General features: G+C 39.1%; 3 protein-coding genes across 14 annotated transcripts; 1 reads left to right on the top strand and 2 right to left on the bottom strand.

Moving 5' to 3' along the window:
- Nucleotides 1-12368: 12368 nt before the first annotated feature.
- LOC121329503 (ubiquitin carboxyl-terminal hydrolase isozyme L1-like) lies at nucleotides 12369-23455 on the bottom strand. Its single transcript, XM_041275091.1, has 9 exons — nucleotides 23340-23455; nucleotides 23234-23245; nucleotides 22530-22658; nucleotides 21274-21427; nucleotides 20750-20835; nucleotides 20447-20494; nucleotides 14253-14322; nucleotides 13976-14034; nucleotides 12369-12943 (listed from the first exon to the last, which is right to left on the bottom strand). Exons 1-9 carry the CDS (start codon nucleotides 23370-23372, stop codon nucleotides 12860-12862), a joined length of 675 nt encoding a protein of 224 aa, XP_041131025.1. The 5' UTR covers nucleotides 23373-23455; the 3' UTR covers nucleotides 12369-12859.
- A 27180-nt stretch (nucleotides 23456-50635) lies between these two features.
- On the top strand, nucleotides 50636-168542 carry LOC121329438 (amyloid-beta A4 precursor protein-binding family B member 2-like). 10 transcript variants are annotated; one of them, XM_041275034.1, is made up of 19 exons: nucleotides 50637-50791; nucleotides 90077-90209; nucleotides 101003-101080; nucleotides 101750-102541; nucleotides 112076-112281; nucleotides 119318-119446; nucleotides 120408-120470; nucleotides 120853-120938; nucleotides 121033-121093; nucleotides 134742-134888; nucleotides 138014-138141; nucleotides 154466-154471; nucleotides 157909-158023; nucleotides 159818-159905; nucleotides 160693-160773; nucleotides 161815-161862; nucleotides 163374-163489; nucleotides 164253-164432; nucleotides 165740-168542. In XM_041275034.1, the coding sequence occupies exons 3-19, from the start codon at nucleotides 101062-101064 to the stop codon at nucleotides 165908-165910; spliced, it is 2436 nt and encodes an 811-aa protein (XP_041130968.1). In that variant the 5' UTR covers nucleotides 50637-50791; nucleotides 90077-90209; nucleotides 101003-101061; the 3' UTR covers nucleotides 165911-168542. The 10 variants fall into 10 exon arrangements, with proteins under 10 accessions (XP_041130955.1, XP_041130994.1, XP_041130976.1 ...); XM_041275021.1 differs by lacking the exon at nucleotides 101003-101080 and having other exon boundaries at nucleotides 50636-50791; XM_041275069.1 differs by lacking the exon at nucleotides 161815-161862 and having other exon boundaries at nucleotides 50638-50791.
- Nucleotides 168543-169717: 1175 nt separating this feature from the next.
- Nucleotides 169718-211922, bottom strand: LOC121329410 (putative methyltransferase NSUN7). 3 transcript variants are annotated; one of them, XM_041275018.1, is made up of 12 exons: nucleotides 211737-211903; nucleotides 210211-210539; nucleotides 204955-205013; nucleotides 200233-200363; nucleotides 197731-197883; nucleotides 195527-195710; nucleotides 194577-194787; nucleotides 193790-193933; nucleotides 193306-193407; nucleotides 182887-183004; nucleotides 182232-182355; nucleotides 169718-171247 (listed from the first exon to the last, which is right to left on the bottom strand). In XM_041275018.1, the coding sequence occupies exons 2-12, from the start codon at nucleotides 210473-210475 to the stop codon at nucleotides 170615-170617; spliced, it is 2124 nt and encodes a 707-aa protein (XP_041130952.1). In that variant the 5' UTR covers nucleotides 210476-210539; nucleotides 211737-211903; the 3' UTR covers nucleotides 169718-170614. The 3 variants fall into 3 exon arrangements, with proteins under 3 accessions (XP_041130952.1, XP_041130946.1, XP_041130953.1); XM_041275012.1 differs by having other exon boundaries at nucleotides 169718-171250; nucleotides 211737-211902; XM_041275019.1 differs by lacking the exon at nucleotides 169718-171247 and adding an exon at nucleotides 180475-181326 and having other exon boundaries at nucleotides 211737-211922.
- Nucleotides 211923-228646: the final 16724 nt, after the last annotated feature.

Below are 228646 nucleotides of genomic sequence, written 5' to 3'. Positions count from 1 at the left end.
CAGTAGGGTTGCTGCTGGCAAGTGACTAGAGTGCAATGCACCCTGGACCCACACGGTCCGGCTGTCCTGCTTAGCTGGGCGGCGGAGGACAGAAAGTCCTGATAACAAATAGGCACCCAGTGGTGCTGATGAGGTTTGCACCCCAACTTGGGGAACACCCTTTGCAGGTCCCGGGCTGGTGGTGAAGCAAGGGGTGTCCTGGGTGACCGCGGCCACTGGGGAAAGAGACCCCGCTGCTGGTTCCGGTCCATCAAAAGGAGCAAGGCAGTTCTGGTAGAGTACAACTTTCCGGGTCTGGACGAGCAGTTGTACTCGGTAGACCACCTCTCCCACTCATGCCAGGGCCGTACAGGGTCCCATCCATGGTGCGTCCAGCTTTGGAGAGAGCTCTTTCTTTTGGGGGGGCTATAGACCCAGACCAGCTCACCTGGCTGGAAGTGGTGGCTCCTCTCTCACAGGTCATAATTTTGCTGAGTGTACTCCATCCCTGCTGGCTCCCTTACCACTGGCAGTCGCCCATATGGGATTGCAGCTGGCATTCGCAGTTCCCGCCCCATTAACAAGGCAGGGGTGCAGCATGTGGACTCCTGCTGGCATGTCGAAGCGCAGTGCAGGAAGTGGCAATGGCAAGTGGAGGTCCCATTATTGGCAATGGCCAATTAGGTGCAGAACGTGCAGTTGGAAGACTCAACCAGGCCATCGCTTTGGGGTAAAGGGGCATGGTGCATGTCTTACTCATCTCCAGCCACTTGCAGATGTCTCAGAAGACCTTGGTCTCAAAGTTTCACCCTTGACCCGAGTGGAGCTCCTGGGGGATCCTGAACCTGGAGTTGAACCCTCCAATGAGCGTGTCTGCCACCATCTGCATTTCTTGTTTTGGCAGCGTGCAGGCTTCTGACCACTTCATAAAGTAGTCTACTGCTATCAAAATGAACCAGTTCCTGTTTTCAGGGTTGTGGAAAGGGCCCATGACTTTAATGGCCACCCTCTCCATTGGTTCGCCGACCTGGTACTTTTGGAGGGGCAGAGGCATGGTAGCATTTTGATAATGCCGAAGTGCCCTACTCCTGGTGCGCTGTGGTTGGCTTGGAGTACAGCAGGCCAGAGCGAGGCAGGCATCACTGGTTCCAGATGGGGCTCGCCTGTGAACGGGACTTGCCATCGGTGGTGCAGGACACCCTCCCTGAGTTCCAAGATGGTCCACTGAAACCATAACCCTTTCACAGCCTGTGAGAGGTGGGTACTTTGGCTCAGTCAGGCCGGTGGTCCTACTCCTTCCACTTTATGAGCAGGTTTGGCTCTGGGTCCTGCCTCTGCAGCTACTGCCACTCAGTGGTCACCATATCCCCATCCTTTTACAGTGCTTTTTGCTCCTCCCCCACGTCTGCCTGGAATGAAGAAGAAATCCACTGGGAAGACCCCAACCCCTCAACCGCAGAAGCAACTGGGACACGACAAATGGTCTGTGTGAAGGAGTACACACAGTTCCCCCCCGAAACATGCTCCTCCAACCGACTTGCTTGCAGTAAGGTGTCTGGGAAAGGGGCAAAGTCTTTACATGATATGCTACATCAGCGACTTGTTCCAGACTTAGAAGACACCATCGAAGAGCTGTGGCAGCAGAACCGAGTAGGGCTCATTGTTCAGGCGCAACAGCACCTGCGGTCCTTCCTGGTTGAGTTCTGAGACAACTTCTCGGCTGAACCACAGGACATGGGCTGGGCCACCTTTGATCCGGGAGCGACCAAGATTGCACCCTCTAGCTAAGCAACAGACTGCTGAGAGTATGGTGCAAGAAATGGCCGCTGCCAAAGTCATTGAACCACTCAACAGCCCCTGGGCGGTTTCCGCACTGCTGGTAAAGAACAAGGACGGAACTCACTGGTTTAGCGCGGACTACCGACGAATAAACGCAACTACTTGCAGAGATTCCTGCCCACTTCCCCGGATCAATGAGGCACCAGACTGTTTCTGGCTCATCGTGATTCAGCACACTCGATTTGAGAAGCAGCTAATTGCAGATGGAGCTGTCCCCCGATGCACGCTCACAGACTGCTTTCTCCATTGGACAAAGATTGTGGCAATTCATGGTCATGCCCTTCGGACTCTGCAACACCCTGGCCACCTTCGAACGCCTAATAGAGCGGGTGCTGACAGATCTTCCCCTGATACCTTGTGTGGCCCACTTTCCAGCAAGTCAGTCTTCCTCCGTATTCTGCACAGGGACGTTCGCCTGTTGTGGTCCGCCAGAGGAGCTGTCTAGCGACCAAGAGCAGAATTTCAAGGCCAAGGTGTTCCAGGAGGTCTGCCGCCGCCTGGAGATCCAGAAGATTATGGTATAGTAAGCAGTATAGTAAGCAAAGGTCATTGAAAATGATCTAAACAGCATTCGGAACTGGGCAGACACATGGTAAATGACATTTAATAGAGAAAAGTGTAAGGTACTGCATTCAGGCAATAAAAATGTCCATTATAAATACCATATGGGAGGTACTGAAATTGAAGAAGAAATCTACGAAAAAGACCTAGGAGTTTATGTTGACTCAGAAATGTCTTCATCTAGACAATATGGGGAAGCTTTAAAAAAAGGCCAACAAAATACTTGGATATATAGTGAAAAGTGTTGTATTTAAATCAAGGGAAGTAATGTTAAAACTTTACAATGCATTAATAAGACCTCATCTAGAATATTGTGTTCAGTTCTGGTCACCTAGCTACAAAAAGGATATTGGTGCTGTAGAAAGAGTGCAAACAAAAGCGACCAGAATTGTTCCTAGTTTAACACTAGAACCACCAGGTTAATGCTACTACTTAGAACCGCCATCAGCAGCCATTTTGACAGGTACATTTAAACAGTTTTGATAGGAAAATGAAACACGAACTTTCAGGTACAACTGAAATGATGTAATCCTGAACATCATACCTAACATTTGCATAGCAGAAGCATTGTATGTAAATGAAAAAATAAACATAAAAGGCTTTACTTTTAAATTAGCATATATAACGCGTGACTTTAAAAAATAAAAAACTATTAATAAAATAAACATGTCAAAAGAAAATATTGTGTAAACAGCTGTAAATGGGTACATGAACATACAACATTGTGAAAACAAAGTAATTATTTATAAAAATAAAAAAAGAAAGAAAATTGCTCAATTCCCCATTGTGTAACATGAATGCGTATTCAGGGAAGAATGCTTCAAAGTAGTCCCCATATTAGCACAATCCACACAGATATACCCTTATTAACTTGTGTGCATTTACCACAAACTGCTCTTTCACACTGGGCACAGATATCAGAAGTTTAACTTGTATTGTATTTAGTTACCTGGCATTGCTTTCTGTTGCGTATGTCACTTGGTGCGCACTGTATCCAGGCTGAGCTGCGTTTCCCTGCCGCTTTGCAGTTTTCAGATCGAAATGTTTCTGCCAAAGCTCCGTGGCTAGTCTCATAAGATGATCTTTTCCCAGGTGCATTCATTGTACAAAACAAAGGAATTGATGGCTGCCATGTCCAGTACATTGTAAAATACAACAACTACACCGGTGATTGCTTTCACAGAGTACTACGTTTTGCGCAAATGGTGGAAACTCTCGTCTCAATTTGTTTACATTCCTACCAGGCTGTTTTTTTTTCCTTCAACGTTTTTGCTAATTACAGTGAAATAAGAACTCACTGTCATTGTCATTGGTTTCATTCATCCCTTTTCCTAAGCACGGTTACATCAGCCTGCACCTTGTCACCCAGTCTCTGCCCAGCTGGGCGAGTTTCATCTTTGCACAGGTAGGGGTTGGGTCTGCTGCCAGATAAAACTTGATGCCAAATTTGACAGGTTTGTTTGACATATATTGTGTCCAGCGACACCATGCTTTTGTAGGAAACAGCTGCTTGTCCATGTAATGTTTTATGTTTAGCATAAAGCAGGCAATGCTGTTTCAATTCTCAAAAAATGATTGTAATAGTAATATTATAAGACAGCAGACTATATATGCTCACGTAAACAGTCAGACACCAGTTCTCCAAGGAATTGATAGGATTACAATAGAGATTTGAATAACATACATCTAGACTTCAAGAGCAATATTCTATTCAAATATTGTTGTAAACTCAGCAGAGGTAGAGATAACAAACTGCTTGTATACCTTTAAAAAATAGCGTATTGTAGATTATATTAACAATAAAAGCATGTATTGTAATAAGTCTTCAAAATGACTGCTTTTGGCGGTTCTAGGTATTTTTGTGATTCAGACTTTCAAATGTCGTCAGGTTATTTAGTACATGTATTTAGGAAAAGTCAAGAATAGACAACTGCGGATCTTTAACAAACGAGGAGTAATTTAAATTTTAAAAGTGAAAACTGTCAAAATGATTGCCTTGGCGGTTCTAGTGTTAAAAGGCCATATGCAGACAGGCTAAAAGAATTGAATCTATTCAGTCTTGAACAAAGAAGACTACGTGGCGACCTGATTCAAGAAGGTATTGACAATGTCGGCACAGGGGTCTCTTTTTACCTGAAAAAAGAAAGAAGGACCAGGGGTCACAAATGGAGATTAGATAATTGGGCATTGTGACAGGATGACGTGTGTGGTGACGTCAGATCCGGAAGAAAAACAAAACAAAACACAGGACTCGGCACTGGAGCCAAAACAAAGAGATGAAACAAAACGGACTAACACTAAACAAACAGTGGACTAACAGACAAACAAACACAGTGAGTCAAAACAGTTCTAACTATTATTATTATTATTATTATTATTATTATTATTATTTTAACCTCCGTCTCCAATCCCGTTCTCCACTCATCGAACGCACAACCCAGAGTGAGTGAAAACATGTTGCTTTTATGCAGCTGTACCGAGACTCGATTGCTAATCAATCATTCAATTGGAGTCGCGGTACAACTGCACGTGAATTAATAAAGTGCAATTCTCCGTACTCACATATTATTACATTTTACTTGCACGTAAAGTGCTGTGCAATCCTTGTGCCTAAATTCAAATATACATTTTAAACACTTGTGTTACACAGACCCGTTTATATCCCACATACCAATGACTATACATCAACATTAACACACAACATACAACACAAAATACACACAGGAGCGGGGCATTTTGCTACAGGCGTTCAGAGCAGAAAATAGGAGGCACTTTTTAACATCGAGAATTGTGGGAGTCTAGAACCAACTCCCCAGTAATGCAGTTGAAGATTACACCATGGGATCCTTAAAGAAGCCACTTGATGAGATTCTGGGATCAATAAGCTACTAACAGCCAAACGAGCAAGATGGGCTGGATGGCCTTCTCTCATTAGTAACCTTTCTTATGTTCTTATGTTCTTAAGCCCTGCATGACTCCACTCCACCCTCAGTGCGAAGGGCTCGTCGAGCGTTTCAACCAAACCCTGATGACACAGCTGGCAATATTGACCTCCAGCCACCAGAGAGACTGGGATCTCCATTTACCCCTCATACTCATGTCCTAACGGACGGAGACCCAGGAGTCCACAGACTGCACTCTTCATTCAGCTGGAACCCTCATTTGCATACTGCATACTGGACCTTTTAGCGCTGCAGTTGGACAATTGGACTGTTCTGTTCCCCTTTTGGACGTTAACCCTTGTGTTATTGTTTCCCTTTGTGTGTACTACAATCCTATCCTGTCTAGGGTCTAGTGCAATGTGTTACCGTCAGGTGTATGCAAGTCATTTGTTGTGACTCCCATCTCTCCCCACGTGTTGAATGCTCTGCTCTGTGTGATGCTCTGCAGTTATATGAATAAAGGTTGATTGAACACTGTTGCAGGTGTAGCAGAAATGTTACAATGTAGTCTTTTACTATAGAGACATGATCAATATTTACTTTCTTTTTTTATCACAAGCAAAAGAAAGTGAAAAGTTTACCAAGACACAATATTGTATAGTGACAGCATGGTAAAATCAGTTGCAAGCAATGTTAAACCACGGTAAATGCACAGTAACACCATGACAGTGCAAAATCTTGTAACCTTTAAATGTAGTTAGAACTGATTGTATACAAGATAACTCCCAAAAACATTAGTGTAAAATCACAAACCTTTTTTAACTGTTTCCACAAATTACAGGCTTTACTTATCTTGTAGAAATTAAAGATCATTGAGCACCGTCTGTTGGGTATTCTAGGTATTGCAAGGATAAATTATAGAGTGCAGTCCATTTATATCACGGATATAAGAATCAACCGCATATAGTGATCAAAACCACTGGGACCAAATAATTTGTATACTAACCAATGTAAAACAATCTGCTTGTAAGAATCAAGCAAACTGACTACATGTAATATGGTACTTGATAAAAGTGTTTTTGTATCTGATCACATCTCATGTGATTAGGCATATATGCAGCGTGGATAGTGCAATGATGCAGGAAACACTGCATTGTTTGTAATCAAACGTGACTCCACCACTGCATTGTGCAGGTATGTTTTTGTGTTCTGTTAGTGAAAATGTTTTTAATAAAATGCATACATGTTTATTGAATACATACTGACTACAGCAGTGTATTTTGTGATATGCATGTACAGGAAGGCGGATTGCGGCATGGCATGATGAGGAGGAGGAGGTGGGGGGGTGGATTGTGGAGCTTTGTATCACCGCTTAATGAAAAACTGTGAGATTTGCATCGCAAATGAAAATAAGTAAGCCAGAGATGCTTCAATGCAGTGGTAGTCCTGACAGTAAAATACTGTACAGTAAAGTCATTTTAATTCAAAGGCCATTACACGTAACACAGCATGACAGTTAAACCAGGCACCCTGAAGAGATGTTCGCTTCTCAAGTATACTGTAGTAAAATAGGATTCTGCAGCCTTGAGTAAACATAATCGTGATCATACAATCTGCTTACCCAAGAGGACTTGTTTTGATGTATTGTCCTTAGTGATTGAGCACCATTGACATCTGTATTTAAATTGCTGCTGGCATGCTTTTGCTAATTGTAATGTGATGGAGTGGCAGAGGACAGTGTAAATGATCAGGCTGGAGTTTGATTTAGTTTTAAACCAGTGTTAGTTTTATTTTTCTTACATTGCAGTGAGGAAACAACCGCTAATAAAACAAACAAAATAAACCTAGGTTTCAGCTAAGTTTTGGTTTATTTTTGTTACTTCTGCTTCCTTACAACTCTATACCACCCCATCACAAAGCTACCAGCTAAGCCATTTCTATTACGGTGTCATTAATTTTTATCATTGTCATTAACCAATTGACTATTATCCATAATTCGTTAAGGAAAACAGCTGTGGATTTTTCGTGGGCGTGCATACATGCGTGAACTCATGACATCTAGTGGTCAACCAGTTACACTGCATCCAGGGAACTAGCTCTTATCATTCTCATGCTAAATTTAATTCTGCACCACAGTAATCCTATCGGTCCGCTTTTAAGAATCATCCACTTATAAGAATCAAAACATCTGGGATGGATGCAATTCCTATAAACGGAGTGCACTGTAGTACAGGATAATGCTGTGGTGTGTTTGTATGCGGCTGAAATGTCGTAGCCTTTAAATTTAACAATTGGAATGTTTGTTTTTTAAAAAATAAATAAAAAAAATAATAGTTTCAAGCTGAAATTATACTGTTTATATGGTTGTGTTAAAACTCTGTCATACATTTTCATTTGAAATGGGATTCATTTCGCTTACATTTGAGGATGGATTTAAACTACAATGCTAATCCTCATTGATTATAAATTACTCAGCAATCCAGAATGTTGCAAACTAAACTAAAAACAGGATTATATTTAAAATCCATTAGGCTTGCAAATGAATGAAGTGAATGGTTGTCAAGAGTTGTCAAGAGATAGATTATTATATATATATATATATATATGATATAACACAGTACAGTACCAGTCAAAAGTTTGATGTTGACACCTGGAAGAAAACAGTTTTTTCATGATTTCCTATACTTTTAACTGTATAAACTTGTCTATAAACACTTAATATTTCATTATATGTTAGTGTATTTATATGAGTTGATAATCATAAGTGAATTGCATTCAAAAATTAAAATTTTAAATGAAAATGTAAATCTTGTCAATTTCAATGAAATTGTCATCCAAAGCAAAGGGATTTCAGTATGAAACCGGCGATTACCTCCCCATGAAATACAAGCTCAGCTAAATACTATTTGAAGTAAAGATGTTTCAACATCAACTGTTAAACAAGGCAGTCTTCCCAGCGACAGCGAGTGGGAGAAGTACAGGCATGGAAAAGTACAGAGCAGTTTAGAGGCAGTAAGGAGAAATTGCATCTTTAATTGCTTTAATCAGAAAACACGGGACATTGGGGAAACACAGCAGCAGCTCAAAGTCAAACAGCCTCGTATGTTTTTCTGATAACAAACAAGCTGAAATTTAGATTTCCAGAAAGCTTTTGACAAAGTCCCGCACAAAAGATTAATTCTCAAACTGAACGCAGTTGGGATTCAAGGAAACACATGTACATGGATTAGGGAGTGGTTAACATGTAGAAAACAGAAAGTACTGATTAGAGGAGAAACCTCAAAATGGAGTGTGGTAACCAGTGGTGTACCACAGGGATCAGTATTAGGTCCTCTGCTATTCCTAATCTACATTAATGATTTAGATTCTGGTATAGTAAGCAAACTTGTTAAATTTGCAGACGACACAAAAGTAGGAGGAGTGGCAAACACTGTTGCAGCAGCAAAGGTCATTCAAAATGATCTAGACAAGATTCAGAACTGGGCAGACACATGGCAAATGACATTTAATAGAGAAAAGTGTAAGGTACTGCACGCAGGAAATAAAAATGTACATTATAAATATCATATGGGAGATACTGAAATTGGAGAAGGAATCTATGAAAAAGACCTAGGAGTTTTTGTTGACTCAGAAATGTCTTCATCTAGACAATGTGGGGAAGCTATAAAAAAGGCTAACAAGATGCTCAGATACATTGTGAAAAGTGTTGAATTTAAATCAAGGGAAGTAATGCTAAAACTGTACAATGCACTAGTAAGACCTCATCTTGAATATTGTGTGCAGTTCTGGTCACCTCGCTATAAAAAAGATATTGCTGCTCTAGAATGAGTGCAAAGAAGAGTGACCAGAATTATTCCGGGCTTAAAAGGCATGTCATATGCAGACAGGCTAAAAGAATTGAATCTGTTCAGTCTTGAATAAAGAAGACTACGTGGCGACCTAATTCAAGCATTCAAAATTCTAAAAGGTATTGACAGGGTCGACCCAAGGGACTTTTTCAGCCTGAAAAAAGAAACAAGGACCAGGGGTCACAAATGGAGATTAGACAAAGGGGCATTCAGAACAGAAAATAGGAGGCACTTTTTTACACAGAGAATTATGAGGGTCTGGAATCAACTCCCCAGTAATGTTGTTGAAGCTGACATCCTGGGATCCTTCAAGAAGCTGCTTGATGAGATATTCGGATCAATAAGCTACTAACAACCAAACGAGCAAGATGGGCCGAATGGCCTCCTCTCATTTGTAAACTTTCTTATGTTCTTATGTTCTAACTGTTCAGAGGAAATTGCGTGGAGCTGGCCTATCTGGAAGAATTGCTGCAAAGAAACAATTGTTATTGCAGAATAAGAGGAAGAGATTTGCCTGAGTAAAAAAACACAGAAACTGGACGTCTGAGGAGTGGAAGTCAGTCTTATTTCAAAATTTGAAATATTTGGGTTCAACTTCCGCTTATCTCTAAGACGCAGAGAGGGTGAGTGCATGAGTTCTGCATGTGTGGTTCCCACTGTCAAGCATGGAGGAGGCAGTGCCATGGTCTGGGGTTGCTTTGCTGGTGACAGAGTTAGTGATCTTTACTAAGCTCATGGCAAACTCAACCAGCATGGCTATCATAGCATACTTCAGAGGCATGCCATTCCATCAGGATTATGGCTAGTTGGGCAGTCCTTCATTCTTCAGCAAGATAATGACCCGAAACACACCTCAAAGTTGTGCAAGAACTATCTGGCGAAGAAGGAAAGTGAAGGACAACTCAATCTAATGACCTGGCCTGCCCAGTCTCCAGACCTCAATCCCATAGAACTTGTATGGGACGAACTGGACAGAAGAGTCAAAGCAAAGCTACCCACAAGTGCCCTACATCTCTGGGAATTACTGCAGAAAAGCTGGAAAGACATGTCGGGTGATTTCCTGCTGAAACTTGTTAACCGAATGCCTCGTGTTTGTGAGGCTGTTATTAAGGCAAAGGGTGGCTATTTTGAGGAATCCAAGATTTAGAGACAATTTTCTTGAACATTGCTTTGATATCCAAATGTTTTGTTTTGTATATTGTAACATGTGTTTTTATTTTCAAGTATTTACAGAAACGTACATGATGTAAAACATTGTCAATTATGAAAAAAACCAAGTTTCCAGCAAGTGTATTCAAACTTTTGACTGGTACTACACACACCCACACACTTATACAGTGCTGTGAAAAAGTATTTGCCCCGTCTGATTTTCTGCAATTTTGCACATTTTTCACATTGAATTTGGTCAGATCTTTGTGTGGGTTGTAGTAGTATATAGAGGGAGTCTGATTGAAAAAATGACACCAAAGTTTGGTGCTTCTTTCATTTGCTTGGTGTGCAAGGTAATCAAACATGCAATCTTCAGGTGTGAAAAAGGTATTGCCCCCTAGTTAACTCAACCCAATTAAAGGGATAATTAGGGTCAGCTGTTTGAATACTTTGGTTAACAATCAGGCCTGATTTGGGTCGGTCCTGCTCAATACAAATCTGACTAACTTTGACCCTTACCATCAGAGTGAAGTTGTCAGCACACAGGTTCTAGAGGCACATCATGCCACAATCAAAAGAATTTCCTGAAAAACTCCGGAAAAAGGTTTTTGATGCCTATCAGTCGGGAAAGGGTTACAAAGCCATTTTTAAGGCTCTGGGGCTCAACCAAACCACAGTCAGAGCCATATTGTCCAAATGGAGAAAGTTTGGGACAGTAGTGAATCTTCCCAGGAGTGGCCATCCTGCCAAAATCTCTCCAAGAGCAAGGTGTAAAATCGTCCAGGAAGTTACAAAGAACCCTAGAACAACATCCATGGATCTTCAGGCCTCTCTCGCCTCGGCTAAGGTCAGTGTTCATGACTCCAACTTCAGAAAGACACTAGGCAAAAATGGGATTCATGGCAGAGTAGCAAGGCGGAAACCATTGCTCACAAAGAACATGAATGCTCATGTTAGGTTTGCCAAAAAGCATCTAGATGTTCCACAAGAGTTCTGGAACAATGTTCTATGGGCAGATGAGTCAAAAGTGGAACTTTTTTGCCAACATGGGCCCTGTTATGTTTGGCGAAAACCAAACACTGCATATACACAGTAATAACCTCATACCAACGGTCAAGCATGGTGGTGGTAGTGTCATGATTTGGGGATGCTTTGCTGCATCAGGACCTGGACGACTTGCCATCATTGTTGCCATGAATTCTGCTCTGTATCAGAGAATTCTATAGGAGAATGTCAGGCCATCTGTCCATGAGCTGAAGCTGAAGCGCAGCTGGGTCATGCAGCAAGACAATGATCCGAAACACATAAGTAAGTCTACATCAGAATGGTTGAAGAACAAGAAATTTAAAGTTTTAGAATGGCCAAGTCAAAGTCCAGACTTAAACCCCATTGAGATGATGTGGCAGGACCTGAAACAAGCAGTTTGTGCTCAAAAATCCACAAATGTCACAGAGTTGAAGCAGTTCTGCATGAAGGAGTGGGCCAGAATTCCTCCACAGCACTGTGAGGCATTACAGGAAGCGTTTGGTTGCAGTTATTGCTGCTAAAGGTGGCATAAGTTTTTGAGTCTAAGGGGGCAATTACTTTTTCACATGGGGGCATTGGGTGTTGCATAACTTTCTTTAATAAATACATGAAATAAGTATCAAAATGTGGTGTTATTTGTTCACTCATAACATTCAGTGTCAGAAATATGCAAAAATGCAGAAAATCAGACAGGGGGCAAGGTAACAAATCAAGGGTATAGGCACATTTTGACCAATGGGTTTACATTATACAGCGAAGAGGAAGTCAATATTTAAAATGGAGTTATTAGAAGTTAAGTCATTCACCTGAAAAGAACATCTTGCCATTTCTAATCTGCATTTCTCCACGCTCCTCCCAAGACATGTAAGTTGTTTGCCCCAGTTTACTTTTGTAGTTTGTATCGAATTTCACAGAAAATATTGAGGGCAGTGAATCAAGATCTTGTAAAAGGTAGTTCATATGTACACCTGAAATCACTGTTTTATGGAGACAGGTTTCTACAGGGTAAACACGTCACATAAGTAGATAAGGCCACTAAATATAAAGTGTGAAAAAAAAGAGACCACAACTGTGATGAACACAATAAGGTACACTAAGTCATTTATTTTCCAAACAGCTTAGCGCTAAACAAAGTATACAAGTTCTTAAGTTATCCAAAGAAACCTCATGTGCCAGTGCACTGCAGAAAACATGAACAAAGTGCTGGATACCATGACATGCAACAGAGTTACACCAAACACCCTCCAAAGCAGCTGTAACCACCCTGTCATCTTCAACTACACATCAAAATGGGAATGCTTATTTAAAAAAAAACACAATAAACAGCCCAATTTTTGCAGAAAAGCCCTTGGTCCTTGTTTTAAAACATCACAGCCTTCCCAAAAAAAAAAAGTTTAACTCCAAGTAGAAATTAAACTGGTCAGGAAAAAGTCAGATTTTGCAAGTACTCCCAATACAGAGTGCAACAACCCCCAGCTTTGCAGGAAACCACACTACACAGAAAGCGCCTGTAAGCTTGGATCGATGGGCTACAGATTTCGGTGAAAGTAGTCACCCCCCCATCCCATGTTGCTCTTAAGCTTTGCACAAGGCCACGGCAGAAAAGCGAACTTCTCCTTTCTCACGTTCCATGAACTGTCTGCAGATTTTTGCAGCATCCTGAAAAGAAAATAGAACATTGTCTATCATATTAGGTTTAAGAATAAAAAGATGCAGTGCAGAAATATTTACCTTCAAAGATTATATTATCTATAGTAGAGATATTTTATATATACATATATATATACACACACACACACATACACACACCCACATATGTTAATCCACAGATTTTACAGGTCAGAGGGCATAAACCGGGAATTTACTCCTTCTGCACTTTGGCCTTATGATGATATAAAAAGTAAATTTTATATTTGCTTAAATGAGAATACACCATTTGGTAAGATAAATACCCTGTTGTGCTCGTCAGCAAGACTGAAGTGGATTATAAAATTGGGAGAATGGGAATTACAAAAGATTGCTGTAAAGATCAGCTAGGCTTAACTGTTAAATTGAAATCTTTATCAGATTAAGTTCAGAGCTTTAAAACAGATTGTTTACAGTTTTATATTGAAACTGATAACAGAACCATATAAAGACTTGGTGTCTGTACAAATCCAATGAATTTGAATTCCATATGAAATCTGGTCATACTGCCATCTAGTGGACAAAGAAGATGGTTAAGTTTGGAATTAAACATTGTATTAAATGGGAAAATATGTTGATTTATAAAAAACAATAGTCTTGTGAACTGTTAATTTACACATTGTGTATAAAAATACTTAAATCACTAAAATTAAGTAATGTATCTGGAAATTGATTAAAATCTAATTAAAATGACTTTACTTGGTACAGCATTGTGTGAAATCACATCAGGAAAATAGAAATGTGATTTAAGTAAATTAATAACGTAGGAAAAGTTATTTCACAAAAGCGTATTTAACAAGCGCATTTTGTAAGATTTACAATCCTTTGTTTGAATGAAGATGGGGAGGTATGATACAGCAGTACAACGCTACAGAAACACACCATGGTCATATAAAATTGCTAGAAGCAGGGCTACACCTTAGCAACCACTCCAGCAAAAAAATTAAAATGAGGTCAGCCAAGACATGGCTTGCCTTGGGCACACCGACTTATACTACAACATACCATTATAAAGGACTCATCTTTTGTAGCTCCATGCTTCACAGGGAATTCCATTCTGCCATCTGAAGGATTATAAAATTGAAGACCAGTAGATTATGTATGCTACAGTATTTAGAATCTTGATACGGTTCTAGTATAGAAGTCATTAACCATCATTTAATAAGGCAAACTACTCCTTTTTGTATGGCAGGACATTGCAAAAATCAAATACAGAAGTAAATTATGAATAAAATGTCTTGACAGAGCATTTACAGTAGTAAGGCATTTTCACATTACTTACCCAATTCATAGAGCTGTCCATCAACATTGGTGAATGTAATAAAGTGGAAGTTCACATTATCTTCCTCTACCTAGGGAGAGAGTTTGTTTATATATTTAAAAAAGGGGGGAGGAAGACAGTAGTCATCCTGTATCTCACTTTATGTCAACTACAATTCTGTCATCCCATCAACGACCTTTGCCTAGCATATTAAACATTGTTTAGTTGTGAACCACATATGCTTCAGGAAGTTTAAGGCAACCCCTGATCAAGGACTTGAACAACCTTTGCTTGAATATTGCTTGCTCGGTTGCATTCAGATATACATGTAAAAAATGTTGAAGTCGATTTCTCAGCATTTTTGTAGGCCCTTGGGGGGGGGGGGGGGGGGGGGGAGGGATTAATACACAGTGCAACGTGTGGAATTAAAACCACTGTACCAGTGCCACAATGGGATTACTACAGCCACAGATACTGTACGGCTCACAAACTTAACAGTCAATAACCAGATCATTCGAGATTTATGGTGTTCAGGTCATGTTGCTAGGCAGAAATAAAACCACTGTTCTAATTACTCTCATTTTCAACGTTAAACTCAAGCTTTCAGCCTCTTGACTGACCTCCTCTCGTACCAAACTGCTATTGGTTAGAAAACAGAGTAAAGTTAAGTCTTTCGTTCATTGTAACTGTAATGCTATAATGCAGGTGTCAGACTGAATAAAGTAGGGCAGCAAGGCAAAAAAATGAAAAAGCTAAGACAGGTTTGAAATCGCTCATTGTTGATTTTGTCGAAATCCATGACAATCACAATGCTGAAAAAAGCTGTATGTGACTGCAGACGAAAGACAAACTTAAATATGGTGATAGAAACGAGCCAATAGGAAGAAAGTGTTCATGGCCCACTGTAGAAAATATTGCTTGAATGGAGTACCAGTGAATTACCAGTGCATATTGTAACTTGTTCTACAGTTCAGTGCAACAGTGGTACACTTGTAAAGTATGTATGGTTCCAATCAACCAATGTATTTGCACAGCTGGAAATTGAATGCAGTCATACTGCACTGTATGTAGCGGATGTTTTGTTTACTGGTTAGTAGATGGTGCACTATTTATTTTTTCTAATTTATGCACGCAGCACAGTTTAACACTTTTAAATTTGAATGAATACAACAAATTTGCAAGAGCCAATACAGCTAGAACTATTGTCCAAGTATGGTTTTGGAAAGAAATGTTCAGCAAAGCAATGATGTTCTTAAACTTGTTTGGGTACTTAAGTTAAAATAAAATGGGTTAATACAGAATTGATGCACCACTTGATTTTATTCTTTTATTTTTTGAAAATCTGAAAAAAAAGATTCTAGCAGTTTAACTAAAAACACAAATTATTAAATGGAATAATGTTGCAGACAACGGTTATTTATCGAAACTAAACCTGTTTATTTAAAAATAGTTTTTGAGCATGGGGGGGAAATGTGCGTTTGTATGTACAGTGCCTACAGAAAGTCTACACTCCCTTTCAAAACTTTCAAAACCTTTTGTTGCCTTATAGCCTGGAATTAAAATGCATTAAATAGTTTTGTTGTTTTTTTCATTTATCTACACATCCTACCCCACAACTTCCAAGTGAAAAAAATATTCTAGAAATTTGTAGAAAATTAATTAAAAATAAAAGTTGTTGAAAGGCACAGATCAGGGGATGGGTATGAAAAAATATCAAAGGCCTTGAATATCCCTTGGATCATGGTCAAGATGATTATTAAGAAATGGAAGGTGTATGGCACCAACAAGACCCTGCCTAGATCAGGCTGTCCCTCCAAACTGGATGACTGAGCAAGGAGCTGATCAAAGATGCTACCAAGAGGCCAATAGCAACTTTGCAAGAGCTACAGGCTTTTATGGCCAAGACTGGTCAAAGTGTGCATATGATATCCCAAGCACTGCATAAATCTGACCTGTATGGTAGGGTGGCAAGAAGGAAGCCATTACTCAAGAAAGCCCACCTTGAAACCTGTCTGAAATATGCAAAAACCACTCAGGAGATTCTGTAGCCATGTGGCAAAAAGTTTTGTGGTCTGACGAAACTAAAATGGAACTTTTTGGACTAAATGCAAAGTGTTATGTCTGGTGCAAACCCAACACAGTGCATCACTCAAAGAACACCATCCCTACTGTGAAGCATGGTGGTGGCAGCATCATGTTATGGGGATGTTTCTCATCGGCCAGGACTGGAGCACTTCTCAGGATAGAAGGGAAAATTAATGGAGCAAAGTACAGAGAAGTCCTTGAGGAAAACCTGCTGCCCTCTGCAAGAAAGCTGAAACTGGGAAGGAAGTTCACCTTTCAGCATGACAATGACCCAAAGCAAACAGCCAAAGCTACACTGGAGTGGCCAAGGAAGAAAAACATAAATGTCCTTCAGTGGCCCAGTCAGAGCCCCGACCTAAAAGAAAAGGGGAACAAGACTAAAACATGCACAACACAGAAATTGGACTGTGGAACAATGGTCAAAAGGTGCTTTGGATTGTTGATGGCTGGACAATGACAAAATAAATTTAAAAAATAAATCTCAAAAAGGGGGGGAGAGAGAGAGATTGAGAGTGAGAGAGAGAGAGAGAGAGAGAGAGAGAGAGAGAGAGAGAGAGAGAGAGACTTACGCCAGTGCGACCTACACAAACACTTTTACAATACCTCAAACTTTGGGACCTCTCCTTGTGCAGACTAGAGGATTCTCAGGCCTAGATTTAAAAACCGCTTACCAAATAAAATCCAAACCAGAGACCTTTGAGATATCATAAGACCATACCAGACCATCTCTTAACATACACTATTGCAACAAAGTACCTTCAGTGTAGAGTATTCCTGGTTTCCAGTTAACACAAAAAAAATAATAATAATTTTAATGCCAAATCAGTCTGTCATACTGTGCAGTTATACAGAGCTTCCTCCATTTTCAATGGACAAATGCTGCCAAAACAAAGCAAATGAGACAAGCTAGGGCAATGCAACAGTTTTGATGTAGTGTGATGTTTTTATTTTATTTATTTAATCTGCTCTTGTGCATTCATTTGCAAGTGAACTGTGACACCAGGGTGTTATATTCTGCAATTTTTAATACTGACTTTGGATACTGTTAATCTTTTGGTTTTGCTAAGCTGCATTGCCTTTTACATTAAGCAGTTCTGGTAAAACATTTTTATTTCATTTTGCCGTTGGGTTGTTAATGGGAAATTCTACAACACGTACCGGATTTAAGTATGTACTGTATTACAGTTTTCTTTAGTTTTCTTTAGTTTTGGCAGCAATACTTTCAGAATCACATTCCGAATTAATATACTTCTGTTAATATAGTACTGTACCAACAAAACCAATACAGTGCATCTAAATAGAAGCCTGCTTATTTAAAAAAAAAAAAAAGGTCTTTCAGATATGTATTTGACATTGTCCGCTTTTCATGGAACACAAAAGATACAAGGGTTGGTATGGGCGAAAATGAAATGAGACATGCGTCAGCCTCATTTAACCATCACTGAAGTCCATTTCATAGGGTTGAATATGTGAGTACTGACTGTATTCCCATCAGCCCACATACAGATGAACCTGCTTTATATCATGATAGCCATGCAGGCATAATTCCTGATATAAACCGGGTTTGCCTATGACCAGACACTACGAGTGAGAGAAAAAAAAGCTGTGAATTAAAAGCAGTGTTTTAATACTGTACATTTAGCCATTCTTTACATTTAAACAAATGCATATCGTTCACTACAGGACAAATACGTTTTGTATCATTAACTGGAACAAAACAGAGTCCGACCCCCAAACCATAATATACAAACTACGCCCGACCCCCAAACCATAATATGCAAACTACACCCGACCCCCCCAAACCATAATATGCAAACTACACCCGACCCCCCCTAAACCATAATATACAAACTACACCCGACCCCCCTAAACCATAATATACAAACTACACCCGACCCCCCCAAACCATAATATACAAACTACACCCGACCCCCCCAAACCATAATATACAAACTACACCCGACCCCCCCAAACCATAATATACAAACTACACCCGACCCCCCCAAACCATAATATACAAACTACACCCGACCCCCAAACCATAATATGCAAACTACACCCGACCCCCCCAAACCATAATATACAAACTACACCCGACCCCCCCCAAACCATAATATACAAACTACACCCGACCCCCAAACCATAATATGCAAACTACACCCGACCCCCCCAAACCATAATATACAAACTACACCCGACCCCCCCAAACCATAATATACAAACTACACCCGACCCCCCCAAACCATAATATACAAACTACACCCGACCCCCCCAAACCATAATATACAAACTACACCCGACCCCCAAACCATAATATACAAACTACACCCGACCCCCCCAAACCATAATATACAAACTACACCCGACCCGAAACTATAATATACAAACTACACCCGACCCCCCCCAAACCATAATATACAAACTACACCCAACCCCCAAACCATAATATACAAACTACACCCGACCCCCCCAAACCATAATATACAAACTACACCCGACCCCCCCAACTATAATATACAAACTACACCCGACCCCCCCAAACCATAATATACAAACTACACCCAACTCCCCCAAACCATAATATACAAACTACACCCGACCCCCCCAAACCATAATATACAAACTACGCCCGAACCCCCCTAAACCATAATATACAAACTACACCCGACCCCCCCCCAACCATAATATACAAACTACACCCGACCCAACTATAATATACAAACTACACACTACACCCGGGGTAGCTCCAAACCCATAATATACCAAACTACACACCCGATGTTGGGCAAAACCGATAATATACAAACTACACCCGACCCCCCCAAACCATAATATACAAACTACACCCAACCCCCAAACCATAATATACAAACTACACCCAACACTCCCCTAAACCATAATATACAAACTACACCCGACCCCCCCCAAACCATAATATACAAACTACACCCGAACCCCCCTAAACCATAATATACAAACTACACCCGACCCCCCAAACCATAATATACAAACTACACCCGACCCCCCCTGAACCATAATATACAAACTACACCCGACCCCCCCAAACCATAATATACAAACTACACCCGACCCCCCCAAACCATAATATACAAACTACACCCGACCCCCCCAAACCATAATATACAAACTACACCCGACCCCCCCCAAACCATAATATACAAACTACACCCGACCCCCCCCAAACCATAATATACAAACTACACCCGACCCCCCCAAACCATAATATACAAACTACACCCGACCCCCCCAAACCATAATATACAAACTACACCCGACCCCCCCAAACCATAATATACAAACTACACCCGAACCCCCCTAAACCATAATATACAAACTACGCCCGAACCCCCCTAAACCATAATATACAAACTACGCCCGAACCCCCCTAAACCATAATATACAAACTACGCCCGACCCCCCTAAACCATAATATACAAACTACACCCGACCCCCCCAAACCATAATATACAAACTACACCCGACCCCCCCTAAACCATAATATACAAACTACACCCCACCCCCCCTAAACCATAATATACAAACTACGCCCGACCCCCCCAAACCATAATATACAAACTACACCCGACCCCCCCAAACCATAATATACAAACTACGCCCGACCCCAACACTTAATCCGGTCCCATCAGGCTCGAGTTGCAAGGCTCTAGTGCAGAAGGCAGTGGTCCATGAAACTCAAAAATGTGGGATGTACCAGGAATTGGTCCAACAATAGATACCAGTAGTGCCACTTGATCATGGGACATATACTTATGTAAAATGCATCCGTTTTAAATGAAATATGCCATATATTCAATTTAGTGTTCCTGAAATATTCTTCTAGTTTAACAAGCATGCAAACTATGTTCACATTTCTTTGAGAAGATCCTAAAACACACCTTTGTTAAATTAGGATTAAGGTTTATTCTATTCAGTAAAACAAGTATTAATGATTAGAGTGGTGGAAAACCTTCCCAATACTTTATATTGTGATATTATATTACTGCACTCTTCAACCAATGTCCTGTCCCTCAAACTACACCCGTATCGTGTACTGTGTAGACAGTCCTCAAATAAACCAATGACAGACTTTACTGCAAGTAAAATATTACCCGACACTGTCCTTCTGCTGCAACTTCGTCATGGGTAGCACGTATGTCCTAAGAAAAGAAAATATATTTATATCCCAGTCAAAATCAGTGAACAGATTTGCTAAAGTTCAAAAGGACATTTCTATAGATGGCAACAGATGTATTCCTAACAGCCATCAGATAACCTTTAGGATTTAATGTCAGGCTTTAATTGGAGATCTAGTTGTAGAGCAGCTGGCCAGTGTTTTGCTTCATTACATACAAGGTTGGAACAAAGAGCGCCAGCAGTTCACACCGATTGAGGGATTTCAGAAAATAGCCCACCTGGTTCTCCTCAAGATGCTTTGCTCTCTCATCTGCAGACAGAGCAGCTGTATCGTCAAGGAACTTCTTCAGTGCAGAGCCACTCTCTGCAAAACAAATGCACCACTTCTGACATCACATTCCAGCGGGTAACAATGCTGAAAGATTCTTGGAGGGGTTCCTCATTCATGATTCCCAATGTTAGGTGAGGGAGGGCAATCTTGACATGAACTATCCCTTTAAGACAATCTAAAATGATGGTGCTGCTCTCTGGTGTGACAGCAAGGTACTGCAGGTATCGGAGAGGCCTAGCACAAGAATGTGCCGAGGCACTATGAACAGGTCAATGTGCATGGCATGCAAGGTTAGCATATCAAGGAGATACACCAGGGGCCCAGTAACCCATTGGAGATTCAACAGAAATGGCTTTTCATAAATCCATGGGATTTCAAATACATTCATTAAAATTATAACACACAAATCTCCAGATCAGTTAAACATTACACACTTTTCCACGCCTTTACTGCATCCATTTGAACACGTACCAAATTCCAGCTTGCTCATGTTGTTAGCAGCAGCATGGAGAAGGCCAATCGTACCACAGGAATTTACAATCGTCTGCTTCACAAAGTAAACCTTCTTGCTCTCCTCTTGTTTTCCTGTCAACTCTTCAGCCTGCTTGACTCTGAAGGCATCATGCTGTAAAAAATAAAAGTGAGCAGCACACACACACATATACATATTACACACATGACTCCGTAACTGCACGGGCTCGGGACTGGCGTGCGTGTACATGTATATGACTTTTGATCAGCATTCATAACTATTTGTGCATTATATTTTATTATAAGACCAACCCCCCCATCCTCCCTGTGAAAACTGAGCTTCAAGCACATCAGTTTCAGATCGATCTTAAACTTACATACGGTATAATATAATGCATAGCATACACAGAATAACGTTACTGCCTAAAACAGAATGGATAAAACTAAACTAATGCATCCAACCCATATCACCTATTCAATTATCACCTTCAGAGAATGTAGTTTGTGCCAAAAATGCTAGGTGGAGTTGGGAATTGTCAAATTAAGTGATCTGTGGAACTTGACATTTATGGCATCAATAGAAAGCACCGACTCCCCTCTATATAAATCACAGACACGGTTCATTACAGGAGAGACCCAATAAGGCCAGGTTTTGGCACAATTTCTGGAAAGCTTAAAGAGTTTACAATAGGCCTTGCATAGAATCATTGATCTACAGACACTAAATCTGAGTTTGAAACGAGTCTTCAATATTGGTTGCATGAAACGTCCGAAATTTGGGCTGAAATTTGACCAGTTTTGAATAGGACCAAAAAGTAAACGCACATCCATCAAGTTTCAATAACACTTGCTACAGAAACGAGGCACTAAATTCCTTTGCGAATGACTTCGTTGACTATCACCGGAGATATTTGCAGTTTCACTGAAGCAACATTTTTCTACCACCACTTAAATATCAAAACTGTATCACGTCTATACTGGAATAGATCATTAACAATTTACAATACAAAAATCACTTTTAAAAAAAGTGTTACAGATACTACCTTATCTAATTATATATATATATATATATATAATATATATATATATATATATATATATATATATATATATTATATATATATATGGGATATGGGAGGCAGCAATTGTGAGCGATTAAAACAGGTTATTCAATTCGCTGCATGTAAGTGCACAACAGCCCCTCCCTTCCCGAGCGCGTCCAATGCTGCGTGTGTCTGTGCTGGCCAGCGCCCTACCTGTGGAGTGAGAGGAAACAGCAGCATGACAGCGCAGGATGGAGTTGGCACAGAAGAGAGAGATTCGTCTTCAAAGCCCAAAACGTCGACAAAACGCCAGCTTCCAGAAACACCCAGCTTGGACAGCACCTGTGTAACGACAATCACATACGACAGACAAAAAAAAAAAAAAAAAAAAAAAAAAAAACGCGACATTTACGTCTCTCTTGGTAACAATTCGGTCGGTAAGGTAACAGTTACACAATTAATCAAATCCAATAACTAAGCAATATCTTAGTAAGGCAAATAAAATATTCCTTCAGTTTTCATTGATACACAATTTGCTTGAAAGTCAGAGGTAACCGGGTTTTTTCTGTGTTTTTTTTTTTTTTTTTTTTTTTTTTTTTTTTTTAATATAAGAATTTTAATATCAACGTGTTAATTATAATTTGCCCCTTGAGCCATAACATTACATTGTATTATTTTCACACGGGTTATCAAGTGTGGACACTTAAGCCTAGCAGAGACCACGCCCTAAACGTACAAAGTAACAAGGGCACGCCATTAACCAAAGCCATAGTTAAAATTAAGAACAATTACTAAAAGTAAAAAGTTTAGATTTTGTCAGTTTAGAAAGAAGTTTAGAATTCTGTCAGTTACATCATCAATAATTTGATGACAATGACCGGGGTACTCAAGTGACTCAGCACACATCAGACACGTACTTTGTTCAGCATCTGAAAAACACAAACAATGAAAAGGAAAAAATAAATCAGCCATTCAAAAATATAAACGTTATACACAACCTTTATATTTACTTAAAACTAATACCTCAGGGTTAATTTCCATAGGTTTCCACTCCATTTTGATTATCTTGCCTTGATCTCGATCCCTCTGCACCTTTCCACTCACTCTACTGAAAATGTTCTACTGCCAGCAAGATGATAGCCAGAACAGTGTACAGTATACTTGTCGTATATTCCATTATCAAAAAAACGGGGGAGTCATTCACAACAAATAGGTTTTCTTAAATTAAGATTCATTGCAAATAAGGTCCTATTCTGGTAATATAATCATATTTACACACTAATTGAAATGATTAAGTTTATTAATCTTCATCAAACGTGTTACAAAAACACACGTTTTATAAATAATAGCACAGTCCAGGTCTCCTGATTCACATGGAAGTTGCCAGCAAAGAGCAAAGGGGAGCAACAACTAATTCGGGCAAATAGAAATGCAAAATTAATGCAAACACACATTCGATTATTATTATTATTATTATTATTATTATTATTATTATTATTATTATTATTATTAATGTGTGAGTACATAGTTTTAATTAAAATGAAAAGGGATGCTTTCTGTTATTATATAGCAGTGCAAGTAATATGAGTGAGAATCAGGAATGGAACCAGGTGGATAAAGACTTAAGCCCCTTTCACACTGGCACTCCTACCTGGGTCCGGACCCGGGTTCTGGCTAACCAGGTCACAATCACGGATGTGGGTCGATGCGCTTTGACCCGAGTTGAGTGAGACAAAGTGCATGACAGCCAGTCGTAAGCTGAGAAAATTAACAAACACCCACGTCTGCATGAAAAATTTCACTGATGCAAGGAACATTTTTGTTTATTCTGTTCAGCCATATTTTTGTTGATTGAGACACAGTATGACAGATTGCTGCAGGGATGAAGAAACACTTGCTCTAATCAACATCTGGGCCGTCGGTTGAGTCCAGAGAAGCATTGTGTACTTGTGTCTGTCACCCAGGTGAACCCTGCTTTATAAAAAGCAGTGTGAAATCTCATAGCCAACCCGTATGACACCAGGTCCTGACCCGAGTAGGTTCCGAAAGGGTGAAAGGGGCGTTACAGATTGTTTCAAAATGCTCACTGTAAAAATACAGTGCAAATCTCAATGTCCCCATAATGGTGTGAATACTTGTACAATATGTTTAAAATCAGCAGTGTATCGAATTATACCAAAATGCAATTTGAAGTGCGTGTAAGAGGTTAGAGGTATATGATAAAAGTTTGAAGACAATGTGAAGTTAAAATACCACCGCTTAGAAGACTATTGACATTTTAGTGAGTAAGAAAATTCCTTGTTGATTTGATCATATAATTTACTAATTGCAGAAAAGTGACTACAAAAAGACATTCACTTTCAACGTCAGCTAGCTGGTGCTGTTTTATCCATTATGCAGCTAAGCCCAAGGTCTATAACTGCCTTTCCAGCAATACCCGTTTTACAGTGGCACCAGCCGCAGCATAGTCTCATATCATAAGGGAAAGACACTTTATTAATGGCATTCACATTAATACAGGGTATCCATGTTTCCCGTTATAAGGACAATTAGGTCGCAACTGGGCGCCATCTTAACCCTGTGAATTGGAATTGGATTCTTACTTTTACCCACAACCTAAATACAGGGATCAGCTCTTAGCTTCAGTGTTTAGAGAGGAAACAGGCCACTATCTCTCCCTACCAAGTTCCTCCCTGAACTGCTCACTCAGTCAGGTGCTTTCATACTCAGTGTGTTGTATCTAAACTTACTCTTGCCCTCCAGTTAGGACAGTCATCCCATTAAAGTTGTTAACCCTTTGAAATGTTTGCTCTAGTCATAGTTTTTGATAACTATTATTGCTTTTGATGAGGTGTGATTAAATTGCTCAACTGAATTGCATTTTTAAAGGTATAGTCCATAATGTTTTTAAATCAATTATTTTGCATTAGCATCTGTATCAGTTTTACTTAAAGCTGCATGCATCTAGTGCTATTTTTTCAAGCCACCATGTGGAATTCTTTTCAGCATACCCATTGGCTGATTATATTATATCATTGTACTGTAGTCAGCCAGCTACAATCCCAGTTGAGGACAGCCTGTGTCCATTTAGGACTTGGTCCTCTGTTTTAGAGAATGACCTTAATTGTGGATCGATAGGACCACATACTGTAGCTCCCAGTGCATTGTTGGTAGGGAAGCAGGTGCTTCCTGTCCAGATTTTAAGATTTTGGCTGCTGTAGCACAACTGTTGCTCCAAGACCATTCCAAGAGCATCCCGGGGAAAATGTTGGTTATTGAAATCCCTGAGATCCTTCAGCTTTCCTATCATTATTTCTAAAGCTTTGAACATAACTCTCACACAGCTTTCTCAAATGAAGACCAATTCTTTCTGTAGAAAATGTAATGCTCATAATATTGAAATGCACTTATGTGATTGGTCCCTTCCATGCTAAGAGCGCAAAACTGCAAATGCGCAAGTGGAACACATGATATGTCATGTTACCACACAAATCTGCATGCATTACATTATATTACTTCTCTCTCTCCATCCCCTCCTACCCACAAAGCTAGCCGTCAACTGGACCTCACCTTCTCCAGGCCTGCTGCCCCTGCACCCTCTCTGTCACCCCTCTGGACCTCTCTGATCACTGTCATCTCTTTTTCTTTGTCTCTCCCCTCTCTCCCTATTCCACCTACCCCCACTGTCACCTCTCACCGTAACCTCCACTTTCTCTTCCCCTCTGTCCTTACCTCCACCCACTTCTCCTCCCTCACCTCTTCCGTCGACCTCCTCTGTGTTCCGCACGGCAAGAACAGAACTGCACTCTACTGAAAAGAAATGGAAGAGAACCAAACTCCCTGCTGCCCTAGACCTCTACCACTCCCCCGCTCCTCCTTCTCCTCTACTCTCTACTCTGCTAAACGTTTCTATTTCCAATCTATTATCCTTCCACTGCTGCTGCTCCTGCTGCTCTACATCCCTTCATCTCCTCCTTTCTTAACACCTCTCTCGTCTCCGGCCTCTACCCCTTTGCCTTCAAACAAGCCTCTATCACCCCCTCCTAAAAAAAACTTTCCTTGACCCTACCTCCCTCCAGAACTAATGTCCCTCTTACCCTTCCAGTATGAAATTATACTGTGTTTTGTATTTGCTCTTATTAGGACTGAAGTCATTGTATTTTGCATCTTTCTCTTAATTGTACTGTAATTCTTGATATGTATTTATGTATACTATAAGTTTAAGTCGCCCTGGATAAGGGTGTCTGCTAAGATAATAATAATAATAATAATAATAATAATAATAATAATAATAATAATAATAATAATATACAGACAGTCTAAAATAATTGAATCTATTCAGTCTTGAACAAAGAAGACTATGCAACGATTTGATTCAAGCATTCAAAATTCTAAAAGGTATTGACAATGTCAACCCAGGGGACTTTTTCGACCTGAAAAAAGAAACAAGGACCAGGGGTCACAAATGGAAATGAGATAAAGGGGCATTCAGAACAGAAAATAGGAGGCACCTTTTTACACAGAGAATTGTGGGTCTGTAACCAACTCCCCAGTAATGTTGTTGAAGCTGATACCCTGGGATCCTTCAAGAAGCTGCTTGATAAGAATCTGGGATCAATAAGCTACTAACAACCAAACAAGCAAGATGGGCCAAATGGCCTCCTCTCATTTGTAAACTTTCTTATGTAGGTCTCAAATTTGTAGTTTCAAAAGAATATGACATCACAAACATGTATTTTCGTTCTAAAACATGGCATCTGGCACAACGACTAGGGAAAAGAAAGCTCTCAGTTCACTTGCCTTCTCTTACTACAAGACCTAATTAGTGAATGGATGCGCATGGCATCAAATCAAGCCTCCCTATGAGAGTCAGACACATTTATATGAACTGGATAGCTTGTCCACTAGAAAGTTTATATTACTGAGTATACTGATTATATGTTATGATGCATATGAGAAATAGTGGTGAAAGGAACCATTAGTGTCAATTTGGTCCAGCGTAAGACTTTGTGGATAACAGTACTGCAATCCATAATGTGACGAAATTGTATCCTGTATGCAACCTTGTACATGCTTTATATATAATATAGTACATTGCGGAAATGGTTAAGCATTTTAGCAGTGCCATAAAACAGATATTGGAAGAGATGTTGTTCAGTGTAGTTGAATGCTGCTCTAGTCCCCAAAAACTGATGTTTAACTCTTAGGTCAAAAAGTAAATGATGGATTATTTTTTATTCACATGGTTTGAAAGCTCTGCTAAAACATACATATTGTTGGAGTACCAAGAGAAATACATATTTTCAAGTAGTAAAACAACTTGTCACATCTGCTGCGTTTTGCAGATTTTCACGTACTCTTTTTATTCGGTCTTATTTATTTTCTGTTTACTCTGCACACACTCTTAACTCAGGGGAGACGTTAGGAGGACAGAGATGTTATAAACTCCTAGTGGTTTATGTTCGAGCACTGGACGAGCTGTAAGTATGTTCATATAACCTTTATTTAATCGGAGAGAAAGACACTCAAGACTCATTCATTTTAAGTTTTACGAATCAGAGCAATGCTCTTTCGCTTTATTAAAATGCTTTTAATATTTGGAAAAAGGTAGGTTGATCAGACCTCCAAATTCCAACACAAGCAGTCTACAAGCACCCACTTCTATATTTCAGTTTCATTCAATATAACACTCTCTTAAAACCAAAACATAGTTTCAAAACCTTATAGCAATGCAACCAATACATGTAAGATATAACAATGTTAGAAATATGCTTATCTCCTATTATAAGGAAAAGTAGCGTGAACAAAGGAATCAGTGTGGTGGAGATCTGCAAGTGATGGACCACTTCACCCTGTCAAGCAAAGGTCTTGAATGTGGTACCCCTTTGCGAAAAGTGTAAGTTTTTATAGGATTCGTCTCCATAGGAATACATGGAGAATCTTTATCAAGTCTAATTCTTATCTCTTTGGCACACAACAGCCTAAAAATTTAGAGCCTTTTGTCAGCAATTTTTCAAGATATGACACCTGGTCTACACATCCAATCATGATCTCACCAGCTCATCTCTCGACCCCTCTTCTATCTAAAAAGCTAGTTGAAACAAAGAAAATAATATTATTTTGAATATATGAGTGTTGTTTGAAATATATACAACACTATTAGTTATGATTATATTGATTATATGTATTAATGTCTAATAATATATTCCCTCATGCCATTCTATTCTTCAAATTAGTTTTCCTTCTCTCTTTACAGGCGTGTGCTTAACAGATATTATAGGGAACTTCCATCTTATGTTTTTCCCAATATAGAGTTTCTCTTCATGGATAATCTATTTGTTTTTTATTTAAGTGTAAGATTGTAATGTCTCTGTCCTATGAGTTTCCTAACAGCACAAATTCAGCTGAACTGCGGACGACCTCCTATTTTTTTCAGCTGCACAAAAACCAGCTAAAACCAGTTTTCTAGTTGTGTGCTTAGCTAATTTCCAGCAATAATCAAAGTTTTTTCCAATTTTTCTATGGTGAGAAGACACTCTAACCTTGACGCTGTTAGATAAGAGAACTCCGCTCTTCATGCCAACTATCCCTTTACTTTCTGGCACGACTTCAAGACAGGCTCACAGCTAGTTATAAAGTTTTTACTTTCTTAAAACCCATCTTTTATTCTTTTTCTTAAAATTACTTTTTAAGCTTCTTATTTTATTTTTCAAACAATATCCCTTTATGTTGCATCATCTTTTAACTCAGAGTCAAACTAGACAGTTTACTCCCTATAGAACACGATTATTAACTATTTTAAATGCGAACCTATCTTGATGAGAAACAATTTCATGTATATTATTATAACAGGCAGTGTTAAGCATATGGTCTTACACGCACAAATAGTTTATAGTAAAAAGCAAGCATATTAAACCTTATTTCAACATTTAACAACATTTTCTTAGGCTAAAAAGGGTGCTGCAGAAACTTAGCATTCAATTCTGGGACTCAAGCCCATCTTGATAAGAAACTGCCTAAAAGCTGGCCACTTGTATCAAACTATACCAGCTTCTACTGCATGATATTATATAAAGAAATTAAATAATTTATATTATTATTATTATTATTATTATTATTATTATTATTATTATTATTATTATTATTATAATAATAATAATAATAATAATAATAATAATAATAATAATAAACATCAGCATTACATGCATCACCAAATCAATATTGTGTACTTTTGCCCTGTCTCAAGTCAGCTATTTGATGCTGGTCATTTCACATTGCTATTACATTTTAAAAACATCAAGATCTCAAATCTGTTGTCTCTGAGACAGCACCTGTCTGGTCGGATTGTCCTGCCGGAAATGCTGAATACAATCTCGACAGACGCAGAGGTGGCAGTCACATGAAGACATTTGGCTGCTACCTTCCCCAAAATGGGGAATTAACGGGAATGGCTTTTCCAGAATACAAAGGGGTCAGAGTCCTCTGGAAGCCAAGTAGTCAGTCAACTGGGTGAAAGCAAGTTGAGAAAGTAGAGGAGAAGCTGTCAGGAGGCTCACACTGGGCACACTCCTGTAGAACAGCTATGGCTGACTGAAACTCGGCTGGTGAACACCAAGTAGGCTTGAATCGGGGATCCAGGAGGGCAGCTAGCTTGTGAAATGTTTATAGCTTTTTAAAAAGGCACAAAGTCCAATTACACAGCTGGCAGATATAATATTCGAGCCCTAGGTGAGTTGAGTAGCCTCATCAAATGATTCCAGTTCATTGACCCTCTCTTGGAGTATGTTGATGTTGGTTGCGGTGAGTTTCATGGGGGGCATTGATCTGCTTGATCTTGTCCTGATCTGCCATGAAGAGAGAACGCACCATCTTTACATCTCAGTTCCAAAGGGTGACAGTGCTTGTTTGAAGTCTTTTATCCCCATCTAAGATGCGTAGCAGTGCTAGATTTGTGGGCATGGGACGCCACACTACCTGCCTTGGTGACATTTCATTTTCAGGGGGCACTTGGTTAGATCATCTCTGATAGCAAGCTGTAAGCCCAACCACCACCACCAGCTACTCCCAAACTACCACCACCTCACTCCCAGCCTTGTCCAGAGGGGGGAGGGGGGAGTATACAATACTCCTCTGCCTACTATTTTTTGTTCACCAGGATGAATACGTCGCATAGATTTATTTGAAGGTGGTCGTTCGACGAAAGATTTTCCTGACTTAAATAAATATTATGTGAAAAAAGTACTGAGTTAAGGATAGCAAAATGTATTTAAAACCCTTAGTGACTGCATGTGCAAGAGAAGAAAACATTCTGTCTTGCCTGTAATACACTGTTACTTATTTTGGGAATAGCTGCACTGAAGTGAATTGCAGACGTTGTATACTATGCAGACCACAGCTACTGTTGATCCAATTGAATAGATAAGAATGACCCCCCCTTTTAAATTAGGTATTTTTTAGCAGTTCAGTTGTGGACTCTAGTTATTCTGTTGTCAGTGGCTACTGCATATGTGTGTAGCACCTCGTAATCATAAGGCTAGTACTACAGAAAGAGCATCGATACTGTTATAGCTGACTACGCCACTGCGGGAATTGCGCCCCCAGACATAGTATTTGAAACAGAATTGAAATTCACATGCTAAAAAGTGATAAGCAGGCCAAACCGCAACACCCTGCTCGCTAATCGAGGAGAGGTGCACAACACCACCAATAAAAACCTGATTTCAATTAAAACAAGGTTCTTTGATTCAGGAGAGAGGCAGAGGCAGTGACAGATGAAGAGAATCCTGGCAGGTATCAAGCAAGTTTATTACACACACACACAAGGATAAAATAGATATGAAGGCACATTCATACAAATGCTTATCACCAGGCTATTGCTACAGCTTGCCTGAATTTTAAATTGCAGTCAGTTTGTAGTTATATCAAATCCCAAAAGAGCAATCCTACATTAACAAAAGAAAAACATACAATAATTCAATAAAAACACAAAATATACAAACAATTTCAAACAGAAGTGAAAACTCAAAATACCTTCTGTACAAATAGCCAAATATATAAACACATACACACACATGTGAAATCAATACTAATTACCCCCAACTACAGCACCTGCACATCCGGGGAAGATAAACAATTAACACAATACAGCAAGTTAGCCAACCCAGTTTCCCCTTGAAAAGATTTAGTGACAAACCCAAATGTCTTAATGCAAATGCATACAATATAATAAAACAATAAACAGCAGCGTGCGCACTAATCACAAATTAAAATACAATTAACAATAACGGGGATAAACTATCGACCCAGTACAAGCTGAGCTTTTCTGTACATAGCTAAAAGCTATTTTCAAGTACAACATATAATTCACACATCATCCAAAACATGTAAATCGACAAACTCACCGCACCAAACACCAGAGGGGTTTCTAAACACCTTCCAACATTTCCCAAATAAACTGTACATGCAGATGGAGGTAACTGTTTTGCACATTTTGTAATGTGACTTAAAGAAAATACGATCGATCGCAGTAACTTCAGAATCACACATTAAACAAAATCCTACAACAGAGGCTGCTGAACAGAACGCAAAACAAACAACAGTTTCAGAAAAAACAAACTGGAAAGTCAGCGCAGACAAAAAAAAGTATTCCTGTTAAACCAGCACTACTTTTTAAACGCAGTTAGAATTGTACACCTGAATAGGCACTTTTTCTTTGTTTTGACTCGGTACTGATAAAATCAATTCCTGGATGGGACAAATAACATATCAATGAACGTGCTGCATATGTGGACTTTATTAAAGAATGCCAGATGTAACCAAGTTTTGGGAGCCGGGGGTCGGGGGACAAGGACGGGCATCGGAGGACGGGGGATGGGTTTGTCAAAACAGCCGGCTCCTTTGCAAGGAGTGTATATCGGGCTTATGTCTTTGTGTGTGATTACATCACTCCCAGCCCTGCTTCTGCCTTCCCCTGTGCATCCTACTAAATAAAAACACTGCGAGAAAATAAAAACAAAGAACTAAAAAACAATCAATATGCCTATTACATGTGTTTTAAAATACACATGCAATCTACTATCAAATTACAGCCCCAGACAATCACATGAAGGTATCTGTACTTCTAAGATATTTCCTGCCATTTAAGTTGTGAATGTATTACTGGTGACAAGACGCACATTTTCACTTTCAACACTCTGCCACGTCAATGCGTAGGTGTAGAAAGACGTTTGACATTGGGAGTGGGGGTCAGATTTCAAAATTATTTTAAAAAAATCAAATAAAAAAGCTGCGTCGACTCATTTACACTGAAAAACATACTGACAGCATCTGTCGGGCACAAATGGTCAGTTCTCTGTTTAAATGTATGCAACAGCATACAGTTTTTCAGGCTCTGTTGAGTCATGGTGGTCCTCAAGTAGGTCTCGATGCGTCTTAGAGTGGAAAAAGTCCTCTCCACTTGCTGCTGTTGTTACTGGCGCTGTCAGGAACAAACGAAGAAGTCTGCCCAATGCACTAAGCACGCCTCAAAGACGTCACATAATGTCTGGATTCTGGTAACCTGTGAAGAAAGAAATCATGCATGATTTGCATAAAACTATATATAGATTTCATTCATGTAAGCGATGAGTGTACCGCACCTATTACCATACAAATATATTTAGAGCACTGAATAATACATTGTAACACATACCAATAAAGGTGAATATTTAAATAGTAAGCAAAATTGTGAAATATACTTTATTAAATACAGACAAAAGAGTGGGCTTACTTGCTGCACAGATTCTGGACAATGGTGAGCTGAGTGGCCAACCATCTGAAGTTAATGTCATTCTTGAAGAGGTTTTTTTTTTCCTGACTCACTAACAATGCAGTCCCTTCAATTGGCAGCAGACAGGAGAATAGCTTCTATATCCATTAGAACTAAAAAGTTTTTCTGGTCAAATCACCTCACCAATTCTCCTGTTACCTCACCAATTCTCCAGAAAACAGGGGACATTGGGGAAACACAGCAGCAGCTCAAAGTCAAACAGCCGCGTGTGTTTTTCTGATAACAAACAAGCTGAAACTCGGAGCAGCTGATTCAAATTCAGCGTCAAATTCAGCGTCGTTTTGAGACACGGGCGAGGGGAGGAGCCGACAGCACAGCAGAACAACGCAGTTAAACGAGGCAGTCTTCCCAGCGACAGCGAGTGGAAGCGACAGCGAGTGGGAGAAAGAAGTACAGGCGTGGAAAAGTACAGAGCAGTTTCGAAGCAGTTGGAAAGCAGGTTGACAGCTGCAGAAGAAACTAAACTTAAAAAAAAAAAAAAAACCTCAACATGGTCTTCAAGCCAGTAATCTGTGACACCTGCTTGATGTGGGAAATCCGAGAAAACCCAGCGGAGCTAAACCAAGTGTGCGTAAAGTGCCGCGCGATCCAGGATTTGCATAAACTAGTAAGTATGCTAGAAATGGAGCTGGAGGAAGTGAGACAGCAACAAGATCTTGAGGAACTGGCACACCCACAATTCATGGAAGTCTGCATCACCCCTAACAGACTGAAAGCCACCAGGGAGATAGAAGGTCAGAACAGCTGGGTTCAGGTAGGCAGAAGCAGGGAAAAAAAGAAACTTCGTCAAACACAACCACCAGAAATCAAAACAACCAACAGATTTGAGTCACTTCAGAATTGTGATGAGCAGAACCAACAACAAGAGAATGAAAGGAACAACATCCAGGACCCCATAGACAGTGGTGACCAGACAGCAAAAAGAAGGGAGGTCATGATTGTTGGGGACTCCATATTGAGAAACACAGCAAGTTCAGTTCGCAGTTTGGACCCCCTTACTACAACAGTGTGCTGCCTTCCGGGAGCCTCGGTCAAGCACATCACTGAGAACGTGGACAGGCTCCTAGAACGAACAGGAGACGACCCGGTAGTAGTCGTCCACATCGGTACAAACAACATTGGAAGAGACAGACCAAAATCCCTGCAAAACAAATTCAGAGAGCTAGGAAGGAAATTAAAAGAGAAAACCAAAACTGTGGTATTTTCTGGTATACTACCCGCACCTTGCAAAGGACCATATGGACAGCTGGAAATAATTAATCAAAACGCATGGCTGAAGACGTGGTGCACACGGGAAGGCTTCACCTATCTTGATCATTGGACCACATTCTACAACGAGGACTATCTGTATAGACGGGATGGACTGCATTTAAATAACAAGGGAACTAGTCTACTCGGAGAAAAGATCCTCGAGCAGGTTCGGAAGCATTTAAACTAGAAAGGAAGGGGGGAGAAATCAACAAAAAAACAGAAGGGAGACCGCATCAAAACAAGAACAACAACTCAGGTAAGACAACCATTAAATGTATTTATCTAAATGCTAGAAGTATCAGAAACAAAATTCTAGAACTTGAAGCTACTGCACTAACAGGTAACTATGATGTGATAGGTGTTACAGAAACGTGGTTATCTGAGAGTGATGGGGACGAATATAATATTTGTGGGTATACACTGTATAGGAAAGACAGGCAGGACAGAAGAGGAGGAGGGGTAGCGCTATACATAAGAAACAGTCTTGAAGCCCAGGTGTTAAACCTGGACAAAGAAAATAAAACCGAATCAATATGGGTCAGAATAACAGACAAAAATTCAAAAGGCATAATAATAGGAGCATGCTATAGACCGCCAGATTCAGACGGTGAGCACAATAATCTGTTATACAATGACATTAGAAATGTGTGTAGCAAAGGAGAAGCCATACTAATGGGGGATTTCAACTTCCCCCAAATAAAATGGGAAAACCCGGTGGGTAGCGCGAAGGATGAAATAGAAATGGTGGAAATGACAAATGACTGCTTCCTAACACAATTTGTGAAGGCACCCACTAGAGGGGAGGCATGCCTTGATTTAGTCTTTTCAAATAACGAAGATAGAATAACTAAAACAGAGGTCAGAGAACCACTGGCAAACTCAGACCACAACATGGTCTCATTTGAAGTGTTTTTTAAATCCCCAAAAGTAAAGACTAAAGCTAAGGTTTACAATTTTAGAAAAGCAAACTATGAAGGCATGAAACAGAGACTAACAGAAGTAGATTGGAGTAAAATAGAGAAAACACCCACAGAAGAAGGATGGTTGTTCTTCAAAAATGTAGTACTAGAGGCACAAAACAATTACATCCCTAAAGTAGACAAATCTAAATGTAAAACTAAATTGCCAAAATGGTTTAATAGATCAATTAAAAAAAATATTCAGCGAAAAAAGGCACTTTACAGAGCATTAAAAAAGGACCGAAAAGAAAGTACGCAGAAAGAGTACACGGAACTGCAAACGCAAGTCAAAAAGGAAGTTAGAAAGGCCAAGAGAGAAATAGAAATGAACATTGCTAAGGGAGCTAAAACCAATTCCAAAATGTTTTTCCAATATTACAACAGCAAGAGAACATTCAAAGAGGAGATTAAATGTTTAAGAGATACAAATGGCAAAATCGTAGAGGAAGAAAAAAAAAAATAGCAAATATGTTAAATGATTACTTTTCACAAGTTTTTACAAAGGAAGATACTGACAACATGCCCCACATGTCATCCAGTTCCTATCCAGTTTTAAATAACTTTAGCATAACTGAGGCAGAAGTGTTAAAGGGACTAGGAGCTCTTAAAATAAACAAATCCCCTGGGCCGGATGAGATCCTCCCAGTAGTACTCAAAGAAATGAAAGAAGTAATTTACAAACCGCTAACCAAGATCATGCAGCAGTCTCTTGACACAGGGGTGGTACCGACAGACTGGAAAATTGCAAACGTAATACCGATCCACAAAAAGGGAAACAAAACTGAACCAGGTAACTACAGACCAGTAAGCCTGACTTCTATTATATGCAAACTTATGGAAACTATAATAAGATCCAAAATGGAAAATTACCTATATGGTAACAGGGTACTGGGAGACAGTCAACATGGTTTTAGGAAAGGGAGATCGTGCCTAACTAACTTGCTTGATTTTTTTGAGGATGCAACATCGATAATGGATAATTGCAAAGCATATGACATGGTTTATTTAGATTTCCAGAAAGCTTTTGACAAAGTCCCGCACAAAAGATTAATTCTCAAACTGAACGCAGTTGGGATTCAAGGAAACGCATGTACATGGATTAGGGAGTGGTTAACATGTAGAAAACAGAAAGTACTGATTAGAGGAAAAACCTCAGAATGGAGTGTGGTAACAAGCGGTGTACCACAGGGATCAGTATTAGGTCCTCTGCTATTCCTAATCTACATTAATGATTTAGATTCTGGTATAGTAAGCAAACTTGTTAAATTTGCAGACGACACAAAAGTAGGAGGAGTGGCAAACACTGTTGCAGCAGCAAAGGTCATTCAAAATGATCTAGACAAGATTCAGAACTGGGCAGACACATGGCAAATGACATTTAATAGAGAAAAGTGTAAGGTACTGCACGCAGGAAATAAAAATGTACATTATAAATATCATATGGGAGATATTGAAATTGGAGTAGGAATCTATGAAAAAGACCTAGGAGTTTTTGTTGACTCAGAAATGTCTTCATCTAGGCAATTTGGGGAAGCTATAAAAAAGGCTAACAAGATGCTCGGATACATTGTGAAAAGTGTTGAATTTAAATCAAGGGAAGTAATGTTAAAACTGTACAATGCACTTGTAAGACCTCATCTTGAATATTGTGTGCAGTTCTGGTCACCTCGCTATAAAAAAGATATTGCTGCTCTAGAAAGAGTGCAAAGAAGAGCGACCAGAATTATTCCGGGCTTAAAAGGCATGTCATATGCAGACAGGCTAAAAGAATTGAATCTGTTCAGTCTTGAACAAAGAAGACTATGTGGCGACCTAATTCAAGCATTCAAAATTCTAAAAGGTATTGACAGTGTCGACCCAAGGGACTTTTTCAGCCTGAAAAAAGAAACAAGGACCAGGGGTCACAAATGGAGTTTAGAAAAAGGGGCATTCAGAACAGAAAATAGGAGACACTTTTTTACACAGAGAATTGTGAGGGTCTGGAATCAACTCCCCAATAATGTTGTTGAAGCTGACACCCTGGGATCCTTCAAGAAGCTGCTTGATGAGATTTTTGGATCAATAAGCTACTAACAACCAAACGAGCAAGATGGGCCGAATGGCCTCCTCTCGTTTGTAAACTTTCTTATGTTCTTATGTTCTTACACTGTCCAGAACCTCATAATACTGTTGCCAATAATAGACTTTTACATCTGTATGCCAGTGATTCTCAGAACTAGAGTGTAGCTTCTTTTGTAGTGTGGTAGCACAGGTGGATCAGGTAAATGACGCTCACAGTCATTCTGGCATGCCTCTGCTGCTTTATGGGCATCCAGCAGAGATGTCAATTTGCCTTGAAGGATAATCGAGAGCTGTTCAGCTGCAGAGAAAACCAGAAGAGCCAGTTTTAGTCCAAAGTAGGTCTGGTTCTTTTCCAGCATATCAAGAAGGCGAATCAAATGAAATCGGCAGGGTTCATTTTGCATTTAATGCCAAAGCTAAACAAGGTGTGTTTCTCCCCGCCTTTGCCTCTTTGCTACTGGGCTATATTTCAGCTATCTGTAACAACATGCCATGTACGAAATGATATAATAATTACCCACAGTTTAGAAATGTAATGATCAACCCCATTAGATTTTTCTCTGAATATGTGTCTTAGTCATTTAATATTGAAATTAGTACAGAAAAAATGGAATGAAAAATAAGAAAAATATGCTTACAGGTGCATAATAATTTGAATACTTGAAAAACCATGGAAGTTGCCATGGATATTGCGTCCTAATATTCATAATTAATGTGACTTACTTAGCAATGAAAAAAATAAGAAAATCTGCGGGGGCAGTTAGTAGTTAAAACAGCTTTTGTGACATCTGCGGTGACAGTAACTTGATTAATAAATTAAGCTCATAACGTCTTGTGAAATATCACCCAAAAAGAAAAATATCTATTATATTACAGCCTGTAGCAAAGCCTGAGAGCCCTGGACATTCTCAAAATCGGGGCCTGGCAAAGCCCTGCTATAAAATGTTTTTATATGTGGAGGACGAGCGAGGTGCCGTCTGCCACGTTATTGTTTTGTTTTGATTTAGTGTTTTTTTTAGAACAGGGTCTCCCCCTCCACCCCTGTGTTATTTTGTTTTTGTTTATTATGATTTATTTATTGTATTTAAGATGGTGTGCTGTTCATTTTTGTATATATGTGACAGAGTAGCGCAGAGTGTTTTGTTTTGGTTTGGTTTGAACTGTTTGGTAGTGTGGATGGGAAGCCCCATCCACTGATTAAAAAACAAAAACTGTGCAGAAGGTGGCCATCTCCCAAATTAATCAAGTGATTAATGGTGGTCACCTGCATAAAAGCCTGCCTCTTCTGCACTCAAGGTGGGTGTACGGAGGAGAGTACGAGAGCAAGAGAAGAGAACGAGAGCAAACCAAAATAACTGGTTCTAAGAACAGTAACAGCAACAGCCCAGCCTGACCTAGGATCTTATTACTTTGTGTTCGTGATTTGTTTTTTTTTTAATATTTATTTTGCTCTGTGAGCACTGTTTTTGTTTAAATATTTATTTTATTTTTGTTTAATAAAAACAATGCCGCAAGCATCTTTTGCCTGCCGTACCTGTCTGTTGTTCTTCCGGCATCTGGCCTGACGTCACCACACCGCCATCCTGTCACATGGCCATTTAAATTAAACATTCTCAGAGCTATTTAATGTTGGTCTTTAAGAAGCTGTGACAAGCAGGCAGTAGTGGTGGCGTCAGCCCAGGTAGAACACAGGACACAGACAGGGCTGGTTTAAGTAGAAAACCAAACAATTTCACAAAACAAATAGCATGTTGGCCAAAAAAGACAGACACTAACAAACAGGACACAGCATTAAATACACAACAAATATCACGTGGGCCCTCCAGCACGAAAGCAATTGTTATTTTCTTTACTTATTTATTTTCTCTCTCTCTCTTTCCCTTCTTTTACCCTTGAACACACAACCCCAAGTGAGTGAAACGTGCACCTATACATACAGTTGTGCCGGGATTCAATTTGTTCACTCACTGTGCCTAAATACATATTATAAATATACATTTTAAATCACTTGTGCTCCACATAGCCCCATTATATCCTGTGCACCAATACCTATACACCAACATTAACAAACCACACGTAACATAACACAGAAAATACGCACAGGGGGGGCACACTGCCACAGGGGCTGACATGTAGGCTAGTGCTCATTAGTAGTCTAAATATTCTCCTCTTAAGAAAAACAGTAAAATACATACCTTAGCTCTTCGTTGAACTGTTGCCAGGCAACTTTCTTCAAGAAGACTTCCTTGCATGTGAAAAAATGGTGCTTATTAGAGAAAATGTTCTTAAGGTAATAATGCATTACAATTGGCAATCTAAGACTAAGAGATCACGCCTCTATCAGGAGTCTCCCGATGAACTCATGAGACTTGGCAGGTATGGACAGGTAATCCACAGTGAAAATGGCAGTGTGATTTGCCACTAGAAATGCTCTTCAATGTAGAGTAATGAAACATTTTTTTTCAAAACAGTATTCCTTCTAATTTAAGATGCAGGCCAAATGTGCCAACCTCAATTACACATAAGAGCCATTTGCATAAAGGAATCCTTAATTTTTTGCAATGAAATGCTACAAACTTGTTTATTAGGCATATTGGTAAAGCATATTGTATATTAGTAAATTAACATGCCTCTAGGCAATACCCTCGGAGTTGGAGGAGTCCTCTTTATTACTTGACATCTCCCAGACAAGGACCTGCTTCTTTGAAAATGGCTGCTTGATGGATGTTTCAAGATCGGGCAGTGATATTGTTGTTCATCTTTTCTCGTGCAATCAGTCACGTTCTTGTTTGTGTACTCAGGTAGTCACGTCTTGTTGTCACTTTTAATAAACAGGTCACTATACTCGAATTTAAGAATTAGGCTGTTTTTGAGAAGAAAAACATGGTTTTAAAAAGTGCCTCTTAAATTAGGAGTAATATAGTAATGAATATAATTAAAATAAGTTAATTATGCAGTTCACATCTACATCAGTGCTGTCTTCTTCCATATCTCCAGTGACAGACTTTTGATACAAAAAGATTGGAAGCATTTTGTGTAAGAATTTCATAAGTCCAGCTTATTTGAAACTGAAAATACATTTGAAATGTCAGTATTTGTAGAAATGCTGTGTATTAAAATGTTCACAATGAAAGTACTGCAAATTAAAATCCTAATGCTATGTAAGACTATTTTGGTAAAACGGTAAGTTCATAAATCACCAGCAGAGGGTGCCAGACTGCCAGTGCATTTTTCAATGCGTATTCTTGTTGCTGCTGTTGTGTTGATTTCATGTCTTGCATTTGTAGTCCGTGTGGTTTTTAAATCATTTTCCCTACCCTTGACTCAGTACCCTTTTCACTCAATGGCTAATGCCTAATACAATTGACCCTCTCACATCAGAAGTTCAGCTTTTAGGAGTTTTTTTTCAGAAGCAGTCTCTCTGGTTAAAATACAAATATATTAGTAATTATGCAAAACAATCATCTAAAGAGAAAGATCAATAGACAATTAAAGAGATAACATATTCTGAAAAGCCAGGATGCTCAGTTCATATAAAGCATGACCCACATTTCTTACCGCAGTTGCATGGTTTTTGGTGTTGGTAAAGCAGCCCTGTCAGTAAAAACACTTCTGGTTTGAGGCTCTGATTAAGTGCCGCACAGGGAGAGTTGACTATTTAAAGCTCCTTGCTATAATGTTCCTTTCTTGGGTATTGTGTTACCATGGATACAGCACAGATGGAATAACCACATAATGGTTACAGGTGTCTCTGTTGTGGGGCTGTAGGTGGAGAATGTTACACAGTACACCTTTTGTGATCATTTTCTGTCTAACCACAAACGTACAGAAGAGTGACAAAAATGAAAATATATTATGTGTGATCAAATAAAATGCCTGTTTCTTTATGTGACTTTGAATTGCATAAGCAATAAGACCTCACATGGTGGGCGATATTGGGTAATGCCGGACCACCGAAGGGCATAATGAGCCTTATAGCCCCTGGAAGGTCCAGTATTTCCCAAAACCGCTACTAAAAAAAAAAAAAAAAAAAAAAAAAGATGGATACAAGTTTTGTGGTTTAAAACTTGGTAAGTAGATGACTCAAGGATATCTGTCCTGGTGAAAAGGCATTATTGCCGGTACTTTTTATTTTCTGGTCATCTATTGAAAGTTAATATACCCTATATTTTCTAAATGTTTTTATTTTCTGTTTCTGTTTAATTTAAAAGCTTACAAACACGTCATGATTATGAAAGAGTAAGTAGCTTCCTTATTTTTACTCATTTCTTTCTGTTCCCTTACTTTTTCATGATGTTTGCAATCTACTCGTTTACTCAGCTCTTTTGATAATTCAGTGTTAAGGTGCTTGCCATAGACAGAGTGCCAGCGCTATCTCGTGAAAGGCAGTGTTCTGTCAGCAAACTAAAGGAGACTTGTTTCCACAGACCACTAGATGGAGCTGGCTCTTACTTCTTGAAGTAAGACACTTCAGCCTGTTCAATATCTCTGGCAGGCTGCTAGAATTGAAGACTAACTCGCTGCAATAAACAGTTTAGGGGTCTGTGAACAGGATAGCTTGTAGGTGACATCAGACCAGGAAATGCAGGGGCCACAGTACTGGGGTTGAATGCACTGCTGTGTGTTTTAACAAGAAATAGCTGATTTAAACTAAACAGTTCACAAAACTACACAGTGGCCAAAACAGGCCAACAAAACATGCACGGAACAAACAAGTATCACACTTGTCTGAAACTAGCATGAGTAACAATTGTTTACTCTGTCTTACTTTCTCTTTAACCTATATTCTGCCTCTGAACACCCAGCCTCGTTCAGCCACAACTGTGGGTTTTTATACATGTGACCGTCTCCAGTCCAGTAATAAATGAATCAATCAGGAGATGGTCACATTCTACACGAGTTTAGCACGGATGAAGAATTTTAAAAAACTTTTTTCACCAGCGAAGAAGCTAGTCACATGATTTTTTACATCACTTTCATAAGCTGATTTATTCTATAACATAATGTTGCTTCTTCAAAATCAGTCGTCCTTTGATACAGTTGCTTGCAGCAAAGTTGCTTGAAACTTGTAGCTTGCACGTCACTTTCTACAAAAAAGTATCTCTTTCTACATTTTTCTAGCAACATGTAAACTAATGTCCCCTCAGCCCACTGAAACCCCCATCCGTGATATGGGGTATGCGTTGAACTTGGATCCTTTTTCTGTTCAGAATTAACTTGTCTCTCATCGGAATGTCCATCGTTTTCTGAGTGGCCCGTGTCCTCTCCAGATGGTAGAGGGGAGACAAACATAGTCTCTTTCTCTCCCCCTCTCCAAGGTTTAAACAAATTCATGTGATACATTTGGTGTCCCTGTTACCTCCCTGGCTACCAAATTTCATAATTTATTGCTCAAATTTTCCAGATGACTACTTTGGGGAGGAGTAATAGCACCCTGTCCCTGGGTTGGAAGGGTCTAATGGGAGCATTCTGATTTAGAGCTGCTTGTGTGTATGCTACGCCACTCCCAGGGTTACCTTGACCAATCGACTGACCAATTCTAGGCGTTCTCTCAGTTCTAGCACCTACTTTACTATATTCTGTGCTCTACTTTGACTTCTTCCCAACCTTCCTTTACTAAATTGAGAATACCCCTTGGCTATCTCCCATGGAGGAGCTCAAATGATGAAAAGCTTGTTGATGACTGAAGCACTTCTCGAATAGAAAACAAAAGATAAAGTAGCATTTGCATTCAATTTTTCATACCTTTCTCTGCAAAAGGCTGAAGCATCTGTTTTAGAGTATGGTAGATCAATGTTCTGATTGACCGTATCGTCAGTGATCCACAAAGCTGCAGAATGCGTTGAGACAAAAATGCTGTCCCCTGATCAGTCAGGATCTCCCGAGGTATACGGTCACAAACAAATGTATTCGGGCAGTTAAAAAAAGAGAAAAACCACAAAGAAAGTGATTTCTATAATTTCTAATTGTTCTATTGAAAGATATAAATGAAAGTAAAGATTCGGCTTTACAATAAAATAACATATTATTACATAATGCATAAAATGAAAAATAACATGCAAAAAATAATTTAATACTTTGATAAGAGTATTTGGGCACCCTTACATTTAGTATTTTGTGTGCCCACCCTTTGCTTCCTTTACAGCTTGAGTCATTTTTTGTATTTTGAATCCAGTTCCTGGCATCTTTCCGGACATATTTAAGCCAATCAGCATTCTTGGACTGGATAACAAATGAGAGTACAAAATCTTTTGATATTTTGCAGTATTCATTGATCCTTCTACAATACAAAGATCACCAGTGCCTGAGGAAGAAAAGCCCATACCATCACACAACCTCCACCATGTTTGATACTGGGCATGATGAACATTCCTCACATTCTTCTCCTCTCTACCTAACATATTGTTGCTTTCTTGGTGAAAAAAGTATTTTGGATTCATTTGACCATCACATTTGGTTGAAGAAATCACCAGGCTTCTTCAAGTATTCAAATGAAAACTCCAATTGATTTAGTTTGTGTATTGTTTTTAACAAAGGTTTGTATCTTGGTTTTCACCCTTGGACATTCATCTTATTAAGGTATCGTTGAATTGTTTGCTCGTGAATTTCTTAACCATTTTCTCTCAATTGAAACAAATAAATAGATAAATTAATTAATAATTCCCCTAATAGTCCTACCCTTGACATTGGCTCCTCTCATAGCTGCAATGACTTCTTACATTTCTTTAAAAAAAAAAATAAAACACTAAACATCAGAAATTAGATTCCACAGACCCCTTCTATTAAGGAGGACTCCAGCACAATTTTACCAACACCTATTAAAGCTGCTGTGTGGGCTTTTTCTTTGATTATCTTACAGGAAGTGACAGAGTTAGTTCGACATATGAGAGCTACTACATGCTCTGTTGATCCTATTTCTACAAAACTATTAAAATATGTTCTTGGTGTTATTAATACCAACATTTTAAAAATTATAAATGGTTCACCTTCCTCTGGTATAGTTCCCTCAACTCTTAAGGTCGCTGTGGTAAAGCCTATGCTTAAGAAACACAATTTGGACCCTAAAATCCTCGATAACTATAGGCCAAACTCCAATCTAACATTCTTAGATAAGGTTCTAGAGAGAGTTCTTGCAATTCAATTACAAAATGTTCAAACTAGTAATGGTATATTTGAGAAGTCTCAGTCTGGTTTTCGTGCTGCACATAGCACCAAGATGCCCTTGTCAGAGTTGAGAATGATCTACTTATAAGCTCTCACTCTGGCATTCCATCAGTTTTAATTTTTCTAGATCTAAGTACTGCCTTTGTTACTGTAGACCATTCCATCCTACTGAATCATCTTGAAACCACAGTAGGACTGTCTGGCTCCATTCTAGGTCCTTTGCTGTTTTCATTATGTATGCTACTGTTAGGTGACATTATCCACAGACATGGCGTGAACTTCCATTGCTATGCTGATGATGCCAAGTTGTCCCTAAAGCCAGGAATTTCTTCTGCCTAGGTGTTATTGGCTACTTGCCTTACAGACATCAAGCACTGGATGTCACAGAATGTTCTATAAAAAAATTTCAGATGAAACAGAGGTTATGCTAGTGGGATCACGGAACCAACTAAAAGGAAATGTGGGATTACATGAGCTTGACCCTTGCAGTCTCTCATCTTAAACTAAAAAATTTGGAGTTTGGGGGTCATCTTTGATCCTGATCTCTCATTTGAGACTCATATTAGGGAAGTTACTAAAGGATCTTTTTACCATTTGAGAAATATAGTCAAACTTAGATCAATTATTGCTGCATCTGATGCAGAGCGACTAATGCATGCCTTTGTTTCTTCTAGAATTGATTATTGTAATGCACCTTTTTCTGGTGTTCCAAAATGTGTGGTATCCCGCTTGCAGCTCTTTTCAACCCCTTTTTTCTTGGTTGGGGTTGGTCTGATGTTTCCCCCTCTTCCATTCTAGTTCTAGTATCATTCTAGTTCTGGAGTTAAATTAAAGTTTGTCCGCACCCAGAGTCAACTAACTCTCAGGTGCTCTGTTGTCCGACCTGCACCAACACTAGATAGGAAGACCCCTGACCCACAGTTCCCCTAATACTTGCCAACACCGTCTGTCCCGACCACCTGAGGCCACACTCCATCGGGGGGCAGTTGCCGATCTTTAGACCTAAAACAGACAAAGGTACTAGGGAGAGAGACTCCCAGCCAGGGGTGAGTTAGGGAGATTTTCTCTACCCCATCTGGGGGCCAACTGGGGGGGTCCTGGACTGACCCTTTAGTTGCCCCCACCAGGATTTACCTTAAAGCTCTACTGGGTTTGGAGGAAGGAGCAGGTCTGGCAGCCTCCACATCCTGGTACTCCTCTGCGAGCTCGACTGCCTCCACGGTGCTCTTGGGTTGGAGCCGGCGAACCCAAGCCCTGACCCTCCTCAGCATTACCTTCAGGAGCTGTTCCATGACTATGTAGTCAGCCACTTGGGGTCCAGACGTGTCCTCCGGTTCCTACCACCTATGGCACAGATGTCGAAGCTTTTGGGCAGCCACTTGTGGATGCATCCCTTCCTCCATATGGAATTTCCGAAATCTGAGACGGTAGGTTTCCGGGATAATCCTGAACCAATGAAAGATGGCCTGTTTTATATGTCCATAATCCTGTGCCTTAGATGCTTCCATCACTTGATAAGCCACCTGGGCTTCCTCAGTCAGACACAGGGATATTTTGATGGCCCATACTGACCTGGGTCGCCTTGGCGACCCATTAAAAAGTCACCAAAACAGCCTCCAGGTCATCTTCTAGAGTTTTTTTAGTCAATTTGGGCACCACCGCCAGAATCCGGGCGAAAGCTGCGTTCGAGCTGGTCACCGATTCGCTAGCCATTTTTTCAGCCAGCTAGTTAAACATTGCAGCCCATTGCATCTGGTGTTGGCTCTCCTGAGCATCCTGCCAGCATTCCTGTTCCTGCAGGAAGTCCAGGCTATAGTTCCTTTAATCCCACTGCAGACACCACATTGTGGTGGGGTATGGCAAAAAAGTGATGACAGAGTCTCAGAGTTTGATGCAACACATGTTTTACTGATGCAAACACAAGCCTTTACAGTAACAGTGCACAATCAATAAGTTATAACACGGTCCCTCTTGCCATCTTCTTTACGAGGCCCTGTATTCGACTTTCTGCAGCCCTCTGAACCGCCTTCGTTCTCTGGTTCGTTCTCTGGTCCGCCCTGGCGCTTAATCTTCCTAGGGAGGCAATGGTCAAAAGTAAACTCTCTGGTTTGTTTTGTTTTGTTTCTGTTGCTCTGCTCTGCTCCGTCTCACTCCCACACCAAACTCCCCTCAACCAACACACTCAGCTACACAGTTCCGCATCAAGACCCACCCCATTAATCTGCTGCACCTAATCGCTACTTGATATAACTGCTGCTGAAATCTCGGTCTTAACTGGCATGAAACTCAGTACACGTGTAGCCATCACCGTCACATGAAAAAGTGAGATTTTAAATAATTGTACTTTCGTTTTTAATTTTTTTTAAATTTACTATGAAGTGTAGACACACAGTGGATTCATAATGTCCTTTTAGTAGTTGGTGAAATACGAAACAATAAATAAATGTTGACCATTAGAATAAATAAAAGTGAACAAGTCTCATTTTTAACACCCTCATTATGTTTAAGGATCTCTCTCTCAGCCGAATGGCTTTTTCTAGACAGGTTTGAATTTACACTAAACTGCTTTATATTAAAAGATCACACTGACACAGGTTACCTGATATAAAACAGTCTCAGTTGAGCTGGCAGACTGTCTGCTAAGACCCAATACAGTGTAATGACTCAAAACAGCTGCATAATACATTTGCCATTCTGCTTATCTACTCTGCAGCTGATTACTTAAATAGTGTTAGTGATCCTTTAGCCTCCCTGGGTTGCTACTGTAGAGCTACATGCAGCCATTAAGAGCTAGTGGATTGCACAGTGGTTATGTCTTTTTGTGAGTTTACCCATTAAAAAAAATATATACAGGAAGGCTCCCAGGCAAGCATGACGGTCGTTGGCATAACTTACAGACCTCAGAGATACAGGGCATATCAGTGAGGGACGGCCTGAAGTCAGCCATCTTGGTGAAATTGCTTAGTTGCAAATGCTCTAAACAACTCCATTGTGGTCAGATACGGGTCGGGCAGCGATTCGCTAAACCATGACTCAGGGCTCACTGCAGGGAGGAGTTTGCTGGTACAAAGGGTGACGCAGTTGCACGGGTACAGCCCCCTTACGCTGAATGTGAAAGCTGAGCCGGAGCACTGTTTTGGTTGTTGTGTTTGTTAGTGTTGTTTGTCTTGCAGAGGAGGATTGAGAGCCGCGAGCTGCAGCCACACAGCCAGCACCACACCTTGAGCACTACGCTCACTGCACTGCACAACACACACGCACCACACCTTGAGCAATACGCTCACTGCACAACACACACGCACCACACCTTGAGCACTACGCTCACTGCACTGCACAACACACACGCACCACACCTTGAGCAATACGCTCACTGCACAACACACACGCACCACACCTTGAGCACTACGCTCACTGCACTGCACAACACACACGCACCACACCTTGAGCAATACGCTCACTGCACAACACACACGCACCACACCTTGAGCACTACGCTCACTGCACTGCACAACACACACGCACCACACCTTGAGCACTACGCTCACTGCACTGCACAACACACACGCACCACACCTTGAGCGCTACGCTCACTGCACTGCACAACACACACGCACCACACCTTGAGCACTACGCTCACTGCACAACACACACGCACCACACCTTGAGCACTACGCTCACTGCACAACACACACGCACCACACCTTGAGCACTACGCTCACTGCACTGCACAACACACACGCACCACACCTTGAGCACTACGCTCACTGCACTGCACAACACACACGCACCACACCTTGAGCACTACGCTCACTGCACAACACACACGCACCACACCTTGAGCACTACGCTCACTGCACTGCAAACACACACGCACCACACCTTGAGCAATACGCTCACTGCACAACACACACGCACCACACCTTGAGCACTACGCTCACTGCACTGCACAACACACACGCACCACACCTTGAGCGCTACGCTCACTGCACTGCACAACACACACGCACCACACCTTGAGCACTACGCTCACTGCACTGCACAACACATTGACAAAACAAGTGTTGGACATTTGTTTTGGGACTGCAACCCATTCAATCTTGCCCTATACCATCATTGGTATAGGACTGGATTATTATAACTGGCGTTATTGCACTGTAAAGTATTGTTTGGACATTTCCTTTTTATCCACGCACTACTCACACCCTGACAGACATCCTGTTTAAAGTTTCCTTTTTTCTATTCCCAGCTTCTGAGAGAAATGCTCTGAAGACAACCAAACAAGACTAAACCAAAGTGTGAATTTGAAATCAAATTAGAGGTATGTTCTAAATAAAATGAACAAATCCTTTAATTACTATCCTGTATACTGCAGCAGATGGAAGGATCTGAACAGCTACTGCAGCAGACTGTCGAAATACAGTATGACCACTGTACCCTTTTCTGTGTCCCATAGCTGTGTTTTCTACTGTGATTTTAAAAGAAGAGCTAATCTGGGAATGTATAAAAATGCACTGCTAATGAATATCTCACTTCAGACTTTAGCCAAAATATATCCTGTTTGTTTATTGAATTATTTTGTGATAAAGACTCATGCCGGAGGTCCAGATGGTAAAAACAGGTGGGACAACAATATTTTAAAAAATTCTCATTTGTTTCAGCAAAATACTGGACTGAATCATGGTAATTTTAATGGGAGGTCATCAGTCGATTAACCTCTTAGCAACGTGTGTTGTCAAGGAAGTTTGTGGCCTATAGTAGCTGGAAAACAGCAGGCAACACAGAGAAGGTCGATTTCACCTGAAAGGAAGTGGAAAGTGCCAAACAGTTTTATTTTTAACACTGGTACAGGACATTTTTGTTTCACTCCAGCTGATTCCCTGCGGGAAACGGGCTTGTTTCATCGATGTCCTGGGGATTGGAGTCACGGTCCTACCTGCTCTTTATGAACACCAACTTTAGGTGATATGCATCCATTTTGTTTTCAGCTTTTTCGCATCTGCTGAATCTGCTGTGCTTCCAAAGTCATGCAATTAACCCACATACTGAACACTGGTTCAGCCAGTCAGAACTATAGAACAAAAGCATGAACGTCCCAGCCAAATTGTATAAAAAGGGAGGGATTCTTTGTTCTGGGAGTTCAGTACCAGTGCCAGTGCCAGTGCCTGTGCCCACCCCGACAGTGGGAGTTTGTTTAAAGGGAGTTTTTTATTTGTTTTAGTTTAAAACTTTTCTTTTGGCCCTTATTGCTTTGTTTCTTTGTGCGTGTTGCTTAAAGTTTGAATTGCGCTAAAAGCTGCAGTATCCTGACTCTGGGTTTGTTTTCCTTCTGCTGGCCAGCCTTGACCTCAGCGCTAATGGATCCAATGGATCAAATAGGGGCAGTCTGAACTGTAAAGGGGTGTGGCTAAACCTTCCCAGATCTTCCACTGCAGTAATAAGTAGAGGCAGTCCAAATCTGGTGATGATGATTTGCAGGCTTCTTCAAAAAGTAGCAACGAAGTCTCATGTGATGTTGTGATATTTTTGTTTGACACTTTTTAAAGATTTTACTGATAAAAATGCTTGATGTATTAAGTTGAATGTACGTAATCCATAAATGGTTTGGCATGACTGTTTACTACTTGATTTAAATAATTATTAATACAAATACTAAACACATAAGATGCTCTGCAGAACATCCCTCAGATATCTACTTAAAACGTCTGCTGGTCTTGCTGGTGTTTTTCAATCAATCTCTTATATGAATATCTTGTTTAAAAACCCCTTTTGTTTACTTTCGGTAAGATTACCTTCAATTGAAGGACATCCGGGTGAGCTTTTGGTTTCTTTTCAGCTCCAAGGAGATAAAAAAAAAAAAAACATCTGCTGACATTATTAATTCTCCATGTCTTCATAAATTTGGTCAAAACGATTTATAAAACTATTTTTGTCAATTGATTGTTAGAGACCATCTATCCAGTGCACATTGCTTTGCAGTGTAACGCATAGTTAATTTATATAAAGCAGTCCTCTCCTCTCCTCTCCTCTCTCTGCGTTTTCACACGCCACTACACCACTCCTCCCCTTGGGCTTCCAAACCTGGAATTATTTCCTGAGGTTAGATATGTGATTGAAGTGTTCAGTTCCGGAGTGCTGAGTGCTCCTGGAGGCAGCGGCATCTGTAGGAAAAAAAAAAAAAAAAAAGCCCACGACCCAGAGGCGCAGCGCAGGAGGTAAGTGATGTGGAATCCTAACAATTTCTATTAGACGCGTTTCCTTTGCTTCGTAAAATCGCGTTTGTATGATAGGAGTGATTATAGATTTGTCTTTGAGTCCATCAACTGTGAGTAACTTTTATGTGATTTTGTTTTTATTGTATTCGTTTTTGGAAGATTGAGCGAGAGCGATGGTTGCGGCAGAGGGTCGTACTGACTGCGTCGTCTCCTGTGTTATTGTGTTTCTTTTATCTAGTCTTACTATACTGTATTCTAACATTTGCGTTAACAATCAAATCGTGTTGCAACATCTGGATGTTCAGATGCAGAACATACCAAGATTGCTGGCTTTTTAATATTCAAACACAGCTAATTAACGGTGCTGGTGCTGTTCACATTTGGGAGGAGCTGGGACTTGCCTTGTTATATTCATAGCGAGAACACATTTTAAGCCTAGCCATACAGATGCATGGAAAGTTGTATACGAATAATGAATGCACAACATCCCGTAAAATGGGCAGCATCATGAGAATATTTTCTACGTTTAGGTGACCGTGATTTAAAAATGTACAGATGAATCAATGTATTTGTATAAGTCAAATAAAGATCCCAAAGGGTATGGTATTAAAAAATGTAAATACGCATCATAAAGGTTTCTAAGTTAAGAGTGATCTAATAGCTCGACGTGTTTTTTCATGATAAAGGAGCATCTCCTGCCGTCTTTGTCAAAAATATATACGGTATATTATGATGTATAAGGTTTTGACAGTGTCGACTTTTTCGACCTGAAAAAATAATTAAAAACAGAAAATAGGAGGCAGTTTTTCTACAGAGAATTGTGGGAGTTTGAAACCAACGCCCCAGTAATGTGTTGAAGCTGACACCCTGGGATCCTTCAAGACTCTGGGATCAGTAAGCTACCAACACCCAAATGAGCAAGTTGGGCCAAATGGCCTCCTCTCGTTTGTAACCTTTCTTCAGCAGATCACAATTTTAGAGCTTTGTAGAAAACACAACTGGTTTCTTTTCCCCCAGTGTGAGTTTATGGCAGTCTATTGCATGTTTGTTCCAGCCAGAATCATTGTTCCCATTGTTCCAGCCTTTGCAAACTGCTTCCAGGTCCTCTGGAATTGACAGTGATCACTCTGGGCCACAGTCTTTCAGTCTGCAGAGTTAACATGTGTTTAACTCTGCAGTTTAAAGCCAGTGGTTGGACAGAGGGTGCAAGCAAGGGTATTACAAAGCTTGCTCGGTAGAGGTTGGTGCTCAGATGCAGTGCTGGAACATTGCCACAATTATCATCTGATAAAAGGACAACAGTGGTTTGCTGGCCGGAAAACACATATGACAGAATCATGACTGTCATATATTCATTGCCTATGTTCAAATTGTTTTTTTTCTGTGACTTGACATGTTTTATAGGACTGCTTTTGTATCTTTCCAACTGATCTGCATTCCGGTAAGCCTAGGGTTGCCACCTGGCCCCATGATAATTCCTGAACACTTTGGGACAGGACAGGGTTTTTAAGATGCCCTTAAACTGAAAGAAATAAACACATGAATTGAGCACTAAACACTTGCTTAGTTTCATACTGCTTCTTAATTATCCGAATCATTGTGATAATACAAATCTTACAAAATAAAAAAAGTATCTTGAATAAGCATGTGCTTTTTATTTTATATATTTTTTTATATATGCTTAATTCACATGTTGATTTCCTTCAGTTTAAAGGCGACTTCAAAATGGTGTTCTGTCTCGCAGTGTTCCAGAATTATGGGGCCAGGTGGCCACCCTTCTTAAGACCCATGTCATAAAAAGTGAGGGCTGACCCAAGCAGTGAGTGGTTGGGATGCCTTCATGTTAAGTCACTTTACATTTAATAAAATTAGTAGTGGAAAATGTGTGTCAGAATTTGATTCATGCTCTGGAAATCTGAGACAGTTTGGATTAGAAATGTCAGTTTGGCACAGGATATGCTTAAGCAATCACATTTTTGTATCTTTTTGTCAGGGCTCATTTACAGTATAATAAATCCAGCAGCTTTCTCTTTGGAGGGGGCTGATTCAGCAAAATAAACTCTTTGCCAGGAGAGGGACCAGGTAGCCCTAGTGTATTTACCACACAGAGGTGTGGTGGACAGCAGCTTAAACTGTGTAAGAGATTGGTGTTTCTTGTTGTCTGCAATAAATGCCACACTGGATGTGACTTTCCATGAACAGTGAATTTTGTAATACAAAACCCTATCGCAATACATGCTTTGTTTTTTTTGTTTTGTTTTGTTTTTTTACTTTGTAGGACAGTTTGTAGTTCTGTGATTCCAGGAGGAGTTAGGTCTGCAAACCATTTGGCTATTAAAATGATAATTCATTGGCCTAAACGGAGCGTTCTATACATACACATTTATATTTTAGTTTTAATGACACTCACTTTATCATATTATTCCTTTTTTATGGAACAATGAATAGTGCCATCCTGATTTTTATGTTTTTGAACGAATACTGTTTTTACCTATAGTGCCATCTTAAGAACATAAGAAAGTTTACAAACGAGAGGAGGCCATTCGGCCCATCTTGCTCATTTGGTTGTTAGTAGCTTATTGATCCCAAAATCTCATCAAGCAGCTTCTTGAAGGATCCCAGGGTGTCAGCTTCAACAACATTACTGGGGAGTTGATTCCAGACCCTCACAATTCTCTGTGTAAAAAAGTGCCTCCTATTTTCTGTTCTGAATGCCCCTTTTTCTAAACTCCATTTGTGACCCCTGGTCCTTGTTTCTTTTTTCAGGCTGAAAAAGTCCCTTGGGTCGACACTGTCAATACCTTTTAGAATTTTGAATGCTTGAATTAGGTCGCCATGTAGTCTTCTTTGTTCAAGACTGAACAGATTCAATTCTTTTAGCCTGTCTGCATATGACATGCCTTTTAAGCCCGGAATAATTCTGGTCACTCTTCTTTGTACCCTTTCTAGAGCAGCAATATCTTTTTTATAGCGAGGTGACCAGAACTGCACACAATATTCAAGATGAGGTCTTACTAGTGCATTGTACAGTTTTAGCATTACTTCCCTTGATTTAAATTCAACACTTTTCACAATGTATCCGAGCATCTTGTTAGCCTTTTTTATAGCTTCCCCACATTGTCTAGATGAAGACATTTCTGAGTCATAGATTCCTTCTCCAATTTCAGTATCTCCCATATGATATTTATAATGTACATTTTTATTTCCTGCGTGCAGTACCTTACACTTTTCTCTATTAAATGTCATTTGCCATGTGTCTGCCCAGTTCTGAATCTTGTCTAGATCATTTTGAATGACCTTTGCTGCTGCAACAGTGTTTGCCACTCCTCCTACTTTTGTGTCGTCTGCAAATTTAACAAGTTTGCTTACTATACCAGAATCTAAATCATTAATGTAGATTAGGAATAGCAGAGGACCTAATACTGATCCCTGTGGTACACCGCTGGTTACCACACTCCATTCTGAGGTTTTTCCTCTAATCAGTACTTTCTTCAACACAAAATGTATAAACCAGGAGATGTGTGTGTTCCTGTATTGTGTAACTTGCTTGTACAGATTTATGCAAGCCTGTATTTTACAGTATACCTGAGTGTTTCTGACACTAATGGCAGCGCCCTTTAGTTTTGCAGAAAGTGGGGAGGGTGTGAACAGGTCAGTGGAACGAATGCAGCCTTAGGCACACAGAATCCATCTGCAGTACTTCATTTCCCTACTACAGGCCTCTAGGTTTTCCCTTCAAAGATTGTCACATGTTGCACAGTGAAGAATAGAGGACATTGTAGAAATAAACATGGTTAAATAGTCAGTTTCCTTGGTTGAGTTATTTAGTGTATGCCTCATAATGTGCCATATAGAAGCAGCAGCTGTTTAAGAGCTATAATTGGCAATTGCAGGTAAGATTCAAAGAGCATTACAAGTTCTCATTCGTGACTGCAACGCTGTGATTATTAAGTCCACTTAGCAGCCTCGTGCAAGTTTTCATTATAGCAATTCCTTTAATTTTACACTGTACTTTTCTTCCTTCCACTTCTTAAAGTGTTGACTTACTATAAAAAAAAAAAAATCTTCAGCAATATTACATACGGTGCTACCCCTTATAACGCGGTTGTTGGAGTCCATCATTGGCGACCACGTTATTTGTGTTTCGCTTTATAATCAATATTGGCATTTTTGTTCCTGAAATGATTTACGATGCCCACCAGCCAAATTTAATATTGCAGTGTACTGTGGAAAATGAAGGAATGAGACGCACACAATTTGCAGGTACTCTAATCAACGGTTTATTGGGACTATTATTCCCAGCCCCTGTCAGCCCGGGCCACACTAATAACAACAAACAGTCCCTCACATTCACACAGCAGCATGTCTGACTCAGCTGTCAGCTCTGTCTGCATTGATGGGGGCTTTCAGATCCCCGTCTACCCAGATGTCAATCAATCCCGGCTGAGGAAAGCTTACCGCTTCCCTGCTTACACACACACACACACACACACACAGAGGGTCCGTAGACCAGTTGTGTAACAGTATAAATCCCGGGTCATTACAATATATACAGTATAATAGAAACTGCAATTCCACCAGTTTAAAGTTTACACCACTCTTATTTAAATTGTATATTTTTTATAATAAATGTTGTACACTGGAAATAAATCCAAGGACAGAATCCAAGGACATTTATACACACTTGTATTGTTTCGTACTTGTTTTGTAACATTAATGGACAGTTTGTTTTTACTTTTAGAAAAAAAAAATACAGTGCAAGCACGGGAGCTTTAAATGGGTTTGAATACGATAATGTAAAACAACAATAAAACCCAACGTTTGTGAGTCAAATTGCATTGTGGGGGAAATGGGAGCCACGACCTTACTGTATTATCTGATTCCGCACTATAAGGGGTCACGTTGTCACAGGGTAGCACTGTATATTTTGTTCCTTTCATAGAACAAAAATGGATTGTTTTGCAATAAAGCAGTCATTTTCATGCAGTTTTTGTCATCTTGATGATGAACTCTTTTTCATAGTCAATTACCTATTGAATGTGATTTTTTAAATTATTTTTCCTTTAACTGATTTGGGGTGCACCTAGCTGATGATAACTGCTCATGTTTGAATGTTGCAGCACTAGTGTATGTGAGCCACATGCAGTACAGTAGGTTCTGTATGTAATCACCAGTAGCCAGTGTGACATTAAGCTACTGTCAGTGACTGAGGCTGGTCTTCACCTGGCGGGCAGGTTTTAAAGCTGGTAATTTGGCGAATGAGATTGTGCAGCATGAACCAGTTGAAACTACTGATGCGCTAGTCGCTCATTAAGGGTTTGCTGATTCTGCTTCTGCCAGCTGCCTTCTCTGATACAAAAGAAGGATTCTGCTGCAATAGGGACAAGAGTGTAAACAGTTTATCAGTTCAGACCTGTAACAGGAGATGAAAAAGGGTTTAAAGTGCTCCAGAGACTGCAAATCAAAGCTGTTGCTGTGGAAATGTTTAATGAGAAGTACAGTCGTGCTTGAGGTGGTGTTTAATGTGTATGCAGAACTGTTACTGGGGAGGGGGGCCACACAAAATGACCCAGACATTAGTTCATGTCAAACTATGGAATTACTGATTGTCCATAGAACTGTATGTAAATTGACATAAAAGCGCTCTGATGACTAAAAGCTCTTCGATACCTGCGTGAAATCACAGAGGTTAACCAGAAACATCTGCCATGTCTACTGTGACTCAAATAAAACCCCACTCCTGGATAATTCACTTCTATAGAATTCAGCCTTTAAGAAGTCAACATTGATTCTTCACCATTTTATTGTATGCTCTGTTCCCATCCACCTAGTTCCAGCTCTACAGTAATGGCATTAGAACATGCCTGGTTAATTCTTTGCTGATGAGTTAATGGCCCACAAGAGCGTAAAGCACCCATGGCTTCACCGTGGGTCTTATAAATAATAGAGAGAGCTCTTCAGTATTAGTGTTTAATAGCTTAAATGTAAGGCAGGCTGCTCAAGGCTTCTTTGGCTTCTGGCAAGTTTCTCCACTTTCATTATATTCACTGGTGATTTTAATCTCTTTTGAATTCTGTTTTCTAGGGAAGATGAGCGAAAATGAAAATCTTACATCAAATTGTTATTATTATTATTATTGGCCAATAAGGTAGGCCCAAAAGTAGTATAATTTCTTCCGAAGATCGTTACAGGGAGCTTTTAATAATTATGTTGAGTTCGCTTTTGAGACTGCCCTCTTATAAACACAGAGGACTACGTGAGAAGGTGGCACTGTAAGAAACAAGATCAACAGTTTAATATAAAGCCATTTTGTTTGGTGCAGGACATGCATAATTTGTTAATAGGTAAGTTGTGTTTTAAAGAAATTCTACTACCACCCCTTCTTTTAATGTGTCAACAATAAAATGTTTAAAAATTGAAGTCGGATGCAGTGGCTTTACCTGCTAGATAACTGACAGTGGTAACAGCTATGAAATATCAGGCCAGTTATCTGCATGTAGTGACTGCTGGTGAAGATTTTTTTTTATTTTTATACAAGAACCTTTTTGTATTGTATCTTGGATGGCATTACTTGGGCTGCTTGAAATGCTTGTCTCTGTTCAAAGCAAGTTTCAAGATTCTAGTCCTGTTAGCTTTGAGGGCATCTACCATAGGATAACAACTGTTCTACTAAGAACCTGATTGGCTCAGACGATCCCTGAGATTTGGAATTATCAGGTGACTATTCATCTGTTCATGAGAAGGCAACAATGTTAATTAATATCCAAAAATTGGGTGCATGTAGCACTGATTAAATATTGTTACCAATAACTTTCTACTGCAACAGTATGTCATAAATAAAGAATGACCAAATAACTTTCCTAGTTTTCTTTTTGGGTAGAATATTTCACAAGTATTGGTGTTGCGTTGGATTTGATATGGTTTACGTACCTGTACTGAAATCTGAACCCCATTGACACCTTGTAGTAGGTTTAGTTTCAAAGTGCACACCTACTTCAGTTTACTGAATAACAGTGCAATCTGAAGCTTTACTCTTTCATAGCATGAGATGAAGAGTGCACCTTTTCAATTAAACAGAAAATGGTAGACGAACACAACTCCTGGCTTTGCAATGAAGCGAACTTTGCACATCAGTGAGTCCCACTTTGCTTTGTTTGTCAAGATGTCATCTAAATCTCCTAGACATACTGTACATAAGCTGGCTTTGTCTTTGTTTTTGATGCTCCTGGTATGAACTGCTGCATTGCCTCATTCTCAGAATAGGAATCTAAACACAGGAGTCGCGTACAAATAAAAACTGGGAGCTACACACGCCACATCGCTCTTGTGAACATTCCAGGTCATTTAGACTGGATTCTGGCATTATTTTTGAGTTTTCTAGTGATTTCTGTGATTTCAAATAGGCAGTGCTGAATTGGGAAACTGAACTGGTCTTTGATTTAAAACATAATCCATCGAACGTTGATTTAAATTCAAGGTAAAACATAATTTAAGTTTTTTTTAAGGACATATGACAATTTGGTTTTGGTCTTGACCTTCATCAAATGTAAGTGGTTTAATACTGATGGAAGCAAAATAAACTGGTAATCAGCTTTAGCTGTTTATCCCCCAAAACCCTGCATGGAATGCAGGTGTGAGTCATAAGCTCAGCTTCTTCAATGCTTAAACCACATGTTGTTCCACATGCTCTTATTCCACATGCGTGAATCAAGTATGTTTTTGTTAAAGTATTTAGAGTCCTCACAGATTTCTTTGTTTGACCATCTAGGTAGGGGTTTAGCATTGAAAGCCCGGCGCGCACACAAGAACACTTTGTGTGATGCTTTTCTAAAACATGAATAGAAAACATTTTCAGGAAACCTACCCCCTCTCTCTGTTCTCCCCCATTGATGTTTGAAAGGGTTCTCCTGTACTAAATAAAGCAAGCTGGTTTTACTGTTTGGAATAATATTAAAATAGGTTTAGTAATTTGTATGAAATTGTGTTTGTTGGTATGAAACTGCTTATTTATTCCAGTTGTTGCGCTTCTCCACTGTAGAGTTTCACTGAATGCACCATTAAAAGGTCAACAGTTAGTCAATTGTTTTTATTCAGGGATCCTTCCAGAATGGAATTGTTCTATTTTGTTTGTTTGTGGTTCAGAAAGCTGTGCATGTTTACACGTGGTTTTAGGCTGGCGTTCTGAAAATTCACAGCTCGATCCCCCTCTTATTAGAAACCTCAGACCTATTTTCTGCATTGCTGTCTCTGGGTTTTTTGTGTCTCTGTGGCATGTTTAGAGTGATGCGTTGGCCAACACGTCATGTTGCTTCTGAAAAGACTGCTGTGCCACATAAAGATGTGTGAGAGCAGCCATGAAGATGGCAGATGAGTTTGTCTGCTCGTAGTGACCCTCTGTACGCTTATTCATTTGTGTTCTGTGAACTTCTAATTGAATTTGTGTCTGTCCATTGATTTGCTGTTGACTTAGTGCCCGCAAAACTGTATGCGCTGCCAGTTTCACTCATGGGTTTGTGCCAAGCTGCAGTGCTGACGTTTACATTGTTTTATACTAAAGTATGGTCCCTCGGTGTCTGTTTGCTATGTTCTGTAGTAGTTTACCCTGAAGAGTACATCATTTTTTCCTTTGTTTACATTCCATTCAACATGGATGTGCACTGGGGATGGAGTGGAGGAACGCATCAGGGATGTGCTTTTGGTAAATCTTTATGAACGTTTAAATGCTATGCAGGTGTAAGGTTTAAACTATATCTATCTACTTACACACAAAAATGTATACACCAAATTATATAGAAGTTAGGGCTGTTACTCGAGTTAATTTATGGGCATAAGTTCATTAAGTGCTAGATTCAAAGGTGCACATTTTTAATAAAGGTAACAATCTTCAAAAATCAATAGAATCTAAAAAAAATAAAAGCGGTCTTTTTAAAAACATTTGTATTATTATTTTTATCTCTGTAAATGTCACTCTTTGTGCTGCACAAATGACAGGTACTTGTGTTGGCTGTAAACTCCTATACGGGTGCAGTGTTCACATAAACGTTATGATCTTTCCATCAGCCGTGTCTGGCAGTCGCCAAAATGAATTACCTTGCAGTGTGAGGGGAGGGACACCGTCATGGGGGAGTTCTGACATTAGCTGCAAGATCTACGAGATAACGACACTCAACCTGGAATTAGAATGCCATTCATTGAAGAACTCAGAGTTGTGTTTCTGTGAACGCTGTACATGACAGCACACCACGCCGCGCATTCCTTTCTGCTTTCCTGATCATGTTTTGTTAGTTCTGAGCAACCACAGGGACTGCTGTGTAAATGAAAAAAAGACTTCATAAGAAGAAGTCTGCAGAGGAAAGGTTACAAGTGAGGGTACCAGACACTGAATCCTTTGTTCTGATGCATGCTGGTGTTGTAACACTTTTGGTTTTAACTTTCTGTGTGTCTAGCTGCCCTCCCGCCCACCAATACAAACAGACTCCTAAGGCACCAGACGCCAGATCGCTGTTTTTACTTCAAGAGAATGTAGAGGCCTGTGTCACATTACAAATTTTGAGCGTCATGAGTGATTTCACTCTAGTACAGACTGAGAGATGGGAAATGCTGAACAGAGACTAGGCCTCTCTTGCTGGTTGAATACTGACTGACGACAGCAGTAAGAATATACAAAACCAGACTCTTCTGACGGAATTGCAGGCGTCACTGGCACCTTTTGTGCAAAAAACATTTGTGAAGTTTAAAGTAAGGGTGTAATGTTTGTGGTTTAAAGAGAAGCTGTATTTAATTAATGGGACTGTTATATTGAGCTTGAGGGTTCGAAATTAGCACCTGCCTACCCACCGAATGCTTTTTATTGCTGTTTTTTTTTGTGCCTGAGGGCATGAGATGTGGGGCTGCTGGAGATGTGGCTGCGCTGCAATCTTTCTGTTGCTAACCTCAGTTTATGTGGGAGCATGGTACTGTAGATCTGCACTGCCTGCAATAATGTCATGAATCAGCTGTTTAGCAACATAACTAGCATTCCCATTTGCGGGCTGGCATTTAGTGTTTCAACCAATTAACAGTAAGCATGTAAACATGCTCTATAGCATCCAGCACCACATTAAAAAAACATGCTCTATAGCATCCAGCACCACATTAAAAAACATGCTCTATAGCATCCAGCACCACATTAAAAAACATGCTCTATAGCATCCAGCACCACATTAAAAAACATGCTCTATAGCATCCAGCACCACATTAAAAAACATGCTCTATAGCATCCAGCACCACATTAAAAAAACATGCTCTATAGCATCCAGCACCACATTAAAAAACATGCTCTATACATCCAGCACCACATTAAAAAACATGCTATAATCCAGCACCACATTAAAAAACATGCTCTATAGCATCCAGCACCACATTAAAAAACATGCTCTATAGCATCCAGCACCACATTAAAAAACATGCTCTATAGCATCCAGCACCACATTAAAAAAACATGCTATAGCATCCAGCACCACATTAAAAAACATGCTCTATAGCATCCAGCACCACATTAAAAAACATGCTCTATAGCATCCAGCACCACATTAAAAAACATGCTCTATAGCATCCAGCACCACATTAAAAAACATGCTCTATAGCATCCAGCACCACATTAAAAAACATGCTCTATAGCATCCAGCACCACATTAAAAAACATGCTCTATAGCATCCAGCACCACATTAAAAAACATGCTCTATAGCATCCAGCACCACATTAAAAAACATGCTCTATAGCATCCAGCACCACATTAAAAAACATGCTCTATAGCATCCAGCACCACATTAAAAAAACATGCTGTATAGCATCCAGCACCACATTAAAAAACATGCTCTATAGCATCCAGCACCACATTAAAAAAACATGCTCTATAGCATCATCCAGCACCACATTAAAAAACATGCTCTATAGCATCCAGCACCACATTAAAAAAACATGCTCTATAGCATCCAGCACCACATTAAAAAAGCACCACATTAAAAAACATGCATGCTATAGCATCCAGCACCACATTAAAAAACATGCTCTATAGCATCCAGCACCACATTAAAAAACATGCTCTATAGCATCCAGCACCACATTAAAAAACATGCTCTATAGCATCCAGCACCACATTAAAAAACATGCTCTATAGCATCCAGCACCACATTAAAAAACATGCTCTATAGCATCCAGCACCACATTAAAAAACATGCTCTATAGCATCCAGCACCACATTAAAAAACATGCTCTATAGCATCCAGCACCACATTAAAAAACATGCTCTATAGCATCCAGCACCACATTAAAAAAACATGCTCTATAGCATCCAGCACCACATTAAAAAACATGCTCTATAGCATCCAGCAGCACCACATTAAAAAAACATGCTCTATAGCATCCAGCACCACATTAAAAAAACATGCTCTATAGCATCCAGCACCACATTAAAAAACATGCTCTATAGCATCCAGCACCACATTAAAAAACATGCTCTATAGCATCCAGCACCACATTAAAAAAACATGCTCTAAAAAACATTAAAAAACATGCTCTATAGCATCCAGCACCACATTAAAAAACATGCTCTATAGCATCCAGCACCACATTAAAAAACATGCTCTATAGCATCCAGCACCACATTAAAAAACATGCTCTATAGCATCCAGCACCACATTAAAAAACATGCTGTATAGCATCGAGCACCACATTAAAAAACATGCTCTATAGCATCCAGCACCACATTAAAAAACATGCTCTATAGCATCCAGCACCACATTAAAAAACATGCTCTATAGCATCCAGCACCACATTAAAAAACATGCTCTATAGCATCCAGCACCACATTAAAAAAACATGCTCTATAGCATCCAGCACCACATTAAAAAACATGCTCTATAGCATCCAGCACCACATTAAAAAAACAAAAAAAACATGCTCTATAGCATCCAGCACCACATTAAAAAAAACATGCTTTTTAAATAATTCTTTAAATAATTGACATAAGATACACAATGCAAATATCTTTTTTAAATGGCATGTTTACACAGATAACCGTGAATAAACGGAAATTAAAAAGTGTAGATGGCGTATCGCTTTGTTTCAATTTGACAAATCTGTCGCCACTACTCTGTTTTAAAGATCGCTCATCTCCAGCACAGTTATTCAGAGAACATGGATTCATTACTAAGTCGACTACGGTGTTTCCATTGTCTGGTGAAATAAAAAATATATAGAGATAGAAAATGAAATTCTACATACTGAAATGCATTAGTTTTCTCAATAACAGTGGGCGAAATTCAGTGCTTACCCGGCATATTAAAACCCCGCCTCTGCTCACGAATGATTGGACAGCTGTCACATCTTTCACTTTCCTTTTGGTTACTCACTCGCCTTCAATTTTCATGCAAACGCAGTGAACGGCCTCTGCTTGCTTATGATTGGAAAGCTGCGTAAAACGGCAGATATTTGACTCTCTATTGGTTAAACTTACAGTTAATACCTGCATTTGAAACAGACACAGTTTGTCACACCTCGCTAACTTATGATTGGGCTAGCGCAGAGACAATGCAGCTATTCAATTGATTAATCGTATCGCATAAGCCATTCGGATAAAAAAAGTTGCGTACGTACAAGCACAGCATAAGTAATCGTACTCAGTTTTTAGTAGGGCAGTGTTTGAACGGTTTCTTTAGCCAGGAATTGGAAGGTAGTTCCGAACCTTGGAAGGTTCGTCAGGCGGCATTCCCGCACTGTGGATCTTATTTCTCAGTTAAGAGATCATTTGACAATGTGTGAAATACTATCACAGTACCTATAGCGGCAGTATTGTTTCAGTAAAATATGTACTGTATACCTAGTGTACAAGACGTAAGTAAGAGAAGTGCTATGGTAGAATAAGTATGAAACATAAAATATACGCCAACGCTAATCCTTTTTAAATTTGGCAACTGAGCACTGATGGGCTAAAGCACCGCCGCTTTAAAAAAAAATAAAAATAAACAAACCACGGTTGAAAGGTCACAGCACAGAGGCAAGCGGTGTCCAAGAAATAGGTTTTAAGCACACACGTGAAAACTGAAATAATCGATGTTAACATGTAGCCACGGCATAAAGCCTCCACTAAGAGTTTATTTAGCAAGACCTACAGCAGCTTTTCACAGTCTTGACTGAGTTACAGTAGCGACAAGCACAATTTGAAGTTGATTGTGTTTGTTGATTTGAATAGTTTCGATAGTTAATGTTTTATGTACAATTCAGGATGGATTAATGTTTTTTCTTGCGATGATGACACTGTGACATTCTGCTACTGTTTTTAAAACTATGTTTGAATTGTTTATTATAGTTGCAAATATTTTAGGGCTGGCCGGTTTGGAAAATGACTTCAATAGTATTGAGCTATTAACGAAATGTGTCGAATTGAATGATGGAATAAAATTTGCTTTTTTTGTGTCAAAGATTAATAAAAAAATTAATAAAAAATATCTTTGTAATTTACTACAGATGTCAAAAATTTTGATATAATCATATATATATATATATATATATATATATATATATATATATATATATATATATATATATTATAAAAAAAAACAACAAAACAAAAAAAAAACACGATTTAGGATGGGACAGTGTACAGCTTTCAACAAGTGTATGTGTCTTGTAAATGAATCTCAAGCTAACAGTCAAGCAGGGACCTGCTTACAAATGAGTCCCGCATTGAAAAGCGGTTTAGTTTTGGATTTATTTTTCTCTTTATGACCTGTTCACAATGAATGTAATGTTTACATGTTCCAGTAGTTACTTGTTTTTGCAGTTCCTCTTGTTCCTTTATTTAATATTCAACACATTTCAATACAAACTGCATATTTGGTGAACTATCCTCAATAAACATTCTGCTGGACCAGTATGATGCATGTGGAGCCTGTGGATGGAAAGAACATCTCAAGCCCTGGAGCTATTGTCCAGTTGTTTGATTAATTCATTCATTTATTTGGGGAGGGGATTGGTAGGGATGGAAGTTTACATGACAGATTATCCCTTGCTCCTTGTGAGTAGTAGTGAACACAAACAAGCCTGTCCTTTTAAAGTAATAACCAGTTAACAGTGTCCAGTCAGCTGAGAGGCATCGAAAGTAATTTTGTATTGATTAGTGTTGAAAATGACTGCAAAACACTGAAAACAATGTTGTTAAGCTGTTGTGTTTCATAAGACATACTGTACAGTTTGCTGAAAATGTAGTACAACACTTTTTAATGTACATTTACTGGCTGATACGTAAACTTGCTGCTTTTAACTGCACTGTATGAAGTTGTTGTAAACTTATTAGGAATTGGTGGACAGTGTGTTTTTCAATAGTCAGATGTAAAAATAGTCAATATCGTCTACAGGAAGCCTCAGTAGCACTCCCCCGAGCACTCCCCATCCTTTCTTTCAGTAATGTGTGCTTGATTCACATACCAGAGTACATACCGGCAATTCGAGTTTGAGGCCAAATATTTTGTAATGTGTTGGTTTAAACTCTATAAATGTATTTGAATGTAAAGAATTGATTAAATATTTCCATGTACTGGTATAACAGTCTCGCTGTCAAATCCTGAATGTCTGTCACTGAAGGGCCCATATAGGGTCAGTAATGAGCCTGAGTATAAGACAAACCTGGATGTTCTGTGAACCTCCCTGCCTAATTGACATGTCATCATATACACACACACACACACACACACACACAATATCTATACCCTATTTAGTGGTAGTGATTTTTAAGCAGCGTTCTCAGTATGTGTCTTTGTACAGTGTATCTTGCTGCCAAATAAAAAATGCTCCATTACACTGGGACAGAGAATTGCCTGACACAGGAAATGGGCTTGTTATTGAGTCCAGGTTTCAAGGTGTTGTTACAGACCCCGTGGGCATTGCTTGGGGGTTTGGTGCAGTTTAAGTGACACTGCATGACTGCTTTCTGCACGATGGCCCACTCTTCAGCAGGATATAGGTTATGGCCCCAGGTCAGTGATGCCAAACAAGATTGCTGCCTGTCAGTGTTTTTGACATCTTTATTGTCATTCTGGTGTGTGTTTTTTAAATAGCTAACCTCAGGCAGTTGAAACTTGCAGGTTTAGGTTATATTTTTTTATTGTAAACTGTTCCTGTATTAATAGTGTACAAATACAGCAATGGGTCAAGCAATTGCGTAAGAAGGCTTTAAAATGAGACATTTGAGCTTAGAGATCAAATATAATCGTTTAAAGTATTATGATAAGCCAGTAACAATCTGTCTGTGGTTGAAAAATAATACAATCCAATAAAGGCCAACACTTATTATATACGAGGTTGACCTTGCTTTGCCTGTTTGCTTTTAAGTTGGATTGATTGAAGACTTGTTATTTATGATGAAAAGCTCTATTATGTGAGCAGGAGAGCCTATATCATTCATTTACGCAGGTATCCTTACCTACACTGTAATGCTGGGTTTCAGGCAAACCCCCCCCCCCCCCCCCCTGATATTAGGCAGCGATAATGGTACATAATGCGGTTAGCCTGAAATGCTTGCTGCATTGATGGCATCTTGTCAATATTTTACTCTCTGACTTTAATATGTCACTGTTTCTATCTTGAAGGGAAGCTCCGACATATTCAGTGATTTCATATCTGCAAAACTATCAGGCTGATGCTGCATGAAATGGATACTGTGCAGACCCCTCCCTAAAAAGCTGCATAAAGGCAGTTAAAGGTTGTCTGTGGTGGGGAGTGATTTCAGTTTCCAGTGTGCTGTTTCAGGTGCATTCACAATTAACTGATCAAAGCCAAGTTTAAAGTGGGATGTCAAGAAATGATCGTCGTTTTATTTAAGGGCAGCAGACCTGACCCCTCCTAAACATGTGAAAATGACTCAGTACACTTTGCAGACAGCTTGATGGTTTGCAAGTAGAGACTGCGATATTCTCACCTCTGGAGCATTGCTGTTTTTTTATTATTAGACGAGCTGAGTATTATCTTTTTCGGTTGTTTCTGCCCTTAAGGATCATTGCCAGCAGAGGTCTATACATTGTTCCTGAGAAATCCAACATTTCAGAACGTCAATTTCAATTTAGCAGCGAGAAGAGGGTTTGAGACCGAAAGTAGGAAGTAAGTAATCTCATTTTTTACCCCCCAAAAAATAACTGAAAAGAAAATGTCCTGAAGTCTATAAACGACAGTGGCAAGAAATCTGGTGCGTCTTGATGCCTTTCGTCTTGGCCCAGCATTTAATTTGTTTGGTTTGTCTTTTTGTGGCGTGTAACTTCTGGGCTCTCCTTAAAACTTTACTTGTTGCACTGTAAATACAATGAATAGGATACACCATTTACTGCAGCCTATGAGGTCTGTGCTTTACAGGCTGAGGTCTTTTGTTTTATCTGGAAGCAGTATGCAAAATGACTTGCTGCTTTAACCTTGGAAGTGATAGAAAGTTCTAGAATGATGTGGTGGCCTCTGAACATTGTTACTATCGTGACCTAGCATCTGTACAGCCATGTACATTATGTGTAGTCAGGCCTGCTTTGCTTTAACAGTAAGGGTCCGATGTGCACAGGAAATAGCTGCGGTGTTATTAATATTCCCCTCATTTAGAAAAGCGCAACGCTTGGATGAATTCCAGGGGCTGGCCTCTACCCTGCACTGTATGCTTTGGCCCATATCAGCAGAGCAGAGAAATTGAGCAGGAAGCTAAACTTCTTTCATCTTTTTATTATTGCAAGCTTCCACGACACCATATGTGAAGATTATAGCCGTGACTGTGACAAGTCTAAGAATAGCTAAACCCAGTTGATGAGCTTTTTAAGTTTGATTTCAGACAAGATTTTGCAGTATGCATATATTTGATATTGTAATATGATTTTCATAGCTTCTGTGTACTGTATGTATTCACAAGTATGCATTACCAAGACAGCTTTACTTTCCTTTGCAGCCTCCAGTATTGCACATTATCTGCTGCTGTTTGACAATACAGTATCTGCTGCTGTCTGTTCAGATTAATATAAAAACCAACATTGTGATTTATATTGAAAAATGTATTGTAGGAGGCAGCAATGGGAGGTAATGCGTCATGTTGTGAACACCTATAGCTTGTTCAGTAACCCTTTTGACATTCCCTAAAAAGTAGTTTTAACTATGAGGACACAAACCTCCCTCTGTGAAACCTCCTTTCAGTGCTGTAAACAAACAGACATAACCTTGCGACTACATGCAGTAAAAGGAGGCCATGATCTGCAAGGTGTGCGGTAGTCGTGAAGCAAAATAAATGGGCACTGCCCTACACCTTTCAAACAAAAGAACTTGTTAATCAGTCTTTTTCATGGGCAAAAAAATGTCAATGGTCTGTGACAGGGCGAGGAGCACTGCACGTGAAAAGGGGGCAGGGCAAAGCCCTGCCATAAATGTATTTGTTTATTTTTTAGAATGGGGTACCCCTCTGCCCCTGTGCAGTTTATTATTGTGTCTGTGTATTTGTATTTGTGTATTATATATTATGTATTTTAAAATGACTCAAACATACTTAGCCGCTTGCTGAGGTACAAGTCACAGCTTCCCTGCTGAATTTGGTGGAGACAGTTGACTTTGGGGTGATTTGCGTTAAAGGAATATGAATAGACATTTGGTTTGAAAAAGTTATTCTGTATGCTGGCGTGGGGAAATAACCCCATTATTTATTATTTTTAAATGTATCATATATTGAGTTTAGGGAGAAGCCTATGAACCTACAGCCGTAGAGAAGCAAACCGACTTGTCTAAGCTTGCATTCTTGTACATCTGTTTTAAGAAGTCACAGGTCTGAGAAGGATATCATTATACAGTGTGTATAAAACCGTCATTTTTTTTCAGGGCATGTTTTAGATTAGCAATATTTGGGTATTGGTTTTCATCTGCTGTACCCATCACATTTAATTGGTGTGAATATAGTATGGATATTTACTAATCTCTTGAATTAGGCAAGGACTAAATTAAGCCCATTGCTGTCGTCTCTTACCCCCCTCAATCATGCCCGTCACTGACCAGATACAGGTGATTTGGAGTTTGAAGCAAAATAACCAAATGGCTTGGACCTTTTTGGGGTAAAATCCAGTTTACCATCTTGACATGAGTGGGTGCCTTGGTGAGATATGTAGCTGTACAATATAATTTAAGGATAATGCAATCTGCTGTATAAGGTGGTGTTTCAGGAGGTACAGTATGCTGTTGAGATTGCACGACTGTGCACAGTGAATTCAGCTTTATAGCATCAAAGAACAGTTCCCAACGTATTGGAGAACCCCACGGGAACAGCAGGTTGATCCTATTCTAACCTGGCTGCAATTAAATCTCCTTTTCTGCTTTAAACATGCTTTCCCATAAAGTCAGAGCACAGTACGACGCACACTTTAAAGCTTTCATCTGTTAATGATTGACTACTTCAAAGAACAAAGAAGCTACGGGTGAAACCTGTATTGGTCATTAACATGAAGTTAAGAGTTAGATCGGGCAATGTTTGTGCAGAAGATGGATTGTGCACAATCTCTTATTTCGTGTGTGTGTGTGTGTGTGTGTGTGTGTGTGTGTGTGTATATATATATATATATATATATATATATATATATATATATATATATATATATATATATATATATATATATATATATATATATATATATATATATATATATATATATATATATATATATATATTGTGAGATAGCAGGGAGGGGGTTAAAATCCTTCCCTGCTAAAAACCTTGTGAGAATGCACATTTGGGTGTTATGGGGTTTAACTGGGTAATTGTTTTATTGTTTAGTAATCCCCTGCACCTGGTGGTAATTGTAAATTAGAGCCAGGTGCAGGGTATTTGAGAGAGCAGCCAGTCTGTTCCAGGCTGCTGAGAGAAAAGCCCGACTGTGTGAGTGAGCAGTCGTATTGAGGCATTGTGTAAGGGTGTTTTTGAATATTTGTGGCAGGTAAACGGTTTAGCCGTCCTGCGTGATAGTTAGGTTCCTGTTTATATTTAGTGAGTGCTCCAAATAGGAGCTAGGTGTTTGTTTTGTGTTTATTTCATTTTGTGTTTATTAAAAGTGCGCGTGAGCGCTGTTTCAGTAGAATCCTGTGTGTTGGGTCGTGATTCAGAAGGGAAAAGAACCCGTGAGAGCCTGTGTGGCGAGCAAAAAGGTGACAATAAATATATATATATATATATATATATATATATATATATATATATAGACTAAAATATAAATGTCGCATTTCATCATTAAATTCCCCAAAGCTTTAATTGCGAGCACTTAGGTGATATTTGGTATAATTTGCTAACAAAACAGTAATCGAACAAAAGCAGTGCAAATAATGTGTGAACATGGATTTACAGCTTCAAAAGAAGTGTTATGCATTGTTCGTTATCATAGCAACGGGTTATCTCTGGGGATACACATTGATTTGACGTTCTATGCGGACAGACCAACCAGACGGTAACCTGACCTACAAATGTGAAACACTAATCCACTTTAATAATCTGACATTGTGAATGTAATCAGGGACCAAGGCAATTGTATTGAAGTTCTTTTCAGGTGAAATGTTGTGCTTATTTATCAGTAAGGAGAGCTTAAGTAGTGCGTTGTGTTGTGTGATATTGGATGGTCCATGTCACAACTTTTTAGTTGAACTTGTTCTTAAGATAAATTGATGAATGATGTGCTCCCACTATAATCTCATCTACAGTACTGCACTGGTGTCTTCATTCTGCACGGTATCCTCTCTGTTTATAGACTAGAGCAGGGCTACTCAACCCTGGTCCTGGAAGGCCCGCTGTCCCTCCTGGCTTTTGTTCCAGTTGTACCCCAAATTACTTAATTGGACCAATTAAGTGCTTATTAGAAGCTTAATTGGTCCAATTAATCAATTAAGTGTACATTTAGAAAAAAAAAACCCAGGAGGGACAGCAGCCCTCCAGGACCAGGGTTGAGTAGCCCTCGAATAGTGTTGTCATGTGCGATCTTCATTCATATGATTTCATGTTAAATTGAGAGAATACTGTATTTAAAGAAATTAATACAACAGATAACAGTACAAAAGCAATTTGTCTTTTTATGAAGAAATTATTTTGTTAATCGTATACATTTTATTGCCGTAATAATACCTCAACAAAGCAATTTGCTACTTGACATTGTGGAAGAACTAGATCTAGGTTGGTTTTCTGTTAACGTGGACAATAGTCTAGGCATTTAAAACCTTGCTTTTGTATTAAAGATGGGGGTCACAGACTGTGTATAAAGCCAGTACATCACTTTGCAATGGTATTGTGGAGAAAAAATACAAATGTGTCTGATGGAGGTACCAAAAAAAAGGGTTTTCTAACACGTATGTTAGAAACATGTATGCCATGTTTTAAATACATCGACCTCATGAAAAGATCACCATGACCTATATCCACTGCACACACATGCAAAAATAATAAGACTGTCTTTTACTGACTGTTATCTCTTCTAGTGCAGCAACAATCTGCAGATCTGTCCTGTGATTCTCATTTCAAATTGTTTGCTGCATTGCATCTCTGCCAAGTAATTGTCAGGCTTGTGATGGATTAAGTCTAGTCTAAATGCAGCCGTGCAGTCTCTGGAGGATGTTGGCAGCCTGGGATTGTTCAGTCTCCGCTTCCAGGATGCTGTGTCACCAAATACCAGGTTTGCGCAGTCATCCTGACACATTTTTTTCTCCGGTGTTAAAATAAGTAATAATGATTAGCTTTCAAGTGTCATGTTTCTTTAGTGAGGAAAATATCAAGATAAGTCATACAGAACATAAAACATGTGGAGCAGGTTCTTTACCACCACAGGGAACGAAAGGGCAAATGTGACTTATCAGGATGGACCACACCCTTCAGGTTTAAGTGTGGTTGACCATCCCTGTACCATGTGTTTCATGGTAAACTATAAACTTGAATAAAAGCACCAGCACTTCACACAGTCGAGGCCACTCAACAGCTATTTAGACAAGAAAGGAATTAGTTATTACCATGTGCCTTGCCAACATATTGTAAGCTTTGCAGTGTCTCTCTGCAGGAGGCTGCAGACAACTGATTTACATGTTTTGATCCCTTCCCATAAGAGCTGAATGAACTACATAGTTTAGATCAGGGGTCTCCAACCCTGGTCCTGGAGAGCCCCTATCCATCAGGTTTTATAGCTGTCTTTACATCATCAGTGGCTAAAGATCTGGAACACCTGTTAGTCTTGACTAATTAAGCCAGTAGTTGGTTCAATTAAGTAACAGAGAGATTGGTTGAAACAAAAATCAGCAGCCACAGTAGCTCTCCAGGACCAGGGTTAGAGACCCCTGGTTTAGATAGATATACGGCATTATATATTCCAGTGAGCTCCAGTGCCATGTCTTGATTTGTATTTGGTGTAATAACTTGTGTAGAAGGTGTTGGCGGCTTTTCATAATGCAATGCCGAAGGATGGTAACAGGAGTCATTGTTAACAGTACTCCTGTACCTGTCTTCTTTTTGCTATTTTTGTGTTGGTTGTATTCCACCAGTAACAGCTGCCACCTTTAACTCTCCGAGGAGTCCCTTCAGTGGAAGGAAGTCGGGCCGCTGAAAGGAAAGCCACGTGACTGGTCATTGCATCGGCCTCCTTGTTTGCTTTAGTTTAAGCTGCTGCTCCTGCTGTTAAATTCTCCAAGACTGATAGCACTGATCGCAGAGCAGCCTGCAGACCCCCTGAAACACATTGCTACAAACTTGATCTTCTGCCTGTACAGTAATTTCAAAATGATCATTAGAAAGGGGTACCAAATAAATGCCACCGTAGACAAAAACACAGTGTGAAAGTGCATATTTTGTTTATGGTTGCATACATGGTCACAATGATGAAACGGTACTGGTTAGACTGGTTTGTGCTTACATGCACCCTTTTTATCTGTAGAGTACCTTGAGAACCATTCTTCTGTTTGTGCAGGATTTTTTAGATTGGGTATCAAAATCTTCTCTTGCGTGATTCTGGTCTAAAACCGGTTCGTTGATAATCTGTACAAATTTGATTCACTTTGTTGCCCATTGGTGGTCTGTACTTTGGGAACCATTGGTTTGGTTTTGACAAATGTATACTTGTTTGTTTTTTTTTGTTATTAGACGCTATAAATTGAGGCTATATTGTGAACTTTAGAAATAAAATCTGTATTATAAATAAGTAAAACCTGTACAGTCAGGCATTGCTTGGGACCACAAATGTGCTCGATTAGTTACAAAGATAACAACTACAAAGGTAGAAAAAAAAAATCGGTACTGTACCTAAAATAGGAAAAATGACGTAACTATGTTAACAATTTTTTTTTATTATTACTGTACATACTCTGTATACTAAACACAATAAGGCCTCGGCAAACTTTAATACACAATGCTTTAACGAAATCTTTCAGATTGCCTGAAACAGTTTATCTTGCAAGTTATTAATATTTTTTGTTTGAATTTTTCACTGAACTTGTTTTGTGTTGGTTCTGGTAAACATTCAGCTTTTTAGCGCAACAATTCTTTCAAGAGGTCATTCATTGTGTGGATGTTTAGACATTTATTTGCTGTTCAACATCAAAATGGCACCTCTGCCTTGTAATCTCATCTCTGATGCCTCACGTCTTGTTTTTGTACAGATTTTTCTACTGCTAGTTTTAAACCTAGAAAATAAATCACATGACCCAGTGCCAGATTGACACTGATTTTGGGCAGAAGAGACTTCAGAAGAGAATAATAATTCACAATTCTACAGAATTCTGGTTTATAGAGGGGTTGGATTAGACTGGTTTTACTGTGTTTATGATTTTTTTGACAAAGAATTGTTGACCAGATTGCATTAGGAATCATGTTACAGTACATATTGTATCTCTCTCTCTCTCTCTCTTCTCTCTCTCTCTCTCTCCCCTGCCAGATTAGAACTGCAACTATTTCTCAAACTACAGTGTTCTCTTGCCTCCATCTCTGTAGCCAGTCCAACTCTAATTTTGTATTCTCTTTGTACCTCACCAAAACCAAGAGACTTCTATTTTGTGGTTAGCTCAGTATGCCATAATGGGCTATTTGGTCTGGTAGATGGAATAAATGAGCGTATACCAGATTATTTTGGTTTTGAAGCAAGTGCAAAAGTAAACCATGGCAGTAAATAACTAGCAAGAGAACACTTTAAGGTGATTTTTGTGATGTGCTCTTTTCAGTGTCAACAGGAGGCTAGATTGAGACCAGCTAATTCATTTCACTTGTGACTTGTGTTCTAACCCAGCAGAAAAGCATGAGAGGATAGTAAATGAACCCACCATGTCCACTAGCAGACATGCGAATACCTTTCAATCCAAACAGAAACCCCCCTCATCTTGGTATGCAGCATCTCTTTTGAAATGCATGTCTGGGCAAGAGTCTTCAGAAAAATGCAGACCTCTGCCTTGTAATCTCATCTCTGATGCCTCATGTTGTGAAGTTTTTATCACTCGCAACTCTTGAATGTACTGACCTTATGTGAGTCATCAAGGTACCATTCTCTGCCGCTGGATCAGAAGCACTTTTTGTATTTCCCAACCAAGTCATTTTGAAGGTGTGTGAATTCACATGTCTGATTTAGCTTGTTAGCCACACCTGGCATGCATGAAGGGGCTGTTAGAAGACAGGGAGATAAGATGGCTATTGAGAATCCTGTAGTACAGTGCTCCCTTGCTAATAAGCGGGTCTCGTGGACACACAATATGAGCATTATAACCGAAGAGCGTTATAAACGTAACTACGTGAATTAACCAGACATGAAACGCCACGTAATCAACGCTATATTTTTTACAAAAAAAAAAAAGGTAACATTCCCACTCGTGGATCATTTTAATTAGCAGTTTTTAAACTATAAATAGCCTGGCTAAATGGTGGTTGGGAGTTCTGTTTGAAGTGACAGACAAGCAAACCAAGTGCGACAAGGAGAGCGGGCCGGGCGAGGGGAAGAGGGCTGAGGCGAAGCTGAAGCTTCTCATCTCTAGGAGAACTGCAGCTCCTCTCACAGCAAATACATTACGAAAGATAACCACATAATAGGCCTAATATTTAGTTATAAAATGAATGCTGAATAAGGTATCTGTGTAAGTGCCAGCACAGCTTGTCTTCAGTTCAGATACTGTATCAAAAGGGAGAGACAGAAACGGATGTTAGACTGCAAAGTTGTTTGCAGTTTGAACAACACATATAGGGAACTAGGGGACATGCTGTAGGAGTGTTACATCCGAGGTGCGTTATAACCGAGAGCCTTATAGTGAGGGAGCACTGTATTTACAAATTGTTTTACAAAGGAGCTCAATCAAATCCTATTTTAATCTACAAACAGTAGCATGGTTCGCTGTGGCACTATGTTGGTCTAATGTAGCTCAGCAGGGACTGGAGTGTTGCAGTGAAACTATGATCCGGTCATTCACTTCTGAAGGCCTAGGATACAATCTGGTTACTACTATATGTGAATGAGGTTGGTGGCAATAATGACTGTCACATGTTAGCACCTGTTTGAGTCTGTAAAGGTCATGCCTGAGTCCGTTTGGAGCAGCACTAGAGGATATTATGTCTGTACACAGCTAAAAGTGCCTATACGAGCAGTCTGAAGAAGTCTGAACGTTGAGTTGATAATACTATTTTATGTGGATCAATAGAGAATGTGAGTAAGTGTTGGTGTAGGCACTATCACAAATTAGGCAACCTCACAGAACATTGCATGCAGTATGGGCTGTCATTTGTGAGGGGATTTGTTGAGGCAAGAAGTACAAGAAGAAAGGAAAGAGCTCACACTGTCATCTTTTTAAAGTCTAGATAAGTATAGTTTATTGAAGGTAACGTTTCTGAGTTGCAAAATTACAACCAGACATCTTAAAGGTTACTTGCTGACAACATTTTGCAAGTATCCTCTTTCCAAGCACGGATCAGAGCAATACCAAGAACATTTCAGTATTCTCAGTTTAAATGCACTCTCTCAGTGACATCATGATTTTTCCTTAAACCAATCAGAAAAAAGACACATCTGTTATTACTTGGTTAATTGTCCATTTGTCTTAACCCTAACTTCAAAGCATCTGGTTCAATCCAGTTTCTCTTTTGAAGTAGCTAGCTTTTATAACAGATTTTAACCACAATCTGGCTTAATCATTAACCCATTCTGTGAGTTGTATTCTAAGACCAAATATTCATTTATATCGAAATAAAATGTCCCAACAAGATTATCTGTAGTTTTAGAACATGTAATGCTAATTTATGGAATAAGTCAATGGTATGACAAATACACAAATCTGAATGCAACCAGATGTATCCACAGATTTAATGGAATTGTTTTCTTATTGTGATTTACTGAATGGTTTATTCTGTTTAATAATCACTTGTAAGTAATTCTGGCAACAATTCTATTCAAATAAATACATTCTGTTAAATTATATTTTAACATTTGTACCATGCAATTTCAGATATGTAAGAATGACCAGCATCAGTAAATGTAAGTTTGACACCATAGTTACAGTACGAGTTACAATCAAGGAGGAAGATAGCTTCTGTTGTACTGTTCCGCTTGTATTAGCACTACCCGAGGGACAGCTTCACAACCTTACAAAGCCCTCATTTATGAATAAACCACCACACGTTCACTGCAGAGAGCTGTTGGAAGGGAGTGTTGGGTGGTATCCTGGAATTGAAAAGCTATTTGTTAATTGCAGGACGTTATGTTTAATTCTCGCTAATTTGCAAGCCAGCTGCCCCTTATTTAGCTAGAAAATGGTTTTCAGGTGGAATAGTCCAGGCTGTGGCTTAGAAGGAGATTTGCAGTAAATTTTGTAGCGTTTCAGTATGCAAATCTAGCATCAACTGTGTCTACCCAGTTTAAAGGAGCAACATTCAGAACTGTTTCGACATTACAATGCTCTCGCTCTCGTTTTCTTGTCATGGCTACTGCATTTCAAACTATGAGATATGCAGGTCAATGCAACTAAGTCGGTGTAAAAAAAGTTTGATAATCCAGTTTCGTCTGGAATGGATGTTGGCTTGCAGCCCAGTATTGTAAAAGCCTATCGCATTGCTACCACTTGATAGAGGTCAGGCACCCACCACCTTACCCGTGCTAGATTGTGCCAGGTGGTTGTGGGACAAGGCAGAACATGATGTAATGCAAGGTTGCTGTTTCAGGGTTACTGATTGGTGAAGTAATTCTTTTTTTAGGATAAAGTTGGGATACAGTTTGTATTACTTGTTGCTTGAACATTAATGGCTTGCTTCTTGTGAAAGAAGTCTTTTGTCATCTAGCATAATGTTATGCTTGCTGTGTGGAAGACGGATTTACCATGAACCTTGCTATCCAATGCTTTAAGAATTTGCGCTGGGGTAGTTTGGCTTCCCATCCTGTGTATAAGGTTCATGCCAGTGTGTGTGTGTTTAATGGGCTGTGATATTCTGTGATACAGAAGCAGTGGTTCAGCAAGTTCAGAGTAGGTGAGAGTAGGTGACCCCAGATTCCCAGGGTTTCTTGTTGAAGTAGCATTCTGAACATATTTCTGATTCCTATCTGCACAGGATGTGACATGCGTAGCATATACAGTTCAGTACAATTTACAGTAAGTGTAAGTCTATAACAAAGCCTAGAGCTTGCATTCAAAAGGCTTGTTGAAATCCAGATTACTAGCCTGTAGACTATCAAGAGAACGGTTTGGTAATCCTTTGCATGTAGGATCAATACAGGACGAAGCCACTTGAACACAGCAAGGCCCCCGCTTGCACTGCAGAGTGGCTTCCCAGAAGTGTTTAGTCATTCCTTTTTGTTTTTATTTTTTTACTAAGATTTTAAGATTCTAAGATTTAACAAGTGCTCACTACAATTTGACCTCCAACATCCAGTTAACTTGATATCATAAGATACCAGATATGTTAAATATTCACAGCTCTTAGTCACAGTGTTTTCACCCAGGAACTCCTATATCTGTAAACTCATCCTTGTTGAAACGTTTTGAATATTATTGTATGTGACTGTGTAATGTATTGTTAGCAGGTAGCATGTGATTTGTGAATGTGTATACTCAGTAGGTAGCACATGTGTCTTATTGTTCCCGTTTATGTTCTGGGGGATGTAGTCTTGTACATTTTCCTCCACTCCCCCACTCTGCCACAAAACAAAAAAAAATGATATATATAATATAGTACAGTATATTACACATATACTAAGTCAGGGTTCCGTCAGTCACCTACAAAAATAACCATTTTGTGATTTGAGCATTTAAAAATGATCAAAGAATGAAATTAAAGGTTATTTCAGTCTTTGAGCAAAATTATTTTGCTCAAATTACGAAATGTTAAAAACCAAACAAGCAAAGAACGAAACCGAGCAGAAGAGACGACTTCTTTGGTCTTTGAGTAAATGATATAATCGAATTGCGCAATGTGCTGCTCAATCTGCAATTAATGGAGGTAGTTTCAAAATGGCGGAACCCATTGAAACATGTGTGGACCTTACAGTAATAAAAAACAATTTTGATAACATATCAGCATTGATTGATCAGTGGAGTGCATTATATCAGCGCTGATTGAACAGTGGAGTGCATTATATCAATGCTGATTGAACAGTGGAGTGCATTATATCAATGCTGATTGATCAGTGGAGTGCATTATATCAGTGCTGATTGATCAGTGGAGTGCTTTATATCACATTGATTAAACAGTGGAGTGACAAGTGTTTTCTCTCAACTAAAGAACAATGTGACAGTTGAAATGAAAAAGGCTCTCGTAGCTCGTAACAAAGTGGCTATGACGAATAACCAATATCTTAGACGCAAAGCTAACTTAAAGCAGTGGAAGTTGGACAAAATGTTGTTGTACGAGTTCCAGATGTTGAAAGAAGCAGGGTGGTGCCTAGAAACTTCCTAGCCATTGTAAAAAGCGTCAAGGGCGTTCAGTGCAATTGTAAATGCCACAGCAGCAACCCTTGTGAAAAACAATACAGTGATTTGTATGTTTTTCTAAATCTTTAATTGTGATTTTTTTTTTTTTTTTTTTTTTAAATTTAGCTCTCGTTTTTTTTTGTATGTGTCTGTTAACAGGGTGTTACGTGTGTGGGTAGTCAGTGGAAAATACTGACACAGACACAGAGCATTGGTGTGATGTGCCGCACAGGCGCGCAGATTTAAATTGAACACAATGCTGACACTAGGGTACCAACAGTGGTAACCATAGTGTCACATTTAATAAAGAAATCAAAACAAAACAAAGCTAAAAATAAATATCACAAACAAAATGACGATTGCTAGTCCCACTAAAAGGAATGTCCCTCTCCCAGGAACCTACTACTCTGCGTAACCTTTTCGGTACTGTTTTGGGATCCACATCCCCCACTTCTGTTCTGTTGCTTCCGAAGTCCTGGCCTCCCAACGACTCCAGACCGTTCTGACGGTCCTGGCTGGGCAATCTCCTTTACAGGCCCTGTCTTGACGTTAAAGTGATTTAACTGACTTATTATCTAAACAATCAAAACAGTTTTTTAAAATGAGGCTCAGTAGCCCAGTGGAGCTCTCAATATGGTTTATTTTGAAAATGTTAATTTACCAAAGTTGTTATCTAAAATAAACACATTTAAGAAGATTTTCTTGTTGTCAAAAAACAGTCTTTATTGCACAGGCGTGGCGCTGTCTGGTGCTGATCGGGTCTGCAAAACCTGTTTTCAAAAAAGTGGTAGTTCATCCCTTCCTATGATTCATGAGAATAGTAAACATTTAATAAGCATGCCTTTCTTTTGCTTAAACAATTAGACAAAGATTTGATTTTGCAGTTTAAATACTGTGTAAGTAGTCTTTATAATATGAATAACAAATATTTAAATTGTTAGTTTTTTCCTCTAATTGTATTTTCTAAAGAACAAGGCGAGAACGTTCTGAACGTTCAAATTCGCTTGGAGTTTAATGTTTGCGGTCACTATCCTTCTAAATTGCTTGCCACAACCTCCTTGTAAATTAGGTCACGGCTTCAGTGGGTTAACTTCATGCATACATAATAAATACATAAATTTACTGAGTTTTATGTCCATTCAAAAAAAAAATAATTAATTAAAGTTTGTATAACACTTGATGCCCATTTTTAAGACCTTGCAATTAATTTCTATTCACAGATTGAGCAGCATCTTCAAAATCTGTTCGGGAACTGCATTTGCTCAAAGCACATTTTGCAATTTGATTTATATCGCTCAAAGACCAAAGAAGCTGTCTCTCTTCTTCTCTTCTTTTCTGTTTCATTCTTGCTTGTTTGGTATTTTCAGTTTCACAATTTGAGCAAAATAATTTGCTCAAAGACGGAAATAACCTTGTTATTTTGTAAATTAATTTGTAAATGCTCAAATGGGGAAATGGTTAATTTGTAAATGCTCAAATGGGGAAATGGTTATTTTTGTCTGATTGACTGAATCCTGACTTTGAGTGTATTATATATCTATATAAAAATCTCCTCCAGTGGGCATTCCAAAGACGGAAATATGTTATATGCCACGATTTACACAATCATACCACAAGGCCAGCTTCTTCATCCAGCTTTCATTTGTGTCAGTGAGATTAAGGACATGTATCTTGTCCTTGATGTGACATGATAAGGATGTTCAAGCGATCGAAAATATCTGCCAGCTAGCAAAGAAAGGCATTTAGTATTTACAAGCTTTTTGACCAGCGGAGAATTGGTTTCGGAATGAAATATTCTCACTTCTTCTTTGAGCTCGAACAGTTGATTGAGCACTTTGCCCCGCGACAGCCAGCGAACTTCTGTGCGGTGAAGTAGCTGACTGAGCTCATCACACAAAACTCCAAACAGGCGGGCATTTGTTGGACGAGACATGATAGTTGACAATGCGAACACCTTCGTCAAGAACTTGTTTCAGAACGGGTGACTTATTTGTTTGCAACAAGGGCTTGCCTGTGTATCATACAGTGAGTCTGAATGGATTGTGGTGCAAGAACCTGCACTCTGGTGACTAACCCATTGTTTTTTCCTGTCACGGCATGAGCACCGCCACTACAAATGCTTACACGTTGCTGCCATTCCAAGCCAGCATCGAAGACAAAACCATCCAAAAAAGCAAAGAGTTGTTCTCCTGTTGCAGTGAAGCTAAATGAGCATTCTCCAAGTGTGGTGCACTTCTGCCAGGGGATAACAAGCAGTCCAGAGTCTGAGGACCTCAGCTTGCAGGCAGGGACTTAGCAGGTCAGCAGGTTGAGGAGGTACTCGGGACCTGTGTGATGAAGGGCTATGGCAGAGCACAGCTCTGCTCTTTAGAAATTGGCAGGGATGGGGTTAAATTCCCCTACCTGCCTGGGTTCATTGTGTTCAGGTGGCTGGGGTTGATTAGATGATTAGTTTAATTAACGATCAATTAGCACCCAGCCACCTGACATAAAAGGAGGCCTCTGCTTCCCATTAAAAAGGAGGGAGCTGAGGAAGCAAGTTGTTTTTTTTTTGGTTGTTTGGAAAGTTTGAATCCAGTGAAGGCATTGCCCAGCCTGGAAATTGTTATTTTTTTAAGTTTTGTTTTTTGTCTTTTTGTGTTTAAATTGCTTTGTTTTTGCCCTTGTGCACGTTTATTTTGTGTTTATTTATAATAAAATAGTTATTTTTTTTAACTGCAGTCTGTCTCTGGGCCTCTATCCACTCGCCAGCCTGCCACAAGGGCATTGTAGGTTTGTTTTCTGGTCGGACAGATACTCCCACCAATCGCCAAACTAGCTCGTCGAGGACAGATTTCGCCCACTATTTATACCCCACAGCCACCCACCAACTGCAACATTTAATAAGCCCTCAACCAGTCACACACTCTCATCTCTTCCTGGTTTTCAGTGACTTCATGTAGCGTGACACAATCTAAATACCTTTTTTATCAAAGTAATTAAAACAGCTGCTTTTAGTTTATTGCACCTGCAGTGAAAACAAAATAAGATTAAAAACAAGGTTCTAGGGTAATCAAGAACATTATTTTTATAAAGTGATTAACACAGGTGTGCATGCTTATTCTTCAGTGCGCTATGTGTTTTCATTTAGTTTATGTTCAATATGAATCAACAATTGTGTGTTGTTTTTTGTTTGTAGCTGTTCAGTTCTGGCGAGAGTTAACCCAGACTGAGCAGTGAGAGGTTGCAAGCATCCAAGTTCATCGAGTTAAACCACATCAACAATGTCAATTACTACTACTCATCTCCATATAAAAGTACACAGACGTATAATATTGCTACTTAAACTAATTAGGCACAAATTATACACCTGGGGGTTGCTGCCAGTCATCTCAGTGGTCTGTTAGTACTGTAGTGTCACTGTCACTTTCACCCTGTTCTGACATTATTGACTGAAGCAGTGCTAAAATGCTCTCATTCATTTAAATGACTGTCAATCATCAAGACCTGCACCTACTGTGTGCACTTTCATTTGCCAGCTACAGCGCCTGTCTTTCAAAGCACCAACTTTGAAATTAGTGGGTTAATGTGTGGGTAAGCTTTTGCGATAGTATATGGCGACAGTTACTAGTTTGATTTGAAAATGGTGCACAAGAGGAAAACATTTAATGAATGTTGTGCACAATACCCTCGGGCCTGTCTGCATTGCCTTGCAGTGACTTAGAGTCCAGCTGTACTGAAGCAGGAGAGGGGGAGCTCAGACTCTGAATAATAAGTGCAAGTTAGTTCTGTTCAACTATCTAATGTTTTGTTCTGTGCATATTTTTACTCGTAAATGCATGATAAAAATCTGAGTGCTGCATTTTCTACGGTTTATTTGAGAACATTTTTTAATTTGTGTAAGATCTTTATCTTTACAAGACATAGCTGTGACCAGACCTTACTTCAATTAGAATGTTGGTAACCATGGTTTTGTTGCATGTTGAATATGATAAACAGGGTTCGTTAAATAAGATGTTTCTCAATGGCATAAAAAGTCTGTTTTTTTAAAGCATAAAGGTTGATTTCACCTATTCTCTGCTTGAATTGAAAAATAAACATTGAAAAAAAAAAAAAAACATTAAATTCTTTCTAAAATAAACGTTGATATTTAATTGTTGATTTGGCGAAAAATGAAAACTTAGAGCAGTACTAATAATAGAAAGTTGTGTAACTGAAATAGCAGTACAGCTGATTAAATACAATGACCTCTGGTTGATTTTATAAGCTATTGTAACTGTCAGAAATCTCCCACATACTGAAAGTGTATTAAATTGTTCTTTAGAAACTGGCAAGAAATACAGTAGATACGTGAAACATTATGTTGGAAAACATGGATCGAAAATTGATTAGCAGTTTGCTGTGCATGTGGACTGGCAGAGCTATACCGGTGTTCTTTTCTGAAAAGAGGCTAATATTGAAGATAGCAGACTGTTTGGTTCAAATTGCATGTACTGCTAACAATTGATGGAGACCTTGTGTCTACAAGCTTCTTGCCCAGCATTAACTGCAAGCTAACAAGATAACAATGCTGTGGACCAGAAGGGGCCAGGCTCTAAGACTTTTGGAATGCAAAGCATAAAGGAGCTGAAAGGCTCCCAGGGACTGGCGTTGGACCCAAAGGTTCTCGGGGAGAATAAGAGATCACGCCACTGGACTCAAAGGGTCTCAAGCAAAACGGAGAGATATGAACAACGAAGATGACAAAAACTAGATTTATGGACCTTTTTGGGGCGCCAGGGTTTTGAAGAAGGCACTGAGTTCAGAGGTTGTCACACAAGACAACACACACATACACACTAAATTAAATATATGGTAACAGAATAATGTGTTGTACCTTTGCAATTGGTTAAATGTCAGAGAAAGAGGATGTGGACCATCTATACAGAAGGGTATTTAATGTCATGCAAAAATTGTAAGGACGTGTATTCTGTTTGTCCTGTACCTGGGACCAGACTCCCTGCATATTTCAATAAACCCAACAACTGACTGAAGAAAAGGACTCTGTGCATTTTCTTGAATCTACTTACACACCATCCTTTTTTATGTTACATCACATTGTAATTAGGGTGTGGTGCCATAGTCTGTTCCATGTTGTTAAAGTATAAACCAAAAGAAATAACTATGATAAATAAATGGCATTTCATAGCTGTAGCATATGCACAGTTAATTGCACAGTTTGCTTGTTTTGTTTTATTTGGTTGTAGACTATGATAATGCCATCATTATTAAAATGTTATCCTGTTGAAATGTGAGTGGGGAAAACCAGAAATAACCCTCACAGCTGGAGAGAGTGGTTCTGTACAGCACAGTAGTTGGATGAACTGCCGTCCAGAATCTAAATGCTTTTGTTTGTCAGCTGCAGAGATATGCTCACATTATGTGTGACTTCATCACCTCTTGGGAATAATTTCATGCACAGCTGTCTTGTCTAACTGCACCTGGTCGCTATAGGTACTGTTGTCCAATCTACCTCGTCAGACAACTAGACTGCCTGTTAATTCTACTGTACCACTGCATGACAAATGTCAAATACAGTGCCATTGTTTATTCCTGTGCTTTATTTTTCATGTTTTTTACAGTTTAGTTTCTGACTTCGTACAAATTGCTAATAGAGACACCTGAATAATGACTGGATTTGTATTTTTTACCTATTTATGGTAACAGGTATGTATTTATTTATTTATTTATGTATGTATTAACAAATTAAGAAACAGTTTTCAGACCTATACCATGCTTGGTCATTTATAGTGATCCATGTTCATCTTAAGGAAAGTGCTTGGTCATTATTGTGATGTGTTGTCCATTTTATGGAAAAGGTCATTCAGAGTGACCAACCTTGTTTGAATCCAGCTGTTTTTTTTTTTTTTTTTTTTTTTTTTTTTTTTTTTAAACACCAGAGCACAAAATAAGGGCTTGGAATTATTTGAATGGCTTCTTTATTAACTAATAGCTAACTTTGATTTGTATTCAGCAAAGCCTAGGCATGACGCTGGAGTTAATGAGAAGTCGAGGTAGCGCCTGTCTCTCCCCGGAGCTTAGCTGGTTGTGTAGTATGTAAATCATGCATTTTCAATGCCTCCTTCCCAATCCCTCTTCCCCTGTGTCTTGGTTGCCGTGACGCAGGTGTTATGATCACATGCTCTGGCTTGCAAAGGATTGAAACAGAGCAAGGTGAGTGTGAGCTGATGGCATTCTGTTTCTTATTGATTGTGATTGGGGATTACTGTCGCTATTGATTGATTGGGATTGCGGATTACTGTCACTGTTGATTGGGATTGCGGATTACTGTCACTGTTGATTGGGATTGCGGATTATTGTCACGGTTGATTGGGATCGTGGATTACTGTTACTGTTGATTGGGATCGCGGATTACTGTCACTGTTGATTGGGATCGCGGATTACTGTCACTGTTGATTGTGATTGCGGATTATCACAGTATGAAACATCACAGTATGAAAAATCACAGTACAAAACATCACAGTATGAAATATCACAGTATGAAATATCACAGTACACGTTAAAAGTGAAACTGAAATTTGTGAATTAGATTGTGCTTCTTGTACTGACTTACTGTGTTTTCATACTGGCTACTAGTTTTGTAAACATGCTTAGAAGGATGGGCTATGTTTAGACTACCAGGATTTTTTGTAATGTAATATTACTGTTGTGTTTGCTTAAAAAAAAAAAAAAAAAAAAAAGACATATTAGATTCTTTACTAACTAACCGGGCTAGGCTTGAAGCTTCAAAGTGTAATCATTGCATAGATTGCTTCCTTGCTTGCTTCCTTCTCTCCTTGCACATCAATATGAATGCATTCAGTGTTCAGCTCCACTGTTCATTTAACCTACGGGTTGCAGTGAGCAGATGAAAATGCTTTGATTTAGATCTAATATGTGAACAGCAGGGGATACTTTTAAAGCAATGGATTGGAATCCTTTTATTGTGCTGGCTTGTGGATATTTATTTCCTAAAGTAATGCATTAGCTTAGTTCACCATTTAACCTCTGGTAAAACTAAGCGTATCTTAGGGATTGCGTTATAATATCCGAAAGGAAAGAATCTAGTGACCCAAGGAATTAATTAATTTAAAAGGTAATGTTTGCAATTTTAATACATTTAAGGAAAGAAAAAACAAATACAGACAGAAAGCTGAATTCAATTCGAGTGTCTACTACCTAATACAGAGTCTTGTGCCAATGGAAGGGGGGGGGGGGGAGGGGTATATCAGCGTGTGGTTTCAGTGTTCAGTCTCCACAGCTCATTGAATTGGGCAATAAAAGGCAACTTGTACATTACTGTAGTCAATAATTTCGAGTGTTGGTGTGCAAGAAAAGAATGAGTCCCTGCTATATCGATGCCAGCGGTATATCATAATACCAAAATCTTATGATACCTAATATCGGTGTAAAATGAAGATATCCAGGTAAAACAAAACTCTGTAATTGTGTGCTTTAAAACAACATGAACTAAGCTTACTCATTTATGCTTGGCAGTGGTGACCAGCTACCCTGCACGTTCTGGGAAATTTAAATTGTGCATCAGTCATCACGAATGCTGGAGAGAAAAGCTTGATGTGGAGCAATTTGGACTTCAGCCAGATGACAACAGCAATCTGGTTGAAGATGGTCGGTCAAAATATTGTAAATAAATGAAAAACAAAGGAGGAAACACCACCAATTCATTGAGACATCTTTGAGATCGCCACCCCGATCTCTTTGCCGAAGTTCACTTTTAGTGTGGTTTCTTCCGTTCTTTTAGTGTAAGTAAATCCCGGTGCATATTACTTTATTAAAAAAAAGTCACAGCAAAGATAACACACAAAACAGGAATCCGCTTTTAGAAATGTACCGTTAAATATAATGCTTAACTTTGAATTTTTCACTATTGAAATGCGTATGTCAGCAGCGTTTTCAGTAAAGCAGTTCTTTGCCAGAAATACTTTATTTATTTTTTTTAATCTGCTGAACTAATTTTTACTAAATTATTTGGAAGTGGTGATTTTTAAAATATGTAACCCTATAAAATTGTGAAATGAACGCACAGTGTTTAAAATTAAGGACTGCAACGTTTGTGTGTTCCCTAATTTAACACATTACTGTGTTAAATAAACGTTTTACCCTGTACACGAATCAGTCAGGCTAATCCAGTTTAGCACTGTACTCTGTTTACTGGTTTTACTTTCTAAAAGATTTCAACAGCATAGATTCATGGAGTTGTTATGTTGTATGTGACTTTAAGAACATAAGAAATGTTACAAACAAGAGGAGGTCCATTTGGCCCATCTTGCTCATTTGGTTATCCAAGCAGGAACCTCATCAGTTGTTACCACTCTGGAGTTTACCCTTTCCACTGCTACTGCAGTTCTTTTATTAGCCGTAGTCATAGTAATCTTGCTCCAGTGGAGAGGGAGCACATACTGACTGTAAAAGGTTAAGCATTCAAGAAAATGATGTATGATTTATTTTTTCAGTAATAAGCACACTCTTCCTCAGAAATTGTGACTTGGCACTTTCTGGACATTCTGAATACATTATACCAACTGTGTTTTCAATATACCGTATTTCCAAAATGGTCCAGTGTGCAGGCTATCTGATATCTGTCACTCGCCATTGCAAGTGAAGTTTAAATTAGTGTGACGTACATCTGAATGCAGAGTGTGCTGGCTTCTAATCCTTGCCGTTACGACTGTGTGTCTCAGGTAATTGATAGTAATGTAAGTCTAGACTCGTAGAATGATGTCATCAGAATGGGTATACAGGGTCATTGGGAGCACAGACTTTTCTGTTTGGCTGGAGTTTAAAGTAGCAGTAATATTAATCCATATTATGTGTGATATATTGAAGTAAACAAAGGATGATTTCAGGGATTAAAATAATGTTTCAGATCTTCTGTTTTCAATGCCCATGCATGTGTTTTTACAGCATACTGTACGGTTTACAGTGACAAGGGTTCCGGGGCCAGACCAGGTCCTCCCCAAGTCACATTCTCTCTCTGGATCTATGTTCCATCTCGCAAAATCACGTCTCATTGTTGCTGGTGATGCAGAGATCAGTGCATTGCTTAAACAGTAGGCAGTTTGTGTGATGTGTTGGCTTGTACTGCTGGTTAGATTGGAGCAGTATTCTCAATGGAAGTAGTGCAGTGTTTACAGTAAGCTTCAGTAAAGCATAAGATTAACCGGTAAATGTCAGAAAAGCATTGTTATACTTCATAAAACTTACGATTTACCAGATTTCAACTTTTTTTTCTCTCTCTCTCTCTCTGTCACACACACACATTGTAATCCGTTGCGTATCCCATCCGTCACATGTCCGCCCTAACCGTTTATCCACCGTGATTAATCTCTTCAGCAGCGTTAGTTTATCATTGAACAGAGGTTAGTTCAGAGATTGTAGATCCTGCCAAAGTTTTCGTACACTGCTGTATGTGCTCTGTGCACACCCGTTGCTGGTAGTGTCATGTGAGCTGTTCAGTGTGTTGATATGTAAATAAATCCTGTTCGCCTGGGGGTCGTGTCAACTTCAACCTCCGTCTCGATCTCCTGCAGCAGCGAATGCACGCACCCACACGGCAGACGGCTACCCTGTCACAAGCATTCATACCCTGTATCTTTCTAAACAAGGGACGTAGGGGAGCTCCCTGATAAATGCTAAATCTCAAAACAATAATTGTGTGACTATAGTAATTGTTACAGCTGTGTATAATGGTATTTAAAACAGGATTCATTTATCTGCCTTTTTACATATCCACCCTTACACTGGACAGATTGATTTTTCAGTACTTGAAGATTATGTATTTATTTATTTTATAATTAGGGCTTCTTGTTTTTTTTTTTTTGTTTTTATTTTCCTTCTCTCTCCATCCATTTAAATCTTAATTAATAGTTGTTAAACCTTAACTAAATACCAGAGTGTTTAAATTAGCGACGCGCTTCTAGAAACTAACGCAGTGGAAATTAACAAGCTGAATTCGGCGATCAGAGCCTGAAGGAAATGCAGGTTCAAATAGAATCAGGTGAGATCAATGCATGTCAGTTTGTTAACTCAGTCAAGATATGAGGGTAAAAAGAAACAACTTCCTTTGGTAATTAGTGTTTGATTAAGAAAACAAATCGTCTCAAAATATGTTTAAAGGGACATCACGTGATCGAAAACTAGAAGCCCTATTTATAATTCTCAACTTGTGTTGGTTTTCAATCATGCTAATTGTCAATAATAAGCAACGAATTAATTTCATATGAAATATGTTGATTGCCCAAATACTTTTGTGAAAGTATGAAATTAGTTTTTGTATGTTATTTTTCATTTTGTGCATGTTATGTATTAATTTGTTGTTTTATTATAATGCTGAATCTTGAATTTATATCTCTCGATGGAACAGTTAGAAGTTATAGAAATCACTTTCTTTGTGTGTTCTCATTTCAATTGCCCAAATACTTTTGTGTGTGTATGTATGTATGTATGTATGTATGTATGTGTGTGTGTGTGTGTGTGTGTGTGTGTGTGTGTGTGTGTATATATATATATATATATATATATATATATATATATATATATATATATATATATATATATATAATGCACAGTTGTGGTCTGAAGTTTTGCATCACCCGATAGAGCAAATTTTGCTTCATAAAATCGAATGAAACCTTCTAAATAATGTTACGTTAACATGTTGAATTACATAGCATTGTAGTTTTCCCTATACTTAATGAAAAACTGCAAAACATGAAATGTTGTACATTTTTACTTGCACTGCCTGATTGCTGTTGGGTTTACACCGAATCAGTGGTGCAGCTTTACTACTGTGGGATGACTGTTAACGTGTGTAAATGCTTTACTACTGTGGGATGACTGTTAATGTGTGTAAATGCTTTCCTCCCAGATGACCCTTGTGGAGATTATTTGCAGTTCACACTGACATTCAGAATACTGTATCTTGGGATCAATTTCATCTAGATATTTTGTTATATATTGGTATAATTTCCTTGGAAATAGCTCAACCTTGTTGAAGTTGTAATAAAAAATAAATGAGATGCTGAATGAATGCACTCGAACCAGGCCACTGAAGTGAAAATATTAAACAGCATACTGTAGCTTTAAATAGACTGCAACCTCATGCTGTTTTTCTACTTGGAAGACTGTTGAATTGCTCTTTTTAAATTAAATTGGGCATGTATACTTGCCCTGCAAATTGCTAGAGGCATTGATGCCGTTAGATTAGCAATTCTTGAATTGCTCTTAAATAAAATGTTTCTGGACAAGTAATTTCCATTTTAATGAGAAGCTGCGACGATTACAGTTAGTCTTTTGTGTTTTGTTTTGTGTTTGTACAGAAGGACACTGTGGTCCCCCCCGTCCCGTCCCCGCAAGAACAGTTTGTCAGCTTTTCCAAAGCGGCTGTAATGTGCTGACATACCACTATGGGCAGGCGCTACCCAGGAACTTACTATCATCCAAACAACTCACGTATGTACTTCTTTGATTTATACACTTTCATTCAGTTCATTAAGGCTGTGTGTGTGCGTTTGGACTTCTAATGGTAGGGTCGTCACTAGCTTCAATGAAGCAAAAAAAAAAAGAGTGTTTTAATAGTTTAAACATTTATCTGCAGTAAAACAACCAGTAGTTGCACTGAAGCAACCCATTAGTGTTTCCGCATAATAGAGTCCAGTGTCTCAAAAAAGGATTTCAGGATTTCGTTACTGTTGGGCTTTCCATGGTGTTGCAAATTGATATACTGTAGCTGAAGCGAGTAATGATTTCTGAAGAGGAACAAAATACTACACTGGTCCTATAATAAACCTGACAGACACCAGAATCACGCTGAATTAAAGAAACTGTAACAGTTACATCTGTTTTTCTACCCAATTTGAAAGCCTCCTCCCGTACCCCCCCCCCCCCCCCCCCACTCCATGTGATTGCAAAGGCAAATACAGATTTTTGAGGCTGAAAAGGTTTGAAAAACACTTCATTCTCCAAAGGGTTAAGAACTAGTTTAACGTGTGTTCAGATCTGTAAGTTAGCTTTGCTGCCTGCTGTGGTTTTTGTTCAACACCCCATTCATGTGCACATTTTTCATTTCACATGAGACACAATTTCAGAAGCTAGAACTCTTTCTGTGCTTGAAAACACACCTTGAATTATGCACTGAGCTCTGTGAAAGCCAGCTCTCAAGTGCACTGTGGCACATGCCTACTACCTTTTTGAGTTGAGTTCATCCTGAGCTATGGATGATAGTGCTATTTTGCTAACTACCATGACAAATTCATTTGAGATAAACCTACAGGATTTACAGGATAAATGTAATGAGTAAAGAAACAAACATTCATTGGTTATCGTTCGATTGAGTTTGAAATCGAATGCGATTCTTCAGTACTGCTGCCTAGCTTCTATATAAGGCTTCTGATTTTTGGTTTTAACCGATAAACCACCAATAAAACACCACTGATGCAAAACAAATAAATCGGTGTATATCCAATAAACACCGGAAAACACTGGACATGGTTATTCACTTTTACTTTAACCCACCCAAACTATGGAGTGGCAGAATTTCCTGCATTTCTGTTGGAGACTCCGCAGACCGGGAGGATTGTACATGCTTGAGACATTTAAGACGAGATTACAATTAGAAACGGGGGATTGTTCTTGCTGTCACGATTTAAAGCTATGTTACAGTTAGTTAAGGAGGATTTACAGAATTGTAAAAAAATGCCTAGACAAACAACCCTTGGCCCGTGACCAAAAGGATTTCGTTGTGGAAGGCAGCACAGGAAAGAAGGTACAAGTGTGCAAGTACTGTCGAGTTACAATACGTATTGTGCCAGATAAAGCACAAAACCAAAAAATAAATAAATTTGGAAATAAATGAAAACAATAATTTTATCTAGTATGTAAAAAGCAAAAGCCCTGAACAAAAATAATTTCAGTACCTGCATAAAACTAAAAAAACAGATGCCCTACTTCTATACAAGACTTTCTGCTGACCGCACAAGACTGGCACACTGTTTGTCCTCATTTGCTGGCACTGCTTCTTCACATTGTACTGCCAGTGTTGCAGTTATCGCCATTTGGTTCTTGCTGTCTTGGAGTTAATAACAACTACGCCTTCTGCATGTAGCTTTTGGTGATGCGCCACCTTGTACCATTTTGTTTCAATGAAAATTCATGACCTTTTGCAGTCCTTCATCCTTTTGTGCTGCTTACGTCTCTCTCTGTCTCATTTTGTTTTTATGAAAAGCTTTTCATTTCCTCTTGAATTTTTGTATTCCTCTGTGCTGCCTGTCAATAACTTAGATCCAAAAGATAGTGTTTTCAGATGGCAGAGAGTGTGATCAAAGCCTTGGTGTCTGTGTCCACCAGACACTGAATAATATCTAACTCGATACTTTGTGAGGTGGTGATTCCTTTCAAGTGTGTGTGTGTGTCTAATGTCTATAGATATATATATATCCACCATATATTATAGTATATATATATCGTATATATATATATATATTATATACTATATATATATATATATATATATATACTGTGCAAAAGTTTTAGGCAGGTGTGAAAAAATGCTGTAAAGTAAGAATGCTTTCAAAAATAGACATGTTAATAGATTATATTTGTCAATTAACTAAATGCAAAGTGAGTGAACAGAAGAAAAATCTACATCAAATCCATGTTTGGTGTGACCACCCTTTACCTTCAAAACAGCATCAATTCTTCTAGGTACACTTGCACAAAGTCAGGGATTTTGTAGGCATATAGTCAGGTGTATGATTAAACAATTATACCAAACAGGTGCTAATGATCATCCATCATTAACTGAAACAGAAACAGCTGTGTAGGAGGAATAAAACTGGGTGAGGAACAGCCAAACTCAGCTATCAAGGTGAGGTTGCTGAAGACAGTTTACTGTCAAAAGTCATACACCATGGCAAGACTGAGCACAGCAACAAGACACAAGGTAATTATACTGCATCAGCAAGGTCTCTCCCAGGCAGAAATTTCAAGGCAGACAGGGGTTTCCAGATGTGCTGTCCAAGCTCTTTTGAAGAAGCACAAAGAAACGGGCAAAGTTGAGGACTGTAGACACAGTGGTCGGCCAAGGAGACTTACTGCAGCAGATGAAAGACACATCATGCTTACTTCCCTTCGCAATCGGAAGATGTCCAGCAATGCCGTCAGCTCAGAATTGGCAGAAAACAGTGGGACCCTGGTACACCCATCTACTGTCAGGAGAAGTCTGGTCAGAAGTGGCCTTCATGGAAGACTTGCGGCCAAAAAGCCATACCTCAGACTTGGAAACAAGGCCAAGCGACTCAACTATGCACGAAAACACAGGAACTGGGGTGCAGAAAAATGGCAGCAAGTGCTCTGGACTGATGAGTCGAAATTTGAAATATTTGGCTGTAGCAGAAGGCAGTTTTTTTGCCGAAGGGCTGGAGAGCAGTACACGAATGAGTGTCTACAGGCAACAGTGAATCATTATGGCGGTTCCTTGCAAGTTTGGGGCTGCATTTCTGCAAATGGAGTTGGGGATTTGGTCAGAATTAATGGTCTCCTCAATGCTGAGAAATATAGGCAGATACTTATCCATCATGCAATACCATCAGGGAGGCATCTGCTTGGCCCCAAATTTATTCTGCAGCATGACAACGACAGCGAAAGTCATTAAGAACTGTCTTCAGCATAAAGAAGAACAAGGAGTCCTGGAAGTGATGGTATGGCCCCCACAGAGCCCTGATCTCAACATCGTCGAGTCTGTTTGGGATTACATGAAGAGAGAGAAGCAACTGAGGCTGCCTAAATACACAGAAGAACTGTAGTTAGTTCTCCAAGATGTTTGGGCCAACCTACTTGCCGAGTTCCTTCAAAAACTGTGTGCAAGTGTACCTAGAAGAATTGATGCTGTTTTGAAGGTAAAGGGTGGTCACACCAAATATTGATTTGATGTAGATTTTTCATTTGTTCACTCACTTTGCATTTATGTCAAAGCATTCTTACTTTACAGGCGTTTTATATTATTTGTGTGCTTATTTAAGTACTGTGTTTTGTTGAAAGTCGGTTCTCATAGTATGTTTTTCTGTTTTACAGAGCCTGCTCGCAGGCCTGTCTGCAATGTGGTGCTTAGCACATGGACTGAGATACTCGCTTCGGCTCTTGTTGCTTGCAACTTTAACCCCCATGTCTTTATGCCGTTTTGGTGACAGCTTTTTAGCATCACCATTGCGAAGGCTATTAGCCCATTCTAACAAGCAGGCTTCTCTTAGTCTTGTGTGCGTGCTGACCTGTGGCTTGTACAGGTGGGCATCCCTGTACGTTACCCCCCGTGGTGACTGCGAACCGGAGGACCTGTACCGAACGCTACTGAGGTCACCGAACCGGGACCAGTACTCACCCAGTGCTAAAGGTCACTGAAATGATACCAAACCATTACCATACTGACCCTGTACCGACCTGGTGTTAAAGTCACCGACCCGGTTCCAAACGGTGCGAAAGCCACCAAACCGGAGTGGTGCCGCCCCAGGTTCTGAACCAGTAATAGCCTGCTATTGAAGACACCGAACCGTTACCAAACTGACCTGATACCAACCACTGCCAAGGTCACCAGTCCGGTACCAAACCGGTCACATTCGGGTCTTGACCCGCCTGGTTGATTTTATATATAAGAACATAAGAACATAAGAAAGTTTACAAACGAGAGGAGGCCATTCGGCCCATCTTGCTCGTTTCGTTGTTAGTAGCTTATTGATCCCAAAATCTCATCAAGCAGCTTCTTGAAGGATCCCAGGGTGTCAGCTTCAACAACATTACTGGGGAGTTGATTCCAGACCCTCACAATTCTCTGTGTAAAAAAGAGCCTCCTATTTTCTGTTCTGAATGCCCCTTTGTCTAAACTCCATTTGTGACCCCTGGTCCTTGTTTCTTTTTTCAGGCTGAAAAAGTCCCTTGGGTCGACACTGTCAATACCTTTTAGAATTTTGAATGCTTGAATTAGGTCGCCACGTAGTCTTCTTTGTTCAAGACTGAACAGATTCAATTCTTTTAGCCTGTCTGCATATGACATGCCTTTTAAGCCCGGAATAATTCTGGTCGCTCTTCTTTGCACTCTTTCTAGAGCAGCAATATCTTTTTTATAGCGAGGTGACCAGAACTGCACACAATATTCAAGATGAGGTCTTACTAGTGCATTGTACAGTTTTAACATTACTTCCCTTGATTTAAATTCAACACTTTTCACAATGTATCCGAGCATCTTGTTAGCCTTTTTTATAGCTTCCCCACATTGTCTAGATGAAGACATTTCTGAGTCAACAAAAACTCCTAGGTCTTTTTCATAGATTCCTTCTCCAATTTCAGTATCTCCCATATGATATTTATAATGTACATTTTTATTTCCTGCGTGCAGTACCTTACACTTTTCTCTATTAAATGTAATTTGCCATGTGTCTGCCCAGTTCTGAATCTTGTCTAGATCATTTTGAATGACCTTTGCTGCTGCAACAGTGTTTGCCACTCCTCCTACTTTTGTGTCGTCTGCAAATTTAACAAGTTTGCTTACTATACCAGAATCTAAATCATTAATGTAGATTAGGAATAGCAGAGGACCTAATACTGATCCCTGTGGTACACCACTGGTTACCTCGCTCCATTTTGAGGTTTCTCCTCTAATCAGTACTTTCTGTTTTCTACATGTTAACCACTCCCTAATCCATGTACATGCATTTCCTTGAATCCCAACTGCGTTCAGTTTGAGAATTAATCTTTTGTGCGGGACTTTGTCAAAAGCTTTCTGGAAATCTAAATAAACCATGTCATATGCTTTGCAATTATCCATTATCGATGTTGCATCCTCAAAAAAATCAAGCAAGTTAGTTAGACATGATCTCCCTTTCCTAAAACCATGTTGACTGTCTCCCAGGACCCTGTTACCATATAGGTAATTTTCCATTTTGGATCTTATTATAGTTTCCATAAGTTTGCATATAATGGAAGTCAGGCTTACTGGTCTGTAGTTACCTGGTTCAGTTTTGTTTCCCTTTTTGTGGATCGGTATTACGTTTGTAATTTTCCAGTCTGTCGGTACCACCCCTGTGTCAAGAGACTGCTGCATGATCTTGGTTAGCGGTTTGTAAATTACTTCTTTCATTTCTTTGAGTACTACTGGGAGGATCTCATCCGGCCCAGGGGATTTGTTTATTTTAAGAGCTCCTAGTCCCTTTAACACTTCTGCCTCAGTTATGCTAAAGTTATTTAAAACTGGATAGGAACTGGATGACATGTGGGGCATGTTGTCGGTATCTTCCTTTGTAAAAACTTGTGAAAAGTAATCATTTAATATATTTGCTATTTTTTTTTCTTCATCTACGATTTTGCCATTTGTATCTCTTAAACATTTAATCTCCTCTTTGAATGTTCTCTTGCTGTTGTAATATTGGAAAAACATTTTGGAATTGGTTTTAGCTCCCTTAGCAATGTTCATTTCTATTTCTCTCTTGGCCTTTCTAACTTCCTTTTTGACTTGCGTTTGCAGTTCTGTGTACTCTTTCTGCGTACTTTCTTTTTGGTCCTTTTTTAATGCTCTGTAAAGTGCCTTTTTTCGCTGAATATTTTTTTTAATTGATCTATTAAACCATTTTGGCAATTTAGTTTTACATTTAGATTTGTCTACTTTAGGGATGTAATTGTTTTGCGCCTCTAGTACTACATTTTTGAAGAACAACCATCCTTCTTCTGTGGGTGTTTTCTCTATTTTACTCCAATCTACTTCTGTTAGTCTCTGTTTCATACCTTCATAGTTTGCTTTTCTAAAATTGTAAACCTTAGCTTTAGTCATTACTTTTGGGGTTTTAAAAAACACTTCAAATGAGACCATGTTGTGGTCTGAGTTTGCCAGTGGTTCTCTGACCTCTGTTTTAGTTATTCTGTCTTCGTTATTTGAAAAGACTAAATCAAGGCATGCCTCCCCTCTAGTCGGTGCCTTGACAAATTGTGTTAGGAAGCAGTCATTTGTCATTTCCACCATTTCAATTTCATCCTTCGTGCTACCCACCGGGTTTTCCCATTTTATTTGGGGGAAGTTGAAATCCCCCATTAGTATGGCTTCTCCTTTGCTACACACATTTCTAATGTCATTGTATAACAGATTATTTTGCTCACCATCTGAATCTGGCGGTCTATAGCATGCTCCTATTATTATGCCCTTTGAATTTTTGTCCGTTATTCTGACCCATATTGATTCGGTTTTATTTTCTTTGTCCAGGTTTAACACCTGGGCTTCAAGACTGTTTCTTATGTATAGCGCTACCCCTCCTCCTCTTCTGTCCTGCCTGTCTTTCCTATACAGTGTATACCCACAAATATTATATTCGTCCCCATCACTCTCAGACAACCAAGTTTCTGTAACACCTATCACATCATAGTTACCTGTTAGTGCAGTAGCTTCAAGTTCTAGAATTTTGTTTCTGATACTTCTAGCATTTAGATAAATACATTTAATGGTTGTCTTACCTGAGTTGTTGTTCTTGTTTTGATGCGGTCTCCCTTCTGTTTTTTTGTTGATTTCTCCCCCCTTCCTTTCTAGTTTAAATGCTTCTGAACCTGCTCGAGGATCTTTTCTCCGAGTAGACTGGTTCCCTTGTTATTTAAATGCAGTCCATCCCGTCTATACAGATAGTCCTCGTTGTAGAATGTGGTCCAATGATCAAGATAGGTGAAGCCTTCCCGTGTGCACCACGTCTTCAGCCATGCGTTTTGATTAATTATTTCCAGCTGTCCATATGGTCCTTTGCAAGGTGCCGGTAGTATACCAGAAAATACCACAGTTTTGGTTTTCTCTTTTAATTTCCTTCCTAGCTCTCTGAATTTGTTTTGCAGGGATTTTGGTCTGTCTCTTCCAATGTTGTTTGTACCGATGTGGACGACTACTACCGGGTCATCTCCTGTTCGTTCTAGGAGCCTGTCCACATTCTCAGTGATGTGCTTGACCGAGGCTCCCGGAAGGCAGCACACTGTTGTAGTAAGGGGGTCCAAACTGCGAATTGAACTTGCTGTGTTTCTCAATATGGAGTCCCCAACAATCATGACCTCTCTTCTTTTTGCTGTCTGGTCACCACTGTCAATGGGGTCCTGGATGTTGTTCCTTTCATTCTCTTGTTGTTGGTTCTGCTCATCAAAATTGACTCAAATCTGTTGGTTGTTTTGATTTCTGGTGGTTGTGTTTGATGAAGTTTCTTTTTTTTCCCTGCTTCTGCCTACCTGAACCCAGCTGTTCTGACCTATCTCCCTGGTGGCTTTCAGTCTGTTAGGGGTGATGCAGACTTCCATGAATTCTGGGTGTGCCAGTTCCTCAAGATCCTGTTGCTGTCTCACTTCTTCCAGCTCCATTTCTAGCATACTTACTAGTTTATGCAAATCTTGGATCGCGCGGCACTTTATGCACACTTGGTTTAGCTCCGCTGGGTTTTCTCGGATTTCCCACATCAAGCAGGTGTCACAGATTACTGGCTTGAAGACCATGTTGAGGGTTTATTTTTTTTGAAGTTTAGTTTCTTCTGCAGCTGTCAGCCTGCTTTCAAACTGCTTCTAAACTGCTCTGTACTTTCCACGCCTGTACTTCTCCCACTCGCTGTCGCTGGGAAGACTGCCTCGTTTAACTGCGTTGTTCTGCTGTGCTGTTGGCACCTCCTCTCGCCGGTGTCTCAGAACGGCGCTGAATTTGAATCAGCTGCTCCGAGTTTCAGCTTGTTTGTTATCAGAAAAACACACGCGGCTGTTTGACTTTGAGCTGCTGCTGTGTTTCCCCAATGTCCTCTGTTTTCTGATTAAAGCAATTAAAGATGCAATTTCTCCTTTCTGCTTCTAAACTGCTCTGTACTTTTCCACGCCTGTACTTCTCCCACTCGCTGTCGCTTCCACTCGCTGTCGTTGATATATAAGCAGATTGAGGCTGTAGCTGTAAAACCCTGTACTGCACATTGGATTGCTTGCTCCTTGCATCATGACCAGGCTATATCCCTGTGAGACATGCAAGGCCAGTCTGTCTATGGAGGACAAGCACAGCAGATGCTCTTCCTGTCTGGGGCCAGAGCAAGCCAAGGAGACACTGTTTAATTGCAGCTTCTGCAAATTCTGTGCCCCTTTCTCCCAAGCGCATGCTTGAAGTGGTTATCCTGCAGCTCTAAGGAGCATTCTGCATCCTTTACTCCTGCTCAGTGCTCATCCCCTTGAGGTGGCTGCATCCTCATACTATGGCTCTGCACCAAGGGAGAGCAGACGACACACCCGGGAAAGTAACCTAAGCAGGAAACCGTCTTCGCGGTCTTCAAGCTCAGCTTCTCCTTCCCCTCCCCTGTGGTAGAGGAAGAAGAGTCGCCATTCAAGGTGCTCAATTCCAATACACAGGCATAGAGGTGAAAATTCCCTGCATTGTTTCACCCTAGCTACTTTTTAGTGGAGTCCAAATGGTAACGCACAGGACACCCTCGGATTAGACTTGTAGCATTCCAGTCAATCTTGCCCTTGCAACGGCTTTCGTACACTCGCCCATTCGGCAATGGTTTCATTTCGTACTTGAAAGGAAAGGTTAGATTATTATCATGCCTGGTTCCCTGAAATAGAAATGCAACTATTAACCTTCAAGGTCGCTGCATCCAATATTAAAATAAACTTTGTGAATTCAACAGATGCGTCTTCAATGAGAAAGTTTCCAGTTTCTTTTACTATTTCTGAAATGAACCCTATTGAGTATTTTATTGTTATGGATGATTTTAATTTGTCACAGACGCAAGCTCGGGTCAGGTGTGACTGATTCAGCCCACCATAGAACCTAGAATAGCTTCCAAAAAATCATCAATAATAATAATCATCATCTTTATTTTTATATCAGTGGACCACTATCACAAAGCGCTTTACAAGATATGAGACTAGGGTGTGTAAACTATGCATCAGCTGCAGAGTCACTTACAACCAACGTCTCACCCCAAAGACAGAGCACAAGGAGGTTCAGTGACTTGCTCTGGGTCACACAATGAGTCAGTGGCTGAGCTGGGATTTGAATCAGGGACCTCTTAGTTACAAGCTTGTTTCTTTAACCACTGGACCACACAACCTAATAATAATAATTTTATGTTAGTTAGTTAGTTAGTTAGTTAGTTAGTTAGTTAGTTAGTTAGTTAGTTAGTTAGTTAGTTAGTTAGTTAGTTAGTTAGTTAGTTAGTTAGTTAGTTAGTTAGTTAGTTAGTTAGTTAGTTAGTTAGTTAGTTAGTTAGTTAGTAATAATAATAATAAAACAATAATTATAATCATCATCTTCTTATTATTATTTGTGACCTGTAGAAGTCTGTATGTAGTCTTCAGGCTATTGGAAATCTAAAATCGTGTCCTTTTGCTGTGAGCTAGTATTGTTTGCTGTTTCCCACCTACATGTATTGTATTTATGTTTTGCATACCAATGGCTACAGGCCTGTATTGTAATTTTAACAATAGTGATGTGTTACTGACCTACTAGAATATGCAGAGTGTGTTAATGTCATTCTGTTTCTTAGTGAGCTCGCAATACTCTCCACATAACGTCAGAGTCAAGAAGAGTGAACAGCATGATTTCTATATGCACTGTAAGAAGGGTTTCCTTCCTCTTTTGAAGAGTGGGGGCAATGTTAAGTATTGGCTATAAAACCCTCTGAGAGGTTATTTAAACACTTCAAGTTCCAACCCTAATCTACCAGTGGCAGAATAATTGCTGCAATTTTAAAATTGTGTGGTTTCTTAATGGTACACACCCCCCCCCCCCCCCCCCCCCCTTAAAATGATGACACGGCTCCTATTGATTTAGATACAGGTGAACACAGGAACAGATATGAGTTCAAATCTGTAAACACTAAACTGATTTATAATATTAGAAGGTATATTTTCCATCTTCTGTATTTGCTAGTTTATTGATATATACACCAGAAATACCTCTGTGGTAAATCCTTTAGCTAGGTTATTGTCTTCAATAGGTATTGCATTGCAGTGCTTGCAAATTTTAACATCATGGAAAAATTTTAACACGATAAATATTTAAAGGGCATGCAAGTTCATGCATATTGCTCTAAGTAATGAACGGATCAGAACCATTAGGCAGGTCCTTTTTTTTTTTCTTTGTTTCATTTGTTCTCTTTTAAGAGTGCGTGAGATTGCTTGCACAAGCAGTTTATGTGTGTGCGTGTTTTGTAATTTTGTGTTTTATTTTGTTTTTTTAATTGCTTTTAAATAATCCCTCTCTTCAGATTTCAAATTGTAACCTATATCCTGATATCTCCATTGTTGAAGCCCCTCCTGTGATTTCATGTCTGAAGTGCTTCCAGGTCAGATTCCCTCCTGATTTATTATTACTTGACAGTTTTGTAACTTAAGACTATTGGTCAATTATTTGTTTTTAAAATGTATTTAAGAGATTTAAAAAGAAATACTTTGTGGAGTAATTCCATGTTATTCTACATTTAACTTTCATCATTAAGTAGTCTTGATTTAACTGCCAATTCACAAACTGAATTTCGCAGTGGGATTTGTTTTGGTGTATAGTGCTTTGTTGTGGCAGGATTGGATACAAATGTGTGCTACCTTGCACCTCCTTCAGCTCCAACAATGAGGATTTGATTCAGTGAACAAGTTAAATTAAAATGCCCTCTTCTGTGGTGCTACTATGGATCAAGTTTCTACAGGAAATATTCCAAACTGTCCACTGTGTTAGCAAAATGTCAAATCGATAACACTCAGCCAGCCTACAGCTGAAAACTCAAGTAATGTAGTGCTTAACTGGATAGAGTGTCTGTGAACAAGGGCATAACACAGACACTATTTCTTGATTGAATTCAAGGGAGGAGTTCTCTAACACTTCCATTGAATTCAACGGAGGGGGGGTGGGGTTCTCTAACACTTCCAGACCATGTTCTTACATATTTACTAATGTTTATATTTCAGTAGAAATATTTTTGGTATGTTGATCATATCTACTCTTCTTTCCCCATTTCTAGTTGATTCCTCTATGGACATAATGTCAGTGTGTGTGGCATCAAATGGCAGTACAACGGACCTGGTGAATCGCAACAGCCCCGCTCCTCCCAACTCCCTCACCCTGCGCACCTCCCACAACGAGTTGCTCAACTCAGAGGTCAATCTCACAGAGGTTAAGAACAACACCCCGCCCAAGTGTCGCAAGAAATATGCCCTAACCAGCATCCAGAGTGCTATGGGCTTAAGTGAGCCAGCGGCACAGCCCCTCCTGGGCACCATCACCACCACCTCCACCACTTCCTCTTCAGCCAACCCTAAACTGGCCAAAAACGGTGAGAACCAGCTGCGCAAGGCAGCTGAGCAGGACCTGAACAAGAACTTCACAAAGTCCACCACAGACCCCGGCAGCAACGTCATCTCTGAGAAGGAGGTCAATGCAGACTCCAATCAAGCCAGGAGAACCAAGAGCTTCCTCAACGGCTTTGTTGACCTGGAGAGCACAGTCCTGGAGGGAGAGCCTCTGTTTAAGGAACAGAACTCCACAGAGGGACAGGATCCTCCAGCGCCGGGAATTCTTCTAAATGGTGACGACCTCCCCCTCTTCAAGAATCAAACCGAACCTGCCAGCCCCGAGGAGTCTCAGGTCTCCATGGCCTCGTCAAGCCCTGAGACTAAAAAGGACCAGCCCAAAACAGGCGCCAAAACTGACTGTGCGCTCAACCGGATCCAGAACCTGGCCCCCAGCGATGAGGACTCCAGCTGGACAACACTCTCGCAGGACAGTGCCTCTCTCAGCTCCCCGGAGGAAGCAGGTACGGTACTAGATTCTTATTATTGGGCATATACTTTAGCCTTATTAGCTTTGGTCTTATTAATTGAGACTACATGCTTTAAGGAAACTGTCCTGTAAAAAAATATTTTGCTTGGACATTTCTTTGAAAGCCTGCTGGTTATATCAATGATCTACTACTGGCTGAGATGTTGGCGTCTATTCGGTTGTTCTAAATAGACACAGATCCACATAATTTGACCAATTTTAAGTGTTACTGAACAGACTGTAGGTTTTCCTACTTTGTTGTACTCATTCTTGCAATATCTTTTTCAACATAATCATGATTTTGTTTTGGTATTTGTATTCGCATATAACTGGTCATACATTCTAGTATTTTTGATTTCCCATCAAAATGTCTTCTGAATTCACAACAAAGGTGGCTTCAAGCCATCCTGTTCAATGTGAAACATTTCGTTGCTTCCCATCTCCTCTCCCAAAGTTTAACATTTGATTTGATTCATCTGTCTTACCTGCTAGCTCCTGCACAGGTTCAGAGGGGAGGGAACTTGGCTATGAACCAATGAAATGTTTCTTATTGAACAGATTGGGTTTTAGCAGCTGATTCATGACCAGGGATATGTTAATATAAATGCCCAAAACAATCACAATTAGTTGAAAAATATGTGCAACAAAGCAGAACGCTATGGAAAGTTATCAATCAGTGATGAAGTCCGTACTCCAAAATAGTACATGCAGTGAAGCTCAAAACATTGAAAAAGACTTCTATCTGAAACATTTCCTTATTAAGTGGATAGTATTCTATTAGTATCTAAATTCAGCACTGTTGAGTGTTTTATACTTAAGGATCCAATAACGCCACTGTTTTTAAATCAATAAAATCGATTGCTTGAAAATCACAAGTATAGCTGCATTTATGTCAGGGAAAATTTAAAAGAAGGATTTTAATGAGGACTGCATTCCAGTCCACCTCTACACCAGTACAGTATATGTTTGTGTAGACTATTCCACAACTTTGACTTCAGGTTTATAAACCATTGTATCAGAGGGGCCAGTCCCTTAATCTGTTCCTCTAGTAATGTTGGATGTTTTTTGTTTTTAAAAAAGAATAATCATACATTACTGTTCTTGGTATTTGGGTGACTTTGTCCCAGCACATAAAAACCTACTCTGTAAAATATACATCTATAAGCCCCAACATGCATTTAAACAGGTGCAGGGAGTTTGTTTGTGAATTTGCTTATTGAAATAATACATGTAGACATTTTGAAATGGTTGGGACTCATTCAGGAAATACCTGTGGAGAGTGGAGAATGTCAGGCCAGCCAACTGCAAACCAAACTGCTCTGTGTCTCCACAGGGGCCTCCTCAAGAAGCCATGTCGCACTGAAATAGATTCTGTTTAGTATTGTACTGTAATTACCCTTTGTGGCTGTAAATTGATTGCATTTTGTATATTAACTGCCTATGCAGCATCCAGAGTTTTCAGTAACAAGATAGCAGATTGTTGTGTATGCAGTTACAGAATATTTATAAGACTAAGAAAATGCTATAGCTTCAGATATCCTGTGTGGTTTTTTTTTAAATCAATTTAAGTGTATTATCAGTTAGGCTTCACTTTGATTCACAGGGTTCAGTTCAGGTTTCTGTTCACTTTGACTTACAATGTCTGCCACATTGTGGTCAAGTGAGTTTTTGTTTTTTTGGTGACAAAGAAAGAATGCTTTGCTTTTTTGGCTTTGTTTTCGGTACATAGTCATATTTTCTGATTTCTCTTATTCAAGTTCAATCATGGTTATTGTCTGCAGTAATTTCCAAAAGCTGTTGTCTAAGCCTCATATCTCCTGCTGGAGGTACTTGGCAGGGTTATATATATTATATGCTGCGTACTAAATGTGTCCCCGAGCACAGCCTTTTACTCAATATGGCTACGAGTGTCCAGTGACCCTGATTTAGGGAACATGCTTTCTGATATTAATTTGTACTTCTGAGGTGGTGTGTTTTTTTTCTCCCCCAAAGTCTTTTAACAACATTGTGTGATAGCCATATGCTTCTTAAACAAGTTTAGTACAACTTATTATTTAACAAATTTTATTTTATTTCATGAAAACATATCTGAAAAAGTTAACATTGCTAATTATGCTCTGTCTTTTATATTTGGTATTCTCTGATTCCTTGTGTGAATTAGAGAGGTTAGGTTAGTATCCCCCTCCTATAACACAGGCTAGCAAATATACCTGGGCTAAATGTCTGCGTGTGCAGGCACAGTATGTAGCAAGGCGACTGCACTCTACGTGGGATGATTGTTGACGGCCACACATTTTCAGCGTAAATATACAGTTTCTAAAGGCTGCTGTAAACCAGAACCCTGTCTGAAAATACATCAATGTCCTGCCAGTTGGAATCAATTTATACAAAGTGCATTGCATGCGCACGCACACGCACACTCATGCATGCACACACAGATGAAAAAAATCGGTTTGTGTTGACTCAAAACTTTGTTTGGCAGTCTACGATTTGACTGGCGAAAGGTCATGCTGGTTTATTGGAGTTCACAAACATAATTGTTTTCAGCTTGGTGTGGTAAGCCCTTCATGAATTATTTTCTTTATTTTAAGTTTCCAGGGCATTGTGTTAAAAACCTCACGCCATTCACTAAATTTAGTTTTCAGATTGTTCTGTGAAAATATCTAAAATATGTGATATGTGCTTGCTCTGATGTATTTAATATTGTTAATATAGCAGAACGAACTCAATATAATTTAAACTTGTTTTTACTGAAAAATTAACGGTAACATGTAATCCATCACAGCTGTCCGCTATGCACAGGAAACGAATACCCTCAAGTAGTCTTTGGAATTCAGCAGTGGGCTGTCAGGTGCCCCCAACAGTGTATTAGGGGAGTTAAGCCTTGGCTCAAAGACTAATATTATATCGTAATTACTGGAGCTAGTCTGCACGATAAGGGACTACAGTGCTATGTTTTAAAAATGTCAGCTTCCCCCAAAGGATGCTGCTGCAGAAACCTGTCATGTATTATACAGTGTGATTAAAGACATTTGAGAACCGATCAGCACTTAGAAGGGCCTATCAAACGATGTCAGCTTTTCACCTTCTGGAAGTTGAACCTTGATGAGAAAACCCTGGTTGCAAAGCCTAGTTATGTTTTATTGTTTTCAAAATTGCTTTAACATTTTTGTTCCCCGACCAAATGTACTGAATTGTGTTGTTGTGGCTACTAAACTAATTTCATTTGAAGACTCAACCCAGAATCGAACTAACACCTAGAGGTATGAAAGGCATAAGAGACTAGGGTAAAGTTTATTTTGAGAGTGGTTCAGTGTTATGGAAAAGGGATGTATAATATTCTTCACTGTAGCGACTTCATATTTGCAGTGTTGTCAAACCCTTCCATGCTAAGTGTCTTTGAGACCATGACGTTCACCTCTGAACCAGTGGCGGCTGGTGGGCAGAAAAAAGGCCAGCAGCAGTATAATCATCTTATTGTATTCTGACTGACAGCACTTTTCATATTTTTATTATTAATATTATTTTATTTGGCAGACGCCTTTATCCAAGGTGACTTGCAGGTGTTACAGGGCAGTACTGTACAGGGTTACAATGCAAGTGTACTATTTACAGTGGCTGTCAAAAGTATTCACCCCCTTGGACTTTTCTACATTTTATTGTGGTACAACATGGATTCAGAATGGATTTAATTAGGAGTTTTTGCCAGTGATCAACACAAAGTCCATAATGTCCAAGTGAAAAAGAAAATCTACAAATTGTTCTAAATTAATTACAAATATAAAACAGAAAATAATTCATTGCATAAGTTTTCACCCCCTTTGCTATGACACACCTAAATAAGTTCTGGTGCAACCAATTGTCTTTAGAAGTCACTTAGAGTAGTGTCCACCTGTGTGCAGTTAAGGTGTTTCACATGATTTCAGGTTAAATACACCTGTCTCTGGGAGGTCCCACATTTGGTTAGTACATTTCCTAACAAAAACTAGATCATGAAGACGAAGAAACATTCAAAGCAAATCAGGAATAAGGTTCTTCAAAAGCACCAATCAGGGGTAGGATATGAGAACATTTCCAAGGCATTGAATATCCCCCCGGAGCACAGTAAAGTCCATTATTAAGAAAGGGAGAGAATATGGCACAACTGTGAATATGTCTAGAACAGGCCGTCCTCAAAAACTGAGTATCCAGGCGAGAAGGGCACTAGTCAGGGAGGCCACCGAGGCCTATGGCAACTCTAAAGGAGTTAGTCTTCCATGGCTGAGCTGGGAGACACTGTGCATACAACAACAATAGCCCGGGTGCTTCACAAAACTGGGCTTTATGGGAGAGTGGCAAAAAGAAAGCCATTGTTGAAAAAAAGAAGGCATGTGGAAAACTCTGAGACCAAGTGGAAGAAGATTCTATGGTCTGATGAGACCAAAGTAGAGCTTTTTGGCCTCAACGCTGAGCGCTATGTTTGGAGCAAGCCTAACACCACACATCGTCATGAGAACACCATCCCTACCGTGAAGCATGGTGGTGGCAGCATCATGCTATGGGGATGCTTCTCTGCATCAGGGCATGGAAAGTTTGTGAAGATAGAGGGCAAAATGGATGCTGCAAAATACAAAGAAATCCTGGAGGAAAACCTGCTGAAGTCTGCAAGAGACCTGGGACTTGGGAGAAGATTCATCTTCCAGCAGGACAATGACCCCAAACTTACAACCAAAGCCACACTGGAGTGGCTTAAAAACACTCAATGTCCTGGAGTGGCACAGTCAGCCCGCACCTCAATCCAACTGAGAATATGTGGAAATAGTTGAAAATTGCTGTTCACCAAAGGTCCCCATCCAACTTGATGGAGCTTGAACAATTACGCAAAGAAGAATGGGCAAAAATTGCAGTGTACAGATGTGCAAAGTTGGTAGACTTATCCAAATAGACTGATGTGTATATATGTACACGCACACTTTTTCTCACTGAAATTGAGGTGGCACTCCCTCACTTGGTTAGTTATTATAATCTTACTGGTTTTTGTTATTTATTTTTTTTATACAATTAGTAGTCGCCAATTAATTTTTTTTTTGTTATTATTTTCTCCCAGTTTAGAATGCCCAATTATTTTTATGCTCAGCTTTACCGCTACCACCACTGCGCTGACGCGGGAGGGGTGAAGACAAACGCTCTGTCCTCCGTCAGTCTCCCGCTTCTTACACATTGCGGGCTCACCATGCAGCCACCTCAGAGTTACAGTAAAGCCGCCCTTTTATTGCCACGTTGTTTTACCCTCTGGCCATATTAATAATGCCCACCTAAATCAAAGTTTCATTATAGGTAGTATCCAGTAGAAATGACTAATTCCACAGCAACATTATAGTACCTTTTGCTCATATCAATTATAAAGATCATTATTCTGTATCAATTTTACTTAACAAATTTTTTGTTAGTATTGTTATCCTCTAAATGTGTTTTTGATAAACCCTCAGTTAGATTTTTTTTTTTTTCTGAATTAGTGACAGTCTCCATATATTGAATTAAAAAACCATCACTGTTCCATGCTTCAATATAAAAATATCTGAAAGACCACTCCCATTTTAATAAAGAATTGTGATGCTTGCGTTTTATTCTTGGATTGTTAAATAAGTTAAATGAACTGCATATCCTGTGGGTGAAATTCAGTGTGCAACTCTGTTTATTATTTCTTAGTTGATCTTTTTTGATGCACTATCTCCTGTACAGTGTGGAGTTGATAGCTGATGGTAGTGTGTCTGATTTCTGCTACTGTAAACACTGCAGAATCTCCTCTCACTCGGGCTTTGGTCACATGACTTCAAGCTCAGTAATACTGCAGGAAAGATGATCTTCAGGTTGCTACGACAACAGTGTGTGCTTAGAGGAAAGACTGTTCTAAATGACCAATTCCGTTGCTGCTTAGCACTTCCCAGGGAACAACGATCCTGCATTATCCAGACAGGAAGTCTGGCTGGTAATTCATTTATCCAGCTTGCCTGAGGTATATATAGACCTTAGGCTATTTTTTTTTTCTTTTTTTTTTTTAATTTTTATGCCAGTACATTACATCTTTGCCATGATGCTCGGAAAAGACTACATGCTGGCCATTGTGATTGTGAATTACGAGGGTAGGTATGGATTCACTTATTCTAATGTGCATGCAAGTAACTGAAGAGTGAAGTAAACGTGGGGGTAAAAATATATAAAGTTAAATATGTATGCAAGCTGATGCCTTGCAGCACACAGGAGACAGTATGGCTTTGTGATGAAGGAATTTCATTAGAAAGGCCGCTTACAGCCTTGAAATATTGTTTCCCAGCTCGTATGCAGCATTTACAGACTGCAGGAAACTTGTTGTAGTTCTGGGGATTACACCGGTCAGGGAATCGATGCGTAATATGTTCAGTTGTGTCCCTGATCAGATTATAAATAAGAAAACATAAAAATAACCTAAGCGAAGGAAGATGCAGAGATTAAATCATCTGCCTCTGTGGTTCAAGGCACAAGTCAATGTTGTCTTTTTAGATGCTTGTTTTCATCAGAATGAAAAATAACATCACGACCGGGACTTGGTAAAAGATCTCCAGGTTGTCATTGTACTCAACTAGTCCATTAATCTTGGTGTTGGTTCTTGAGTGCTGGGCTGGTGTGACAGGCTAACGGTGGTTTCTTTGGGGGGTGGGGGTGGGGGGAAGGTTTTCCTATAGGTGGATCTAGCTCTCACAGTGACCTCCACAGCTGCTCTTTCACACCTCAGCAGCCTGGAGCAGGGAGGTCTGGGAGGTGCTGTGATAGACTATTTCAGAGAAGTCAAAGGTGAAAGAATTTCTGTGGTTTGATATAGTTAGCCGTCAAAATAAAAGTTCATGACAACACCTCTGGATCCAGTCACCAGGAAAAGCATGCAGTAGAATGAGACAGCAGGAGGCTAGGGCGTGCAGTGTTTCACTGTCATCCATTTACTTTATGAAACCCGAAACGAAGGGAAATTAGTTTGTTTCTCCAGCTTGTACCAGGTGATAGCAGTTGACATGAAATAACCATCAATGTAGTGTTATGATTTGACACATGGCGCAGTAGCAGTGATTTGAGAGAGGACCAGGGCTAGCAGCAGGGAGGTACATGACTGGAGCTTTGTAAGAGCATTTGCATATTTTCTGTGACAGTCTCGCTGTATCCAGTGCGACAGTTATTGTTCTATGCCTCTGCTCTATGTAAAAACAAAACTGCAGAATGTTTGATACTTGTGATGAGGAGGTGGTGAAAACCCCAGCTTGACAGCTTTTGATGTCTGTACTCTGCTTCAGATACTTTAATCTGATTGGCATTGTACCATTAGGTCAGAGGTCAGTGTCATGGCAACACATTTAACATGCAGCGTTTCTATCCTGCAAGTAGCAAGTCGGTACCTGAAGTTCTCGTTCGTTGTTTCTTGTATGATACCCATGACTGAACTGCTTAAGGAATCAGAAAACACAATTGACCTATAGCTCAGGAAGTGACCTACAACACAAAAATCCTCAACCCGTAAATAAGGGAGAGGGTAGTCATCATAGTGCGCCTGCTAAAAAGGCAAGAAAATTATTTTAAAATCATGACCTTACAAGTGGCTGCCATAAAGCGGTCATGTGACTGAAGTCTGTGTGGGTATATGGTAGGGGTGGCCACATACCAACATTTCCATATGGTCGAGAGCCGCAAGACACACACTGTAAAACATGGAATGTTTGCGAGCAAGATATTTAATACTAGCATTGTTTTACACATTCTGTATAGCATTATAACAATCTTGCACATACTCAGTACAGTAGTTGTTATCTCTTGATACACAAGAGCAAGGGAGGGCATTGCAGAGCCTTTCAGCTTCTGTGCAATTGATTGTACTGTAGATCTGCAGCGTATTACACATTAAATGTAGCACTGTGAATTTCCATTATGTCTGTTTATACTGTATATGTTACACACTTTAAATAAGATATATATTCAGTTATTGTGAAGCAAAATACAATAAATGACCTGATTTCACCAAGAACGCCACATATACACATTTTTGTAAGGAGTCTTTCTGACAAGCTCCTCCCTTGAAGATCTGAATGCTTGGTTTTCAAAAAAAAAAGCAATTTTTTTTTTGTGTACTAAATACTTTTGAGAGCTTTGTGAGTGACAAATGCACTATTTTGAAAGGGATTACAGTACCTGCTGATGACGAGACATAAGATATGTAAATGTAATTAATTTTAGACCTGCAATGTAACATTTTTAACATGCATGCTCTCATCTAGCGCCAACACTCCAATTTTAAAAAATGATTCAGGGTGTTTGGCACGAGTGATATTTCATGCCTAGCATGAAATTTATTCAAACCGAACATAAACGGCGTGTGAAGTTATGTTGATTTAATTAAATTGTAATTAAGAGGAAACTATCATTTGCAGAACAGGTTATAACATTTTTGCAACAAGTCACTGAACACACTTTGTTTAGAATTAAAAATAAGGAGCTGCTTTTTTTTTTTTTTTTTTTTTTTTTTTTTAATTATCAAGGAAACGGAATCATAGTCTTGTTACAGGAGAAAAAAACAAAAGTGATCCTGGATCACAATCAGTGCTTTTCACAGAGTGTTTAATCTTGTGTGCCTCAGTGCTCTATAGTGGGGTCTTCTTATTTAGCTTATCTGCTATCAAATACCAGTTCAGTAGGACAACAGATAGGTTATATAATCAAATTGACGGCTCATGGTTGCTCTAGATATGCGTCTAAATGCAGTCGTTCTATTGTTAAGGGGCTTAACCATTTCATTATTGCAGGGTGGCTTCAGGAGTCTAGAAATGTGAAGATTATAGATTTAATGTATTGCCTGAGAAAGATGGTGCGAAACCAGTACCTGACTGTTAAAGTGGTTATGAGTAACACGACAATTCTGTAAAGCTCACTCTCTGCACTTCCATTCATTGTAATGGTCTTTGTTGTGCAGTTTTGAAACATGTATTAAAGTAGTGTTATATGTCCTAGGTCATTTCATAATAGCCCCCACCCCTTTAAAAGCCTCTTTATCGTTATATTAACCAGCCTGTAGCATATAGACAGTGCAAGGTGACCAGGAAGTGCAGGTGTGATGGGTTTCCTGTGAGGTAAGACATGGAAATTGAGAACCTGTTTTAAACTACAAGATGTAATGTTTTAAAATGGAAACCCATGCTTGCTATAATGTATTATTTAGAAACTGCATATTTCACACCTCTGTGGGTAATGGAAGTGCTAAACAGGTAAGTTTTTCTTCTTCTAGAAACTGGGGCTACTCTGAGACCCCCAGTCATCATTTTTATCGAGCTACATTGAGATGAGGGGTGTTTCTAACAGAATACTTTTGATATAACTGCTTTTCCGTTGGTGTGATTTAAATGTGCTCCTGAACGTGAACAGTCATTGTTTCTTGTTCAACTTTGGCCTTCACTTCATAGTTACAGTGGCACATCTTCCTACGTTAGTGTTCAGGTTCTAAGTTTGAAACTTTTGTGTTTGTTTTTTGCTTTAGCTGACATATGGAGTGACCAGTCATTTCAGACCGATCCAGACCTGCCCCCAGGCTGGAAGAAGATCAGTGACATGGGAGGTGTCTATTACTGGCACATACCAACAGGAACCACCCAATGGGAACGCCCTGTCTCATCAGCTGACATCCAGGGGTTGCAAAAGGGGTCACTGAGTTCAGTCACCCTGTCTCCCACTCCAGAAAATGAGGTAAGCACCTAATTTAGGACTTGCTTTACATGGCAAAGTATCTAAATTGAACCAGTCGAAAATATAAGCCAGAACACTTTTTACAAATGTCTTGATACACAAACACTTTTTACTCTGTGGCTTGGGACACTAAGCTACTTCCAGCTTTCTAGCAGGTAATGACCGCAGTTAATATTATTGCAAACCATTATTTACAAGATTGGACTTGCTGTTTTGAATTTGTGATTACTCCAATACTGCCTTGCAGGAATTTGGAAAGGTTTTCATTAAATGCAGAGCAACTATATTTGATGTCCTTTTAAAAAGCTATAACGCGGGTCTCAGGGACACACAATATGAGCGTTGTAACCGAAGAGCGTTATAAATAGGGGTGGGGGCCACCGCAAGACACATTACAACACACATCTGACTAAAATACAAAATAAAATAACTCCCTTTCTATAATGCACATGTAGTGAAGCAAAAATTTTACTTTTCGTGAATTAACCATGCATAAAGCACCATGTAATCAATGCTGTATTTTTATTAAAAAAATAAATAAATAAAAGGTAACATTCCCACTCGTGAAACATTTTAATTAGCAGTTTTTAAACTATAAATAGCCTGGCTAAATGGTGGTTGGGAGTTCAGTTCGAAGTGACAGACAAGCAAACCCAGTGCGAGAAGGAGAGCGGGTTGGGAGAGGGGGAGAGTGAATGGGCTCGCCCCAGGTTCGGCTGCTAGAGCAGGGCTGAAGCGAAACTGAAGTGTCCCGTCTCCTAGAGAAAGCTGCAGTTCATCTCACAGGAAAAAGTAAATACATTAGGAAAGAGAACCACGTAATAGGCCTAATATTTATTTAGTTATAAAACGAATGCTGAATAAGATGTCTGTGTTATAAAATGCCAGCACAGCTTTTCTTCAGTTCAGATACTGTATCAAACAGAGAGACAGAAACAGAAGTTAGACTGAGAAGTTGTTCACAGTTTGAACAACACTGGCACTGTATTTACTGTAGAAATATTGCATGAATCACTAGTGTAGGGAATTGGGGGACATGCTGTAGGAGCGTTATATCTGAAGCGTGTTATAACAGAGAGTCTTATAGCGAGGGAGCACTGTAGTTCCTTTTAAGCACAACATGTAGCCATTACCGAATGGGTATTTACCTCCTAAAGACCCGAATCCTGAATATTATAGCCCAAAGCTGCTCTTTGAGCCTGTGACGCAAATCGTGGCCCTGCCCACGAGGGCACAAAAAGACTGCACCCAGATCTCACCATTTTCCTTTCAAGACTGACCTGATCAAAGAGCCTGGTTCCGATAAGTACATTGTTGCTTCTATCTGTATACATTTTGCATTTATTGTGTTTTTACATAAATTCTATGTAATATTTAAACTAATTGCTGTAATAGTTTACACTAATTGCGTATATTGTGTGCACTACAGCCTGTTGCTTGTTGCGGTGCACTGCGGCCAGAGGCTCGAGTCGCTCCTTCCCAGGGATCCAGCAACATAAGTTGGTTGACTTTGTGCTCCCCCACCAACTGCATAGCTCCAACTGGAGATTATTTAGCACCATATGAAACATGTTATACTATTTATGTAATTGTTAATTACTGTTTTTTGTTGAGATAGTATTTTCTCTTATGTGTTCTGTTTTTTACAGATACTGCACGCGGGACTGGCTGCAACATGGTGCTAAGCACATGTGCAGCAAGAGCAGCTGCTGGACTCAGTAGCACTGCGCAGGACTGAGATACTCGCTTCGCTTGTTGTTGTTGTTGTTGTTGTTGTTGTTGTTGTTGCTCTCAATTCAACCACAGTGTCTTGATGCCATTTTGGTGACAGCTTTTAGCATCACCGTTGCTAAGGTTCTAACAAGTCCATTCTAACAAGCAAGCATCCCTCAGTCTCGTGCGTGGTTTTGCCTGTGGCTTTTACAGGTGGACATCCCTGTACATTGCCACTCGCAGTTACTGTGAACCGGTGGACCCAGTGGGTACTGTGGTCACCGCCCCACTCAGTTCATGACTGGGTACTGTACCGGCAATGAACCGGGGCTGAGGTTACCGTACTGGTACTAGCCCGGTGCTGTCCTTGTACCAACAGAGTTCTAAAGTCATCAAACCAGTACTGCACTGACCCAGTACCGACCCAGTCCTACATAGTGCAAAAGCCAGTACCAGTACCAAACCGGCTTAGTGCCAACCAGGTTCTGAATCAATACCTCACCAGTCCTGAAACAGTACCTACGCTGCATTACACCAAATCGATATTGGACCAACCCCAGTACCTACCAGGTACCGACCGATGCTCAGGTCACTGATCCGGTACCCAAACCGGTCCCGTTCTGGTCTCTCCTATCCCCTCCGCCACGGAAGAGGAAGAATAGTCGCTGTTTCAGTCGATCGGCTTTGGGCAACTGTTTCCCACCTAGGCATCATTCGTGCTGAATTACTGCGGGAACGTTCGGTGCCACCTGCCCCTATCGAGCTCCATGGGTCCACGACCACAGATTAGCCACAGCATCTCCCATATCTACCCCAGTTCACCCAGATTTTCTCTTTTGAGATCCAGTCTTCCTGGGACTATCCGGCAACAGCTCCTGCTGTTTCCAGGTCGACGGATGCCCTGTATAAGGTGTATGATGTGGAGAAGCTGGGCCTGGTCCATTTTCCACTGGTTGAGGCTTCTGTTGCTGCCTTGGTTTAGGCGCCTAATTTTAGCACTCCTATCCAAAGGTGCTGCCTGCCCTAACAAACAGTGCCGTGTCTATGAGGTGATCCTCAAGAGAGGCTATTTAGCCACTGCATTCGCCACATAGCTAGGGAACTACAATAGCATCCATACAGGCTACCATTCACATTTGCTGTGTTCCCTCACTGAAAACCACAGGCCCTCACCACAACAGTTTTGGCGTGTCTGACATGGACAAAGCACCTCTTGGGTGCCCCGATACTGTCGGGCATACGTTTGGTCCCGCGGTGGACGCGATGCTTCCCAGGCCCTGGGCCCATAGGGCTCCTTCTCAGGAGACATCTGGACTATTGCCCTCAGTGCACCACAGACATTTGGGTGCTTACTACTGTTCAGACCAGCTGTTCGCTGTAGTTAAAGCACAGTTCCACTCCCTTTCGGGGCGTGACTGATGATGCCACTGTGGTGTCTCAGGAGGTAGCAGCTCTGCTGCACAAACGGACTAATTGCATGATAGACCCCCTGTAGTTGGAGGAAGGGTTCTACTCCAGGTACTTCCTTGTGCCCAAGCGGGATGGTGGCCTCAGACCAATCCTTAACTTCAGGAGGTTAAAAATATTGACTGTGAAATAGCTCCAGCCTGGTGACTGGTTCACCACATTGAACCGTGACTGCCTATTGACAGTGTCCTACCACTGTCTAAAGCCACTCTGTTGGTTGAACCAGCTGGCCCAGCTACGCCTAGACGTGGCGCTCGGCAGTGTCACCAGAAGGGAGCACTGTGTGGAATGGCTGAGGTGCGCAAGGTGCGTGGAACCTCCCTTGGCAGGGTCTCCACATCAGTATTTTAGAGCTGCAGGCAGTTTACCTGGCCTTGTAGAATTTTTTTGCAGGAGGTTCACGGGAGACACGTGCTTGTCTGTATAGTGGTGACAATGGTGGCGTACATCAACCACCAGGTTGGCCTCAGGTCGCCCAGTCTCCATTGTGTGGCCGCAGGCAGTACATCTGCCCGGGGTGACAAACTGGCTGGTGGACTGCCTCTCAAGGGGAGTCCCCAGCAGCTCAAAGTGGAGACTTCACCCCAAGATGGTGAGCCTCATCTGGGTGAGGTATGAGAGCAGAGAGATCTCGTCTCCCAGGAATAAACCCACGGTCCTCTCTGGTCCTCCGTAATAGGAGACGAGGACCAGTGGCCAAGGCAACTGTAACATGCCTTCCCACCGCTCGCCTGGCTCCTGCTGTTTGTGGAGAAAATCAGCTAAGACAGGGCCAGGGTGCTTCTAGTAGGCCATTATTGTCCCAGGAGACTCTGGTTTTCAACCTTGATGAAGCTCCTGAATGGCTGCATTGAACATTCTGGGACTGTACAGTAGGATTTTTGATGCCTTGCAAAATGCCACAGGAGCGTCCACACTTTTCCAGTACGGGTACAAGTGGAGCGTCTTACAGACATGGTGTCTGCCTCTTGGGTTTGACCATGGCAATGTTACTGCAATTTTTGCAGGGCCTGTTTAACGATTGAAAACCCCCCTCTACGTTATCAATCAATCAATCAGTCCATCAATCCTTTATTTTATATAGCGCCTTTCGTAGTGGACCACCATCACAAAGCGCTTTACAAGATAAAGTAACAAGAAGAAAATCCATAATACTTTAAATACATGTTAAAGTAAAAAAAAATGTATTTTATTACTATAACATCTCAAAAAGCTCTGCAGATGTCAGTGATATTCTGCATCTCCTTTATTTATGTCAGTGTTATCTCTGTGGTGCATGGGGCTATCAGAGACGTCCTTTTTTTTGGGCTTCATTTGGCTCTTATCGGTCTTACTCAGCCATTGAAAGGTGTTCTCTGCTTTTTCCGGAGAAAAAATGTCTACAGACTACAGACCGCAAAGGGTTAAATACAGCTTGCCATGTCAAGATTGACTCTCTCTCCCCAGGGGCAGTTTTTGAAAGGGGCTTGGCAGCTTCATCCGCCTGTGAAGGACATTGTCCCTCGCTGGAGGCTAAACGTGTTGCTTAATGCACTCATTAAATCTCTATTTGAACCCCTGCATTCAGCTGAGCTGAAACTGTAATCGTTTTAAACTGGCTTTCTTGCTCGCTATCACCTCCTCAAAGCGGGTGAGTGAGATGTAGTCATTCTGTATAGCCTGCTTAATTATTACAGAGGTCAGGACAAAGGTTACGCTCCGTACCAATCCAGCCTTTTTGCCGGACTATTTCGGCATTCCATGTCAACCAATTTGTGAAATTGGAGCCTTTCCATCCTTCTTTCCAGTTTGACAGAGAGCGATAGCTCCATACTCTCTGCCCAGTTTGGGCCCTGGCGTACTGTGTTGACAGGGCGAAAAGTTGGAGTCCCAAGGTCAAACCCTGTCTAAGCAGCAGCTATCCAAGTGGATAACAGACACGGTCAGGACTGTATGAGCTGTCCAACTTGTCCCCTCCAGAAAAGTTTACTGCCCATTCCACCAGGGGCATGGTAACATTGTGGGCTTTATTCCAGGCTGCATCTGTCAAGGGCATTTGCAATGCAGTGGGCTACTCCCCACACCTTTACTAATGTCGTGGATACTCAAAACACTGGTTTTAGAACTAATGTTAAGGGCGGCTTCTCAGTCGATCCTTACAACACAGTCATAGAGGTGAAACTCTCCCTTAAATATTTTCCGCCCTAGCTACGTGTTAGTGGGGTTCCGAATGATAAGGCACAGGGCAGTCTTTGGCTTAGCCTTGTAGCATTCCAGTCGTCTGCAATCTTGCCCTGCGACTGCTTTGGTACACTCGGTAATGGTCACATTGAAAGGGAATGTTAGGTTATCATCATAACCCAGGTTCCCTGAAATAGAAATGTAACCATTAACCTTCAAAGTTGCGGAGTCCCATGATTGGAGCAAGCTTGAAGGAAAATTTATGCTGAGATCTGTGAGCGCTCTCCTTTTGTTCCCTTGGGGGCGGGGCCATGACTGCATCACATGCTCAAAGAGCAGCTTTGGTATATGATATTCAGGATTTGGGTCTGTAGGCGGTAAATACCCATTCGGTACATTTCTTTTTCAGGGAACCTGGGTTATGATAACATTTTCTGTAATGAAATAAGCACTCACTTATGCAGTTAAGTCACCATGTGGCGGTTCTGGTGCAGGGGACATGGCACGGAAACAGTCAAATCTCTCCAAAAAAACGTTGCTGTATTGTTTTCTTGTCCAAAACATAATCGACAAACCTTTTTTTTTACAGGACTTGATGTTGTTTATTTGGATTACAGCCACATCTTTACCAAAGTTATTATGTAGGATGTTTTAAATCATTAAATAAATGAGGGCAGACTTTACAAATCTATGTAATTTGGTGTATTTTTCAATTGCTAAAAACCATAAGCTCAATTCAGCCGGTTTCCAATGTTGAGATTCATATCTCACCGGCATAATGCCTCTCAAGCACGGTAATGATTTGTTTAAATATTTTCTAAGCCTGTATTCACTCCCAGGTAATGGTGGTTTAATGAGGTTAAATGTATATCTAACCCTGTGGTCTCTCCCTTGAACCACTCCTTACAAGGCCATGCAGATTATGTGTGACACACTTGTATATGGGTATCCTAATGGATTGAAATCTACAGTATATGCCTGTGAAGAATTGGGGGTTTGTGTTGTTCGCTGTGGCTTATGACGTCCCTTTTTTGGGCTCACTGTGTTAGTTTACCCCCTTTTTATGATTTTAATGCCTTTTATTAAGTAGTATTTATTTACTTTGCCTGTATCCATTTGTGTGTATTTTCTTTGGTATTCAGTATGAAGGTTACATTGCAGAAATTAAGTTTCTGCTGACGGCATCAGCATTTTTAAAGGATAATTAAGAGCACTCAAACAATACCTCAAGCTTTCCTATATTGTTTAGTTTAACACCCCAAACACACACACACAGTTATACAGCAGTCATAAGCAACCTTTCTCCAGGTTATTTTTAGTCTCCTAGAATTTCATTTTTTTTTCTGAATGAAGTAACATATATTTTCTAACATTTTAATGATAATTTAGTGTGTGTGTGTGTGTGTGTGGTGGCCTGAAGAAAGCTGTTAATTGGAGCCCTTGATAGCTGTTTCAGCTCTTTTGAACTGATGCCTTGGGGGGAATTCGGCACCTATGACAACGTTCCTAGGACTCTCGCGGTGCTGCTTATATTTATATCCTTGGAATTTCATTGATTTTTAATTCTGCTTGTTTACCCGGTTTTCTCATGCTAGGAATACATTGTCTCCACTGTCGATTCTTACAGTACAATAAGACGACACGCTTCATCATCTTCTCAGCCTCCTCGTGACCTTGTTTTTTGTGTCCTTGGCAGGCAGAGACTCAGGACGAGGTGTTTCTTGGGCCTGCAAGCAGCATGTCGGAAGACTCCGCCGAGCAGCCCAGCATCTTGTCCTCAGACAGCACTGTGCCCTCCTGTGGCTTTGTTAACAATTGTTACTTTGTAAGTTCTCTTTCTGTTGCAGTGGAAACTTATATCCCCATTTTAAAACTGGTTTCATATGCAGCGTGTGACCCCTCCCCACCCCCTCCCCCTGCATTACCTGGTTAGCATTCTGTCTTTCTCTATTGCTTTTCTCTTGCATTCATATTATTGGGTCTAGTGACCTGACTCCAGCATCACTACTTCTTTTGAAAACTGAGTTTTTGCTCGTTTCAAATCGAAGCTGTGTCGCATGAGGTGATCCATATAAAAGTACCCCACAGGGTCACCTGTTTAGTGACTTGAGGGAGCAGTTTTCTCTTCATGTCTATTCAACCTTATCTTTTATGACTGCATATATAGAACTCCATTGTAAATTATGTTGTGGTTTTGTGTTGTGGGGTACTGCACGTGGAGACCACAACTCAGTAACTTTGAAAGCCATATTCAGACCCCGGACTTCAGAAATGAATGGCTAAAACATGTTCCATCCACCTAGCCACTTTCATGTCTTTAAAGGGTAGCATTTTTATACTAACTTCCCATATTGAGTATGTGGGCAGTGATTGTAGCAATGAATTCTGTTGAATAAAAGGGTATTCTGGGAAGAAATTACACCATTCAGAACATTTTCATGGTATAAAGCCTTTTGAAGAAGAATTTTGACCTCACACCTACGCATTTTACATTCCTTTTGTATTGCCCGTGGTCATTTTCTTACATTTCCCTAGAAAAAAAAACAAAACATTTTGTGTTGCCTAGTTGCAGTGAACCCCTGTTTTTCCACAAAGTGAATTGGCTTGCCTCTTTCCCTGTAAAATCAGTGCCATGATAGTGACCCTGAGATTGTAAGCATGGGGCATGAGGTAGAAGCCTATTGTATTACTAACCCAGTCTGCCCATAACGTGTTAACAGCAGTGTCATGTCTTTTTTCCCCTTTTCATCAATACGTTTCACCTGTGTGAATAACTGTATGTCTAGAAACAGCCATGGAGTGATTTTGCTGTGCTGAATGGGGGAAAGATTGATAGTGAAATCTGGAAGGCAAGTATATATGAACTGTCAGTTTCAGATTATTTTGAATGACTTGTGCATGGTTGTTGCTACCCCACCCCCCGCCAGATATTCTGCTATGCTGCCTATGCAGCTTGATGTGTGATTAGTGGCTGAAGTAAGGCATCCCCTAGAGAATGTTATTGCTTCTGGACTGTCAATAACATGTATTAAAATGTAGGGACAACTGAAAGGCATGTATTACTCAAGTGAAAGCAAACCTTTTCAGGGGCAATGTTATGCATGCCTATGCACCAAAGGATTGCAACATATTTTTAAAATATTTTATTACATTTTTTTGTGTGCAAAGGCTATAGGCTATAGGCTATGAAGAGGTTGTACTGTGACTCAGTGTCCCTGTTTGTCGTTGTAGGATCTGCAAGCAGCAACAGTGAATCCTGACCCCAGTCTAAAAGAGTTTGAAGGAGCCACCTTGCGCTATGCCTCTTTGAAACTCCGGTATGTCAGTGCTTCTCGATGCTGGAATCACTGTTCAAGGTGCATTTGCAGTCTGCTGAAGTCTGTGTCTAATCCTGTTCTGTTCTGCTCTTAGAAATGTGTCCCAGTCAGACGACGAAGATTCCTGCAGCATTAACAGTGACCCAGAAGCCAAGGTCAGTACAACACATTTAGCAGATTGGAAGTAAAGGAGATTGGGCTTGACGTGATCGATGAGATGCCAGCTCATTCTCGAAGTGCTATAAAACAAGCCGGGTTGGGTTCTGCCATTGTGACTTAAAATCCGTAATCATGCTGAAATGCTGAAATTCAAATTGGAAATAAAACTACTTGACTGAGGCAGGTTTTGAAGTAAAACAAACTACTATTTCTGGTGAATTTCTGTTAAATTCTACTGAGATCGAAATGTTTATTACCGGTATAGTTAAGTGGTTTGGAAACAGGAGAGAGAAGGATGAATGTGAGTTGCGGGTCTCACTGCATGTATTGTTCATTACCATGTATTAACTTCACCACCAACAGCAAACATGGTGCTGACTTTGTTTTCTGGAAGCTTGTAAAAGCTCACCTGCACTGCCACCTACCTTGTAGTTGCAGTACTTCATGAATATCATGAACCAGACATTTGAACGATGCTGCAGAGCACTGTTCCATGCAAGCCAAAGAAGCTGCAGAATGTTCAACAAGATTATTTATTCCTGTAAACTTAATTACACAAATCATTACAGCTTCACCCTGTGGCACAGTTGTTTAAAGTGCTGGTGCCATCTCCCCACTACCTGCTATATGTGAAGGGAGCAAAGTGCCGAGATTCAGAGTGATGAAAGGTAGAAGACATAACACAAATACTAAGTGTAATGGAATACACTCAGGACTTCACATCACATTACACTTGCTGGGCAATATATTTTATAAATACAGTGTAGTCTTACAGAAATGATCCAATCAGATATACAACTTTTTAATTTCTGGGGACCAATGTCTATTTTTAAAAACTAAGGGAAGACTTGAATGACATACAGTTTAACAGGCAGAAGTGATTTAGCAAGCCCAGAGTGTATTGAAATTTGGACAGGATACCATAAATTATCTTGTACTATAAATATGGTCCTGGGATAAAGAGTACAATTGTAGAATTTGTGAGAGGGTTCAGGAGAGAAATTCAAACTGGACACAAATATGAGAACCCTTCTTTTTTGAAGAAAATTCCACCAACAGCACCATGCGCACTAACTGTATGAGGTAATTTCACACAGGCTTTTACAATGACCTGCATGTATTATATGTACCGTATGCTTCCTTGTCATTGTTTGTGGAAACAGACATTGTTCCAGCTTTCAGTAAGAATGCATTCTTGAATTCCAATGCTGCCACCTCCTGGCAATGCAATACACCTGCAAGTCCAGGCTTTATCAATATATTGTGTGCATTCACAGTCAAGCTACACAGATGGCTGAGTATTGTTTTTTAAATAGGAAACCCAAATTGTAACATGTCTTGACTAAAACATTTTTTATAAGGTCAGCCATGTTTTTCGACCTTTTTAGCACTGCAATGTGCTTAACGATGTATTCAAAATCGTAATACTATTCAGAAAAAAGTGTCTATACACATGCTATTGCTGCACCCAGTAATGCTGCAATTGGGTAGGTGTTGCTACCACATCAAACACTGTAGGTAAATATATTGCCGCTGTTTATTTCCTCTGCAGTGGATGTATATACAGTATGCAATCTCTGTTCTCTGTCTGAGATGTACAGGCTGTACACCGAAGTCTCATTGAATATCCCACTTCTTATTCTGCTTCTGCCTTTTAATATTTGCATAAAGCTTGGGTTGTCTCGAGTTCGATCAGTGAACACTCTGTGGCTGTGTGTTCTCAGGCAAGCCAGTGGATCTCATTGCTGGTCAGTCCCACTTAGTAACTGGGCCACAGCAGGAGTACCACTTGACGTGTATGTGAAGGTTACACGTGTTTGAAAGCCAATTACAGTGTCTGCGTCAAGCATCTGCAATGTGGTGTTTACGGTATTGCTAGCGTATTATAGTGAGAGAGTCAGGGAGGCTCTGACTCGGGAGCGGTATCGCTAGCGTATTATAGTGAGAGAGTCAGGGAGGCTCTGACTCGGGAGCGGTATCGCTAGCGTAGTATAGTGAGAGAGTCAGGGAGGCTCTGACTCGGGAGCGGTATCGCTAGCGTAATATAGTGAGAGAGTCAGGGAGGCTCTGACTCGGGAGCGGTATCGCTAGCGTAATATAGTGAGAGAGTCAGGGAGGCTATAGTGAGAGAGTCAGGGAGGCTCTGACTCGGGAGCGGTATCGCTAGCGTAATATAGTGAGAGAGTCAGGGAGGCTCTGACTCGGGAGCTGTATCGCTAGCGTAATATAGTGAGAGAGTCAGGGAGGCTCTGACTCGGGAGCGGTATCGCTAGCGTAATATAGTGAGCGAGTCAGGGAGGCTCTGACTCAGGAGCAATATGGCCGGAAATGTTTCGGCCTGTGACGTCATTTTACTCATCATTCCAAGATGTCAGCAACCAAGGATGAGCCTGGGGTAAACCTGTAGTATGCAGTACTATCTAAATAGTGTCAGTTCATCACAAATAACCAGAATGCCTTTGACTCCCTTACCTACAGGTGTTACAGGGCAGTAAGTACAAATAATACCACTGAAATACAATGTGAACAAGGATGCAGCAAGGTAGGATTGCAACAATTACATAATAGTAGTACAGTTAGTGCAAGGATAGTGCATTAGCTGAGAATCCAGTAACATGGTGCTGAGGTCAGGGAAGTCCAATGCGTAGTAGGAGGGGTAGATCAAGAGATTTACAAGTGCAGTCTAAACAGGTGGGTCTTTATGAGGCGACAGAAGGCAGTGGGAGATGGAGCAGTCCTGAGATTCGTCGGTAACTGGTTCCATCACTGAGGGGCTAGGGAAGAGAAGGAGCGGGCATGGGAGGATGGACAGTTGAGGGAGGCATGACCAGTCAGCCAGTAGAGGAAGAGAGGAGAGGGGGTGTAGGGAGACGCAAGGGATTGGAGGTAGGAGGGGGCAGTGTGATCAAGAGAGCAGTAGGCAAGAACAAAGGTCTTGAATTGAGTGCAAGCATAGATAGGTAGCCAGTGGAGGGTGCGAAGCAGAGGAGTGGCATGAGAGTAGAGAAGTTGGGAGAAAACAAGACGAGCAGTAGAATTTTGATTGAGCTGAGGGGGCGGATAGCCGAAGTTCTAGAAACCAACAAGGAGAGAGTTACAGTAGTCCAATATGGAGAGTACAAGAGCTTGGACCAGGAGTTGGGTGGAATAAGTAGCGTGAAAAGGATGGATAGATGTTGCTAAGAAAGAAGTGGCAAGTGCGTGTCAGGGAAGAGATGTGTGGAGTGAAGGAGAGGGAGGGGTCAAGAACAACACCTAGGTTTTTAGGAGAAAGAGTGATATAATCAGTGGGTACTGAGATAGATGTCAGAGGAGGGGAGAGGAGGCCCGATTTTAGAGAGGTTGAGTTTGAGGTGGTGAGAATGCGTCCAAGTTAAGATAGCCGAGAGGCATTCTGAGGTGCGGAAGGAGATGTGGGAGTCAAAGGATGGAAAGGAGAGGAAGATCTGGGCATCATCAGCGAAGTGGTTGTAGGAGATGCCAAAAGAGGAGATGAAGGGGTTTAGAGAGAGGAAAAGGTGGAGAAAAGCCTGTGGGACAGGGTGATAGATTGATAGTACAAGTGTTTGGCAGAGGTGAGCACTGACGAGGAGGAGCGGAGGGAGAGGTAGTGGTTAGCTTGGATGTCTTCTATCTCTGCTCAGCAGTGCACAATGAGCGCAGTATAGAGGATAGCCAGGGATGGGGAGGGGGGGAGCAAGCAGGGCGGGAGACAATAGAACAGAAGGAGCCCAAAGTTGCAGTGAGAGAGGAAGAAAGAGTCATGATGGTAAAGTCTACTAAAAACTGGGAGGAGGAAGTCAAGCTCATCCAGTAAGTGAGCAGGGGGACCAGAGCAATAGAGAACAGTAAGAAGCAGATGACAGGGAGAATGCAATCCAACAGCATGAAACTCAAAGGTGTTGGCAGAGATGAAGGAAAGAGCAGAAGGAATTGAGAAGTTCCAGGATGGGGAAAGTAGGAATCCAGTTACCCTGCATTGTCCTGAGGAGCGGGGGAGAGTGAGAGAGGACATGGAGAGAAGACAGAGGGGCTGGGGTAGCAGTGTTCTCAGGGGTGATCCATGTTTCTGTAAGGGCCAGAAAGTCTAGAGATGAATGATGTAGGCAAAGATGAAGTCAACCTTGTTGCAGTTCCATAGGACACCAGAGAGAGAGCAGGAGGAGTAGAGCAATCAACAGGAGAGAGTGACTTTGGTAGGAGAGATAGTAATAGTGGATAGAGTGGGCAAGTGGTTATAAAATACCAGAAGCATGGAGCATTGTAGACAGTACACAGAGGCAGAAAAGGCAGAGAGTATAGGTAGGGAAGAGGCTGGAAGGTAACAGCAGTTGCTGTCACCTGTGCAAGTCAAAGTGGTTAATCAAAGCAGCTGCCACTAATTAGCTTAGGAATGTTATCTTAACAGTACATTCTAAGCAAACAAAGTACAATCAACAGCCCAGCCTTAATTGCACAATAAGCCCAGTCACACCCAGAGTTAAAGCCAGGTTACAGTAATCACAACTACAATGAACCCTGCTTGCAGTCGACTACACAGCTGTTTTGCTGTCGTAACCTATGTAGCATTTGCTGTCACCTGTGCAAATCAAAGTAGTTAGTCAAAGCAGTACAGTATGCCTCTGCTTTTCACAGATCGCACTATGCAAATACACCTGTATCAGATTTGATTAGCAGTGTTCGAGGGATGCTTCCTTTCATTTTAAAGCTCTAACCCTGTAGAATTGTTCCGGAACACAGCGCATCACTGTTGAGAGCAGGTCCAGTGGTTCTGCAGCATGGGACGTATTGATGGGATGTGAGTGGGGTTGACGGGCCTGTTGCTGTCTGTATGGTTGTTATGCAGAGTTGTTGCTGAGGGCTGCAGTGACAGGGTACAGATTGGGTGCCTGTGACAGGCAGGACTTGGCCTGGTGCCACACACAGCATTAAAGCATGCCTGCTGTCTGGAAAGAGAGACCGGGTATAAATAATACAGTACCCTTTAAAATAAAAAACATAAAAAAATAAAACACCTCCTGCCCCTAAAAAGCTTTTTCAGATTGAAAGTGCTCAAACATTTTTTTTTTTTTCCTACATATGCTTCTCAATTATAGAAGACAGTAGTTTGTTGGCCTGGTTTTTATACTCTGTTGATGAGGTGCACCTGCAGAAATATACTGTAGTTCAAATCAGTTGTGGGTAAACTAGACTTTAAAATAAATAGTGTATAGATGGATTAGTTATTTTGTAAATGGGTTTGCAAATAAAATACAAAATTTGACATTGTATTGGTGAACTAGTGTTATCTGCTATGGGCTTCTGTGCAATAAAAGTAATTATAAAAAAAGAAAAATGGGTTTGGCTGTCACTCATTAAAGAGTTCTTGTTTTTGGAATCATTAATTAAATCATTGAGGAGTAAAGGGTCAATGGCAGGTTATGTTAGCTCACACCCAGCACAGTACCCACACACTGTTAACAGTTGACAGGTGCCAGTCAGTGTTATCATTGGCAGGGAGGAGAATCAAGTGGATTGGGGGTGAGGGGACGACGGGGGGACTGATGCTTTCCTAGATACAACGCCCAACTTTGCTACGAAAGGTTAAACAATAGCCTTCAATCTGAGGCACATTCAAGACGCTTTCTCCTTGGTTGTATCTCTAAATGTTTCATAACAGGCAGTGAAGCAGTGGAGGGTGCTCATTCTCCTGTGATTCTGGAGGTTATGTATATGTAACTGTTAACCAAGATCATGCAACAGTCTCTTGAGACAGGACTTGTATGGACAGACTGGAGAATTGCAAACGTAATGCCGATCCAAAAAAAGGGAGATAAAACCGATCCAGGTAACTACAGACCAATAAGCCTGACTTCTCTTATATGTCAAACTATAACTATAATAAGATTCAAAATGGAAAAGTACCTGTGTATATGGTAACAGTATCCTGGGGGACAGTCAGCATGGTTTTAGGAAAAGGAGATCATGTCTAACTAACCTGCTTGATTTTTTTGAGGATGCAGCATCAACAATGGATAATTGCAAAGCATACAACGTGGTTTATTTAGACAAAGTCCTGCATAAAAGATTTATTCTCAAACTGAACACAGTAGGGATTTATTAGGGAGTGGATTAGGGAGTGGTTAACATGTAGAAAAGAGAAAGTACTGATTAGAGGAGAAACCTCAAATTGGAGCGAGGTAACCAGTGGAGTACCACAAGGATTAGTATTAGGTTATCTGGTCTTCCTAATCTACATTACATTAATGACTTAGATTCTGATATAGTAAGCAAACTTGTTAAATTTACAGGTGACACAAAAACAGGAGGAGTGGCTAACACCGTTGCAATAGCAAAGGTCATTAAAAATGATCCTGACAGCATTCAGAACTAGGAAGACACATGGCAAATGACATTTCATAGAGAAAAGTGTAAGGTACTGCACGCAGGCAATACAAATGTAGATTATAAATACCATATGGGAGATACTGAAATTGAAGAAGGAATCTATGAAAAAGACCTAGGAGTTTGTTGATTGTTGATCTAGACAATGTAGGGCCAACAAGATGCTCAGATATATAGTGAAAAGTGTTGAATTTAAATCAAGGGAAGTAATGTTAAAACTGTACAATGCATTAGTAGGACCTCATCTAGAATATTGCGTTCAGTTCTGGTCACCTCACTACAAAAAGGATATTGCTGCTTTAGAAAGAGTGCAAAGAAGAGTGACCAGAATTATTCTAGGTTTAACATGCATGTCATATGCAGACAGGCTAAAATAATTGAATCTATTCAGTCTTGAACAAAGAGGACTACACGGCGACCTAATTGAAGCATTCAGAATTCTAAAAGGTATTGACAATGTTGACCCAAGGAACTCTTTCAACCTGAAAAAAGAAACAAGGACAAGGGGTCACAAATGGAGATTAGATAAAGGGGCATTCAGAACAGAAAAGAGAAGGCACTTTTTTACACAGAGAATCGTGAGGGTCTGGAACCAACTGCCCAGTAATGTTGTTGAAGCTGACACCCTGGGATCCTTGAAGAAGCTGCTTGATGAGATTCTGGGATCAAGAAGCTACTAACAACCAAACGAGCAAATTGGCCGAATGGCCTCCTTCTCCTCCTCGTTTGTAAATTTTCTTATGTATAATGCAGTGTGTAAACCCATAACTACATGAGTTTCACAGGCCTCTTAGAGGGATGAATACACTTAGATTCTTAATAGGATTACATCTGTTGGTGACACTTAAATTTACACACTGTGGCAGGGTCTACAATTGCATGTGAAGCTGCCTGCCCAGTTCTTAACACTGTCTGCAGTGCTTGGGAAAGGGAATGGAAAGATAGGAGACCAGTGCTGAAAATGGTTAATGAGCATTACAGGGATAGAGGAGATGGTGAAACGTTGCTTATTTTCGCTTGGTATAAGCGTTGGAATTATTGTCAGAACCTGTCAGGTTAACCTCCTTGTCTGCAGTGGCTGTGTGATGAGTTGAGACTTGCATGCAATTCCTTGTTGGCTTTCCTGCAGCATGCATCCATCTGCACATACTGTGTTTTTAGAAGGCAGATCGTGTTGTCCAGTTTGTTTACATTCCCCACAAGATATGTCTAGAGCTGCACTGTATTTGCTCCAGTCATTCTGACTAGTATGCAGACCTTAACCTTCACCAGTATACATTACTGTGTCATACATTATTGGAGGAAGTGACAATCCTAGCAGTGTGTCATAGCTTCAGTGTGATGGATTATTACAATTAAACATCATTCATGTTGGTTATTTCCGCATGTTCAGGGTCAGGTTATATCAATATTGCAAAGTTCATCCTCCATTGTTCCAGACTTCAAACTCCTTGTTCTAGAGTTAAACCCAGACAAACTGACAGTACAGTCGGATATAAAGTTATTTTCATTGTCCACTCATTTTATTCTTACAAACCCTGCATGTAACGGTGTGAATGTGGTTATTGATCCTCTTTAATGTTAGCGTGTCAAAATATTACAGCAGAGAATGCTGCTTTATTAAGAGAGACAGGAGATGCAGCATATTAAAAAAAAATAATAATCGTGTGTTCCCACAGCATTTAAACTTTAACCAATGTCGTATTTTAAATAGACTTACTAAATAATAACACCTGTTTACACAATTCTGTTAGAAATGCAGCAGTGTGCTGAGCACATTCTGTTAGAAATGCATTTTAACATTAACCAGTGTTGTTTAGCAACCCAAGGCAGGTATTGAGTGGATTGCTACATCAGAGATTGATTGGCTCAGTTAAAAGATTTACTGGCAAAGACCTGCTGAGACCAAAGTCCTGGCCCTGTAGCGTCCAAGAGACTCAAGACAAGATGTGAAAAGTAAATACACCCAGTACAACTCCCGATACATCTGGGATATTAAAAGAAGTGTGACTTTACTATTTTAGCTTCAGCATTTACTTGTACTACCTCTTGGGAGGAAACCTCTTTTCAATTTCTAGTACCGCGCACTGGTACTTGCAGCCACTGTAACTAAAAAATGTAGTTCTTTTTTGTAACCCTTTCTGCAGTGGAAGCATTCATCATCATTTTTTTAACTGAACTGAACTCCATGTGTGCAAAATGTATAAGAATCTTGCTTTTCTACTCCCTGGAATTGCATGCTGTGGTTCCAGCTCCGATTCCAATTATTAGACACATCACGGCCCAGATTTATCATTATAGTTGCACCAAAATTAAATTAGCATCTTTTTGTTTGAGAAACTAAAATTAAACTGTATAATAAAAAAATACAAATCATACAAAACAATTAGCCACTGTCTTTGGGGGGGTTCATGTAAGTACTCAGATATGTTCCCAAGCTCGTTATGAGTTGTGTAACATTGACAGTTTTATTTTACCTTAATGCATTTGGTATACATACTTTAATACAGTACATCTGTTACTCAGAGCCTTGTACAACAAATCAGAAATGAAAATGTCAACTCCCCAAAGATTTGAGGATTTGTTAAAATGGTACCAAAACTAACACAATATAGGGAGGCATCTGAAGGCAGTTGAGTATTCCTAATAATCCTGTTAATTTAATCCAGATTAAATTGCTGGATTTGTATTTTGTGCAACATTAATGTAATTTATATACGGTTGCTTTCAGAAAGTTTCTACTCTGTCACATTTTATTTGTTCCAGTCATATCTTTTGATTTTTAAAAGTTTTGTTGACAGAAGATCTTTCTTTCCGGACAGCCTTTCCAAAACACAGAACTGCAGAAATGAGTTCCAGGTTTCTTTTGCTGCTTTATCCCTCTGAAATGGTGCCTTAATTCATAGAAAAATTAATATAGTGAAAATGTAGTAAGTTATCTGATGGACCCAGAGTGGCTTACCTGGTAATGGAAAGCCGGGTGTGCAGGGCGAGTCGTACAGCGCAGGTTCACATCCTGGCTGTCAGAAGGGAGTGGCTCATTGGCTCTGGCACTTCCGTGGGTTAGGGAGGTAAAACCAGCAGGGACTGCTTCTCCTCATCGCTCTACAGCAAACCCTGCTGGCCAGGATCCAGTGAGTTCAGACCGGACACTTGCAGGGCTGGCCTTTGTCCTCCAGAGGTCGGTGGCTCGGTCGTGGGATCGGAGGACGCCCGCTGAACCTTCCGATCTCTGGAGCTGTGTGGGGAATTGCTGTGGTGAAGTCTGTATGTGATGGCAGTTAACCTTAATGTGTAGTTATTTATAATTACCACATGGTGGCAGCAGTTGATAGCATGGAGTATGATTAGTACCAAACCAGTATCTTTTTACAAACTCTTAAATACACTATTTGCTAGTTTCATCGTACACAAAGCTTAGATGCAGATAGTAATTATGACACTGGCAAAGTGCCCCGCCCCTGGGCTATTTATTTGTATTGTGTGTTGCATGTAGTGTGTTAATGTTGGTGTATTGTAGTTGGTACACGGGATAATATGGGTTGTGAACACGAGTGTTTAAAATGTATATTTGTATTTAGGCACGAGGATTGCACAGCACTTCACGTGCAGGTAAAATGTAATATGTGAGCACGGGGAATTCATGGCCAATTGTACAGAGACTCCAATTGAATGATTGATTAGCAATCGAGCCTCTGTACAGCTGCATAAAAGCAGCATGTTTTCACTCACTTGGGGTTGTGTGTTCGGTGAGTTGAGAACGGGCATGGATAGGAGGTAACAATTGCTACGTGCTGGCTTGCTGAAGCACACAGATTTTACACTTTTATCCCAGAGGTTTTCAAAAATTCCAGCCAGTAGCTCTAGGTTTTGAAAGATTCTGCTAGCAATGTCACTAACGTAAATTCCCACTGTCTATCAATTGCTTTGTATTACAATTTGATTTTCCTATTTCCTCAAAGAATGACAGTAAAAAAGAGGAAGGTTTTGACAGGACAAGCCTTCAGTGAGTGTATTAAAGGAGAGGGGCGGCTTGTTTGCACACCACCACCTGCTGAGCGCACTGACACCCCCACATTGAGACAGCCAGCAAGCATTGTATGAAATGAAGTCATCATACAGGGATCAGGGAGACAGCAGTCCCACACACGGAAAACTGTATTTGCATCAGAACCTTTTACTGTTATGTCAGAACGAAAAACTGTGAATGTGTGTGTATGTAAGTAGTCAGTAATATATATATATATATATATATATCTATATATATATATATATATATATATATATATATATATATATATATATATATATATATATATATATATATATAGTGGTTTGCAGAAGTATTCACCCCCTACCAATAATGTCACATTTTATCCAAAGCTGTAGTGGTTAAACTGAACTCTGTTATATGAGGAGGAAGTTCAATGTAAGCAAAAGCTGCAAAGAAAAGGTACAAAATAAAATTTACTGGTTGCATAAGTATTCGTCCCCTTAAGTCGGTACTTGGTAGAAGCACCTTTTGCAACAATTACTGCTGAGAGTCTTTTTGGCTAGGTCTCCACTAGCTTTGCGCAGTAAGATGGTGAAATGTTTGTCCATTCTTCACAGGAAATTACTCCAGTTCTGATTTGTTAGGGATCGTCGATGGACTGCAATCTTCAAGTCTCGCCATAAATTTTCAATTGGATTCAAGTCACCACTTTGACTGGGCCACTCAAGAACATTAATTCTATTCTTGTTCAACCACTCCAGTGTGGCTTTGGCTTTGTGCTTCAGGTCATTGTTCTGCTGTAATGTGAATTTCCTCCCCAGTTTGTCTTGGCTGACTCAACAGGTTTTCCCCAAGGATTCGCCTATACTTTGCACCATCCATTCTCCCCTCTATCCTGACAAGCTTAACAGTTGGAATGGTGTTGACTGGGTGATGTGCAGTGTTGGGCTCGTGCCAGACTTAACGCTTGAAATACAGACTGAAAAAGTAAAGTTTTTGTCTTGTCTGACCACAAAATCTTTTTCCACATGCCTGCAGTATCATCTACGTGCTTTAAGATGAGGCTAAGATGAGAGAGAAGATTTTGAGTAATGGCTTCTTTCTTGCCACCCGTCCATACAGGCCAGCTTTGTGTAGGGACCGGCTTATTGTTGATGTGTGAACACTGACTCCCTTCTCAGACACAGAACATCTCAAGGTCATTGTTGGCTTCAGAGTGACATCCCGAACCAGTTTCTGCATGCCTGGCTGCTCAGCTTGGGAGGGTGACCTGATCTGGGTAGTGTCTGGGTAGTTTGATCTATCTTCCACTTCTTAATGATGGACCACTGTGCTGAGAGGGATCAGCAGCTTTTGTGATTCTTGTACCCTTCTCCTGCTCTGTGCCTCTCTGCTACTTTATACCTGACTTGGGTGCTTTGTTGGATCACTATGTGAGTTGCAGCTTAAGTCTTTATACACCTGAGGGAAATTATCTACAAGTTAAACCACTTTGAGTACACACAGGCTGAAACCATTTCACTAATTTTGTGACCTTTCAAACAAATAATTTGCACCTGAGCTGATTAGGGCTGCAGTAGCAAAGGGGTTGAATACTTATGCAGATGAATCTGTTTTTCTATGTAAATCTTACTACTTTATATTCTGTATGCATTTTTTAACTTATCAATGTAGATTCGTTTGTGTAGATTCTTCATGTAGATTATTTACTACATATTTCATTAGTCACCCGGACCCAGCCTTTGGGGGAGTCCAGCTCCTAGTCCATTTAATGGAGAGAGAGAGAGAGAGGCAGTCTACTCTACTGGGATTAGAAGGAAAAAAAAAACTTATCAAGGTAGTATTGGTGGACTGTCAATCAAAACACACATTCATAAATCACAGCTGACAGATTGTCTCTCTGGAGGCGGGACACAGAGCAAGCGCTCTGGCTAATAGGTCAGTGTTCAGGTCATGTTTGCTCTGCTGGGAGCAAAGGCATAATTTCGAGAGCCGAACAGAACTGGACGATCTGATTTGGCGAAACCGTTCCACCTTCCCGCCGTGGAACGTGTTGTGCTTGTTCAGTCGAATCTCATGGTCTGCTTGGAGTTCCAAAGTTTTTTGCCTTTTTTTTTTTTTTTTTTTGGATTGAAACATTAAAAATTAAAATAGATTAACATAATTTAGCTGTTTTATTTAACATCCTGTAATCAAAGAAAATACAGAACGATATCGCAAAAGTCTACCGGAAGCCATAATAGTAGTACAGTATTTCATGTTAGATTTTGAAATGTCACATTTTTTAATTGTTGTCAGATTTTCATTAAGTATGGAAAACTACAAAGCGGTATGCAATTCAATATGTTAACATAGCATTATTCATCAGGCTTCGTTTTACTCTTTGAAGCTAAATGATTTAATTATATAGGGACATGCAAAACTTTTGGCCATATCTGTACTTCTAATTCACTGTGTTTAGGGAAATTACAACTGTACACAATTACTGCAAAATACAATGAACAGTTTATGATTCCACAGGGCACTGATTTCTACCTAAGACTGGAACTGCCATGCATTTGGGGGCTGTACCAAAGCTCTATTTCCTGGAGGTTCTGAAGTTACTGATGATGGCCAAAGTCTGGAAGCATTACTGTTCTTTACACAAGGCCTCTGTTACCTTACATATTATTGCTGCCCATTTAAAGCCAAAAAGCTACCGATTTGATATGTCTAGACAGTAGACCAGGAGTAAGTCTGAAAAGCTTGATCTGTATGATATAGAATCTGTTACAAAATACAATACAAAATCTGTCATGTGCTGTATGTCTTTCTCTGAATAAAATACATGAAGAAATGTCAAATGTCTCATCGGGTCTTCTTTAGGAATAAATGCATTAGGACTCAATCAATCTCATGCCTGTTTTAATAGGTCCCACTCCTATTTACAATTGTTGGTATTCCCTACTGAAACCTACAGTGGACCCTGTCCTCGTCCCCCGGTCCTCTACGTCCTCTCACACTCTGACAGATATTTGTAATTTATATAACATACAGATACTAAAATGTCCTCTGAAAATAAATGCTTACGTTTGATCCTTTTTTTAAAAAGCCATGTTTAGCTAGATGGCACAAAAATGGCACTGGAAATGGTGGCTCCATTACCTCAGTTTGTGTAATATTACTAATGCAGAGTATCTTGAGTACAGCAACATTGTAACTGGATTCAGTGGAGTGCTGTATTGTACTGTATCTACACACACACACTGATTCCCTTTTATCTGCAGTGCTTTGCAGTGCGCTCTCTGGGCTGGGTGGAAATGTCGGAGGAGGACCTGGCTCCAGGGAAGAGCAGTGTTGCTGTTAATAACTGCATCCGTCAGCTCTCCTACTGCAAGAACGACATCCGAGACACCGTCGGGATATGGGGAGAGGTGAGGAATTCCTCCAGTTTAAACACGCCATGCATGAGCATCCTCCCACAGCAGAGGTGTAAAGCTTTGATTTATTTAGTGTTTTTATCTCACGCTAGCTCATCTGCTTGTACATTTCTAAGTATGTTAACTTTGAACTTGTTTCAGACTTAATGGAATGGTCTTGTATATGTACTGTATGCACACTTTTTGCTCATTCAGTTTCCTAGTTAAAAACTTGGAGCCTGTCCAGTGAACACTGGAATAATTCCACAGCACCTCTTCAGTCTTGGCAAGACCCAGAACTGGCAGATGGCAATTGATATAGTCCTTCTGGTTAACAACCTCTTGTGGAGAAACTCACATTAAACTGTGTGTTTGATAAGCACTTCAATCGACCCTTTGCCAAAATTTCCTCTAGCTGTGTTAACCCTTTTTTTCTGAAACATGTTACTATTTAAAGTGGTGGTACTAACACAATATATTTTCATACCTGAGTTTCGGTTTGATTCCCTGTGATGATGGTCCACTATGAAAGCACTATATAGAAAGATTATTATTATTATGCTGGTCACAAATCAAAGTAAAAGCAAACCATTCGGAAGCCAGTTTAACTGCTAAGCCACTAACCAATAGTATTATTTGTTAATCATCAACTTGTGTGTAACAGTAGACCATATACTGTACCAATATGTCCCTCCCTTTTTATTAAATCCTCCAACATGCTTCTGGAACTTCACAAAATGGTTACCTCTCAGACAGCAGAAATAAAAGGTTAAGGCGACAGCAAATTTATACTTGTTTCCTTGGGCACTTGAAAAAGCTCTACAGCACTAGAAGACAGATATACTTGGTCAAGGTCCTGGTGTAATTCTGTGAGTCCACCCTGAAGTAAATTTGAAATGATACCGACGCCAGCCAAGTCACAATTTCACTCACTGAGTTAAAGGGCTTAGGATGAAAAGATTTAGGAATAGCTCAGACCTTGTTGGATATTACAAGCCAAGGTCTGGGCCAGGTCAGGACGTGGGTGGTATAACACAATGCAATTCCATGAGCTGTAACTGGTGTCCGGGGCTATTCCCTGTATACTGGAGGTATTACTTGTTCAGTGGTAAACACAATATCTGGTACTGTAATAGGTTAAAATCTTTTTTTCTGGTGACCTTGTACAGTAAAATTGCTTCCACTACACCCCTTTTCCTGATAACCAACCAACTGCTTCTCCTATTGGTTGACATGCTTCATAGTCAGTAACGTACCATCACTGTCACCCTGAAGACACTGAAGTGAACTAGGAAGTGAAGCAATGACAGACAGCTTGAAAGAAGGGCATGCAAACTGATAACTTAACCCTGTGTAAGACCACATGTTTGCAATCATAACTGCCTATTTGACACACATAAAACACTTTTTTGCCGTGATTTTTTTTAAAGCCTTCTAAACATCTCTACTAAAGCTTCACAGTTAAGATATTAGTACACAACGGCTGCATTACTTTGTGTCCTAGGCCTCTGGGCAGTGGTTGGAAAAGTGCTTTGAAAGTTGGGTTAGAAATGTGTTGACTTGTGTTTTCAACTCTGTCAAGCCTGTTCTATTTTAAAAGGTGCTGCTGAGCCACGATAGCATGTCAACATCAGTGCCCTCAATGCATTTTTACTGGTGCCACAAATAGCCCCGGACACCAGTTACAGCTCATGGAATTGCATTGTGTTATACCACCCACGTCCTGACCTGGCCCAGACCTTGGCTTGTAATATCCAACAAGGTCTGAGCTATTCCTAAATCTTTTCATCCTAAGCCCTTTAACTCAGTGAGTGAAATTGTGACTTGGCTGGCGTCGGTATCATTTCAAATTTACTTCAGGGTGGACTCACAGAATTACACCAGGACCTTGACCAAGTATATCTGTCTTCTAGTGCTGTAGAGCTTTTTCAAGTGCCCAAGGAAACAAGTATAAATTTGCTGTCGCCTTAACCTTTTATTTCTGCTGTCTGAGAGGTAACCATTTTGTGAAGTTCCAGAAGCATGTTGGAGGATTTAATAAAAAGGGAGGGACATATTGGTACAGTATATGGTCTACTGTTACACACAAGTTGATGATTAACAAATAATACTATTGGTTAGTGGCTTAGCAGTTAAACTGGCTTCCGAATGGTTTGCTTTTACTTTGATTTGTGACCAGCATAATAATAATAATCTTTCTATATAGTGCTTTCATAGTGGACCATCATCACAAGATACGAGACTAGGGTGTGTGAACTATGCATCAGCTGCAGAGTCGCTTAGAAGAACGTCTCACCCGAAAGACGGAGCACAAGGAGGTTAAGTGACTTGCTCAGGGTCACACAATGAGTCAGTGGCTGAGCTGGGATTTGAACAGGGTACCTGCTGGTTACAAGCCCGTTTCTTTAACCAGTGGACCACACAGCCTCCTCATAGACCTCATAAAGCAGACCACAGTAGCCATGGCAAGCCTTTTTTTGTTTACAGCAGGTTATTCATATGTTCCTTAAATAATCACACCACCTGAGTAATGCATGTGAGAACTGAAATGAACTTGACCTAGTGAGCACAGTGCGACGGGGAAAACAAAGCCCACGAGTGTGTGAACATTTGTGAGGAGTGTACAGAACACTGACCTGTGCTTTTAAATAAATACAATATATTTACTTGATGCCTCCAAGGGGACTACTGGCAATCAAGATGAAAGTATAATGCATATAACAAATCCAAATGTAATGCTATGCAAAGCATTGGAAAAAACGCCTTAGTGTAGAAGTGTAATGTATCGTTTACAGTTCAAATGTTTGCATTCTAGTAGGACAATACCTCAAAAAGCAATACTACAAAATGAAAATGCTTATCGTGACATCATTTTAAATGTATGCACAAATAGCAAAGGAATCTCCAAAAAGTTTCTGTATGTACAGCATATGCAGTAAAACTTTAATTGACCTGTGAAATAAGACAGATGGGTGCTGTTTGTCATGCCTCTGCAATGGTAGTGAAAAACACTCCTCTTCTCTGGGTTTAATGGCTGGTTAAGTGGGGCGGATGGTAATGTGCAAGGCGTTTTGGTTTTATTAGTAGTAGGACCTGGGCCACTTGTTTTGTTAATGCCACTGTTCCGTTTTTCATTTTAGGGCAAGGATATGTATCTGATCTTGGAGAACAATATGCTGAACCTGGTTGACCCCATGGATCGCTCCATTCTTCATTCTCAGCCCATTGTGAGCATCCGAGTGTGGGGAGTTGGACGAGACAATGGGAGGTAAGAAAGGGTCCATTTCTGCCCATCCTTTACAAAGTGGTTACCATCCCACAGTTGTCATCCTATGAGATGAAAGTTTTTTTGTTTTTTTTTACAGAACCTTCCCAGCTATGAACAGGAGGTTTATATCAGTTACATTGAATTTCTGTGCATAAAGAATAGTCTAACAACATAACAGTACTAGCTTTTTGTAATTGCCTTGAAACCAGGCTTTGCGTTTGCAGACTAATGTGCATAGCCGAGGAGTCAGTTTGTAATAGACACACTAGAAATGGTCCTTCTTAAGGATTTCTGATTTCAGACTGCGACTGCTTACTTTTAAGGATATTGACCAAATATATTTATATATAAGGATTTCCCAGATTTGATTGAATCTATTTATAAACTGGTGGTGTGGTCAGATTGGTTGTTGCAAGTCCTATCTCTCCCCAGCAGGGGTCACTGTTATTCAGTTCTCGAATACTTGGGCAGTATATTTTTTGAAAGGGTAAGGACTTTGATAAGAGCAGCTTTACATGTTGCATTGACATTTCCTGAATGTTTTTTAAACATTTATAAGTTGATGTTATTTGAAAGGTTGCCTGCATGTTATCAGGGGATGAAAAGACATCTGGCTGTATACTACTTCCAGCTATTTTGGCGCAGTTGGATTGTTGTCATTTTCATAGATGGAACATGGATAGACAGTTCTGTACGTGTGGTGATGGTATACAGAATTTAACATGAAAGGCTTTTATCTAGAAATGTTGCAGAAGCATTTGAGTTCAAGGACATCTTTTGTGCTATGACTTGTTGATTATTTCTATCTTCTATGCATTTGTGTGAACAAATGACAGTAATGAGATAAAACATAAATGTAATGAAAAAAAAAAAATTAAAAAACTACATCAACCATTTTGTCCCAGAATTGAAGTTTTAATGGATAAGAAATTGAAAAAGGGGTATGTCTGGAAGGACCCCTATTACAATGGCAGGTCTCAATAATAAATCCTGCTCCCAGGCCCTTATTATCAGCCCAGGCCCAGCCTGGGAAGTGGAAAGTGCCTGATTAAATCAGCCAGTGCATTTATTTGATGTCTTTACACTCGCTGGTAATTCTAAGCCTCTTCTCAAACTGTTTACCCTCCAGATCTGTCTATTGCATAAATATCAACCAGAATCATTCACTCATTTGCTGGTTCATATACAAACTGCAAACCAGTGCATCAGACAACTGGCCTTGAGGGAGAAAAATAAATAGTGGTGCTGGTTATTAACATTGTGAACATTGCCTGTAATCTGAAGTGTAAGTAGCAGGGTTCCGAAGAATAATAGCATTACACATCCCCACGTGCTGCTACAACTGTTTAAATAATGTACCTGTCATTTATTTTCATGGTTAACATCATGACAAATTTTTACACTTAGAACTTTAAAGTCTCTTTCAAAGCTGTTTTCAAAATGGCCGCTCTAGTGCACTGGGGTTTGAGATCTGGCCTCTACATCACTTTAGGAGAATTAAAATAAATAAATAAATAAATAAAAGTAAAAACGAAATACACTATCCGTGCACTAGAGCGGACAAAAAGTTGTCCTTTGAAACTGCGGGTTCGTTGGTGTGGGGAAATGGGTTGTTAAGTCAGGCAGGAATGATAATGCACTGTTTATTTGAATAATAATTATCAGATGTACAATCTTGTTCGTTAGGGTGTCTCACCCCCATTTTATTGGAGTTTGAGGGACCTGTACATAATGTGTGGGCATTATTGTTGTTAGATGTCCTGTTAACTGTTGTTAGCAACATTTAAAGCAGTATTGAACAGTTGTATGAAAACAGTATTTTATTCATGGAAACAAAACATTATTTAAATGTTGCTGCTGCTGCTGTTATTACTTATATCTTAGCAAACGCCCATATCCAGGGTGACTTACAGTTGTTAAAAAAATATCACATTATAGAATATCTCAATACAGATAATAGCAGTTATAAAGTAAAATCAGTAGAAAATAAGAGCAAAATAAAGAATACAGTAAATAATTACATTTAAGAGCTTTTCAGTGTGTTCAACAGTGGCTATATTACATGTATAAATGTGCTTCAACAAAGTGACCTGGACAAAGACTGAAATTTGCCTTGAGCCTTTGTTTAAAACCACAGAGTCTTACAGTCACATCTTATTTTCATTTAAGTCCATGCTATAATGTACATGGTTAAATGTACAAAATCTCATCGGAAAGAGATGTTGGTTTATTATTCGGCTTTACAATTTTTTTAAACTTGGTTTCTCTCTCTACCAAAACAAACAAAAAAAAAACCATGCTTCAGCAGTTTTCAGACAACCTGTAGAGAAGAATTAGAGGGCCCTTGCTTGCTAGCCAGAGTTTTGTTTTTTAATGAAGTCATTTGAGAAACTGCTCGGACCAGGATCTCTACAGATAAGACAGATAATTACTCTACAGATAATTGTAGAACTAATCTCTCTTTATTTTTACGGATAATGGAATGTGGTAATGAGAATAAGACCATTAACCTTGTTTTCTTGTACCATAAAGTACCTTCCGTTAGTTTAATATAAAATATTATACATGTAAAAATATTGTATACTCAAACCTTGAGCCAAAGACCGCGTCTAACCATCAAAATCCCACTTTGGATGCCAAAATTCCCTTCTCTCCGACAGTCTAATGCTACCTCGCTCAAGCAGGCAAAAGCTGAGGGGCCTTTTTCAGTATGTCCACTGTGTACTTTAATACAAACTTGTAGCTTCCAAGGTTATTAAATTAGGTCACAGCTTGTACTGATTCTTTTACTTTTAAACTTCAGCAGTTTCCCTGTAATAAATTATTCTGTTCTGTATCACAGCAAAACCTTAACACTTATATTCTGTTTCAATTAGATTTGAATACTGTGCTTAGCTTAAAGACCGCTTCCAAATCAAGCTTACCTCTTTTTCTAAATGGGAAACTTGGCTGTGAACACACTCTCAAGCCAATTAAAAATAGTTTTCTTCCTTTACAGTTTTTCTGTTACAGGGAAACTGAATTAGGTGTAATGCTTCTTTTTTTAGTTTCAAGTGTAATCCTGTGCAAAGGTTGCTTTTTTTTTTTTTTTGCAATACCTACGAGGCTTCGTGTTTCTGGCTAACAAACTACTTCAATTAAAGTCACTGCTTTTCTGAGAACAACTTTCACTGTGAGCACTTTTCTAATTCAATTAAATGAAATGCTTTCTTCTGCTTTTCTCCTCAAGGCTATAAGCCTTGGCACCGGCAGCTCTCAGATAAGGGCAAGCTTAGCTTAGATGTTTTCTGGTTAGCGTGACCCCCATTCAGCTCCCTTTTTACTCAGACTTACAAAGATTCTATAATAATAATTCCTACTGTTATACTAGAATACACAGGAATGTACAATCCTTTCACATAACTAAAGGTTTGTACAGAGTGTATTATAACATTATCCTGACCAATATGTTTTAACAATTTGTTTAGTATTTATGCTGGCTTTATAGCCTTTAAAATACATTACAGTTATTACAGTATTTTAACATTTTGTTGCAGTTTCAAAAATGTTCAATTTGTATCCCAAAGATCATCCTATTTTCAAAGCCTGATCCCTGCAAAAAGCTAAAATCTTGTTAGCCGAACTCTGGATCTGTGCATCATCAGCATAGAAATTATATGAGAAGCCATGAAAGGAGGTGAGGGGACCTAGGGAGTGGGTATAGAGAGACCAGGAGGGGTCCTAGGACTGAGCCTTGGGGGACACCTGTCGAAAGAGAGTAAGAGTAAGAGGGGAAACAGCCAGAGAGCAGGTATGCCTGCCTCTTCTTCAAACAATACTGATGGTATGGAATCTGTTAAATAACTTCTTCCTTCAAGGTACAGCATGCCTATTGCTGTGCCCATGTTTTAAGCTGCTAAATGAGACTTCGGTTTTATTCAGGGATGGCAAATAACCAATCAGATGAAAATAGAGATCAGAAATGTGTTACCTTATTTCTGTAGACCCGTGGGCTGATTTTTGCTGCAGTGATGTCACCACATGGGAATATTTTTCTGTCGGTTCTTGTTTGGAAACATTCTGGTAACAGGGTTTCATTCATGCTGCTCGTCAGAGCTTTAGATATTAGAGTTCTGATTTAGATTTTTCTTTGTATTTAGCACTCAGACAACAATGACTTATTCACAGCTGCTGATTCTAAGTAATTATTGTGTGTGGGTGTGATTATCAGCCTTGCTTGTTCCTTTTGATTTCTGACCACACATGTGAATGGTTTGCTTCCATTGTGTACATTTCTTGCAGTTGGAAAACGTACTGACCTTTCCCACTGTAGTCCTGGGCTCAAATCCAGTGGTCTCTGCTTAACTGACCATATTGCTACACCACCACCAAATTTGACACACTTGGCAAACCACATGGGGTGACATTACTGGAACAAAAATTAGCCCTCGGGTCTACAGAAATAAGAAAACGTTTTATACCATGAATAAAATACTGTTTGATCTTCATACAACTGTTAAATACTGCTGTAAATGTAGCCAACAATAGTTAACAGGATATCCAGAAACAATAACGCCCACACACATATACACAAGACCCTCATATAATCTTGCTCAAGAGCTCATTTTGAACTTCCTATTGATTTAGTTGAGTAAAGCAAATTATTAAGGAGTTTAGCTTTTTTTGTTGGAAGTAGCTTCAAGCGTCCCCCCCCCCCCCCCCCCCCCCCCCCCCCCCCCCCCCACCCACCCCCCCCCCCCCCCCCCCCCCCCCCAGAAGGTGCTCACCCCCCCTAGGATATCAGTGACTTGCCTCCTTATAATCATTCAGAATAATAATAAAGACTGGAACAAATATTGTATCGTGGGTCGGCAGCCATTCAAAGTAACCTCTTTTTATACTTACAAATATAAACCAGTCTTTAAAAGACTGGCCACGGAGAGGTCATCTGAAGTCATATTTTACCATGGTGTTTAAAAAAAAAAAGGTAAAGTACCAGGAGTGGGTTGGATAAATACAAGAGAGAGCGTCTGTGCATAAAAGCAGCGAGATGCAACTCCATGAAGACACGCACAAGGAAAAAACGAGTGGTTCACCACACAAAAAAAACAAACACAGGTGACGTTCGCAGGTTTGTGTTGCTATATTAATAGTGAAATTCATACGTTTCATGGCAGTTTGTTTATGAATGTAAACATTCTCAATTGTAAATGTTTAAGCAAGAAAAAAACTAAGTCTGTAGCACACTTATGGGAAAACTACTTAAAATGTATTAACATTGAAGGTGCATTTTATCCTTACGCTTTGAAATGCTTCTTAAATGTAGAATTGAATAATAAAGCATCAGTAGTATTTGTGGATTGGGGAAGAGGTCATTTTTTGCAGGGATCAAAAATGTAGGTAATTCTGGACAGGGATCAAAAACATAATGTATATTTAATTGCCCTCAGAATATGAGACGTTTCCAACATATAGAGGAAATTCTATTGGTTTCTGTGACTGATGCACATCATATTGATTCCAGCAGAATTGCTGATGTCGTGCCCTATTATTTAGTCTTAAAAATTGCTGTCTAGAAGTAATGGAAAATCCATGTAAGAGGACGAGTGATGGTTTTCACTGTTTCAGAGCTACAGTAGACACAAAAGCCATTACCAGAACATGCGCAAGCTTTTCTCTAAGAAGATGAAAGATTGTCTAATGGTTTTTGATCAGAAGTTTTTTTAAGGCACATTTTTATAAAACATTGATGAAATAAAGAGCTCTACTGATGAAAGTTTAATCCTATAAAATGCCTGTGAGCTTGCTCTGGGCATGTGTTTCCTTCTGGGGAGAGCTGTATTATTCTCATCATACAGTTTGCTGTTATTCAGTCCCTTTCGTTTATTTGCCTATAACAAAATATGTAACTGTTGCACTGCAAGTTGTGCTATCACTTGCAGAAATCCGATAATTCGCTTTTGTTAAGCTGAATTGTAAGGATTTCACTAGCAACAGTCAGCCCTGTAGATGTTAAGTGGCATGCAATGTGCAAACTCAGCCAGTCTGTGGTTGTGCTAGAGGACACCAGGCTACAGCTGCTTTGACTGGGATATGGGGGAGGGGTTAGAGGTAGTCCCAGCCTGGATTGTGACAGTCTAGAGCTTGAACAGCTGAGCTAATTGCACACCCACACCTCTGCACAGACAGGCCTGATAGAAGTAGGTGTAAGAAAACCAGTTTTAAAATCAAATTGTAGTTGAATCACTTCTTTTTAAAAAATAAAAAAATCATCCTGCATTCAGTTGCAGACCCCCATTACCATTGGTACTGACAGGCAACCTTAAAAATAAATAAATGTAATAAAATAAAAAGTATTTTCCTGATTTAATAAACTCTGTGCGATAAGGCTTTGATGCCAACACAACATACAAGCCCCCTGTTGCCTTTAAAGCTGCTATGGTTGCAGTATGTTTGAGTATTCCACATGCAGAGCGCAAGGTCCTGTATTCCCTCTTTGCACACTGACTGGATAACAGAACTGCTTATTGCTGCTGCTGCTTTTTTTTTTTTTTTTTTTTTTGTTGGTTTCGTGCTTCAAGGGGAAAAGACTGCATTGTCTGTAAATTGCTTCCCTTTTGTTTTCATAATAATCGCCTATTAGATATGGTAATCGGGAGCTTTTACATGTCTTTTAATTGCTTAAGAAGCAACAGCCAGCAGTGGAGAGTAGATCCATTTGAAAATGTTTTCATTTTAATGCTTCCTCTGCTTTTCAGGAGTATGCTTTTGTATTATAGCAAGGCATTAGAGATGGGATTATATACTCGATTTTAATTGGTTATTCATCGCTATGACTAATTTTTGAAGCCTCAGTTAAATATGAATTATTCAATTAATAACCCTGGTGCTTTATATAGAGCTTCACATAGCTAGATACCCAGAGCGCTGAATATTCAAACGTGTTGCTAGACTCAAGGTCTTCTGTTTTATATTTGTTTTGTGATAAGAAATCATGTTTCTTTAATAGTAAATAATGAATAATAATGTATAATAATATTACTACAATATGTACATAAACCAGAGTCCACCACCACCAGTCCTTTAACTGCCAAGAGTTTCTGATCTTTAAAACATTCCAAAAATAAGCTGGTTTAACCCTGATCAGTACTGGCTAGTGTTACCTTAGGTAAACTAGTGCAAGATTGGTGCCAATGAGGGTGTGAAGCCAGGGATTCATCTAAGCCCCAGTTGCATGCCATGTTGTACAAGTGCTTCCCTGGCTGGAATGCCCTGTCTTGGGAGAAACGGTGAAGCTCACAGGTCTCATTATAGAAAGCTCATTGTCTGTGCTGAATGCTTACCTCATTTTGCAGCACCATAGAATACATCATAAGCGCATACATACACATGGATGACTCAGATGTTTTAGTTTCTATTTAACTCAGTACTAAATTAATCTTGGTACTAAAAAGAGAACGTCATCCTCCGTAAACTCTTTACTGTAGGTGCAATGTGTTTAGCCTTTTTTGATCATCTGCAAAATTCATACAGTTGTTGTGGAATATGTTCATGTGTACTCAGTGTAAAGAGCTCCTAGAATAACACTGTATACTTCAGTGACCCCACAGTGTGTTATTGGGAGTGGAATAATTTACCTCCTATTGAGCTCATAGGTCCAAGGGCTGCTCCTACACTGGGGTTTTGCCCATTTCAACTCCCAGTAAATCCTACACTGCACTTCTCTATCCTGGGGAAAAAAAAACTCAGTAAAGCTTACCCAGGTGCTCAGTCATTTCTATTGGATAGCATTTACACTTAGTCCCACCAACATGAGCTTGTTCTTTGACAACCCTGCGGTGAAAGGCTTTCTATTCCATTGTTAATCCTGTAAACTAGCCCAGCCTCGTTTGAGATCAATGCAATTAATCTGCTCCCAGCCAGTAATGATGAGAGACCGTTTTAACCCAAGCCTGGGCTTTTCAGTGCATCTCTTTTTCCGGTGAACCAACTGCTTGTAAAGCAACGCTCTTCAAGGCTCGATTAAAGTTGGACAGGCTCACAGCTGAGACGGACTCTTTATTGTGCTTCAAAATAAATACAGTAAAAATGAATGATTTACATGCAGAGATTCGAACCACATTTTTTTCTGTTCCGGTTCCGAGAGTTCCGAACGGCTGATTTTGTTCTGCTCCAGCTCGAACGAAATTAAATGCCAAAAAAAAAATACCGGTTCAGTTTTTTTTTTTTTTGGTCAGTTAGGCTATTTTATTGGTGTTCATAGGTCTTTATTTTCTCGAATTAAGCAAAAAGCATGAAATACAGTAAACTACAGATAACGGCACTCAAATGGAAAACGTGACAAGTTATCCGTCTGCACCAATAATAAATGCACGCACTTCCTGTCTATAGAAACAACACTGTCTATGTTGCAGCCTTAAAATTTCAAATTTCTTTTGCCTCAGTTTGAGCTTACACTTAAAAAAAAAAAAAAAAAAAAAAAAAAAAAAACACAATTCAGAACTCTGACACTACCAGCAATCTAGGAGGGTTAGCGTCCGTACATTCAACGTAATAAATAAATAAATTAGTTATACAATAAGCATTGCTGTTTTCTCAAGTATTCAGCAACATGTCTTACTATCCAGGAATATAACCGGCAAACCTCTGATTAACAAAGCACTTCACTTGCCATACATACTTTTTCAGCTCATTATCTGTGTACATAAATTAATAACAGTACCAGTTTATTTTGAGGGAATACAGGACTGATCGCCTAACGTGGATCCAGCCAGTAGCCGACTACAAGGTGGAAGCCTGAACTGAAGGTAAATCTAGTGTTATCTGATTAGATGGCAGCTCCGAAAAAGCAAGCTAAGTGTAATGTTTAATTTTATCTGGCTGTGATGTAATGATTTGTCGTTGACCACTGGGGTGTAAGACTATGGCGCATTAAAAAAAAATATTGTATGTTTGGAAATAATGGAAAGCGACAGAGAGAACAGACTTTAAGGTAACGGAGGGGAAAAAAAAAAACACAGGTCACGCCTGGTTACGTCCCCGTCCCCCGTCCCCAGATTTCTGCCAGGCAGTGGCTTAGCCACTGCGAATATGAAAAAAGTCCAAGTCCTTTGTTTTGTATTTCCTTTTTTTAAATTTTGTTCTGAAGTGTTCTAAACTGAATCTTTTTTTAAAAAAAACTGTTTGGCACAACAATTCATTTGGTTATTGGATCTTCTGTTTAAAAAAAATATATATATATCTTTTTTTTTTTTTAAATAAAATGTAAATACACAAATAAGAAATCAGGTTGCCAATTGCACCACTGCAGGTGCAGCTGTAGATTAGAGACCCTTGCCTGTAAAGTGTTTGCAGCTCTCTTGATGTTGACAATCTGGTGTATAACTGTTTGTGATGAAATATCTAGTAATGTTAGACAGCTAGTTTAATGTTTACATTAAAATGGTTGAAATCGGGCATCGGGTTTGACTGTGGTTTCGCTTTGATAGTTCATTTTTTTGGGGGGGCAGCTGCATTCAGAATCCACTTGATACAAAATGAATGAGCTGCCTTCCTCTCTGGGGGTCTTCACCACAGGTCGTTGAAGTACATAGCTATATCGGGAGCACTTGGCATCGTCTGATGCGTACCAATGCCAGAGGGAGAACAGGGACCAGTCTGAGTGTGGTTGTGAAGGCAGCTGACGTGCTCTGCATGCATTCAGTTCTGCCTCCCTCACGCTGTCTGTCTCTCCCTCCCTCTCTTGTAGCTCTCTCTCCCCCGTAGCTCTCTCACTGCAGTGATAAAAGGGGGTAAGAGGAAGTGTAAAGGGAGTCTGTAGCACTGTCTTTCACTTCGAAGAGCAGATAGTATTTTTTTTTTTTTTAAGGAGGCTAGAGTATAATTTCCTTGGGGAGGGGGTGATTGAATAGGGGAGGGACGTCTTTGTAGGGAGACAGTGAAATACATCCTCAAGTGATGCAGTTAATGACCCAGAGATCATCGCTAAGCTAACGTAGGGATGGCTGTCTGTTTCACAGTAAGTATCTGCTGCTTTCTTTACTATGTTTTTTTTTTTTTTCTGTTTCTTTGTCAATTGATTTAAAGTGTAGACTGTATAGTTCTGAAGTTCGTCTCAGATATATATATATTAGTGGTTTCTCCCTCCAAACCCCAAAGTTGGCACTAAGTGTAGATTTTATGGCGACTCGATTGGAGTGGCTGTCAGTGGGAGGCTATTCACACAGCGTGAAGATTTAAGGATGCATCTTGAAAGGGAGCACAGTAACTAGGGTAGTTTTAAAGAAGCAGTGTGTGTGCACTGTCTGCTGATATTTGCTGAAGAATATGTAATAATCCCCTACAAAGGATCGTCCTGTCCTCCTAGCATTTGATTTCATTTCTTGTTGAAATAAATCATGATTAGTTGTGTGCTAAATGTATTCTCATTTTATTGTATCGTGGTGTGTGTGAGCTATGTGACTTCTTAATCTTGGCCAGGTTTTTTTTTGCATTGGTTAATTTTCATGTGATTTATAGATTATATTAATAATGTTAAGTGTGGAATGTGAGACAAAGACACAAGAACTTTTAGTTGTGAAATAACCAAAACGGTTTGAAATTTTATAAGGGAAACCCAACACCTAACATACCATTTACAATTCGGGCACAAAGTCTTTCTTAACCAATAGGTTTCACTTTAAAGATTCATTACGGCAGCATGTTCCAGTACTTTAAACTACAGCCCAGTTCTTAGGTGAAAATGTTCAAGATGGTACCAAACACCTCAAGGATAGCTAGCTGTTTAAGACTGAAGTTTTAGCCATCATTAATCTGTAGCCACATGTTTGAGTTTACAGAATGATTGTACCTTCTGTGTTTTATTCCATTTGTTTGTGCAAGTTGAATGGTGCTGGCAAATACAGTACCTGCTGTCAGTCTCACTGGTGTTTACTTGGGCTTTATCAAACATTTCATTCATTGTATTGTTTAATGAGGGTTCTTTATCCCAGAGTCCCCTGCTCTGAGGATGGCTGTTTTAGGATTGCTGATGGCAGCTGTGAATGCTTCCCTGTGTATTATACATGTACCGATTGTAGTTAGGATTGCTGATTGCAGCTGTGAATGCTTCCCTGTGTATTATACATGCGTTGATTGTAGTTAGGATTGCTGATGGCAGCTGTGAATGCTTCCCTGTGTATTATACATGCGTTGATTGTAGTTAGGATTGCTGATGGCAGCTGTGAATGCTTCCCTGTGTATTATACCTGTATTGATTGTAGTTAGGATTGCTGATAGCAGCTGTGAATGCTTCCCTGTGTATTATACATGTATTGATTGTAGTTAGGATTGCTGATGGCAGCTGTGAATGCTTCCCTGTGTATTATACATGTATTGATTGTAGTTAGGATTGCTGATGGCAGCTGTGAATGCTTCCCTGTGTATTATACATGTATTGATTGTAGTTAGGATTGCTGATTGCAGCTGTGAATGCTTCCCTGTGTATTATACATGCGTTGATTGTAGTTAGGATTGCTGATGGCAGCTGTGAATGCTTCCCTGTGTTATACCCGTATTGATTGTAGTTAGGATTGCTGATGGCAGCTGTGAATGCTTCCCTGTGTATTATACATGCGTTGATTGTAGCTGGGCACCTGCTGTGTACGGCAGATTTCTTTCTCATTTTCAATTTACACCTTTGGTAATCCTCTTGGTTTCATGCTGGTGAGAAGTGGCATTCCTGTTGGCTGGGAAGGGGAAATCCCTCTTGTTGAGTCTGTGCTTAATCTCTGACATTGTCATAAGTGATCCATAAGACAAAGACCTCGCTGATCAGCCAGTCTCTTATCTACGTTTAATTAACTTTCTAATGATGAAGTATAAAAATAGTTTCACGACAGGCTGTTGTGAATAATGGGCTTCCTCAAGCTCTTGCTGTTTGTGCGTTTGATTCATGGGGCACCTTGGCTGGTATCACCCTGGTGCTATTAATAGTACCTCCCGGTACAGTTGCCTCCTAGATGTTTGATACTGCTGACAGGCCCTTGTTTTAAAACCATTTGAACTGCAAAATGTAATTCATGTCTACAAAACATAGAGGTGAAAGAGGGTCTAGAAATGAGTTGCATGTTACTTTTGTGGGTTAATTCTGGACAGACCAACTGTGTCAAAAGTAATTTAAAGGTTGGAGGTGAGTGACACAACAGATGAACTGTATCAAGAGAGCTTGCAATCAGAAGATGAATACTGCAATGTGTGTCATGTTAATGATCGGCGATGTTCCTCTACATAAGCACGGCGTTCTTCTAAAATTGTACATGACATTTTTGCATCAGCCATGCTTAATGGTACAGCTGTAGGAAGCTTGGTTTCAGTCGGAAACAAGGTTAATTTCATCACTGTGCAATGCATACATTAGCTGCTATTAATGTCTCTGGTAGCAGACTATATTTTCACTAAAAAAAAATGTTGAATTCTAGGGAACATCTGCCTTGCTACTGCAGGCATTTACTGAAGCGACCGTAATGTATTAAGCTGTGTAAAAAAAAAAAAAAAAAAAAAAAAAAAAATGAAGCTCCCTGGCCGTTCTTTGATGAGGGTACTCCATGAACTAGCAAATGTATTACACTTCAGTTAGCAAGAAGAACTGCTACCAGATTGCCAGAACCAGGTCCCTTTCATTCACTCATTTTAAAGTAGAAATGTAATTTTAATGATTTAGCCTGTGAAATGTCATTTTACCACAGAGAAACAAAATCGTTTTAGAGCGTTTTATAAATTGTTACACTTCAGTGGGTAAAAAGAGAAATAGATAAACATTTCTTTTCATATGTAAAAATAAATTCAGCTTCACTCCTCTTGGATTTAATTGTATTTCTCTTTTGCGGTGGCTTTTAATGACGTTGCACATGGTTTTGATAAGGAAATATTACAATATTTATATTTCATTATTGCTGGGATGAACCAGTCTGTCTGGTTTAAAATAAAAAACCCAAATGTGAAATAACTATATAAAAAGCCTATTGGGTCACAAATAATATATGGATTATACACAAGAACATACGTTTGAAATATAATGCATAAATCCTTTTAATTTTACATTTCAAAAAGCAACTAAGCAGTTGCTGTGTGTGACTATAACCAGAAGACAAATCCATTCCTATTTCTATATCTCTCTTTTCAAGAAAGAGAACGTTAAAATGTCGCGATTCAAAGTTTGAAGAAAGGGCATTGTTTTTTTCACTCGTCTATAGGATTGTTCACCTACTTTTTGATTTCAGGGTTTGTGCGCCTAATGAAACCTGTATTGTCTGAAACATTTTGCATATAAGCCACTTTAAGTCAATATGTTTTAAATGCTGCGGGAATCGAAAATTGCAGACCTTAACATAAACTACTGTGCCACGCTATCAAATGAGGCTGCCCCTGAAACAGCACGTTGTGTATATAGTTTTAATAAAAAAATAAAACAAGATGCATAATTGCATACATAAACACATCAATAAAACGGTAAATGCAGTCAATTCTCTTGAAGACAAACGAGTTAAACGAATACTAAAACAAATTGCCCTAGTTTGAACAGGTGAGTGTAAAGCATATTTGGAAATGACTTGTATTCAGGTTAGCACCTCTACAGTGTAGTTTAGTGCTGTTTCGGGACTACAGATCCTGTGATGCACTTAGGTGCCATAGTGCTCATGCATCAATGCCATTTCCATGAAGCATAGAAATGAGAGAGCATTAAAACGTGCATTATCCTTGCAGACAGAAGTGGAGGCGGTTGAAAGCAGTGGATAATCACCTCCGTACAGAAAAAGAAAGATGTTGCTGCTGTTGTCAACATTCCCACAAACACTTTGTCAACCATTCTGAAAACTGGGATACAATAATACAGGCCAATGAACAGCAAGCTGGTTATGTAAATCATCCGCGTTTCTCATTTGCTCAATACCCTGATGTTGAGGACGTCTAGCTTTTGTGGTTTAAAAATGCCTGTGATCAGAATGGGACATGCATATGACTACTGTTTTTTGCCAGTTCCTTGAAATTTGTATTAATAGGCGTTTTTATAGTAGCATAGCCAGGCAGAATTTCCTTTGGCTCACTGATGGACTTCTAAATGTCTGTATAAGTTATCCTTTATCTTTCTGTAAAGTCCTGCTGAAAGAGTTACTATAACAAAGGCTGCCAGGTGTTGACTTGGCTGCTGTTCAAGATTTAGAATACAAATAAACAGATTGAATATTACTGTAGGAGCTTTAATTGTATGAATTATTGTGATGCCGTTTCATTTATTATTTATTTTTACCGTATTGCAGCTATCTACCTACAGACATCTTCTGTGAATTAGATGTTACATTTAACAAAGTAAATATATTGTTCAAACAACACAACAATCTTATTTTTACTTTAGGATCAAAACGATCAATTTGTAGAATTTAATTTCAAATGAAATCTACATCTGCAAAAAGTCAGGATTCCTCTGTGGCTCGCTTCGTAAAGGTTCTCACGTGTAGTCAAGAAAAGGCAGGTTCAAGTTCAATAGCATGGCAAAATCCACCACTGCTGCCATTTGAATTGGTGAGGAAACAGGTGTAAAATACATGATTCAGGGAACAAAAACACTGAAATGCCTTCATGTGTAAATAGTGGCTATTTTGTATTTGTTTGTATGTGATTATTTGTTGATTGTTTTAATGCAAGTTTATTATTGCTTGTCGATCCTTGATCTTCAATACCAGTAATTCATGTTCGTGGTCTGTTTTGTCTTTAATCAGTCAATTTTTAAAATGCCATTATATGCCATACACCGGTGGGGAAAAAACAAACAAAAAATGCTTTCAATATTTTGATGATAATGAAGTTTTGATGGTAATATAATATACAGCTGCTTGGTAGGGCAGCAACGTTTAATCCAAAAAGGAAGAGGTAACATGCTTTGGGTGACCTTAATTAACAAGGCACTCTTTACTGGAGGAAGAGTATTGTGGTGTCAAACCCTATAGTTGGATGTGGCTGCTATACACCTCACTTAGCAGTGGACGCTATTTGGCCAGCGTGGTTTAACCTCCAGAATGTCATTAGTATGCATTACTGAATGTTTTGTGGTAAGGTGGAAATCACTAGGGGTGCGTGATAATAGCAATATACTGATTTTTATATTGCGATATTCATCATGTTTAATGTAATATGAAAATAAAGATAATATTCATAATAAAGAATTAAAAATTATATTTAAAAGCAATGTTTTTAGATCATTAGAAATCGCTTTCAAACCAGCACTGTTTTTCTATTTTTCAAACTGGGAGCACGCATGTACTTCAAAGGGCATTTCATATGAGACTTTAATTTGTCATTACTTTTTAAATTCCATAGAAATGACAAAAAGCGCAATTTATATATGTAGATTTGTACATATCGCAATATTGTCTTCAGTATTGTAATATATTGCAATACAGAGCCTCAGTCCCAATACCCACTCTTAGTAATCACGCCTTCTGTGTGCCCGCACAGAGGTTGTGGTAACCAGACAATTCTTGCTCCTCAAACAATACTTATCACGTAATCTCCAGTTTGGGAGGTTATCTAATTTTGCAGTGATCATTTCTATTAACTGTTTGTAACAAGATGCTTATAAAAAGCTGCTGGCCTTTTCTGAAATGCTGTAGTCGATACTTAATTTGTGGAAGCACATGGCAGACCATATTTTTTCCTCTTCCAAGGTAATTGGTTAGGATCGCCAAGGATTTGTGAACACATGAATGCCCTCCTCCTCAATAATGTTACTAGCATTCATGACATTTTTATGTCACTTCAGAGCCCATGGCACAGAGAATTAAGAAGGCAATGTAAGACATTTGCATTAGATCACTGGGGGGAAATAGCTTCTCAATTTAGAGAGTCTTAAAAGGCTTCTGTCCTAGCTGGATGTTCGATTTCCCTAGTTGAATCTTTAGAGTTAATACTGTCATGAAGAGTAAACAGGCTGGTTCAAATGAGGTTGTACTGCAGAGGAGGCTTGATGAGAGAGCAGTCAAAAACAGCTGCCGCTCTTTTAAATCTTGCTCTTGTCTCCTCTTTTAAAATAGGCTGTGCAGGTTATGGTCATCTGTATATTTACTTGGTCCTCCGATGCATACTTCCTATTTTGTGACAGTCCCAAGGGAAGCTCTACAATTTTTTTTTCCCACAGCTTGTTTTTCAGGATCACAGGATACCCTTACATGTGATTACACTTTAATCCCTTACCTATTTTTTGGTGTCAAGCAAATTTGTGTCTGACTCTGGAAATGCTGTACTGTATGTGGGTTTTTGTTGCTGACTCTATTTCTGCTTTTGTTTTCTTCTACTGCTTTCCTGGATTCAGAGAAAGGTAAATCTTCTCCTTTCATTTTCTCTCTTGTCTACAAGCCTAGCATCATTCTAGCCATAATCCAGTCACCAGGGGGAGAGCTGTAGCCAAACCCTGGCACTGACCAGCCTAAACATGGATGCTTCAATCTGGTTAACCTTGGCTTTACAGTTCCAGTGGCTATAGGGTTGTAAATAATGAATGGCACTGCCTGAGGCACGTGGGTAACCGTACCATCAGTCTGAAATGAGAGGTCTTGTGTCCTGCATACACCACTGGAAGTGAATGTTACATTTACATTCCTAAATTGGGATTTGCACCTGTCAGTATTCTTATCTCTTTAAAAACACCTGTCCTTCCTTCTGGTACAAGCTGTATAGACAAGATAAGAATAAAATGCAATTTTTGACTGATGTTAAATGCTTACTTTCACCCAGCTAAGGCAATTTATATACTGGGGCATGTATTTAATTTCATACAAAATGCATGCAGGTTTTACAAACAAATATTTCATATATAACATGCATGTTGTCTAGTACTTGGACCAACATGGATTTTACATGTTTGAATATTCTTTCAAATTGCAGGTGAATATTTTATATGCTTTCATTTCAATTATATACACACACACATACACATACACACACACACATACATATCTCAAGCTTTTAAAAAAAATTTCTATCAACTTAATCAGGGATTCAGATATAATTAAAACGTAATGTGCAGTTAAAATTATATATATATATATATATATATATATATATATATATATATATATATATATATATATATATATATATATATATATATATATATATATATATATATATATATATATATATATATATATATATATATATATATATATATATATATATATATAGAAATATTGTGTGTGTGTGTGTGTGTGTGTGTGTGTGAATGAATGTGATTCAGTGGTTGTAAATTCTGGCCTGCAATTTGGTTAAAACCTCATCATAGGAAGAAAAATAGATTGAACTATTGCCCTGACATCCTTACACTGCCGGGCAGTAGTCTCCGTCTGTCATGTGATTGGTTTACATCACTGAAAGACCTGCCCCTTTTTAAAGGAAAACCCTTCTCCCCTGCACTCCTCACAACAAGAGAAAATGGCTAAATATGTAAAATGCTGAATAGCGATTCCTTGACTTAACAGATAATGAATTAAAGGTAACAGCTGTCGTCCCTCAGGGCAATAATTTTCCAATCTAGCCCTCCTCTCCAGTCCATTTTTACTATATAGATAGGTAGATAAATAATATGCATACCAGTTGAAACCCGCTCAGCTGAACAGAACACAAATGCAATCTAGACAGTAAGTACATTATAATCAATATAAGTCCGCTGAGGAGTAGGGGACTTGCATATTATCAGCATTTCTTCCATTCAAATTAAATGAAAAGGTCAATGAAAGTGACATTTACTTGCAGGCCTAAGGGGTTAGCTGACAGATACTGAGGGCTGTGTAGGGTTCCAATCTCTTCATACCTGTAACATCAGACAATCGGTTGGGATGTGGCTTTCTACTCCCCCAACCCAATTCATTCACTGTTATGGAATTCATTTTGCATTTCTATAGAGCTACAAGGTAGAAACATAAGTGTCGTCTTCAGGCTAGAATTAAATGAACTTTCTCCCATGATTAATAAGGACAACCACCTAATTATTTTGATCAGAACACCACATAGTAAACTGTGTCTCTTTATTTCTATATATATATCCTCAGACATGTTGCAGTGCCATGGAGTTTGAACCTGTTAGTCTTTCATTTTGTAACACGCAGAAAAAAATGAGTTGGGAGGTATATAAGCATAGCAAAAACAAAACCCCTCTCTTTCTTTTTACATAACCATGAAGTCTTCATCCCCTTGCGTTGCTAAGCTGGGGATGAATTCCTTGCATACTGCACTAACAAACAGATACAGTAACCAAACCCGTAAACCCTGCTTGTTGTACGAGTCCCAATGGCAGTATCTATCAGAACACATACTCAATTAACCGTAATAGGTGGCCAGGTAACGGCATTGACTAATAGGTTTCAAAGCAGCTTGATAACTCGTTTCGAAGGGCCCTCAGACCTGTGTGTTCGGTTCACAGACATAATTATCACTTTGCCCTTCCAGAGCTCCTATCGGCTCTTTTTCTGATGGAGGTTAATATAGCTTTTTTTTTTTTTTTTTTTAATTATAAAGTACATATCTAACTTGATGTGTGTGCCTTTTGTAAACGAAAGACAGTGTTACATGATAAATAAATTCCACCAATTGGGCTGTATAAAGTATGATTTACTTTTTCTAATAGTAAGCTATTTGTTAAGCAGCTGGGGCTAATATCTGCCAGGTAATGGGTTCCTCTGGGCATTTATTTTTATGACCTGGTAATATGAAAGGCCAGAGGCTTGCCTTGTAACAAATCTAATACATGTGTTATGTGGTAAGCGCAGAGCCATGCTCTTAAATTCCTGTCCTAATTCAGAGACTCACTGTGCGGGACCCGAGGGAATTGACTGAGATGTGCCTCTGCTGGATTATTACAATGTATTTGATTTCATTATCTTAACTTTTTCAAGTGTCAGCAGTGACTTGCTTGCATTTACAAGCACAGATTGCTGTCCTAGTGCATTCATTAACAAGGGCGTATGTTTGACTAACGCAGCATGACTGTCACACACGAAGAAGATATACACAAAAAACAACTGGCTGTTTTTAAAGCCCTGAAAACAGCTTATAGAGCATATCCTGAATTCAGATGCAAATGCCATACCCTTGCTGCTGGTCTTTGAGTGGCTTTGTCCTGAACTGAACAGCACTGACAAACCGTAAACAAAAACCACAATACATCATTTCATATAATTGTAAGATAGTAGTGGTATCTACTATTAATCAACTAATACTGTTGAATTCCAGTTATCTAACCTGACTTATTGGGCACAGCAGTCTAAATGATTGTATCAAAGACCATGGTCTAATGCACTGCGAGCATACTGTACAGCTATGGACAAACGTTTTGCATCGCCTAGAATTTTAGGATTGAAACATAATTAAAAAGATCTTTTATTTAACTTCATGTAATTAAAAAAGAAAACTGCAAAATGATATTGCAAGAGTCTACCGGAAGCAGTAATAGTAGTACAGTATTGCATGCTAGATTTCGAAATGTCACATTTTTCAATTTGCATCAGTTTTTTGTTAAGTATATGGAAAACTACAAAAGCGGTATGTATATTAACATTATTCAGTAGATTTTATTAGACTTTATGAAGCTGAATGAGTTCATGCTATAGGGAATGGAAATTGCTAGCCATAGCTGTGTAAGTACCCAAAGATGAAGTGTTTCAGAAGATGCATATATGATATGTAGATGACACCTATTGCCCTAGTCCTTTAGTAATACCGGTATCTTAACTGTCTTGTTTTTTCCTTGCCCTTTTATAGGGACTTTGCATACGTAGCAAGAGACAAAGACACCCGGATCTTAAAATGTCATGTGTTCCGATGTGACACCCCAGCGAAAGCCATTGCAACCAGTCTTCACGAAATCTGTTCCAAGGTGAGTTAACACAGTATGTTACTACTGGTGTTTTAGTGGGTTCTGTTGTGGCAAATCCTTTCTGAATATATAGGATACTGTGCCCATTCTAGTCCTTTCTGCTTGGTACTCAACATACAGCACCCCTCTTTTGTCTGTGCCATACTGTACAATTCTGGAATTCAAGTGAGTGCAGTCCCCAGTAGTGGACAGCAACACAATATAGTGCTGGTAGACGTTAGCTGAGACTGCAGTCTGTAGTCACTGTGTGTAGTGTCCCCAGAGGATGGTATATTTTATTATATTATATTATATTATATTATGTTATATTATGTATCTAGTTTTTTTTCCACCACACCACCAGTTTGTTATTGAGGGCAAAACTGAGCAGTGGGTCAGTGAACGACGGGACCTTTTTAAAATGTTGCTCCTGAGAGTTCCATGTCTGTCAAAGTTGTTTTTTCCACTGAGCTGCTTCGAGTGCATTGTTCTGCTTCAGTCCACTGAAGTAGATTTTTTGTGTTTGATGTATGTAGTACTAATTGTTTTTACTTTAACCATATATAAATTTTGAATAGCGTTTAGAACTGCATTTTACACCGTATAGACAGATAGAATTTGAATTGATCACAGTGCGATTTCCATAGCTGCAACTGCTACACTTGTGTCTTGACTGCGCATGTTGTTTTCAGGGGTACTAGCACTCGTATGATTGCCTATTGGAGGCACACATGACCAATTCTGCCTATTGTAGACACATGGACTCTCCTTGTCTTGTGATCAAAGGGTGAATGGTGCACCAATGTACAGGAGAGGATTAATTCAGTGTATGGAGTATTGCACCACTGAAGTAGATCTTTGCCACCTACAAGTCACTAAAACTGTTTTCTTCACTGAATTCTGCCACGGCACAAATAGTTTTTGCCCCTTTTCTTAGTGTTTTCTGCCTTGGTGTTTTACTTATTTTATACATCTTCTAGACCTGACATATAGATACAAGAAAAAGTAGGCTGATATGGTACTACATACCAGCGTTTATATCTGCTGTTACTGGAATGCTTAAAGGATTTTAAGGCTTTCGACTATAATATGACAAACAAGGTTGTGTGGCTTTTCAGAGCTGTGTTAGTGCAAGGTCTATTTGATTTATGAGATTTCCTGACACAGCAGCCAACGTGTAACTGATAGATAAAGCATGAATATTTTAAAAAGATACCGGAGTCAGCAAAAAGGATCATTGTAAAATACTGGATGTGCAAAACTGGCATCGACAGAGTATCTCAAGAGAGAAACGTTAAGGATTACGTGTGAAAAGAAATAACTGGAACAAGCATCCATTTTCTCTTCCCCGTCCATCCATAACTTAACAATCACACTCTCTAAAACTACAAGAAACCCCACTATGAAGTGTATTAGGCTTGGTTGTCTCGTTTCCTCCTGGATTCCCTGGTGATGTACACCTGCCCATTGTCTCTCAGGACTAGGCATGTGTTGTGGCATTGTCAGGTTATTGCAGTGCTGATGAAACACTGATGTCCATTGTGGCTAAAACGAAGAAGTGCATTCCATGCACACACACTGCCACAGTTAAACCGTCAGCCTGCCCTGGTTCTTCTGTTCTTCAGATCTCATTCTGTCACCTGAGTCCTATGTACAAGTATCCTGCTCACGGTGCCCTTGAAACAGTCCCAGGCTCATTTACTCACTCACAGCTCAAAGGCAGCATGGCCTCACAAAAGACATGAACCACTTTATCTACACAGTGAGCTGGAGCACAGTAAATAATTTGTGTTCTGTTTTTTTTTTTCTCCTTAGATCATGGCAGAGCGTAAGAATGCCAAAGCTGTTGCTGGCAGCTCTATGCAGGAGCGAGTCAGCGTGGGTCTAGATGTTCCACTGCAAGGTAGGTAAAGACTTCTGTTGCAGAACTATGGACATATAGATTGCACTGTTTCAGTGTGTCTGTTTATTTTATTGGGTTTGTTACAAAACTAGCAGTGATTTTAAATAATTCAATTCCAGTTTGTGTCTCTTTCAATTCAGTTAGCTTCTCATAACATCAAGAAGTCTATTTTGACAGTAATAATGGATGAATGAAGTACATCTGTGGTTTGGTTTATTGTGTTTATTTTTTGAGGACACTAGTGAACTAACCTATCTATTTAAAGGATCAGCCTCCCTCTTAAAATTTCTAAAAAATATGGGAAATTTGGTGGTTGGAAATGGCATTTGTTTTCTATGTAAACAGTCTAGTTAGTTTGCATTGCCCAATAGCCCTTCCCTCTTGTAGCCTGCCAGTAACATCTCTCCTGAGATCTTCTTACTGTGTCTGCGAATACAAATAGCAGATTTTACAGCACTAGACGCAAAATAGAAATGAAGGAATATTCTTTTTTTTTTCCAAATGTGTTTAAGTAGTAAACAAGGGGGTATGTGTAGAAAGCAGTTCTTCTGCAGATGTCACAGTTATAACCCCATTCAAAAGGGATTACAATGTATTTGGTACTGAACCTCTATACTGTAATCGACATTGTCATTGCAAGTAGTTTATGGAGTGGCATATTGCCATTTTACTGCACACAGCTGCCAGCCTTTGTTTCCTGTCCTGGTTTCATAGACCAAAGCCATGCAGACGTCAGTGAGCTTTGATGGGCAGTAAATTCAGAGTTGATTGTTGTTCTGTTTTTCAGATTTCCCTACACCAAAGACAGAGCTGGTGCAGAAGTTCCATGTGCTGTACCTGGGAATGTTACCTGTGGCCAAACCTATAGGTAAGAGTGTTATCCAGGCTCCTTCTCTCAAGAACATGAAGATGAAGATGATTTTATTTATTTTTGTTCCCAATCCCTTGTGGTATGGTTGCTTTAACAGTTATACACAGCTTAATGAGATGCAGTAAGGGAGGGGGTATTGCAAACTGTACTGCAAACAAAAGTGCTGGAAATAAAAACAGATCTATATATATATATATATATATATATATATATATATATATATATATATATATATATATATATATATATATATATATATATATATATATATATATATATATATTACACACACACACACACACACACACACACAAAGGTGCATTGTTCAGTTCACAAGTCATTCAACAAGCGTGCAAAAATGATATATCCCACACCTTGGTGGAATTATCTGACAAACGTTTCAACTGAACACCTTCATCAGTGTCGTAGAAACATTTGTCAACTCAATTGATATACATGTACAAAGACACATAGTTTCAATAGTACTCTCCGTGGATGATGGGTATGAAAATCAAACATCCAAAAGTGTAAGCAAGCCCTGTGAGTGTGTGTATAATACGCAAAATGCCAGGAAGGGTTCTATATGTGACAGCTGTATATAGATCACCCCTGTTTCAAGACAACTGAATCGACCCCAAGATTAGTTTAAAACAGAACGGGGAATGCCTTGTTAAGTACCTAAATTGTATTGTGTATACAGTTGGGGTTTATCTAATAACTTGACCAACACCACCCCTGTTCAGGGAGTGACACTTGGTTCAACCCAGAAGGGTCAACACAAGATAATTAACTGGATCACGCTGCCATTTTACTCTGTCCACTGCCAGAAATATTGTAAGCAGTTAAGTCTTTTTTTGAAGCTTCCTATTTTAACAGGAGTATACTCAACAGGATGATTGCCTAATAGAAAAGAGAAATTGAAATGAAAGACTGCTTGAATTGGAAGCTGCAACCAGGAATGCATGTTGTTTGTGTCAGTAAAGTCAATATCATTTACGCCTGGCGTTTCTAAAATGTGTATTTTGTTTTTTAATAAAGGGCCTGGGGGCAACAACTCCCAGAAAATGCAATTGCTAACTCTTAACAGTAAGTGCCTCTTCGTGATTTTGAAAAGAAAAAAAAAAGCACTGTGGAAGGAAACAATTGCCTCTTCTCCATTTGGGGAGAGAAGGGGGGGGGGAATTCTAGACAAGCTGCAGTTCAGTTTTTGTAGGTTTGGTTTTCTTTTGTGCTGGTTTTCCATATAGACTGCAGTAGTTATAATGAACACAAGCCTTGGGTTACTCAGAACGTTGAACAAGTATCAGTAAACATGTATTCTGTTCTTCTAAACCTAACTGACTTGTTTATTCAAGTCTGTCAGAGGGCGCTTCTTTTTAGACCGCCTCTGGATTGACATTCAGAACTCCATGATGGACCGGAGCCACGTATATGGAAAATGAGCAGTACAAAAGCAAACTACTCCAAATGGAAACAAGGCAAATAATAATAATAAAAAAAAACTACCCAAATCAAAATTATTTAGATTAAAAAAAACATTCATTCAAGAACTTACTTGATTTGATTCACACTGGCATGTAAATAGATGCCAAATTCTTGACATTTGAACATATGCTAGGATATCAAAATATGCAAACCAGCTTGAATGAGTGTGTTTGACCTATAGATTAGATTATTATTTTTAAGAAGAATACCTACTATGACTTTTCAATATTTTTTTTTTTTTTTTTTTTTTTTTTGCTAAATATTCGCAATACTTCTTGCAAATAAGTGAGATTAAAACAGGATTCAAGTATTATGTTTATATCCCTCACACCCTGTGCCAATGCCCTGGAACAAATGTTTAGTCCCTTCTACTGACTTCATTCCTGTTATGAAGAGGCGCTTACTAAGCCAGTAACATTTTGATTTTCTAGGGTCTTCAATTGTATGAGTACAGAATGATGTTGCACTGTTTCCTGCTGTATAAACACAAAGTAACATATTTAAGAAGAAAATAAATGTGTTGTTGATGAACGCTACTTTTAAATCCACTGTGAATTTGAAGAACAGCATAACGCTATGACAGTGTTTTAATAAGGATTTTTTTTTTGGTGGTGGTGGGGGGGGGGGGGGTCATATTTGTCGTCGTCCTGTTGAACTGTTCGTCTTTGTAGTAGTGAAGACTCAATGTGAAGTATTGTAATGTTGTGCTTTTAAATATCAGGAGAGAAATACTTAGTAGTGACTTGAAAAAGACTGAATTAGAAAAATTTCAATTCCATCAAATTGTCTAGAAAGGTCTAATACTCCTTAGTGACTGTAACAGGCATTTCAAAAGCCAGGATTCTGTTTTGGTTCATTGAAATGATGATTGTGTATTTAGGGTTAATTTGGACCTACTGCCTGTCCTTTTATGTAGCTCAATATGCTTTCCATTTAGGGAAATTATTACTATATATAATATAAAAAGTAGAATATATATATAAAATGGACCTGTGATTAGCTTGTTTTCTATGACCTCACCCCACTGTCGCTTTGGCTTGCCTACATTATGAATACACAAAGACACATTAACTGCCACCCTCTTGTCTTAGTGCATTTTCTCATTCCCTTAGGCATGGACATTCTGAATGGTGCCATAGACAGCCTGATGTCTGCCTCTGGCAAAGCAGACTGGGTGCCAGTCATTTTAAATGTGGCTGATGCTACAGTTACAGTGATCAAGGAACAGGTAAGCCCTTGTGTTACAAAAGATAAGCCCTGTGAGGATAGTGGTTTTCATTGTGGACATCTCCATGCACAATCGGTTGCCTGTTTTTACTGTGTGTGTGTGTGTGTGTCTGTGTGTGCACTTGCCATTAATATCACAAAGTGTGTTGCTTTTATCTTGTTTTTGGGAAAGCATGGTTTGTAGAAAACCTAGTAGTAATTGTTCAGCCCCCTGATACATGAAAGTAGTTGTCAGTTTAGATATATGCAAAGCTGCAGACGTCTGCGGGACGGCGAGCTTCTTTTGGACGGTGTATTTTTGATTGGAAGTTTTATGAGGGCGTGATCTTCATTGTCCAGTATGGCAAGTCTGTTTCCTGTTTGTTTGTTTCTTGTTGAGTGCAGCGTTTATTTAAGGCCAGCATTCATTTGAGGAGATGCAGTAAATGGACATGGCAGTAGATTAACGGAAAGACATCCTTGTCAAACTATCTCAGCACAGACGGTCTTCCAAGTGCATTGATGTCTTTGACTTGGTGCAACACCATTACACTTTTTAAGGGTATCAGATGAGAATAAGCAGGTGTGTGCAATTACTCGATATTCTTTTAAGATTGATTTGAGCACTTGCCCTATGGGTATAATGTTTTATAGATAAGGGTCACATGCCTTGGTTGCAGAGACCGTCTCAGCGTCTGTTCTGTTATGCACAGAGGCTTAAGCAGGAGCTTCTCTGTGTCATGAAATATAAAACAGTGACTGCACTTTTTCCCTTAACCCGACAGAAGCAAGATGAGGTGCTGGTGGAGTGTCGAGTCCGCTTTCTGTCCTTCATGGGAGTCGGAAAAGATATCCACAGTTTTGCCTTCATCATGGATTCGGGAAACCAGCATTTCGAGTGCCATGTGTTCTGGTGTGAGCCCAATGCTGGGAATGTATCTGAGGCAGTACAAGCAGCTTGTATGGTAAGTTAGTTTGGCCGTGCAGCACATGTACCTTTTCATTGGCCGCTCTGCCCTGCCTAGAGATTATGCATCAGTGGCTCTAATGTATAAATATGTTTGTATTGGCTACAGTAACTATACAAGCAGTCCCTTTGAGATAGACGCACTAATCCCATGACTCGGATAGTTTATAAGTAAGTCACCATGATCTCAGTATACCATGCTAATAATCATCCCATTTGAGTCTTAGGAATGAGAAGCAGTGTTTTATTTCTTGCTAGCACACTATATAAATTTACTTTAACATTGAGACAAAGAGCTCTAAAAGGAGAAATGGGCTTGTTCATGTAACGTCTTTTTTCCTTATGGCTCTCGTGAAGTCTGTATTAAACATTAAAACATTTCTGCAATAGTATTACACGTTTTAAAAGCGATTAAAGACCAGGCAAACCAATAACCTGTAAATGGCAAAGAGCTAGTCTTGTTGTCTTTGAGGCAGTGTTTTAATTAAAATAACTGAGTAAATCACACAGATTACTGCTGCTAAGGGTTTCTTCTTGGCATAGTTAAGGGTATTGCTTGAGATAAAACTGCTGTAAGAAACCAATTACGACGCACTATAAATCAAACAAAGTCCTTTTGCATTGCCTGGGCTGTAATTTGTATACCACAGTGTGTTGCATATCATTTTGTTCCAGGATATTTATCGATTGCTCTTAATATGGTTTGCATTATTGATGTTCCAGAAATCTGTTTCTCAGTGTAAATATTAGATCGTGGGCATGGCTGAGATTGCATTGGGAATGGAGATTTTCCAGGCAGCTGGCCCTGCCACGCCAGGGGGGCGTGTTTGTGATTTTAGAGTAAAAAGCACATCTCCGTTCAGCTGGTCCAGTTGGTTAACCCCACATGTGCCTTCAGGTTATTTTTTACCAGCCAATTTCTGGAGGCAGGCAATAATGGCTTAGGTGCCACAAATATATATATATAAAGTACTAAATATTGCTGGGAATGTGATGTTAGCTGGGAGCAATTTGAGAAGGGAAATTGGATTTAGAATATAATCCACACAGCATACTGAGAGGGATACACAAAGTATGTGAGCTGGAGTCCTTGGCGCAGTACTTATGTGTTCCTAAATTCAGTCAACAGACTCTCACAGACTGCTGAGTTGCTTGGTCTTTTTGGGGTTCCAGCAACAGTTTAGGAAGAGTTTTTACTAGACTTCCAGCACTGAATGTGGGAATTCCGTTTGAACACTGTTGCTAGGAGATGCATTGCATGATGGAGAAATCAAAATGTTCACTATGTTTTTCTTTCCCTTGCAGTTGCGGTACCAGAAGTGTTTAGTCGCCCGACCTCCTTCACAGAAAGCCCGCTCTGCCAGTCCTCCTACAGACTCTGTGACCAGACGTGTCACGACCAGCGTCAAGCGAGGCGTGTTTTCCCTCATTGACACTTTGAAACAGAAGAGGCCCGTTGCAGAACTGCCCCAGTAGTTATGTACAGCCCAGCCGGAAGGATTCATTGGAACTCTAATGTACAGTAGCAGTTGTGTGGATTCCGTAGCTACACAGAGACACACTGGTATTCACCCTTCCTTCCCTTCGTCACCTCTCTGTCTCCAGTGCTGTATCTTATTAAGTGTACAAGAAGCATGCTCTAACATTCTAGCCATCATGTTGTGATGTGAGAGATGCATGAATACATTTGATTTTTTTTGGTCGCTGTCAACACTAAATTGAAGTCTAACAGTTGGGCTTTGTCTTTTATTTCTCCTCTTTTTTTTTTTTTTGTTTTGTGGTGGACAGAGTTCAACATATAGCCCTGAACCTTCAGTAATATTGCTTCCATTGGACTAGTTACCCACCTGCAATACAGAAACTTTATCAGAGCACTTTTCTCTGTCAAAGACACTGGAATAGATAGTAAATATTGCTTGGTGTTACTGTGTCATTGCTGTTCGTGTCCACCAGTTTAAAAAAACAGACCTATTTACAGTAGTCCTTTTTAGTAGATGTTAGGCTCTCAAGATCTTCAAGGTTTGAATGGTTTTGCCACGTATGCCCCGTGGAGTGGAGGTAGTAGACTGTTTGAAGATTCTGTTTGACACGCATTCCTCAGCTGTTGTGAATTCACGGCTGGGAGATCTCCACTTTTCCTAACTTTGTTGCAGTACTTCTTAGATGACTCTAAAATGTGTTCCTAGCTTCGGCTGATCTTAAAAATAAGGCAGCTGTCTTGCACAGGCTCTTGGAGGGTACCAGGGATGTGTGCACATTTCTAGAAATTGAAATGTATATCAGCATTAAATATATGAAGATAGATCAGTGTTTGCAAAGAACCCTGTAGGAGAGGAAGGGTGATGAAACATGGTAGAAACATGACTGAAACATGGTAGAAACATGATTGAAACATGATAGAAATGGTTTGTGAATATTATCTTTTACACCACTGGGTTCAAATAGCTCAATCCTTTTTTTTTTAAATTTGTTTTACCTCCACAGTTTAGTTCTGTTGCTTAACGTTTTTGCCAAGGTGACATTGCTGCAAGAATTGGCTTCTTATAGGTGATGATCACTATGCAGCATTTATAGTCATTCATTATCGTATTGATATCAGTACTATATGCATTAACTTGTAAATATCCAGCACATATTTGAATTTGTGTAAAGCTTAGAAATGTTAGCTACTTAGCAGGTAGACCCAGCATTCAAAGAAAGCTTTTTTTTAACTATACATAGAGAGTTGAAAGTTTGAGACAATGTGAATCCGTTCTGTTTGTAAAACCAGATTTACGTACATATATCGCTTTATAAGCTTATTTTTATTTTTATTTTTTGGAAAACCTTGAAACATTTTTTGTCAGATACTTTACTCTGCCATGGCCAAAGTGTAATGTTTAGATGTCCGTGTTGTAGATAAACAAAAGAAAAAAGAAAAATCAAAACTAAGGAAAACTAAAAAAAAGCCAATCTCTGATTTTATTTACTGTGTTTAGCCCAATTAGTTGTAGTGAGGCTACAGCAAGCATTATCTATGCATTCTTTATTAGCGGCTCTCAAAGCAGATGTCACTTTGCCTTGCATGTCCCTTGACAATTTAAAACAAATTCAGAAATATTTTTTATTTTATTTATTCTATTTTATATTAACGTATACCTGGTTATTATGTTTACTGTATGCTCGTGGTCTCTCTCGCACGGTAGCCAGCATTAATTTACTTAATGTAATTATCTGTCGAGATGACAATGCAGATTAATAAAGGATTGTTCACATGTATCTGATAAAGTGAGCCAAAGCTTTGCTGTGTAGCAGGCTGGAAACATAACCCCTGCACCAAACTGGCTTATTCTAGCAGCAAACTGAAAACGTGGGTTCTCTTCTAGTTGAGAAAACATGCTAAAGCTTCCAGTATACTTATCAGATATGTGGTAGTGCAGCTGAATATTGCATTTGATTAATTAGAGCCGTTTTGCTTCTTAGGATGGTAATGCTGTCCTTACTGTTCCATAATGTACCGTACATAAAAGAAAACCCATGCATGAAGGGGTGTGTGTTTCAGTTGACTGGGCATTCACTGCTTGTTGATACTGCAGTAGTTTTGGTTCTCATTTTAATTTCGGCGGTGGGGGTTCAGGGGAGAGAGGCTTTCTGAGTCTTAACTTTGGAGCAGATTGATTGAGTGCTGAGCCTTAAATAGCTTCCAGCAGGTTCTTTTCAGCATGAGTGCTGCTTTCCTGATGGGAGCGCTAGACTGTTGCAGGCCCCAGCAAAACGAAAAGAAACAAACCATTCCCCACTCGTGTGATGCTAGGAGTCCAAAAGAAGGTGGATATGTATAAGTTTGTAACAAACTCAGTGTTTGCAGCAGCTGTGGTAAACATGCACATCACGAGAATGTACCCAAGTACAGTATATCGTAGTCTTATGGCCTATTGTGAACACATATCATTTACTTCTGCTGTATTTATGGTTCTAGCTAACTATTCTCTAAATAGAAGTCAAGTGTTCAAAATGCCTGTTAGCTTTATGCAGCTGATTTTACAGTAAAGTTGGTTTCTTCTGCTGTTCACTAATTTTACACCGTATAAATGTAATCTGTTGTGAGAATAAACTGCATATAAAAATACAGCCTTGTCTCATTGCAATGTATCTGTTCATATAAAGCTTATGTGCAGCTTTTGGGTGTAGCTAACCACTTTTTTCAACAGACTTGTTAAACTTAATATTTTGATTCTGGGTCTGTAAAAGCTTTTAACTTGATAAAAAACCCCTCCTGGATTTGATTTTGCTTCGGATTAAGGGCAGGCTAACGTTCTTGTATTTCACACGATGCATGCAGTCCTATTAAATCTATATATAAAAATCTATTTCCTATTAATCTTCCATCAGCCTGCTGCCAAAATCCTTTAATGGTTTTGTATTTACCAGTGCTTTTGATCTCATATCTCTATTAGATCTTTCTTTTTTTTCTCTCAACAGGACAGAAATATTGCTTCTTCATGTAAAACATTAAAGAACACTAGTGTGTTGAATTCATCTCCAAGTGGAATACATGACTAGCACAACTGCATCTTTCCCATGCTACTGTACTCCATTGATTAGCTGCAATAGCAGGAATTTAAGCAGATGGCCAAATACATGCAAAAGTACAACTGATACTGTGGTTTTCACCTACACCATTAAAATCAGAACAAACTATAACCCATAAATATTGTGGTTTTTACCTATACCATTAAAATTTGAACAATATGTTGCTTTTTAGCACAGACAACTGCCATCAATGTGCCTGTCTGATCCAGTGTCATTTGTACTCTTGCAATAAATAATTTAAAAGGGCTTCATGATGCAACATCCAAGGTTTTCAAATGTGTCCTTAACTCTTCATTGGCATGAAGTCTGGAAAACTAAGCTGCTTAAAACCTCTTAGACGTATTCACTCATACAATAAACACAGGATGTCAGAACACACTGAAATGATTTCAAGATTACGTTAATTATCATGTGAATCTGATATAACGGTTTGAAATCGCGGGATCCTGTGACCTTGGTGAGTCACCATATGTTTGAGTGCATTTTCATATTGGAATGAAATGACTAATCAAGGTGTATTGTTTTATATGAAGTTATTCATCAAACTAAGACATAGTGATACAACTTTCTAATTATATATATATATATATATATATATATATATATATATATATATATATATATATATATATATATATATATATATATATATATATATAAATACATAAAATACACACACATACACTACATGTACATTGTTTTTAAGGGACATTTTTTATTTCACCTTATGATTATAACCCAGAAGTAAAAGTACTACACATACACAGTGTTAACATATGATTTATACATCATATAATATACATCATATAACATACAAGCATAATGCAGTAAATTATGCCATGTTTGGCACATGGAATGGAACACTTAACTGAAAAAATCAGTAAGGCAGATTTCTGAACAGCTGACTTGATTTAATGTAACTTGCAAAGGTGACATTTTTGCCGATACACAACTATAAGTAGTGTTTAGTTACTGCAGCAAATTAAGTGATTTTGAACATCAGTATTAGACTTCCTATTTTAATAGGAAAAAAAGATAAAGTTCCTAATAATCATGAGGACCACCAACAAGCCAAAGTTGATCAGGAATTTTAGCCATTGTTTATGGTACAGTTTAATTCAAACAATAAGAAAGACATCTTATTTTAAAGAATGACCTGTGATTTCATGTTGCTGGGGAGTGGGGTTCATGGCCGGTGCTGAAGAGGCATCTCGACTACTTGTAATACTATACATTGTTTTCTCGTACAAGGCTATGTAGCTTTCACTGGCTTATCAGATTTGGATAAGGGGTTAATATCCGTAACTGGAAATGATGTGCTTGAGCTTCAAGGAGAAAATGGCAAATCCCCCAGCTGACTGCACATATGCTTCTAAATCATGTTGGAATGAGGCATTCCACTGCATTGGTGCAGGATAAGAGAACCCCTGCAGAACTTAAAAAAGATTTAAGTGCCATCATACCCCATTACAACTGAAAATATCCCAATGCAGCATGTTTTATGTAAAAATGGAACACCATGGCTGTTAAATAAACAAAAAATGTCTGGATGACCAGTATGAATACCATAAGGCTTTAAGTATAATATATAGTAATATATATCCTCACTCATAACCAAGGTCGGGGGTGCTTTGCGGTTGAAGTTGAAAGAGTGTCACTGTGTTTGCTCATGTTTGTAGAAGATGTCTGTGTTAGTGAGTTCCTTGGAAGACTGTATCTACTCTTACAGTGAAAATATGAGAGATGAGGGGGGCTTTTGCTTTTACACATGTAGGAACTGTGAGACAGAGCAATCACTGGAGGAAGGGTCAGCTCCACTGGCTTCAGTACATACATCTCTTCAAGTCTTGGCCTTGCAGCACTAGAGCGACAATGTTCATAATGCCGCTCTGTGGTGGAACTTCTAGAGAGACTCTTTTTCACTGGACTCATCCTAGATATGGAAGGAATGGCTTTGGAGAGCCTGTTTGGTGGAACGGAAATGTTTGTCTTGCTCTCCCTGAACAAGGAGTTGCTGCTAATGTAAGGCCTTACTGCAATGTCAGTGGCCTCTTCACTCTCTTTTTTCAAGAACTCTGCAATTCTGCCCTCTGTTTCACTGCTCACAAGAGCGGCCTGTGCTGCTGGCTTGGATTTCCTTCTTTCTTTCTTCGATGGTTTAGTTTTTTCAATACCGTCCAAGAGCCCCTTGGCTGCAGCTCGAGCCAGAACGTCTTTGACCGAGACTGTGCCAGAAGGATCCTGCTAAAAAAAAAATACACAAATATAGAATCTGGGATGTAAACCAAACAAAAACAAAGCAATCCCGTATGATGAAAAAAAAAAAAAACATTAATTCACTGCGTAAACTTGGGGATATTCACAACTCAAACAATGAGTGAGTTCAGTCAACTTATCCAAGATTCTAACATTTTGGTTAACACCACTAGCATGTGAAATGGAAGTATATTGTTGTTGTTGTTAGGATGTTGATAATACAGGACCTTCTGTTACCTGATTTCCTTCAAATATTGCAAGTATGTAGTCATAGCCTTATTAAATTAGTATTTGTTTTTTAATCTAATACATAACCATTTGTTTGAACTTGAGATTCAGAACACCTTAAGGAACTGTTGCTAATATCCAAATAATTGAATGTATGATTTTAGAGATCTGGGTTAAAAATGTATGACATAGACAAAACAGAGAGAGGCACCTCCAGTATAACACTGCCATGCTGCCATTCTGGAAATGACAGGCACTCCCGAAAGGCATGCTTACTATTACTGAAAGGATACACTGCACACAGTATAAATAATGTATTGGTCAGTATCCTGGGTCAGATGCGGTAATGAAGGGATCCATGCATTTATTATTCAATAAATAATCAAAATATAACATGATCAATCTTAAACATGCATCTCCCCACATATAGAAAAAATAACACTGTTCTTAATATATTCAACTGAATAGGACAACCAGGCAGGTTTGCTTTCTGTGGAGAAAAAAGGGCTGAGTGTGCAGGTTTCTCCTTCTCCTATCCATTGATCATGCTGTAGAGCACCCACGAAGAGCCAAATCAACACAGCCACCATGAAATACAGTTCATATTAATTAACAGCATGTCTCCATATACCCCAACATCACAATGTGCTCAAAGTTTCACACACAACTGGACAAGCTGCTCACTAGAAACATTCAAAACCTTAAGTGTGACATGTATGAATGCAGCATTTCCATCTCCACTATATTTCTAACTGAGTTAAAATGCATCCCTAGCGGGAGTTAATGAAGTTCACTCACTGGTAAATTCAAATTAAAACGCTCCTAACTCCAATTCAATTTCTTACTGGATTTGCTGGGAGGTGGACTGGACTTGCTTGTCCAGAACTATAATTTCAAATGTAGGGAAAGTAGCAGCAATAGAGAGCAATGCTAACATCCCTCTGGGGTATTCTATTGAGAAGTGGCAACATGAGGTGAAGTCTGTGGTTATACAACAAATTGCTATTTCATGTTTCAGCTTCAAAAGGATTCTGTTGATTTTATTTTTTTATCACGCTTCAGTTGCACTTTATTGATTTATTGTGGTATTGTGGTACTATAGGTTAGATCCTTAAACTGTGTCAGCCTCTTTGGTCAAAAGGAAATAAAGCTATGTTCTTAAAGCTATGCTGCCACAAATATTGACATTATCAATAGATGAGACTTGTACTCTCATACAAGGAGTTAAATAAATGAGACTCGTGCTGTGTTAAATAGACGAGACTCGTGCTCTCAGACAAGGTGTTAAATAGATGAGTCTCGTGCTCTGTTAAATAGATGACACTCGTACTGTGTTAAATAGATGAGACTCATGCTCTGTTAAATAGATGAGACTCGTACTGTGTTAAATAGATGAGACTCGTGCTGTGTTAAATAGATGAGACTCGTGCTGTGTTAAATAGATGAGACTCGTGCTGTGTTAAATAGATGAGACTCGTGCTGTGTTAAATAGATGAGACTCGTGCTGTGTTAAATAGATGAGACTCGTGCTGTGTTAAATAGATGAGACTCGTGCTCTGTTAAATAGATGAGACTCGTGCTGTGTTAAATAGATGACACTCGTACTGTGTTAAATAGATGAGACTCGTGCTCTGTTAAATAGATGAGACTCGTGCTCTGTTAAATAGATGAGACTCGTACTGTGTTAAATAGATGACACTCGTGCTGTGTTAAATAGATGAGACTCGTGCTCTGTTAAATAGATGAGACTCGTGCTGTGTTAAATAGATGAGACTCGTGCTGTGTTAAATAGATGAGACTCGTGCTCTGTTAAATAGATGAGACTCGTGCTGTGTTAAATAGATGAGACTCGTGCTCTCAGACAAGGTGTTAAATAGACGAGAAAAGGAGTTAAATTATGCAACATATATACTGTACAAGCACTAACAAACAGTGTTTTCAGTGTGTGCAGTTCTTTGTTACATGCTCATAAACACAGTATACTCTTATCATTTGCTTTAAATTAGTCCCTCCAGGATTCTGCGGTTTCGCGATCGCTGAAAGAATCACGGAATTTACTCAAACATTTGCTCCCTACTATCACTGTATATGTCACTGGAGTGCACACACACTATCTGTATAATGAGGAGTGAGGCAGGGTTTCAGTGCAAGCTTTAGCTCAGCCATGGAGAGATTCCTAGACCATCGGTGAACTCCGGAAACAAATCTAAATTAGCACTGAATATAACGGCAAAAGACAGGGCACAAATACAAAATGCAAGTCCAGTATTTACAATAACTCAAAGTCATAGCTTCTGTTAAAACAGCAGAGGACCATGACAATGACCATGGATAAACAAACAGTGGCTACTGAAGAACGAAATAAGGTAAGATTATTATTATTATTATTATTATTATTATTATTATTATTATTATTATTATTATTATTGTACAAAAGGATTTCATAGTTTCATATCAAGTTCAAAGCGAAGTGTTGTTCTGTTAGTCCTATGTGAAAGGTCAGAGAAACACAATGAGGACCTTGCTTGTACTCCCTGTGTTGCAGGTCCTGAAAGATGCCATTCTCATTATATATGGAAATGCACATGTTTCTGTACATGGTGTTGTAACATGAATGCTCAAAGGAAGGGGGTGGCAAACTATATTAGATATTATCTGAGTACTTAGAATGACTTTACATTTTCATGAAAATCCTTTTTTTTTAATTTGTTACTTTCCTGTTTGTTTTGTGGTGTGTGATGGCAGCACTTTCACACTGTGGCCTTGGTCAAAGAAACAAAAATGCCAGTTTATAAGCCAATCTGTGTCACCTGTCACTGTTTCCAAGTGCTTGTCACAGCTTCCAAACTATTTCTGTGTGCTGTCTTGATGTGGATACGTTTTAAAATTATAACATTTTGGTGAACAACACATGTTTCTAAAAATAAAGTTACATTTCAGCAAAAATGCTCCAAGCCGTGTACACATTTGTAAAACAGTGCATTTGTAAAATGTACCAATGCTAACCTGAATCCCAGTGCATCACTACAATCTTATTCTTCTAGGCAAATGTTATTATTACTAACGTGATTAAATATAGTCATATGTTTTGGCCATAACTGTATTTCATTTATTTTTTTAAGAATTGTTATGTTTTATGCATATTTTAAAAACTGGCATCCAATAGTCAGTGCTGTAGAGTTTTTAAAAAGAGAACTCTTTGCTTATTTTGTGGTTTTTTTCTATTTTGATTTCCACAAAATATGGCAAACATGAATTGTGTGTGTGTGTATGCGTGTGTGTGTGTGTGTTACATAATGAACTGGCCTGGTTCTCACGTGTATCATGCTTAACAAATAGTTTAAGGTTACCCCTTGACAATAACACTGGAAGAATGTGGAAGGAAAACTTGAATGATTTAATTTTCAGTTTTCCCATAATGTCATTTAGTCGGAAGAGGCAGATGAGGTTCTAAATTGCATGACAAATAAGACAAACAAATCCAATGGGATTGAAGACAGTTGAAACGGCATCACAGGTAGCAGAAATCCATTACAAAGCACTGCTTGCAAGATCAGGTTTAGCTTGCTTTAAACATCATTGGTCTCCAAAAATAATGATTGTTTTTTTGTCATTGGTGATGTTTAGAATATGACTGATTGTGATTCTCTGTGCACAAATCAGATCCAGTGATACTGTCCACTTAAAATTAAAATAAAACACAATGAGGTTAATTTTGATATAGGCTACAAAAAATGAAACGCAATGTGCGAACTGGAGATCACTTGCGTGGCATCCTACCATATCTCCCATGTTGTGAACACAGTAAACAATGGTCAATCCATGAAAAGTTGGAGGCAGAAAAAAGAGTCTTGAAATCAAGAGAAACTGACTTCCCCTTTAATATGGAATACTTCGAACTTCACATGCGTTTGCAGTGATTGTTTGATAATAAAATAAGCATTCTTTATTTCCATTAAGGTAAACACCCCACCCTCATGTTGGTATAGAAACTGTATTGCTGCAACGAATGCTACTGTTGCTATGGAAAATCTAGATGTGTAGATACTTCCTAATTGCTGTCAATCACTGAATATTAAGCATTTCCATTGTGTTTATGCAGTCGTTGTTTTTTCGAACGTCTGCAGCTGTGTTATTAAACCCTACAGAGTTTTATTTGTGTAGTACAATCTACAGGTGCAGGGCAGACATGCCTATGAACAGCGGGGTATTTTGCCAGGTTTTTGTGTGCTGTGTTTTTTGTTAATGTAGTTATATTTTCAGAATGTCCACGCACATTAAACCTGGCACCAGTGTGGCAGTTGCTATAACAGTACAACTGAGCCCCTTTCAAATGGCAGCTGCAGGTTTTCTCCTAAGCCTGTTCAAATATTATCTTCTTTCTTAAGCCGCATTGTTAATTACAGTTTTTTACGATTGCTTTGACTCATTTTTCAATACAGCGACCCAACATGCACAACTCTTAACACATAATGATAGCCTGAGTGGTAAAATGCAACCATTTAGACACATTTTTCCATGCTAACATACAACATGTGTAACTGTAAATCAACCCTCATAAAGTTGCCCTGTAAACCATTAGGACTTATGTCAAATAAGTCTAACATTTATCTGGTAGAGTTCTTAACTATTTGATCACCTGGTAACAATTGGGGGTCAAAATTGCAAATCGCTTTCTCTATGTGAGAATGCAAGACAGCTTAATTGATCATTAGTTCATCACTACATAAAGCTCTGAGCTTTCTATTACTGTAGTTTTATTTTGTTTATTCGTTATTTAGAACATAAGAAAGTTTACAAACAAGAGGAGGCCATTCGGCCCATCTTGCTCGTTTGTTGTTAGTAGCTTATTGATCCCAGAATCTCATCAAGCAGCTTCTTGAAGGATCCCAGGGTGTCAGCTTCAACAACATTACCGGGGAGTTGATTCCAGACCCTCACAATTCTCTGTGTAAAAAAGTGCCTCCTGTTTTCTGTTCTGAATGCCCCTTTGTCTAGTCTCCAATTATGACCCCTGGATCTTGTTTCTTTTTCCAGGCTGAAAAACCCTTGGGTCGACACTGTCAATACCTTTTAGAATTTTGAATGCTTGAATTAGGTCACCATGTAGTCTTCTTTGTTCAAGACTGAACAGATTCAATTCTTTTAGCCTGTCTGCATATGACATGCCTTTTAAGCTCAGAATAATTCTGGTCGCTCTTCTTTGCACTCTTTCTAGAGCAGCAATATCTTTTTTATAGTGAGGTGACCAGAACTGCACACAACATTCAAGATGAGGTCCTACTAGTACATTGTACAGTTTTAACATTACTTCCCTTGATTTAAATTCAACACTTTTCACAATGTATCCGAGCATCTTGTTAGCCTTTTTTATAGCTTCCCCACCTTGTCTAGATGAAGACATTTCTGAGTCAACAAAAACTCCTAGGTATTTTTCATAGATTCCTTCTCCAATTTCAGTATCTCCCATATGATATTTATAATGAACATTTTTATTTCCTGCGTGCAGTACCTTACACTTTTCTCTATTAAATATAATTTGCCATGTGTCTGCCCAGTTCTGAATCTTGTCTAGATCATTTTGAATGACCTTTGCTGCTGCAACAGTGTTTGCCACTCCTCCTACTTTTGTGTCGTCTGCAAATTTAACAAGTTTGCTTACTATACCAGAATCTAAATCATTAATGTAGATTAGGAATAGCAGAGGACCTAATACTGATCCCTGTGGTACACCACTGGTTACCACACTCCATTCTGAGGTTTTTCCTCTAATCTGTACTTTCTGTTTTCTACATGTTAACCACTCCCTAATCCATGTACGTGTGTTTCCTTGAATTCCAACTGCGTTCAGTTTGAGAATTAATCTTTTTGCGTGGGACTTTGTCAAAAGCTTTCTGGAAATCTAAATAAACCATGTCATATGCTTTGCAATTATCCATTATCGATGTTGCATCCTCAAAAAAATCAAGCAAGTTAGTTAGACACGATCTCCCTTTCCTAAAACCATGTTGACTGTCTCCCAGGACCCTGTTACCATATAGGTAATTTTCCATTTTGGATCTTATTATAGTTTCCATAAGTTTGCATATAATAGAAGTCAGGCTTACTGGTCTGTAGTTACCTGGTTCAGTTTTGTTTCCCTTTTTGTGGATCGGTATTACGTTTGCAATTTTCCAGTCTGTCGGTACCACCCCTGTGTCAAGAGACTGCTGCATGATCTTGGTTAGCGGTTTGTAAATTACTTCTTTCATTTCTTTGAGTACTACTGGGAGGATCTCATCCGGCCCAGGGGATTTGTTTATTTTAAGAGCTCCTAGTCCCTTTAACACTTCTGCCTCAGTTATGTTAAAGTTATTTAAAACTGGATAGGAACTGGATGACATGTGGGGCATGTTGTCAGTATCTTCCTTTGTAAAAACTTGTGAAAAGTAATCATTTAATATATTTGCTATTTTTTTTTCTTCATCTACGATTTTGCCATTTGTATCTCTTAAACATTTAATCTCCTCTTTGAATGTTCTCTTGCTGTTGTAATATTGGAAAAACATTTTGGAATTGGTTTTAGCTCCTTTAGCAATGTTCATTTCTATTTCTCTCTTGGCCTTTCTAACTTCCTTTTTGACTTGCGTTTGCAGTTTCGTGTACTCTTTCTGCGTACTTTCTTTTTGGTCCTTTTTTAATGCTCTGTAAAGTGCCTTTTTTCGCTGAATATTTTTTTTAATTGATCTATTAAACCATTTTGGCAATTTAGTTTTACATTTAGATTTGTCTACTTTAGGGATGTAATTGTTTGCGCCTCTAGTACTACATTTTTGAAGAACAACCATCCTTTTTCTGTGGGTGTTTTCTCTATTTTACTCCAATCTACTTCTGTTAGTCTCTGTTTCATACCTTCATAGTTTGCTTTTCTAAAATTGTAAACCTTAGCTTTAGTTATTACTTTTGGGGTTTTAAAAAACACTTCAAATGAGACCATGTTGTGGTCTGAGTTTGCCAGTGGTTCTCTGACCTCTGTTTTAGTTATTCTGTCTTCGTTATTTGAAAAGACTAAATCAAGGCATGCCTCCCCTCTAGTCGGTGCCTTGACAAATTGTGTTAGGAAGCAGTCATTTGTCATTTCCACCATTTCTATTTCATCCTTCGTGCTACCCACCGGGTTTTCCCATTTTATTTGGGGGAAGTTGAAATCCCCCATTAGCACGGCTTCTCCTTTGCTACACACATTTCTAATGTCACTGTATAACAGATTATTTTGCTCACTGTCTGAATCTGGCGGTCTATAGCATGCTCCTATTATTATGCCCTTTGAATTTTTGTCCGTTATTCTGACTCATACTGATTCGGTTTTATTTTCTTTGTCCAGGTTTAACACCTGGGCTTCAAGACTGTTTCTTATGTATAGCGCTACCCCTCCTCCTCTTCTGTCCTGCCTGTCTTTCCTATACAGTGTATACCCACAAATATTATATTCGTCCCCATCACTCTCAGACAACCAAGTTTCTGTAACACCTATCACATCACAGTTACTTGTTAGTGCAGTAGCTTCAAGTTCTAGAATTTTGTTTCTGATACTTCTAGCATTTAGATAAATACATTTAATGGTTGTCTTACCTGAGTTGTTGTTCTTGTTTTGATGCGGTCTCCCTTCTGTTTTTTTGTTGATTTCTCCCCCCTTCCTTTCTAGTTTAAATGTTTCTGAACCTGCTTGAGGATCTTTTCTCCAAGTAGACTGGTTCCCTTGTTATTTAAGTGCAGTCCGTCCCGTCTATACAGATAGTCCTCGTTGTAGAATGTGGTCCAATGATCAAGATAGGTGAAGCCTTCCCGTGTGCACCACATCTTCAGCCATGTGTTTTTGATTAATTATTTCCAGCTGTCCATATGGTCCTTTGCAAGGTGCGGGTAGTATACCAGAAAATACCACAGTTTTGGTTTTCTCTTTTAATTTCCTTCCTAGCTCTCTGAATTTGTTTTGCAGGGATTTTGGTCTGTCTCTTCCAATGTTGTTTGTACCGATGTGGACGACTACTACCGGGTCGTCTCCTGTTCGTTCTAGGAGCCTGTCCACGTTCTCAGTGATGTGCTTGACCGAGGCTCCCAGAAGGCAGCACACTGTTGTAGTAAGGGGGTCCAAACTGCGAATTGAACTTGCTGTGTTTCTCAATATGGAGTCCCCAACAATCATGACCTCCCTTCTTTTTGCTGTCTGGTCACCACTGTCAATAGGGTCCTGGATGTTGTTCCTTTCATTCTCTTGTTGTTGGTTCTGCTCATCAAAATTCTGAAGTGACTCAAATTTGTTGGTTGTTTTGATTTCTGGTGGTTGTGTTTGACGAAGTTTCTTTTTTTCCCTGCTTCTGCCTACCTGAACCCAGCTGTTCTGACCTATCTCCCTGGTGGCTTTCAGTCTGTTAGGGGTGATGCAGACTTCCATGAATTGTGGGTGTGCCAGTTCCTCAAGATCCTGTTGCTGTCACACTTCTTCCAGCTCCATTTCTAGCATACTTACTAGTTTATGCAAGTCCTGGATCGCGCGGCACTTTACGCACATAAGGTTTAGCTCCGCTGGGTTTTCTCGGATTTCCCACATCAAGCAGGTGTCACAGATTACTGGCTTGAAGACCATGTTGAGGGTTTTTTTTTAAGTTTAGTTTCTTCTGCAGCCGTCAACCTGCTTTCAAACTGCTTCTAAACTGCTCCGTACTTTTCCACGCCTGTACTTCTCCCACTCGCTGTCGCTTCCACTCGCTGGGAAGACTGCCTCGTTTAACTGCGTTGTTCTGCTGTGCTGTTGGCTCCTCCCCTCGCCCGTGTCTCAGAACGGTGCTGAATTTGAATCAGCTGCTCCGAGTTTCAGCTTGTTTGTTATCAGAAAAACACACGCGGCTGTTTGACTTTGAGCTGCTGCTGTGTTTCCCCAATGTCCTGTGTTTTCTGATTAAAGCAATTAAAGATGCAATTTCTTCTTACTGCTTCTAAACTGCTCTGTACTTTTCCACGCTGGTACTTCTTCCACTCGCTGTCGCTTCCACTCGCTGTCGCTAGGAAGCATGGCTGACTCTATTGCATTCATTTTGCAATGTACACAGGATTTTGATCAGTAGTTTGTCATTTTGCAATGTATACAGGATTTTGATCAGTAGTTTTGGTCATTTTGCAATGTATACAGGATTTTGATCAGTAGTTTTGGTCATCTTTGGACTGCTACATGATTATTTGACACAATTATGTAGACTATCACTGAATGCTTACAGTACATTATTTAGAACATGTTTTATTCTGTAGGTTGCTATCATTTTGCTCATTGTAATGTTGCTCATTTGAATATGAGCAAATGACACTGTTAGACTTTGTTTCAATTTGAATTCTTTTGCGTTTGACAGCATTATTTGCTAATGGGTGTTTTATTTAGCAATGCTTCAATGATTAAACTTCGGTGATCAAAGCATCTGTTGTTTTGGTGCTATGGTTTGCTTTTGCACTCTTTTTTTTATCTTGCACTCTGCATGGGATTTTGACCCCCAAAATAAGCAGTTCAACATCTGTGTTAAGAGTTATGCACATTGGAACAATGTATTGAAAAAAGAGTTAATGCAATTATAAAAACCTGTAACTAACCTAGCGTGTGTGCCATAATTTTAATGCTACAAGTAAAAAGACACATTCATTTTCATCTCACTTTCACTCATTTTCCTGAAGTCCAAAAATGCAGAACTTCTCAAATCAAGATATATAATATCTATTTGTGTCTGGGTTTAATCATTTTTTGACGTGTTTATGCTTGTACACAACATTCACAGTGGAAATATCTGCAAACTGAGATGAAATCCGTAAATCTGAAGGGTAAAAAACAGATGCTGTACTGTAAATCTGTGAAACACAAGCATGTTGTATCAGAAATATAATTTCCATTATTTTACACATTCACGCTACACTCAACTGCAAAGAGGATTACTTTTTTCTTCATACAACTGACAAACAGTTTTTAATCAAAATAAATAATACATTGTTGTAACTTAGTAGTTTTCAACATTGTCACGTTGGCTGTATCACTTAGAAGCAGCTGTGTTCAGTGCTTCTCTGCCTTACAATTTGCATTTTCAAAAGACCTGCTTTGGGGCTGTTGGATCACAAAGGCAAATCTTTGCCCAAATTTTATGCCGACACCTGGAAGTAGTACTTCCTAGGGCAAAATCTGACTGCACCCACCTAATGCCCTGGAATCACACACTAGCGGCCTTTGCCTTAGCTTCAGTTCCTTGCCATGTGATCAAAATTGGGCCTAATGTATTTATATTTAAAAAAAACAACTTTATAACATTTTAAAAATCCATTACTTTTATGAAAGGAACAATTTTAATAGTCCGTAACTAGCAATAAACTATGGTACTCAATAATGTAACTATTTTTTACTGCATCTTAAGAGGAAAGAGTTACTAGAGACAGCTTTAACATTTGTAGTGTTTAGGTAGGAAGACAGATATTTCTCCCATAACAGGTCTTATTTTCACCATATTTCACACATTTGAGTCTATTGAGTTTAGTTGATTGTAAATAACATTAATAACGAGCCTCTATGATATTTTTGACCCTGGGAGGGCCCTGTTTTAAAGTGTTTGTATTTAGTTCTGCCAGCTCTAACACAGAAGTACTGTAGGCTTGCATAGCCATGCTGCTTGAACTGCCTCTGCTCATTAATACAAAGCTTGCTGTATATATTTGTGTTATTTATTTTACTCACCTCTCTTGTCAGCACGGCCACAAAACAGCCGTTGTTTGTCTCGGATGGTTCCAGTTTGAAACATTTCTCACTTGCGTTTTCGATTTCCAAAATGCTGCAGAGTGGCAGGACTGGGGGACTGAGTCTGCAGAGTGTATCATAGATAGAAATCATTACTGGCATACTGTGCATAACAACATGAGTTAATGCAAACCATCCAACCCATACTGGCTATTATTACTATTATTATTATTATAATAGGCACTGGACCATGCAAACATGAGTATAATACAAAAGATCACTACAGTAAAAGAACAACATTTAAATTATACTTAACAGTGGTAAAAGTCTAAATATGAATTTATTTTATCAAGAAGAAAACTTAGGGGGTGATTTTATTAATTTATACTTTGTGGGAATAAGCCATCTCAGGAACGTTTTACAACACCAGTGAACAGCCAGAGAGGCAGTAAAACGCTCAATTAAAACTCAGCTGGTTTATCCCGACGGGATATAGATTGATCAAACAGACCCCTTAACAGTGTTTTACCTACAAATCAAATCAGTTTGTTGATGGAAAAAAAGGAATGATATCACAAATCCTCAGATCTATAAAAAGTCATGCAACAGTTGTTCTAGCGGCATTACTTGAGCAAGCAATGCCTGTATGCCATACCTGTATGGCTGAACTTTGTTTCCTTCAAGTTTATATGCCAGTGCTTTTTTCACCACATCTTCATTCTCCTCTGGGTACACTGAGCATGTGCAGTACACCACAGCCTGCACCTTGGGAACTACGGAGCAGATACATTAACAAGAAGGCAATCTATGTTTTTTACGATGCTTTGAGATACCCCTGTATAAAAGCGCTATAAAAATGTAAATAAATAAAACAAATAAACAGAACTTATTGGGATTTTAGTTTTGTATTTAGTTTGCCCAATTATTTTACCCCTGACTTTCTCCGCAATTTAGAATGTCCAATAATTTGAGGAGAAATTGAAAGCAAGGAGGAGGAGTGCCAGAGCTAATGCACGCTCCCTTTGGAATCACCAGCAAACACCGGTGACTCCACACAGCCACCTTCTCATAGTTTTAATTCAGATTTTTATGATTAGCTTTTAAGTCATTAATTCTATATTATGTGTTTTTTACTAGTTCGGTTTTAGTTTAAATTAATAATTCTTTAGCAAGACTACCTCATTTAAATCACTAAAAAACATGGGCAAATAGTAATTACAGAAGAGTATTAAATTGCATGATTATTCCTTGAGGGCCTGACCACATTTTGCATTATTTCAAGTCCATTTCAAATCACCCTTAGTTAAAAAGTTAACTTGGATATGCCCATAAGCAACAACAATCAAATACAGGGCAATATTCTATATCCCAATAAACACAAATATTATTCCATTAAAATGTTTTCATGAAGGTCCTTTTATTTGGAAAACAATTGTAGGGCTGTGACAAGTACAGTGCTTTCAACTCATTGCAGGAAGGCAGACAGCAGTGCTTGACAACTGCTGATTAAAATGCAGACATAAAATAAAAGACATCATAAGTTAACCTTTCATTATTTTATGTTCAATGCCGCTGAATAAAATAAAAAAAGTAATGAAGGGAGGAAAATTTCAGTCGCATCGATAAACCTCACAGAATCTGACAGGATGCTAAAGCTGACTGACTTAGTTAAAAATGGTATCTAATTAAAAAAAAAAAGACCCAATTAGTAAAAGATTGTACTTGGTAATCATTCTGAATTGTTATTTTGTTTTGTGTGAACTTTTACTACAAGTATAAAACCCTGTCCTTCAATGAGAATCCCATTATAAAAGGCAATTACTTCGGACCAGTAATGTCGTCCTCCCATTTGGCCCCAAACAATTAGACTATTAAACTATAACTGCTTCAAATGTAACACCCCAGGAATATAGATTTAATTATATATTCTTCTCAGACCATCAATGGGAAAATATGACAGCTTCTATTTTTTTTAAAGCAATCTTAAACAATATTATTACTTTTAAAGCATCACAGGGAATTGCTTTCCCTCTAGTAAACCCTAATCTTATGATGATGCACATATGCAACCTCCTGAAGATGTACGGATGTAAGATGCACATGGCTGCAGGAGCTGTGATGTCACCCTATCTGTCAAAATAAATAACTGAGACATTTTCCCAAGCCCTCTAGTTCTTGCTAATATATTGTTTAAAATAGTGGATACGTCTGGGTCCTGAACATGTATTACTAGAAGCAGAACAAGTTCAAGGGACCAAAGTAGCTTCCACTGCTGAACAGCACGAGTGTACCCTCACACTAACTTCAGCCACAAAGCAATGAGGCGATCACCCTATGGTAGACTACTGGCTGCCAATGATCTGATCATTAGACAGCGGCTAATTTTTATAATGAGTGCTGAGATTCTTTTATCTATGAATCGCCTGTTCTTTTTTATTTCCTGTAAAGTCTTTTATTGCCCAGTGACTTTAAAGGTTAAATTAATTTTGATGATCTCTTTTTAAAGATATGTTTTCAAGCATGTTTTAAATACCGGCCAGGCTGCCCAAAAAGATTTTATTATTTTTAACCCAATTAAACTTTTTTTTTTTTTGTTATGAAATTAAAATGTCCAACAGTGCATGTTTGTCAATTTTGCTTTTTTTCTGCCTGTAAACATATTTTAAAAAAAGCTTTGTATTTGAATGTGTGGTAGTCTTTTTTTTTACAGCTCTGAATTATGTTTAATTTGCTCTCAAGAACTGGCCATCGAGTTATGAAAAATAGATCCTTATAGCTTTTACATCAGTAACATAATAACTGATGCTAGTTGCCAGACTATGTATATGCAAATAACAGGTGAATTACAGAAGATTATTCTTACAGAAGATGTATTTTCTTGCACGACACCAACACAGTACTTGCTTACTGTATTTATGAAAGTTTATAAAAGTGTTTGAGCATCCACGGAGACATGAAGTAATTCAGTACTGTATGAAACATCCTCCAAGGACCAAGAGACCAGAATCCTTAAAACTGCAGTGAACCCCCTGTGCTGCCACACACTGCTTAAAAAAAACCTGTTAAGAAGCTGAACACGGAATCATTTCTATTTGGATGGATAAAAAGTGACTTGCATTTTTAAAAAGAAATCTCTTGCAAGTCATCGCTGGTTGCGTGGCTACATATTGCAAATGACAGTGAAGAGGCTTTTACTCCCTTAACAGTCTGCTTCTTCAGCCAACCTGCCAGAAGTATGCCGACAGCCATTTGTCTAATCCAACATTTATTATTAAACAGCTGTAGAACCATGTCAAAGTTTTATTTTTTTTAACAAACTATCTGTTACACTGGTAATACAAAGAAAGAAAAAATAAGATCAAGCTTCTCCAAATTGGACGATTAAGTGTCTCTGTCCATACATTAGCACATATTCCAGTCTAGAGGAGCACTGTGTATACTGTGTAATCTGTTTGTGGCAATCTTAATTTTGTATTCCTACCAATGGGATTTATTTGACTGACAGATTAACTGCAGATTAACCCTATGAATTTCCAATTCAATATTTCCAGTACCCATAATTCCCGTGGACTAAACAGAATAGTGAATCTGAATCCAAAAACCTCACTCAATATGATGTCTTTATCTTAGTGATTGTGTTCTTCTAGCTATTTTATAAAACAGTTCATTTTTAAAAAATCCAACACAAGACGAATTTCTGAAAATATCCCTGTAAACCAAAGCTTCCAAACAATGTAAACAAACATTTCAAAGCAGATACTCAATTTGTTGCACCTAGGCTGCTATTCGTTTTGACATTTCTGAATAACTAACAAACATTGTAAGCAAGACATTCATTAACATAGTCTTTTCATTTCACATTTAACAGCTCTACACAAATGTATTAATGTTAAAGAAATGAACAGGTCTGCTAAATCATTCATCATTAACGTTTCCAGACTTTTACAGCAAATGCATTAAGTAGAGGATGATTAGAAATCAAGTTTACCACATCAACGCACCATATCTCATGCAAGTTTAGCACATCAACGCATCATATCTCATGTAGTAAACTTACTATCTAATCACCCTGTACATCAAAACATGTATTCTGGTATCTGCAGCAGCCTCTGTGTTCCTTCAGTGCCACGGTAAAAAATGGCACATAACGATGCTGTGATAATTAGGTCAGGAAATGATAAACCCATACAACATCCTACATGTAATGATTTCCATTACATGAGAGTAGATGTTAACTTCATGCTGATTTGAATGTGATCCATCTGCATTTCCATCCACTTGCATTTCTTTTCATCTGATGATGTAGATATCCTTCTACCTGGTGTTGATGGTTGAAGTGTAATGCTGGCTCCAGGGATTAGCCTGGTACATCAGCACACACAACGGCTGCAATGCTGGCTTCAGGGATCAACCACAGTGCGGTCTCCCCAGTGCATCAGCATGACAACCGCCTGGATTGAGCTAAGTAGGGCACATCTCTGGGGTCTTCAAGTGGGCACCTTCTATCCTTAGTGTTTTGTCGACTAGCCCGCAACACCTTAAGAGGGTTCGACAGTGATTCTGGCGTGCCAGCATCACCTCCCTCTGTCCTCCACTCAACTCAGCCCAGCTTACTAACCCGTACATCAGCCTTGCTTTCTTTCTCTTGTGCTTGATATCCCCATCCAGAATCTTTTCGTCTCAACCACAGCCAGTTGCTGCTCCTTTCTGCTGCTTCAGATAAGTTCTTCACTGTGCAATGCAACTCTTCACCACTGAACCCGACATCTCTGAGAAACCGGGTTGTAGAGTGTGCCACAAATCCTCAACAAACCACCTCCACTGGGTAAACCCAGACTCTCCATCCTCGCTGTTCCGCTTCAACAGCTAGGTGAGCATACCAAAGTTTATTCCTCTCATACGCCTCATCCACAGCATCCTCTCACTGCACTGTTAACTCTACCAGATAATAATAATCTTTATTTTGCTCCTTTCAAAGTGGACCACCATCACAAAGCACTTTACAAGATACAGAGACTAGGATGTGTGAACTGTGCATCAGCTGCAGAGTCACTTACATGAACGTTTCACCCAAAAGATGGCGCAAAAGAAGGTTAAGTGACTTGCTGGGGGTCACACAATGAATCAGTAGCTGAGCTGGGATTTGAACCTGGTACTACCTGGTTATAGGCCTGTTTCTTTAACCATTGGACCACACGGCCTCCTACATGACCACAAGACAATATCTAGTCAAAGGTTAGTGGTGGCAATCAGGTGGAAAAATAAGCCATTGACCAACATCTGGCAGAATTTTCCAGTCTCTAGCAGCTTCCAGTTGTCCTGGGCAAGGCTTGGTTTTAACAACTTTTCTTGGTGGCTGCTCTCCAGGGCGGAGGAATATTGTCTTTTGTGTGTAATGCTTTGATGGAACTGGTGGCAACTTATTGGTCATGTTACACTTCCAATACTAAGGCACCTGGTCATGGCGCAAAGTGTACCGTCCTTGGCTAAGACCCACCTTACAAATGATACTGTAAGAAAGATGATTTCTGATGTATATTTAATACATTAAATATAAAATCCTAGGATCACCTACATATTAAGTCATTATTTATTCTCTTTGCTGTAAGATTTAATGAGCAAAACCTATTAAAAATGAATCTACATAATATTGATAAAATGACGATATATATTTTGACCATAATCAAAGTATAATTAGTGTATAATAAATCTTGAACCTTGAGATAAGTATTCGCAAAGAGAAAAAACCTCTTAGGTTAATACATTTTGATGATAATCAGGCAATATACGTATGTTTTTATCTGCCACTGTAGGTGAATATCTCTGACGATGAGGAGTATAGGCTCCTACTGTATACTGCAAGGTTGTCACTTTTTTAGCCAGAGAAAGACTTAAATATACTGTATATTACAGTGGAATGAAATGATAAAGCATAGTGGCACATTCTTTTGCTCTGAAAGACAACTGTCAGCTAGTCAGTCTCCAAATAATAAACACGTTAGATTAATGGAAAGCAATATGAAAAAACCTGTTTACCCTACACACAATTTTTTTTTTTTTTTAACTGATAGTATGTTTTTAAATATAGGCTTTTTGGCAGCAGCCAGGCATATTTCACTTCCTCAAATAACCACGGCAACAACTTCTATGGTTTCGCAAAGTTGTAAGTACCAGAAGCTTGCCATCCATCAACTGCAGAGACAAGATCAAACACACACTGCGTAAACGGATCAAATAAAGAAAGTCATTTTGTGAACCATGATTAACAACCAGATGTCACTGGTTTGTCACTTATATTGTTATGCTGTCTTATCTTAAAATTCCAGCTATTGGCAAAAGGCAGACTTTCAGAGATTTGTGCAGTTAACATGTCGCAATGAAATACAGATGTCAAACAAAGCTCTAAAAAAAATGTCATGCCCTAGTTAAACCATTTGTATGTGCTTACAAAGATAACGCGCATTAAAAAGTGAACTGCAGCAAGACAACAGCGGTTGGCCAAGCAGCTCAAGTAGCTGCATTGTCCTTGCTTGTTATTTTGGAAGGGAAAATGTTGTGCTCTGAAAAACAGGGATACTGTACATTGGAGACCAAGTGCACAGTATACTTTATTCCACATTCCTATATAAATTCAATGTATTTAGCAACTTTCAGGAACAGGCACCTCAAGGCACTGATAATAGGAATCTAAAATTGAATCAGCAGTGAGAAGCTAGGTTAATAAAGTGTGTCTTAACCTTGGCTTGGACTCCTGTTTGGAAACAGAAATACGATTCTGGATGGGAATTCAAGTGTTTTGATTGAGAAATAGCCCAGTTTGCCCGTAGCGTTCAATCAAAGTGAAAGAGCAGGCACTGTACACGGCAACCTTAATACACAAGCACTGATCCCCAGAAGATCCTATATACAATGAGTAAACAGCAGCATTTTGGCTTGTTGAATGAATTAGATGTGATGTGTTAAATTGCTTAGTTAGAATATGGGCAGAACATTTATTCAAAGGATTTAGCTGGTATAGTATTTTAGGAGGAAGTCCAATATCCAGAAAAAATGCACGGAATTGAGTGAAATTACCTAAATGCATGATATCACATTACCAGTCTGGCCCACACTGACCTGCACAGTAAAAAATGTTTTTAGTGTTTTCTTTAAATTTGAAAATGGAAACTGCATACGACAGAAAGACTCTTGGTGGTAAATCTCCATCCTGACTTGTGAATGCACTAAGTAACAGGAACAGAATGCTCCAGACTACCTGACCTGACGCTTCTTTCCGAGGGTTAAAAGGAAGTCGGTCATGTAGAAAAGACGGAACTTCAGTACACTAACTCACTGACCCGGAAGATAAATAATGTGGCAGCCGCGGATTGGAGGAGCGGCTACAATCGTTTACCAAGGGGTCATGAGTGACGGTATAAATGGGGGTCGAAGCAATGCATCTGTTACTTCGCTTGGTTTAAAAACTATTGTACTATAAGGACTGTGCGAGAGACCCCGTGAGAAATAATAAAGAGACATTCGTAAGAGTTTTGTTTTGTTTGTCTGTGATTGTCTTGTTGTGTATTACTAGATGGCTAAACACGATTCCGGTGCTGTCTCCAAGGGCCAGCACTAACCCAGAACAGCACTGCACGATTGTCACTAAACAAACTGTATCACCCACCACGAGCACTACTGCCCGCACCCAGGACTGATGACTGTGTTTGTAGTATTGTGGAGTGGATATTTGTGTTTATTATTTGCGACTGCAACCCGTTATTATTTACGCTGCGCAGTACACATTGTTGTGTATTGCTGGGGTCTATTATTTGGTCACCAGACCTGGATACAATAAAATACCTTTCCAACTGGATTACTCTCCTTGTTTGTTTATTGCACACTGCGTCACTCCTACACCTGTACACAACCAACCACTTTGCCACATGCATGTAATTCGCCACCCCCCCCCCCAAAAAAAAAACAAAAATAATAATTATATGCATTGCAGTTATATTATTTTTTTTTATTATTTCAAATGTAAAAATGCTTCCCAGGGGAAAAAAAAAGTGAAGGCAATTATATTCTGATGTACTTATTCCAACTTATTGAATAAAAACATATGGGCCATATCAAACCTTTTTAAATAGAGGTGCCCGGCTTGTTGATATGAAGCTGCATGCCGGCAGGCAGGCAGGAGAGCAGGATTATGTAGGAACTAGTATAATAATATAGGAATACTGTATATATTTGCATGTACTACGCATGAACACTAATGACAGAATGACACAACGGTCTTTTGTGCCAGTTTGTGAGATACAGTAGTGAACTACGCAAGCAATCGCAGCAGCGGGAAAAAAAACGAGAAGTGCAAGAAGAGTTTCGAACATTTCATGACCAATGGACAGGAAAATATATTGTAATTAAGAAGGAGGGCAAACCTCCCTGTCTTCTGTGCAAATAGACCACTGGAGTAACGAAAGACTATATTGTTAAACACCACTACAGTGTATGATCAATACGTGGGTCAGCAGCAGAAACGGTGGGCGGAGTACTTGCAAAGAATTAACAACGCAGCAATATCTTTTTCTAAAACAACTAAACTATTTATTCGCCTTTAAAGTTGATTATTGTTGGGTCTAGCATTATTTATTTGCAATAACTCAACCCTAGCCAGAGACAACTTAGAACAATAGTAATCGAATAGCTTGTTGTAGCCCATGACATCATGAATAAATGCTAATGATTTAACTTTAAAGTTTCTTGAACTGGCTGTTACTGGCACTGGCATTGTTAACAAATACCAGTTATTATTATTATTATTATTATTATTATTATTATTATTATTATTATTACTTACTGTATTAAAATTGACTTATCAACAATAGTAATATACTAAATGATCTGAAACTTTTATTGAACTGAGTGCTGTTGTCATTGGCAACAGGAATAAATACTAATGCCATGGGTTAATTTTTTCACAAGTTATTGGCAGAGGGAGTAAATACCAAGAAATGGTTTACATTTATTAAGTTGGTAATTTATTAAGCTGAAATATTGAAATGGCCAGCAACACAAATAAATGCACTTGACAAATGTGCTTGAAATTTGCAATCCATGCAATTTGGTCACATTGCGGCCCACGGTCCCACATCAACCTTGGTATGTGGCCCTCTGCTCTGTAAGCTTTGGGTATCCCTGAAATAGAGTGTGCACTGCTGTGAACAACAATGCAGTAAGCAGAACCCTTTTCAGTATCCTGTTATTGCATGAGGTAGAAGAAATTCACTACAGCCTGATATGTAGCATATCAATTATCCATGCAACTCTCTATGCCATTCACTCAAACAAACAAAAAAAGGTTATTAAAAAAAATAGAAGACCAATGCACAATGCTACAGTATAGTTACAGCACCTTGCATGACAACTGCAGAAAATGATTTTGTTCTCTTCACATTTCCTCAGTTGGAAAATGAATCTAAGGCACTAAAGTGTCCTTTTCTCAATCAATCCGTGCTAACAGAAAAAAAATTGCTAACTTTTGCTGAATTAAATAATAGAAAACACTGCTTTATCAGAATGGATAATGGATGTTGGGACAAACTATAAACTGTGTTTCTATTCCAATTGCTGAAATGATTTGACCTCCAAATGGTTAGCATCAAATGTTATTACCATTATAGACTGATCGGACAAAAAAATAAGTAGCCCGCTGTAGCATGTCTGTATTATCACAATACACTGCACATGGCTCGACCCGAGAGGTGCTTTCTTCTAGCTGCCATTCCAGGAAACCCTGTGCTATCTGGCTGGACATGGTGATCTTATGAAATCACAGAGATCCTTCTGCTTTCCTTTGATTGTTGCTCAACACTTGCAAAGCTTACATAGGCTGAGGGATATTCTCATTGTACTTACATTCTCTAATTGTTTTGCCACTAAGTGTATAAAATACTATTAGTTCTTTGTGCAGTCTGTGTCGTTTCATTCAAGTTGGTTTGGCCAGGGACCCTTTTAAGAGTAGATAAGCAAAATAAGTGTAATTTCTTGCTATTGCTAATTGGCATTCTGTTTAAATGCATTACCACTGTGGACGTGGCTTCCATTTTCCAATTCCACTTGCACTTGAATTCTCATAATAAGTCAAAACACCAGTGCATTAAATTATAAGTATGGGGACAGCTGATTCCAGGATATTAGGTACTTATCTACATCAGTGCATTCTCACGGTGAGACAGCATATTAATGTGGTTTTCACTATGTTTTATAACATACGATTTTTAGCTAATAACTTATCCAGCAACAGAAGTTGGATAAATAGCACTACTGAGGCAAACATGGTTTTTACACATTCAGATATCCTTTTAAAATTCAGCTAAGTATTCAAATACTTCTTCATTTAACTAAAAAAAAAAAAAAAAAGCATAAGGTTACATTAAAAAACAAATATATTGTGTGTATTTCAGGCAAAAACAGTACATAAAGTAGACAGTTTGTTTATGTATGTATTTATTTTTATTCCTGCCATTGCCGTTTCTTTGCAATAAAGTGGCCACAGACACATTTTCACTTGGCATTTTAAAAATTGTTGTGCGAATTGGGACAAGGTGTTAAACTGGTGCAAGACAAATCACGTTGTGTTTTAATGTAATTATTTTATTTCTGGCAGACATGGCCAAAGATTTTTGTCAAGCAGTGCGATCTGAATATTCAGATGTTTGTCCCACCACTAATAAGCAGTATAATCAGTACAGTAAGTCTTTATTTAAGCAATAGGACCCTGCATTGGGAAGCTGCATTAGAGGGCACTGCTGTACAGATCACGTCAAATACCACAGATATCCCTGATAATCAGGGTTTTATGTAGAACACAAACTAGTAAGCAGTGCCTTTACAGTTATTTTAAACATTTAATCTTTAAAATAAAGATGTATTTACCCTTCCATTTTTTTAACTAGACATTGTAACTGTGCAGCTGTTGTCTACCTTGTTGTTGTGCTCAGGAATAGAGCTTTCTGACAGGAGAATGAAAAGTGTGACTTTTCAAATGTATATTTTTATTAAATTCCAACACTGTCGGTAAATATCACAGACTTACATTTCACTGCGTGTGTCATGATTTGTTCTTGGTGCTTGGCAAGGCTGTTCAGTTTCTCTTCTGATATTGATCCCCTGGAAATATCCTGGAGAAGACCAGCATCTAAACAGATTAATCACAAGCTGTCAAAGTATGCTTGACATTAAGATTAAAAACACAAGTATGTCAGAAACATATAGTATATCACTTTGACCAATATGTAAGTTGTAAGTAACAAAATCAGTTTAACATTATATTCACTGGCAGGCCTCTTCTAATATACCCTGGTTCTGACCTCTCAATAACTTTGAACGATTGAATGTATAAACAAACGGACAGTCACATTTTTATATCTCCAGATTCTCATTAATGTGTGCTAATGAACGTCCTAACAAAGTTTCCTCATAACCTTGCTCTACCGATATGTAAACTCTAAGGGTGCTGTACATTCATATCTTGTCACCTGGGATACACTGGGGGAAGCAAACGGAACTTCATACAGTACCTTCATTTTCATTTAAGATGAAATCGACTGGGTTACTGACACCAGACACACTGCACGGGGGCAGGAGCAAAACAATTTTAGCTGTTTGTAATGGTGGATTTGTAGGATCAATGTCTGTAAATGTGTCAGGTATTAGCTTTATATCTGTAAAAAAAAACAAAACATCCAGTTATTGCAATGCAGTATCGTGTATTCTTTCTACAGTGTTATCATTCCACGTATGGTGAAGGGAATGCTTAGGGTCAGCTTGGGTCACTTGCTGGGCCAATCAAAAGTGTATACTTTAAAAAGCAGAAATGCACATACTTATTAAAAGTTTGATTAACTGAATAAAGTTTGGAAGTGCAATCTAAACAAACAGTTTCATCAAAACAGACCTGGATACATATGGGATTACACCAACTAAACTCATGAATCATGTTTTACTGTAATTAAATTCAACAATTTGATATCAGATCCAGCACCGTTGTGGATGTCATGCTCCTATTGCTTATATATGCATGTTTCATAAATGTCTTTTCTAAGCTTTTGTGATAAGTCTTGAAGAAATCTGAATATAAGTTGACCCAAGCCATTGGCATCTGTCATTCATTTTAAAAAGATTTAACACTGTGTTTAAAAAATCTTAATTTGTTTCTGACCAGCCCATGTACAGTAAATCACCTGTTAAAATGAAAAGTGAAAGAAAAATGGTCGTAGTTGATTTTAAACTGCACAATACTAATCAAAACTTATAATAATACAAAGGTGTGTGTCTTGGTCTAATTAACCATGCCTAGCCACTTACTTCTGCATTGCATTTGTGTGAAGAAATTTTGCAGTTGTTCCTGCTGGGATTTAGATTTTACGCCACAAACAAAGATTTTGCTTGTGTTCTGATCAGTCAGTGCAGACATGTGAGCGATGGTCAAGCCTGATGCCACGCTTCCAATGATGACATCATCATCCATGTTCATCAAGGCCTTCACGGAGTGTGCAGCCAGACTGCGAGATTTATCCTAAGCATTTTAACAAAGGGAAGAATTTCTGTGGCGTTACATATTGCAGGGTTGACTTCACGACAAGATTCCCATAAATCTTGAATCAAATTGAAAAAATGTTGATGCCCTCTGTGGGCAGTACATCACAGACAGTAGCTCCATTACTGATCTGTGCAAATGAGAGCGACCCTTACAATCCTGTCATGGTCAGTGGCACTGTGCAGTTTACTGCACTGTTTAACCCGCTTCCCTTCACTCATCAAAAAAGAAGGGCCTCAGTGATGCATTTTCAAAATGCAAAAACCACCACAGCTCAAAATGGGGATTGACAAATCCCCATCTTTACAGCCATTACTGTTTAAATCAAACCAGTGTGGTCACCTCCAAAATGTTGCAACAAGTCTAAATAAAACAAGGGCTGTCACACAGGTTCTGTTGATCCTGAGAGAGGTTTTTAATAAGGTGACTGAAGACCAGCATGACACAACTACTAAGCATATTTCTGCCTTTGTAGCTAATCATAAGAAATTGCTTATTGAAAAGCTACTTTGAGGTGTGCCTGTGCTGGGATTACCACATTCAGATACTAACTGTGTGCTGACTCTGCATATGAAGATCCAGATTTAAAGTGCCAGCTGTATTTCAAGATACGATCCAAATGAAATTTGGTAAGTTTACAGATCTCATTTGATGTGTTTAAATTAGGACCTTTGTTTTTATTAGGTGTTATTTAAATCACAATGCCGTCATTACCCACCTGAATAACTAGCTTGTAGTCTGTAAAGAGCTCCATTCCACAAAGGTCATCTTTGAGATGAGCAGGAAAACCCAACAAATCCTTACAGTGCAGGTCCTGACAGAACGTTAATCCTTCAAGTTCAGTGATTGATTTTACCTTCACAAATCCATCTCTCACCAAGGAACTGCACACGTCTTCAAGGCTAGCAATATAAATCACACAAGTTAAAAAAATAATAAAAAATTCTAGGTTAGAGAATGTTAAATCCCTCACATACCAAAACTTGAACACACACTCACTTAAAAGAAGGAGTGCTAACCAATAAAACAGCTTGTTACCTTTATACTACAGGTTCTGCTTTCATTGTGCTGATCATCTATTGGTTCTACATTTACTTTTTATATTAATTCAGGATATGCTAATATTTTAAATACAAAACCATAGCTAGTGCCTATAGGAAGTATTAACCCCCCTTGGACGTTTTCACAATTTGTTGTGTTACAACCTGAAATCTTGATGCATTTAAAATGGGATTTTTGTCCTTTGATTTACACAATCTACTCAACACTTTCAATGTGAAGGGAGGTGAAAAAACAAATCAATTAAAAACAAAAACCTGAAAAGTCTTCATTAGATAAGCATTCACCCCCTGTGCTATGACACTCCTAAATAAGATCAGGTGCAACCAATTACCTTCAGAATTCACACAATAAGTTAAACGGAGTCCATCTGTGTGCAATAAAAGTGGTTCACATGATTTCAAATTAAACACATCTGTCTCTGTAAAGTCCCACAGTTGGGTAGTGCATTCAAAGCAAAGATACTACCATGAAGACCAAGGAGCTTTCAAAACAGCTCAGAGATAAAGTTGTGGAAAGGCACAGATCAGTGGAGGGGTATGAAAAGATTTTAAAGGCATTGAATATCTCTTGCACTACAGTCAAGTCGATCATTAAGAAGTGGAAGGTATATGGCTTAGAGCAGGCCATCCTCCCAAACTGAGCAGCCGGGTAAGAAAGGCATTGGTCAGAGAAGCCACCAAGAGGCCAATGACAACTCTGAAAGACCTACAGCATTCCATGTGTCAACAATAGCTCAGGTACTCCACAAATCTGGTGTGTATGGTTGAGTGGCAAGAAGGAAGCCATTTTTGAAAAAATCCCATGTAAATTCCCGCTTGGAATTTGCAAAAAGGCATGTGGCAGACTGAAAATATGTGGTAAAAGATTCTGTGGCCTAAATGCAAAGCGTTATGTCTGGTGCAAACCCAACACAGCACATCACCCAGATAACACCATCCCTTCTGTGAAGCATAGTGGTGGCAGCATCATTCTATGGGGATGCTTGTTAAGGTAGAGGGCAAAATGGGTGGTGCTAAATACAGGCAAATCCTTGAGGAAAACCTGCTTCAGTCTGCAAAAGACCTAAGACTCGGACGGAGATTCACCTTTCAGCAAGACAGTGACCCCAAGCACACAGCCAAAGCAACACTAGAGTGGCTTAAAAACACGAAAGTGAATGTCCTAGAGTGGCCCAGTCAAAGCCCAGACTTGAATCCGATTGAGAATCTGTGGTAAGACTTGAAGATTGCTGTCGGTCAACGATCCCCATCCAACTTGACAGAACTTGAACAATTTTGCCAAGAAGAATGAGCGAATATTGCACAATCCAGATGTGCAAACCTAGTAGAGACTCACAGCTGTAATTGCTGCCAAAGATGGTTCTACCAAGTATTGACTCCAGGGGGTGAATACTTATCTAACCAAGACATTTCAGGTTTTTTTTTGTGTTTTTTTTCATTAACTGCTGTTTCACAATAAAAATTCTCTTGCCTCTTCAAAGTGTTGAGTAGGTTGTGTAAATCAAAGAAAAATAAATCCCATTTAAATGCATCAAGATTTCAGGCTGTAACACAACAAACTGTGAAAACGTCCAAGGGGGTGAATACTTACTACAGGCACTGTAGCTAGGTGATTAGGTACCAAGAAACAACTTTTCATCTATAGCGTTCTATCTGCATATTCCAAACCGAAGGATAAAAATTAAGAGCCACTGACATCTGACAAACATAAAGGGTGATCAAATCTCCCTCTCATTCACTGTAGCCTATGAAGCATCTTCAGTTTTACTGTTTCCTCCACCATTACTGAAAGGCTGTATTTGCCTCAGAAAAGACATGTAAGGAAACATTCTAAATTAGTGTCAAAGATTAAATAAATGACCTGGTTTTCATTGTGTTCACCCAAGCGTACAGAGGGAGGGTAGAGGCTCTCTCTTGTTTTTTCCTTACAGTTTCGGGCAAGAGGTAGTCGATGGTAAGAATGTCGAGTTTGATTCGACAGCGAGCCAGAGAAGCAGCTATTTTTGTTTTAAAACTGTAAGGGAAAAAGACACACAATAAAAGTCTCTTGCAGTGATGTCATGCTTGTTTACCATTAAACAACATTAACACTACTTGCTAAAAGATTGTTGCATTTTTCTTTTCAACACACTATAGCTCATTCGCCAAATGTTTAAAAGCTGCATTGTAATAGTTTTTGCAAAATGCTGAAAACCTGCATTGTTAAAGATTTTACTTGGTCTCAAGGTACTTGCATTGTGATTTTACTCTTTCTAAAGATAAAGTCTTTGTCTATGCTAGCTGAATGACGTTCCAGTGAAGCCTGGACATCACCAAAGAAACAGGAGCTATGCAAACATTTCAGAGCTGGCATGCAGCAATGTTATAACAAAGTTACATGAAAGTGAACATCAGGATAAGAATCATTTGTAGTTAGTGATGCTGAAATTATTCTCTTACTTTGAGATCAATGGGATGCATGTTATGAATGATGCGCTTCTCAAAGGGTAGGGTAATTGTTAATGAAGATAAGGAATGTGCAATGCATTATTTTCATATTTTTCTGCTGGAAAAATACATTTCATAAGGTCTAGGAAAAATAGCTCCACTTAACAACAAAAACCAGGCCCAGTGTCGGGACACCAATGAATTAGTTTCTGTGGAGGGGTTTCACCAATGAATTAGTTTCTGTGGAGGGGTTTCACCATTGAATTAGTTTCTGTGGAGGGGTTTCACCAATGAATTAGTTTCTGTGGAGGGGTTTCACCAATGAATTAGTTTCTGTGGAGGGGTTTCACCAATGAATTAGTTTCTGTGGAGGGGTTTCTCTTTGCAAAGTTACTTAATGCTGAAAGAGGGTTTTCTTTGTTTATCCTTAGCTTGCAAGTTTTCTGTCTGTTGACATAAAACACATATTATTTTCAGGTATTACTCACATGGCATGCACACTTACCCTCATGATTTCATAACTTAACCACAAAATCATAAATTCAAAGGCAAATCTATAACAATAATTGTTAAGTAAACCAATGTTAATTAAATGACACTGATAAACACCTATCTTCTTTTTTAAAGCTTTTATCTTTACAAATTCTTTTTTTTCTTTTTAATGATGAGAGCACGGTGAAGGTTAGAATAAGGTCAATACACCTCTACAAATAAATCCTGCCTGTATTTACACATTATAAGGATAGCTGAAGTTTTTTATGTTGTCAACAAGGCTTAGATCCTCTCCATCACAACCTCAGAGTGCATACAAAAAACATAATGACTCACCTTTAAAGGTGTAAACAGAAGCACACAAGGGGCGTGGCCTTAGACATAGGCTACTGTGACAGAATACAGTGCATTGGGCAAGGGGGGATTGACAGCATGTTTTTACTCCAGTGCAAATGGTAATGTCAATCTATGCAATGTCAAATTCCATCATTTCGTCCACAATTTTTCTTCCATTATGTTTTTTTTTCATTATTGACTAAATATTTTTTAATAGAATTTATACAGTGATTAATATTCGACCAAGTCTCCAATCTCTTGTCAAGCACATGCACCTAGTAATTATCAACTCACTGGAAGTACAAGAAGCAGCTATTTAAACAGCAACCCACCAAAAGTGATACACATAGCTTTAATAAAGAAATGCAAAGTAAATTAGATCTAATTTAATATATACATTTGCCGGTGGGCTTACAACCACAGAGGCTGGAATTTTCATAATGAAGATTTGTAAATTAGGGTAAAATTAAAGAATTACGGGTGCCACACATCGGACAAGATGCAATTTTTAATTGGGAGACAAGATATTTTGGCAGCGACATGTACATACACACCAGAAGTGACACAGAGGCTATGCAACAGGTTTGAAAACTGCCAGATCTATACAACTACTTAAAATTGCTATTGACAAAACTATGATCAAGACTGGTATATATTCAACAATGTTTTTTCTCTGACGGTATTTCAACATATATGCCAATAAATGATACACACCTTTCAAATCTGTATCTTTATAATTGCAATGACCTTTGTCATAAAGCTCTGGGTATTTTTCCACGGCAAGTATTATTGTTTCCTCCTTAATTTTGCATACTGCTTCACCCTGCTGGACCACATGCATTAAAGCTGTTTTGATTGGTCAATTCCCTAGTTATCGCACAACAAATTGCAAAAACTAGGATTCAATCCTATTTATTTCACGTCGCTCCAGTGTTGCCCTGGTGCTGCTCAGTGTTGCCTGTGGTGTTGCCTGTGTTGTGAAAGATACGTATCAAAAGTATAGTTCCTATTAATTTTGTCGCATCGCTGCATAGTTTCACTTATCGCATTTTGTCTGGTGGGTAGCAGCCTTAAAGGACCTCAAGATTCTGTATTTCAACAGCTATACCTGTTCAGGGACTTTTCTACTTCTCTCACTTCTTCTATCTCCTCTTCGTCAGCTAGACAGAGTCTAGGTTGAAACTTGCGATCTTGGAAATCATACAACATCACAACAACCAGGCTAGTTGAGTCATCATGCTGTAATGACACAAATAAAACAAACATATTCACTATGCACTATTCTTTATCAAAAATGACATTTGTGGGTGCTCCTGAGTGGCGCATCTGTAAAGGTGCTCCACGTGGGGTGCAGGATACGCCCTATAACCTGGGGATCACTGGTTCAGGTCCAGGTTATGCCATCGCCGATCGCAATGGTGATCTGGGATAAAAATAATAATTGGGCATTCCAAATTTGGGAGAAAACCAGGGTGAAAACCATTGGCGACGACTAATTTAAAAAAAAAAAAATAAATGACATTTGTAGGTCCCAAAAACATAGACTGGATGACACTAATTAAAGTCTGTATTTAATGTGAAAACAGAAGACTACTACAATTCATAAAGTGAATGTCAGTAGCAGGTGATTGGTTAGCACGTTTCTCCTCCTGAAATTCACGTGTTGGTCGACTGCCACCCGGAAAAGCCAAATTACTATTAGTAACCTATTTTTTCATGCTACTAAATAACATTTGAAGCACAACATAACCCAAAAGGAAGGATTTTGCGCCCTTTGCTGGGTCAGTTAATCTGGCTCTGTAATCAGTTGGTTCAGATGCAGTGATGCAAAGACACTGTTGCATTGCAATATTTCAGCTTTTTCATTTTATTTTAGTTTTTTTGACAGAAATAACCATTTCCCAGGCTAGGTCATGAATCTAGTTTGGTCAGTTAGTAGGTAACTAAGACACTCAGGCTCACACAATAGTACAGCGATGGCCAAAAGTTTTCCATCACCTAGAATTTTAGGATTGAGGCATAATTACACAAAAAAACTATTAGAAGAACATAATTTAGATCTTCTAGTTAACATCAAATAATGGAAGAAGAGAATCAAAAATATATCGCAAAAGTCTACCCAAAGCCATAATAGTAGTACAGTATTTCATGTTAGAGTCCAAAATGTCAAATATATCAGTTTATGTCAGATTTTCATTAAGTATATGGAAAACTACACAGCGGTATGTAATTCAATATGTAAAAGTAACACTATTCAGCAGGTTTCATTCAACTTTATTCTATAAAGTGATGCAAAACTTTTGGCCATAGCTGTACTTACTGCAGTAGGGTTTGTGTGAATTTTGAAAGTGATGAATGCTTTGACATTCAGCCTGAATGCAAACCACTATAAATGCTTAATGCCTGACACCTCCTTGGGTCTCTCGCAGCTGAAATGCTTCAATGACCCTAATAATCCTGTTGGGTAATAAATTACCCAACATGCCTTCCTACAGAAACTTTCAAAAATGCAAAGGGCAGGATTCCATTCATCAGTTACCAGGTAATATATTTCTGCTTGATTAATTCTTACTCATCCATGCTGGGCTTTGCCTAGCCACACTGATCTCACAAACTTTTTTTTTTTCCATTGAGAGAGAAATGGACATTGCAGTGCAACCTCCTCTGTTATAGCTGTTATAAGATTTGCAGTCTTTTCCACACCAGAAGCTGTTCAAGGTGGATCTTTATGGGTTCAAATACAATTAGAACAATATTTTAACCCATGCCTCATGGTGCCTGGCTTTATTGTTCAGGATGTAAAATAGCTGCCTGCCATCTAATGTTATAAGCCCATTCATTACCAATGGCAGACCATTTTTCAAACAGCTTCCCATCTTTATGTTGCAATTTAAAGTCTTGCACATTTTGCTTTTGTTCGCTGTAATTGATAATCACAGCTTGAAATACTGCCCAACCCCACTTTATTCAGCTCTGTCAAATATTTGATAACACGTTGATTCTTTATACATTTAGTTAATTCAAGGATACAATATAAGACTTTAATTGCTTTGCAGTTTCTGAATCCAGCATCACAATTTTTTCAATGTTTCGAAATATTTAAAAACAGTGAAAAACCTACAGTCAGCGGCCCAGACAAGCTGCGTTTTTACGCAATAAAAAATCTAGAACATGCACTAAATTTGAATTTAATGCGTAAAAATTCACATAGCAATTTTTGCTGCACAGCCTTTCTGCCTCCCCTAAAACTTCCAGTAACAGCTACATCTCCCAGAACACAATGTCTTCAGTTACTAGGAAACTATACTCAAGAAAAATCAACCCAACAAACATTATCCAATATCTGGCTAGCCCTGTTGTCCTTGTAGCCAATCACAGTAAGAATAAGAAAAATTTGACGCTACACTGGTTGAAGTGTAAACACCCCAGTCCAGCTGCAAATCCAACTGGAACCACAGTCAGAAGCTAGAAAAAGGTTCCTAATATTAAACTAACTGTTTTATAACTTATTAATGCATTTCCTTATTGTATTTATCTGTGTGGCTTCATAATGAAGTTTTAACATGTTCACCGAGTTTAAGAATTTAATGTTAAAATTGAAGTAACGTAATTGATTGCAGAGTCAGTGTGATACCTCGAAAAAAATGTGCCGAGCCGATAAAGAGCCTTGTAGAACACACGTGTTTGTACTGTAGTGCAAAGTAAGTTAAAATGGAAGGCTCTTTTTAATGCCTACCCCATTACCATTAAATATTGAGATTTCTCATGACTTCAAGGTAATACATTTTACTCTCCGTGTTAAAATTAGAGGGCAAGCTACTCCCAGACCCGGGGTCCCCGAGTGGCTCAGTAAGTTAAAAGCGCTGCTGCAGGGAGCACAGGATGAGTCACACAGCTTGGACAGCACCAGTTCAAATCGAGGCTGTGCAAACAAGCCGAACTTTGCTTAGGACCCCGAGGGGAGCGGCACATTGGCTCTGACGCTCCCAGGCTGGGGGATGGGAAACCAGCAGGGGTTGCTTCTCCTCATCGCACAACAGCAAACCCTACTGGCCAGACAAAGAGCACATTCAGAGTGGATAAGAGGCAGGGCTGGTCTCTGTTCTCCGGGATCGGTAGCCCGCCCACCTCTGCTCTGGATTGCTTGCCGTAAAAGCGATTCTGGCTTTAGGCTTGTGAGGACGCTCACAGAACTTCGAACTTCTGTGCTGTGTGGGGAAAAAACATAATTGGACATTCCAAATTGAGGGAAAATAAATGCAAGTTATAACTGGTCACTCCCAGACCCACAACCCTGGCTGCAGTTTAATATTACAAACTCATGGTAGAGCTTGAAATGGCAAACTGATATGATATGGAGATTATTCTGCATTTACCATTTTTATGAAAAAGCTGAATTTAATCTCAGTTCAATGCTTCAGTCTATTATATACTGGAGAACATGCAATGGCCATCGCCAGAAAAAAAGATTCAGTCAAAGCTTTACAATCTTTCAATTGCTGTTTTTGAACTAATATTTAATGTCGGTTTCAAAGAATAAACATATTCAATTAAAGTTAAATATAATCCCATGTATGATGTAAAAATATATGAATTTAATATACACTGTTCCCTCTGCGGATAACATTGTTTTAGGGATGTTTTGTGGACCCCTGGCATTTGCTCACAGATTCCAGTGTAATGAACCAGCATCTCAGGCCACAAACCATTCAGTTCAAAGATAAGTGACTTAACATTCAATGAAAGAGCGAGTTCTGTAGTTGAGAAGTGAGTATAGTACGTCTTATGCTGTTGTCATTGTTATTAACTCATCTGCCGCTAAGAGGTGATTCACTACAACATGTTGGAAACCTCTACTATATTTAGTAAGAAAGGGGTTTAAGTGGGATAAAACAGTCAACAAAGGACCTTCAGCCTGCCTTTCCAGATCATCAGTCCTTGTAGGAGGATAATGTACATCCTGAATATGTATTATGTTGAGAATAGGTTTTTAATTTTACAGTTTCAAAAAATACATTTAAAACATTATTTGACCTGTGCATGAAGGTACAGTGAGTTTGTCCATTTTAAAACAATTACAAGGTGGTACAGAAACATATCATTTAAACTATTTGTTTATTTTTTTAAATACATTAAATGGAGTTATCAAAACATAAAACAAGAGAGACAACAGCAAAACAGATGGTGTGTCATTTTTAAATTTGTACTACAACACTACCAGTCGAACTTGAATTCTATTAAGTTTGAATGGACTGGTCAAAAAATAGCAGAGTGTCTTTTCAGGTTTTTGTTATCTCATTGAGACAGAATCTATGGCATCGATTTGTGATTTTTTTTTTTTTAAACCCATTTACTGTGTAAATGTTTTGCACCAGAAACCAACTGCGTAAGTCTCTATTTGCATCAACAGTATCAATCACTTGGGTAAATGTTAGCATAGTAGGATGCGATTATTTGCTGCTTTATCTCAGCATTGCAACACAAAAAATGCAGGCTACCAAATGATGAACAGAAATATTATGGGTTTGTGTACGTCTGAGCTGTGTTAATCTGTGCTAAAGACACTGAGCTTTGTTTAAATAGCTTTAAACAGCTTGAACAAAAAAATGTAAGTCAGGGGATCTTTTTCTACTGCTGATTAACATAAAGCATTAACACACAGTAGGGTATTCAAATATGGTCCAAAAATATGCACGCCCAGGAGTCCTCATCAGCTCAGATTGTCTCACCAAATTGTAATTTGTAACATTTTTTATTAACCCTTTTGATTCCCAAGTGTGCATAATCACAAACTCTCCTAATTAAATGCTTAAAACAATATTTTACTTACACTTGGATTAGATGGGTAAAAACAGCTGTCAATCATTAAATCTTCCAGAAAATCCTGATCTGAAACAAAGCACAAAAAGATATATATTTACCAAACATTGGACCAAAAGAAATGCTAATATTTAACCTGTTAAAATATCTGCAAACAAGAAAGTGCATTTATAAACATTACAGAACTTTACTTAGAAGTCTTTCATGTGTTCAGCTAATTATTATATTGTGTCAAACTCAATCAGTGTTGTTTTTGTTCCAGGTCAGTACAGTACAGTACCAGTGTTTCTTCAATGCAGCTACCCTGGCTATAGTGTGCCTCAGCTTTCATTCAGTTCACTCCACTGCTGTTCAGCTGGCTTGAATAGTTTATGTTAACCTTCTATTGGCCAGTTTAGAGTGTGGCCACTAGATCTTGTCTTGAGAACCACTAAACAAGTATTTGTTCTACTAAGGTAAGCATGTTTTTTCAACTAAAGAAGATGGCAAGTAAAGCATTTTTGCCAACATATTTTTCTTTAAAACCAAGATCTGCTCTGTTGCAAAGTATATCAGTCTCATTTCCTATTTCAATACTGCAGGTAATCTCATGCCTTTTTAATGACAAATAAAGTTTGACAAACACACACATTTTAAAGTTAGCTTTTAAATGATTACATCATTCAGAAACACAATGAAAACAAAAGTCAGCTGACCATATCCTTTTCTAGGACTATCTATTTGTATCTATTGGTAAGACCCTGTTTTGTTTCTCTTATATTCTGGCAATCTGTTAACTATGCTTCAGATATTTAAGTAATGAAAAAAGCTTCTAAGCAAAAAAAAAACGTAACCCTTCTAGACTTGGGTTTTCATTGCAGAGGTTTTTTGATCGAATTTGCAAGACACTTTTTGTTTAGTTTCATTTTATTTTTATTTAAGAGCCTCTAAAAAAGGGCAGTTCTCATCAAGTCCCTCTTGTCTTGCATTTAATCGCTCTGCAGTAAGGGTGTTTCTGTGAACTCTCTATCTTCTGTTGAAAGAGACCTGTCTGCCTGAAGTCATTTTCTATTCAGATCAATAACAAGATCAATAAATATTCAATACCTAGGACATGGCATAGCACTGTTGACGGCAATAACTGGTGAGAATTTTCCCGATGAGGTTTGCTCTCATGTAATCTGTTTGCTTTCAAACCCCCAGAATAAAGCATGGTGCTCATTTTTCTCCTCTCCACAAATTTCAAACAGCTTATCCTGTGCTGAGAGCTGTTTTTTCCCTGCCCTATTTGAGTATTGATAACAGGTCTATATTGAGCAATATTTGCCCAATGGGGAATGAAGGTAAAATTTACTCTGCAATCCACAGGCTACAGACACTGTCCAGACATGCTCACATCCGTTTCATTAGAGCAGGACCTTGTTTTTGCCTGCCAGATTTATTTTGCGGTCTTCAACATTTACCTTCTATCTTGTTATAGCAAATAATAATAACAATGTTATCAATATTGGGTGACTCAAACTATTTGAAATCACTGAAAATAAGTTAGCAAATGTTGCCCTACAGGGTGATGCTGAACTAAATAGAAGGAATACAATCGAATCAATATGCAAGCCTGCAGTACGACAGTATGATTTAAGTACAGTACTGTACCTCGATATTTCAACATTCGATAATTCACTAACCTGGTTATTTCACTGTGAGATGGAGTTGACAGTAAACTCTAAAAGTTCTACATTTCCCTTTACTAACTCACTGTATTCAATATTTCAGACTTTTTGGTTTGTGTCAGATGGCTAGAATGGTGCGTGTGGTTGGTGATGTCAGGTTCAGGAAGCAGTAGTCAACACAGATGATACAGGGCGAAGCTGCAACTGCAGTTTCATTCCGTATCATCTGTGATACAGGGTGAATATAATGTGCATTATAAATATCATATGGGAGATACTGAAATTGAAGAAGGAATCTATGACCTAGGCGTTTTTGTTGACTCAGAAATGTCTTCATCTAGACAATGTGGGGAAGCTATAAAAAAGGCCAACAATATGATCGGATATATTGTGAAAAGTGTTGAATTTAAAATCAAGGGAAGTAACGTTAAACTTTACAATGCTTCTGTAAGACCTCAACTAGAATATTGTGTTCAGTTCTGGTCACCTCACTACAAAAAGGATACAAAAAGAGTGCAAAGAAGAGCAACCACAATTATTCCAGGTTTAAAAGGCATGTGTGGCAGAGCAAAGCTCTGCCCTTTAAATTGGCAGGGATGGGGTTAACTTCCCCTACCTGCCTGGGTTTATTATGTTCAGGTGGCTAGGGTTGATTAGTTGATTAGGTTGATTAACGATCAATCAGCGCCCAGCCACCTGATATAAAAGGAGGCCTATGCTTCTCATTTGGAGGGAGGGAGCTGAGGAAGCAGGTTGGGTTTTTTTTTTTTTTTTTTTTTGTTGTTTAGAAAGTTTGAATCCAGTGAAGGCATTGCCCAGCCTGGAAACTGTTATTTTTGTAAGTTTTGCTTTTTATCTTTTTTGTGTTTAAATTGCTTTGTTTTGGCCCTTGTGCCCTTTCATTTTGTGTTTATTTATAATAAAAGTATATTTGTTTGAACTGAAGTCTGTCTCTGGGCCTCTATCCACTCGCCAGCCTGCCACAGCATGTCATATGCAGACAGGCTAAAAGAATTGAATCTATTCAGTCTTGAACAAAGAAGACTACGCGGCGATCTGATTCTAGCATTCAAAATTCTAAAAGGTATTGACAGTGTCGACCCAAGGGACTTTTTTCAACCTGAAAAAAAGAAACAAGGACCAGGGGTCACAAATGGAGATTAGATAAAGAGGCATTCAGAACAGAACATTTTTACACTGAGAATTGTGAGGGTCTGGAACCAACTCCCCTGTAATGTTGTTGAAGCCAACACCCTGGGATCCTTCACGAAGCTGCTTGATGAGATTCTGGGATCAATAAGCTATTAACAGCCAAACGAGCAAGATGGGCTGAATGGCCTCCTCTCATTTGTAAACTATCTTACGCGCTTATGTTCTATTAAATTATAAAAACAAAACAATTTAACAAAACACACAATAAAAATGGCACATGGGCCAAAGTAAAATAACACAAATCTTTTATCTAAAACCTTTGTTTGCTGGCTGTTCGCATTTGTTCTTGATCTTTATTCTAACTCTCTCCCTTTAGGAGTAGCCTTAACAACCCATTGATCAAACAATTACCTAATTAAGGCTCCAGCCACATTCACACGTTTATTTAAGGATGGGGAAGTAACCTTGTCAAATAATAACAATAATGCCGGCTTTTCGCCGGCCACAGAATAATAAACAATAACGTTGGACGGCTTTTGTCCGTCTGCACAAAAATACAATATACATCAATAATAATAATATAAATGGTAACAATAATCATACCTAAATAAAATACACTCAAGGGGTGGGCAACCCGTCACAATGTGTAATTCAGATAACAAAATAAAAAGCGAGCACTGTAGTTAAAAGAAACCAGTGTGGAGTTTCACACATAGATACTGTATGTAGGGAATAACACAAGAAATACAAATAAAAAATTGACAACTTCCATACAATAACTGTACAAATAGATTTTCTACCCTCCGACTAACATGACAGACAAAGAATTCCAAATTAAAGATTAAATGGTGCAGCTATGAACACAAAGTTGACCCAGTTCTGCATGCATTGGGCAAATATGATAGCAAACAGAAGAGTAGACAGATATTTAGTTCAGTGGAGCAGGTTGAAGATGATCTGATCAAGCTTTAACAGGATAAGCCACAACAGTGCAGATCACCCAGCACTGCATCAAACACCTACCCAATGTTATTTTGGGATTACCCCTAAAAATATGACATTGAAATAATCTGGATGGCTTCTTTAGTACTGTAAAAAGCTTTATCTCATTTCAACAAACAGAAAGCATGACTTCACTTAATCAGTTTGGAATTGATGTTGCTGTGTTTGTTACAGCTGATATACTGTGCAGTACCCAAACAGGCTACACAAGGATTACATGGCTTTGTGACACCGCGAGTGTATAGTGCAGCGTAGCTAATGCTTGAGTATAAATCATATGATAATGGATTCAGTGAAATATAGTAAATTCAGGTTTCTGAAGAGCCTACGGTAGTAAAATGCTTTAGGTCAGGGGTCTCCAACCCTGGTCCTGTGGCTGCTGGTTTTCTTTCAACCAATCTCTCAGTTACTTAATTGAACCAATTATTGGCTTAATTAGTCAAGATTAACAGGTGTTCCAGATCTTTAGCCACTGATGATGTAAAGACACCTATAAAACCTGCTGGATAGGGGCTCTCCAGGACCAGGGTTGGAGACCCCTGCTTTAGGTAGGGGTATTGGTAGTTATGTGGGGGTTTTGTTTGAGCACACTGTCACTAGTATACATGCATACAGTAAGATATGTACTGCTGTATTACATCACGTAAAATAACAGGTATCAATGTAATTAAACATTTTAGCAGATTACCATGACGTACATATGGATAGAGAAATGGAGCGCTATATATCTCCAGATTATAGGAGGCTGTGTGGTCCAGCGGTTAAAGAAACAGGCTTGTAACCAGGCGGTCCCCGGATCAAATCCAACTCACTTAACCTCCTTGTGCGCTTTGGGATGGTGATCCACTATGAAAGGTGCTATATAAGGATTATTATTTTTCTGATAGGCCTACTATAATGACTGTCCTAACCCAGTTTTATCACAATTGGATCTGCTACTGTATAAAGAGTTTGGTGATGCCTACTCTGTCACAAGCATTAATACCCTTTATCTTTCTAAACAAGGGATTTTGGGGAGCAGGAACACATTGCAAAACATCATAATCAAGAGCCAGACAGTGTGAGCAACAGAGGAAAATGATACAAAGAAAACTGCAGTATCCGAGCAACAGAAAGATTGAAAAATAAGCTATTTATATATATTTCTTGGCCCAAGAATTTCCTTCAGCATGAGCATCTCTTCAGTGTGAGTCTTCCTATCTAATTAGTAACAGTAGCGTAACCTTCTTTAGCTACTATTTAAATAGGTGAATATATCTACTCACTGGTGTAGTTCTATTTGCTGTGAGCGACACTTTTGAACTGGTGTAAATTGAAAAATGTTTAACTAAGTTTGTGAGTTCCTTACTTTAAAGTATGTCTTAGTAAAAGTATAATACAAAACATTAAGAAAAGTTTCACACAGTGCTTTGCTTAGAACAACGACTTAATAAGCTTTTACTTTAAGAAACCCCATTACTTACATTTTAATGCATTGAATGCAAGTTCGAAAGACCAGCGCTGAGACTTTTCATCTTCGAACACTGGCATTGGGAGATTGGTTAATGTGCCGTAGCCCACTAGTCGTTGATGTTGGGGTTTCTCCACATGAATGTTCTGGAAAATCGTTGCTGCATTCAGGTAGACATAATCTGGGTAACCAGTTGAATTAGCCTTGTCTGAGATGGTCAGGTCATCCAAACTGGAGATTTTGTCCATCCTCTCCAAGCTGGAGGACTGCAATTCCATGGCACTTTTGAAAGTCTCTCTTTATTATAAAACTGTTTATAACAGCAGGTTCCACTAGTTTGCTCTGTGAAATTGAAATAAAATCATCATGATTAAAAGGCTAAATTTTTCTTTGGATCAAGAAAGAATAACAATTTTGTGTATTTTAGTGGATTGCAATCAATATAACATGGTCTATGATACTGTATCAATTTGATATTAAAACTTTAGCTGCTGTATAAAAAAAGGATTACAAATTGTTATGATTATTTTTGAATTGCTCTTTCCAATGTTCTTAAAGGATCCATTTAAAACTCCAGATCCATAGCATTATGAGAAATTCCAAGTTTAAATGTGATACTTAGACACAATTCAGAGTTTCTCTCTGGTTTGCCTTATCAGCCTCAGGTGTGACACATTAAACTCACAGTTACTGTTTGGAAATAAATGTCACACCTTTATTCTGATTTGTTTGCATCCATGGCTATAACACTAGTTTCAACGCATGCACCTCTGGCTTCTCAGTGTGATAACAAGCAGGCTTTAGAGGAGGAGCCCCTACAGCTAAACCTACATTGTGAAATGTAAACAAACTACAGTGGTAAGCAAACTGGTCAATAAGATCAGCATTCTGATAGAGTATAACCATACAAAGAAAGCTACATTACAGGAGACTACATGACTGATCGACTACATAATAACATTACATTAAACCACCTTTCATACCCAGATGAGTAAATTAACGGTGTTTTGCTAAGTGGCATATCTTAACAAAATACAGTTATATGCACTTCTTAAACTAAAATCAAATGGAATAAATTAAAACTATATTATTATTATTATTATTATTATTATTATTATTATTATTATTATTAGTTTATTTAGCAGACACCTTTATCCAAGGTGACTTACAGAGAGATCCAAGTCGAAATGTCTCTACTGACAAAGATGATGTCATTGCCAAGTAACGGTCCAGTAACTATTGATTTATTTATTGGACAAACCAAAATATACATTTATGTAACTCAAATGTCAGTGTAAAAAACATTTCTAGTAAAATTTCTATAGATATAATAATTATTATGTTGTTTATTCAATTATATAGGTTAATATTATAAATAATAATAATAATAATAATAATAATAATAATAATAATAATAATAATCGTTTTAGTATCTCAAATTAATAGAATTAAAGAATGGTAGTCTAATACGGTCAAATACATCACTAATATGTACTTTCTTGAATCTTATCATTTTCAGAACGATCCTCAAATTCTTACCAAGGATGCCTTGAAAAGTCTTCAAAAGTTTTCAGAAGTTACGGCAACTGTTACGTTTGAAAAAAATATGCCTACGATATCTCGCAGCACTATCTGAAAAACAACACCAAAATAATCAATCTAATCCCATCCCTGTCTGGATCTCAATCTGTTCAACACCCAACGAGAGAGAGCAACCATCACCACACAAGGGGCGGTATTATTCAAATATAGACTGCTCCAACGAGTCAAGAAGAGAGAGAAAATAACTACATGCCAAAACACATAAACTGACATACAGACCGGATTTTATTGGTCTTACTTCTTAAATAAATACCGTGCTTTATTAAATACGTTTCTGTGACCAGACGTTGGTAGTTATTTGTAGGGTATTTGTGGGATCAGATTGACCCCCTTTTTATCATAATGGTACAGTCGAGCTTTCACTTCTATGGTAACAATATGTAAATTCAGCTGTTTATCACCTACTCCTTAGCTTCCTTCGCTTGAAAATTGATGGCGCTGGAAAGATGACGGCATTGAATTAATCAATTTAAAACTTTTCAGTACATGTGCAGTGTTATTTTGTGGTAGGCTTTAAAAAACTGTACACCGTATACTGCCCTTGCCTGTGTATTCCCAAATGATTTTCGCTCAGAAAACAAGGAAACTACCAACTGAATGGACTGAGTTTGGCCCTTAAAATTGTATTTTATGTAATTATTTTCACAATTCAGGAAATGTATGCGACTTCAACTGATGAGAAACAAATTGGGTATTCTAAAATTGTAAACATATACGATTTTGTGGATGAACTACACGTTGTCTTGTTTGTAGCGATTTGTGCAGTAGTCAATCACGGCATTGACAGCGTACCACATTCTGACGATGTACCACTTTTTTTCACAGTACTGTATTGCTCAAAGTAGCGAAAACATTACAAGAAAAGTAAACAAATAATTAAAACTTTTCTAAGAAGTGAAATTAACAGCAAATGTAGGGAAATAAGTTTTGTTTTTGTTTTTTGGCGGTAATTTACGGCGTACGTTGGTCATTAGGTCTCTGAATAATGACAACAAAAACGTAATATCGCCAATCAGATCCCATTTCAATGTGTAGGCTAAGTACTAAACTGTTATAAATCTACAGACGTCTCCTTAATTTATAGAAACGTACATGTTACAGGTATTTAAGATTAAAATCATTTCTGAATTCTACACATTTATAATAGCAGTATAGCAGCTGTCTTTCTCAACTTACACCGTTTTCAAAGTTTACCGTTAAAAAAAAAAAAAAAGAAAGTATTTTTCTAGGTTCATCCATAGCTGTAAATTTTGATAGGAACAAAAACTGTGTGTATAGTCAGTGACGGTCAAGACCACAAATGCGTTACATTGCGAGGTACCCAGTTCATTCTAATTCTGCTGTATAATTAGCGAGATACGGTAGTCACATAATATATTCTATACAACAGTTTCCAAATAATGAATTGTTGCCTGGTAGCACTCGTTTTTGCAATTTATTTATATGCACATGTTGACGCTGCAGTAAATTAGTTCATAGAAACTCACTAGACTTTGAAAATGGGTATCATTAATCACCTATGGATAATTCATACTCATATTTAAGTCACTGCAATTATCCTTGAAAATGAATAAACACAGTATTTCAGAAAGCTGTCATAATACTGTAAGCAAAAATATTGAAAACAAAATAACTTAGGAGAATCTGGTGAAGCAGCTGACAAGGTTTATTTTCATGGAATTATTTTTAGTGGCACATTTGCATCTCTTAATGAATATTGATATCAGTTGTGCCTTCCTATTGTCAGATTTGAAAAGTTGCTATGGTTACAGTTTTAATAACTACAGTAATTCTAAAAACGTTAAGTTGAAACAGAAAAACAACCCAAGTGCCATATCTTAACAAGATCATTATATTTCTCCATTGGCTGAATACATTTTGTGACTTAAGTTTGAGTTCTATTATACTGTATATGTGCGTGTGTGTGTGTGTGTGTGTGTGTGTGTGTGTGTGTGTGTGTGTGTGTGTGTGTGTGTGTGTGAATTATTGGGCCACTACGAAACTTGAAAGTATGTTTTAATTAAGTAAAGTTTGATGTTTGATAACTTCTTAAACAACATTCATGACAAGTTCAATGAATGGCAAACTGTATTCAATTAATCAAAACGGTTATTTATCGGAATATTTTTAAATCCTTTACCGCAAATAGGTACCACCATTAAAACAGCGTTGCTTTACTATCATGATAATATGTTTAGTTTTTCTCCTTGATCTTAAAATTACATTTTAAGATAAGCACATTTCACTACAGAAAAAACACACTTTGTGTAATGACTTTATAAAGCCGTTAGGGACTGTTAGCCAGACATCTTGATTAAATAGACCTATTTTGAGTTTTAAGGTACAACCTATTCTTTAAAATAAATAAATAAATAATAACTGAAAAACATATAAATATTGCATTAAAATATGCATACTGTTTGCACAAATCATTTAGCAACATCTGCAATTGTAAATGTCTTGTGTTATAAAGGGGTGCAGAAATGCAGCAGGTAGTCAACTACAGAAAAGAAAATGGGGTTTCATTGCTGGTTAAACACCTTCAGTAGATTCACATCATGCCTCATACCAGTTACAGACACAGCAGGTAGATGCTAGTACATTAAGAAGTTATGCCTCTTCACATTCTGCTTGGTTGAGAAAGATGCAAGTGAAATTATCACCTGTGACTTCTACATATCCACAGAATGTGTAGTTGCTACAGGAAACATGTCATTTCAGCACACAGGAACCTGCCAAAGCCATTCCACTGAAGTTCCTTGTGATCTCCGCATAAATACACATCACCACATGATCTATATAGCCACTGAACTGTTGTGGCAAACATGATGATTTCATATAAACAAAAATGCAATTTGTATGTCTCTTGGAAAGGCTCTGCTTTATCAACTCAGACAGGTTGTTGAAGTTAAAAGGGACATAAAAAGCCAAAGTACCAGCATGTGCTTTTGAAGCCATCCGTACAAGTAAATGTTAACTTGAATATCGTAAGGAAGTGGCTTAAATGGTAGCCATAGAACTAAAGTTTCACGCACCCTTCTGAGAGATATAGTAATTAAGTTCAAACGCCTAGGGCCAGGTTTTGATGGGGCAAGCCCCTAACACCAGGGCAAAATTAGATTTTAATGAAAAAACTCAGGGGGCTTATCCACAGGTGTGTTGGTGGAATAGCAGGCAGTGAAGGTCAGGTACAGCTGTTTAAAGCAATGGTAGAAAAACCTCCTGCTGTTTGGGAATTTTTTCGTGAAACGCCCAAATGATCCAACCAAAGTGGAATGCAAAATGTGCAAGTGGCTCTTGATATATGGAGGCACAACCAATCTCCAAAAGCATCTGCCAACTGTTTCATAGTGGACCACCATCACAAAGCACTTTACAAGATATGAGACTAGGGTGTATGAACTATGCATCAGTTGCAGAGTCACCTACAACAACATCTCTCCTGAATTATACACTTTAAATCACCTGTGCTACATAACCCACACTCTGTGTACCAATACTGACACCAACACCAACACATAACACAAAATACACAGGGGCGAGCCACCCCGCCACAGGGAGATTTGGACATTTTTCCCTTACAAGCATCTGGACCCCACCAGACTTGCCACGCATTACACTAGCTCCATTGTAGCTCTGTGCAATTATTTTAGCCTTTTCACTTTCTTCTGTGAATATGGCATCTAGCTGTTGCATAATGGCAGTGGAAATGGCTTCATCATTTCCACGTTGCAACTCAGTAAACCCAAAAACTCACTCAACATGATGTCCAGTTTTGGGAACAATGTACCTAAAAACTAGTACACTTTGTGAAATATTTGTAATGTCACTGGTTTCAACAACTTGATTAGCGACATAATCAGTCTGTAAAGGAAGCAAGGAGGCAAGGAAAGCAAAACAGTGCATTGTTGTTTTCACTTGCACAACCCCATGGTCTAAGCTTATGCCACAACTCACTAAAGGTTTGAGAGTGTGCCTGTCCTCTGTCACTATTCATCTGCATTCATTTTATTGGAGGTCTGCTGGGTTTCTGCACTTCTGCAGTTTCTGCACTTCCTCCACTGCAGCAAGCAAAAATTCTACTCTATTCATGTCTTCTTTTTTTGATCAATTTAGAATGTTAAAACCTGGCAATACACACACAAAAAAAAAAAATCAAAAACTAAAACACACTGAATGTACTCACATTTAAATGTGTATTTATTTACATGTAAGTTGTCTATGAATCTAAATCAATCACACGTTCAAAGACCAAGAGCAGAAAAAATAGGACCTTAAATGGAAGTTATAATTAAGGCCAGAGGAAAAAAAGCAAACAAACAAAAACTAACTAATTAACAATGAAGTAGATTTCTTCAGGAACCAGCAGATAATTTATACAGGTGTAATAAAAGAATGATCAGCTTCAAACAAGCAGTTAAAAAAACGGTAATTTAAAAAAGCCTGGCTCGGCTATCAACAAGATTTTTAAAAAATGGTCACACTTTATTTTGAGGGCTGCTTTTTAGTTTGTTAACATTTACAAACATTGTTAATTTTTAGCTAAGGATTAGGGTTAGCGTTAGGGTTAGCGTTAGGGTTAGGGTTAGGGTTAGGGTTAGGGTTAGGGTTAGGTTTAGGGTCAATAAAAACCAGATTTAATTTGTGAAACATTACTACAGTAACAATTTGAACTGATTTCAAGCATATATCTACTGGGTCATCCATAGGGCTCTGGTGTTTGAGTGATCATTGATAGGGCTCTGGTGTTTGAGTTATCATTGATAGGGCTCTGGTGTTTGATTTGACGGCTGTAGTGGGGACGTCAGACCAGAAGAAACATACAGTACTGCGAGATGAAATGAGAATAAATGCGCTGCTGCGTGGTTTATTATTAAAAATAAATAGACAAACAAAATGGACTAACACTTAAACAAACAGTGGACTGACAGACAAACACGGTGAGCCAAAACAACGGTTATATATTTTGTTTAGTTTTCTCGTTTTTAATTCTCTCCACATCCGTTCTCCACTCACCGAACACACAACCCCAAGTGGGTGAAAACATGCTGCTTTTATGCAGCTGTATCGAGACTCGATTGCTAATCAATCATTCAGTTGGAGTCTTGGTACAACTACACAATTAATGAAGTGCAATTTCCTGTGCTCACATATTATTACATTTTACCTGCACATGAAGTGCTGTGCAATCCTCATGCCTAAATACAAATGTACATTTTAAACACTTGTGTGCATAACCCATTTATGTCCCCGTATACCAACTACAATACACCAACATTAACACACTACATGCAACATACAACACAGAAATACACACAGGGGCAGGGCAATATTGCCACAACCATTCAGAGGGCTCTGGTGTTTGATTGATCACCCATCGGGCTCTGGTATTTGATTGATCATCCATAGGGCTTTGTAGTTTGCAGTTTTAGCTGGCCTATTATATATTATTTACTAACAGTTAACAGAAAATAAATAATGTACATTAACATGTTTATTAGCTGTTTGTTAACAGTTAATAAACAAAAAGGCCCTTAAAATAAAGTGTGACCAAAAAAATTATATATTATAAAAATAACATTAAAATAATACAAATATACTGTAAAGTATATTTAATAACTGATTAATCAAACAGGCAGTAGTGGTTGGTAAATTAACAACAACAAAACAAAAAAGAAAAATTGCAGAACACAGCAAGATATTACTGAGCTTAAGTTAAAGCTCTGCTGAAAAGCAGCAGCCTCGTGAGACAAAGGGACAGACAACGTAAAATAAGGGCAGATTAAAACTGTGAAAAGAACAAAGTTGAAGACATAAGACAAATAACATGAATTTAAAGTTAGACGAAGTTAGAAAAAGATCATTAATATTTAAACAGCTGGATTTTATTTTAATATTTAAACAGCTTAAACGTTTTCTGTCTTTCCACAAATTAAGACAAAGTCGCGCTGCTCATATTTGTAGCCTTTGTTCTTTTGGCACATGCATGCTAATTGCCTGATCACCGTGTTCGCTACACTGCGCGCCATCCAGAAATTTTTAAGCCAGTCATAGTCTGCATTTCTGCACAGCCCGGCTTCAGCCCATTAAGCAGATGTAATGGACAGCATTGTTGATGTGCAGGTGGGGAAGCACGGTTCATTAATGAGACTGGGGGTTCATCGAGCAACCGAACAATGTTAACTGGCTACCCCAGCTTTTACTTGGGTAAGTGTCCTGATGGAATCAGACGGTTACAAGTTGACTGGGGAAAAGGGAATAATAGCCTGTATTTATTTAGAATAAATAATAGAGGGGGAAAGAGCACTGGGTGGGCAGAAGGATGGGGGAGGAATCATAACACACACACACACAGACAATGAATTCCAGCCGCAGCTCCTCTTGGCTCATCACTCAGACTACCGTCCAGCTTCCCTTCTCACTCTCTCTCGCTTCCCTCAGCGGAAGCTCCAGGGGGATCACACAACAGCGAATAAGGGCCTGTGTAGTGGTCAGTGTAATAATGGTGGTTGTTGAGGAGTGGTTCTCTCTTTGTGTTGATCTTTGCTATTCGTCAGTTCACCTGTCGTCTCCTTCTCTCTCTTGTATCAAGCCTGCAGCTCTTATATACTGCCCGCCCCCTCTCGCGTCTCAGAATCAGGTTGGTGGAGACCTCTCCGTAGCCCTCACCTCCCACCCCATCAGCGTTCACACCATCCGTTCATCACAGCGGTCCTCCAAGGATCTTAAAGGGTACATAAGGACCTTTTTATTGTGCTACATGTTCCCATGTGTTTCTACAACTGTTTATGTAAGGTGTGTGTGTGTGTGTGTGTGTGTGTGTGTGTGTGTGTGTGTGTGTGTGTGTGTGTTCTATTTATTTATTTATTTATTTATTTTGACCTTTTTACCTCTTTTTAAACTTTTAAATTGCATTCCCTGCCTCAAGATGGCTTCCCATGTGCCCGCATGGACATCTCAGAACTAGATTTCCCATCATTTCCTCCTGCTCACATATATAAGGGTGAGACAGATAGGTACAGTAGTAGTGGGAGCAGGAGCGGTTGGGGGTGGGTACAGATCGGTCTAGTAGTTGCTGTCTTCTAGAGCACTGCTAGGTTCGTAATTTCTACAACTGCCTCTCCTCGTTGGACTCCCACAGCTAGACTCCCGGCTCTTTGGTATAGAGGCTCTTCGGTTGGCTGGTGCTTACATATTTTGCTCTTATAAAGACTTAAGTCATTCTATTTTGTATCTTGCTCTTAATTGTACTGTAATTCTTGATATGTAATTTTTGTATACAACTGTAAGGCGCCCTGGGTAAGGAGGTCTTCTAAGAAATAAATAATAATAATTAAGCAATAGAGCCCGTTGTTGCGGGCTGTACTGTGTGGTAGATGACCGCGACTGGAGTTATGCGTCCCGAGCCGAAAGCGACGGCGCTAATAAAAGTCAAGATCATCTACCACACGGTAGAGCCTGCATTTCTTTATTTTCTCTTTAAAAAAACTTTAAAACCTATATTTACCTTGAACTTGTGATATTTCGCTGAGTAGCATTCCACTGTGGAACATAGTCCCTAACATAATTAGAATATAAAAATGACATACACGTAGAAGAAAACATTATTATTATTATTATTATTATTATTATTATTGCTAACATATTTATTTATTGGGGTTTACTCTTTCTTTGTATAATTTATCTGGACATGTACAATTGTTGACTAGTCCGTGTTGTATTGGGTCGGACTCGAAACTTGTTGGAGGCGGGGCATCATTCAAGCAGGCAGGGAGTGGATTGGCTGATGCTGAAAGAACTGAAACAGGGTTGGCAGTTTGGCTGATTTTGAGGGAGGGTGTTGTTTGGATCCGGACGATGACAGAATTGTGAACCAATCGTGTCTTTCCTGTTGATTTGCTGTCCAGCAGCTGTGAATTGAGCCTTCACTACGGTGTCCCGTCACAGACATGATTTCGCTTGTTTCGAGATTATGTTATCAGATTAGTTGTAGATTAGACTGTTAATGGAAAAAGCCGGTATTCATGGGCGGATTGATTTAAAATTGAATTCACAGTTAAGGACTTCAACGTTCCAGCGGGCATCTATGCAAAATAGAAACCGCCTAAATCTGGAAGCTGATTGGCTGTTCTCACTCAATCATTTTCTAATAATAAATGATAACTGAGATGGATTCACAAGTGAGTAGGAGGATGATGGGGCGCTTTGTTGACATCAAGGAAGAGCGCATCCACTCCGCAGGATAACTGCTACGGAACCCTTCAACCGCTAGATGGTGCCTGTGAAGGCTCTGCCCAGCCAGGACTGTCGCAACGACCCAGAGTCACTGGGAGGCTGGGACCGGGAGCAGCAAGCAGTTTAGGGGATGTTGATCCCAAAGAGTAAAGAGAGGGTTTACTTAGTGTCGTACTAGTTGGTTCGTGCACGGGACAGCTCTTTTAATGAGGCTAGTGCTCACCTTGTGTGGCAAACTTATTTTTAGCTTTGTTTTGTTTTCTTTATTAAATCTGACACTAGGGCTATCATTGCTGGTACCCTAGTGGCAGCCCTATGTGCTAAATAAATTCACTGTGCCTGTGCATCTCATCAATAACAACCAATGCTCCGTGTCTACCTCATTATTATTCAGAGATGACACACACAAAAAGACATGGCTTTCTTTGAAATGGGCCTCAAGAATTTTAAGAACATTTATGAACAGGATGAGGCCTTTCTTAGTCCATCTAAGCTCAAAGCTTTGTTGAGTTGGATCTTAAATTATCCAAGGGATTCTGCTTCAATAGCATGAATAAGTAACTCTCGCCACTCTCTGCGTGAATAGGTATCTCCTGTCCTAAGTTTATCTCCACTTAATTTCCAACTGTTCTCTGGTCCTAGTTTCTGTACTGTGCCTAAAGTATCGGTTAGGGTGAACTATGTCAACTCCTTTTACGATTTGAAATACTTCAGTCATTTCATAAACTGTGAAAGGATGGCTTTGCAGGGGTGACGTCAGACCAGGAAACACAAACCAGAACAAAGAATGGTGGTGAAACTGAGATGCTACGGTGCTCAGTACTTTATTAAATAAAAGGTTTCAACAGAACAAAATGCAAAAAGTAAACAGCTTGAGGGCCAAAACAAACAAACACAAACAAACCACGGATACGAGTACCTTCAGGGTGGTTCACAGTAAGTAGCATTCGTTATGGTTCTTTTATTGTTTACATGCTACTCGTCTCTCTCCAACTCAGCACCCCACTCTCTGAGAAGGAGATCTTATATAGCAGGTAGTCAGGAGCTAAAGAGACAATTGACAATCATTTATCTCCTGACCACCTGCATTCCACACGTGAAGGCAGGGAGAGGAAGTTAACCCTCTCCCTGCTGAATCAACGCAATATTAAATAGCGGAAGGTTTTCGTCTGCCCGCATACATTTACACAAAAGGACTTTTCACTGTTCTATTTACATAAATCATAATCATACTAAGAAATCATAACAAAATTTACAAAGGGGCGAGACTCTCCGCCACATAGACTTATGGACATTTGACTGTGACAGAAATACAATGATTCTTGGTTGTAAATCTCCCTCTTGACCTGTGAGGGTGTTAAGCAGCGAGAACAGAGTTTCCTGGACAGGCTGACCTGACAGTTTTTTTCCAGGATTCAAGGGAAGTCGGACAGCTAGAAAGGGGACGGGACTCTATTGCATTAATGCGTTGACCCGGAAGGGAAACGATGTGGCATCCACAGCTTGGAGAGGCGGTTGCACTTGTTTACCAAGGGGTCATGTGTGACGGCATAAAAGGGGACAGAATCTGTTCCTTCACTTTGGTTTGTGTAGCCAGGGGATTATTGTTTGGTTGCCAGACCTGGAAATTATAAATAATCCTGTTTACAAACCAGATGACAATTCTCTCTGTCTGTTTCATTCACACACTGCATCACTCCTGCACCTGCATCCACTCAGCCACTTTATCACATTGACCCATCGAGTGATGCAGTGGAAAGCAGATTTAAGTAAGAGAGCTTTAGATTTTATTGCCTACAGCTTTGTGAAATGTAAAAATCCTGGAGAGTAAACCAGATTAATTATATTCTGTCCTGACTAGTCAATTAGAGTGCTGCATTTCCCAATCAAGATGAATGACTTCTGTATGACACTGTATTAAACCACACAGGTTAGAATCCTTTGAGTTTAAACTCAAATATCTTTCAACAAGTTTACAGAGGAGATTTCAGAAATGCAGAGCATTAATCTGATTTACACTTGCTTTCCATTGTACATGCCAGCTGTATTGTAATCTGCCATAGAGACTTGCTCTACTCCTGTAACCAGGGCAACACACTTGTGTGACAACCCTAAAAACCTTGAGAAAACTCCAGCAACCGAATGTATACACAAGAACACATTTTACAGCACCCTCTAAATAATGTAGTGCACAGACATTAAGACATCTTTCTTTATATGCTAAACTACAGGATGTCAGCTTTCAATGAAATACAATGTTAATTCTTAAGCCAAGTGGAAAATGCACTTTTAGAATCTTCCCCCCAACCACCCCAGGGGTAAGCAGCTTTCAAAGAGGAACTTGTTCTCATCTCCTTTTCGCAGTGAGCCCTCTACAGGCTTTGATTGAAGTTGCAGTTGCTCTAAACTCACACAACACCCCCATGAAGTATATTCAGAGATAATAATCCTAGAAGCCTTATACCCTAGACACAGAGTACTTTATACATGTCTTTTATTATGGTCCACGTTGTTCAAAACGTCAGGTATGAGACTAGTGGAGCTGTAGCACAATAATAGCTTTTGCTATGCTTATGTCGTGGTATCCTGCTGTAATACATTTTAAAGCTATCATGCAGGTCTGTCCAGCCTCATTTAAGGACATGCATTTTGATGGATGCTCAACACGGGGGAATCATAGTCTAAGATCTCCACTTGTGAGGGAGCTATGGTAAAACGTTCATTGGAGACCGTGATTAAGGATCGTTAAGAAAGACGAGCCCTGCAGTTTGTGATTGAATGACACTTCTTAAGTTTGAATGTTGATACACACACATTTGCTGTGCCAGTGTCCTCGTGAAGATATTAACTGTTTCCCTTGCCGATAAGAGTAACTAAAAAGAGTTTGATTTAGTGTAATAGCGATATCAACATGCATCTTTGACCACATTCCTCCTGGAATATCTGTTTAGCCAGCACATGAGTTATTTGTACAGACATCTGCTTTTCCTAACAGTCACCTCAATCACAGTTTTTGTTTTTTTTATTTTTTATGATTTGAAACTTTTTTATATATAAACTCCTATATGGATAGCAGACCATAATTCAAATGTAATTCTAGTGTACCTAATTTAATTGAACTGTTATTATTATATTTCTTTGTTTTTGATCAGAGTGTACTGTAGTATATACTATATAACAATGTTAACACATGATGTTCTGTGGCACTTTATATTCTGTTACCGTAGAGTCGAGAGGAGAATTGTAATGACAAAAGGCATTAAGGAGTAAAAGGCTGTGATCAGGAGAGTCCCTGATGAATCATGGTAACTGGCAGTTTGTGATGTAGAACTAGTGATAGACCTATTTGAAGACTGCAGCTTTGATGTATTACCTTGTGAGGAGCAATGCAAGCTTAATGTGTAAGTATTTTCCAGTTTAAGTATGCTTTCTTTTTTTTTTTTTTTTTTTTTAATAGTCTTGTGACAGGATGGCTAAGGGTTATTCAGAATTGGAGACAGTAGCTCTGGTTTTAAGCGCTGGGGCGCGCATTTATTATACAAAAAAAAATTTCTTACAGAGCAAAAAAAAAGGTCAAACAAAACAAGTCATGAGCACCATCAACAAAAACACAAAAAGAAAGGAACTGGCACATGGGCCAAAATAAAAGGTTTAAACAAAACAATAATAAATAGCAACACTCCTCCCCCCCCCCTTTCTTATCCCCTCCCCCCGCACCTCGGACTTCATCCTCTCCCTCATGACTTCACCTCTGTCCTGTCTCCTGAGTCCGTTGTGTCTCCTCTCCTCTCCTCTCTCCCCTCTCCTCTCCTCTCTCTTTCTCTCACCTCACCTCTCTCCTCACCTCTCCTCTCCTCACTTCTCCTCACCTCTCCTCACTTCTCCTCACCTCTCCTCACTTCTCCTCTCTCCTTTCCTCTTCTATCCTCTCTCTCCTGCCTTCTCTCCTCACTTCTCCCCTCCACTCCTCTCTCTCCTCTCCTCTCCACTCTCTTCACCTCACCTATCCTCTCTTCACCTATCCTCTCTCCTCTCCTCTCCTCTCTCCTCTCTTCTCTCTCTTTCCTCTCCTCACCTCTCCCTCTCCCTCTCCTTCTCCTCTCTCCTCTCCTCTCTCTCTCTCTCCTCTCCTCTCCTCTCCACTCCTCTCTCTCCTCTCTCAACTCTCCTCTCTCTTTCCTCTTTCTCTCCTCCCCTCCCCTCTTCGCCTGTCCTCTCTCTCTCCTCACTTCTCCTCTCTCCTTTCCTCTCCTATCCTCTCTCTCTCCTGCCTTTTCTCCTCACCTCTCCCCTCCACTCCTCTCTCTCCTCTCCTCTCCACTCTCTTCACCTCACCTCTCCTCTCTTCACCTATCCTCTCTCCTCTCCTCTCCTCTCTCTTCTCCTCTCCTCTCCATTCCTCACCTCTCCTCTCCTCACCTCCCCTCTTCACCTATCCTCTCTCTCTCCTCACTTCTCCTCTCTCTCCTCTCCTCTCCTATCATCTCTCTCTCTCCTGCCTTCTCACCTCACCTCTCCCCTCCACTCCTCTCTCCTCTCCTCTCCACTCTCTTCACCTCACCTCTCCTCTCTTCACCTATCCTCTCTCCTCTCCTCTCTCTCTCCTCTCCTCTCTCCTCACCTCTCCTCTCCCTCACACCTCACCTATTCTCTCTCTCCTCTCCTCTCTCTCCTCTCCTCACCTCTCCTCTTTCCTCTTTCTCTCTTCTCCACTCTTCTCCTCTCATCACCTCTCCACAGTTTTACCCACCAGTTACACTCACCCAAAGCACCCACCTCAAGCAAAGGATTTTTCTCTCTTTTCTCTCATGTGGCCGGAGCTGAATTAACCATTAACCATTAAATTAAGGCTCCAGCCACGTTCTCACATGTATTTGGCAGGGATTGGAATTAACCCCATCCCTGCCAACCACCACAACCAATACACAAGCTACACTATTTGCAAGCCTTTACAATGAAATGCTCTTTTTTATACATAGTAAAAATGAATGACATGTTATACTGTAACTATACATGTTGTGGTTTTGAACACTAAGGGCATTTCTACCCTAGCTAACTGAACTCGAGTGTGCTGTGAAAGAAGGGCAGGTTAATGGCTGTATGTGTTGAATTGTTAATAAAATAATGTGCTTTTACTTTATCAATTATCTAAAAACACTGAGTAAGTTCAACATAATAGCGAATGGCATCCATGGGAAATTCTGGGAGAATAAACTGGGGCAGTTACTTTTAAATTATATATACTTTGCAGTAGTTAATGTGTGTGTGTCACACGCATGCATGCACCTTGTCAAGTTATATTTAGTGTAATTTAGTAGATTGATAAAGGTTCCTGGTAGAGCTGAATAATTTGTGATTAGTCTGATTTATATTTTGGAATGTGCTCTTTATTGATGCACTAATCAGGGTCAGTAAAGAATGAATTACAAGAGGCAGAATACACTGAAGACCTTATTATGTTTTGTTGGCTCTCGAAATGGTGAATGAACACATTTCCCAAATAATGTCACAGACGGATATGTTTAGAACATAAGAAAATAAGAAAGGTTACAAACGAGAGGAGGCCATTCGGCCTATCTTGCTTGTTTGGTTGTTAGTAGCTTATTTTTCCCAGAATCTCATCAAGCAGCTTCTTGAAGGATCCCAGGGTGTCAGCTTCAACAACATTTTTTTACTCTTTCCCTGCGATGAACACTGATCTTCTATGACACAGGACATTGTAAAAGCAGGGAAAATATCTTGTAAGGCAGATGTACGAAATATTGGAGGCTATTTCTGAAATCACGTGTGACTACCATGGTTCAACGATAAAGGACACCATCCATCGTGTCCCTTGGAAATGGATAGAAGCCCTCCTCAAGATAAATAGCATTCATATTGAGCAGTTATTGCAATAACGCCCATGACCCATGATGGAGTCCCACAATATTGATGGCAGTCTTATGGAGCCTCTGCCTGCTTGTACAGTATGCTCACTTTGTAATTTAGAATTCCAGTCTTACAAATGACTCATACCTAATTAATTATTCACCATGTCAGAGATGTACAGGTACCTAGCCATTTATAAATGTTTGATTATATGATTTATGGCATATGAAGTTCAGAACGAGAGGAGGCCATCAGCGTGTGTCCATTTCTTATGACTGCGGTTGATTTGCTCCCAGAACTTTGGTGTGGGGTGAGCTTTTTCGTACAGGAAAAGGGGGGCTCAATAGTTTGAATATTTATCTTGGTACCAAATGTAAGGATTTTTAGTTCTGCTAATTATTTCCATACCAGATCTTATTGGTAGGACGATATGCAAATTACAAATCTCCATACAGCTAACTATCTCTGTGGCAATATATGACAACTGCAACAGAATCGTAGATTTAATCTACCCCTGTGTTTAATCAATTGTTAAATGAAAAAATGACTCACAGCACTAGCATGGCTAGGTAACCCATTCCATACACTTAGCACTCTTGTATCCTTTCAATTTCCAACTGTGTTCTCTGTTCCTGAACTCTGGACTATACTTAAAATAGTGAATAGATTCACTTTGTTGACTTCTTTTAACATTTAATAACTTTGGTTATGTTCCCTAACTCTTCTTTATCCTATGCCAAATATGTTCAGTTCCCTCAAATTGTCGTCATCACTTTCATTCCTGGATGCTTTCCGCTGGACTCCAAAGCTGGAATAGCCTTTTGTTGTGGGAAGAACAACATTGAACAGAGTAATGTGATCTAAACAGAGACAGATCTAAATACTGCTGCCTGTTAAACCACTTAAAAAGTTGTCTGTGTGTTTTGAATCACAGGAATGCACTAACGAGAGACACATGCAATGTTAGGTGTTTGATTTTTCAAACCGTAGCACAGAAGGGTACCTCAGTGGCAGTATTTATATTCATTGTTTTAGATCATTTGACTCAGCCCCAGTATTCGAAAGGTGGTCTCGCCAATGCAGAAAACAACGTCAACATACCCTTCCTCTGATCCCAAGGGGAGGAAGCAATTGATTGTCAAAGAGGTTTAAACAATGGAGAAAGCCAAACCAGTCAATGATGAGAAAGGGCTTGTTGCATAAGGAATATATCTTGGACTGCCACTGTGCCCTGGGAAATAAATATCATATCCTAATCACAATTTCTGTGCTGTGGAATGAAAAAGGCTTAAACTGTCTGACCATAAACTGAAAGAAATGTAAAGAGGACATGTACTGGATGCAAGGCGATCCTGCCAGTGAGGTTTAACAAGGACTTGTTGCTCAGGACCCTCTCACCTGTACACAATGTGTCTGGTCTGTACAGTGTAATACAAATGAAACAGTAATTTGGTTTAATGAGCAAGGTGGTTTTTCAGATGATTCATTTATTGACATACCCTGATAATACTGGACTACATTACCTATGATTACATTATTTGTGCTAAATGAGGTCTGTGCATCATGTGTATGTTTTTAAAAAGACAGATTTTTGTTTTTTGTGGACCCTGAAATGCTGATCCTGTATTCCTGTTTTTTTTTTTTTTTTTTGTTTGTTTTTTTTTTTTTTTATGGTTGAAGGAGCATTTATGTGTTGAAAGCAGAAGGAAACATGGATTACTTCTCATCTAAAGTACAGCAGCACCTCTAACAATCCGATATCAGTTATTTGAAGGGGCATTAGATAGCATCAAACAACAGCTTTATTTATCCAGCAGACATGTTTATTTTATTTACATGTTTATCTTAATGTAAACACAGTACCTACTTCTGTATTTTAAAGAGAGACATTACAATACTAATGTCCTGTTTAATATCTTACTTTGTGTGTAATGTGCAATTTCCAGAAGTCCCTGGTTCAAATCCCAGCTCACTCACTAACTCACTGTATGACCTTGAGCAAGTCAGTTACCGGTAAGCTCCTTGTATTCCGTCATTTTGGGTGAGACGTTGTTGTAAGTGACTCTGTAGGTGATGCATAGTTCACTCACTCTAGTCTCTGTAAGTCACCTTGGATAAAAGGTGTCTACTAAATGAACTAATAATAATAATAATAACAACAACAACAACGACTTCCAAAAGCTACTTCACTTTTCCTGCTTTTAAAACAGTACAAGGGCCACCAGGGGGCACTGTAACCCAAATAAATGCAAAGGCTCACATATGTTTAAATATGTTAATTAAAATTATAATTTTTTCATTTTGCAGTTTCAGCCTGACATTGAAACATGTTTTTTATTAATTTATTGTTTTATGCTTTTAAAGCATGATGTGATTTATCACCATAGAAACAATGATAATACATAGCATAACGTATATAAATTCTGTACTCTGCTGTTGTCTTTTAGCAATTTCTTTTATTATAAGCTAAAAGTTTATGGATTGCATGATAAGTTTTGTTGTTTCTAATCCTCATTTTGTGATCGTATCATTCGACAATTGCAGCCCATCAATCACCGGGATGTATAATTGTACTAAGCTGAGTTTCCTATCAACAGTATGCTACACTTTATGATGCAAATATGTTTATTCAAAGTCTTGGAAGGCCAACTTCTCATACTCCATAGAATTCATATAAGCAGTTTAAAAAATTCTTAAGAGCCCGTTAAAAATTGTCACCTAAAGCACTGTTAATTAAACATTCC

This window comes from Polyodon spathula, chromosome 2 (genome assembly GCF_017654505.1).
Source record: "Polyodon spathula isolate WHYD16114869_AA chromosome 2, ASM1765450v1, whole genome shotgun sequence".
Classification (NCBI taxonomy): Eukaryota; Metazoa; Chordata; class Actinopteri; order Acipenseriformes; family Polyodontidae; genus Polyodon; species Polyodon spathula.
Note: the sequence above shows the minus strand (reverse complement) of the source record. Positions and strands in the feature narration are given on the sequence as shown.

Bases quoted from the DNA above. Each gene is read 5' to 3' on its own strand.
- LOC121329438 (XM_041275021.1), top strand. From the start codon at position 90,164: ATGGGCAGGCGCTACCCAGGAACTTACTATCATCCAAACAACTCAC. The intron at 160,774-161,814 runs GTAAGAGTGTTA...TTTTTAATAAAG, and splicing joins ACCTGTGGCCAAACCTATAG to GGCCTGGGGGCAACAACTCC. The intron at 163,490-164,252 runs GTAAGCCCTTGT...TTAACCCGACAG, and splicing joins TTACAGTGATCAAGGAACAG to AAGCAAGATGAGGTGCTGGT.
- LOC121329503 (XM_041275091.1), bottom strand. From the start codon at position 23,372: ATGGAGTGGAAACCTATGGAAATTAACCCTGAG. The intron at 20,836-21,273 runs GTACGTGTTCAA...TTTGTTTTGCAG, and splicing joins CATGAGCAAGCTGGAATTTG to AGAGTGGCTCTGCACTGAAG. The intron at 20,495-20,749 runs GTGGGCTATTTT...TTCTTTTCTTAG, and splicing joins AGCATCTTGAGGAGAACCAG to GACATACGTGCTACCCATGA.
- LOC121329410 (XM_041275012.1), bottom strand. From the start codon at position 210,475: ATGGAATTGCAGTCCTCCAGCTTGGAGAGGATGGACAAAATCTCCAGT. The intron at 193,934-194,576 runs GTAAGTGGCTAG...TTTTTTTTACAG, and splicing joins CACACAAATGCAATGCAGAA to ATATAAAGCTAATACCTGAC. The intron at 171,251-182,231 runs GTGAGTAAAATA...TTTTTTTTTTAG, and splicing joins TGGCCGTGCTGACAAGAGAG to CAGGATCCTTCTGGCACAGT.